General features: G+C 38.3%; 1 protein-coding gene across 9 annotated transcripts; it reads left to right on the top strand.

The window, feature by feature from the left end:
- Positions 1–72291: 72291 nt before the first annotated feature.
- On the top strand, positions 72292–253728 carry LRRC4C (leucine rich repeat containing 4C). Of its 9 annotated transcripts, none has more exons than XM_087854758.1 (6): positions 72292–72383; positions 144700–144779; positions 228960–229011; positions 229263–229328; positions 239458–239615; positions 249198–253728. In XM_087854758.1, the coding sequence occupies exon 6, from the start codon at positions 249240–249242 to the stop codon at positions 251160–251162; it is 1923 nt and encodes a 640-aa protein (XP_087710884.1). In that variant the 5' UTR covers positions 72292–72383; positions 144700–144779; positions 228960–229011; positions 229263–229328; positions 239458–239615; positions 249198–249239; the 3' UTR covers positions 251163–253728. The 9 variants fall into 9 exon arrangements, with proteins under 9 accessions (XP_087710884.1, XP_087710881.1, XP_087710886.1 ...); XM_087854755.1 differs by lacking the exon at positions 72292–72383 and adding an exon at positions 97106–98836; XM_087854760.1 differs by lacking the exons at positions 72292–72383; positions 144700–144779 and adding an exon at positions 97106–98836.
- The last annotated feature ends 34630 nt before the right edge of the window (positions 253729–288358 follow it).

Here is a 288358-nt window from a genome sequence, read left to right as displayed (position 1 = left end):
AAAAAATAAAACCACATGATGTGACTTTAGAGCTAGAATAAATAATGTAAATAATCTTATTCAAATTACTCATTTTATAGGAAGAAAATAACACCCAGAAAATGAAGGCATAGTTTCAAATCATATGGTGAGAAGACCATACAAACTATAACTCATACCCAAGTTCAACTTCATCACAAATATGACAAGGGTCATGTTATTTCCAACTAAATAGTGAATTAGTTATCTATAATCAGCCCAAACTTGCATAAATACTTTCTACCCACACCATTTTAAGTAGACTGAACGTAATGCAATGTGGTGGAATTGGCTTACATAAGATTACAGATCTGCCTTCTATCAACTATTGGGCCAAAGTACTTATTCTCTGATGTGCCTGTTATTGAACTAGGGCTGCAATAGATTCTCCAAAAAGAAAAAAAAAATGTTAGTTCTTCCCTTTCCCCCTTGTATATACATCAGCTCTCAGACTCATTTGGAATGGTCTTGGATTGATTATTGTTTTGGGGAGGATAAATATAAATGAACACATTTGTGTTAGCTATTTTGATATAGTGAAGAAGGTTTTATGCTCTTAATTTGACAGTTGTCCAAGTGAATCCTATAAACATTTCTAGATGCTGTATGTATCTTCTGGGAGAATTAATAGCTGCACTATTGAGCCAGGTCAGGAGATATGGATTCTGGTTCCATTTTGTCATTAGTAAACTCTGTAGTCATAAGTCTTAGTTTCCTCCTCTAAAATGGGAATAAAATGTATCTGCCTGGCCAATTTTACAGGGTAGTTATAAGGGCCAAATAAATCATTCCGAAAACAACAAATAGCAAATACTCTATAAAAATATGAACTTTTATTGAAACATCTAGAATAAATATTTTTCAAACAATCATGGCAGTATGTGATACCAACTTTTATTACACTGACAAATAGAGACAAAAACAGCAGAGTGTAAACACACAGTGAAATTCAATTTGCTGCCGGGGTCCGAAAAAGGAAGACTCCTTCAGTCCTGGCTGTGAGAAGAGAATACTGACTCTGATTTCTGTTCAGTGTTCTCTTCTCAAATGGTTTAACTGAATTTCCTTCACTTTCAAGCTCCCTACCCATTTTTCCATTTTTCTTCAGGCCCTCTTCCGTTTGTCTGAAGGTCACAGAGGTATAGCTCTTTATTTCAGAAGAAAGGTGATATTTCATGTGTATTATATACAGACTGATACAGATACCAAATGCAACAAAACACACACACACACGCACATGCACACACAGAGACACACAAGATGGCTTTGGCTGTAGTTCCTCATGAATTATCAGATTGTAGATTTATACACATAGTTTTCATATAGTGAAGACTATTTTGCACCCTTTTTATTCCACTATGTTTCCCCTTCCGGCCAGAAAATGTGAATGTGCATTGGGCTATAGAGGGTAAAACATACCCACGTGATATATTCCCTGGTCAGAAGAAATAGGCTGTCTCTCTTGCTTTAGTTTTGATGAGCTACCGATTTGTGATAGTTTCATTTCGATTTCATTACTGGGCAACCAGAATGAATTGACAGAGAAAGCAATCAACACATGATGCACCCACTGGAACCTCTAATACGAAATGTTGGCTGCTTCTGTCAACACAGCCAATTACCAAAGGTACTCAAAGGGTAAGGGATAGCCAAAATAAGCCACATGGTTCCGTGGACCACATCCTGCATACCTATTAGCGTATTCAGAGTAGACACAGGATGACAGACGGCTTTGTCAATATAACATTTCGGGTGAATGCCCTGTCTATACTGTGTTCTCCCAGCAAACACAGATGTTTGTGGTCAGATAAGAGCTTACTCTGTGTGTGTGTGTGTGTGTGTGTGTGTGTGTGTGTGTGTGTGTGTGTGTATGAGAGAGAGATTGACTGCATACTGATGCCAAGATCTAAGAAATACATCAGGAAAAACAAATTTTTTAAAAAAATAATTAAATCTAATCCCTCTCACTGTGTGGATTGCTTCCTGTGCTAGAGCGTGAGGTTGAAAAACACAGACTCAGACTTCTGTAAGCTTGTTGTTTCATACCTTTCAAACAGCTAGCAATCACTTGTTTATTAACAAATATTTATTGAGCACTTGGTATGTACAGGCACTAATGGATATATAACATTTAAAAAGACAAGTCTCCCATTTGCAACATCAATGGACCTTGAGTGCATTATGCTAGGTGAAATAAGTCAGAAAGACAAGAACTGTATGGTATCACTCATATGTGGAATTTAAAAAGGATTATCCTATAAAAAGCACAGAGTAAAATAGTGGTTACCAGGGAATAGGGGAAAGGGATAAGATTGATGGTATTTAAGGGTACACACTTGTAACTAGCAAGTAAATAAGTCATAGAGATCTAAAGCACAGTATAATGAATATAGACAATAACATTGTACTGTTGTTATGTAATGTGATAAATATGACTTCATGGGCAATCACATTAAAATATGTAAATGTATCAAAGTAGCACACCATATACTTTAAACCTAAATGATGTTGTATATTAAATTTATTCAATAAAGAAGATTGACATTTATCCTCCTGGAATTTATAATTTGGTAAGGGAGAAAGAAAATTAAGCAGCCCTCTGAGCCACTATAGTGTGGGGCATGGGAAGTATCAGATGCTCCTCAGTATCGGAGCTCCGAATCCAGATTTTGAAATCAGTGAAGATTTTAGAAAGAAGTGATACCCACACCAAAGCGTAGGAGTTAGAGAAACCGGGAAAGCAATGATTACTCTTCACAGTTAAAGTAACACCAGTAAAAGCGTGATGGCAAGAAAGCATGAAACATTTTAACAAGAGACAGACATTCAGAATGTCTGGAGGTTCATCAGTGTTGGGGAGGGGGAAGAAGAGCAAGAAATGCGAATGGAGAGGTAGGCAGAGAACACATCCCAAATGGCAGTGAAAGTGGCTTTTGTCCAGTGAGTAATAAGGAGGTATTAAAAGATTTTGACCTGTGAAGTGGCATGGTGAGATATAGTAAAATCTAATAATTGTCATAAGTAACTACACACACACACACACATTTTAAATGAACTTGGTGAAATATTTATAGAAAATGAAACTTTTACTTTTGAATCGTGAAGACTTGGCACTCAATGATGTTGCAACCTTTACTGCAGGAACAACCCAGTGATGGGGAAATCTCAGCTCATGCCTAGCCTCACGCAGTTGCTGCGGGTTTCCAATGTGCCAGGAACTCTGCTGTGTCTAAGGAAATCACCAGGCAATCAGGAAATCACGTTTTTCCCCTTGAGGGGCTTCCTCTCAACCTGTTGAGGAAGATATACCAGTATTTATATTTTTGTTTTCTGTAAAAAATGAAGGAAAATTGGATACATTGCATCTGTTGATTATCTCCAACTATTAGAAATTATTCCTGGAAGTGAACTTCAAGCAGTTTTCTTGGGATTGCCACCACTGGTCTTAATTTTCTCCTTTGTAGCCATATTTTTTGAAAGTCTAAAATGTCTTCGGTATGTCAGTGTGCTGTGTATTTGGAGTGGTGAAATGCCCCTTCTGGGTGTTTTCTTATAGTCTTGCAGATTAAACTGCCCCAGTTCCTCCAGCTATTATTCATGTGATATGAAGGTTTGTGATGGTTCCATTTCACTTTCACTACTAGTGAAAAATTGGTTGACAGAGAAAGCCTTTAGCACATGGTATTACCATTGTCACTTCTAATGCAAACTGTTGGTTGTTTTCTGCTAATCCCCTCCTATCCTGGTTATTGCCCTTTGAATACACTCTGATCTGTTTTAGTATACGGTTCTAATTCAGAATGCATTCCTTAGGGTGTCTGTTAAGATAGCATTTCAAGGGCTGTCTGGGTGGTGCCGTCAGTTAAGCATCAGACTTTTGGTTTGGCTCAGCGTCTTGGGATTGAGCCCTGTGGCAGGCTCCATGCTCTTCACAGAGTCTGCTTAAGATTCTCTCTCCCTCTCCCTCTGCCCTTCCCCTCTGCACTCTCTGTCTCTAAAATAAATAAATAAATCTTTTTTTTTTTTAAGGTATCCTTTCAATTTAAAAAATAGCTTTCCACCAATATGTTAATCAGAGGGTTATCTGTCAGAGTTAATGTTCAGTAGCAGTTTCAACGTGTGCAGGAGACTGGCTTAGAAATTGGTATTTTATACATCAGTGAAATATTCACAACCATGGACACCAAGGATGATGTTGAGTTGTTGCTGCTTTGTTGAGATGACTGATTAGTGGACCATTTTTAAAATCTCCCGTATTTTTATGATGCTATTTATGTATTAACTTTGATTTTAATAATGCGGTGTCAGAACCAAGTACTAGGTGCTTCTCTTCTCCCTTCATCTGAGTCTTGACCTGCATATGTAAGTTTGGTTTAACCTGGTCCTTGGCTTGGCTGTGATGCTTTTCTCTCCGTGGTGTATAATACGTCCTTGCGTGAAACAAGTCAGAGGACAGAAACCATCAGAAATAAGAAAACAGAAAGAACCAGAGTTTTTCTAGCCGTAAGTTTTTCTGATTCGATGCAACACTGTTAGGTTTATTCACTTTTCAGCAGAGGTTTAGTCAACATTTACATAAAAAACAACAAAGCTTTATTGACCTCATAGTATGTACCATACTAGACAGTGGAGTATAGTGGTGGCCCAGGTAAGCATGGTCTCTGAACGCATAGAAATTCTATTCTAATTGGTGAAATGAATAATGTACAAGTAGATATTTTTTCAGCTTTTGACATGTGCTATAAATGTAGTAAAAATAGGTGGGTTTATACTCTTCTGACTACTTTCTCACGCATAGTATTTATTTTTTCTCTTTTATTCAAAATTATGCTATATTCTTTATAGTGCTAAGACATCTTTTTATCTCCACTAACCCAAATGCCTAAGAAAAAAATAAGCGTCTACATCATTATAATCACGCTACAGTCTATAATTGCATTAAAGTACCACAATTATTCAAAATATAGCATCTTTTTGGAAATTCAGGCTAGTTCCAACTTTTCCACATTATAAACATCCTTCTGATGATCATCCTTACAATTAAATCTATATACACATTTTAATTATTGCATTATATTTTCCAAAAGAAAAATTGTAGTGTCATAAGTTGTCTCAATACAAATTACAAAATTGGGTCCTAGAAAAATAAAGTTATTTTCCTACCACAACTACATAGAAACGCTTATTTTCCTATAAACTTGTCCACACTTAAAGTTTAGATATTTGAATTTTATTTTAAATATTAATCCTCCAAAATTCTTTCTGACATGTCTGACATTTTAGGTTGCTATACCTTTCACTGTACTGGCTGCATGCTTCTCATGCTCAGCCTGCTATCAGATGTCCCTCGGACACTGGGTCCAGCCAGACACAACTATTTCATTCTCCATAGAGTCAGGCATTGTTCCTAGCTCTCTGTCCTCATGAATACAGTTTCCTGGTCTGAAACATGCCTTTACCCACCAAATACTTCCTGACCTTCCAACTTGTCAATAGTTAGTTATCCTTGGACAAAAAGGGTACAAAGGAGATTTTATTCTAATTTTTATTTACGAATCAGGAGAGGTGATGGTGTTGGTACAGAGGATTCCATTACTCAGAGCTGTACATTTCATCAGTGTCTAAGTTCTTTAAAAGTTTGTGTTTTTTTTTTTCGTATAGCAGAGCTCTTTCACTTTCTTTGCTTTTACTTAACTTCAAAATTGATGTCTAGGATGAATGCCAGTAATATTATATCATCCCATATGTTTTGCTTAATTACACTATTTCCTGAATTCATTTTTTGAAGTTAAAATTTTTCTGCACCTCGTCATCAAAACATTATGAACACTCTCTGTCACACTGAGATTAGAAGATAAAACCTCTTTTTAAATTATATCTATTTGAAATGTTTCCAGAGTTTGGGTTGGGGATGATAAATCATCCTGATCTTTAAATCCATTTTATAAATCACAGGATATCAAAATCATATGGTACATGGGATTGAGTTAATCTAAATGGCAAGCCCAATAAAATCCTAGCAAGGATATCTTTCAGATTTGAAGAATATTTTCAATTTACAGAATGTTAAAGCTCGGGTTATTTTTTTCTTCATTTATTCGTGTTGATTCTATGCCTGATTCCTGTATCAATATAAGAAAAGCATCTGCATCTTTCTAATACTTGTATTATACAGAGCATTAAGATGCATTATAACTCAAATAGAAGGCCCTCTAGGGAACTTTATATTTCTATTTGATTTATACATCTTTGACAAATCATAAATGATCTTGAGGTCATTGGAATGTGTTTGCATACAGATTCTTAAAATTATGTGTCAAAAGACAAGTGAAAGATTTACTAACAAAATCGTGTCTCAGATTTTGTTTCTTTAATTTATCTTGGTGCTTTTTACCCTTTAAAAGAAAAAGATGAGCACCTAGCACACCTCAACTATAATATGAAAAAATAAATGTCCATTTTTATTGCTGTGTTCCTCCATCAAATATTCTCTTCCTTCTCTTGTATTTTGGCATAAATCTGTACTATTACCTTTATAAAATTCCTCCAATTCCTCTCTCTCACCATCCCTTACACATTCCCAGCTCTTTTAGTTTAATTAAAAGAACCCCTCTGAAGGCAGTGGAAGGGTACTTATAAAGCCACAGACAAATCTTTATTTTAAATATAGAAATAGAAGGGTCATTAGGCCCCAGGGGAGCAGAAGTATTACATTTCCTTAGAAGTAAAGAGTCTGATAGAGAATATGGGGAAGGAAATATTAAAGTTGAGTATGCTCAATGAAATCAGAGATTTCAAAATGAAGGTCTCTGAAGTGTATTAATCAACAAGAAAAAAAAAATCAGGGTAAAACCAGAAACAATTCCTATACTATACAGTGAGCAACTCCTTTGTGGACTTTGATGTCCTTCAGGACAACCCTATGTATGTCGTGTTAACAAAACACTCTTCCATCAGAGTATGAGGTCAGACCCCTATTCCAGGGCCCTAAGATCATGTGGGCAAAATATCTGGGCATAGGTCCCAGAAATCTGTATCTTATTAAGCACATCAGAGAATTCTTAAGCAATTGAAAACTTCAAACAAATATGTTTGAATCCAATTTTTAGAAAACATAGACTCAAGAAGTTAAGCAATATCTATGTGACCTGCTGAAACCTCAAAACAGGGCTTTGATCCCAATCTCCTGCTTTTTCTAGAATGCTGCATTGGATATATGTTCAGATTTTCTTGGCTATGACGCTGAACTCCAATTCTTCTTCTTTCTGTTATTTAGTTAGTAAAGGTGAGTGGCACAGGTACCAGTATTGAGAAAATATTATAAAGACCCCAGAAGAAACTCGATGGCTAAGCCGGCCTCTGTAGCACAGGATTTCACAAAGTAGGGGCCCAGGATTACTGTCACAATTCATACTGGTAATTTCAAACAAGCAGTGCAAAAGGATTGTCACCAAGTATCTATGAGAAGGGCTGTCTTGGAATATAAGGTATAAATGAATAAAAGAAGGATTCCCTGAGTAAATGCACTTTAGGTCTTAGAACATATCACTGATGAAGAGCATGAGGTTGCCTTCTTTAAAGATAATTGTGAGTTCTCTCAATCTCTCTGTATCCTATCATTATAGACCTTCAATAGATGAATAAGGGAAAAAACAAAATAAGTCTCTTTAGATCCAGAGTTGGAAAACTTCATGGTTACCATTGAGACCATAAAGGTGGATGGGAGACATATTGGAAAAAGAAATAAATACAGTATAAAATTAAATTTCCCCTAATTGGTTTAATATAATGTGCATATTTCTCTGACTTTGGGTAATGATAAAACCCATTGAAAACATGAAAAATTGCCAAAATGTAATAATCCACGATTCCCTCTGCTTCTCCCATTGCTCCCTCCTCTCTCTCTCTCTCTCTTTTCTGTGCCTCTTCTATTCTCTACTGATCACAAGGTCAAGAAGGTAGGCTGTGAAATGCAAAGTATCTTTAGAGATGTCAGAGGTGGCAAGTGAACCTAGATTCAGGCTGGATCAAGGAAGGCACCCTGTAGGGTGGTCCAGCTGGTTATTTTGTCTGAGATTGTCAGAGAAGGACTGAGCAGACACCTGACGTCAGCTATTGGCAGCCTATTTTGGAAAGCATCTATGATGGAGGAAAGGAACAAGGCTCTCAGAAGGATTTATCTTACCTCACCAGCTCTTCAGCCCCAAGCCATCACCAGGTTACACATTCGCCCTAGCCCCTTGAAGATAATTCTTAACTGCAGGTCAGTGGCCTGCCCTGTTTCCTTAGGAGGAAAAGGTTATTCTGCCAGGAAGATTGATTATGTATATATAAACAAGAGCTGTGTTCTTCCTCTAGCAGATTGGGACGTGACTACACACAGGGTAACGTTGTTTTCTAACATTTTTATCTTTCATGGTCTTCTCATGCTCAGAACTTCCAGGAGCCTGAAACAATGGGGTCTTGAACTACCTTGTTGCTGTCACTCCGTTTTCTTCCATATATATTTCCAACCCCTTTCGTACAAGAGTATTCGTTTTTTCCCTCACTTCCATTTTTATCTCTTCCATCCCTCCATTTTGCCCTAACTTTATCCACTTCCTACTCTTTGTGCTCTTGACTATTGTGGGACAGTTTAAAATATAAACGCAGGTTAGGTCTCTGGTGCTGTCTTTCCTCTTTCTTATAGGAGCCTTGTCATGAATCTAGATCCCATGGCTATGTGCCTGTACAGAAATAACAGTTGGTTTTAGTTTCCCTGTGATTTATCTGGAGAATACCTAATCAAATTCCATAAAGTCCCTTGTTCTGGAAGCTTTGGTTTGGGGTCATAGCCCTGAGCTCATGTAATTCCAATCCTTTGAGACAGGTACAGTGTAGAATGCATTAAAGGGCCATTGCATCCTGTCCTATTAATCAACATTGCAATTTTCTTTTCACTTGGGTTATGATGTTGCTCTTTGGGCCTTTTTTGTTATTGCTAGAGGTTCAGAGTCAATGTTCACATATTTTGAAACTAAATACCCTCTATCCTCTACTATCGTTATCTTTTTCTCTCCAAAGAATTATTGCATGGGCTTTTTTTTTTCTTCCTGGCTTGGATTTCATCTGTTAAATCATTCATTCAAAAGAGAACTGGAGCTGAAAGATTAGTGGGGGGATCAAGGTAACTGAATCTTTGAAGTGTCAATATTCATTTCAGTTTCCCCATCTTCAATGTCTCTTAAGAAAGTCTCTTTTTCTAATCTGGATATTTTAAAGCAAAATGTTTTTGAATTAACTATCTAAATCAATCTAAAATGATGTGTAATGAAATTATTCAGCTCAAAGTAAGTGTCACAGATAATCTATTCTACACAAGGTGATAAAACATCCATATTATTATAAAGTTTATACTTTCATTTATGCATGGAATATTCCAACCCCTGTTGAATTGACTATGCACAGAAAGTATGAGAGCTGGATAGTCTGCCACTGGATTACACCCTGTCTTTGCATTTTATCTTCCTCACTTGGTCTTCTCTCTCTAGCAACACTATGTGCCCTCTGAGGGCTTTTGTTCTCGACTGTTACAACCCTTTATACAAGCCTTCTTTTTAATCATGTGCCTAGAGGCTGTAGTGGGTTATTTTCTGGTATCTACTTTCCATCGTCAATGGCTAGGTTCTCCAGGACAAAAACTAGGCCTCTTTCCTAGCATGGGGCACACAGCCTGACACTGTGTGAGCACTAAGCAAATTGTGCATGTCCCAGAATTGTGCTGAAGACAAAAATTTATTTTTATCTCTCAGGAGAGCTTGGTGCATAGTAGATATTCAACAAATCATTGTTTTCATCACTTTGGCTTGCTTCTTCTAAGTATGTTTTCAGGGCAATAAATGTAGGTGCTATGTATATATATATTTGTTATCTGAACTTGGACATTTAAATGAACAAAATCATAACCAGGTATTTATGATGAGAGCTGCTAGAAACTCCTTCTGTAACAATATCAGACAAAAAGGTCCATGTCCTCAAGAGTGCTCTAGATTACCTAAATGGTTTGTGACTCTAATTTTTAAATTAATTCCTTTATTTTAAAATTTTCTTAGACTTAATTTTTCAGGGTAGTTTAAGGTTTATGGAAAAATTGTGTCAAATAACAAAGAGTTCTCATGTGCCCCCTTCTCACCCCACCCCCTGCACCTTCATCTGTTACTAATATTTTCCATTAGCATGGTACCCTTTTTATGATCGGTGACAACTGGTGAACAAATACTTACACATTATTATCAACGAAAATGTATAGTTAATGTTGGGATTCATTCTTTGCGTTTTGAGTTTTGTGGGTTTTGTTAAGTATGTGGTGTTATGTTTCTGCCATTAGAGTATCACACAGAATAGTTTCAGTGTCCTAAACGTTGTCTGTTCGTCTGTGTTCCAGCTATTCATCCCTCCCTCTCCTGCTCCTCCCCTGAACTCCTAGCAACCACTAATGTTTTCACTGGCTGTACAGTTTTGTCTTTTCCAGAATGTTTGGGAGTCATAAACTTAAGCCTTTTCAGATTGGCTTTTCTCACCTAGCAATATGCATTTAAGATTCCTCTGTGCCTTTCTGTGGCTTAGATAGCTCGTTTCTTTTTCTCAATAAATAATACCCCATTGTATGGGTGTGCCACAGTTCCTTTACCCATTCACCTATTCAAGAACATCTTGGTTGCTTCCAAGTTGGGGCAATTGTGAGTAAAGCTGCTACAAACATTTGCAGGCAGGTGTTTGTGCACATATGTCTTCAACTCATTTGGGTAACTGTTGTTTTTCATTTATTTACCATTTTTTCCTGCTCCTGCTAAAATATAATAAGTGGTGATACGTTTTGTGACTTCAGATCCAATACTTGTCAACATTTGCCTAGTGAAACCAGGGAGCTTGCAATACTGGGGTGTTTATCAACTGTAGTTTGAGGTTTCAGGGGAAATATCATGCAGTAGTTGTGTCTGGAGGCTCCAAAACTAGGTGGACTGAGTTCAAATACTATTTTTTTTTCAACTTCTCACTCCATGACCCTAGAAAAATTGCTTAACTTTGCCTCAGTTCCCTCACCTCATCTCAGAATGGGGACGACAGTGGTATATTGCAGGGTTGTTTTGACGCTTAAATGAAATAGTATGTATAAGGGACTAAGAGCAGCACTTGATAAAAGTGAGTTGTTCTAACTGGGATTATTAAGTAGGTGTAGATCTTTCTGCATAGATCGGCTCTGTGAATGGCATAAAAGTTGATAAGTTTCAGTCTGGTGAATGTCAAAAACAAATGAACAAAGCTTGTCATTTGTTTATACATTCTCAACAACTGTTTCTTGAGGGTTAATATGAGCCAGGAAGAGTACTGATAATTGAAATAGAGGAAAGACAAAAATCCTTGCCCTCAAGGAGCAAACACCTCCAAAGAAGCAAGGAGGCCATTTCCATATAGTGTGAAAGAGGTCTGGGTCTTCACAAGGGAAAGTGACATTTTCCTGACATCAGTCACACGGAAGTCCGTTTTATACAAGGGCTCCCCTCACAAACTCTAGACTCAGGCAGAGTCAGGCACTAGGTCCTTCTCTACAACCACCTTGCCATGGAAATTTTGGTAGTTTCTAAACTTTCCAAACCTCAATTCAGTTTATTTAGCTATATATTAGACCTTTAAGTTTCCTTCTAAGGTGGATCGGAAGGATTAGATGACATAATTATACATCACCCAGCACACAGTAAGTGCTTAAAAAAGAGTTAGCTATTACATATCGTGGATTTTCATCAGGTAGTTTAGATAGATTCTAAGTTGTGAGAAACAACTGATTTTTCATGTTTCCTGTTCACAGGGATCCTAGCCTTAGAGAGATAATTACAAGTTTAGGATCTTCTGAATAACATTTGGGCTGGGGATCAACAGATCAGAGGTCTATTTTAGATTCAGTTAATTTAGTCTAACACTCAAGATTTAGCTGAATTCCTTGTTTTATTTAAAGAGACACGCTTGATGCTTCTGTAACTGTCTTGTACAGCTAAACACTGACAGAAGTGTGATGTCTAAATTAATGCCAGCCATACTAATCAAAGGTTATTTGCTTTACTGTTTAAACAGAGATTATTCATGGCATGAGCTGATGTGTTTTGATTTTTCAACATGTCAGCTATAAGATCAGAGTGGATATTTTAGCCTTGTGATAACTCCCTATAAATAGAGGCATAAATTATAAATGCTCATTGATGCAATTATAAATTGTCATTTGGGATTCTTTGATCCTGGCAAAATATAATGACCCTGAGTTAGAAGATTGCACTAGGGGTGACTTCTATCTCCAACACTCTGTAAGCCAGCAAATCTTGATGCAAAGATCCTTGCTTTCCTCTCATCCTATTCCCTGCTCCCCTGCATGGTTGGAGACTTATCCTTCTCCTAACTCTGCACCTGTCCCAGCAACATTATAACAATGTTCTGCTGAAGTGTCAGGAGGTAAATGCTAGTAAAATACAGATCCTAGCAGTATGGCTCAGTCTGATAGGTTTTATCAGATGACCCTGCCGTCTAGTTCCTGGATGTGTGTATTTAGGATGTTGGCAAGGGAGGTAGAGTGATGATTATTACCAACGACTTGAGCCTACGGTTAGATATTACTACACTTGGATTAAAATACCATCTCTGTTGCTTACAAGGCAAAAGCTTGGACAAGTAAATCAATCCCCTAGTTCCTAAATATTTAAAAAAGGCTTAACAGTGATATAAAATTAAAGGATGTTTTTGAGGCATATATGAAATAATTTATATACATTCAGTACGTGGGGAGGAGGAGACAATTTCCCCCTACTAATCCCCTTATGAGTTCTTAATGACTAACCTACTGCCAGTATTCTAAGCAAATTGGAGTTAAGCAGATGTGGGGTGCAGCATGGAATCAGTGATGCCCTGCTCTATTCACAGTGGGACAGACTGTCTTTCCTGCATGCCCTAAATGTCTCTTTCACTTTGCTTTCTCTGGTCCCAGTAACATCTCCCATGTTTAATGTGCCTGCTGGGATCTTTGATTTATCTCCCCTTTCAAAAATCCTCCTATAGCTCTGAATTCTCCCCTGTATACGTTTGGCTTCCTGAATAATAAATGTCCCATTCTTTCTTTCTCCTTTTGTTCACATCTAGTAGCTAGGGCTCAAAGTATATCTCAAGGAAAAAACAAAAGACAAAACAAAACAAAAAACTACAGCTCTCCTCTCTCATGCCCTAAGAAATTGAAGGACAGTGGTAGAATGAATGCACAACAAATGAAAATAAGAATAAAAACACAAAGTAAACCTACTGAGCAACTCTTGGTCACCCAAGAAATGGGGAGAGGCTGAGCTCTGGACTTTGCAGTACCTTGTCCTTTGAACATCAGGGAATCTCAGGGTACAGATAAGGTTGACCCAAATCCAAAAACACAAAATTAGACTTGGTGGAGCAACTACGTCTCAACCTGATTCAGTGTGCACACTAAATGTATTTGGCCAATCTGAACAATTCTCTAGGACCAGTTCAAATTGCGTCCCATCTGGCCCCATTAGCAGATTGCTATCAGTATGTTAGTAAAATGCAGGCTGCAGGCATTGGAATGTGGTACCTTGGTGTCCTTGCCTGGTCTGTTACATACACGGCAATCCTGTCTCACTCAAATATAAAATTGCCAGCGATGGCATCAGACTCCCAGTGAATTTTTTCTCCCACAAAATTTGTAGCCTCTCTTGGGATTTTGAATGAGAGCTTGTGAGTTTTGGGAAGGGCTGTTGGGAAGAGTATCTTCACAAAGTTTTCACCCCTCCCAGCATGGCTTGAATGTCCAGTTTCCTGGCCCAGGTAATAGATTTTGTAGCTGGCCACATCAGCCCATAAGACTTTTATAGTGTACTTATGGGTACCATGAGCTCAATAAAAGCAGGGCAATTGAACTCGACATAATTTCTTCTTTAAAAGAGGTGTCACATTCTGAAAGGCCCCAAGGAATTACCAATGGATCAAGAGACAAGGAGCCTGATACTACATCTTACCTGGGCCACCTCTTTCACCCATTTTATTAGCTAAGAATGTGTCTAATTGGGAAAAGCAGTCTCTCTTTTCAAATGAAGGTTAAATAAGTCAGCAACACTCAGGTAGCGGCAGATCGTTTGTAGGCTACTTCTCTCAATGCATATTTTACTATATGTATAAAATCAGATCAAGGGTTGAGGAGGTTTATTAGGGGATAAAAAATACCTTTATGAGCTGCCATATTTCATCCTTGAGTCAATCATGCTGTAATGAGCACCAAGCACAGGAGGTAAAATGAGATTGAATGTTTCAGGCAAAAGGAAATCTCGGTGGAAATTAACCTAGCCTCAAAAGAGCCTTTAAAAAACAAAATGCTGCCAACAGCAAGCCCGTCCAACTGCAGACTTGAAGGTCAGCATTCAAAAGGACAACAAATGCAAATATTATACCAACCATTTACAAAGTTACTTTGGTAAAAAGAGAGAATGTAGTCGTTCAGCTTGGACTACCACTGTTGCTGCCAGGGAAAAATCACTAATTTGCTCCCTGATACCTTTTTCTGACACACGCAGTATCCATTTTGATCCAAACATGACCTTAGCCTTGGGAAAAATATCACCTTCATAGAAATAAATGACCCTAGGCTTGCTTCTATATATTCAGCCCCCTATTAAAGGAGTAAAGAGTTAGAAATTGAAACAAGGGGAAAACTAATGAACGCTTTGGAAAAAAAAAATTTTTTTTTTCTCTTGAAGAATTAAGCAAAGGTGCTGTGGATATGGAATGAAAGGAACACATGTCTGCATCTATCCCTAGGTCACTGACTAGTCATTCCTGCCAAGAAAGTGCTAGAAGAAAGTGACAAATGTCCCAGGAAATCTAGGAGTATCTGAATCAAATTCTTTACCTCTTTTAATTTATAACTCTATCAGAAAATGAGGATATTTTATTAGGAAGGGTCACTCATTCAAACCCAGACCAGAAATCTCTATCTTTTTAGAATTATTAGATGGTTTTTTTGTAGATATAGATAGATGTAGATATAGATATAAAAACAAAAATGAGGAGAGCTGGGAGAGAGAATAAGAATTAAAAAAGGGTCAATTTATGTTTTTTGTTTTTATTTCTCCAACTCTTCATCTTGCAGTCAGATGCAGAATTATACATTGAAACAAGAAGTATGCGAATAACAATATCCAAGAAAACTCAGATACTGCTGGGTAATCAAGCCCATCATTATAAATTGCACATTGAATCAAATCAGTAAGTCAGCAGACACAGATATATATGACATGATCATATAGAAGAGTTTAATTAACCCAATGGAACTTAAGGGCTTTCTAGAATGATTAGCCCAAGCAAGCAACCTACATTAGAATTATATATGCGGGCTTTCCAATTTAAAGACTAGCTGGTAAGCCCCATCTGGTAAGAGACACTTTGCTATTATTACCGCATATTTGTTTATTACATTTATATAATATTTTTGCTTCAAAGAGATGGAAGTGTTATACTGAGACTTCAGCACATCTGATATCATAAAAATACAAGTGAAGAAAATTAAGAAGAGAGTATAAGAATGGGGATAAAAACAGAAGGGATAATAATGGCAAATAATTGCTAATTTGACTTTCCTTTGGAGTGCCCACAGTATTTCAGAGACTCCTAGAAGCACTAGTTGGAAAAGAGGATGGCCAGACTCACTAAGTTATTTTACAGCTGTATCATGTTATCTTCGCAATACTCATGTAAGGTTGATATTCTTGACTCTGCATTACAGATAAAGTACCAGCTCAGTGAGGATTAACAAAATCAGCCGAAGTCAAAGGAATGCTCAGTAGAAGCATTGGAATCTGAGCCAGGTCAGTCTGATTCTCAAGCGCGAGAATTCCTGTTACATTCTCCTTGCCCCCAACACAGCTAGATCTTTCAAGATATCATTGATGCTAGATCTAAGTACTGAAAACACCTGAGGGACCATTTGGATATCTTTTACTGCCACATGACATGATTCACTCCTGTAGTTTTCTATGTTATAAATGTCCCTGAATCTTAATCCCTTGGTCGTATGTTTGGAATCACTTAAGTTAGATAGAAAGGGTTTGAAAACTCTAATGGGAATTCCCTAAACAGATGAAAAAAGGTTTTCTCTGTTTTAATCAGTGTTTGGTTATTAATGTAGTTCTCCTTCAGATGACTTAATCCTCCCCACACCCAGTGAAAAGAATGAGTCCTTCTCTTGAGTTTCCTTCTCAGAGTCAGAAGGAAGACTTTTCAGACATCACCATGCGATGGCAGGAACGCACATCTGTTGCTCACATGAACATATATTAGAAAACTGTGTCTGTGGAACCCACTTCTGCCTCTGAGAAAAACTTGGGGAGTGGGGCTGAAAGTGTTCATACTGAAGAATTGTTGGACAGATGGTGTGATTAAATATGTTTATTTGTCTATATTATGCGTCGAGTTTTGGAAATACACCTAATTAATACACAAAATAATACACAAATACACCAAAGAACGTGGTAATAAGTATTTTTTTTAAAGAATCTATTAACTTTGGGGGAATTGCCACTAGTAGTTTACTTTTGCTTGGAAATTTCCAGAATTAAAAAAAAAAATGTGCCCAGTGGAAATCTAGTAGGTAATGAATTATCCGAAGAGTCACACTCTTCATAGAAAAATATAGTAAAACTCTCAGGAGTGGGTTTCTGATTTGATTAAAACAATCTCTGTGAGAGACAGACGGACAGACGGAAAGAAAGAAAGAAAGAAAGAAAGAAAGAAAGAAAGAAAGAAAGAAAGAAAGAAAAGAACAAGAACGGAAGGAAGAGAGAAAGAAAGAAAAAGGTTGAGAATATACGAATTGAGATGTTCTGACTCTGAAAAGATCAAAATGTCAGAGCTGAAAGAAAAGATCAAGGACAGGAAACCTATTTGTTCAATGAGTCTGAGATATCTAGTTTTAGCAGACTCAGTAATCTTGCTAGACTCAGTAATCTTTCCTGACAGAATAGTAAAGTGAGAACAATTTGAGTGTTGGACCCACCAGCCATGAGTTTGAATTCTGGCTTTGCTATATGTTAGGTACATGGCCTTCCAAAAACTATGTAATCTGTCTAATTTCATTTCTTGATCTATAAAATAGGGATGGATAGTAACAGTGCCTACCTCATAGGAAAATGACATCAAATAGAAAGCAGCAGGTATAATTTCTAGAGTGTGCCAATACATTTTATCAATGGTTATATGTAATATTTTAATAACTAAGATTTCAATACAGTTTTGTTTTCCACTTCCTCCCTTACCCTAATTTTGATCCTAAAATTTCCTGTTTCTAACCATTATCTCTACATCCCCATCCCCACTACAGAGCAAAGATATTCCTAGAAGATTCCCCTGTCATATAACATAACTTAATTCTAAGAACCCACAATAACTGAGAACCATTTCGTCTAAATGCTAGGTACTTTATTTGGGGGCTTCAGTAATTTGGTCTCTAAAATTATAGTGTAAGAAGCAGGAGCTAATTAGTTATATAATGCATGCTTTCTAATCATATATTTTTCAAGCCAGTGGGCGCTTCATCCAGTGTCCCAGTGCCCACAGGCTGAATTTCTGAAGAGGAACTTGATTCAATAGTATGCCTGCCAATGATGTATTGATAGCAGCAACACCACGAGAGAGCCATCAGTGGCATAGAGATGGCTTTGTCCACAGCAGATGAGGACAGACTCGTGTCCAATGTCAGAAACAGCAGCCTAACCCTCTGCAGCATTATCTGTTAGCTCTAGATCATCAGTGTATGCCGCAAACACTGAAGAGATTTTATCTGCACTTATGAAATACTTGTTATGACCTGAAATTATTTAGCCAATTTTTAAGGCTGGAGATATATTTATCTGAGAGTTACAAGAAATGCTGAAAGTAGATCTCCACATGCTAAATCTCCCTATACTTGTGTTATATATACTGAGTCATTAAATTTCACCTGGCTACGTTGTTCTATATCTGGATTATGGAATAGAACTTAAGGGCAGACCCAGTTGGTTAATTACAAAAGTATGGTTGTATTTGCCAGGTCAGTTATCTACCTCAAATTGGCCACATTGTTTCTTTCTACTCCCTTATTAATAAGACTTTTAAAGTTATTTTTTTCATTTTAAAATCAGCTTCAACTATCCCAGCATATTACTAAGTGGTTAATGCTTTCCCCAGAAGAGACTAATTCTCCTCTCAAATCAAATTAATCCATTGATTCAGGCTTGTGGATGTTCATTCTTTTAACCATGGGATTAAATATGTATTGTGCAATCATCTGTGGCCATGAGATACTTAGACAATGCTTGAGTGGTTGTCAGGGAAACAATGTGAACATCCAGTTTGCTGCAATAGTGAGCTAAGTGCGTGTGTGTGTGCACACGCACGTACACACACGCACACACGCAATAGCTGTCAATCAGTTTGTAAAATGTGTGTCAGAGCGATCTTTTTTTCCGTTTTCAGGGCATTACTAATTATGTGCATATGGATATAATTGTGTGTGTGTGTGTATGTGTATGTGACCACAGATTTCATTTGCATTAAATTCTCATAATGTTTTCTGTTCACAGTGATAATATTATATGTCTTAATGGTATTTTTCACTATAGAGCTCATTGACTCCATTTAATATTCCATGAAATATATGGCAGGTACTATTATTAAATATATTTATTCTGATGTAATCTCAGCAGACAAATTCACAGACTAAAAGAGATAGGAAGAATGACAATGTATGTGGATTATTTCAGTTAATCATCCTAACAAGCAACAGTCTTTTGGTATAGTTACTTTTATCTTACACATTGGAAAACCGTATCACCATATCATATAAATGAAGCAACTAGCTATGTGGACACACAAGTATTAGTTATACTGAAGTATTAAGAAGCAAGTACACAAAAATTAACATTTGTGCACAGTTCTTTCTCTGACTCAAACCTTTAAACACCATATTATACATTTCTCCCACAGATTCTGGCTTCTCGGCTTTATTTTCTCTATATTAATCACGATATTCTTCAAATTGGTGAGAATTTAACCATGAAGTTCTAAAAACCAAACCAAGAGCAAAGAATTCTCTGGAAGATTTAAAATATCAACCACCAAAAAATTATTTCTTGATTACTATCTAGATTTGAATCTTCTGATTCTAGTTCTATTTAGGATGACTGTGTCACTGTTTTTTCTGGGAAATTCCTACTCTCTCAAGTTTTAATTGAAGCATAGCCTTCTCTATGAAGCCTTTCCTGATCCCCCAAGGGAAGAAAAAAAAAAAGTCCTTTTTCCTCATCTGTGACCCTTGTATCTTGCACATGGCTTCACTGAAACATAAAATAATTTGCAAAATTGTTTTCCTCGTATGTAAAATTCTATGGAGCCTGAGAGACCCTTTTAAAATCTGCACAGCACAGTGATCCTCAAACTTCAGCATCCTTCAGAATCATCTGAGCTGTCATCCAGGGACTCTGATTCACTAGGTCTGGGGTAGGGCCCACACGTGTGCACTTCTAACAAGTTCACAGTTGATATTGCTCTTGCTGGTCTGGCCCACAATTTGAGAGCCACTCATGTGTCATTTGAAACATAAAAGCATGTTTAATGAACACCTTGCTTTAGTCTGCTCTTTATTCCTCAGAACAGATTGCTTGTAAGTTTTCCATACGAAGACTGATGACCTAGTGACCGTCAGGTATGAAGCTGATTCCCACACAGAGAGGTTGGAGGATTAGAAGAAATTATAGAAATACATGCCAGGTTTTGTCTTCCTCTCCAATCTTCCTAACCAGTTATCTCAAACTGAGAGTAGGAAGTAGAAAGGCAGACTAATAACTTGGAAAGAAAAAAAGGAGCTTCAGATTTCTGTTTCTCCTGGTTGAGTCTTTAGGTACCTCGATGTGTTTATCAAGAATACAAAACTAATTTCAATTTGCATTATTTTGGTGGGGGGTATTATCACACGCCAGGAATTGGACTTCGATTTTAAGCCTTTTATGGAAACCACTAGATTTAAAATAGTTGTCTGTGCCTACATGAAATCAAAATAATTAATTTGTGTTCTTCATTAAAATAATTTCACATTTTGTATTATAATTGGATTTACAATATAATTTGTATTCTTAAAATGACCAAAATGACTGGTTGGGATATTCTTTAGGCTCACTAGGATGTTGCTGTCCTCACACCTTGAGTTCGGGTCTCGTACAACTCCATACCTTCTTCCATATATTTTTGATGTACCCTGATTCTTCATATTTTTAATCTCCTCTCCTGTTCAAAGTGGTTTTTAGGGAAGGTTCTAATGTTACTATGATTTGAACTCACACTGCCTCCCTTGGTATTTGTTGGAAGTTTCGTTCCTCATATATCATTGTTGAATAAATCAAGACTTTTGTACCTGTCAAATATCTGTCAGTAAAGAACTGGGAAACACACAGGTGTACATACACACAAATATATTTTATTTCTAACTCCATACATTTAAGCAGCCCAATATGATATCAGACCTTCCTTGAATCCTGCAAAAGCAACTGGGACAGAGGATTTATAATCAGTTATTATAGCACAAACATCGCTTTCGTGTCTGCTACTTACTTCTCTGTCCTTCACAATGAAGGAATATAATCAGAATCATTAACTCCAATTTGGAAGATGCATTTTTGGCTGCCTGAGCCACAGAAGCCACCAAATCTGCCACCTAGGAGGATGGATGACAATGTAGTCGCTGGATAACACCTATGATGAGACACTCACTATTCTGCAAGGCTTTCCAATCTGCAGTCAATAATTAATTCTAGAAATACCTTTCTTTTAATATTATAAAGTTTGCTCCTCCATGAATTCCAGTTCTACTTTACAGAAATACATTTAACATTTATATGCCCCCAAAACTACCTTTTAAAAGAGACATCGCTATTAATCAATCACTTTTAGAATGACCCCACATGACCCTAATATGCCTATAGGGCAAAAGGTCATAATTTAATTGTTCATGGAAATGAGAATTTTTGATCAGGTGCTTAAATGATAGTTATGATAATATCCTGTGATTACTCCTGAAATAAATCAAGAGAAAGAAGCCGATGTACTAAACACCAAAAAAAGATCCAAACATCAATTTTTGAAAAATATTTTATTTATTTATTTGACAGAGATAGAGACAGCCAGCGAGAGAGGGAACACAAGCAGGGGGAGTGGGAGAGGAAGAAGCAGGCTCCCACGAGAGCAGGGAGCCTGATGTGGGGCTCGATCCCATAACGCCGGGATCACGCCCTGAGCCGAAGGCAGATGCTTAAGGACTGAGCCACCCAGGCGCCCCCAAACATCAATTTTTTCAGTTGTCTTGCACCAACTCAGTTTTTGGTATGTGATCTGAATTGGCTTGCTTTATAATGGGGTGTCAAGAATTAAAGTTTGGTGCCCTTCAAAATGAACCCAGAGTATAATGCCCAAGAACCTAATAGGCCCAGATGAGCATAAATGCCATCTATTGCTATTTACTGAGTTTATTATATGTCATGGAAACTAAGCAACTTCATCGGTTTTCATAACTTTGTACGACAGAAGGATCTCTCAATCACAGAAGTAGTGCCATTTTGCACTGGATGATCCTTTGTTTGGGGGATCTGTCCTTTGCATTGTAAGATGTTTGATGTGTCACTGGCCTCCATCCACTAGGTGCCAGTAGCACCTTTCCAGTTTTAACAACTAAAAATGTTTCCGAAGATCAGTAATCTTGCTCTGAGAAGGCAAAATTGTCCTATCTGAGAAATACCATGTTAAAGAATGATGTGTCTTCTTGTTTTTTCATCTCAGAAAGCTTCCAGATGCTTTTTATAATTTATACATTCTTTCCCTGGGACTCTTTAGGATGTACATGTCAGAATTCCTCTCAGAAGAAAAAAATAATAATATTCCAGCCTTAGGCTATTCCAATACAGAAAATGACAAAAAAGTTATATGCAAATTGCCAAAATAAAACTATGAATTTGAAAATAATCAGATTTAGTATATCTCCTTATTCTTCATCCACCTCAAAATGTAATAAAATTTAATTTGATGATACAGTTTAAAAGAAATGTTACTTATGTAGCCCCTTAAGTAAGCCCTTAAATAAGCCAACCATAGTTGGGAAAAATATTTTTGATGGCATAAATTAATGAACAGCTCAGAAAGTGCCAAGAATAGGTTTCTTCATAATGATCTACACTGTATATCACACACAATTGTCATTATCATTATCAAATAATAGACTACATCTTTTTCCTGTTGTGTAGTTTAGTGAGATGGGGGACACCACAAAGAGAAAGGGGAGGGCCTCTCATGTACAACCAGTGTGTGTCATTAGACTTGGCTAAGATTTTTCAAATCAAGGCTGCATTACTGGCCTCAAAGGCCATCAGCTGTAACCCAAAACCATGATCTGAACGACCTCTTCTAGTTCCCATTCTTGTACCTTCTCATTGACTTTTCTCATCTTCACTGTTTATGAATCATTAAACACAGGGTGAGGGTTTATAAATGTCATTTCGGAAATAAGATTGGTTAATGAATATAATTTGAAGGATGTCCAGTGATTACGGAGATTTTTTTTTTTAAAGAAAAAATAGATAAAACAACATGATATACATGTCGGGAACCCTACATGATGTATGAGCTGGGAACCTTGATCTTTCTAAGAATGTATTTGTTTTGGTTCCTCAGGGAATCTCCTAATCTTCTTCTGTGGCTCCTTTATTAACTACAAATTTGTATTTTTGACTAATGTAAGAATACAGACCACTGTGTAGGTAAAAGACATCCGCACCCCAGATATACATGCAAACATACGCACATAGACATCGATATGCTCAGACTGTCCCTGCTTTCGTCTCTGGGTGCTAAGGAATGCTTGCAGACTCCCCTGCTCACTTTAAAGTCCGTAACTTCATCAAGCCCGTGCATACCAAGCCCTGAGCTACAGCATCTGGCTGCAAAGCTGTTTAATCTCTCTGGGAGTTTATTGGTTTAAATCCATGACTAACAATCATATAAAAAATATGGCAAAACCAGATGTCTTTAAACTCCTATAGTTTTTTGAAGCTGGAGTACTTTTCTCTCCACTTTCTTTCGTTTTCTTACACTCCAAAGAAATTCAAACTGATTTCTTCTCTGTTCTGCTCTACTCTTCTTCGTGTTTCCATATAAAAGCACCAGGGAATCAGATCTATAAGATATGTACTCAGTTTCTTGACCTGGAAAACTTCTAAAAAGTTACTGTGCTTGAGGCTGTGGCTACAGCCCCATTTCAGCCTCAAAAGGGCTGCCAAGAGGGGTTATCATGAGTGGGTATTATATTATTTGTCTTGGTTTTTTGAGTCTTTTAAACCATGTGTCTACAGATAAAGTGTATTTGTGAAAATGGATCTGCAAAGTAAAAATGACAAAACACAACCTTAATTATCCTTATCACACAAGCAATAATGACTTGGTTCATATCTCTCTTTCCTGCATAAGAGTATTATTTGATAACAGTACTGGTTATACTCAACAGTCTTCCAGGACTGTCCTAAAAACATTAAATAAATCTAATCATTCAAGTTTAAGTGGCACTCAGATAATTACTTTTATTGTCCCTATTTTAAAAGGAGCTGAAGCACCTAGAGATTAAGGGATTTGACTAATGTTCATAGGTAGGGAGTAAAGAATGGGACTTGAAACCAGCCTTCCAGATTCTAAGATTATACACTTAACTCTCATGTTAGTCTGCCTATCTACTCCCAACAGTTGGTCAGGAACTGTCTGTCTGTCTCTATGCATACATGTGTGTCTGTCTATGTGTGTTGTTATGCATGGTCAAATGAGAGATCAGAACTATTCCAGAACTTTGCATAACTGCGGCATGGTCACAAGAAAACATTTTGTCTTCAAACATTTAAACTTCATTAGAGCCTGCTGCATATTTGATTTTTCACAACCACCTGGTCCTAGTTTGGGGGTGTGCTACAGAATGTCATATCGTGGCAAAAACTACTGCATTTTACCAATGTGGATATGCTACTCGTAAGAAAAAGACTAAGTTATTAATCTAATTTTGCAGGCTATACTCATTTCATCCAAATACCAAGTAGTGTCAGTGAGGGTTTGTTGGTTTGTACTTTGTCATTATTTTTCTCTAGCTGTTAAAGACATGGTTCATTTTCCAAGTTGGTTCAACCCCCCAAATACCTCAAACCTTGCCTCTTTGGAGTGGATTACCTCTATTTTATTTATAGAGTACTTCAGTGGATTGCTGCTGTTGAGGAAGGGGTATTGGAATTTGTTTGCCATTGTCATTTTCCACTTTTAAGATGATGTGTTGGTAATAAAATAAAAAGTGTGTTACCATGTATGGCTACAGAGACCTTAAGTTAATATTCAATAACTCCATCAGCTATATGCCTTAGAAACTCATCTGTTACTTGATGCTATCACCAGAAAATTAATTTTGTTCTGATTGAGGTATAATTGACATGAAACATGATATTAGTTTCAGGTATACGACATAATGATTTGATGCTTATATACACTGCAAAATGATCACCACAATAACTCTAGTCCCCAACGATCTCCATACAAAAAAACAAAAACAAACAAGCCAACAAACAAAACCAAAAAACACGTTTGTTTTTTTTTTCTTGTGATGAGAACTTTTGGAATTTATTCTCTTGGCAACTTCCAAATATGCACTACAATATTGTTGACTATAGTTACCATGCTGTACATTATATCCCCATGACTTCTTTGTTTTATAACTGGAAGTTTGTACCTTTTGACCTCGTTCACATGTTTTGCCCACATCCCAACTCCCTACCCCCTAGAAATCACCAGTCTGCTCTCTGTATCCATGAGTTTGGTTTTATTTTGTTAGTTTATTTTGCTTTCTACATTCCAAATATAACTGAAATCATAGAGTGTTTATCTTTCTCTGTCCAGCCTATTTCACCTAGCATATTTCTCTCAGGGTTCTTTCATGTGTCACAAATGGCAAGATTTCATTCTTTTTTATGGCTGAGTAGTATTCCATTATAAATATGTTTACCATATCTTCTTCATCCATTCATCCAATGATGGACAGTTAGGTTGTTTCCATAACTTGGCTATTGTAAATAATGCTGAATTGAAGATAGAGGTACAATATTTTTTATATTGATTTTTCAAAACTGTATTTGTTGTCTTTGTATAAATGCCTAGTAGAATTGCTAGAGCATGTGGTAGTTCTGTTTTTAGTCTTTTGAGGAAAGTCCATATTGGTTTCCATAATGGCTGTACCAATTTACATTCACACCAACATTGTATGAGGATTCCCTTTTCTCTACATCCTCTCCAACATTTGTTATTTCTTGTCTTTTTGATAATAGCTATTCCAACAGGGATGAGTTGATATACCAATGTGGTTTTGATTTGCATTTCTCTGATGATTAATGATGTTGAGCATATTTTCATGTGTCTTTTGGCCATCTCTGTGTCTTCTTTGGAGAAATCTCTATTCAGATCCTCTGCCCACTTCTTAATCAGTTTTTTTTTCCCTATTGAGTTGTATGAGTTCTTTACATACTGTGGATATTAACACCTTGTCAGATACATGATTTGTAAATATGTTCTCCCATTCAGAAGGTTGCCTTTTCAAATTGTTGATGATTTTATTTGTTGTGCAGATCTTTAGTTTGATCTATTTCCATTTTTTTTTCTCCTTTTGTTGCCTTTGCTTTTGGAGTCAGATCAAAAAAATTATTGCCAAGACCAATGCCAAGGAACAAATTGTCTATATTTTCTTCTAGGAGTTTTATGGTTTTCAGTTCTTATATTCAAATCTTTATTCCATTTTGAGGTAATTCTTGTGTATGGTTTGTGATAGTTTAGTTTCTTTTGCATGTAGCTGTCAAGTTTCCCAGCATCATTTATTGAAAAGACTGTCCTTTCTCCATTACATATTCTAATCTCCTTTTTCATAAATTAAATTACTATATCATTGGGTTACTTCTGGAATCTCAGTTCCATTTCATTGATCGATGTGTCTGTTTTTATGCCAGTATAAAACTGTTTTGATTACCATAGCTTTGCAATATAGTTTTAGAACATGATGCCTCTGGCTTTATTTTTCTTTCTCAGGATTGCTTTTGTTATCTGGGGTCTCTTGTGCTTCCATACAAATTTTAGGATTGTTTGTTCTACTATTATGAAAAAATACCACTGGAATTTTTTGGGAAACATTTATTCTGTCCTATAAGCACCTGAAACTTAGAAAGGATTGCATTGAATCTGTAGATTACTTTGGGTAGTATGAACATTTTAACAATAGTCTTCCAATCCATGAGCATGGAATACCTTTCCATTTATTTGTGTCTTCTTCAATTTCTTTCATCAATATCTTATAGTTTCCAGTGTGTAGGTCTTTCAATTCCTTGGTTAAATTTACTCCAGGTATCTGATTCTTTTTGATGCAATTTTAAATGGGATTGATTTCTTTATTTCTATTCTAATAATTCATTGTTAGTGTATAGAAATACAACATATTTTTCTATATTGATTTTGTACTCTGCAACTTTATTGAATATATTTAGTAGTTCTAACAGGTTTTTTTTTGGTGACGTCTTTAGGGCTTTCTATATATAAAATCAGGTTGTTTAAACGTAGTTTAAACATTTTAACTTCTTCCTTTCCAATTTGAATGCCTTTTATAATTTATATATTTTATATTTTTATATTGTCCTATTCCTGATTTTAGAGGAAAACTTTCAATATTTAACCATTGAGTATGAGGTTAGCTTTGGACTTGGCATGTATGACCTTTATTATGTTGAGGTACATTCCCTCTATATCCACTTTGTTTAGAGTTTTTATCATAAATTAATGTTGAATGTTATCAAATGCCTTTTCTGAATCTATCAAGATGATTATATTATTTTTATTCTTTACTTCGTTAATGTGGTGTAACACCTTGACTGAGTTGAAGATATTGACCCATCTTTGCATCCTTGGAATAAATCCCATCTGATCATGTCATATGACCATTTTAATGTATTATTGAGTTTGGTTTGTTAATATTTTGTTAAGGATTTTTATATCTGTGTTCATCAGAGATATTTGCCTATAGCTTTTTTTTTATAATGTCAAAGATGGTGTCCCTTGGTCTGTGTTCCTGAGAGCACCTCTGTATCCTCTAGATGTGTGGCAAACCTGAAGTCTACCCCTCAGGGTGAAAATCCAGGGCAAGTAAATAGGTCTTTTTCACAGCAAGACTGCAGGTGTGTTTCAGTCTGCTGTCTGTGCAGTGTACCAGAAACTTCTGTTAAAAATGGAAAATATCTTAGGAATCTCAGGGGATCCGTAGAGATAATTCTTATAATTTTTTAAATTAACATAAAAAGAAGATAAAGAATTTAAAGTAAGCTTGCCAGCTATGTGACTTTAAGACATTTGCTCAGCCTCCTTACACTTCAGGTTTTCTGATTTGTAAAATGAGGAAATTGTAGAAGTGATCTTAAAGTATTTGGGGTTCTATTTTCCTTCCATTAATAAATTCAAAGGATGTTAAAATTTATCACCAGATGATAAATGAGACAACTAGAGAGGTAAATATATTATCCTAATCTGATTAATAGTACAGTAGCATTTTGTACAGGATGGAGAGAATTTTGGAGAGATTTAGCAAATTTCCTCCTTTCTGATGTTCCTTCTTTCTGCTATGCTTGCTGGGTATGAAATGAACTCCCGCTAAAAATAATGTCTGAAATTTCAGAGTAAAATATGATAAGAATGTACAAAAACTTGATTAAGAAATCTCAAATTTTCTTCAGATCTTTGTTTTTGTTTTGTTTTTAATAATATATCTTTTTCCTGACACATATTAAGCATTCAGTAAGTTATAGATATTAAATATTTTTGTGATATAAATTTTTATGAGGAAACTTGAGTCAAAAAGAAATAAGAGATTAATTCCATTAAAGAGTAAGTAATTTGAGTACAGGCATTAAACTATTTTTTATCCACATCTGTATCTTCAGAATCTAACATGGTATCATGAATGCATATTGAATGAATGAATAAGACTAATGCTACCCCTGAGAGTAAGGAAAGGCATGATAATAACAACCACAACAGCCACTACCACCACTACAACCACAAATATTTATTTAGTAACTCTTGTGTGTATTAAGCACTTTTCAACCATTATCACAAAACTGCTGTATCATTCTCATTCCCATCAGCTATGAATGAGAATTATTCTTGGTCCACCTTTTTGCCAATTCTTACTGCTATTAAACTTTTTAACTTTTGGTAATCTTATGAAGATTTATATATCTATATACCTATATATAGATATATATATCCTTTTGATTTCATTTACATTATGTTGGGTGCTAATTATTACAACATCTTTCATAAATTTATTAGTTATTTAGATATTTTTCTTATGGAAAGAGCCAATTGAATTAATTATCCATTTCCAATTGAGTCTTTTTATCTGTTGATTTATAAAAATTTTTATTATATTCTGCATATTAATCCTTTGCTGATTTATGTGTTGAAAATGTCTTCCCTCATTTCAATACCTGATTTTCACTCTCTCTGTTATATTTATATGAAAAGAATATTTTCATTTAATTATTTCTAATTATTAAATTTATCAAGATTTCCTTTATGGTTAATGCTTCTTGTGACTAGTTTAATGAGATATCATTCCCTACCCCCAAAGTCATGAAAATGTTTTTCTATATTATGTTACATATGCTTTAACATTCTGCTTTTCAAATGGAAGTCTCTATTTATGTGAAATTGATTCTATTATATGATATGTGGTAGACATTAATATTTAACTTTGTCCTATAGGGGCACCCAACTGTCTTTGCAATTTTTTAATTGGAAACAACACACATGTGGTTTGGGAAGAATAGGACACCACTGCTAGACATAGCAGTCCTCAATTCACAGATAATAGTTGCACATCTACTATACTGGGTGTTATTGGCTAGGCTATTCAAACTACTAAAATAATAAAAAAAAAAAAATCCCAAATTCTCTAGCTTAAAAACAGTCCATTATGGATCAACAAGCAGTCTCTGCTAGAATTGGTCAAATGCCCCTACGCAATCACTCAGAGGCCAGATATTCAATCCTACCATATGATCAGAAGGTCAGAAATGTTTGACAAATAGGTATAATGAAAATAGTCTGCTTTGCTGGTCATGATATATACAGCTTACTAACCCTCCTACCAGCAACATATTACTCTCTCTCTCCCCAAGGGAGGCAATTAAAAAATCTCATCCAGGCTTATGCCATCAAGCTCAAACTCCAGGGGCACCTGGGTGGTGCAGTCGTTAAGCATCTACCTTCCACTCAGGGCGTGATCCCAGCGTTCTGGGATCAAGCCCCACATCAGGCTCCTCCACTAGGAGCCTGCTTCTTCCTCTCCCACTCCCCCTGCTTGTGTTCCCTCTCTCGCTGGCTGTCTCTGCCAAATAAATAAATAAAATCTTAAAAAAAAAAAAAAAAGCTCAAACTCCAGAATTACTTGTAATGGTAGGCTGGATGCCTCCCCTCCCTACTCCACTCTTCTCCTGCTCACCAAATAATATCCCTGCCCTAACCTGTGAACATGTTATGCTACATTGTAGAAGAGATTTCAGATGTAATTAAGATTGTAAGATTAACACAGCGCCCCCCCCCCTGCACCCCACCCTGCATGTAACAGGTCTGCTGATCATAGAGTACTCTAAAGTGTCAGCTTCAGTTCTAATGGAAATAGGAGCAGGCTTTCATTTATATAAATACAAATATACATATAAATATATGTATATATATTTCATTTATATAATATTTTTACATATTTTGGCATTTCATATAAAATTATTTTTATATATTATTTACGTATTATATATTTATCTATTTTTTATATTTTCTTTTCTTTTTTTTTCTTTTTTCTTTGGTATCAGGCTTACAGTTTCTGTTTATTTGTTGGTTTGTTTGTTTCTTTTTCTCTTTTTTAGGATCAGGCTTCCCTCTTTCCTTCTTTCTTATTCTTTGGAATCAGGGTTATAGTTTTTTGTTTGTCTGTTTGTTTGCTTTTTTGTTCCTTTCCCTGGTCTCTTTTCTTGAATCAGGCCCTTTTTGTTGTTGTTGTTAAATGAGGCTTAACTTAACAAACAAATCAAAGCACACTAGTTAAAGGTCCAAACACTTCCCACTGCAAGCAATGAGGAAGTCTGTAGAGGACTGATCTGTGGGAAAGAGCAGCCAAAACACAACAGCAGAGTGCAAACAAGACATAGAAGACACCAGAGAAACCCTGGCTGGTGAGATAAAAGACCTAAAAACTAATGAGACCGAAATAAATTTTTTTAAAATGCTATAACTGGGATGCAAAACAGACTGGATGTAATCACACTGAAGATGGAAGAAGTAGAGGATTTAATAGGTGACATAGAAGATAAAATTATAGAAAATAATGAAGCTGAAAAGAAGAGGGAATGAAAACTATTAGATCACGAATATAGACTTAGGAAACTCAGCAATTCCACAAAGTGCCATAATATCTGTATGATAGGAGTCCCAGAAGAAGAAGAGTGGAGAAAAGGGGCAAAAGGTTTGTTTGAACAAATTATAGCTGAGAACCTAATCTGGGGAAGGAAACAGGTATTCAAGTCCAAGAGACACAGAGAACTTCCCTCAAAATCAACAAAAACAGGTCAACACCAAGGCATATCATAGTGAAACTTGCAAAATACAAGGATAAAGAGAGGATTCTGAAAGCTAGGGATGAAAGGTCCTTAACCTACAAAGGTAGACACATAAGGTTAGCAGCAGACCTGTCCCCAGAAACTTGGCAGGCCAGAAAAAGTGGCATGATATATTCAGTTAGCTAAATGGGGAAAATATACAGCCAAGAATATTCTATGCAGCAAGGCTGTCATTCAGAATAGAAGGAGAGAGAAGTTTCTAAGACAAGCAGAAACAAAAGGAGTTTGTGAACACTAAACCAGCTCTGCAAGAAATACTAAAGGGAACCCTCTGAGTGGGAAAGAGAGCCCAAAAGCAACAGACTAGAGGAACAGAGACCATCTACAGGAACAGTGACATTACAGGTAATATAATGGCACTAAATTCATATCTATCAATAATTACTCTGAATGTAAATGGACTCAAGGCTCCAATCAAAAGACGTAGGGTATCAGAATGGATAAAAAAGCAAGACCCAACAATATGCTGCCTACAAAAGACACATTTTAGATCTAAAGCCACCTCCAGATTGAAAGTGAGGAATCATCTATCATGCTAATGATAATGGACATCAAAAGAAAGCTAGAGTAAAAACTGAGAACTTTTCCCCTAAGGTCAGAAACACAACAGGGATGTCCACTGTCACCACTATTGTTGAACATAGTACTGGAAGTCCTAGCCTCAGCAATCATACAACAAAAAGAAATTAAGGGCATCCAAATCAGGAGGGAAGAAGTCAAACTTTTACTATTTGCAGCCAACATGATACTTTGTAGAAAATCTGAAAGATTCCACCAAAAAATTGGTAGAACTGTTACATGAATTCAACAAAGTGGCAGAATATAAAATCAACATACAGAAATCCATTGCATTTCTATACACCAGTAATGAAGCAGCAAGAAGAGAAATCAAGGAATCAATCCTATTTACGATTGCACCAAAAATCATAAGATACCTAGGAATAAACTTAACCAAAAAGGTAAAAGATCTGTATGCTGAAAACTATAGAACGCTTATGAAAGAAATTAAAGAAGGCACAAAGAAATGGCAAAACATCTATGCTCATGGATTGGAAGAACAAATATTGTTAAAATGCCTATACTACCCAATGCAACCTAAACATTCAATGAAATCCCTATCAAAATAACACCAGCATTTTTCACAGAGTTAGAATGAAGAATTTTAAAATTTGTGTGGAACCAGAAAAGACCCCAAATAGCCAAGTAATGTTGAAAAAGAAAAGCAAAGTGGGGGCATCATAATTCCAGACTTCAAGCTGTATTACAAAGCTGTAGTCATCAAGACAGTATGGTACTGGCACAAAAATAAACACATGGATCAATGAAACAGAATAGAGAACCCAGAGATGGACCCACAACTCCATGGTCAACTAATCTTTGACAAAGCAGGAGAGACTATCCAGTGGAAAAAAGACAGTCTCTTCCACAAGCGGTGTTGCGAAAACTGGACAGCAACATGCTGAAGAGTGAAACTGGACCACTTTCTTATACCATACACAAAAATAAATTCAAAATGGATGAAAGACTTAAATATAAAACAGGAAACCATCAAAATCCTAGAGGAGAACACAGGCAGCAACCTCTTTGAGCTTGGCCATAGCAACTTCTTACTAGACACATCTCCAAAATCAAGGGGAACAAAAACAAAAATGAACTATTGGAACCTGATTAAAATAAAAAGCTTCTACATAGTGAAAGAAACAGTCAACAAAACTAAAAGGCAACTGACAGAAGATACTTTCAAATGACACATCAGATAAAGGGTTAGTAACAAAATGTATAAAGAACTTATCAAACTCAACACCCAAAACCTAATAATCCAGTTTAGAAATGGGTAGAAGACATGCATAGACACTTTCTATTCAGAGAAAACATCCAGATGACTAACAGACACATGAAAAGATGCTCAATATCACTCATCATCAGGGAAATACAAATCAAAACCGCAATGAGATACCACCCCACACCAGTCAGAATAGCTAAAATTAATAGCTCAGGAAACAAGAGATGTTAGTGAGAACATGGATAAAAGGGAATCCTTTTGCACTGTTGGTGGGAATGCAAACTAGTGCATCACTCTGGAAAACAGTATGGAGGTTCTGCAAAAAGTTGAAAATAGAACCCAGCAATTGCACTATTAGGTATTTATCCAAAGGATACAAAAATGCTGATTCAAAGGGGCACATGCATCCCAATGTTTATAGCAGCGCTATCAAGAATAACCAAATTATGGAAAAAGCCCAAATGTCCATCAACTGATGAATGGATAAAGAAGAAGAAGTGTATGTGTGCGCGCGCATGCGCGCGCGCGCACACGTGTGTAATGGAATATTACTTGGCGATTAAAAAGAATAAAATCTTGCCATTTGCAACAACATAGATGGAACTAGAGTGTATTATGCTAAGCAAAATAATCAGAGAAAGACAAATATCTTATGATTTCACTCATATGTGGAATTTAAGAAACAAAACAGAGGAATATAGGGGAAGGGAAGGAAAACTAAATAAGATAAAAACAGAGAGGGAGGAAACCATAAGAGACTGCTAACTGTGGAGACAAAGTGAGGGTTGCTAGAGGGGAGGTGGGTGGATTGGGCTAGATGAGTGACAGACATTAAGGAGGGAACGTGTTGGGTTGAGCACTGGGTGTTGTAGGTGGGTAACGAATTGCTGGATTCTGCTCCTGAAAACTGTGCTGCACTATATGTTAACTAAATTTAAATTAAAAAATAATAATAGTTTAAAAAATACATCTCAGGAATCTATTTGATCCCATGTCTATTTAATCCATGAGCCGAAGGCCACACCCATACTTCTTTTCAATATATGCTTCTTAGATTTCTAGATAAGCTTCTAAGACATACTTCTATATTTCTGTTAATCTCACACCTATCCCTTCTCCCCTCCCCAAGCCTACCTGGCTGTGAAACCTACGAGCCTGTCAGACGCAAGTAAAAAGCAGTGTTTTCCTGAGCCATGTTGTCTAATTGGGAATCTCTACTTTCATTACGTCTTTGTTCTGATCCATTTGTGTTTCAATATTCTTATAGTACTCTGCATATAGGTCTATCCTAGAACTGATTATATTTTTACACTTCTGTGAGACCATCAGGGCCAGAGGCTTTGTTTGATTCACCTTGTATATTCATTTTTTAGCACATAGCTTTCTTTGCAGATAGTTTTTGGCTCACTGAGGAGATATGAAACTCATGATCGTATCTGAAAGGGTTAATAGGCCCAATGCTTATTTAACTCAGAAGGGCTTCAGTTGCAAAAATGAAAAAGTCCACCATGGTCTATAATCATTTACTCTCTGATTAGGGATTTAGCAATTGGGAGGTTGTAGTAAATGAATTGAACCTTAAAATAATGTATGGTTACTTGGGCCAAACCTGCAAATTCTATACCTCTGGATCTAAAGGAAATATTTTTCCCCCAACAGCATTGTGAAGAGTATACAAAATACAGTGTCTAGACCTTTCCTATAAGCAAAGAACCATCTCCTCAACTTTGCAGAGCAGGCAAGGCCAAAGCATATATTACTCCAGCTGGACAAACTTGAATAGAATTAAGCTGCAGTTTATAATATTGGGAAGTTGCTTACAATTAAAAAAATTAAGACCCAAATTGACAAGTACAGATGCAATATCTATGGGATTTTTAAACTAGAAAGTGAGCAATATAAAAACTAATAATCCTATGCTTCGGTTTCTGGGGGGAAAGTGCCTATAATGTATTTTCTAATTTTTTTCATTGATGTTTTTGTGATCCAGCAAGCAGCACTTCTTATGCAAAAATGAGTGTCTCTATGTCTGAAGGTTGTATTTAGACAAGATTCTTCAAAAAGTCAATGTACAGTGGCAATTAAATATGACTCACTCCACGTTAAAAAACCTTGCAAAGGATTTGCTAAAATGAGCTTACAAAAGATCCATTTTTAAAAGGTGGGCCTATAAAAACCTGGAATAACAGCAATGAATTGAAAACAAATTTTATTTTAATGTTTTTATTTTCAGTTATTTATTACATAATTTTATTTTAAAAACAATTTTTCATCACTTGGAAAATAAACTCTCAATGAGCACTATATACTCTCTCTTGCTACCTTTTAAACCTCATGCTAGGATGATTTTACTAAAACATTTTACCAAAACATTTGACAGCTTTGTTTTACCTCTTGGTGCAGAGTGTGGGCTGGAAGAAGCCCTCTCGATATGTTACTTTGACTTTGTGTTCTTGGGTTTTTTTAAACACAGCTTGATGACCCTTAGTCTTGACAGGTTTGTTTTGAGACCCTTCTTCAACCTTGATATTCTTAGTGCGTTTTCTTAAGGTTACTTAGAATATGTACTAAGTAAAGGCATTGTTGTTGTTGTTTTCTACTTTATTTTCCCCTCCCTCCTTTGCTAATCTAACTTCTGAGGGTTGGTTTAACTATAAAACTTGCTCAAAATAACACCTTCCATCATCATCAATCTTAATGGGGATATAAAGAGCCTCCTATACCATCCACAGTGGTAGTTTAAGTGAATGTTCTAGACATCACAGATAAAATTTAAGTCTCTGCCCTGGGTATTTAATTGGCATTTTGCACTCTGTGTGTGTGTGTGCGTGTGTGTGTGTGTGAGTGTGTGTGTAAGAGAGAGAGAGAGAGAGTTCCCATTCAACCAACATTAATAATCCCTGTTGGCCAGCTCTCAGATTTGTCTCTGCTGGTGCTGAATTATGTGGGTCCCTGTAGGCCTACATTCATTTTATCAGGCCACTAAAATTCCTACATCCTTACTCAGATATAAGAATTCTAAAGGGAATCACTCTTATAACTTCTTGAAGATGCAAATCTTCTTGGGACCTATGAAGTACTATTTTGTTTTAAAATAATTACTTTGGCTTCTCCCTATTAAAAAAAAACTGGGGGGCACCTGGGTGGCACAGCGGTTAAGCGTCTGCCTTCGGCTCAGGGCGTGATCCCGGCGTTGTGGGATCGAGCCCCACATCAGGCTCCTCCGCTATGAGCCTGCTTCTTCCTCTCCCACTCCCCCTGCTTGTGTTCCCTCTCTCGCTGGCTGTCTCTATCTCTGTGGAATAAATAAATAAATAAAATCTTAAAAAAAAAAAAACTGGAAACAAGCTGGACTTATCAATATGGAGTTCCTATAAAGCGTTTAGCAAGTCTGCCATTTTTTCATTTTCTATTCGGTATGTACATCTTGCTTTATACTATAATTTTGGAAGTGGTGTTTAGGTAGTTGCTTCTTCCATTTAGCCATTCTGATAACTATTTAAAAACTACAGAATAAAATAATGTCATAAGAGGAAGGAAAGTAATAGAAAAAGAGAAGCATAGGTCCTTGAAGTTCACTGCTGTCTGGGAATTGAAGAGAAGGACCAGTGATAGCAGAGGACAGAGCTGATTTCAGCTCCTATCTCCATATAATTCTTGTGTGGAGTCAACTGGTTTTCACCTTGGTGACAGGCTTGTGTCCTGATTATGACTGTGCCACTGTACATCTAGCCACAAACTTGGTATATAATAGTTATCAATAGATTTCTATTGAATGGATGTAGTAAATAACAGCGCCTCTGCCTTTCTCTTCGTATGCATTAACCATTATCTTATTATCTCATTAACCATCTTATGAAGCTCATTTATTTGCTAAGACAGTGTAGATACTTTATTTGCAACATCGAATTAATTGTTCAGCATCCCTTGAAGTAGATATTATTTATCACACTGTTCCAGATTAGGAAACTGTGACTCACAGGGGTTTAAAGACTGGTCCAAGGTGATACAACCATTAAATGATAGAACATGGATCTTACCTTGTTTGCCTGTCTGCAAAGCCCATGGGACAGCTATATCATTCATATTAGTGCTGCTAATGGCAAACTTATCTTTGTAGAACAAAATGGGATATCATGGAAAGGTCTTGTTTCCACAGGACAAAAGCTTGCTAGGCTAGCTAATCAAAAAAATAAATAAATAATAACAGGAATTTTATTATAAGAATGCAGAATTATATCCTGAAAGCCAATGATTACAGACACACACTCATTCCTCAAGAGAGACCAAATCAGGAATTGGAAAACCCCAGGATCATTCACTTATAAAGCTTTCAGTCTAGTGGGACTACAGATGTTAATTGAATAATCACACAAAAACACACGTAAAAGTGTCCCGTGTTAAGTGCATTGAGGGAGAAATCTATGGAGCTATGAGGAAAGTTTAATTCAGACTTGCACAGATTTCATGTGCCCTGATCTGAACATTGAAGAGTCATTAGCTAGGATTAAAAGAAGTAAGAAGAACAGTGCAATTCAAAATTCTCTTACCTTTCAAGATTCCACTCAAGCTAGTACTTTCCAAAGATCTTCTTTAATCCTCCTGATGTAAATTGCATCCCACCATTATTTCCTCATAACCTGAACTTTTATTTCATGCCACATTAGTGCAATTTACAAGTATTTGTTTATGTGTGTTGATTTCTAAAATATCTATTTCTCCCACTCTACTAGATAAGTAAAATAAACGTCCAGGCCACATTTGAGAATGTACCTGCCTTAAGGCAATAAGCTGTGACCACAGTGAAAAGTCATTAATACAAACACAGCTGCCCAGGTGATCAGTGGTGTGCAGGGCTGGCAGGTGCAATTCACCTCGAATATTTGAAATTTTGAGTATTTGTTGAAATACTACTTGTGAAAGGCATTATGCTAAGGTCTTGGGATACATATGTAAACATGGGCAAAGCTACCCTTACAACATTCACAATCTAGTAGGAGGAACCAGGTAACACCAAAACACATTTGTGACTCCCTTAACATTTCAGAAGATAATTGCTGTGGAGAAAAGGAAAGGGAGTAAAAATAAGAAGTTACAGTAATAAATAAGATTGGTAGGGAAGACCTCTTTGAAAATAGAACATTTTACCAACGAGTTGAAGGAGTTAGGGACATAAGATATGTAGATGTCTTAGTTCTCAATAAAAGGGGGTTCATGACTTGGAAGATACCTAAAGAGCTTTCCATGCAGTATTGTGGCTTCTACCCTCCGTTCTTCTCATGCTTCTCCTTCTAGCTAATGCCACTTTGATTTTTCATCTCTTTGCTCATATCCAGATTGCCAACATGGCCACAATGCGTTTCAATGTAATATAACAGAAATGATGATGACAATTTTTCAAAAAATATTAATGCGGCATCAAAGTGTCACACTTTATACAATTTAGTGGTGAACTCTTCTCTTATGATCTAAATGCGGATTAACTATTGAAACTGTCTCCATCAAATGAATCAGAAAATGAGTATATGTAAACTGGTATATGTCTGTACTGTTCTGTAATAGTAGAAGTAAAGAAACAATGAAACCCTAAATAGGGCACTAATTAGTTAACTAGTATTCTTTCATAAATTTATTCACTGATAATTTAAGTGAGAAATTAATGTCTACAATGTACTTGGTCCTGGGCTGAGCGTAGGAAATACCACGAAAAACAAGGCAGATATGGTTGCCACAGAAATGGAGATAAAATTTGTAGTAAGGATGCAGGTATTAAAAAAACATTTGTACTCTCAACTTCATATTTATGCCTTGGTTCCCAAACCAGATTAGAATCGCCTTCTGGAAGGAGCTGTGTACCTCTGTATCTCAGAAACAGATGTGATGCAGTGATCACAGTGGGCACTAATTCAATTCAAATTGCCAATATATAATGATGGAGCTAGCACTGACATCAAACCTCATCTAGTTTACGAACCCCCCACCACCATGTTTTAGAGCTAATAACTGAGAAATGTAAAAACAGTTGATGAGATTGGAGATCTAGGTAGTTTCAGTGTTGGGACTTGAAAGGAGAATATCTGGGTGCTATTTCTACCACATCATCCCAGTGTACCTGTCTTCCTTCTCTTTCTCCTCCTCATTAAAATGGCTCAGTCAAGAAATGTATGTGGATGTATATAAGTTGCATACACACACACACACACACACACACACACACACACACACGATTTAAATAAGGCTTACCTATTGTAAACCTTATCTATATGCATAATATGAGTAAATACTATTCTTTTAAAATTTTTGTCTAAAATCTTACCATCTAGCTGAGCCACATTCTCACAATACCCTCAGTTTAACACCATCCACCCTTCAAATTCCATCCTGTATCTTCACTTCTTTGGAAAGCTGTTCCTGAAATCCTAGCTGACAATATCTCTCTGGAAGTTTATACCTATTTATAATTCAGGCAGCACCAAGCCTAGCCCCTTGCACATAATCAACATTCAGTAATTTATTCTGAGTTAAATATGTATACAGTTTATCGCCCAATTAGACCATAATTTCCCCAAGTGTAAGAAGCATATCTTACACTAGTTTATTTTCTCCGCAGTTTCCAGTACAGTTGTAAGTACATAGACACATATGAGACTATGTAACTGCAAATTACCTTAAGAATAACATAATTTAACCTCTTCATTTTACAGAAAACAAAACATATTTTTAACAAAACAAGAATTTTTCTAGGTAATGGAACTAGTTAGTTGTGTTGAGATTAAAATCCTGGTTTCATATCATTCTGATATACCATATTGAATTCCTCAGTTGGTATTCAATTTGTTGAACTAAAATGAACTTTGTAGTGTGTGTGTGAATATATGTAAGGTGTATTCCTACTGAGATGAATTTAAAATATTATTGATAGTATGTATTGGGTTGCAAAGTCAAATATAATAAGTAAAATGGAGATAGGTCTATACCTCATACAACCCACTCAGGTACTTTAAATAGAATAAATATTTGAAAAAATGATGATGACAATGAAGTTAATTGTTCTCACCATGTCAAGATTTTTTTGTTCTGCATCATGAATATCTGACAGTCATCAGCTTGAGTCACTACCCATGACATTTGCTTCTCTTAAATACTATTGTAAAAAAAAAAAAAAAAGTTCAGGCCTCCTCATTTCTTTGATTTATAAATCAGTTTGCTCAAAACTCTTCTTTGAAGCTCTCCAAGCTTGCCTTCAGTTCTTCCTTCGAACTTATGTGACAGGAGTTTGCCAAGAAGAGACATTAGGAAGGTTGCATCATGGGGTAAATGAACCACAGAATTTAATAAAGGCCTATGCTTTTCTTTTATACATGAGAAATGTAGGCACAGAATGAGAAAGCAACTACCTTAAGGTTATATAGTTAGAAGTAGAATTGGAGAAAGAACTCAGTTCCTCCCTTCAAGTTTTTTTAAAGCTCATTTATTTATCGAATTGAGAGAGAGAGAGAGAGAGAGAGAGAAAGCATGCGCACATGTGCAAGCAGGGGGGAGGGGCAGAGAGAGAGAGAATCTCAAGCAGACTCCATGCTGAATGTAGAGCCAAATGGGGAGCTTGATCTCATGACCCTTAGATCCTCACCTGAGCTGAAACCAAGAGTCAGTGCTTAACCAACGGAGTCACCCAGGTGCCCTTCCCTTCAAGTTTTTAATATACATTCCCTCATAGAGATGAAATGAGGAAAAAAAATAGGATGATTAAATTATGATACAGATGTTATTTTATATATATTTATATATGCATTATATGTATATAGTATATATATCACAATGTTTTAAACAGCTAATAAAATTTCATTTCTTTATTTCATTATTTATTGCCAATTAAATTTTAAATTTTCCTGCATACTTACCATGTCCTGTATACTTCATTCCTGTGTGTAGATCCAGATTTCCACCTGGTACCATTTTCCTTCTGCCTAAAATATGTCCTTTAACATTTCTGTGGTGCTGTCAGATAGTGACGAAGACTCTCAGGTTTTGTATTTCTCAAAATGACATTATTTTACCTTTATCATGGAAAGATATTTTTGCTCGATATAGGATCCTACGTTAATAGGTTATTGGTTGACTTTTTCGTTTTGTTTTGGTTTGGTTTGGTTTCGATTAGTACTTTACAGATCCTGCTCCACTTTCTTCCATTTGTAATTTTCCCAATAAGAAGTCTCTGTCTTTTTAACCTTTTCTTCTGTAGGTAATGTTTTTTATTTTCACTGCTTGTAAGATTTATCATTAGTTTTAAGCAATATAATTGTGATGTGACTTCATTGTTGTTTTTTTCGTATTTCTCTGAGTTTATTAGCTTCTTAACCAGTAGGTTCATAGTTCTCATTAAATTTGGAAAATTAGTGATTATTTCTCCACGTTTTTGTTGTTGTTGTTGTTGTTGTTGTTGTTGTTGTTTTGGGGTTTTTTGTTTTTTTTTTTTTTTTTTTGGTGGGGGGATCTGTCCATGATTCTCGATTCTGAGATATCATTACATAAGTTTTAGGCTTCTTTACTTGTCTCATAGCTAATGGATGTTTTGTTGGCTTGCTTTTATTTTATTTTATTTTGTATTTTAAATATGGATAGCTCCATTCTGGATAGTTTCTATTTCTATGTCTTTGAGTTATATTTGCATCTGAAGTGTCTATTCTGTTTTTAATCCTACCAAGTATATTTTCCCTCTGAAACAATATATTTTCCATCTTTAGAAGTTCAATTTGGGCCATTTTTATATCTTCTTTATCTCTTAACATATCCATACCTTTCATTTGCCTCTTTGAACATATGCAGTATGTTTATCATAGCAGTTTAACATCTTTGTCTATTAATTTTTTCATCAAAGTCAACTTAGGGTCTATCTCTATTAACTGGTGTTTCTTTTCATTATAGGTCATATATTCCTGCTTCCTTCCATGCCTGATAATTTCATATTAGATGCCAAACATTGTAAACTTTATGTTAGTGGTTGCTGGATTTTTTTTCCTGTTATTGTTTCTTACAATATCTGTGGTCTTTGTTTTGGTGTGCAGTTAAGTTATGTGGTATTATTTAATTTCTTTTGAAATTTTCTTTGAAGTTTGTTTGCTGGTTACGAAGCAGCCATTAGTCTACAGCTCGTTTGACCTCACTACCAAGGCAGTACCCTCTGTGGGTATTGCTCAATGGTCTGTTTCTTAGGAACTCTTTCCATTCTGTCTGGGGGGAACATGAACTTTTCCTCTTGTGTAAACAACTAGGATTCATCCAACCGCTCCTTTCTGCAGATTCTTCCCCTAGACTTGGTAGTTTCCTCATGCTTCTGTACTGATCAGGACTCATGTAATGGCCTGCATGGAAACTGTGGCAGTTCGCTAGAGTCCTCTGTTACTCTCTCCTCTCTGTCTTCTACCTCTCAATTTCTAGCCTTTTTGCCTCCCCAAACTTAAAACACTGTCTCCCCAACTCAAGTAGAATAGGAGGCTCTTGGATTCCTTCTGTCTATATTGTGGCCTGGAATCTTTCTCCATGTGGTAAGTTAGGATAGTCTTAGGGATCATCTCATTTATTTACCTTATTTCAATTATCTCTACGCTACACAGGCTGTGGTCCACACGGAAAACTAGCGTATCTTAGTTCAGGCTGCCACATAAAGGACCATAGATGGTGCGGCTTATAAACAACAGAAACTGATTCCTCACAGTTCTGGAGGCTGAAAGTTTGAGATCGAGATGGCAGCACAGTCAGGTTCTGGTGAGAAACCTCTTCTGTGTTGCAGACTGTCAAATTCTTGTTATATCCTCTTATAGTAGAAAAAGACAGTGCTGTGAGCTCTTTATTCCCTTATAAGGGCACCAATGTATCATGGGGTCTCCATATCTATGACCTTATCGAAACCTCAGTACCTCCTAAAGACCCATCTCCAAGTACCATCATATTGGGGATCAGGCTTTAACATAAGAAACTGGGGCAGAGGGTGCAGCACAAGCATTCAGTACATAGCACATTGTTTTATACATTTTATTCATTTTTTATTTGCTGAATTCTCAATTTTTTATGGATGCATAAAATGTTTAGGGTTGAATTATATTTTTAATATTTTTTGTTTAAATCTAGAGAGTAGCCAGCTTAATTTTCAGCAAGTGATGCTTTATTTTTTTAACTCTCATTCCATAGGCCTTCAAAAATGTGTCCTGTTAGGTGTGGGTGAGGTATGAATTTCTTTTTTCTTTTTCTTTCTTCCCCCACCCCCAGATCCCATAGGCAGTATTGTATCAGATTGGGAAAGGCTTTTGCAAGGCTCCTAGTTAGACATTCTTTTCATCCTGACTTTCATTTGCAACTAGACAAGTTTTAGATGGCATAAAGCATTCATGAAAATGAAGTAGAAGACATGAGGCTGGTCAGGTGGACTGATTCATATTGTTTATAGCCTTTATTGCTGTGTGAGAGAACTTGGATCATATCTGGTAGAGAGTGGGAATCTAAGAGGTTCCAAAGCAAGGAGGATCTTCTCATCAAACCTATGCATAAGAGGATTAATTTGGCCACAGGATAAAATGAGATGTGTTGATTGGATGCAAGGATGCTTGGAGGGTAAAGCTTATTCTCGGCATGAAATGAGGACTAGAATTAGCACTGTGATGTTTTATATACAAATCCCAATGAAATTAAGGGATGAGCTTAATTGACAAGCAGTGAAATTAACACTGAGTCCCCATTACAAATAATGGATGGCTTTGGGGAAAAAAATGTTATCTCTACTGAGGAAGCTGAATTCATATTACTGGGAAGTTCAAAATGAAATGACAGCTTATTTCCCAAGCAATGAGGATGTGACATGCACTTCTACGACCTGGATCTTTTCCCTAGAGCAGGGGCTTGCTGGGGAAAGATGGGATGTTTGGCTTGCACAATGCCACTTAGTGGTGCTGAGCTTTTAAGATGAGCACACATATCTAGACTATTTTTCAGTAATGAATTACTTCTGTATCACTTGCCAACACCTTTCCTTAAACCTACCTGGCACATCACTGAGGGGAAGAACATCAGCTTTACTTTTTCTCCTAAACATTTTATCAGATTGACTTGTGTTTTGTTAAACAGAAGGAGATTAATTAAACTGGTTCTTTAAGCTGATGAAAATCATTAGCATGAGGCAAGTAAAGTATTTATGGTTGTGTGGGAAGAAGCATGAGCAGTAGAATCTGTGGGAATTCAAACCAGCCACGAGCTTATAGTTGGGAGCTTTTGATTAAAAAAAAAAAAAAATGAAATTGCTTCTTTGGTGCTTTTCCAAGACCAGGTCTCAAAAGATGATCAGTGTGAAAAAGAAGAGCATGGAGTATTTTCTAAAAGGTAAGGGGAAAATTTTTATGTGGAAATAGAAGGATGCCCCATGATTCTCTATAGGTGCAGATGCATTTGGGGGGAGGATAGGATAATAGGCATACAAGCAGATCAGTGTGTGGGACCAGTGCAATGATCACTGTTAAGCAGGTAGTCCAATATAGGAGAGAAAAAGCTGTATTAAGAGTTGGGAGAGGATAGCTTGATTTAAGTTGTCAAATGATCACCTGCAGGAGCCTGGGCTAATTACCTCACCCCTCAAGCCTCAGTTTCCTTATCTATAAAATGGGAAAACTGGACTTAATTTGAATTAAGGTCCCTTTTACTTCTAATTTCTCATGACTCTATTTCACGCACAGGATGTTATGTCCTTAATGTGTAAAAGGACATGAGGTCCTTAACATGCTTTGTGGGCTTTGTAGAACTCAGTAGGAAGGCTTGTGTGTAGATACACTGTGAATGAGTCTCTGTGACTTTGTGCATATGAGAGAGAGAGAGAGGGAGGTGGATTTTTCCATTTTTGGTAAGATATACATTTGTTAAGAAACTCTATTTTTTGCTGGGTAATGGGGTTTTACAGAAGGAAATAAGTGATTTTGGTCTATTAAAGGAGCAAGCGCAGCAGCCGCACATCTTGGAGAGCCCCATTAAATGTGTTCTGTTTCTTGCACTGTCTCTGTTCATTTGGATGAGAACTGAAGTGCGCAATAAAAGGCTGAATTAAGTGAAGGGCTAAACGAACCAATTAATTCTTTTTTTTTCTCCAATACAATGAAGGTGCAAGCAGAATATAGAGTAGCCTGAAGTTGACCCTTGCATATTTCTTAATGTGGCTTTCTCTGAAAGGCGTAAAATCCATGGTCCTGCTCCAGTCCAGTCTCAGAGCTATATGCATACTCAAAATAAAGTAAAGGGGCTTTGACAATAAAATATAATTATATTTTTAATGAAGTAGCAGTTGTATTGAACACATGAATTTCCTTCAGCCCCCTATCTTTGCCTGACATTGGTCTTTAACATTCTCAACTCTAAAAAGCTTTAGCGTGAACCTCAAATTTCTCAATGATACTCTCACTTCTAAAGGGCATCAATGTAATCCTAAAATTCTTGACAATTTTTTTGTGAATTTAAGAGACAACCATAGAGTATACGTTTTGCAGTGTATCCACAGACTCTGGGTTGAAACAAAGCTGATGTTTAATAGACACTTTGTGACCTTGAGCAAGTTATTAACATCGTTGAGCTTCAGTTACCTCAGCTGCAGAATGGTACAAAACAATCCTTCCTAAGACAGTTGCTGAAATTATTGCATAAAATAATTCATTCCAAATGATTAACAAAATGTCAACCACATGTAAACACTCAGAGAATGGATGTTGTCATTATTTTCTGCCTCGTTCTTGTGAATGCATAATAGAATGGCTTCTTCATAGTATCATGTGATAAGTAATTTGCCTCCAAGGCAATGGAAAGATCCCTGGGACCAAAGGACCCTCTAGAACCAATAGGGGCAGTCCACTGTGTGTTATTTTACCAAGATTCTCTCCCATTCTTTCACTCTGCGAGCATGCATGAACTCTTGCCTAGGCACGATGGGATGTGATTCCCATCCAAGGACCCAGGCAAGAGGACAGTATGGTGTGGCAGGCTGTTCAAATTTCACTTCTCTCCTTTGCAACCAGACACTGAAGTCCTTCCCACCTCATTAACCTCCTCTGAGATTGAAATAGTAACACGAATCTCAGAATAATTGTGAGGAAGAGATGAACTAATGTAAGTATCTCTTTAAAAAACAAAAACAAAAAAATGCTTAGTATATGCACACTATCCCAGGAACTCCTCTCAGTTCTTATGATACTGTCTTTAATCATCATAACAACAGAATTGTGGTGGAGTTGGCTTGTTCTGTCCTGAGAACCAAACTGTTGCATATTCAAGAATTTCCTGAGCTGTTTGTTGGTAGCTTCTTATAGGCACTGGTAAGAGTGTTTACCCCAAGGAATTGGCAGAGACCAGTCATTCCTGAACAACCCTGTGAGGCAGGTGTGTATATCAACCCCATTTTACAGCTAAGCACTGAAGAAATAAGCAACCAGTACAAGACTCATAGTGAGTGCCAGAGCTGACCTTCAAATGCCATGCAATCTGACTTGTCAGTTTATGCACTTAACCTCTATATAATGACCCTATGGGCTTTAAACACTACAGAGTAAGTGCTCAATAAATGTTAGCTATGACTAACATTGAGAAAAGCATTTCCTCCTCTTCTTTCTCTCTTCTCCCCAATTCTCAAATTTTCTCTGGTCTTGACCTTGGGCGTGCGAGAAGGAACTATGTTTTGTTATTATTGTTACTATTTCCACAATACATTGAAATCATCAGAAGGAGTTTCAGATTTGGGTCATCAAGTCTCTTTAGTGTGTATGGCTATCAGTGGAGGGACAGTGTAATTGTGTACTGGCTGTTGTCTGAGCTGTTGGAAGCAGAAGTAGACAAGGTGTTTGTGAGAATGTCCCCCATCCGCCGCAAATAAAGCCTATAAGGAGCAAGAGAGAACTTCCATTTCACCTTTACCAACCTCCACAGAAGGTTACTGGGTCTAATCCCCCAGAAGTACGCTGGCTCCCAAAAAGCTTAGTAGTGTGATTTCTTCCTTGAGATTACATAATCGGTTGTGGTTTTGGATTTAAGTGGCCTCAGAATCAAGCTCAGCTTGATTGCGGCTTGTGAGCTGTGGAGACTTTGGGGAGATAAATATGCTAAGTCTGTCTCTTCAGCACTAAAATGTGAATAGGGTAATACCTATTTTTCTGACTTGAGATCACCTTGAAGATGATAATGCAATATAAGAGTCTTAAACTAAAAAGTGATACACAAATGTCAAGGCAGTGCTTTTTGCAGAGACCATGGATGCGACTCTTCATATGGAATTCTTCACTGTCTTTCTGACGTCAAGAACCACAGACAACATCCACAAACAGTTACTGAGCACGTGTACCACACTTTGCAATGAGCTGGGAACTCAGGACAAGATGTCCCTCACAAAGTTCTTGACTTCAAAGTATTCATAGATTATAAAGCTAAACAACCACATATAGATAACTTTAATAAGTGCTAGAATAACCCAGAAAATGGAACAAGTAATTCTTCCCTGAAGTGTTTGGTGTTATTAGAGAGAAAGAGACATCGGAGTGAGCAGTACAGTAATACAGGTGTTCTAAATAAAAAGACTAGCTAAGCCAAAGTCCAAAGAGTTAAAAGAGTCTAGTTTATTTAGAGAAGTAAATTGGCATGAATAGACTGTATAGTTCTTGCTAGATCCATATTCACTTTCAACTTCTGATCCCACATCTCATTTATTATTTATCTTCCAGGTTCACTTTGCATTGTTAAAGACATTCTTTTTATTTCTAAAGTATCCAAAGGTAGACACAGTCAAGATCTGGTGATGCTGGGTTTTTATATATATAATAAAGGCTTTTTTAAATTACAGAAGTAATGCACGTATATATCCTCACTATTAAAATATTCAAGCATACACAACATAAAGAAAACATTAAAATCTTCCTATGATCCCACTTAATTTCTTTTCCAAAATTCATTGTAGTTAACTCTTGAGGGACATTTGTCCAGTAGCATTTAGACTTTAACATGTATCTCTACTTATACAATTAGGACCTACCTATACGTATGGGTTCTTTCTTACTCTCAAAGTCTTCCATTCCTTTTACTTAACTACATGTTTTTCTACAACTTGTTTTTTTTTAACCTAAAATATATATTGTAGTATCTTTTAAAATAGCAGATGTAGGTCTATATTATTATTTTTTCAGATGTTATTTTATTGTAATCAATAATATCATCACTAGAAAAATACCACCTAAACATATTAACACAGAGAGGCTAAAATAAAAAAGTGAGTCTCTTTTCCACCTCTTTCTGAACCTCACACTTTTTATATGTAATTAAATTTCAAATTCGTGTGTGTGTGTGTGTATATATATATATATATATATATATATACACAAACACGTAAATATGTGTGTGTATAAAATGTTATACACATATATAAAAGTTTTAAACAAATTGGAATATTATAAACAAATTTGTGTATCTTGCTTAAGAAAAACTAAGAAATAGGACTTAAGGATCTTTAACTATCACTCCATTAAATAACCATATTGGTTTTCATGACTAATGGTATTCTCATCATATGAATGCCAAGTAATTTCTTTGTTCAGTCTCCTATTGATAAATTTAGGTTAACTCTGGATCTTTATTATCACAAATATTACTGCATTATATAACCTTCTATACACAAGGCTTCATTCCTGTGTAAATTTGTCAAAGTATATATAAGCCATGTTCCACTAATATGCATTTCCAACATTAGTAAGCTAGTTTATCTATACATTCTTTAATTCTGTACCATGTACTTATCCCTTCAATGAAAATTTTATGAACACCAATTAAGTTTCAGGCATTATTCAGGCATGGGATGGGGTGGCAAGTAAGGAACCATTACTGATGAACTTATGGACCCATATTCTACTTGGCAAAAGATGGATAATAAGTAAAATAGGTAGAGAAAAGGAGATAGGGATTGATAAAAGGATGGATGGATGATAGATAGATAGATAGATGATAGATAGATAGATAGATAGATAGATATAGATGATAGATAGATAGATGATAGATGATAGATAGATAGATGATAGATAGATAGATAGATAGATAGATAGATAGATAGATAGATAGATGATAGATGATAGATAGATAGATAGATAGATAGATAGATATAGATGATAGATAGATAGATGATAGATAGATATAGATGATAGATAGATAGATGATAGATGATAGATAGATAGATAGATAGATAGATAGATAGATAGATAGATAGATATAGATGATAGATAGATAGATGATAGATAGATATAGATGATAGATAGATAGATGATAGATGATAGATAGATAGATAGATAGATAGATAGATAGATAGATGATAGATAGATAGATGATAGATAGAAAAGGCAAATTACATAGTATATTTAGCTATATTTAGTATATAAATAGGTTAAAAAAATAGACAGTAACTGGGGAAAGGGAGCCACTTTAAATACAATTGGTTTCTCTAAAGAGGTGCTTTTAACTAATGCTTTAGTGATCACATTTAAAAGAGAATTGCAAAACTGATCAATGAAATCAGTATCTCATTATTATTATTTGCTCCTTTAAAATAGTGATAATTTGTATAAGTTTTTTAGCCTTTGTCTTTATTTTTCTATTCAGTAGTTCTCCATCTTCTTCACCTATTTTGTTGTTGTTGTTGAATTGCAGGTATTTTCCCTACTGGTTTATGAGGTCTAAGGCTTTACTTTTTTAAATGCTTAAATTGAGTTTTCAAGACTTTAATTTGCTCCAAATTTATGCATTAATATGTCAGAAATAAAACTGAAGATTGTTAATTTTGCATAGTAGTATTCTTGAATTTTTCAACCATATGGTTTATATACAGACAGGCTTTGTTATATTTTCTTTAGAATGATTTGTCTTGCTTAAAAAAAATATGAGTAATGTAATCTTTATCAAAACCCAAAGCATAACACTGAGCTATAATTTACAAAGAAACCCTCAGAAAAAACTCCATATTATAGTTCAAATATACAAGGTCATTCCTGTATTTTTCAAGTGCAAGGAACATCAATTTATATTTCTTTTTACAATTGAACACCAACCTTGCCGTTACTCAGGCAAAGGCAAGTGGAGATATGAAAAGTGATGTATCAACTGTGATGACTGTCTTTGCTTCTGTCATTTGAACTCTGAAAGAAGATAAAACAACAAAATTAATAAAAATTTAAAAGTTTTTTATAGTTCATATATTTTAAGTTAGGAAAGAAATGAGACACACCAGGCATCACTTGGTTTTAGGGTTTTCAACAGTTGAGTTTCCTTTCCACAGTCTTTGATGCTGTGACACCAGCAGGCAACTTGCAAAAGAGACACTGCAAGTTCAACGTTTTCTTAGATTGTTTTGTGCAGCCTCCACTACCAAAATATTGTATACCTAATAGGAATATATGGGCTTGTGAGTTCATCCCTACTGGTAAAACCTTGACCTTCAAATCTTCTCCCATCATAGATAATTCACCATATGGATTTAGTTTGGGACTTTTGCAATTTAATTTTTCCCCTCCCTTTGCTCTTCTGTATTTATGAAAGACATCTCATTTGCCCTTAGTGAAGGGGAACCAGAATAAACAGACCTGGGATTTCACCCCACCTATACTGTGCATATGCATGTCATGATATTACACAAGTTGGTTAACTTTTCGGATCTACACTCTCCTTTTTTTGTAAAATATAGGTAAAGTTCCTATATGATGGCACTGGGAGAATTAAATAAAAGAGGGTTGCATTGTACTTGTGGGGGTGCCTGTACACAGTAAACACTCAATACAAGTTCTTAGGACTACTCTTATTGTGTTTATTATATTTTATATTCATGTATACATTATATTGGAATTAAGTAATCACAGAATTTAGCTTTCCAGTTCTCTGTATATATCCCCCATCCCAATTTACCTATTCACTGCCACACACATTCTTTAATCACAGTGTCTTTAAAGCATAGCATTTTCAACAAACTAGGTAGGTAAACGTGGGTGTATTATTACATCGTAATCTGACACTGTCATTTTCCTATGTTCTCCTTGTTTCCTAGAGTAATGGAATGCAAATGATACTAACACTTGAACTCTATACTGACTCGGTGAACTTCTCATGTTTCTGCCCATGGAAACAAAAAAGAAATCAGAATTCCATATGCATAGTTTCTTTTACCTATTTGTTGTGTATGTTGGAAAACAGTATATAGAATAGAAATAACCATATGCCTGGGCAGAATGAGCAGGGAATTGAAGTGGAGAATTACTTAGAAAAATAAGAATGTACTAGAACAATAGAGAATATAGGCAATTTTAATGAAATAGTTTCTCAAATAAAATTTCCAGGTATTCATTTTAAAACACTATAAGGAAGCGTGAAATACATCCAGGCAATCTTTAGATTTTTACTCTCTTGGAACCACATATGCCAAATCTCCAAGTAAGTGTCAGTTTCCTCTTTACTCAAAGTATTAAAAATCACCTTTAAATTTTATAATTGTCAAAAAACATGGAGTTACCCTTCACCATTGCTCTTTACAGAAAGCTCATTAAAAGGGAGAAGAAATTAATATAATTAAAATTAATAAGTTCTATTTAACTGTTCAGTCACCTAAAATACTTCCAATATTAAAAGTAGTATTATATGATGAATAAAAAGTCATTGCCAAAACCCATATCATACTACTGGTGATCTTGTTTATGTTAGACTCTATAATTTAAAAAAAAAAAAAGAGCTTCAGTATCGTTAGTATATTCAATCAACCAACAAATATGTTGCTTATTTTATGCAAGATACCTCTCTTGGTCTTTGGGGTAAGACAGGAAGCACATAATATGGTCAAAGTACCTGATCTATTGAATTTAAATTCTAGAATATTCCAAATTTTATATCACATTACTTCACATTAGAGCTCCATTAAGTTTTTCCCCTATTTAAAAGATGGAAAAAAAAAAAAAACAGGCCCACATTCATTGAGCACTATTCCACCTAATAGATACAGAGCTGGGGGTGTTTTTGACTCTAAATCCCATGTTATTCTCATTATATTGTGAAAGATAAGGCATTCTGTAGCTTGGGACAACCACTCAACTGTCCAAAGTAAATATAGCATACCTTCTTTTCTGGGTACAAAGAGACTGCTGATGGCAAAGTGGTGTCTATCAATCCTGAAGCAATCTAAAGAATCCAGCTCCTACAGAGTTAGATAACATGTTTCTGGGCGGAGTCCAATGTGCAGAAACACTACCTGTCACATTGGGCTGTGAAGTCTGCCTTAATAAAGAGGAAGAAGAGGTGCACAAACACCCTCTGGTCCTTTGTAACTGGTTACTCATCTTGAAACAGGAATAGGAAAAGGGTGAACGCAAACATTCATCTCTGGCTTTCTGGAAGCCCCTCAGTAACTGGATGAATCACAGCTGTGCTCTACTGCAAACCTGTAACATCAAGAACCTCGCTCTCTTTGTGAGCTAGTGGTCAGAAATAGTGCCAATGTGTTTTCTATTAGACTCCCCCAAATTTTACTTTTAATGAAGGTAACACTGAATATATGAGATTCATGTATATTCACACAGACCTCTAGAGAAAGTTTAGGTAGTATTAACAATTTCCCTGGAGTCATTTTCATTTTAAAAATCACTTCCCAAATGGCTTTATCATGAGATTGTTATCAAGAGAAGTTTTCTGAATGAGATTAGTGTGGGGGTACAAGCTGAGTGAGTGGTAGTTCTTATATACAGTTTAGTTATGATTTTTATAATTTAGGTTGCCGTTTTTTTATTATTTCAGATTAAAATTTACTTAAAACTACTGTCTTCCAGAAGTCAGTAGCATATATTCAAGCAGATTTTTAGTTCCATGAAATGTTCTATAAAAGTCAGAAGAGGGGAAGAGGAATTTCTATAGTCAATTAACTGTAACAATTATAGTATTTGGTAAATACTATAACAATTATAGTATTTGATAAATACTCCAAATATCATCTCACTTCATGGAAAGTCACAAGGCCTAAAATCATCTTAAATTCTCTGAACATCCCTGTAAAAATGGGATCTGACTAACTTTATTTAGTTAAATGTTTACAAAACATATTTGACTATTAAATCCTTTTTTCACATCAAATTCATTTACTGTTTTAGAACATATTCTTTGAAAGCCCTGACTAAATTATTATGATAGGAAGAAGTCGAACTAAGTTTCCAAATAGCCACAGGTTCATATGGAAAATATAGTCAATGCGCTGCCTGGGTGGCTCAGTCAGTTAAGCATCTGACTCTTGATTTTGGCTCAGGTCATGATCTCGGAGTCATGAGATCAAGCCCTGCATCAGGCTTGTTTGGTGAGGAGCCTGAGTAGTCTGCTTGTCCCTTTCTCTCTCCTCCTCCTGTCTCTCTCTTTCTCTCTCTCCCTCTCCCTCCCAAATAAGCAAATAAAATCTTTAAAAAAAAAAAAAAAAAAAGAAAATATAGTCAATAGTTAAGTTACATGAGCTCTGTTTAAAAAGAATGTTCAAAACCATCAAATGCAGAAATGTAAAATGGATGTGATAGGATTTAAGTGTAGAAAATATAAAACTAGATTTCCATCTTTTAATGAGTCGTGCAACAGTGCAATGCCCAGCCTTAGGAAACCATGACTTGTGGGACATATGTGAAGAATAATGTTTAATTCTGGCTGAATGTAAGAAAGATGGCATCAAACTAAAGTGCTTTTCAGGAAAGAGTAAACAGGATGGTGAATGACAACATAAGTTTCGTTATATGATGAACAGACAAAAGATCCAGGGATCAAAGATATTAACATGAGAAGATCAGAGCCACCATTTTGTTGTTTTCAAAGCTATCATAATAGCTTCATAGCTGACATCTCAGCTTTCATTCTTCCCTTAGCCCAACTTCTACACAGGAGCCGGAGTGATTATTATTTAATGTAAATTACGTTGCCTCATCTCCCTCATTACATTGCCTACTGAAAATCTTCCAGTAAAATCCACAATCTTTACCATGGTCTGTGAAATCATACCAGTCTGTCCCATGGTTGCCTCTGAACTCTTCCTACTCAACTCCATCTTGGCCTGGCTTTCTCATTAAGTTTCAAAGATTCCAAGCATACTCCCAGATCCAGGGTCTTTATTCTTGTGATTCTGTTTGCCTGGACTGCTTTTCCAATAGCAATGTATGTGTCTCTCTAAGTCTTGCTTCAGATGCCTGCTCCTAAGTGAGGACTCCCCTGACCACTCTCCTTCACTCTCTACTCCGTTTCCCTGCTTTGCTTTTCTGGTAGATACTTAGCATTAGCCAATATGATGTTTTACATTTATTTCCTTTTTCCCTTCACATTAATGGAAGTAATGTTAAGTTTCCTAAGGCAGCGATTTTGTTTTTATTCATATTATATCTACTTGCCAAGGACAATGCCTAACATATGTTGAACATAGCAGATATTCGACAAAAATAAATATAAAAACCTAATACATATTTCTTAATATGTGTCAGGCACTGTTCCGAATGCTTGACATAGAGCACTTTACAAAACGACCCTATATGGTAGATGCAATTACTGTCACATTTTACAGATAAAGTTAATGAGGTGCAGAGATAATGGGGAACTTTCCCGAGGTCTTAGAGCTAGTAAAAGTCACAGTAGAGATTTGAATTCAATTTTTCTAGATCCAGAACTCATGTTCTTAACTACTTCACACAGTGCCATTCTAGGTATGTAGTGAATGAATAACTATATAAATAAGGAATTTCAAAAATGTAGCAAGTTCCCTCTATCTTAGGTAGGTAAACACTCAGAAAAAGTGAGTTCTTTCTTGCTGCAGGTATATTATCAGAGGCAAGATAGCATCAGAAAAGGAGAGAGAAAAAGAGATTCCTAATGTGGCTGGACATCTCAACTAGGAATATCCAACAATTAATAACTATAATTCTAAGATTTTCTTCTTCCCTATCCTGGTCACATAATATATTTTTCACACTATAGCAAAGCGAACAATTGGAATTCATTCCATTTTTATTAAATCCTAATTCTTTATTTTCTGTTGTTTTGGTTATTTCATTGGGAATGATGTTTGAGAAGCCCTTTAATAAGAAAGTTCACCTTCTGTCTTACATCTCAATAACAGAGGACTTATGTGTATGTAGGGTTTATAGACTGAAAGAGAAATGTTAAGCCTAATTTCTAATTCAGAAATCTATTTTTTTTATATGCCTTTAAATGTCATCTACAAAACCTCACCTCCTTCTTGATATCATATAAATACCTGTAAAATGAACCTTCTACTAACACAGACACAGGTCATGATGTGACTTCTGTGTTCATCATATTGGTTTCTACACCTAAAAGAATGTAACACAAGAAACATGAACAATTATGAGACACTGCAATGTATAAAACTTTTCAGTTTAGAAAGGCCTGGAATTTTTTGTGTATTTTTTAAGTAGTATATAACATTTATGAGTGAAAAATCTGTGGTTGCCTCATTATTTTAAAAGTTATGAAAACATCGGATTTGTGGATCAACCAGATACTGGTTAACTAACTAATAATTTACAAAGAATATTAATAACTGAGTGAATGATTTCAACAATTTCCAGTGGCCAAGTAACTGTTATCCTATTCTTGCTGCTGCGGTTTTTGCTGCTAATTTTTTTTCTCTCATAATTTTGCAGGGTTATAGAATGTAGAAGAACTTTGGATCATTGAATTATATATCACTAATATTGAACCTTTTGAAAGTTTTGAGTCTAAAAGGGATTTAATTCTTTCAAAATTGAAGAGAGAGGAAAAGTACTTTTGCTAGTAACTCCAAAGGGTTGTCATAATTCCCATTTAGGAAAGGGGCCATAATAGTGAAGAGTGAGCCCAGAGTAAAAGTTTTAGACAATGCTCTCAGATTACATTCTCCTGAGTTATAGCTAGTCATCTGCAGCAGAGAACATACTTAGATGAAAAACAAAACAAAACAGAACAAAACTAAAGGAGGGGTGGGGGAGGAAGGAATGGGGGAGGGAGAAGGGAAAAGAGATAGAAAATGAAATAAAGTAAAAATTTGACTTAGATACTCCCCATTGTGTTGATGCTTTATCATACCTCACTATGATGACTGGCTGGGTGGCTGGCTTGCTTAAATGTGTGTGTGTGTGTGTGTGTGTGTGTGTGTGTGTGTGTGTGTGTGTGTTTTATATAATATATGAATATATATATAATATTTATCTTGTGACTTCAGTATTGTGCTTAATGCTTTGTTCATTATTATGCATATAATGGCTGGATTCTTACAAATAACCACAAAACATTGGGGATTGAGACCGAGACCAAGGAAAGGAAGGACATTAAAAAGAAAAATCAGTGCTCGCTTTGGTAGCACACATACTGGCAAAAAAAAAGAAAAGAAAAGAAAAGAAAAATCAGATACCCTAAAAGTGTTGATGAGGGAAGATGTAAAATGTCTTGTTGTGGGTTGACTTGTGTTCCCCCAAAACATGTAAGTCCTAACCCCAGTAGTTGTGAATGTGACCTATATTGGAAATAGGATTTCTGCAAATATAATCAAATTAAGATGAAGTCATACCAGATTAGGGCAGGCCCTAAGTCCAGTGATTGGTGTCTTTATAAAGAGAGGGACATTGAAAGACACAAAAGGACACACAATAGAGGAAAGAAGGCCTTGTGAAGATGGAGGCAGAAATTACAGTTATGCTGCCACAAGCCAAGGAACACCCTAGAATCACCCAAAGCTAGAAGAAGCAAAGAAAGATTCTCCCATAGAGCTTCAGAGAGACCAGGGCCTGCCCACATCATTTTGTTGTTGTTGTTTAAATTTGAAATTCAGACAACTAGTGCATATATTTGAGTCATACTTAACAATTATTCATTGTTTATCTGAAATTTAATTTTAACTTTTCCAGCTTTTGGAGATGTAATTGACACATGGTCTAAGTTTAAGACATACAGTGTGATGATTTGATCCACAAATATATGGCAAAAGGATTGTCCAAATAAGGTTAATTAACACATCCTTCACCTCACATAATTATAATCTTTTTGTGTGGTGAGAACATGAAGATGGACTCTCTTAGCAACTTTCAAGTGTATAATACAGTATGTGAACTATAGTCACCATGGTCTACATTAGATCCTCGGAACTTGTTCATCTTATAACTGGAAGTTTGTACTCTTGGACCAGTATCTCCCCATTTTCCCCAGCTCCCAGCCCCTGTGAACTTCCATGCTACTCTTCTATGAGTTTTGATTTTTTTTTTAGACTCCCCATAGAAATCAGATCATAGAGAATTTGTCATTCTCTGCCGACTTATTTCATTTAGCCTAATGCTGTCAATGCCCATCCATGTTGTTGCAAAGCCAGTTTTTTTTTCTTTCTCAATACTATTCCGTGTGTGTGTGTGTGTGTGTGTGTGTGTGTGTATCTCACATTTCCTTTATCCAATTCATCCATGTTGTTGCAAAGGCAGGTTTTTTTTTCTTTCTCAATACTATTCCGTGTGTGTGTGTGTGTGTGTGTGTGTGTGTGTGTGTGTGTGTGTGTGTGTATCTCACATTTCCTTTATCCAATTCATCCATTAATGGACACCTAGGTTGTTTCAATGTCTTGCCTATTGTGAATCGTACTACAAAATATATAATGAACATGGGGATACAGATATCTTCTTGAGATCCTGATTTAATTTCCTGCATATATGTACTCAGAAGTGTGATTGATAAATTGTATGATAATACTGTTTTTATTTTTTTAGGAAGCTCCATATTGTTTTCCATAGTGGCTGTACCATAACTATACATGCCTACAACAGGGCACAAGGGTTCTCTCTCTTCCTCATCCTCCCCAGCACTTGTTGTCTCTTGCCTTCTTAATAATAGCCATTCTATCAGGTGTGAGATGCTATCTTATTATTCTGATTTGATTTTGATTTGCATTTTCCCGATGACTGGTGATGTTAAGTATCTTTTCATGTATCTGTAGGCTATTTGTATGTCTTCTTTGGAAAAATGTCTACTCAGTTTTTCTTTGCCAATTTTTTAACTGGATTATTTGTTTTTTCCTCTTGAGTTGTAGGAGTACTTTATATATTTTAGATATTCACCCCTTATCTGATGAATGGTTTGCAAATATTTTCTCCCATTTAATAGATTTCATCTTCATTCTGTTGATTGTTTCTTTTGCTGTACAGAAACTTTTTAGTTTGATTAGTCCTACTTCTTTGCTTTTGCTTTTGTTGCTTTTGCTTTTGGTGTCATATCCAAAAAATTGTTGCCAAAACCAACATAAAAGAACTTTTTCCCTCTGTGTTCTACCGGAATTTTATGGTTTCAGTTAATGCCCTTAAATCTTTAATGCATTTCAAGTTAATTTTTGTGATTGTTACAAGATAGGGGTCCAGTTTTACTCTTTTGCATGTGATATCCAATTTTCCCAACACTGTTTATTGAAAAGCCTATCTTTTTCCTATTGAGCATTCATGGCTCCCTTGTCAAGTAGTAGCTGACCATATAGGCACAGGTTTATTCTGGGCTCTCTATTCTGTTTCACTGGTCTATGTATCTGTTTTTATGCCAGTACCATGTTGTTTTAATTAGTATAGTTTTGAAGTACAGTTTGAAATTAGGAAGTGGGTTGCCTCCCTCTTTGTTCTTCTTTCTCAAGATTGCTTTGGCTATTTGGGGTCTTTTGTAGCTCCATACTAATTTCAAGATTTTTTATTTTTTATTTTTATTTTTTATAATAATTTTTTATTATATTATGTTAGTCAGATTTTTTAAATTTTTGTGAAAAAGGGTTACCTGGGTGGCTCAGTTCGTTAAGCATCCTTCCTACTCTTGGTTTTGGCTCAGGTTATGATCTCATGGGCTGTGAGCTCGAGCCTCACATCAGGCTCTATGCTCAGCAGGGAGTCTGCCTGAAGATTCTCTCCTTCTGCCCCCATCCCTGCTCATGCTCTCTCCCTCTCTCTCTCTAAAACACATAAATAAATAAATCTTAAAAATAAAATAATATAAAATTTTTGCAGAAAATGCCATTAAAATGTTGATAGGGATTTCACTGACTCTATGGATGGCTTTGCATCTAATACATGTCTAATATACCTGCATATATCGAGTATAGACATTTTAACAATATTAATTCTACTGATCAACAAATACATGATATCTTTCTATTTCTTTGTGTTTTCTCCAATTGTTTTCATCAGTGTCTTATAGCTTCCAGTGTACAAATCTTTCAACTCCTTGGTTAAATTTAGTCTTAAGTATTTTTTTTATTTTTGATGCTATTATAAATAGGATTATTTTCTTTATTTTTTTAGATACTTTGCTGTTAGTGTATAGAAATGTAACTGATTTTTGTATGTTGATTCCATATCCTAAAACTTTACTGAATTCATTTATTAATTCTAACAGCTTTTGGATGGAATATTTAGGATTTTTTTTTGTATAAATTATGTCATCTGTGAAGAGACAATTTACTTCTTTCTTTCCATTGTGGATAACTTTTTTTTTTTTATTTTGCCTAATTGCTCTAAGACTTCTAGTGCAATGTTGAATAGAAATGGTAAGACTGGGCACCCTTGTCTTATTCCTGATTTTAGAGGAAAATATCTAGCTTTTCACTGTTGAGTATGAGGCTAGCTGTGGGTTTCTCATAAATGGTCTTTACTATGTTGAGACATGTTTCTTCTGTACCCAATTATTGAGAACTTTTATCATGTAAGGGTATCAAATTTTGCCCAATAGTTTTTCTTCATCTATGGAGAGGATAATATGATTTTTATCTTTCATTTTATTAACATGCTATAACATATGTATTGATTTATGTATGTTCAACCATCCCTGCATCCCAGGGATAAATCTGATTTGATCATGGTGTATGATCCTATGATGTGCTGTTGAATTTAGCTTGCTAGATCTCTAGGGGTGCAGATGGAAGGTTCTTTTGCCTGGTTCCTGTGCCAGCTGTCCAGTTTGCAGGACTACAGCTGGAAGAGGCCTGATGTCTAAAACAAGGCCATTTCAGGACCTCTGGGGGTACAGACAGGAATGTCTCCTGCAGGGTCCGTAGGCCAAGGAGAATTTCGTTGTCTGTGGCTGGGATGGGCTAGAGCACATTAAAGGGCTCTCTCAGAATCTACAGTCTGACTGAATTTGGTGGGCTTACTTCCAGGGGCCTCCCAGACTATGGCCAAGAGTATCTGTGACTGGTTCTTGGGCTACTTCAGGGTCCACAGCCAGGACCAAGGTCTGTATCTGCTGCATGGGTGGGCGTGACTCCCCTCAGGTCTTTTGCCATATGGTGCTGGTGACAAACCCAAAGCCACATGGGTCTATACTTGAGTTATCAGGAGTCCAGAACTATTTGTGTTTCTGTGGCCAGGGCTATGGTCAGTGACTCAGCTTCCTCGTTGCAAGGCTGACCAGCTCTCCTCAGTCTTGGACTTCATCAGAGTTTCATAGTCTCCTACCTGGATCGCAAGCTGTCACGAAGGCACTTTAGTGCACAGATACCAAATCTGCTGGCAGAGGGAGGGGGCAGTCATGTTCAAGGGACATTGTATTTGTCCATTTTGCTGATATCATTCCCCACATCTTGATTTTGAACTTCTGGCCTCCAAGCCTGTGAGAGAATAAATTTCTGTTGTTTTAATCCCCCCAAATTCGTCGTGTACGTATTCCCTGCTTTTCGAAAGTTCATATTATGCCATGTTGCTTTTATGAAAGACTTAAGTTAGTACCTGTTTTTGCTAACCAAAAAAATCTGAAGAGGATATTTGGTTTTACGAAAAAAGGCAGAAAGTGAAGACAGTGTTCAGCAGTTGCTTTGGAGCAGGCCATGATAGAGGCAGCAGGCACCCCAAGCAGCGACAGTGACCCCACCGAGCTCCTTCCCGGGGAACTAAACAGTACCTCAGCATCAAGCCACCGCACCTTTGAGCTGTGTCTGTGAGCGTTTGTGCTTTGTCTCAATTTATTTGGTGCATCTCTTAGTAAGATGTGTCCTAGGGTATCAGAAAAGCCTTGGAAAGGTTATTTTTTTTATGTGAGAATCTTAAAAAAATCTATATAAATTAATGGCAATCACTTCTTCACTTTATGCCATTTCTATTTTCACAAGGGTTCCCTGGAAGCTCTACTTTCAGATGGTGGAGGAAATCTGTACTATATTACAGCAGTCCAAGGAAATGAATACACCGTTAGAATGTACAGAATTCGATTTTTAAAGCCCATGTATGTCAAGAAAGCTTCATCAGAATAAGGCTTCTCCAGCGTTGACACTAGTCATCTGATCTGGAACTATACCACATAAGCACCTGCAATTCGTATATATTCATAATGCAGCTGCCTCGTTTTCATTAAATTAAAACCAAAATGGTGCAGCTTGTTGAATTTGGTGAATAACACTCTCCTAAGAAAGAAAGTCACGACACCAAGCGGCCATGCAGCCTCTACTTGAGTACTCAAATGACAGTAAACTCACGACCTTTAAAGGCAGTCTCTCCTACCCCTGGATAGTTTCCTTGCTTAGACACTCTATGTTAAGCTGAGATTGCCTTTCCTGTCATTACCATGTGCGGGTCTCACGCTATGCCTTGAGGCGCATGAAACCCTTAGGGTTACACTTTCCCAGAACAACCATGCCACCCTGATTCCCGGCCACTGTCCTCCAAGTCTGTTTTCTTTCTGCAGACTCCACACCCCCCTCTCCTTTGAGCATGGCTCACGTGCCGTGGTTTCAGTTCACCGCATTGCTTCAGTGGCTCCCCTCGTCTTGTTTACATTATCCATGTGCCCTGGCATTTCAGCTCCACGTCATTTTGCTGCTAGTCAACACAGCCCTGGCTTCTGTTCTCCCGTGACATCGCTGCATGGCTAGCTTGCCCAAGTAAAACAAGGTTTAATTAAATCTTAATGTTGCACACGGCTCTTGCAGAACTGTTGTTTCCGGTCCTTGTGCTATTAGCAAAATACATAATGACAGCAGAACGTATGAGTGCAGAATCGGTCCCACTTATGGAAAGTCGCATTTTGTCGCTCACTCGCAATTTCCTTTCATTAAGTTTACTTTTTGGCTTATCACAGAGGTCTAAGTTTTCCTCCCAGACAAATGGACTTATATTTATGGCAGTGTTTGTTGTTTTTAAGTGATGAAATTGGCATCAAAAAAAACTTTTAAAATACATTAAGAAATCTAAATGGAAAGGAACAGGATTTAGTTTGGAAAGTTTTGAGGCTTTCCCTGTTCTCACCTCTTTTACATTCATGGATTGTCTAAATTGAAACTACTAGTCTTCTGAACTCTACAGACGCTAAGTAGCCCATAAATTATTCTGGTTTTAAACTGCTATCATTTCTCTCCTGTTTTTAATTTATGACAGAAATCATCATCATGGTTATTACTCTCTGGAAAAAAAAAATAAACTAAAAAGTGATACCACCCAGCAATCCCTGACATGACTAATTTTTCCAATTTGGTCATAAACCCTTAGGAAATGTCCTGTATCTCAATTGTTAAATGTTGGTCCAATAAGAGTTATTTCAACAGTTAACTATTATTGCCTGCCTTAGAGAAGTATAAGAGAAAATATGATTACATGGTTTGATGTATGCATGAAACTTACCAACAACTTTTGTTGTGTCCAACAGCTAACCAACATGAGGACTTTTTCTACTATATCATTGAACTGATAATGATGTGACTATATTATTTCTGGTAATTCACCTTTCACTTTCTTAACCTTTTTACTTCAGGTCATGACAATGATTTGTTGTGTTTATTTTGTGATAAGAAAACCAAAGAGTTTAGAGGACTTTCTGGACACCAGACCCCTGATTCCCCTGCTAAATAAGAATAGTTTAAAGCAGGTACATAGTATGAACCCTTCCTTCGGATAAAAATACCTTGGCACAGGATGTGAGAGGTCTCTTTTCAAAGCTACCAGCCCATGGGAAAGTAAAATATCATTTAGGTGTAAATGCCTTCATTTTAGTTCCTCCTATGCAAACTAAATTCTTTAAAAATATACAAAAATATTTCAATCTGAGTCATCTACGAATCTATGTGCTTATATTATGTGTCTGTTAACGTGTGTAAAGATCATGATTATTTACATATAATGACTGGTGCCGTTACTTAAAAAAAGAAAGAATCTCAAGTGCCGATTAAAAACTGGAAGTATAAAATGAAAATAAAATCTGATTTTCTAAAGGATGTAAAGTTTTCATAGATCAAACATAAAAGCAATTGATTTAATTATTTGTTTATTCCTTAATTTTTGCAGTAGTCCCAGAGCCAATATAGAGTGGAGTGAAGTCAATTTTCTGAGTTGAACTTGGGGTATTTTTTGTTAGTGTTTAATAGACTAAATATCTAGGAGATGTATAGGAAAAAGAGGGGTTACATAAGACTCATCTCTAATACCTAGCCCAGTGCACGGCTCATTTCTAGAAAATATTTATCGAGGGAATTGCTGACTGACAGATGCATTGACTGACTAAATCAATGACTATGAAAACATATTCATACATTGAACTAAAAGTCAATAAAAATTGTGACTCTCCATAGCTTTTGATTAATATTATCTTCTTAATGATTGCAAAGATGGAAGCCCTCTTCTTGGTCATTCATTTTCTACAAGAAACAGCAAGATCCAACAAATTTGAAATAAATCTGAAACGCTGAGACTTCCCATTTGGATCTTCCTACTTATGCATGGAAAACTGGATTCATTATATGAACAAGGCATTTATATAGTACATCATTAGTTTTTGATGTAGTGTTCAACTATTCATCAGCCATTTCTTATAACATTGTAACATTTCTTCCTCTGCCATTGCTAGAGGCACCCCCTAGCTGTAAGACTGAACCTCAGCCTTCCAACGCAGTCCTCCAGCAGCCACATTCAGCATTGAAGAGATTCTAAGAGTTGCCCCAAACCTAGGAGTCTTACTGTGTTACATTTTTCAATTCCAATCCACAAGCAAATTTTGATGGGATTTCTTACAAAACATATCTCAAAGTCCTTCCACATTTTTCATATCCATTTCTATCATTGGGTATGAGCCTTCATCACTCTTGCCTGGATTTCTGCAATATTCCTCAACTTTTCTCTCTGCACTCAACCCTTACAATCCATTTTCTACATGTTGGTTTATATCATCTTTTAAAAATGCAAAGCAGATCAGTGGCACTCTCTTATTATCTTAGAGAATTCCGATTACACTGAGAATTAAATCCAAAAATGTTATCAGGAGCTACAAACCCTGAATTCTTTGTTTCTTGCCTACTTCTCTAATACCAATATCTCACAGTACCCTTCTTATCACACTCAAGATGCCACAGTTCCTGTTTGCTCCTTATACATGGAAAGTGTTGCAAATTAATCTAAGCTGAGTTGGTCCTGCACAACGTATAGGTGCTAAACTTTTTTTAGGTAGATAGACAAAGAAGGCAAAGACTTGTTTTGGTAGATAGGCAAAGATAGGCAAAGCAGCCTGAGATAGGTGAAGGTTAGCTATACCCTCAGTACTAGGTAATAGTAAAACAAAGCAACTGATCAAATTTTGCCAAACACACAGATATTTATTAGACATGCATGCTTGTATTAGTGAGCACAATATAGTTTCAACAGCAACCTGTTCTGAAAGTGCAACAAAGCTACATCTTTTTTGTTCTTTCAGGTGTTCTGCATGTCATTAGCAGAGAGCTTTCCAGAGGCAGAATTAGTATACCTTTAAAGTAGGATCAGCCAATGAAATGTTATTCTAACTCATACGTAGACAGAAACACTTTATGGATCAAGCCTAGGGTATCTTCCCTAACACAAGGTTATAAGCTTCATTCCCCACTAGAGTCTTAAACTGTGTTAAAATAAATGTGAGGAATATCTCAAAAATACATAGGGCAATTCCACATATCATGAATACCTTTAATTTTTACCAGTAAAGGCCCATTATCCATAATGCCAAGTATCAAGATATTTATTTGCCAACAAATACCAGTTTAGTAGTTTCTAATATCAGATCACCTGGTGTTGATCAAGAGATGGACCAAAGTCTTGGTAGCTATCTCTGGAATGTGACTTTTCTTACATAATTCTAGCAGATGACTTCTGGATTATGGGTTCTTGATTGACACAAGTGATCCCCTCTTCCCGGAGTCAAAGTCTAGACAAATGGAATTTCCATACAATCACTCTATCTACCCTGACATGGTCTCAGTAAGTTGAAGACATTTTAGCGTTATCTCAGGAATTTTGCCCTTGTTGCTGGCTCTATCTAGAAAATTATGTAAACACCCTTTCCTAAAGCTCTTCATGTGGTAAGCTCCTGAATTCTCATTTTTCAGGCCAAAGTTCAAATTTCACCCTTTGGAAGAGGGCTTCCCTTACCAAGCTACCCAAAAAATAATAATAGTAAGCACAGAGTAATAATAGTAACCAAAACTATAATAATAGCTAAGAATTTTGAGGACTTCTGTGTGCCATGTACTAGGCTACTTACTGTACATTTATTATCTCATTTAATCCTCACAACACCCTATGAAGTGAAATATTTATCTTCATTATACAGATGAGGAAACTGAGGCAGAGGATCTTGCCAACATAACATCATGGGAAATGGGAGAGCTGGGATTGGAATCTAGTGAGTACCTGTCCAGAGTTTGCCCTCTTTACAATTAGAGCAACACTGACTAACCCCATGCTAATTACTATCACAACATCCTGTTTATTTCTCAATAGTTTTCACCATAATCTCTAAATATTTTTTATTTACTTAATTGTTCTTTCTCATCTCTCACTCAAATGTAAATTTCTTGAGGGCAGACACCATGCTTTCTTGTTTATCACTCCATCACAGGATCTAATACTTTTCCTGTTACCTTCTTGGTGCTCAATAAATGTATCTTTGCAAAAATGGATTAGGGTAGTAGAACACAAGTACGGCATTGCTAATTCTATCTTTTTCATTGACCCATATTGCTCCACTGTCAAAAAGAAAGCCACAAGGCCTGGAATTACCGATTCTCTGACACTCTCCACCACCTGTGTCTCGCATCTAGTATCACAAGAAATCTATTCGGGGTTTACTAGGGCATACTTTAACATCTGACAATATTATGGAGAAAGAACAGCTCACATTTCATCTATTCTCCACAATGTTGCCGAAGTGATATTTCTTAAATCAGAATTCTAGGTAATTCACTAAGACAAGAAAAAGAAATGAAAGGTATACTGATTGGGAAGAAAAAAAATAAAACTTTCTTTGCAGATGACTTGATCATCTATTAGAAAGTCTGAAAGGATCAACCAAAAGACTCCTGAAACTAGTAAGTGATTATAGCAAGATTGCAAGATTGAAGGCTAATACACAAAAGTCAATATTTTTTTCCACATGCCAGCAATGAACAAGTGGAATGTGTAATTAATGACATGTTACTATTTATATTAGTATCACAAAAAATGAAATACTTAAGTATAAATCTGACAAAATATGTGCAAGATCTATATGAAGAAAACTACAAAACTCTGGTGAAAGTTATCAAAGAAGAACTGAATAAAGGGACAGACATTCCATATTAATGAAAGAAAGACTCAATATTGTCAAGACATCAGCTCTTCCCAATTGGATCTATAGATTCAATTTAATTCCCATAAAACTCCCAGCAAGTTTGAATGACAACTGATTCTAAAGCTTATGTGAAAAGGCAAAACAGCTGGAATAATGAACACAATATTGAAGGAGAAAAACAAAGTTGGAGAATGGACACTGCTCAACTTCAAGACTTACTATAAAGCTATAGTAATCAAAACCAGGCCATATTGCTGAAAGAATAAACAAATAGGTCATTTATATAACAGAACAGAGAACTCAGACAGAGACCCTCAAAAATAGAATCAAGTGATCTTTGACAAAAAAAAAAAAGGCAATATGATGGAGAAAAGATAGTCTTTTCAATAAATGGTGCTGGAACAGCTAGACATCCACATGCCAGAAAAAGAGAGAGAGAGAATCTAGACACAAACCTCTCACCCTTCACAAAAATTAGCTCCAAATGTATCATAGTCCTAAATATAAAATGCAGAACTAAAACTCCCAGAAGATAACATATAAGAAATCCTGGATGACAGTGGATATGGCAATGACTTTTTAGACAAAGCACCGAAGGTGTGATCCATGAATGAAATAATCAATAAAGTGACATTCATTAAAATTAAAAATTTCAGCTCCATGAGAACCGCTGTTGAGACAATTAGACGACAGGCCACAAACTGCAAAAAACACATCTGATAACATGTTAATAGACATAGGATACGTAATATACAAAGAACTCTCGAAATTCAACAGTAAGAAAACAACCCCATTAAACATAAGCCAAGGATCTGAACAGACGCCTCATCGAAGAAGATATACAGATGGCACATAAACATATGAAAGATGTTCCACATCATACGCCATCAGGGAAATGCAAATTAAAATAACAAGGATCTACCACTACATACCTACTAGAATGGCCAAAATTGAAAACACGGGCAACACCAGATGCTGGTGAGGACGTGGAACAGCATAAACTGTCACCTATTGCTAGTAGGAATGTAAAATGGTACAGCAGCTTTGGGAGACCGTTTGGTGGTTTCTTACAAAACTAAACATCTTCTTATCATGTGATCCAGCAGTTGCAGTAGTTGGTATTTACCCAAAGGAGCTGAAAACTTGTGTTCACACAAAAACCTACACACAGATGTTTATAGCAGTCTTATTCATAAGTGCCCAAACTTGAAAGCAACACGATGCCCTTCAGTAAGAGAATGGATAAATATATTGTGGTAAATCCAGGAAACGAAATATCATTCAGCACTAAAAAAAGATACGCTATCAAGCCATAAAAAGACATGGAAGAAACTGAAATGCATATTTTTAAGTGAAAGAAGCCAATCTAAAAAGGTTATATACTCTATGATTCCAACTACATAACATTTTGGAAAAGGCAAAACTATAGAGACCATAAAAAGACTAGTGGTTGCCAGGGGTAAGGGGGAGGAGGGAGAATAGGTCAAGTGCAGAAAATTTTTAGGGCAACAAAACTACTCTGTTTGAATCTGCAATAGTAGATCTCTGTCATTATACATTTGTCAAAACTCATAGACAGTACAACACCAAGAGTGAATTCTTTTTTTTTTTTTATGATATGTTAGTCACCATACAATACATCATTAGCTTTTGATGTAGTGTTCAGGTGAATTCTAATGTGAACTATGGACTTTGGGTGATAATGATGTGTCAGTGTAGGTTCATTAATTGTAACAGAGGTACCACTGTGGTGTGGGACGTCCATAGTGGAAGAGGTTTTGTATGTGTGGGGATAAGAGACATAGTTCTCTTTACTTCCTGCTCACTATTGTTGTGAACCTGAAACTTCTCTGTACATAAGGATCATTAAAGCAAACAAAACTACATCAGAACTTGTTCATCTGCATCATTTTAAGGATGGTACCCAAACTCCTTAACCTGGCATGTGAGATCTCTCTAAACTTGTCTAACTAGGCACGTTCATTTGTTATACCCACACTTGTATGTGTATATGTACACACACACACACACACACACCCCTTATGCCACCTCTTACACTAATCATTCAGAACTTCTTGTTTATTTAAGCAAAGGTGTTAGTCTTTTGTATAGGCTCTCCCCTCTCAATGGTGAGGTTTCTGCTCTTCTTTGATTGACTAATGCCTAGTTGCCTTTCTAGTCTCATTTATTCAGAAGCTGTTCTTGATTCTCCTCTTATTCTTATTCAGGTGCCTCTGACGGCACCCAATATGTACCTTCTTTCATTATAGAAAGTGAGATATTATTCTATAGTCATTTACATATGTGACTGTATCCTTCAATAGATGATGAGTCCCTTGAAGTAGAATCTCTGTTGTTTTAGCACAGTTCTGTGTCCATAGGAGGTGTTCTAGAAATATTTGTTGGATAAGATTAATGGGGAAAAAGGGAGAGAGTGGTGGGGCAGTAAGCTTCGATCCCAGAGTATTCCCAGGTCTGACAATCATCTATGGCAAACTGCCCTTCAGGGAAGGTGTGTGCAGTTGCTGGAAGCATTTTCCATCTTTAGTGAATAGGGCCAACTTCATTCCCTGGTGATGTCAATATGGCATCTTTCACCAGCCTGAAAATCCTCTGGCACTGAAAACACACAAAGTCTGGAAGCTGTTTTGTGAGACTGAGAAGGTGAGTCAATAGACCCTGTTCCAAGTTGGCAAGAAGGGATATAGTCCTAAACATCTAAAGCTCCACAATTCACATTAAGCCTCTCATTAATTTAAATGTTAATGTAAATTTAAAATATGTCGTATTGATTATTGATTTGGAATTATTTTTGTATGAATATTGCATAACTGAGCTTTCTAACAGCAGAATCCCAATGGACATCCCTTCATATCAACTTTCGATGAAGAGGAAAAGTGAGGCTTTCTATTTTTCTCTCCCTTTTTATTGTGTAAAATCATTTGTTTTAGTTACACGTTCTAGCTACGAGAAGCTATGAGAACTTCTGCTTTTGAGTAGAATTGATTTGGACAGTCCTGAGCAAAAAGATCAATTTCTGAATCTCTTCTTTCATAGTATTACACATATAATTTCAAAAATGTACAGAGATTGATGTCTTTCCCATGTCACTGATGAGAAACTAAAAGTTTCTATGACCATGCTGCTGATTTCATTCTATTTTGTTAGTTTACAGCCAGAATCTCCTTTCATTGGGATTTATATTTCCTTACAAGTGCAATTTTCAAAGAATGTCTCATTATGTTAGGTTCACATAAAAGAAATGATGGTGAGGATGAGGATGAGGATGATAACTGGAAATTTTATATATGCTTACTTACTCTGTGCTGGACCTTGATGAAAAGTCTTTTATGAAAATTCTCATGTAAAGGCGCCTGGGTGACTCAGTTGGTTGAGAGTCTGACTCCTGGTTTCGGCTCAGGTCATGATCTCAAGAGTTGTGAGATGGAGCCCTGCATCTGGCTCCGTGCTCAGCGGGGAGTCTGCTCAAGATTCTCTCTTCCTCTCCCTCTGCCGCTTCCCCTGCTTGTCCCCTCTCTCTCTCTCTCTCTCTCAAATAAATAAATAAATAATCTTTTAAAAAATTGTTCAAAAACAAAGTTCTTACATAATCTACAAAGCAGCATGAGAGGGGGCTACTCTCGTGATCTTTTTTTACAGATTAGGAAAGTGTCCCATGGAAAGATTAAGGCTTTTCTAAAGTTCTACAAGTAGAAAGTGATGTTGCTTGCCCTAGGACTCAGGCTGGTCTTTCTCACAGCCACTAAGCTCTTTGGGTCTTCAACCACACAATGTGACTGAAATGTACAAGCCTTGAACAGTGAATTTCTGTTCTTAAGAAAAGCATAGAAACATACAATGGAGGGTTTGATTATACTATTGAGAAGCTGGGTGGATGGGTGATCTCCAGAGACCTCCTTGCTAATTCATGAACACTTTGTAGATTACTTCTTTCAACTGAACACTGTGAATTTGAACTAACTGGTTAGGGAAGCCTCTTCCAGCCCCACATTCTATGCATCTGTATAATATGATTCACTTTGGTCTGATCAACAAACCTTCTGGCTGGTTCTTCTCTTCACAGCCACCCACCACAATGCTTTTTTCACCCAATGCTTCTGCCCCTGCAGGCAGCCCCACCTACCTCAGTTCTCTGTACAAAGATGGGTACGCAGTAAACATCCTGCTATCGACACATTTCTTTGAAACATGCTAAATATCAGGCAGAAAACTCAGGCGAGAAGATGGAAAAAGCAGCATTTTGTTCCCCTGAACATAGACATGAAATACAAATATTATAGTCCTGGAGAGAAATCAGACAAGGCCTTCTTATATCAAAATCATATTAACCAGTGCATTCAGAGGCTCGCATAAATATAGGCCTGAGAGAACCTATTGAGATGGAATATTTACTGGCCTAGGTGTAGCCAACAAGCTTTATAGTGTCAGGATATATGGGATAATAAGACAGGATTGCTCCTGTCTCACACAGACCTGTTAACCTGCCGCCTATTACTTCCTTCTGGGCAATTGACTCATGCCTCAGTTTCTTCACCTATAAAATAAGGATCGTAATTCAAAATTTTCATAGGGTCATTAGGAGGCTTAATCTGTAAAATAATGTAGAAAGTTTATCCTGGTGTCAGAAATATGGTAGAGGTTTAAATGAGTCTCTGTGATTCTAATAACAACAACAACAAAAATCTCGTATTAGTTTTTAAATTATCCTTCTAAGTAGTAATTTCAGCTACTGCTCAATTCCTGGTTTTAGGAATTGTTTTGTTTTTGCAAGACAATGACATATGGAACACCAATTAGGTATATGACTATTTCACCCAGAAACATTTCTCCCCCTTGGGAGATACGTGAGGGTGTCAAGCAGGGAGGGAGTCATGCTATAATACCAAATTCTGTAAGCTAGCTTACAAGTTGCCCACAGTTTTCCCAGTTTCTTCAGAATTCCAGATTTTTCCTCTCAACGTTAGGATAGCAGAAAGATAGATAAATGGTGAACCACTGGTCATCAGGTGCCAAAGTATCATGAATCCTGTGAGTCAAAAATCAGATTTTAATTAGCTCTATGAGATACACAATTGATTTTTTCAAATTGATAGGTGAACCTGAAATTGACTACAGTCACCTTAGTATCATTTAACTATAAGTAACTAATTGTCCAGCAGAGATTGAAACCAGTGATTAGGTACGTATGATAAATTTATAAAAAATCAGGCTTTTTCTAAGCATGATAGTTTTGCTACTACAAATTCTTCCTAAACATTCTACCTGTATCAAACCACATCTTTAGAAGAAAAATTATCACAAAATTTGAAAGATGGAAGGGGACTCAGGAGCAACTTTGTACAAAGCCTTGAAGTTTTTACGTGGAGAGATTAAGACCCAGTGAGGTTTGGACACTTGCCCAAGCTGCCTGGTTAATTATGGCAGGGTTATTAATTGAATCCATTTCCAATTCTCAATCCAGTGCCTATATTTACTTATTTTCTTGCTGCTGAGAAATCTGTAAATTACAGGGGATGTTTTATAGTTTTCTATGTCCATTTGGCTATTAGATTTGAAACAAAGTGATAATTATCGGTATAGTTTTGAACTCCTGACAGAAGGATGAAGTAAGAACAAGAAGTCCCTCAAATGTATGTTCAAAATGATATCTATAGATAAAAATATTTCCCAATGAAATACATATGGCACATTTCAATAAAACAATGCAATGAACATTGGCAAAAGAAAGACTGGCATATCTAGGATGGATACAACTATGTGTGTGTGTGTGTGTGTGTGTGTGTGTATACACGCATATGTGTATGCAACTATATATACATATAGTACATATGTGTTATATACATATATAGAAACCCATATATTCACCTATATATGTATATCTATATCTATGTATTTATATTAGAAAGATGAATATTGCATTGATTGATTCTATTGGGTGAGGCTGGCAGGCAGGAATGTCTACCCTAAATTTGTTCTCATTCATATAGTATGATTTTAAAATATGATATTTGTGTTGTCTTACTCCAGGTGTAAAATAAACATCATCTGCTGAAATCCAGAACACTTCTTTAAATTCTTTGGGTTTTCTCAGGAAGATCAGGAACTGTTGGAGAAATTTTGATAAGGTAAGTTCCAAGCACTACTAATCTGTTCTCTTGAAGTTTCCATTCTAGCTACCCAAGTTCAGAACAAAGTGAGGTTTCATAAGTCAAAAAAGTAGGCAAATGGAGAGGTAGATGTCACTTTTATTAATGATGCAGTTAGTATCTAAGGATGCTGTTTCAGTGTATGGCTAAAATAGGCTTCCTAACACTGAACCCCAGACTTAGATTCACCCATCCTGGCCCAGGGCAGCTGCAGGCTCCCCTGCCATGAACATGGCAGCCACCCATGAAATTCCCAGTGTGGAGTAGCCAGCTCAAATGTATCTGAGCAGCCTGCTCTAAGATGCAGGTGAAGAGAATGGGTTAAACTACAACTGACAAAGTCTTGCTCCTGAGTTCACCAATCAAATAAACAACTCTAATGACCAAGGAGAGGAGAATGTAAACGGAATAAAAAAAGAGGCCAGGAGAAATACTATGGTGGGATTTTCTTCTATGAAAAAATTTAGAAATAGGGAATAAATATTGTACTTTCATACCACTGTATAGGAGTGACCTGCAAAAAAGATGGGCCTGTTAGAGTTTGCATCAGGCTTTTCTTAACCTAGTAGCACAGTAAGAGAATTTCTCCTGGGTGAGGTAGGCAACCACAGCACCATGATTTCTCCTGCTTGGAGGAGCTAGCCAGACTCAAGGCAGAATTGCTTTCAACTGTCTGTTAAGAGTCATGTCTTTTTAGAATCTCAATGGGCATGTTGTCTGTATTGTCATAAAGCAGATGATTCTATGGTTGACTGCTGGCATTTATGGTTTTAGCTACTAAAGTAAAGCCCAATAAATAATTTTGAATTTTCCAAGCATACTATTAGATTATTCTAAAAATAAGGTATGGAGGGAACAATGTATCTAAGTAGGAAGTGAGTTTAGGTTAACTCCTCAGTGTACTTTTCTCAGTGGGAATTTGTAATTGTAATTTAATAAATTGTCAATGTTACTTAGATTTATGTGTTGGTAAAAATCAAACCAAGGAAAGGGGACTTATGGAAATGATAGAAAAAGAATCATAAGCATGAATATAAGAGTAACATAGTATATCTGGTACAGAACTATGAACAAAGCCAGCCATCTGGAACCAGTCTTGGTACAGGATTCACTTAATATTTTCAACTGGATGATGCCTCTAAAATGAAGGAATGCTGAACTATTTCTTTTATATTTGTGTTTCTTCAGTTGGGATTCTAGACCATGCGAGAAAGAGTTCACTTTAATTTTGGTCATTTGATTTGGTCCAGTTTTGGTGATATCCCCTCCCTTTACCTATACTAGCTGAGGATTAGCAAAGGAAAAAATAATAATGGATTAGGACAACTTTGTCTCCTATAATGGAAGGACAGTCATCGGGATTTACCAATACACCATGAATACATATCATGGGGAAGGATTAATCATCAAAAATGAGATAGGACATTTTCATGAAGGAGGGGTTTATATTTGATATTATTTAATACCACCTCCTGGCATAGATTGTATATCACCTTTTAACATGAGTAATCTACAAAAATGTATGGACTACACTGACATTTAGAAAGTTGATTATTAATGGGGTGCCTGGGTGGCTCAGTAGATTGGGCAACCAGCTCTTGGTTCTGGCTCTGGTTGTGGTCTTGAGGTCATGGGATCAAGCTCTGAACCAGTCTCCGTACTATAGGAAAGCTGCTTGAGATTATGTAAACTTGAAAGTAAGATTAAATCTATTAAAGTCCTGATCCTATCTTGTGTTCAGTTTGAAAGGAAGGGACTATCCCTTGTTACCAGACCTCTGCTCCACAGGAAGTGTGGACTTCTGATATTTAAAAGAGGAGCATCCATCCCATTCAAGTGCGGAATGGGAGCCCTTTTGATTTAAAATATTCTGCTAGCTACATTTAACCAATCAAACGAACGAACAAAACCATTCAGTGTTGCAATCTTGGCCAATGGGTATCTAAAACCATGCTTGAACTAATGAAACCATAGAAGAGGAATGGGAAGGAAAATATAGTCGTTGAGAAAGTGATCTCAAGAAGGGACATGTAGAATGGCCCAAAGACATTTCTGTGCCTAAGATTTGGAAGTCAGGAAGTATGACCACAAATGCACACGCTGAGGAATTTGTTTGGCATGTCCACTGTTGTCTGTGAGGTATGAAATGGATAGAAATGGGACATGTAATCTGTTTTCAGCCCTCGAATTTGGAGCCATGGCTTCCTTCTGCTGGGACACAAGTCTAGATACCCAGTTATAATTAGATCCTGGGGAAAGTATAAGTCATTCAGTAAAGGGACAAAGTCTCCCCAGAAAACAAATAAAAATATTATGCTGAAAGAGAGAAGAGAAATAGTAAGGAAATCAAAAGACTGGGACTTCCCTGGGGAAGCCAAACCTCAAAACCCTTCACAAAACAAAGACCTTTAAAGAGGGGAAAAGTGGTCATAGGTCAATAGATTGTCCTGTTCCAGAAAGGGACAAATGCATATATTAAAATCTTAGGGGAGATCAGAAAATATAACCACCCCTTCGATTAATATGATAGCTCTTCCCCTTGTGTTGTGTATAAACACTGACATATAGATTTTTGTCCCACTTGGAATTTTTCTCTTAATATAAACTAGCCCTATCAGCACTTAATTTTATTTCTGACTTCTCCTCGCTAATAGAAAGACTGAGAATTATTGTCTTCTGTAAGGTGGTTATATGGACAGAGCAACAGATTGTAACAAGTAAAGTTTCAAATAGCCTTGTCAGGTTTGTGATTCATATACAAAAAGTACACATCTATGTGGTTCAGTCGCAGTGACTATTCCTTTATGATTGACATTTTTATTTAGGAACAAATAGAGTTCCACTTATTCCCGGAAACATATATAAATTAGATCCCCCAATGTCTAAAATGAGATACGTAATTTCAAGTGAAACAATATTATTGCCTCAATCTAAAGAGAACTAAAAGGATATTTGCTATTATTACATCCATGGGAATTTTTTGATAAAAATATATAGCTTTTTCCAAGTTGGGTTGTCTCTGAAATGTGGCTGTATTGGTAGTGACTGAAACAGTTATTAGATCTGATTCATAGATTTCTTGGTAATAGAAAAAACACGCCCACATTCCCATGACTCAGGTCCTGGTTAACAAATCTTTACACCATAAATCTAATGTAGCCATACTCAGGGAGATCTCAAGCCCTGTGAGATGCCTCCTTCTTGGCCTTTAAATTAAAAATAGAGTTAAAACACCCAGTCATGGCAAGAGTGTAGAGAAAGAGCATTTTTATAAAATGCTATTGAGAGAGTAACTTGGTGTAACCCTTGCAGAGACCAATATGGCATGTTATCAAAAGTCTTTAAAACTCAGACTGCCCCTGACCTAGCATTCCCTTTTCTAAGTTTTATCTTAAAGAAATTAGTGGATAAATGAATGAAGACATTGTACATGCACAATCATTGGAGCATTGTAAATATCAGAAACAACGTATATATCTGACAATAAAGGACTTATAATGATATAATAAAGCACCACACAATCATTAGTGATGATGCCGTTGCTCTGAATGTATAGACATGGAAATATATTCACAGTTTATGATTTAAAAAATCTGATTATAAGAAATTATGTGTGGGGGCGCCTGGGTGGCACAGTGGTTGAGAGTCTGCCTTCGGCTCAGGGCGTGATCCCAGCGTTATGGGATCGAGCCCCGCATCAGGCTCCTCCGCTATGAGCCTGCTTCTTCCTCTCCCACTCCCCCTGCTTGTGTTCCCTCTCTCGCTGGCTGTCTCTATCTCTATCAAATAAATAAATAAAATCTTTAAAAAAATTAAAAAATTTAAAAAAAAAGAAATTATGTGTTATACCAGCAATTTATATATTATGCATTTATATGTGTAGAAAATATCTGAGTCATGAGATTATGGCTTATTCTCTTTATATATCCTATTTTTTTTTTAAAGAAGAAATAGACATGTAAAACAAGAGAATAAAATAAATTGCAAACAAAGGGAAAAGATTTTCAAAGGCTAAGAAATGCCACTTTCCCCCTGTTAAAAGACATGTACACATACTATCTTTTTATAATCCATATTGTTTTCCCACCAGAAGGAGGCCTGAGCAGGAAGTGGATCTGTGGACCCATCGTGTTTCCCTGGGAATGGGGCTGAGCTCTGACTCCTATTGTCCTGGTCTATAACAGTGATAATCTCTTATCTGTTGTTATAAGGGCTGTGACCTCTAGCAATATGCTAAAAAGTAAGGGGAAGAGGGCTCAAAACTAGTATAAACTACACCAATTGATCATTTACAAATAGGTCTATGCAAGAAGAATGTAAGATATAATTCCCAGGGCCAGGGATTGAAAAGAGACTTTGAAGATGGTTGAAAGGGAAAGCAATAATACACAGTATACCGGCTGCTCGGCCATAAAGTAAAGCCGAGATTACCACTGGTGTGCTAGGTGTTTGGGGCTCAGTGAAAGGAGGGTGTGATTGACAGAGAGCCTGCCGTGACAGACTCACAATTCTGCAGTCCTGTTAAGTGCAGAAGAAAATGTTCAGGGAGGGGACCCAGGCATTGCTTTAGCCCTTGTATAACCCATGTCAAATCTCTGGAAGCAACTAAATGCTCAAGCAAACGCCCTTTGGGCTAAGTCCCCTCCTCTTTCCTCCAGGTTGTTGACCCTGGGATATTGGAACCACCACCACACCGAATTCATAGAACAGTTAGTATCCCTGAGGTGAGGAATGAGTCCTTGGTACCTAAGGCTAAGATGGGAGCAGCCCCGTAGCTGTAAGTTCCCTGGAAATTGTTTTCCCCTTAGCATTCTTGGATGGATCTGTGTTGGTACTGTGAAAGGTTGGGAATCCCTCGAAGAGGTTTTGAATGGGTCTGCTCTGGGGGAGTCTATTTACCCCAGTCTACTTGTTACCATCATGATAAAAAATGGCAGGTGAAAGTAATGGAGGAAGGACTTCCTATGCATATAATTGGGATATAAGCCTCTTTGTCCCAATTATCTCAATGAATCTTCACAACACCGTCTCTACCTTCCTTCAAGGATAAAGAGAAGTAACTTGAAATAACTTGCTCAAGGTCATTCAAATAGAAAGGAGATGGGTATGGGATTAACATTTAGGCCGTATGATTCCAATTGTAATCATTGGCAGCCTCCCTGACTCTTGCAGAACACATTATAATGTTTATGTATGATGACTGCTGTTTAAAGTAACAGTAAGCCTTTGAAAAAACTGACATCAAATGTAACCAAGCAAGAGGTACGCAAGACTTGGAATTTTAATTTTTCTGATCTTCTTATAACAAAAGAAGGCAGTTGGTGAATTAGAACCCCATTGTTCTTCCTTAGTTTTCTTTTTTCACACAGCCATGATAAATAGCAAGATATGAATGAATTCCATAGCTTTAGAAGGGAAAGGCCTCGGAAAGAATCTAGCGTTGTATTACAGTGTTGTACCCTAAGGGGGAAAAGCACACTCCTAAGTATGCTGTATTTGGTAAGTGGTAACCATTTGGAAAACAGAGGTGAAATGAAAATTACCTAAGTCTCAGCCATTCCACAGCACATTTCAGCTGAGAATGCTTAAAAATAAAATACCCGAAAAGGCAAGCTATTTGCAGTTCTATTTGTACGTGATCTTATTTTCTCCGTGTGCGAGGAGAGATGTTCCTCCAAGGTTGTCACTGTCATCATTGAGCGCTCACTCACTCATTCAATAAATGTTTATGGAACATGTACATCGTGCCAGGGAGCTGAGCACTGGGGTTACCCAGGTGAATCAGTGTTCTCTTCTGTGGAGGGAAGCAAGGACAGAACCCAGGATCTTAATATCTTAATAGTATATGGTAGCGATGAGAGGAACAGATGCACATTAACATAAAGATATATACGCTTGCCCACATACACGCATATGCTATCTTGCCACACTGCAGGAGGGAAATATCAATCACACTGAAGATATTAACAGAATGTCTGGGTGGCTTCCACCTCGATCGCAGAAGATTTCATGGATGAGTTGAGTTTTCAAAAGTTTTGGAAAAAATGACAAAGTATTGTGGCACAGAATGTGGAGACATTTTCTAGTTTGGCAGAGATCATTTCACAAAGAATCTGGGGAGTCCTCAGTATCGTGAAGGAATATAATTTGAATTAGAAAACAGCTCAGGTGAAACACCCAGGTAGGGATCAAATATCAGAACTGATATGCATGTTTTCCAGCATATTTCTAAGTCGAGTCTTAGAAAGAAAATACCCCCTCCAGTTCCTTCCTTTGGAATCTAAAATCTTTGCACATGAGATGACATGCAATTATTATACCTAATTCTAATAAATACAAGTAAACCCAAATCCTTTTAAAAGTCTTGGGCTTTAGATCAAACAGGGTTAAAGCCCCTGCTTTGCAAATTACTTTTCAGACTTGAAAAAGTTATTTACTTCTCTTGCCTTCAGGTCCGTTAGGAAAGGAAGGCTACTGTGAGTCAATGTAGGCACAGAACTTAGCACGTTGTCTGGCACATAGTACTTTCTCAGTAAATATCAGCTAGGCTTTTATCAATAATACCCTTTATGGTTTTATTAAGAATATAACATGAAAATCTTGTGCACACTGACTGATGCACTATCGTATGCCATTTCATTTTGCTTTAATAAAACGAGTGCATTGAGACATTGCCATATCCTAGAAATCGTGGCGAGTAATGCAGTACAGTGATGAATAGGGTAGAGTCCTATCTGCCAGGGCATTTGAGTTTACTTAGGCTCCATTTGCTACAAACCACAATGGCTAACTGGAGGTCCTTATTTGTTCTTTATTTACCTATTAATTCCTAAGAAATTCAGGGATCTTTATAGAATATTTTGGTCATCAGAAAACATTTCAAATACCTCTAGCACAAGGTACTACTGAAACATTTTTGCACTTAAAAATAAATGTCCCAGTTAATTCAGTACTTTTACCTTCATTAATATATGATCCTCACAGTAGGCTTCAGTGAGGTGAGCCCAGGGCTGGAGGGGATGAGCAGAGGGGTGATGAGAGCTTTGGAGGAAACTGCTAATTTAAGGACATAAATGACTTGCCCATGCTAACAGCATGAGTGAGCAAGCAGGAATTTCTTCTGCACTAGGTTGCCTCTGTATAGAATGAAGGAGTCCTCTGTTTTTCTTCAGAACCCAGGTGGGGCCAGCTCTAAGGAAGCGTATGAGTCGACGGCACGCGCCCATGCAATTTTCACCTTTTTCAACCACCCTTTCCTTTAGCTGGTTAAATATAATTCCCCACCACTTCTGGGTTGCTGTACAGCCATTAAGATCACACCTCTGCTCCTTTCCTTTCTTCCCTCTTCAGCCAAAAATGTTCTGTCCTGCATGATAATAACTGGAATAAAATGTTGTGTATCCATACAACAGAATATTATTTGGTAATAAAAAGGAATGAGTACTAATACATCCTATGACATGGATGAACCTTGAAAACATTATGCTTCATGAAAGAAACCAGACACAAAACAATCACATACAACATGATTCCATTTATATGAAATGTTGAATATGGTATGGATATAGTTCCATATCAATTTGAATACAGAATAAGAAACTCTGTAGAGACAGAAAGTAGATTAGTGGTTGCCTACGGCAGGGTGGAGAGGATGGGGAATGGCCACTAATTGGATCAGGAGATTCTTTTTGAGATGACAGCATATTTTAAAATGAGACCGTGGTATTGATTTATATGTTCAGATGACTGAACTGGATGGGATGTGGATTATATCTCAATACAACTGTTGAACAAATAATAATCACAGGAATGCTCAAAATTATTATAACCATGTCATGTTTGCATGTGGCAAATATTTTGCAGATGTTAATTTTGCATATCTGTTGGACCCTCAAAACAACATCCTAAGCCTGGTACTATTTTAGTCCCATTTTTTTTTTTTTTTAAATGAGCAAACAGAGAGAAAGTTGATCTTCAAGGTCCCACAGTTAGTAAATGAAAGAGTTAGGATTTGAACTTGGGAAGTCTAGCTTCAGAATTCTGCTCTCTTAATGACTTCGCTATTCACATGCTATTGACAGCCTTCCTTTACCCTTACAGCTTATGCTCTGGGCACCTGGAAGCAGCGACTGTGCCCAGATTTCTCCCTCGTGTGTATTTGCATGTTTCCTTCCTTCCCTTTCATTTTTCCCCATCAGTGAGGTATAATTAGTATACAATAAACTGGGCCTTTTAAAGTGTACAATTTCATAAGTTTTGACATCTATAACATTGCGAAACCATCACACATCAAGATAGTCAATATGATCAGGATAATAAACTTACGTGTCATCCCCAAATGTTTCCTCATGCTCCCACATCCTCCTTCTGGTCTGACGCTCCTCCCTCCACTTGGTCCCAAGCCACTGCTGATCATTTTTTGCCACTTACAGATTCTGGAGTCAAACAGTATATACTCTTCCTTTGTTGTTCAGATTCTTTCACACAGCATAATTATTCGCAGACTTCCATGTTATTGTGTGCCTAAAACTCCATATGTTTTAATTGCTGAATAGAACTCCATACCTGGGAATACCAGAGTGCTCTCTTACTCAAGTACTGGTGTACAGTGGGATTATTTCCAGCTCTTAGCTATTGCAGGTAAAACTACTATGAATAACAGTGTAAAAGTCTTTGTAGGGACATAGCCTTTCATTTCTTTTGCATAAATATCTAGGAGTAGAATGGCTGGGTCTAAGCCAAACTCTTCCAAACTGGTTGTAACATTTCACATTCCCACCAGCAGAGTATGAGAGTTCTAGTCCCTCCACATTCTTGCCAACACTTTTTGATCTTAGCCATTTTAGCAGGCATGTAGTGATATCTCGTGGTAGTTACAATGCGCATTCCCCTAATCACTAATGATGTTGAACATCTTTTTAACATGCTTGTTATCTATATGTCTTATAATTTATTTACCATCTTTCTTGTATGAGTTGTCTGCATTCCTACTATTAAGTTTTGTGAGCCCTTTGTGTATGCTAGTTATAAGTCTTTTATGAGATACATGGTTGCAAATATTTTCTTCTAGCCTGAAGCTTATCTTTTTCTTCTCTTAACAATGTCTTCCCAAGAGTTGAAGCTTTTAATTTTGGTGAAGTCCAATTTATTATTTTTTTCCTTTATGGATTATGCATTTGGTATCATAGTCAAAATATTTTCACCAAACCCAAGACCATAAAGCTTTTTTCCCTATGTTTTCTTCTATAAGTTTCATAATTTCACATTTTACAGTTAGGTCTAATGTCCATTTTGACTTAACTTTCATATATGGCATGTTGTATGGACCAAAGTTCATATCTTTGCATATGGACATCTAATTTTTCCAGCACTTTTTGTAGGGAAGACTATCCTTTCTCCACTGAATTATCTTTATATCTTTGTCAAAAATCATATATATGTATATATGTGTGTGTGGATGCATATTTATTACTTTCTCATAATCTTTGCTTATCAAAATCCCAGTTATCCTTCCAAGTCAAGTTTAGATGCCTCACACTCTAGAAAACCATCCTAAATTATCTTACTTATTATACTTTGTATCCATGGTCAACTAAAAAAAGAAAAAAGAAGAAGAAGAAACAAAAAAACTACTCCTATATTAACAGTGATTATCTCCAGCTGTGGGATTTGGGATGATTTATATTTTGGCTAATATACTTTGTCAGTATTATCTGAATTTTCTAACATCAGTGTTTATACTTCATAGAGAAAAAATAGTTTGATTTTATATATTTATAGCACATTCTCTGCCACACACTTTCACAAAGATTTTTTTTTCTGTTTTGAGTAAATAAAATCCAACCTAACTGTTGGATATATATACCCACACAGGGACACACACACACACACACACACACACACACACATTTTATTGGCTCATGTAAAAACAAAACAAAACAAAACAAAAAAAAAAAAACCACCTCAGAACAGAGTAGCCTCAGGTATGGAAAGATCTAGAAGCTCAGGAGCTAGTATGTGGAATCTATCACTGCTATTCTCATGGCCCTACTCTTCTCACTGCTGGCCTTTTTCTCAGGCAGTCTCTCCTATGCAGAAGTCCCCAAACCACCACAGGCTTACATTACTTTGACAATCTTGGGGGATGGAGGGTAGTTCCTTCCCTATTGTCCTTGTAAAAGGTTTTGTGGTTGGCCTGCCTTGTTAGGTGCCCTCTTACAACCAATTATGTTGACTGATTGTTCAAGTTATCTGAACATACTAGGTGATCAGTTCTATCTCAGTGTCTGAGGGTTATGTCTAGAAAAGATAAACTGGGACACTATATGAGAAGAATAGCTAAAACATAGAAAAATGTCTAAAATAACCAATGCCTACTACTTTCCCTTTGTTATATCATCCAAACAATCTGGTTGCATAGACACTGTTTAACTCTGAGAAATTTGGAATGGAGATTATTCACGTTCACTGTCATAGTTTTCTATGGCTGCTGTCACAAATGACCACAAGCTCAGTGGCTTAAAACAACACAAATTTATGATCTTATGGTTCTTGAGGGGATAAAAATCAAGGCGTTGGCAGAGCTGCCTTTCTTGTGGAGGCTGTAGGGAAAAGTCTGTTTCCTTGCCTTCTCTAGCTTCCAGAGGCCTTGGTTTATGGTCCCTTCCTCCATCTTCAAACAGCCTCAGAGCCAGTAGTGTGACATCTTCAGATTGTTCTCTCCATAACTCTGACCCTCCTGCCTTCCTCTTACAAGGATCCTTGTGTTTATATTGGGCCCACCTAGGCAATCCAGGATATTTTCCTCATCTCAAAATCTGGACTCATTCACACCTGTAAGGTCCCATTTGCCACATTAGTAACAATTCCACAGGTTCTGGTTATTAGGATGTGGACATCTTTGGAGGGCCATAATTCAGTCAAACGTAGTCACAGGGTATTAGGTAGTAATGATGAGTCTTTAAACCATGTTTCCCAACTTGAAGATCAGTGTCTTTTCTACTCTATCACAATGGCATCGTGTCACAATGGTTGTGTATAAGCTTGTCTAGATTTAAAATTCTGGGAGATCAGGGAATTTCATCCACCGTAGAAAACAAATGTGTGTGTGGAGGGGTGCTTTGTTCCTAAGACACAAGGTATAGATGGGAAAAAAAAGCTCAATTTTACTTGTAACTTGCATCATTCCGCACTGGCAGTTGCCTCCTTGGCCCTCCCTCTTAATTAATAAAGCAATAATGTAGATTTGTTTGTACCTCCTTTATTTGATAAATTCTGTTTCTAGCAGAAGAATAGGGTCCCATCAGTAGGCAAATCACTTAATAGTTTTCAAATGACAACTATAATTCGTTCTCAGCTGTTCCTACATGTGCAAAGAGAAGCAGAGAACTAAGGCCATTGTATGAATAATTTAAACAGTAAACCCCTATTGGCTCAATTATCTGATTATTTCAACAAGCATCTGGATACAACTTTAATTTTTTATTCTCTAACGTGTTTTGGTTTACTCGCATTGCCTTTATATAAGTCACTTATTTCATCTATGTCTTAAATTCAACTTAACAAACATCACTTAATGAGTAACCACTGTAGGCCCAAGACTGTGCTTTCATCTATGGTGGCTCAAAAGACAGAAAATAAAGAATCTCATTCTCTGGGAGTTTTCGGCCCCAACAGGAGAGGTGACACAATTTCACCAATAACTATGCAATATGGCAGCATGTAAAGGTCATGATTGGGATACAAAAATGATGACAGAAGTGTTGAGAGGAAGAAAGATCAGTCAGTTTGGAAGAATTAGGGGAAACTTCTGGTAAGAGAAGTATCCTGGAGGGTAGGGAAGAAGTCACAAGGCAGTAGTAGGATAGGAGAGTGTTGCTGTAGAAACACATGCAAAGCAAGGAAACCTAGGACTCATCTTGGGAGCCATAAATTCTCTGGTGATACTGGGGAATAGGAAGGAGGTCCCAAGAACTAAGAGACTGAAAGGAACAGTTGATGCCCAGCATCTAAAGGTGTCTAATTTATTCATCCCAATATCGTAGTAGTTTTCAACATGTTTGTTGTGAGGGGATGATTAGGCAATGTCTGCAGATACGGTTATCTGAATGAGGGTGGGACGGGAGTGGGGGTAGGGAGAAGGGAGGGAGATACTGCCACCTAGTGGGTAGAAGCCAGGGATACTGCTATACATCCTACAATGCCCCGAGCATCCCCCCAAAGAATTATCTGACCCCAAATGCCAACTGTGCCACAGATAAGAAACTCTGCAATAACCTTATGAAGTTGTAGTATTATTTTCCTTATGTTACAGATGAGGAAATTGAGGGTTTTTGAGATTACACATCTTGCCTGAGATCATTAAATAGTAAATGGCCTAGCAAAAATAGGGCCACATTACAGGGTATGAGGAATGTGACTATTATTAAGGAGCTAATGAGAGTCTCCGAATGTGGGCCAGACAGTCATTGGTACTATAGTGAAATGACAATGCAAGTAAAGTGCTAAGCACAGTGCCTGACACATAGGAAGCACTCAATAAATGTTTCCTACTGCTTTGACTGAGACCGGGTGCTTTCAGCAATGTGTCAGCTGTGAGTGGGCTCTGCTGGACGTAGGAGAAACCCGGGCCTAAAGGTTGGTCTGGGACTAGGGCAGGTGTTTAGAGTCTGACTTGGAGAGAAAGTATGTGGATTGTAAAGGAAAGGACACATGGAAGAAAATGTTACCCACAGAGGAACTAGAAAGCCTGACGAACCAGTGAACGTGTTGGTGTGTGTTGGGGGGAGTTGTAAAGGTGACTCTGGTTTTGAACATGAGAAACTCATTTTCCCCTCACTACCATGTAGTGAACAGCTGCCATATTAGGAATTCCTATACTTTCTTAAAACAGACAAACTGAGACGAAGAAAGGTAAAGCAATTAGTTCAAGGTCACACTACATTTTAAGATTTCTTTAGAAACCTATAGAGAAGGAAATTTGACCTTTTTGAAGATACAATAACTAAATCTTTATAGGAAAGATAAGGACAAAATGACATTTTCTTTAATAATGCTTCCAAAAACAGGTTTAACATTTATTTTTGCTATATATCTGTATAGATGAAAGTTACTTTAACCTCTAGCCAGGCATTCTGGCTGAATGAGATATGTCGAGGTATCAAGGAAGAGTTTCCCGAAAAGCATGGAGTGAGATTCTACTTTCTTTGTCACATTTGCTGTGTTATGAAGAGAAAGCCAAGAAAAATAACCTTGATGCCGAGGTAACAACATGTCTGGAAGAGAAGAGAGAACCAATGGTAACTGAAGGCTTGGGATATTTACAAATGAAAGTACCACTAATTTTGAATTGAGTACCTATTAGATGCCAATAACAGTGCTAACTATTCATGTGCATTATTTTATCTTACTATTCGTGACTGTGTAGGATATATATGACCACTGATAGATGAGATCTTTGAGGCTTAGAGAGGCTAAATGATTTATCCAAGGTCACACACCTAGGAACTAGTGGAGCCAATATTCAAACCTCAAGTGTTGAACTCAAGTGCCCAAGCTTTTACCCATATTATAGATGTTTGGCTAGAAATTAGAAACATAAATTCTTCCCTTTTTTGTATTTGACGAATTATAAATAAGATTGGATGTGTAGTTGTCATTCAATGAAGTCATACCTAAGGGTGCCTACAGAATGGCTGCTACAGAAACAGCATGCCTCCTTCTCAAATCCCTACCTTTACTCCTTATCAGTGCTGTACAGCAGCTTCCAGATCTCACTTTTACCGTGTTAGCACTTCGTTCAAAAATTTGAATTCAGCACCTTCACTGTGCATTCTATGACTAGAGGATACAGCCATGAACAAGAAAGGCAAGGTCTCCAATCCCAGGAACAACACATTCCAGCAGAGATAAACAACTCTACAGATTTTTTTTTTAAGATGATCAGATAAGCGTTCTGCACAAAATTAAAATATGGTGATGTGCTAGGTAGACATTGGATGGCTACTTCACCTGCTTGGGAGAGATGGCCTCTCTGAGGTCAAGATCAAGATCAGTGCCTCCAAAGAACAGAAGGGCAATGTTCTAGGCTGAGGGAACTAGGGCCAAGACACAATCATTGGCACAGAAAGAAGGCCCGGGAAGCTGGAGAAGCTGAGCCGCTAAGTGCAGGAGCAGATGCTGTAAGATACGGTTGAAGAAAGGCTAACAGGAGGTGGATGCCAGGAAAAGTAGGATTTCCCAAGTCAATAGAAGGAATTTTAATTTTCTTCCTGGTAACATGTGATGCCCTCGGGAGGAGCTTTCGCTATTTCACCCAGGGACTAATAATGTTCTAAAGGTTAGCATTTAGGATAGAGGAGATTTTAAAGATACCAAGAAAAACTAATTTTACTTTGCCTTTATCAGTTAATATTCCATGTGAATAAGAGAGAAAGCGAGAGAACCCCCCAAACTCTTTCAGTAGCTTCATTTATATCTGAAAAGCACGTTTTTGACACTTCAATCAATCAGTGGGCGCCATTAATCTGCATATTGTGTTACAAGAAGCTGCCTTTCTTCTCAATTTTCCTTTTCCTTTTGTTCTTCTCAGGAAATTAATTCATGTCATTTCCATTTGAAATCCTGTGGCATTTGACTGCACAGGCACTTAGAGGCACCCTTCTATGACTTGAAGCTTAGAGTAATGGCATGGCTTGTCAGCAGCATTGCTTTCCACTGTAAGGAAAAGGAGTCTGGACTGTCAGGCCCCTCAGGCCCTAAAGGTACATGTAGACAATGGCTTGATACAGGACTGTAGGTTCCTATGTGGGGGGCTCCAAAGAGTCGACTTTGGTGAGTGATGCTGGCAACTCAGTTCTTAACATTTTCCCAATGTTGTGTTTTGCTGTGAATGGAACATTCGAACAAGTGTTTATAAGATGTCATCGATTTCATTTTAGAAATTTTGCTTTCTAAAAAAGCTGTACTTGGAAACTTTGGGAGCATTTTTTGCAGTTTAATAGTCTGACACACTGATTTGTTTTATGAAAGGTTGAATAATGTCAATCATACTGTTCTGTTGATCTACATGGAAACACTTCTCTAGGCAGACATATTGCGATAAGAGCATAAAATATAAAAGTCCTAAGGGCGCTCAAAGGCCATCAGTCTAATGGGTCACAGACTTTAACACCTTTCACGTCAACCTTTCACGTCATGAACATGAATAAATATACAGTGGCTCGACAGAGTGTTTCCAGCTATTTACCAGATATTTACTGTTCAAACGTTACTAAACAAAACTTAGAAAGGAAATTATAGTTGTAAAAATATAGGACAGAATTCATCACAAATGGAAGATATTTGCTTTCAATTCAACTAACTAATAGGACAAACCCACTACATTGCCCTTACTTGTCTCGTTTTGGAACAGTGGGCCAGTGGAAGTCTAATCGAGGACAATGTTTGGAATTACTTATCCAATCGAAGCCTGCCTTGGAGACCCGCTCACAGCCACAGACTGTGCTTGAGCCACTCCAGTGACAGTTTTTCTGGCAGCCCATTCCCAGTTTAGAGAGCTTTATTTTTAGGAAGTGCTTCATTATATTGCGTGGAAGTTATGTATAGTCTCCAGTTAGAATGTCACACATATACATACCCGTACAGAAGTGAGTAAACAACAAGCTTGCACATTAATAAAATTTTGTAAATTCTAACACTTGGCATTTCTTGTACCAGTCTCCCCCTCTTTCACCCCAAAGCTGTTGCCTTTGTTTGAAACCTCATAACCTCCCATGGTTTCCAAATTGCTCTCCTAGGTCCGGTTGTTCTCCAGCTCTTCTGCATAATGCTTCTTGTAATGTCTTTTGAAAATCCCAAACTTACCATGTTACTCCTTAACTTAATATCCCTCAATGAGACCCCTTTGTTTTTTGAATGAACTCCTTCCAACACACACACACACAAACACACACACACAAAGAATCCTTGATCTAGCTGCTCTACATACGTTCATTTCTTGGCATTTCAGCTCTTTCCCTGCCAGACATTCTCCTTAAGCTTCCGCCCTAGTATATTTTCATTTCTGCTAAAGTACAAACAATCAATGTTTGTCACATTCTAACCCAGGTCTTCAGGATTCCAATCTTACTGCTCTTGGCCTTACTCCATGATCTTGGATCAAGCATAAGAGTATACACGTACCCTTTCTAAAAATGTAAGCACCTCTGAGAAATAATGAAAAGTTGCTAATACTTTGCCCAGTTGTAGTATACAGAACCCACTGAAGTAGTTACTCAATGAAAAATTTGTTAAATAAATGAATGCATTGGATTCAATTGAATTAAATGGTTAATTAGCACCTATTTGCAAATGTGTTTTGTGTGTGTGTGTGTGTGTGTGTGTGTGTGTGTGTATGTGTGTGTGTGTTCTCCTGGAGAAGGGAAATACCTATGATTAAGGCCTTAGGCTTATATAAAGATGAATAAAAAGGAAAAGATACCCAAAGGGGGGGGCAGTCCTCTTCAAACTTAGAAGCTTTGTTCCAGCATCAAAATTTTACCACCCTCTAACCCTAGAGATAAAAAAACGGAATTGAGAGTAGAAAAAGTAGGAAAATTCAGTGGATTTTTTAATGTAGCCACTAAAATAAAAAAGAACAATAACCAAAACAATTTGTTTTAGAGTAATCATTAATAAAAGGTAAAAGTAGGATATTGAATATCAATGCATCATTTTTTTTCCTGTATCTTTTGATTTTTTTTCCACCTTTATTGAAATACAATTGACATATAACATTGTGTGAGTTTAGGATGCATTGTGATATGCTTATCTTTCCTGTATCTTTTGATTTTTTTTCCACCTTTATTGAAATACAATTGACATATAACATTGTGTGAGTTTAGGATGCATTGTGATATGCTTATCACAGTGACTGTCTGTCACCCCACCTCATAATTACCTTTGTTTGGGGGAGGGAGTGAGAACTTTAAGCCCTACTCTTTTAGCAACTTTCAGGTATATAATGCAGTATTGTTAACTACAGTCACCATTTGATCACTAAAACTTACTCATCTTATAAATGGAAGGTGTTTTTAAATTTTATTTAATTTATTTGTCAGAGGGAGAGAAAGAGAGAGAGAGCACAAGGAGGGTGAGCAGCAGGCAGAGGGAGAGGGAGACTGCCTGCTGAGCACGGAGCCCAATGTAGGACTTGATCCCAGGACCCTGGGAGCATGACCTGAGCCGAAGGCAGACACTTAACTGACTGAGACACCTAGGTGTCCCTTATAACTGGAAGTTTGTACCCTTTGATGAACATCTCCTCATTTCCCCCAGCCCCTGGCAACTACCATTCTATTCTCTTTTTCTAGGAGTTCAGCTTTTTACAGTATGTGTCTTTCTCTGTCTAACTTAGTTCACTTAGCATAATGCCTTCGAGGTCCTTCAGTGTTGTCAAAAATGTCCCTCTTGGGGTACCTGGGTGGCTCAGTCATTAAGCGTCTGCCTTCGGCTCAGGGCGTGATCCCGGTGTTCTGGGATCGAGCCCCACATCAGGCTCCTCCACTGGGAGCCTGCTTCTTCCTCTCCCACTCCCCCTGCCTGTGTTCCCTCTCTTGCTGGCTGTCTCTATCTCTCTCAAATACATAAATAAAATCTTTAAAAAAATGTTCTTTTTTGTGGTCGAATAATACTCATATCTATTTTCCGTAGTGGCTGCACCAATTGACATTCTCACCAACAGTGCAGAAGGGTTCCCTTTTCTTCACACTCTGGCCAACACTTGTTATCTCTTGTCTTTTTTTTTTTTTTTAATAGGGATTGAATCTAATTGATTTTAAATCGTATTTTTTTTGGCGGGGGGAGGCAGAGGGAGAGGCAGAGAGAGAATCCGAAGCAGGCTCCACGCCCATCGCACACCTCCAGTCATGGGACTCAATCTCACAACCCTGAAATCATGACCTGAGCTGAAATCAAGAGTCGGATGCTTAACTGACTAAGCCATGCTGGCGCCCCGATCTCCTGTCTTTTTGACAATAGCCATTCTAACAGGTGTGAAATGGCATCTCACTGTGGTTTTAATTCACATTTCCCTGATGATTAGTGATCTTAGGCATCTTTTCATGTACCTGCTGGCAATTTTATGACTTCCTTGGAAAAACATCTATTTAGGTCCTCTGCACTGTGGCGTAACTGTTATCTCAGGGAAAATATGAACTTCCCCAAGATTTTTTAAGGTTTTACTAAAAATCCTTTTCAGGAAGATTGCCAACTGAAAGTTGCAGTAAAATGTCAAAGGTTCAATCACTTACCAGTTACCCAGAGTTCAAGCTATTCAATAAGACTACAACTCCACAATGCACCTTACAATCGTCAGCTGCCACGGGGGTACTTACTTTATATCGCATTTCCCCTATAAAACTCATACAGTTGTTGATGGCTTCAAAAAATCTGTCTAGTGAGTCCAAAGATTCCCAGCCCCCTCCCATGTTGAAAGTTGAGTCCAAGTACTATTTCTTTATATGTGCTTATTTTTGGTGTGAAGGCGACTATTTCATTCAAATGATAAAGGCGTTGCCATTTTCCATGAAATGCAATGACCATTTTTCATGCAAATATTATTATCATTTTTCAAATCTGCAGCTTCTCCCAGTCATTTACTTTCTTCAAAAATGCTGTATATGTGAGAAACCTGGACATTGAAAAATGCAAACTGTTTCACATTATTTGAATCATGTGCCACTAAGTCAGCTGGAGGCCTGGTATCACAGATGTGCTAATGCATCTTCAATGTGAAGAGAACTGAATTTTGAAATCTATGCACTTCATTTCCTGTAAACACAATAGTAATATGGTGGGGACAACAAGGCTATCATTTCTCGAATCTGCACTGCATGGCTAATGCTGAAGTAAAGTGACATTCTTTAGGAGTTGTTTAGTATCAAGTGCTGATTTAGCTAGATAAAATGCAGCTGTCTTCTCAAATTACACAACTGGATTCACACCATCTACTAATTCCTCGTGGAGTTTTAAAGATACCTTTATGGCCAATTTTCTTCTCGGTGCAAAGAATCCTAATTTAGACAGTACAAAAACACCACCATGTAGTTTCTAGGCACAAATACCATCTCCCTTAGAAATTTTTGATAAAGTAGACTGTGTTCTACAAGTGCTTGGGTCATCATTTACAAAGGATTTCCAAAATGTAATTGGGTCCAAATTGATTTAGGATCGGTTGCCAAATTATCATACAATTGTCTCTGTCAGCTTTCTTCTTATTACTTTAAGTCACGCCTAGAATTTGTCATGGTGCCTAGTGGGTCTGAGAAAGAAAGGATCCTCCCTTAAGATGTTCCCTTTCACGGATGCTGTTCCTTCCCAGACCTCATTTGCAATTGCAATTGATACCCTCCTAGAAGGAACATTTTAAGATTGCTTCCAAATTCTGAACTCCCTTGATCTCTGCGTGACATCTAATAGTCTGATCACCTCTTCCATGGCTGAATAGCTAATTTAGCTCATCTTTAGCCCTGCTCATCTTTGGACCACAAATTGGTTTTTTCTTAGAATGCACCCTATTCCTTGATCTCTAGCTGCAAAATGGCAATCCTGCATCCATCAACTCTATGCTAACATTCATGAGGCTCTTCACACATTTAGGTGTCTTATTTGTGAAGTCCTCTGGGATTGCCCCCACATAGAGGTAGCTACTACCTCCTCTGCTCCCCCAGCTCTTTATACTTACTGCTGGTAAAATTCTGTCCGTATTGTATCACCATTGCTTGCAATAGGCATGCCTACTATTTACCCCCTTTTGTCCCCCCAGTAGACAGTTCATTCATCCATCAGTCAAAACGTAGTAAGAGACCAAAGGGCCAGGCACTGTACTAAATAACATGGGTACCTGTAAGTGTTAAAATAACCAGGTCTTCTACAAATCGACTAGTAATGTATTTTCCCCACTCATCTGTAAGGTTATTTTTTGGTTTTCTTATTTATTTCTAACAGTTATTTCTAAGAAATAGTTATATATTTAAAATAGGAATCCTCTGTCGTCTGCATTGCAGAGTTCTCCCATTGTTGTGGTTTCTTGTTGTTGTACATATGGAACATGTTTTCCCTTTATTGTTTCTTCCACTTACCTTTCTCATCAGCCTTTCTTTTTCAGAAGCTAGCTGGCTCTAGAGCTGGGGTGGCATGGGTAAGAAGAAAGGGCGGTGGCAAATGGTCCACATTGGAACCTGAGAGTGTTCCCCCAAAGTAATACAGCAAAGAGAATTGGGCAGATATTGAGCCATTTTTGAATTAGCATCAATGGGAGTGATTAGGGCAGTGGGGATAGCAGAGGAGTTGGTGATAATTTTCATAATGCATGACACATAATGGAAGGTTAATACCCATCTGTTGAAATAAATAAGTGACCGATTGAATGATCCCTTACATAGAGAATTTTCTTTCCTATAAATCCCAGTAATTGTTAAGGAAATTTGTTATTCATAGGGGATAGAAGTTGGGGTTCATTGCAGTGATCACCCTGATTCTTCGCTCTCTTTTGCCGTGTAACTTTAGAGTGGCCTCCCATGAGGGGTAGGATGACTGTCCCATTCCTTGACAATGGGCTCAACCAAGTGATTTGCTTTAGCCAACAGAAAGTCCGCAAATTTGATTCATACAGAAGCACGAACATGTACTCATGCCTTTCTGCTTCCTCTCTTGGACTTCTACTATTGCCAAGAAATTTGCTTAGGCCAAGCTGATGATGGGACAGAGACATATGAAGTGGAGCTGAGTTGCCCCAGTGACCCTAGCTGAGTTCATTTTAGATCAGCTAACAGTAAACCCAGGCAAGATCAGAAGAACCACTTACCCAATCTCTGACCTACAGACTCATGAGAAATAATAAATGATTGCTGACTTCAGCTGCCAGGTTTGGGGGTGGTGAATTATGCAGCAACAGCTAGCTGATACAAAAGTTATAATTCTCTGATTAAACTACTTTATTAGTTTTTCTGTCTAGTAATTGCAGTAAGTACCTCATCTTTCTAACATTTTGTGTACTGTAGTGTAAAGAATATCCGGTAAGAGCCAAAGACTTATATGCTTCCATTCCCTAATGTCATGATCTTAGACATTTATTCATTCAACTATGTGCACAATATTAGAAATACAAAAAAAAAAAAAAAACGCTTTCATTAAATCAGTCATGTTTTAGGGGGAGAATACAGACATGAGCAAATCATTTCCATCTGTGCCATAAGTAATAATAAGAACTACCTGTTATAACCACGATCTCTGAAGCTAAATAGCCTGAGTTAAAAACACTGTCTCCATCACTTCCTAACTGGGTGCCCTTATTTAACCTCAACTTTACTTTCATTATCTATACGAAGGGATGGGAATTAATTACACCTACTTCATAAAATGGTTTAGAGGATTGCATGAGTTGACATCTGTAACATACTTAGAACATACTTCAAACTTGGCATTCATAAACTATCATTAAATGCCAGTTATTTTTTAAGTATAGATGACTATTAGGATACCTTATAGTTCTGGAATACAACATTCTTGTCTAGCATCACATTTTGTTTAATATAACGCATGTTGTAAGTTCCCACTAAATATGGCATTTTATCGTTGAAGTAGTTTTCAAAAGAAGTTGGTATAAAGAAGTTAATTCATATGTCATTATGTGTGACAATAGAGGCAAGCTTCATAAGATTATCACAGGATATTCTGGCCCTGTTTGATAGAATTGGAAGTGAAAAGGGATTGTCTATTCCCAGATTTTGTAACATAAAGACCCAAATCATAAGTATGTATTATGCTCGAATAGAGCAGCTTAAAGCCTCCTAAATCAAATTAATAAACACAATAGACACATTCATATTTTCTCAATGTTTAAGCAAAGTTACTGAATTCCTTCTATTTGCTATTTTGTATTTCTGGTTACAAGATGCTGTCCTCTGCTGTTTGCTGAAGATTACACCAGGTAAAGTCACCAGCACACAGTGAAAAAACATGATAGTTTTGTTTCACCAACCAAATGCCTACAAATCAGGAATCTGAATTCTGTGTGTCCTTAGACAAACCTGTCTTGTTAACACCATGTTCTTCTCCTCCTGGGGCATCTCATTTAATGGCATATGTCCTGTGCAGGCTCAGGTCACTCAGATGGGCTAACTGGAACTGTGACAAAGTGACCGATCCCATTGCTCACTGGGTAATTATTTCCCCTAAAAGAGCTTTTATCAAGAATTTTACTTGAACATACACCCTGTCATTTTTGACATTACCTGACAACTTCTACTGAATAAATATCTACACTTACAGTTTAATAACAATTTAGTTTGCACATGTATTTGTATGACAGCTTGTTTACTAATTATTTCCGTTCTCTTTCAGTAAGGTCCTTCAGTGACAAATGTGGTGATTCCATTTTCCCACAGGGTTACACATTCACCTCCTGGGATTCAGAGCTGATAACCACAGCCTGCATGCCTGTGACCATCTTAGATGTATTCCCCCATACTGCCTACAAGTAATAGCAGAACCGGGAGAATTGGTATTGAGTAGATCTGGGTTCAAAACTCACCTGTGTCACTTACCAAGTATGCGGCTTGAGCGTCACTTTCCCCATTTCTCAATCTCCCAAGGGGTTGTTTTGCGTTGATTGAGTCTGAATCAAAAAATGAAAACCAAGTGACTAATGAAAGGTCATAGAGTGTGAATGGGTAGCTGACGTGGAAAAAGAAATTGTTGCTGCCGAATGAGAAGCTAAACAGGAATGGGAAGCCTTTTCTTTTTCCTTTTGGCTAAATAGCACTGATTCTTCCCTGCTGCTTTGTTTGATAGATTAATTCATTCTGAAAGGCTTTAAAGATGTCTGGTAGGTAGCTAATAATCAGCTTTGAAAAACAAATCATTGGCCTTTCCCTTGCTGTCAAAGTCTCTAAAAAGAAAATTTGCATTTCAAATGGCTTCTAGTTTACTTCAGAACCAGAGGGTAGACTCCTTTGAAGCTATCCAGAGCAACTAGTAAGTGTACTTTTTAATGGCTTATTAGTTGATAAACTGTAATTGGCATATAAGGGTAAGAGCTTCAAAAGACAAACTTATAGTCAACTGCCCACTAATGTCTTAAGTCAATCACTACAGCATTTATTTAAAAATAGAAGCAATGCCATTATGCCTCAACAAATTCACATGTTGATGCAATTCATAACTACATCAAAGCTCTCCAAAAAGATGGGGAAATTATAATAAATTACAATCCATGTATAAAGAAAGGCCTTTCCCCTTGCAGATGCTGACATTTAAGGTACGTATGAGGGCATGTGCTTAGTACCCAAATAAATGTATAGATGTAGTTCTTTTTTAAATTTTCTAATGCTAAGTGAGAAAATATCCATGTACTATAAAGGGAACAGGAAAGAAAAAAAGAACATTTGGTGTGAACTTGGATATGCCTCTGATGTTCCCTTAGTAAAAATCTCCTTTTTGTCTAATGACATTTCTCATTATGATTAACTCACTTTGTTTAAAACTGTTTTTAAGCCAAGGACGTATTCTGATCTCTCAAAAATAAAGAAAATCAGCACAAAGATCATTAATTAGGGAGCCTGAGGCAGATACATACGTGCCCATCTCCTCCAACATATATACTTCTTTATTGACAAGTATGTAGTGGAGAAAGAAACCAACATGAATGTAGTACTAATGTTTCATGGGCCCCTCCGTCTTTCTAAGAATACTCTGTGAAGTTGGAAAGTGCCACTTGCCACCCCCCCCCACCGGAACCCTTAACATGCGTTGATGGAAAAGCCCACAACCAGGAGGAAGGATGTTGGAATTGAGTTGTCAAGCTGTCCTGGATGTCTTGTACAAACTGAACAGGCCGATTTACTGCAACACTGCCTGGGCTGAAGGCTCTCCTATCTCGTGTTGAGATTATCCTCCTGGACCAGCCTCCCTTTCTAGCAGCTTTTCAGTTACTCCTAGATTCCTTCTAATCAGCCTATCCTGGGTAATACTACCGTGTTAATCCTTACCTTGTGACTAGCCTGCTTGGCTAGGGAAAGGAGAGTCTCTTGCCCAGCAATCTGAAAGCAACAGCTTTGCGTGTTTGGTGATATGTCTGAATCCTAGTGCTGATTTGATCTCAATGCTTTCCCCTTTGTAGCTCCAACTCCTGGCTTTCAGGATGAAAACAGGCAGGCTTTTAGAAAAAGGAAAAAAATAATAATAATAACTTCTCCCACACAAGCCCTGAGTTTCTTTGCCTATTACTAACCTCCCGAGCACTGGGGGTTGCTTTGAAGCTCAGCTGTTCTGGCTCTGCCCTCCAGGTGGCAGCGGTGCCACACCGCAGAGGCTCCAATCCCCTCGTCCCCGACTTCAAGTGTTAATGCAATTGACCAATCAGTGCTAAGATGATGGGAGGTAATTGGGTAATTGTATTTTACTGATCACAAGCAGAGAAAGGGAAAGGAAAAGGGGAAAGAAAGAGGGGCAGAGGAGGGAAGGGGACTGCAGTCCGAGAGGAGATTTTGGGAGCTAGGACCCAAAACGTCAGGACGTGGCATTGGCTGAGAGAAAGCCTAGAGCGGCCAGAGCTGCCGCGGGCACAAGGAGCGCATTTATTTATCCGGGGAGAGCGGGGAGGGCCGGCGGGGTGGGGGGTGCGGGGGGGGCTGGGAGAGGAGCGGGCGGGAGAGGAAGAGAGTTCAAGCCGAAGTGGATGGAAGGGGACCGGGGTTTCTGCCGTGCAGGGAGCCCCGAGCCAGGGCGATGGCGCTAAGGACGGCGCGGAGCAGCTGCGCTCCCGAGAACGCGTCTCCTCGCGGAGGACCAGCCGGCGTCGAGAAGGTCTGCGCGAAGAGAGACCAACTTGTGGCTCCAAAATGCACCCGACGCAGCTGGAAATGAGATCAAAGCTGCAGTTTCATTCGAGAAGGAAGAGAGGAGCCAGCGATTAGGGATTTTTTTTTTTTTTTAATTTTTAATCTCCTTCGTTCCATTTTCTATTTTCCTTTTTTCTTTCCTTATTATTATGATTTTTAAATTTGTCTAACACCCCGTCGGTCCCCTCGCTTCGCCCTCCCCATTTGAAATAAAAGCCCAGTTTGAACTTCTTTGGCCGCGGCGCCCCCGGATGCGCTGCTCGCTGATGGAGGATAAGGGGACCCCGGGGCTGGCAGGGGCCACCGGCGAGGCACCGCGTCACGCGTCTCCCCCGTGATCCCGGCCCTGATCGCGGAGTTCTGCAACACCTGGAGGATCTGGACCGGGTGCCGGGGGTGGGGGCGGGGACAGAGGAAACGAAAGCCACCCCGAGCCTTAAAAAAAAGAAGAAGAAAAAAAAGTCGAGGGGGGGAGGAATGGGTTTCTTCTTGACAGCTGACGGAGCCTTGAAATTTTCCTCCACTACCTCCGCCCCCGCCCCCGCCCCCGCCCCCCGCACTCCATTTAACGTGAGATTATGAAATTGCAGAGGCGGTGGAGGGAAGGAGACAGGATATAACAGGGAGTTTGGAGGGAGAGGGGAAGGTGGCTGGCCGGGTGGCTGAAATCAAAAATCCAATTGCGCACTGGGTTGTGATGAGAAATCTAATCAGATCTTTGGAGAAGGGGCCGGCCGGAAGGCTGGCGAGTGGGGGGAGTTGACCCCCAAATTCTTCGAAGGGGGAGCTGGGGGTGAGGAATCAACGATGTAAACGGAGACTTTTTTGGTGGCGGTGGTGGTTGGGTGCCTTGCAAAAATGAAGGATGCGGGACGCAGCTCTCTCTTGGAACCGAACGCAGTGGATAAACTGATCGTGCAAGAGAAAAGGAAGAAGGAAGCTTTTTCTTGTGAGACCTGGATCTTAACACAAATGTGTATGTGTGCACACAGGGAGCCTTGAAAAATGAAATAAACCTGTGTCAGACCCACGGGGCTTGGTGTGTTCTGACATAAATAAATAATAATAAAACAGCTGCCCCCTCTCCCCAAAAGGATGATTGGAAATGGAGAACGGAGGATCCACAAAGAAAAAGTATGTTCGTTTTTCTCTGTAAAGGAGAAAGTAAGCCAAGGAGATATTTTTGGAATTGAAAGTTTGGGGCTTTTTTTAAGGAAAGTAAAGACCTGCTATGGTGGTGTTTTCTTTTCTTTTTGAATTTCCCACAAGAGGAGAGGGAATTAATAATACATCTGCAAGGAAATTTCGGAGAAGAAAAGTTGACCGCGGCAGAATGAGGCATTGATTGGGGGAGAGAAACCAGCAGAGAGCACAGTTGGATTTGTGCCTATGTTGACTAAAATTGATGGATAATTGCAGTTGGATTTTTCTTCATCAACCTCCCCCCCACCCTTTTTTTTTTTTCTTTTTGGTGTCAAGATCATGCGTTTTCGCTTGTTCTTAACCACCTGGATTTCCATCTGGATGTTGCTGTGATCTGTCTGAAATACAGTGAGTGATCCCTATTTTCTTATTTTATTGCTGAAGAAAATGCTCATTAATTTAGCATTCCTTGTTCCTTGATCCCCTCATCCCCTTCAGTGGGATTCTTAAAGACCTGGCTATTGGGGGTCAGAAAATAGGGAGAGGGTGGCCCAGGCATCTGTTCCATCAGGTTGTGCCCACCAATAAGCCGGTTTGCTAGAATGATGCAGGTTGTCTGCATCCTGGGCAAATGCCTTTGCAAATGTTCACCAGGAAAAAAAAAAAAATCTCCCCAAGAAAGCCGCTGCAGTGTGGGGTGCCTGTGCTGTGTGATTGACACTCTCGAATGCGTTTAAGTTGCATGGCAGCCCTGGAGTTAGACGCACAAATGTTTAGCCATTGGAAATCGAAGGGACCCAATTTAAATTTCATTATCCAACCTGACATTGCAGATCAACAGAATGTATTAACACAAAAATATGATAATAAACCAAGCAGATGAAGGATGGCTTCTGGGGGTGGATGGGTGGAGGGAGGGAGAGTGGGCATGGGGGAGGAAGTGGTGGAGAGAGGTGGCTGCACTTTCCCCCATCTCTCTTGCATACACATGCTCAAATGTGGTCTTCAGATTACCTTGGTTCTCCCCAGTGCTAAGAATGGGAAGGAGGACCCACTTCTTTTCAACCCCACCCCCTTCAAACTAACCACTTCTTTGGATAACAGAAAGGCTGTCCAGAGATTGAAGGTGGCTTGGGCAGTTGTCTTGGGTTTTGTCAGAAACCCTCCCAATGTCACCAAGACAGGGCTCTTGAGAAAAAGGCAGAAATCTAGTGTCCTGGGGTAACTTAGATAAGGAGCTAAAGAAAAGGTCTGTGTGTTGAGCACCAGTGCTTCTCCTGTGCCAGCTTTGTCTTGGGAGAGAGAGGCCAATAAAGAAAAATAAGGGAAGGTCGAAAATGCTTAGAGAGCCTGGAGGGCCTGTAGGATCACCCCTCTTTCCATCTCCTTCCTCCCTCATATCTTCCAGGGTCATGGAGCTGGCTTTCTTTTTTTTTTTTTTTTTTTTTTAACAGAACTCTTCCTCTTTATCCTTCTATACTCCTCTCTGGGGCCTTCTGTCAGAATCATAGACTCATATAACTTTAGAGCCAGAAGACTCCTCAGAGATCTCATGCCAATAAAAGAAGGAAACTGAGGCTTAGAGAAGCTATAACTCTGCTTCATGACCAAACCTTGGGAGACAGGTAACTCACATAAGCCTTTAAATAGCAGAAAAAAGTCAGTTTGGGATCCAAGCTGGACAAGAATCAACCCTCCATGGCTTCTTCTGTCCCCACAACTACCATTTTTATCTGGAAGGGTCAAGGAAGGAACCTGTCCTGTGAGCTTGACATAAACTCTGATCACTCTGAACCTCAAGAGTGGCCCATCTCCGATATCCATATCCTTTCTTAAGACTTTTTTTTTTTTAACTAGCAGAGCTCAGATAACCCTAGTTTTAATACTACTAAAAAAAAAAAAAAAAAAAAAAGATCCCCAACTCTGATATATCCCAAAGGAGATAAGAGGCTGAAATCTCCTGGGCCCCTCCTTGGTGTTGGGCACATTTAATCTGGTGAGTGGTGGTCCCTGGAGAGTCATTAAGACCCGTGGAGTTAGATTTATATTAGAGAGGTGATAATAGAAACCAGAAACACCCTTGCTAAAAGCCTCTGAGTCTGTTCTTACACTCACATCATCTATTCTTATCCTTTTCATTACTCCTTAAGGAAACTAGCCTACAGCTGAGCACTTCTTTAATTTATTTTTCTGGGCACATGTTTCCTGTTGGGACACAGATCAGGCAATACATTTATCAACCTATGAAAATAATCGTGCAGGTTTTTTTTTTTTCTTCCCTGAGCTCCTTGTAGGCTTCTGCACATCTTAGAATTCCTTGCAGGTTGGTTGTTTGTTTGCTTTTTTATTTTGTTTTTTACATGACCACAGTTAAGTCACTGCTTGCGATCATAGATCGATTCAAGTTATCTCAAGTTCCTGTTATGTTGCAACTTAGCCCAACTGAAAAAGGGGGGGAGTACTTTGATTGTTTTTACTGCTCAGCTCTGGACATCACGTGGGAACCCCCCCCCCCCCCAGCCTTGCAGTCAGCCTGGCTTCTGCTAATCGGTGGAGGTCTGTCTCCCTTTCTTTTTCTTTTCTTTCTTTCTTTCTTTCTTTCTTTCTTTCTTTCTTTCTTTCTTTCTTTCTTTCTTTTTTTTTTTGTGGGGTGGGGGGGTTCTTTATGAATTCAAAACGTCTTCACTGCTACTCCAGTTAGACGTCAAAGTACATTCCTCTCCTAAACATTGTCAGCTCCTCTCGGTACCCTCCACACTTGCACACATGCAAACTTTTCCGAGAAAGAGAGGGAAGAAGGGAAGGGGATGGGGTGGAGGATGGAGAGGGAGGAAGAGAGAGAAAGAAGGTAGAGATATGTTTAAAGTTGTGGGCTGAAATGTGTCCTCCCACTCATCTCCACTTAAACGTGTTCTGCGGCTCTAGAGAGGATGGAGCATCTAAGGATGGCATCATTTTTCTTGCTGGTGAATCACTTCCCCAGCCCTACGGTTAGGGACGCATTGCCCAGCTTGGGGTTCAGCTCCTTTTGTTTGGCATTCGGCGTTGGCCTGGTTTTTAAGCAACTTGCTCATGGATTGATGAAGTAAGTTTGACCATGCAAGACCAGGAAAGTTACCTAATTTCAGCTTATTTCAGCACCAAGTTTGGTGCCCATTGAGTGACATTTGTGCGTAGATAGTTGTATACTTGGATTCTGCTGAGGGCCGTAGGCCCAGAAAGCTGCTGGGTTTTCCAAGTTTTGAAGTTACTTTTTCAAATATGTTCCCACTGATTTAATCACTGCGCCCTTTGGGCAATAATTTTAATTTCTCCGACCCTCAATTTTCTCATCTGTATAATGGGAATGATAATGTCAACACATTAGAATGGTTTTGTGAATTAAGAAGTAATGTTAATGCAAAGCCCCAGGCATAATAGGCCCTCTAAGGAGGGCTGTTTGTTGTGGCTGTTCTTGGATTAATTTGGATTAACTTCCTGGGAAATAATACAGGCTGGCTGAGCACTTTACCAGTTCTAGTGGCTACCACTCGAAAACTAGGGAATGTGCACCTGACCTCACAGGAGTTGCCAGATTCTTCTTTTGACATCTTATCAGGATAGATTGGCTGCAATATATCATTTTAGATATGAAATACTGCTTCCAGCCAGAAGCTGAAAAATCAAGATTTTCTCCTTAAAGTATAGAAACCTAAATCTCAGCAAAAATAGCACTTGAGAGAGATTTTAGGGGAAAATAATGCTGTTGTGTGTACTTTTGGTCAAACAGTTGCATATGATAGCTCTTATATATTCAATGTATAATTTTAGCTGTATATCACAGTGTCTGGCTCTGGAATGCTCCAAAGAGAGGCAGATTTCTAGGCAATTATATAATTCAAAGTAGATAGTGTAAAATTCCATTACTAATTTTAAGGACCCCAAGTCCACAATTTGGATGCATAATCTTCCTAGATATAAGGAATCCTATGTTTGTTAAACCTCTTTTGTGATAGGATAAAGGCCTGATAGGGTGTATGAAATCAAGATTTCAGGTAGACATACTTGTCTTATCGTTTGCATGTGCTAGTCTCCCAACACCAACTTGCCAGGTTGGTTTTCTGAGGCAGCCAGTCATGGTCATTGCTCATAATTTCATTGTCTACAGCAGCAGCCTGTGTTCTGTCCGTTTCCTCAATATGTTTCCGGAGACCTGTTCTCCCTTGGAGGGAAAAAGAGTCCTACTGTTTTAATTATTGTTATTCTTGACATCACATCTGTGGATGATAACAAGACAGTCAGGCTGAGGAATTGCCCATTGGAATTTTATACTGTGGCTTTTCAATTAGGAAAACAATTTGAAATCTATGTTCATTTTGGAAAAGCATTCTAAAGCTAGTCATTTCAACTGATCTTAAGAAGAGATGGAAATCATCTATGGAAGTTCTTACCATTTCATGAACTTTACTTTTGTGTGTTCCTTAAAGGTGACTGAGAAATTTGGTAAACTTGGACCCTGGCCCCATACGTGAACATGGATATTCAGTTTTTCACTGGGTCATGTGTGTTACATGCACCATGTAACCTCTCTGAGTCTGTTTGCTCATCTGTAAAACAGGGGTAATAACACCCAGATAGAACTGACTACCATGAGGAGGAAATCAGATTGCATATGGTGTCCACAGTAGGCGTTCTTACGTGCACATTTAAATTGAGCATCTATGATTTTCGTGTATGTGATGCATAATTTGCTAGTAAAAAATAACTGATATGGTCTGGTTTAGGGAAGCAGTTTATCTAAGTTCATGTTGGTGTAGATTTTAAAAAGGAGAAATGCATTAATAAGGTTGGAGTAACACAAATAGGTACAATCATTTTTGGTAAGATCCTGTACCTTCTTTTTTTTTTTTTTTTGGTTTTTATTTTAATCACCAGGTGCTCATCATGACAAGGGCCCTTCTAAATCCCCATCACCTTTTTCACCCCTCCCCCCCTCCCCAACCCCCCTCTGTCTGGTAACCATCAGTTTGTTCTCTATAGTTCAGAGTCTGTTTCTTGATTCCCCCCCCCTCCCTGTTTTTGCTCATTTGTTATGTTTTGGTAAGATCCTACACTTTTAAAACATATTTGAATGTGCTTTAGTGAATGCTATTCCCTCAAGAAATATTGAAACATGCTTTGTGAATTGTGGAAAATATCCTCTGTGTCCATGTAAACTTTCTTTAGATTACTTTATAATACAGATATAAAAAATTAATGATTTATAAATGGTGTCTTGGAAGATTCTCCAAGGGGATCAGGAGTCTCTTGCATCTTACTTTTCTTCAAAATGATTTCTCTGGAGAAATGTAAATTTGACAGTTGAAACTTGGTTGGGCAGATTTTATGGCTGAGGCAGTGTGCTTGTAACACTCTCCGATGGCAAGGATTTTATTTGTTCTCTGGCGTGTTCTCAGCACCTCAGAAGAGTGTCTGACAAATAGTGTGCATGCAGTAAATATTCTTTGAATGACTAATTGAATTTAGTTTGAGACATCCCCTCCAAAAAACTCAAATGCATGTGTATCTGCATGTTTGCACCTGCGGCAGGAACACACATACACGCAAGAAACGTGGCTTTCAGGAATCTGTAGAAGTTCAGTGAAAAATACCAATGGGTGTACTCTGTGTGTGTGTGTGTGTGTGTAGTCATATTTGTACACACACACACACACACAAATATTAAGCACCTATTGAATGGCTTCCTTATATTGCAAAAGCTGAGGTCTGAAAGTTAGGTGATACACTGTATTTTTCCTACTCTTGATATTACCAATACCAAACTGTAACAATTTGTATAAGTCATTTTACCTCTCTTTGGTCAGGCTTATAGTTTTCTCTATTAAATAAAGGTAAAAACTAAGATGCCCTCAATCTAAGATTTTAGGATTCTGAATTCGTAATTGACTACCTAGGGATTCAGGATTCCTAGGAACTGAAAATATTAATCCCTGATCTCAGGATACTAGTTGTTAAAATGTGGAATATAGTGTCCTGGGAGAAGAGCAGAATCACTGTTACTGTGGCAGATAGGTAGGGTAAAAAGGGGAAGGAAATCTCCAGTGTTTGTAGGGGAAATATAAAGTGATTTGAAATAGACAAACATTGCATTCCACCTTTGTTTCACACCTGTTAGCTGGTGGACCCTAAGTAGCAATTAGCCTAGCAATGTCTCCGTTTCCTCAACTATAAAAATGGAAACAATTTTTTATGCAGTTATTTTGGGAGCACTGAGTTGTCTACATGTTTGGCACATCATCAGTATACAATAAATGCTAGCTCGCTTTCTTTTCATTAAAATCCTTGTTTTTTTTTTTTCACAGAAATGAAAACATTTAACTGAAAGTCTTGTGAGTGTTCTGCTTTATATTTATACTGAGTATGTAAATGAATTTTTTGCCAACTTTACTATCAAAGTTGGTAATATTATTTTTGAAAATGTTTTCCAGTGTCAATCATATTTATAACGAAGTCTAAAATGATGAAAAACTTGTGTAAGATTAATTAACTTATTTCAACTTTGGCATAAGCTGATGGCAGATTTCTATGCTTATGGAAGCTTTTAACACTTATGGAAGTTGTGAGTATAATTTCTTAATAGCAATAGTAACTACCGTTTATTTATTGAGCATTGGCTATGCACCAGGCACTATGTCAAAATTATGTATTTTTCTGCTCTTCACCTAGGGAAAGGAAACATAAAGAGCCTAAGTAATTTGCCCAAGGTCATATAGCAACTAATCAGTGGAGCTGGAAGTGTAAGCTAATTTTCTTCTGACTTGAGAGCCTGAGATGAGAATGAGTAAATTCAGACTTGCTCACTTGGTAACAAACACACCAGCTCACCGTCAGCTAGCCTAGTACTCAGTTTCTGCATATTTTAATTGAGGTTGAGATGGCTACAGTCTCCTCTTTCCCTATTTCTTGGAACAAAGGTTATACCAAGATGCGTAGGTCACATATACGTTGCATATCTTTGTCAGTTTCAGTTATATCCAAGTGTGACCCGGAGTGAAAAACGGGCAACGGAGAAGCACTTAGGAAAAATTGTGCTACCTCCCTCAACATACTAGCAGAAAAGCTTTACAAAATGCTGTGAGATCATCTGGAAATTCAAAGTTGTATGAGAAATAAGGTCCACGCTAATACTGTTTGGTGTTTAGTTACAATATCCTACGAGAACCGTAGGTGCTCCTAATGGTGGGCACCGAACGCCTGATCTCGGCTCTCATCGCGAGTAACCTGTCCGCAGCACTGGACACCAGTACCGCCTCTAGCTCTCCGAAAACTTCCAGAGGATTGAGGTGCTGCTCACTGTTCCTCCCTTTATTAATTTCCCTCATCCTCCTCCAGTCCTTCTGTTCTCTCCTTAAATGTTGAGGGCTTCCCCCTTTGAATTTACTCTATGCTCTATCTCTCTGCATTCTTAAGACACGTCAGCTGGGCTTATTTTGAGAGATGACACTGAAATCCTTGGCCTCAATCGCCTTGTGGGTTCCTTAATCTCCATTGCCAGCAAGTTCCTACTCACTTATCTGGTCTCCTGTAGACCTTACAAACTTAATACGCCAACTATAACTGATTATTTGCCCTCCAGAAGTCTATATATTTTCAGTTTCAAGTGATATCAATCTCTCTTTTGCTTCCCTCATATCCAGTGACTCATCAAATCACTTGTCAATCTCTTCTCCGTCTTAAACTCAGCTCTCTTGTCCCTCAGTCCAGATGCCACTGTTTCTCTCCTAGATGTCTTCCGATGACGCCAACTTTTCTCCAGTGTAGTCCATTATTCATTCATGCTTTAAAAGGATTAGCCTAAGAAATCAAGCTGAACATCCCTTCTAGAATCTATAAATACATTTATAGAATAAGATCAAAATTCTACTCTTGATCATACGGTCTGGCCAGCCTATTCATGCCTCTCTTGTCCGCCTGCCATACTGAATATTTTATTCCTCTGGAGATACTCTAGGCTAGTTTTGGCTCAAACTCTGTGAGACCTAATCCATGTTTCTAGGATATATTCACAGTTCAAATCTCACAGCCAGTTACCTCCTCTGGATAAACCTTTCCCAGCTTCCCTAGACCCGCTGAGTCCCCCTCTCCTCTTTACGTCTGCATTTTGTTCATAGATCTGTAATAGTTTTTTTTTTTTTAGATTTTATTTATGTATTTATTTGAGAGAGAGAAAGAGAGAGAGCATGAGTGAGGTGAGAGGCAGAGGGAGAAGCAGACTCCCTGCTGAGCAGGGAGCCCAATGTGGATGTGGGGCCCCATCCGAGGACTCTGGCATCATGATCCAATTGAGCCTCCCAGGTGCCCCAATAGCTTTTATCACTGTTATAAAAACTATTTGCTTGGCTGAAACCCACGAGATGGTGCCTTTTCTTAAGGATATGGACCTCATCATAACTCATCATATCCCATATCTAACACATCGCACAGGAGTTCTCAAGCAGTTTGGTAGTGCCAATAAATGAGTGGACTGATCTAACACGTCCTTAGGGTGAAGAGTTTCCTTCAGTTTGGTTGATGGTGTAAGGCCATTATTTTTCCAATATTTTCACCATTAGGATACCTTTTATTTTTTCCTTTTTAGGGACCAAATGTTTTAGAACTACTTCGATCAATGAATACATTGCAACTTGTCTCTCCATTTTTCCTAATTGAAACATATATTTGTCAATCACCGCTCTCAAAATAACCCAGATAAATATTGTTGCCATGACCTGATACAAACTGAGCCAAAAGAAAAGGAGTGTTAATTACTGTATGCAATTATATGAGTACAGGCATGACTTGAATCAGATTTTTGAAATATTGGTAAGTGCTGTTTTTGAGGATACCAGTTTTGAAAGTAGTTCTATAAATATATTTTAGCATAAATTTTAGGCTCTAATTTATAGCTGCTCATCGTAGGCTCACTGCAGGTTTTGCAGTGCGGACTCCTGGATGGCATTGTTCACAAAGAATATTATTTACAAAAAGGAAGCTGCTCCTTGAAGTTAGACACCACACAAGCTACAGAATTCCATGAAGTGGGCCTTTTGACTCACGAATGACTATTGGAAAGAGACTATGCCTTTTAATTTTGGATATTGCCCAAACATGGACTCATGCAGTGGAAGAATAAAAAAGATGGTGTCTTTAGTAATAAATGTCTGGATTAAAACATTTGGTGAGCTGTAGTCATTTTTTTTTAAGATTTTATTTATTTGACACAGAATGAAAGAGTACAAGCAGGCGGAGCAGCAGGCAGAGGGAGAAGCAGGCTCCCCGCTGAGCAGGGAACCTGATGTGGGACTTGATCCCAGGATCCTGGGATCCTGACCTGAGCCAAAGGCAGATGCTTAGCTGACTGAGCCGCCCAAGCACCCCGTAGTCACTCTTTACAACATGTGAGCAGCTGATTTTATGGAGCTTGGTTCATTTCAGGAGATGTTCTGGCATCGTGCTTTAAAACAGTGCCTCCTTTCTCTCCTAAGAAACAGCAGAAGACAGTGGACTAGATTTTTTTTTAAGTGTTAAATGGTAAGACACTAATTATGGTTTTATTTTATTCTTCAATCTTTGACTATAAATAAATGGCTTGAATATGTTGAATTAGAACATTTCCGTTACCTTTAGTCTATTTTTTTTAGCTTTTCTTCTAGTCTTAGATCCCCCCCCCCCGAGTTTAGAGATTACTATTGTTAATCTCTAATAATAGTAAATAAGAGAGCATTAATCAGAGTGTTTCTCAGTGCTTTTTAAATCTACCTATCCCTTTGGATTTCTCAACAGTTTGGTCCCAGAATTTCCAAAGCAATATTCTCTGACTGTTAACTACACCCTTTGTGATAAAGCATCAGGATCTGGTGTATGTGGTGGGGACGGGGGGAGGGGTGGTGTGTAAGGAAAGGTTTCTTTAGAAGAGAAAGTTCTATATTTGGCCTCTGGCTCTTGCCAAATCATAAACTGCTGAGACAACAGTTTTCTTGGAGGGGTCCATTTGTTTGTTTTATCCAATCAATTTTGTCCAAGTCACTGTCTGGAATGTGGGAGAATTTAGCCATTCAATTATATTTTCTTATTTGTTGCTATGGTAGGTATATGGGGTGGGGATGGGTTTCACAGATTAAAAAACAGTAAGGTCTCTTTCTTATGACTAATACTGTCCTCTAATTATTAAAAATCATCTGTTATTTTGATGTGGTCCTGCCTTAGAACAAGTTGATTGATTTGTGATGTTTTAATACATATCCTGTTGTTGATACAACTGATCCTTTTATAGGGTTTTTTGAGTCTAAGAAATATAGTACTATTCTCAGGACAACAGAAAATTTTCTTGAGCCAATGACTTGATGGTGAGAACTTCAGTAACTAAGTGTGGGGGGGCGGGTAAAAAGGGTGCATGCCATTTGAAAATGTAGACATGAATGGTTTAAAATGAAATGATTTACAATTGAATGGTTTACAGCTGAATCTGAGCCAGAGCTCAGGTTGAGCTGATTTCACAACCTCAGGTGAGAGGGAGGTTGGGGGGCCAGCGAAGGGAGAGGGGGACTGAGAGATTGATTGAGATTACTCTGAACCTGGCTGTTCTGATCTGAGCAGAGAGAATGCTGATAGTTTCGTTAGCCCATCTCTAGAGGGACTCACCTGGACAGGGAGCAGAGCATGTGTGTGGGTGAACGGATTCAAATGCATTATGGGGAATAAGCCAGGGTACTCAGCTTTCTTCTAACTGGAAAGGCAGAAAGTCAGGAGCCACCCTAAAAGAGTTAACGTCTACATGGTGGTGTTCAGGAAGGCAAGAATGGAACTATGAGGGCTTTCTCTGTATTGTTTGAACGTTGCCATGGCAATAGTTTCCAGCAGAAGTTACATGTTTTTCAATTCCCCAAAGCAGCAAACAGCCTTTCCTCTCCTTCTAATCCTCCCTTCATCCCTCCCTATCTCCTCCTTTCTTGGTCCTTATCTCCTCCACCTTTCCCTCCTCCCCCGTCCTTTCTTTTGTTCTCACTTTCTCAACTGTTCTCCATTAACAACAAAAATATTCCAACTCCAGGAGGTCGCTCTTAGGCAGAAAGTGAGTCAGACATACAGCCTTCTATCCGGGTTTCTGTTTCCCCCCGTCTGTTTACGCATTAAAGACCTAATTAGACGGAAGCTGTGGATGGAAGCAGGTTTGGGGCTTTCCCTGTTGGTAGGACATAGAACATATTATAATGGTTGGTGTTGTGGTGATATGTTAATTGGATCGCTCCAGGCAAGTGCAGAGCAGCAGTCTCTGACAATTAGAAAGAACAATGACTTTACTATGAAGGAGCCCACTCTCTTAACCAGTGGAAGGATTAGCATGCATTGCAGGTCTCTGGAAGGTTCCTGTAGACCCCAGGAGAGATCTGCAGTTGGAAATGCCTCCTGTCTCTTTAAAGCCAGGCTGCCGCCTCTCCTGCCTCTCCTTTAGCTTATTTTACTGCCAAAGAAAAAGAAGTGGGGGGAACAGTGAGAGATCTGGTTTTGTGGGTGGTGGGGGACCCTGTCGCATGCAGACCTGGGCCATAGGATATATTGCAGGGATGTGAGGAAGAAATCCTTGCCTGCTTAATGCACGTGTCCAGTGAATTGTGAAATGGGTCTCATTAGAGCCTTTCATATCCCGGCATGTGCCAAAGTGCTTTGCCGGCACAGCGCCATCACTTTAGGGCCATCCCTGCTGCTGTCCGCTGCAGCCAAGAAGGGACAGAGGCTCTGTCTGTATTAAAGGCTCCAGTCCCATCGCTCTCTGTCTACTGTTCATTGTAAGGCGCCTCTGGGCCTTTCCGTCTGGCCAGGGATGATGCGCAACTCATCCCCTAGGTGTTTGCAGAGAGGAAATATGAAGGATTTGAGCATCACTGATGGGTTTGAGGCAGCAGTGCTGACTGACCTCCAGAAGTTCCCTCCCTTTTCTCTAGAACTTTTCCCTCAGAGCTGCCATATGCTGGGTGCTAACTATATGTTGGGCACTCTGCATATCTCTTATCTAGAACATCTGATGATTCTACAAGGTAGTTGATATAAAAGCATAGATGTGGAAGCCAAATCAAATTGAGCCCTCTTCTTAGATCTGTGACTTTCAGTAATTAACTTACTCTTTTGAACCTCAACTTTTTCATCTGTAGCATGGGAATAAATATAGTATGGACTTGTGAATTATACTTGAAATAATGTATGTCAAACTTGAAGCAGAATGTTTGCAATGAGAAACATTCGAGCCATTATTTGTGAAAATGTGAGTTATTTTCATATAACAATATTATGAAATAGTCATAAGGCACATACCTCAGGCAGAACAAAATTAAAAATAATTAAGGGCAGAATGTTTAATGAAAAAAGAAAAGTAGTTTTTGAAGATGAGTTTCTGAATTTGAAATGGTGACGTTTCTGATATTTTTGGTATAACTCAGTTTGGAAAGCAGAATAGATAGAATGATTGAAGTAAACTTTTGTTGCATTCATTCTGGATAGATAATTCTCATCCATCCATTTAGGATTTTTTGTTTGTTTTTGTGAGATTAATCTCTTGGGCTTTGAGTCAGTTTTGATGCCTTAGATTGGAAATAAGAAATAATGCTGTTAAGCAAAAAAGAAAAAAAAAAAAAAAAAGTCTTTATTGACATATACCATTGAAAAGTCCTACATAAAGTTCAGGTATGGTTTGATCCAGATACTAACAATGTCATAGGGACTCCTGATTTATTTTCTTTCAAATTCTCATAGCTCAGCCTTCTTCCATGGGCCATTTTCACCCTTAGACTATTGTTTTGCATTCCCTAACTTATTCACCAAAGAAAGATTCACACTTTGGCTGCACAATTTCCTTAAGACATCCTGAGATCTAAGCTGACTGGACTAGCTTACATTATATGCCCACTCATTGACCCATCACTGGCTTCAAGGGAATGGAGCTGACAGTCAAATGCATATGCAAATGGAATTCAAAAGCTATCAAGAGACGAGGGGAATTAGGTGCTAGAGAGATAATCACAGATAAATACCATAGGTCCAATAGTGGAGAGTGGGAAGGATGCGTTGTTATACTTCACAATGTAATTTGCCACAAGGGTTAATTTTGTTCATACTTCTCTGTGATGTTACATTGTATGTAAGTATTACAGTTTTAATAACCACCTGAGGAGTTTTGTTCTTCCTGAAAATCATCTGGCTGTAGCTATCAATTTTTTAGAGGAACAATTTGCCTTCATGCTATTTTTGCATTACTCCTTTCCTGTCTTAAGAACAGGTTCTTGTTTTTGAATGGGAGTTTACATGCTTTTCTGGAAGTGTGGAAACAAAAGCAAAACCAAAAGAATCCTCTTCAGGTAGTAACGATTCCTTGGTAGAGGTTCTTTAAACTGCCTCAAACACCCATGTTCCTGGACATCTGCATGAGCCAAGGCCGTGCTTCTATCCAGCTTTGATTTCATCTAATTTGTGACTGCAAAGATCTCGGTAGTGACATATCCATCCCTGAACTCTCCATTCTGCCTACCCAGAGATAGTAATCCAGGTAATATGGCACAGTGTCCTTTGCTTCTTACTAGGCAAGTTGGAAGAGATGCTTATCTGGGCTTTGGATACAAATCGTTGTTAATACCATCTATTCAAAGCACATGATGGCTTGCCAAGTTCAAGGACTGAGAACTATCTCTTTTGTAGTCTTCACGCTGTGTGTACTGTATTATACACACTATGGACACTTTATTCATACTTACTTAGTGGCACGCTCTGAATTGAGAATTCAAGCAAGTCCAAACGTTTCTCGTAAGAGCTGGTAGAGAACAAAATGCTGGTAGAGTAGTGCCTAGAAATTTACAGTAGTGAAGAAGATACCAGTTTATTGACCACCTTTTCTATGGTAGAAATTGTAGTGGGTTATTTTTCATTTTGTATTTCATTGTATCCTTAACAAAAACCACAATAATAATATTAATAATAACAATACCAAAAATGCCAATAAAGTGACATTTATTGAATGATTCCTATGTATAGGCCCTGTTCCAAATGCTTTACCTTTGTAATGACTTGGAATCCATAAGTAAATAAGTATTTTTTTTTTTTTTTAGACATGAGTAAAGAGAAGTTTGGATAGCCTCAGTTGATATACCCATGTCACAAAGCTAATAAATGACACAGCTCTGCTTTTGAAATTCTGGTCAGCCCTATGGTTTTTCTGTTTTGCTAGGCTGCCTCTCATGTGAGACCACGTCATCTAAACAACAACAACAATGAAACACCACTTAAACGTGGCTTCTTTCAGTTTAAAGCGATCAGAATACCGAAGACCTGCAACTCTTTCCTTTAACCTCACTTGCTTTTTAAATTTTTTTTTCCTGCATCCTCAGCTTCGCCAATCTGTTGTAGTGTTTTTCGGCCTCTAGTTTGGTTGAGAGCAGTTGGCAAGCCACAACTCTGGATTTTTGAAAGTAAAACTTTTCCTGCACCGTTTGTTTTAAATATGTCAACCATTTGAGATCACCTCAAGTAAACCACATGGGTGTTGTAGGAGGCCTTGTGGCTTGTCTGATGTTGGGAAGAGTCAGGAAACCTTTCCTACCCCAGTGGTCCCCAGCAACTTGGAATACCTCAGCAGATACTTGGAGTTGGCGGGCCTTGTTGCTGACGATGGGATGATACCACTAGTCACATCCCTAGCTGGGTACAGCCATACTACAGATTTCTTGTCTCATTTGTAACCATCAGAAGACATCCTCCTCCATATGTAGAAAAGGGAGATTGGGCCCTTTCCTCCAGAGTCTCTAAGACTCTTGACTCTCTCAGACCAGTGTGGTATGTGGGAGATGCTGAAGGGGAGATAGCTCCAGGACGCTGTTTTGACTGCCTGTCCCAAGAAGCTACTGTAAAAATTGCTGTCCTCAGCTTACCCAGGCATTGGGCCAGTTAGGAGGCAGTGCCCCAAACCAGTTTCCTTACTCGTTCGCTATATCACACTTTCTTTTGCTTAGGAGACAGACACTGCAGCAACACAGAAAGCAGACACATGGACTGATGTTGCGGGATTTAGGGACACACACACTTGCTCCCTATGCGTGTGCACACACACACACACACACACACACACACACACACACACTCCCCACCAGTTTATCTTTGTGTTCTGAATTCCCACCTGACTTCTGAGGGGCCTCTTGGAGCCACGTGCCATTCATCTTTTTCTATGACTCAAGATAGGAGAGAAAGAATGGCATACAGGGACACAGGCTGTGGCTTCAGGGCACGGTTTGACATCTGAGAATTATTCTCCTTATTGCCTACTGTCTATTTGACCCAATATCTGCTGTTTAAAGAATATGAAGTGACTTTAATATCAGTTGTGGCTTCTTATCCCCAAATCTAATACTTTTTTAAAAACAAACAGAAGAGGCTTGGTGCTTTTTGCTATTTTATGATATCTGAACTACCGCTTTTCGTCCCTTGGGGCTGGCGAGACAGAGTGGTACTTGCTTCATGTTGTCTCTAGAATATGCCCCTTTCCAACCCTAACTCAGGCTTTTAGCACTTCTCAGGCCCAGATAACTATAATCATGCCCTGATTTGCCCTTTTCCTCCTCATCCACCTTTATCACCAGTTATCTTCCGAAGGCATTGCTGTTCTCCTCCAAGCAAACCCTCACTTGTAAAATAAATACCAGACCCTGGAATCTGGCATTGCTCCAGAGGGCCTCTCTCTCTCTCTCTCTCTCTCTCTCTCTCAGCTCTTCTCTCAATTTCAGTATGTATTTCTTAGCTATACCATATTGTTTCCATTTCCTATTTACTACTTTGTATGAGCGATTGCTCTATGTGCCTATTATTTGTTTCCCCACCTAGAGTGAAGGCTTCCTGAGGTCAGCCCCTTGACTTGCACCTCTGTGTCCTTGCCTCCATGCCTTGCACAGGAGGGGATACTCAATACAACTTCGTAATAGAAAAAATTTGCTTCATAAGCTTCCAACTGCTGATCTTAAAAAAAAAATAAAAAATATTTTTAAAAAGCATTGCTTTGTTTTTCATTAGTTTCTCATCATTTTTTGTAATAGATGGCTTCATAGACTCTACTTGGGGCTAGGCAACCTTCTCTGTTAGGGGCACCCACCTAGCAGCATGTCATCTTTGCAATAAGAAGAGCTCTGTTTAGCTGTTTCCTGTAGGATCCCTTAAGAGAGCTGCTATTCGGAGAGAAGCAATTCAGGGCTCTAGGTTTCCCGCGGCTGTTTGCTTAGCAGGGATGTGGAACTCCCTAGTCAAAGCAATATGCTTCTGGGGGCAAAGGCACACTTGTCTTCTTCCGAGGGCTACCTTGCTTCTGTTTTTCCATAGTGCTGACATGACAGATGGATTTCCCAAGGGGCATGTTCATGTGTACAAGATGTTTCTTTTTCCAACTCCCCTTTCTGTGACAGTTATAAGAGCATAATGAAGTTGCAACTCTTACTGTTTTAAATTTCCTGCCTGTGTTTGCAGATTATTCAAACAAGTAGCATTGGTTCCTGAAGCTACCCCACAAAATGGGATGGTGTCATGAGGAGGTTTGCAACAACAAATAGGGGGAAAGAAGCAAAACGCGGTTGAATTTCTCACAAAAGTAAATTTATATGATTCACAAAGCTGACCTTTATCTTTTTTCCTCTGTCATTTCGTTGGGGTCATAATGTCCTTTTTTTTAAGTTGAATGGTTATGATATATATGCTGTTTAAAAAATTTTTCTCCTAATGTTGTTACTGGGCAAGATAAGTGTTTTATGCGTTCTCATGTGTTTATGACACCTGACCTCCATGCCTGTCATTAACTTCAATGGTTCAAATGCTAGGACACTGCAATAAGACACAAACACTAGAGTCCTGGGAAAAACTTTGCACACGTGGTTGGGGGTAAAATAGAAAATGTGAGACCCTATGACCATAACATTTTGCTATTGGCTTTTTGCCACTGCTGAATGCCATTGTCAAAGGTGACCAGCTAGTGCTGGTGCTGCTACTCTCGGCCATGGGACTCGAAGCAGGTTACCTTCCCTCTGTAAGCCTTTTGTATCTGTAAAATGAAGAGTTTTGACTTAGATGCTCTGCAGTGTTCCTTTTAGCTCTGTCTTTCTAAAGTCTAAGACATTTCACAGAACTATTTGCAGGGTACAGGACTATATTTGCCAGAGAGGGTGGAAATGCATTTTCCTTGTTCCCCTTCTCAGATATTCCCGATGGCTTATTTCCTTTCTGCACATCTTGCCCTCCTCTGGCTTTTTTTTTTTTTCCCCATCACACTTGTCAAATATATTTCTTTCCTCTTCTATCTATGTCTAGCCAAGTCTCTCACATCAGAGTTGCCTTTTGGTGTGTGTGTGTGTGTGGCTATTCCGCAGGGTAAGCACTTCATTTCAGACTTGCTTCCACTAATTAACTACAAAATTAAGTAGGTGAATTCATTGATTCAGCACTTGGTTTGATGTTTATATTAACTCATTAAAAGGGAAGCCCTGGATGTGGCCAGAGGCTTGACGGGAATCTTTCCCTCCCCCTGAAATCTCCTTTGACTTCCCACACTAGATAGCTATCTTGCTGTTTCTCAGAAGTATGCATGTATCTGGGGAACAGCCAAATAACTGAAACTGCAGTGGGCAGGAATTCCATTCTTTGTGATGATAGAAACAGTCGTTGCTTTTTCTTCTTCTCTCTGCCCTGCTCACTGGCTACTGCTTCAGTTCTATTTTTGATAGACCTGGTGAATTCCCTTGGGATACCTACTTAGATGCCCCAGTGGCCCCTGCCCACTTGGCCCCAAGCCCATAAGGAGACCTCCACAGATGTGGAAATCCTCACCTCATTTCCTTCAGAACTTCTATGGGAAGCTTTAATGGGGTTCCACACCCCACATCAGAACCATCAACTGGTTTTCAGGAAAAGTATTGACTTAAAATCTATTTTCATTTTGGTTTCCAGCAATCACATCCTGTTTCATTCTTCTTTGCTTTGTGCATAATAACCACAAGTGAATGACAGGAAGGATGGCCATTTGTCAAAGAATTGTGCTTACCTTTTTTTTTTCTTTTTTGACATCTTTCGCATTTATATAGGGATTCATGTCTTTTTTCAAATCTCTGTAAATAGTACCTCGCTGGTAAAATGTGTTTTATGATAAACTAGAGTGGAGTGAGGTTTGTAACAGAGTAGCATCCATTGTAAAAGAGGCTTTTCTTGGAACTCATCCAAGCAGTTTGGTTACTTGTCTAAAGTAATTGGATTAAAAGAAACATGTATTAAATATATGTTCTCTGGTTTTCTATTCCTTCTGTACCTTGCGCCCCTGTTAAGAATCCAGAACTAAGTGTCATTGTCCTAAGACAGTTCATTTTGTTTGTTCCATTTATTAAATAGTGTGCACTGATTGTTAGGGTAAATTGACCTTACCCCATTGCGGCATCGGTAGCAGCCTCTGCTCATCTTGTCCGTCACCTCCTACGCACCTCTACCATGGCGCTTGTCACATCATTTAGGAATCGCATGTTTATTAAATATTTTCCCCGCACCATTCTGAGCTTTTTCTATGTAGGGAGCCTGTCTTACTCTTCTTTGTGTATCTCTTTGGTACATACTAGGTATTCAGTCAGGGTTGAGAGAAAATAAATGGAGTAGTGGACACTAAAAACTTTGAATTTGTTTAAAGCAAGATTTAATCCCTCTGATTATAATGCGGTCTGAATTTCAGTGATCTTTCTTTTGCAAATTTCAATATCATCGTGTTATGAAGTACTATATCAAATAGAACTACTAAATTCATTGTATACATTGGTGTTTTAAGACACTACTTTAGGTTTTAAAACAACAACAACAAAATAAATAAAAAATAAAAGATCAACACACTTTTTTTACAAATTGTTTTAAAATATGATTGAATGAGTATAATTCAAGGAATTAGTTAATATTAATCAATTAGTTGTTAATCTTTAGTTACTTAAGAGATTTTTTTTTCCCCCGGGACACCTGGGTGGCTTAGTCAGTTACGTGTCTGCCTTCTGCTCAGGTCAAGATCCCAGGGTCCTGGGATTGAGTCCTGCATCAGGCTCCCTGCTCAGTGGGGAGCCTGCTTCTCCCTCTGCCTGCTGCTCCCCCTGCTTGTGTGAGCTCTCTCTCTGACAAATAAACAAAATATTTTTAAAAAGAGAGATTTTTTTTAAATACTCTTTAAGCTCTCCATTTTATAGTGCAACCATATTATATATGAAAATTTATTCTGAAAAGACAGACAGACTCAGAGGAGAAACCTAAGGTTGTATTGGCTTGTCTTATACGGACCAAATTGAATTGATGTTTGTCAAGTCCTTTTTAACTTCCTACAGAATAAGCGTAAACATGAAAGTTTTTCCTAATACTTTGCATTTAAATTTTTAAAATTTTCCAATTTAATATTTGAAATTTTTATGTGTATGTGCATATAAACATATACACATATACACATATGCATATGTAAAATATATATACATATACACACATAAACAGATACACATGCATATTTCTTGGTATATCATACTTTAGAAGTCTTGATTCTACTTCTAGCATTCTTCTTTGTAAGACATTGCAATGTAACAGTATTATACTGTCTTTAAGATAACAAATAGAATGTGGGAGATAACAGCGTAATGAAGGGTTATTTTATGTTTATACAAGAATGGCATATTTTTCATTATAAAGGGGACCTACTTATAGTTGGAATTAAGGTTAATAGAATTGATGCTCATTCAATAATTTGTACAATAAATATTATTTCAAAATAGCATTCCTTCAAAATCTAGATACTACTGTTTTAACTGTTTCTAGGGAAGATCACAGCCCAAACTATAAAAGAAAAAAAAAAAGTGTTAAAGAAGTGTTCACATTGCTTTCCATTTGAGAACTTACTTGCTGCTAAATATCAGCTCCTAACATCTTCCTGCAGTTGGCTAGAGTAGTTGATAAAGTTTCACAAAGTAGCACTGGGACTTTGGACAGTTTTGATACAATTGTATTATTGCGGACTCAAGAAAAATGTGTTCATTCCACAATGTAAGAACTGTGTCTAAGAGTAGGAGAGCTAGTATATACAGATTATCAATTTTTAATCAAGGAACTTGAATTTTGCCATATAGAACTCCATTTTAAAGATAAATGATCATTCAGGAATCTTTTTTCCCCTTTGAGGCAGTAATGCATTTGGTGGCTTTGCAGTGACAGGAAAAGAAAATGAATCATAGGTTTACACTCTGTTCATGGAGTCTGAATAATTTAATTAATGCTTTTATAATAAGACTTGCTTTCCTCCAAGATGATTTTTGTTTGAGACTTTGAAGCAAATGAAGATGTTTCGTTGAAATTGTGATTTCTACTAACAACATTTTTTCCCTTCCCTTCCCTTCCCTTCCCTTCCCTTCCCTTCCCTTCCCTTCCCTTATCTCATCTCTTCTTCTCTTCTCTTCTCTTCTCTTCTCTTCTCTTCTCTTCTCTTCTCTTCTCTTCTCTTTTCAAGAGTTGAACAGGCCCAGGAGCAATTGTTCTTTTTCTTTGGGTCTTATACACCTTAGAAATGCAATAAAAGCTAAGGGACTTTTCCCCTCCTCCCTCCATGCACACAACTTTTCAGTTATTTCAGGGAGAATCCCTTCTGCAGGTCTTGCTAAAGGAGAACTCTTCCTTGAAATGGATTTATCTGCATCATCTACAAGGCCAGAACCCGTAGCCATCCTTATATGTCCATTACAGGCTTTAATTTTTGAATCGGATATGGGGGGATGTATCAAGGAAGGTTTGAGTCTATTACGTTCCCAGATGTTCATCTTCTCTTGTTTCATGAGTATACAGGATTGGATTCATAGTATTCTACACTTTGTGGATAAATTCTGTTATTGCTATTTGCTTGTTTCTGAGGTCATTGGGAAAAATTGGTAACTATAAAGAAGCTCTTATGGAAATCTCAAAATATTTTTTCATTCTTGGTTCCATCTTTTCATGTAACTTCTACTTAAGGAAAACCTTCAGCTTTCTGGAACTCCTGAGTATATCTGTTTTTAGTTTATGTTCAGTTTGGAGGATGCCCATTGTAATGTGCAGTAATGGATTGATGTATCATGCTAAGGTTTTTAATGATATTTTTGTAGCATTGAACTTCAGGTAGAACCTTTAAGAATAGGATTTAATGCTAGACTGATGGGCATTATATTAATAAGTGAATGAGTTGGAAGATAAAACAAGTGGCCTGCACAATACGGTTCTTTCCTAGTTTGTCACATCATAAGATGTGATAGAATAAAATGCTATCGTGTGATTCCCTGCGTCTGTGATGCAGTTTTGAGTGAAGCCGTTGATCTCCACCATGATGTCCATATGTGTCAGCCATGAAAGAGTTCTTCCCTGTGAGATCTTCATGTGCCCTCACCCATATTGACAAATGGGGGTCTACGCATAGGGTTGACGGAAGTGGAGAATGAATGTCATATTCCGGTAAGAGGTTTAGGGTTGAGCAGAAATAATGGTTTGATGAGCTTGGATGAGAGAACATTTGATACAGTTCAGCTCAGAACAAGTTATTAAATGCCTGCCATGTAGCACGCTAGCCACTACCAATATATGCTACTAATGAAATCCTCTCTGCTACATAGAGTTTTAAAGTGAGTAAGGGAAGAAATTCAACTTTCACTCTCAACCTTTTTGTTCTCTGATTCAGGAAAAGTTATTTAACCCTTCAGAAGCTCTCCTTCTTCATCTGTTAAACGTGGCTGCTCTGCTGTGTCTCCCACATTCAGTGTGGTTGAAAGGAGGCAAACAGTTGGTAAGGCTACATAATTTTTACTTAGGAGAGCTTCGGGTTTACAGTCTGCTGGAAAGAAAGGGGTCCCTTGGAGACTGGTTTTGGAATAGCGAGCTCGTTGCTTTTCCTCAGGGAGCAGATATATCTGGGTTAAATTGGGGGCAGGAATGTTGATAAAAATTGTTTTGAGACCTGAAGTGCATCCAATGCGTTAGTTATGAAAGTCTCTTATGGTTTTTAAATGGATACTCAAATTGAGGGTTCAAAACTCTGTAGCAACACCTGGCTTACAGTAGGTGCTCCCGTGTCGTTGTGCTCAGCTTTTTTCCCAGTAGCCAACTTATCGAGGAAGAAAAAACTCGGGGAAAGTATTAGAGCTGGCTTACCCAGATTGTTTGTATACACTACTGTGATCAAAATCACCTGCCACGCATGGTAACTCAACTTCGTTGTGCCCACAAACAGTCAATGATCTTGTTAGTTGCAGCTGTAGACCCAGGGGTAGCGGAAATCTTTGTTTATTGAATTTCCAGCTTCCAATCAACTGTGCAAAGAGCAGCTGTGTAAAAGTTACTAGTCACCCTCTTCTCTCTTCACCTCTGCCTCCTTGTAAGAAAGATTCAAGTTCTTAGATTGGTTGAAAAAGGAGACCTTCTATAAATAATGTAGGAGAGAATCTTTCTCTGTTTTTTTTTTTTTTTTTGAAAGTTATTGGGTGCACTGTGTCCTCCAAAATTCATATTTGGAGGTCCTAACTAACCCACAGGGCCTCAGAATGTGACTGAATTTGGAGATTTGGTCTTTAAAAAGATAATTCAGTTGAAATGAAGTCTTTATGGTGGGTCCTAATTCAAAACAACTGATGAGCTTATGAAAAGGGGAAATTTGAACACAGATCTGCATGCACGCAGAGGAAAGACTGTGGGAAAATTGTGAGAAGGTGGCCATCTGCCAGTTCAGGAGAAAGGCCCTAAAGAAGCCAAACCTTTAGCCATCTTGATTTTGGATTTCTAGCCTCCAGAACTGTGAGAAAATACATTTCTGTTGTTAAAGCCACCCTGTCTGGGGTATTTTGTTATGACAGCCCTAGCAAAGTGACACAGTGACGGTGCACTGTTTCCTTAACTGGACTCTAGAGCCATGAATGCCATAACAGAAGAAATAATTTGATTTATGCACCCATCTAAAGGAATGCATTCTGTCCTCATCACCTCCAGCAAGCATGAGCCATCAGCGTGGTTGTCCTCCAGAGTGGTAGTTAGAGGGCACAAGAGTTGCTCTTTCAGGAGAATCCTTGGATTAGCCGTAGAAGCCTCACATGTGGGTTAGTTTGATATTTCTTGGGTAAAACAACCTCCTTCCATTCTGCACTTCTTTCAGGAGATATAGATTCTGAGAAGGAATTCTAAGATCGAAAAGGGAATTTATTAACCAGATGTTTCAGGATCTGCCTCAAATATAAGGACTACCTCAGACCCTGATTTGGGTTCCTAAAACTTGCTGTGCAGGGATCTTTTTTACTCCTGGAGCGGGGCAGGGCTAAGACATCTTCCCTTACTCACTTTAAAACTAGAAACCCCAGACTAGTTAACAATAGCCTAGTCGATATATGTACAGCTTTGCTCTTTACAGGCATACCTCATTTTCTGGCACTTCGCTGGACTGTGCTTCACAGATATTCAGTTTTTTACAAACCAAAGGTTCAAGACTTCAGTGGAGGAAGTCACTGCAGATGTGATGGAAATAGCAAGAGAACTAGAATTAGGAGTGTAGCCTGAAGATGTGACAGGATTGCTGCCATCTCATGATCAACGTTGAATGGATGGGGAGTTGCTTCTTACGGGTGAGCAAAGAAAGTGGTTTCTTGAGATGGAATCTACTCCTGGTGAAGATGCTGTGAAGATTGTCGAAATGACAACAAAGGACTTAGCGTATTCCATGAACGTAGTTGATAAGGCAGCGGAAGGGTTTGAGAGGATTCACTCCAATTTTGTAAAGGTTCTAATGTGGGTAAAATTCTATCAAACAGCATCACATGCTACAGAGAAAACATTCTTGAAAGAAAGCGTCCGTCGATGCCACAGACTTCACTGTTGTGTTATTTTAAGAAATTGCCACACAGCCACCCCCAGCCTTCAGCACCCACCACCCTGGTCAGTCAGCAGCCATCAACATCGACATCAGACAAAACCCTCCACCAGCAAAAACATGATGACTTTCTAAGAGCTCAGATGATGGTTAGCATTTTTAGTGATAAAGTATTTCTAAATTAAGTTATGTACGTTGCTTGTAGACATGATACTAGGGCACACTGAATAGACTACAGTATATTTTACTATTTATATTTATATTTAAACATAATTTTTATATGTACTGGGAAACCAAAAAAGTCATTTGACTTGCTTTCTTGCAATATTTGCCTTATTGCCATGGTCTTGAATCAAACCCGTAGGTAATACCTGAGGCATGCCTGTATTGTGCAGTGTTCAGTGAAACAGATCTCAGATTAAATAAAGGAGAGACGGTGGGCTTTTGTCAGTTTGACTGTCACTGTTGCAGAGTAGTGGCAATAATCCATTTGGAGTAGTATGGTGGGATATTGAAGCGCAAGTTTGAAGCAAGAGAGACTTCGGATTTAGTCCTCATCGCATATTATCACTTCAAGCTCCTTTAGAACTAGATTTCCTAAATGTTGCTTTCCTCACCATAAATAGAGATAATAGCAAATAGGCATAATAACAGTCTCTGTAAATAGGGATAAGAATAATATCCACTCCGTTCTGTTATCATTAAATGAAAAAGAGCATGCACCTAGCAGACTATTTGGTGCATAGTAAGGATTCAATAAATGTTAACTACTATTACTCTTGATGGTATTTATTTTCAACACCTTTTTTTTAAAGGTTTATTTATTTGTCAGAGAGAGAGAGAGAGAGAGAGAACACAAGCAGGGGGAGAGGCAGGCAGAAGGAGAAGCAGGCTCCCCGCTGAGCAAGGAGCTTGATGTGGGACTCGATCCCAGGACTCTAGGATGATGACCTGAGCTGAAGGCAGATGCTTAACCAACTGAGCCACCCAGGGGTTCCTCAACACATTCTTTTTGGTGGAAGCCTTTTTTAGGCTAAACAGACATTTTATGCTGACTGGACTGCCGGCCATCACTGCTATTCCCTCTCATTATGAGAAATAGCACGTTTCTAGCATGAGGGTACAGCGGGGATGAGACTCTGAAAACTCTCTAAACTCTCTAAGATAGCAACATCCGCTGTAGATTTTAAATAAATTCACAGTAATCCTATTTGAGGCCTGTAAGCTAAGGTTCTATCTAAAACACAGAGCCTTTAAGTATCAATATTAGCTTCATCCTTCAGGAGGTGGAAGCTGAAAAGTATAGAATTCAAAACAGCTTTAAAAAGGGTTGAAAACAACGGGGCTTGGTAAAGGAAGATACTTAAGTGATTCTGCCCGGAGTCTCCAGACCCATGGTTCTCAGTCCCTCCTGTGCGTCAAGACCTCCTGGGGAAATGTCAGGTGGCTCCTACCAGAGCTTCACCTGCTGATGCAGACTCTCCGGGGATGGGCCCTTGGTATGAGCATGTTTCCTTTTGGATCACTCCGTGAGTGATCCTGAAGCACATATCGCCTGTGTTGATGATCATGGTTCTAAATAGATTCTCCATATGGGGCCCAAAATGTCATGTGTTAAAAGCCGTATTTTTAAACCCATTTTATTTTCTTACTGATCTCCTTGCCAATGCCACAGTTTGATGCTATATAAATACTAATCCAGTCTCTGAAAACGATGGGGTTTTCCTAAAGAATGCTTATTTATGTTGTCAATATTTCCCCATCTTCTCTTCTTTTAAATATATAATGCTGTTTGGAATGATACAATTTCATGATGAATTTGAGAGCTCTGTATAAAATCATAAAAAACATAAACCACATATGGCATTTCCCTAATATAAACTGATAGAAACAGAATCACAAGGCAGTTTGATTTGTGCTTAATGTAGGAACCATCATGATTTTTTCCAAGTTTTCTCGAAGAGAAAGTTTGTGAGACAACATGAACCATGACTCTCTTGGATCTCACTTTCAAGTGTCTTTAGCTGTAATAGGTAATGGTCTTAGTTTCTCCTTATAAAAAGGCAGGTACTAGGTGCTTTGATAAGTCACCAACCAAGTAGAAAGCACTGTTTGTGTTTACAGGACCTCAGCATTTAGTAGGATAGGCCTTAGGATAAAATATTCCATTCTCTCCCACAAAGTGATCCTTGCTTTCTCCTGTGCTGTATGGAAATTGGGTGACACAAGGGTATAAGATCCTTTGCTTACTAGGAAGCTCCGTGCCATTCTCTTAAAAGATTGAATTTCTCTTCCTTTTATTGGCTTGCTGTCCCTACACAATTTCATCTCCAGATGGAATAGGAACAGGGAAAGCAATGAAGGTTCGAAGTAGGGAGTTTATGAAATAGAAAGCCAATGATTACAGAAAGTTAAATATGTTCCTGGAGATAGCAGGGAGCCTATCACACTTTCTAGTATTCAAACCTAACATTAGTTTCATTGAACTTCATTTTATATTTCCCTACTTTCTTTTCAGTATACAGTTCTACTGCCATTAGAAACAAACTTCATACTTGAACATAATATACCTTAAGGTATGATGATTAGTTTTACACAAAAGAGCCTCCACAAGGTCCTGTTAAGCACCTCATTTAAACACAATAACTTCATATAAAACACATTTGTACTTAACTACATGGAAAGCTCTAATGTGTGGAATAAAGCACCACTCATTAATATTATCTAATTCAGTTATAATAACTCAATAAATTACTAACTTTTGATTAAACACTGATTAGGAGCCAAGATTATTATGTATGCCATTGAGCATATAAGGGAAGCTTGACATATTTCTTAGGCTGAGGATTATTATACCCTATCTGAGGGCACAAAACTAGTTCTAAGAACTAGTTACTTAATCCCTCAGTGACGGTATGTTCCCAACAACAGAATTGTGTAATAAAAGCGGTACATGCCACTGACAGTCAAAAAAGGGAAGGTGTTAGGATGAAAGTAAAACTTAATCTGTCCCTTGACAGGGAGGAGAGTAGGAGTGACTGTGTGTGTGTGTGTGTGTGTGTGTGTGTGTGTGTGTGTGTGTGTGACAGAAAGGAAGTGGTTCATGCTCTGAAATAACAACATTCTGAAATGAGTTTTACGTCAACCAGTCTAAGACAATGGAAAGAACATAGATATTAAAGCCAAAGCAATCTTGGGCTGAATCCTGTCTCCTTTTTTATTTACCAACTATATTCTGTTGGGAAAGATATGAATCCTTTTTTAGTTTTTTTTCATCTTTAAATGGGGTTAATAAACTTGCCTTAGAGAGTCATTGTAAAGATTTCAGAAGATACCTATGCTGAGGATTCAATAAATGTGTGTTCCTTCCTTTCCCTTTCCTTGTACTTTCAGCAATACTGTATTCAGCGTAATACATGGTAGGCTTGCCAAAGGATTTAGATGGTGCCGTGGACTAGGACCTGACTACAGCAGTTTAATTTTTTTCTTTTTTTACAAAGTTGGAAAATGTGCTCCCATTTTTACTGAAATATCATATTAACCATTCTAAAAATGTAGAAATGGACTATCTGTATATATTTAAAATCTGTCAAATTCTTCCTTCTCATCCTGCAAACAAACAAATTATGTTTAGATTTGCCATTGCCCCCGCAGCAACTCAAATCACCATGAATTGAGCAGACTCCTAGCGGGAGGATTTTAATGGTTTATTTATGTATGCATATAATCCCTCCATCGAATGCCGACCACATACTTGCCTGCCTGAGCTGAATTTTATTGATATGTTTTTTTTTTCTTGCTCCTAACTCTACTGTTCAGATTTAATTCCTGACAATGCATTAGTGCCAAATGACACCATTAGTGCTGTTAGGAGTTGAGTTTTGCTGAAATATTTGAAACCTGCTGCGTCTGTCCTCCAGAAAAGAGAACAATTTAATCTTCTTCATTGGTTGTGACTTCAGTTGAAGTGTGGTTTTTAATTTGAGACACTTTGGGGTTGCAAAAGGAGATAATGAAAAATTTAGACTATGGAGGATTCGGGAAGCAGGGCAAAATTGAAGCCCTTTTTAAGTGTCTAAATCTGTGTTGTTCACTTTGAAAAATAAGTTTCCCAACATTATGTATATTTTCAAAGCACATTTAAATTACTTCAACAGTTGCAGTAATAAAATGACACTGGAAAACATGAACAGGAAATGCATGAGGCAAAGTAAAAGGGCAAAGTAATGAGATCAATCATGCCAAGAGGATAATGAAAGACAGACCTACAGAGCCTTCTCAGGGAAAAAGACATGGGAGTGGATATTTATAGCACAATGGAAGAAATGTCGATGGAATGTTGCACAAAGTGCTATGGGAAAATGGAAGGGGGAAGCATTAATTGTGCTAGAGATGGGAGGGGGAGTGAGCAGAAGAAGAGAAGGCTTTATTTTAAATCTATGTTGCCTTCAAAACAACAGATTTCCCAGTTGTTCCCAAACAAAAACCACTTGGACTGCCCTTTAAATGTGTGGCATGAGACCCTGACCTTCAGCTATTTAATTCAGTGTTGTAAAGCAATCCGGGACAATGTGTTTCTCTGTTTCCCTGAAGTAGCCTATTAGTCACGCCATATATGTAGAAATGGATGGTGTGTATATATTTCTAATCTGAATTTCCAGAGGTGGGCAGACAGGGATGGCTTGGTATCTGGAAGACAATGTGGGAATGGCCCCCACTCTTTCCCTGGACTGGATGGGAAATGAGAGAGAACAGTCTTTGAAACAGCAAGCACGATTTATCCTGCAGCCAAAATTCCTCTTCTTGGCAGCTTTGCCCAAGGTAAGCGCTGAAAGGAGAGAAAGAATGATGGCATAGGAATTCCCATCCAAATCAGGTTGCAGACTTGGCTCTTCAAGGAGAGCCTAGATATATTCATCAGTACAGAAAACAACAAAACAAACAAACAAAACAACAACAAAACACATTTTATGGTCCAAAGGATGCAAATCCTTTATAAGTAACAGAGAATTCAGCCTGAAAAATGTGTGGCTAGTTCTTTTTTTGACCCTTGTTTTTCTCACAGCATGTGTTTTATAGGGTGACTAAGGTGAAAGAGGGAGAAATCCAAGTGTTAAGGAATTTAAAGTTATTCACCAAGTCAAATTCAATACCAATTTTTTAACCATTTTTAAAATGATGATTCTGAATTGAGAATAGCATTAAAAATTGGGGAATGTGGGGGGAAAAAAAAACTTCAACTCTAAGGGATTTTAAAGTATTGGCAACTGGCATGCTTCTAGCAAATAACTCTGCCTTTTCAGTCTCTGTGCACTGGAGGCAGCGTTCTCTCCCGGAAAGCAAAGAACATGGGCTTTGGAGGCACACAGTGCTCTCTGTTTTCAAATACTGGCTCTTTCACTCCCTGAGTTGGAAACTAACATTTAATGAGAGCTTACTATGGGCCAAGCACAGTTCTAAGTTCTTTACACATAGGTATTAAATAGGAACCAGCCCCAGCTGTTATTATGCGGAGACCTAAAGGACAATGGATCAAGCAAGATCCAGATTTCATTTTTCTCTCCCACTAACAACACAGAGGTAGATGGAATAGGCAGTGGGGGCGAACTTCTCCACAGCATCCTCTTGGGACCTGGGTTCCCTCTTTGTGGTTGTTCCCAGTCCTGTCTGGTTTGGTGTTCCTCCGCATGGCATTGACTCTCCAGAACCACGCCCACCTATCAGACTCTAGGATGCACAACTTCATTTACAAACGTGACCCTGAAGCTGCATACATCATTTAGACTCACATTCTGTCATTCAGAACGTAGTTCCACGAACAGACTTTCCTGCCAGGGAGGAAAGAGAAGCTAGACTCCTGCTGGGGAGCTCTGTGCTCTGCTAAAATGTAGGAAACATTCCTGCAGGTTATTATGTGAATGGTGGCCCTTGAAGTGGGGCAACAGAGCATCCCTGCTGGAGAGGTACCAAAAGGAAGAGGAGGGAAATGCATAGGAGGAAACAATGAGCAGTTTCTATCATGATGTATTAGCTTCTTTAACCCTCAAAATAACCTGCCAGTTTTATCTTCATTTTTGTAGGCAACTCTGTTACGAAATTTGTTTAAAATCACTGATCCTGTGTTCACAGCAGTGTGAAATTCAGATAGGTTTGCATAGAACTTGTGCTTTTCCTAATGACTGTGTTTCCTTTCTGCCTCAGACACAATATTGTAGTGACTAGAAATTAGATGCAGTCAATACAACAATATTATTAAGATTCTACTATATTCAGGGAACTATGTAGTATCGGGGTTTTTGTTTGTTTTGTTTTGGGTTTCAGTTTTGGTGTTCTGTTCTGTTTTGCTTTTGGGGGGGGGGGGGGTTGAGTGGCTGGATCCATTGGAGCATATGTTGGAGATTTCAATGCCTGACCAAAAAAGCCCTTTTCCTTAGCTTCATCACTGCATGGACTTTTTGTTTCTAGTACTAAGCGGTGTTGCTCTCTGTGTTCAAGATATGTTTCCCATAATTGAACCTGAGTATTAGTATCATGCCCTTTCCATAGTTCATAACTTTTGAAGCTTATTTTTATCCTCCAGATTTATAACCATGCTAAATGTTGGCTTGGCAAGATGAGAGTGGTTTCTATGGTCTTCTAACAGAGGCACACATATTTGCTACCTCACTGAAGAATACCTTATGCTGCCTTTTCCTGAACACTGGAAAACATATCAACCATAACACACGGTCTTTTCTTCTGATAAAACCTAACCCTAACCTACCTATTTTGGAGACACTGTATTATGAGAGAGACAAAAATCCCAGTGAACTTTGATTTGTTCTTCTCTTTTACCAATAACATTCAGTGTCTCTTTTTTCTTTTTAAATTTATTATATATTATTTTCAAAGAATTGCTTCCTCTATATATTTCGTTAGTCATTTTGTGTATGCATGCTTTTTGCATTTTTTTCTGGTTATCTTCTAGAAAGAGACAAAATTAATTTTAAAAATAATGATGTGGAGAGAAGAAAGGTGATGAATGTCAATGGTTGCTTATTAGTGGGCTGTTCTACTCCTATATATTATTTTCGATGATAATTTGGTTATACAAATGGTAGTGTTTGATACTCGTCCCTGTCATCTCTCAGGAAAGCTCTTTGCGCAAGTATTCGTTTTATTTCTGTAGTTCTTTTACCTATGGAGAACAGGACACCTTTGTGTGATGGGTATATGTTTGGAGTAAAGACTGCGATGCAGTCTGCTTCCCTAAATTCTGGCTCTGTCACTGGACTGGTAAGCTGTGAGACCTTGGGCAAGTCACTGTACTGTCTGCATTTGGGGTACCTCATTTGCAAAATCAGGGCAACGATAGGATGAAATAGAGTCATTATGATGATTAAAGAAGCTCATGGATGTAACAGTGCCTGGCACTTGGTAAGCAACTTGGAAGGATGCAGGACTTTTCAATCTTCCTACTCAGACCAGATTTAGGTTAGAGTCAAATGTACTTGGAGGCTTAATAAAAGATAAGTTTAAACATTCATGGTAGAAGGAAAAAGGTGCTGAGGTTTTTGTTATTTCGCCTATGTGTTTGGTAACTTAACTGGTCATGAAATATGATTGCACATTTTCTCTATAAGTAGCTTTGTGCTAGAGCCTGCAAGTGATATAACGAAAATATAGGAGTCGTTTGTAGGGATCTTGAATTCTAGTTGGTGAATAAAGGCTATACACATGAAATTAATTAGATACGTTAGTGCCATGTACATATATACATTGTTGCAACTGGGTAGTTCGAATCATTATCACTCCCCAAATGCGTATGAGAAAATTGAGAAACAAGCACTAGTTGGAAGAATTGGGGAGTTTAGACAGAAATTGCTTTTGAGGTGGATTTTCATTTTCAAAACTCCCAGTTATGAGTGAAGCCAGTTCGTACATGTGTTTGAGCATTTAGATTGGGTCCAAATCCAAGCTTGAGGACCAGGAAGTGGGGTGCATCACTCTAAAAGATCCCCCTCACTATAATTGCAGGTGGAAATTAAAGATTCACGTAGGAACGGTGAAGCATGAGACAAATGAATCACAATGCTCAATTTTGCTATTTTTAGGAGACAGGCACCTTACTGTAATATTCAACTATACAGAACAACTCACTTGGTAATTCCAGAATCCTTGAAGGGCTCATGGTATTACAGAATCATATCCTCTGTTGATGTTCTACCACGGCCTGATATAGGCTTGAATAATAGTTGTCTCTACCGGCTTTTAAAAAGTAAGGGAATTTATTTTCACATAGCACAGGACATACAGAGGAAGACAGCTTCTGGTTTATCTCAGTGGGTCAACAGCAGCATGGAGGACAAACATCTTTCTGTCATTTTGCTCTGCTTTTGTCTGCTTGTCACCTTTGTCTTCAGTCACCCCCCCCCCCCCCCCGTGGTCATAAGAGATTGCAGCAGTCATTGGCATCACATCCGGATATGAGTGAGCCCAGGACACTGTCTTCCTTGAGTCTTTTAAGAGTAAGGAAAAATCCCAAAAATCTCCACTAAGCCTACCTTTCTTTATCATATGCCCAAACCAGTCACCAGCAAAGGAAATGAAACAACCATGATTGTGTCAGATGAGTCAAGACCTACTCTTTGAGGTTGCCTTGAGAGCTGCATGGAGGAGAGTTTCCTTAGGAAACTAGCAAGAATGGCGATATGAATACATGTGTTTTGGCATCAACAGTATCTATTACATTTGGCATATATAGTAGAATACTTTTACGTTCATATTTTTATGAAAGAAATAAAGGAGGAAAAGAAGGAAGGAAAGAAGGAAGGATGGAAGAAAGGAAGGAAGGAAAACACCGCAAGATGTGTTTTGTTTCGTCTTTATTATGCAGCCAATAGCATTCTTCTGGTTTGTTTCTGTCAATTCCAGGTAGAGAACAATAAACATATCATTGAGCCAAGCATTAGGATCATATTGTCAGAAACTGATTAGAATTGGGTACCCACTGCTTTTTTTCTTGGCAAGGGGTCAATTCATTGCAGTAATGTATTAAATAGTCCTTCAGAAATGAAGAGCCAAAAAACAATGTCCTTTGGAACTAACACTCTTAAACAGTATCCAAATTAATGGAAAGTGCCTGCACTAATGAAATAAAACATCAGGGCTTTGGCAGGAGGTGATTGGCAGAGACACCCAATGGCTTGATACATCTGTCTCCCTTAGACATAAATGAATTCCTCCTTGTAAAGAGAATGAGTAACTGTGGCTGAGGCTGAAGCCCTGGTCTAAAGAAAATGACTTCCTGCTTGCTGCCCGAGTACCTAGGAGCACATTTCTCAGCCTGATATCTTTGTGTCTACTAAATTAAGATCCTGGCTGTAAAGATAAGAAATATTCTCCATCTGCAGTCGTGACTACTTCACCATTTCGTGTTTAGTAAGAGAAGCTATGATGAAGGGCTATTGTATCTTCCTGTGGTTGTGTAATTGATGGCTTGACTTGTAAGTTTCTTTTTTTGCTTATTCATTCACTGATTCATTCATGCATACATTCACGTAATTACTTAAGAGTGTCTGCTCTTTTCCAGGCATAGGTTTGTGCTGAGCATGTCAAGGTTTGCAGAGGCCAGGGTCCTATATTTGGATCATGTGTAGGGCAGTGAAGGAAGTCAAGGGAACTATGCTATGTGCTCTACCATGATGTTCTCTACGTAATTCCTTCCAAACACTTCTCACAACCCTATAGAACTTTTATCATTACCTCCAGTTCCAGGAATAGAAAATGGAGGCTTAGACATTAAGTAATTTGTTCAGTGTGACACTAATTATTGGTGGTGATCTTAGCTTTGAACTCACAATTATGTTACTCAAAAGCTGGGATTGTTCGCCCCCCCCCCCCACCACCATGAATCAGATTGTTTTCTACCCTAATTACAAATTTACCCTGCTCTCTAGATACCCAAATAGCTTTACTAACAATCCTCTATTGTTATTTCTAAGAGTTGGCTCTCCAGAAGTGTGAGTGGATCCAAGCCAATCCATCATAACTAAAACAATCATGCATCTCAGAGCTGAAGTCAACCAGTGGTAGTACTTGAAACTTAGATATTCAAGAATATTAGAATTATGCCTAAGGAATGAATAAATGGACTCTGAGGGAGAACTTTTAAGCTTTTCTAGAAGTAAAATATATGAGAGTCTGCTTGAGATTCTCTGATTCTCTCCCTCTACCCCTCCCTGCTGTGCACGAGCACTCTCTCAAATAAATAAATCTTTAAAAAAATGGGGCGCCTGGGTGGCTCAATTGGTTAAGTGTCTGCCTTCAGCTCAGGTCATGATCTCAGGGTCCTGGGATGAAGCCCCACATCAGACTCCCTGCTCAGCAGGTAGCCTATTTCTCCCTCTCCCATTCCCCCTGCTTGTTTGCATGTACTCTCTCTCTCTGTGTCAAATAAATAAAATCTTAAAAAAAAAAAAAAAAAAAAGAAATGAGTAGCAGATTGCTCAAACCTTCCTGTCCAGCCTTTCCATTCTGCTTACTCCCAATTCATGGCATTACTCTGCTTCATTCAGACCTTCAGTGTCTTTGTGCTCTTCTCTAACATCTATCAAAGTCAGCTTTCAAATCCTCATTTTAACTAAAGTGTGAACAACTAACATCATTGTACAGGTCTGATAGGACCAATCCTATAGTCCTTTCAGTAAGAGTTAGGATAACTTTTGATCTTTATGAAGATTTGTTCTTGAGAATTTGGGGCTTTGTTTCGGGGCTTTGTTTGGTAGTGTGGGGCTTTGCCAGTTTGGGGACTGGCAGCAGTGACACTCATACTTGGTAGCACAACCATGACCCAACTGTCACCTATAAAGAGACAGGGAAGATCAGAAACGATTGGGCCCTGGAATTAAGCTAGCTCACTAGGTAGCTGTTTTCTCTATCTACCTTCGAGATTAGGTAAGGAGAGATGAATTCATTTCACAGTGTGATATTCTGCTTTGAAGGTTAGCACGAGGGGGAAAGTGCATGATTTATTGCTGTAGCAAATTATATAGTGGGAGTAACATCATTATGATGGAAAAAGTTCCTCAAAACAATACTGCCATGTGTTAATCACTTTATAGGTATTAACTCACTTAATTCTAAAAACAACACCGTTGAATAGCTCAATGTTTTCCCATTTTAAAGTTGAGAAATCTGAGACAGAGGATGGTTAAAGGACTCACACAAGGTCCCTCAGCTGAATTTGAACCTGAGGCAATGGGTAGCTATTGGACTTTAGTGCATCTTCAGGGTTAGGTTTTAATAGTCCACAAATCAGTTTATTTTCATCACCTCCCTTACCAAGAACAAACCATGTTCACCCTAATGCTTTGAAGAGCAGAAGAACAGGGCAACAAAAGAAGTCATTTACTTTGCTCATCTAATTTGATCATCATGAGTGTTTGGGGGATAGTTACTCTTATTCTCATTTTATAGATAACATAACTGAGACGTACAGAGACTTACATGTTACTTATAACGTATCTTAGGTCCCTCAGCTGGAAATACCAAAGAAGCAAAACAAGATGTGTCTGATTCTACACCAGCTCTGCATACCAGCCTACCTTGTTGGTTGATGTTTAGTCAAAAACACCAAGTATGCAAGCAAACAAAGAGTTAGGAGATTGTTTTGGGTAGTGTTCTCGAATACCTCTGGTTTCCAATAATGCCATTATAAAACCAAACATATTCCAGAGAGTAAAATCTTTTACAGCTCCTATTGAATTTCCTAGTCCAGAAGTGGCCTTAGGTATTCGAACATAAAAGTATAGATTGAGAATCTAGGAGAATGATAAATTTGGAATTCAGTACCAATACTTTTGCAACCACAATAAAAATATTTAGGCATTGCTACTGTCTGCATAAGTGCCAAATAACATTTTATTCATTTGAGGATTAGGTGAAATCTCTCCTGATACAAAATTATTTTCTCTCCTGTCACAGACATTCCTAAAATTTCACCCAGACAGCATTAAAGTGTTTGTGCAAACACTTCATTTAGTAGCAAAGAGGCAGTTAAAGTCTGGGAGGATGAGTCTACAGTCTTCTATTTGTCAAAAAGAAAGTATTGATGTTTTTTGCAGTGATATGTCTATATGAAAGTGCTTTGACAAAATGTTATTTATGAGTAAACAAAAAAACATGCCATATATTTTAATATATGAATTACATAAAGATTTTGATTGCTTTACTTTCATTCCTCATATATTCTCTCCTGCAACAATATAGAAGTTTTCCATTTTGTGTATTAAAGGTCATAGGGGCAAGTAAAATTGATCCCAAGCCCACATTTATAAGGTGGGCCATTTTATCTTTGCCATCCTGTGGGTTTCAAACCATCTCTGCTCCGCACAGAAACCCTGAATGAAAGCAAAATGTAGTAAATATTTTCAGAAAGGGCTTTTTATTTTTTGTCTCCTCTTGGAAAGCTAAATCAATACTTGACCTTTTCACACCCCTATCAGAATAAAATGGACTCTTTCTGCACTGACTTGGAATTCTAAAGTGTGTGGTAAGATCCATTTGTCTTGAAAGCCATCTGTTCCTTGGGGTACTCCGTGAGTGTGTGTGTGTGTGTGTGTGTGTGTGCGTGTGTGTTGTACAAAATTGCTTGGTCGCTGGATGTGAATAATAATTTTATGGGTTGCATGATGCTTTCACTGTAACATTTCATTTGAGTCTTCTGATTCTGTGAAATACATAGGATGGATCGATGAATGGATGGATGGATAAACAGATGATAGATTCCTGATAGGTTGATAGATGATAGATAGATGATAGATAGATAGATAGATAGATAGATAGATAGATAGATAGATAGATACAGACAGATGAAGATACAGAATCTAGTAGATTGACTATAAGTATCAATGATTCACTAAAGCTCAGTGAAGCTATGTTCATGTCTAGTTAAAAGACCGGACCATGGGGTGCCTGGGTGGCTCAGATGGTTAAGTGTCTTCCTTTGGCTCAGGTCATGATCTCCAGGTTCTGGGATGGAGCCCCATATTGGGCTCCCAGCTCAGAGGGGAGTCTGCTTCTCCCTCTCCCTCTCTCTTCCCCTGCTTGTGCTCTCTCTCTCTCTCTCTCTCAAGTGAATAAATAAAATCTTAAAAAAAAAAAAAAAAGGACCAAATGCCAAACAAACCTTCTAACACTAAACTTGAAAGGGGGCCTTCCAAGATGCATCCCAAAAATAGGGGCCCAGGTGAGCATGCGACCTCTGTTGTGTCACAGCACAAAAATGCTGCAGCAAGAATAGCGGAAAATGACATTTGTCAAAGCATTCTAAAGAGCAAAGTCTGTGTAACACAAGATGTAAGCTCTTTTAAATTAAAGTAACTTGGTGGCATCCAGGTTCTTTAAACTGAAACCAGATAAAAGGAGACCTATTGGTGTAAAATGAGGAGGTGAGAGTGCTTTTTCTTTGTTTCTTAGCTCAGGCATAGAAGCCCCTCCACCCCAGAATCAAACTCTTCTACCAATGGCACATTCTTTTGCATTGCAGTAATGTTTACTTCCCTTTCTGCATGCCCTTGGGGCTTGGGGCTGAGGCCAGTCCAGGGGGTGAGGAAGTGAGGACGTGGGAAATATCTTAGCTGGTAGGTTTGACTATGAATGTGGCTGCTCTTTGGAGGAGGCTTGGTTGCAAGAGGAACTGTTGTGTACCCTGTGGTGCCTGCTGTTTGCACCTGAGAAGAATCAGGGGGTGAATGTCGTTACACTTAAACTGAGTAGTTACATGACATCACACAATTTCCAATTGACTTGGTATTGAATCACTTCCTCTTTATAGGAGCAAGAATAATCACTGTCTCAGGGTCTGGTAACAAAAAGTAGAAACAATGTATCTAAAACCAAAGAGAGGCAACCAATAAAACGAGGCTACTGAAATTATGGTCTTGTACGATTTCTAGGAGATCGTGCATATGAGTGCCCAGCGACCTCCTTTCTGACTGCTCAGGAGGGGCTGGTCTTGTTTTTGCCTTTCTTTCTTGCAAAAATCACCAACTTGCCAGATGTGTGCACTGCTGTTGCTTATAGTTTACCAGTGAGAGTAACAGATACTCATTGATTTGATACTACAAGAAAAGATAAATCTATCTCACTTTTGGAACTTTAATTAAAAATGCATCTCAGAAAATAAAGGAAGACGTGCAGGGCCGGTTCACTTCTGAGGTGAGAGGAAGTCTTTCATCACAAACCGATATTAAGATCACAGTGGTTCTGCTTTTCAGGCCAAATAAATGGTTAACTAGTCTACAGAAATAAGAACGTCAGATGACTTTAAATTGTTCTGCACTAAATTGGGAGGAGATGAACATCTTATCAGGAAGAAAGGCAATACCATGGTGTCTGTGCTTCTTTATTGAATCAAGTCCGTCCAATTCTGAAATTTCAAAATAAGCATCACTTTTTCATGAATGGGTCTTTGATGGGGGGAGGGGGGCAGCCATAGCAATTCACTGCGTATTTTAGTGAACAAAGCATGTTAAGGATGATGTATTTAGAGATATCAGATTACTTTTATCTCGTTTTCTGAATGTGGTTTCCAGGAAAGGTTATTATGTTTATGGGCGTATGTACACACATATGCAATATCGTTCATGTATAGAACTATATTTAACACGTAGATGCTTTCTTTTATTTCTTACACAGAGCCAGAAAAGTATTTTTTCTACTGTGACATCCAGTGGCTTTTGATCTCACTTTCCTTGAATCCAGAGTTTAATTTAGCAGTCATGTTTGTTTCGCTTTTGAACAAAGTGCGAATCTAGTGCGTTTTATAAAGCAGGATGTAGTTATTGGAAAATGAGAGTCGTTTTATTCCAGCCAACAGAGTTTAATTAACCGTTTGCTATGGGCCTCGTACTCCCCGGTGTATAGGATGGAAGAAAGTACAGTCACTGCTCCTGTGGTTCCCCCAGCAGGGCTGTTAACTGGGGGCGATACTACCCTCCCTTCAGGGGAAACTTGACAATATCTACAGACGTACTTGGTTGTCACAACTGAAGGGGAGAGGCTACAGGCCTCTCGTGGGTAGAGACCTGGAATCCTGCTAAACTGCCTGCAATTCACAGGACAACACAATTAAAAAATAATTCTATGGCCCCAAAAGTCAGTAGTGCTGAGATTGAAAAACCTGGTCTGTAGAGCGAGAAGTACGTAATGCACTGTGATAAGCACTATTTTAAGGACATGAGTAAAGTGTTGGGGAAAACTCAAGGAAAGAGAAATGGGGGTGAGGAGGTGTTAAAAAAAGCTTTGTGGAGGAGGTGACATAGGAAATCAGCCCAGAAGAAGCAGGAATGGTTTGTTTAGCTAGGGAAGGATGGAAAAGCAGAGAGCATTCTGGGAAGGGGTGCAAAGAGGAGGAAAGTATAGGAAATGAATCTTTCCACAAAGCTTTTACTGTACACAATTACCATGGAGGCAGACTTCGATTCATGGTTTTATACACATCAGGTTACTAACAGAACTCTGTGTAAGAGGGTATTTATTGTTATTTTATTTTGTTTTGTTTTGGGTTTTGTGTGTGTGTGTGTGTGTGTGTGTGTGTGTGTGTGTGTGTGTATTTAAGCTTCGTACATAAAGAGAAGAGACCTAAAATCATTTTCCACTGGTGGGGGGAAGCTTTCCAGGCCTCCTGGCTTCAGCTTTTCCACAGTATAGTCAGAATGTCTCTGGACTGACTGCTACTTCTTGCTATCTTGCAAACCTTTCTAGAACTGGAGCTCAGGGAAAAGGCTTTACATAGCTTAGAACCATTTCGGATTTAACATAGCCCTCATGTCTGGACAACCCAGAATATTAAGGCCTTCAATCTCTGACAGGAAAAGGGAAAAAAAAAAAAGCGTCCAAATTGTAAGTCAGCGTTTCCTTAGTACCAATGGTACTGTGCAGTGACCCAGTGTGGACGCTGGAGTCCCAACTCAACAACTTACACATCATGTGACTTTTGATAAGTGGTAATTTTTTTTTTTTTTTGCTTCCATCATCTCCTTTTGTAAATGAGTGTAATGTTTTCTATATCATAGGACTGTTTTGAAGACTGAATACCATGCATATATAGCCCAATATGGACTAGGCACTCAATATTCGTTCTTTTCACTTCCCACATTGTGGTCTGAAAACATGGGAATTTGGTTAAAGACCAGTCCTGTGTTTTGAGAGATACTATAAGCAAGATTCTCACCCTTCTGTTTGGCAGAGAAGACATTGCAAAGGATAGCTTTATAATAGGAAAATGCTAAATGCTGTGTGCAGATAATGAGGTTGTTTGAGATTCTTTCAATTAACAAAATGAAAGGAGTGTGATGCACTCAGTAGGTGCGCTGAAGATGTCTTCTGAAATGTTGATGCCGGTGGCACACATGGTGATTAAAAAAAGGTCCATATTTAAATTAATAAAAAAAGAAAGAGAGAGAAGAGGAAGGAGTTATAGGATCAGTGGAGTAAGGTTGAAAGCAAGAAAGATAAGTTTAAATAAAAATTTTTTTTTCAGTCTCTTGAGTGATTAAAAGACAACCATAAACTCCACCTGGGGAAATCGTACCACTTTACCTCCTGCTGAGAAGTTGCTACTATTCTTTGCTTTTGTGTGTCAACATACGCAGTTTCCTATTAAGTCATGGCAGGAGGAGTCAACAAATTATTTTCTGTCTCCTATGTGTATAAATACTAAAAGAAATGCTATATTACATTTTATTTGTAATGCTTATATTTTAGTTTGAAATTTCATTGAATCGTGAATTTTATCATTAAAGAGTGATCTCCTTCAATAGTCTACAAAAGATGGAAATAAAAATATGAGACTTGTGCTTATAGCCTCTTATGTAAACAGTGATTTGATGTTCAAAGTAGAATTGTTAAAAAAAATCGGAAGATATGTTTGTTTCTTTTAGTTAATGTCTTTCCTCTGGTACAAATATTAGGGGTGAGGAAAACCCCTAATATTTGTTTCTGTTCATATTTCTCCCACTAATAGGAGATGAGATGACTTTCATCACAGTTAAGTTAGAAGAATGAATCTGTCATTTATGTCACCTCACGGAAACATCTAAATGAAATGCCAGTATTATCATTTTCCACATCCCTTAATCACCATGGAGATTAAGTACTAAATCAAAAGTCCCCAGAGTTAACCAAAAACAAAGTAATATTGAGTATTTGGTGTCCAGAAATGTATGGACCAATTCTATTCATTTCTTTTTCTTTTCCCATAGCAATTGATTAAAAAGCGAAGAATTTCCTAATGTAACGATCCATGTCATGTATATGAGAATCTAACATAACTTAAGACTCCAAAAACACTTAAGTAGAATTGATGATAATAGTATGATAATCAAAATAGGTAAAATAATAACATCTATAAAAATAATGTCTATATTGAACACTAAATGCCAAGCACAGTGCTACCAGTGATATTTTGTTTAATATCAAAAACAACCCTCTAAAGATAGAGTATTATTATCCATATTCTACAAATGAGGAAAATAATCCTTAGAATAAATTAATAATATGACTGAACTCATGCAGCCAGAGAAGGTGACAAGACAAAATCAATTTGAGTGTTCAACAAATCTGCAGTTTTAAGTAATGAAATAGGTAGAAATGAGATGGAATGGAATAAAGTAGGATAGGATGGCAGGGGGTGGGATGGGATAGGATAGAACAGAAAAGTTTGAGTGTACCACATGTTGCAAGGTTTGATTGCTGAAACTTTGTTTTCAGTTTTGAGAGTGAGGGAGAAAAAGAGAGGGAGAGAGAGAGAGAGAGAGAAAGTGAGATGTTGCACTGTATAGTGGATTTCTTACGGGGAGATACAATACCAAAACTAAACATTTTGGAGAAGCAGCACTCGAGAATGCTTGGCTTCCCTCCAACCCCCATGTTGCCATTACACAATCCAAACAAAATCATTTTCTTATTTTGTTCCTGGCTGACTCTTGTAATATTTAAAGATCTGAAAGAATGACTCTTTTGCAACATTTCAGCCAATTGCATTGGATTCTGGAGACATAGACTGAATAATAGATTGACACTGTAATCCAAAATGGCACAGCTAATAAGTGGCATATTTGGGAGTAGAATGTGGGTATCTTATTACTATTAGATGTTGTGCTTTGCATTCTGTTTTTTTTTTTTCTTTCTTTCTTCTCCTAGGCGTTGAGGATTAAATGAATAAAGCATCAGAAATAACAAGTTGTAGGCTGTCAACTCCTACTCATTGACTAGTATATCTGTAACACATGGGGGCCTCTCTTGCAATGAAATTACAACAGTGACTATTTATTAACTGCTTCTTTAGCAGAACATTGTGTTTAGGTATAAGCTATGCATTTATTGTCTTGAGCTTCTAGTATAGATGAGAAAAAAAGATACTCATTTATAAATAAGGTAGTGACATATGTAAATAATAGGTTAAAAAAATTAAGAGGTTTTTCAAGTGAAACGTATAGACCATTACATTGTTCAGAGGACGGAGAGGGCACTTTGACTTGGGTGAAAATTAAGTCAAGGAATTGTGGAAAAGGCAGAATTGAGTCTTCTCAGAGCCTTAGGTGGTATCAGGATATGCCAAGATTGGTGAAGATCTGGTCAATTCTGAAATTCCTGAGTTAATAGGTGAAAAATCAGGATCGCCACAAACAAAGCAGCTGAAGAATGAACTGCTCAACTGCTAAATGACTCTTTAGGGGCCTGTTGATATTATAATATAATTTTGTGCTAGTTGTTCATGAGCTATTAATTGGAAAAAGAAGTCTATTTATGTGGTTATCCCAATCAGAGCGTGTCAAGAAATCCAGGTGCAATGGAATATGCCAATGTTTCTAGTACAATGTACATAGTAATAAATGCTTCAAGGTCAAATTCTACCTCTTCTTTGAAGCCCACTCAGATTCTTAAAGTCAGTCCACGCTTAACTTTTTCTCTCTAACATGCAAATTGCTACATTACACCCAGTGCGTAAATACTGTCCTGATGTTGTAAAACAAATGTCTTGTTTGTACATCTCAGCTTCTTAGATTATAAACTTTTAGCTGGTGTTGAATTTTTCTAATCACGTTCCTAGTTCTTTGTACACACTACATGATGAAAACAGATTTGATGATTGGTTAACAGAGGGTGTTCTTTTGTATATAGCTTAGGAAATCACAAAATTAACTGCTCAAATTCTCTTGCTTTTTTATGGTGTTAACTACATGTTACCATTACAACTCTATACCTGGTACATCCCCATCCATTCTTTAAAAGCTTGTGACAGGTAACAACTCTTATACTTACCTCGGCGTACTACGCCAAATGTAGTGCCTGCACATTGTGGATATTAAGTGAATAATTGCCAAATGGAAATTGAATGAATTTCAGAAACAATAAGCATGATAAATATAGGAAGCCTACCACAGAACGAGCACAAGGAAAGCTCTCAATAAACATGAAAGGAATGAATGAACGAGTCACTGGTTCTAAGTTTTGCCACTGGCTAGTTGTGAAACACGATCAAATCAGTTTTTTCATCAATAATATAAGGTGTTTGGATATGAAGCCTGGTTTTCTAATTACTTTTCAGACTCTGGGAAGGTACTTCAGCACTTCCGTGAAAAATGAAGTATTTTCTTAGCCAATGATATGCATTTAAAGGGCCTTAGTTTATGGTGGGCCTAAGATACTGTTTTAAAGCAAAGAGCCCCACTACTAAAATGGCTTGAACAATATTGGTGTAAATTACAGCGTGGGAATTTGCCTTTTTAAAACCAGTTCGGATGCATGCAATTTAAAAGTCCATCTTGCTGCCTGCTATTCCAGAAGGCACAGTCACATGAATTTGACATTAATTTCGTAGGAACGTTGGAGACAACGTTAATAAATTTCCAAGGCGTATAGCAGTTCTTTCACTACACAAAGAGAGAAATGTATGTTCATTTGTCATCCATACAGCAAGCATCAAAGAATAATAATTTTTAACAGATTGGAATAAAATATTTCATTTTTTAGTCTTTTCCTCACCCCATATTCTCTTTTTAATTGAAGAGAGAAACATGCTGAAGACATTTTATTGAGTTGCTTCTTTGGTGAACTCTTGGGTTGTTTGGGTATTTTTCCATCTCCCTGGGTAATTTACATTGGCAGGTTGGCAGGTAAAATCTAGTTGCTTCAATTGATCTATTGGAATGTAAGAATGACTATTGATTGGCACTTATTGTGCTATAAAATCAAGATTCTGAGCCTGAGAAATTCTGTGGCTTAGTAATAATCACAATAATAATGGTAGTAAATAATAGTAGTTAACAATAACTAAGAGCTTTATTTAATTTTATTTGTTGTTTCCTAAGCACCACGCTAAATCATTTACATGTACAATAATGTATTCTCTGTGACAATCCTGTGTGATAGGTTCCATTATTACAGGAGAGGCAATTGAGCACTTTTCCCAAAGTTAAGACTTAGTATGTGGTAAGTCATGATTCAGTGATCTTACGGTCTACTAGAAATGAGAGCAAAAGGACACACATAGATTCCACACAAGGTAGAACAGAATGAGTTCTGTAGGAGAGACATGTACAAAATGTCATTCTCTAAGGTGATTCATCTATGTTTTGATTCATCCGTTTATTTGTACAGCTATACTCTTGATGTTCATACACTCTCGATGTACTTTTATCCAGAATTCTAGGGTTGGTGGATTCCATTGCCAGGATCCTTCTCTAGAGAGCTGGTCACAGAGCCCTCTTGCTGGGTACTTCTGGGATAAACACACTCCCTATGGGCAAGTGTCTCTGCTGCTCAGTTTGTGTGGATAGGAGTTGAGCCAAAGTTGGTTTCCCTCCACCTTCCAATCTTGGTTTTGCTCAGTATAGCCAATTACTAGTTTATGATCATTCTTTTTCAACAAGCTAATCCTTGTTGGAGGCCCCGGTTTGGCTCCCTCCCCTCTCCGCATGTCTTTTTTTCAGGGTTAACATTGCTGTATTTCTGTAAGGTTCGAACTTTGTAATCATGTAATGTGTTTGGGGAGAGTGCACAGCACATAATAAGCGATATATAAGTAATAGATGAAAATAATGATACTAATAAGAACATAATTGTTATTTTTTGGATAAGGCATATAGAATTCTTATTCTCCTGGTTGACCACATTTTGTATAGAATGAGTTAGATATAGGTACCAGCTTTCCTTAAATACGCTTCCGCCAATAGGACATAGTGCTTCAGGTTCACTTGTGTATATCATTAAAATGAGCCCAGTAAATTAAACTCTGGTTTAATGATTGACTTCATTGGTAGGGATATTGGCAGTGCCCATCTTTGCATACATAACATCTGGGTTCTGACCTGTGGAGTCCTTATTTTTAAATACCCTTTTAAAAACCTAAACCATCGCCTGACTTTGTGATTGCTCATTAGGAAATAGTAATATTGAAAAGAAGAAAAAGGGATGGGTGGAAAATCACCTAAAAAAATAAAGAGAAGCCATTTCAGAGATACACCTCTATGTAAGAGTGAGGAAGGAAGGTACATACGTGTAGCTAAAGCGTGACCAGTGATAAAGCGGGTCCTCCAGCCAAAGGTTTAATCCACTTTTTAAAAATAAGCATACCAACTCTTTGTTTATTAATGGAATAAAATTGTCATAAAATGAGGGGCACCTGGGTGGCTCAGTCAGTAGAACCCATGACTCTTGATCTCAGGGTTATGAGTTCGAGCCCCACGTTGGGTGTCGAGATTCCTTCAGAATAAAATCTTTAACAAATTGCAATAAAATGAAAAGGTTTCGCTACAGACCAAAACCAGACAGCTGATTAAAAAATGCCAAAACGTGCAGCTCCTTAGAGCCTGGAGTCCCTTTGAAGATCGCTTTTGAATGACTTGTCCAGACGGGGAGTCTTCCAGGAGGAAATGCATCTTAGTCTAGGGTTAGGTCAAGGGCTGGACTCCCAGGACTCCCTTGAACCTTGAGGAGAAATCTCTGAGGCAGATCCCAGACAGAGGAAGTCACTAGATCCTCAGAAGGGGAGGACTAGATATTCCATTACTCTGGATGGATTTTCAGTTTCAGCACTTCTCTGGTAAAGGACATGCCCAAAGCTGTCCTCTCCTGGATTGCCCGTTGGTGGTAGGGAGCAGCACCCCGTGCGGTTCTGAAGTCCCAACTTGAGATATGATGTCAACAAACTGGCACACCTGGAGTCCCCAGTGCCATTTAAATATCTTTTCGTTGTCTTGTATGTTGTTTTTGGAGGGGGGGGCTACCCTAGGATGTGGCTCTTAGTCTTGTGGAATAATGGCATTTTCCGGCTATTCTGGAATCTTATGTCATCTAGTCCAATCACCTCATTTTGCAGATCAGGAACTGAAACCGAGAGAGAGGGGAGTTGCCCAGAGTTACTCAGCTAGTCAGTGACAGACAACAGTGGAACTTGGGGTAAGTCGTGTGGCCTCTTTGGGCTTCTCTTTGTGAATTGATACATTGGAAATGAATGCTAGGTTTACATGAGCTCTCTAAAATTCCTTCATATTCTAACATTCTAGATATGTGATGTTTAATTTTAGACTTCCGACTTCCAGTGTGATTTCCATTTTGTAATAATCAAGAGGCTCTTGTAAAAAGGATGATAAATACATGCCTAAATGACAGTGTTCAAGCATTTTGATGAAGGCTAACATCTAGTTAATAATTTTGCATTATGTACAGATATTTACCTTGTATATGGCATAGATTTGGATTAAAGATTTTGAAAATGCACCTGGTTTTGAATATGGTTGATAATTTACTGTTTTACATCCTAACACTACAAACAACTTCTTAATGAAACTATAGTAAATGTTTCTTTATTGCTACTGCCTTAGGTTGTTTTACTTATTGCTGGAAAGTTCAGGTCACATGAATGAATAAGGTTGCTTGGATATATAGGATAGAAATGCCCAAATTGGTTTGGGTTCATTGCAAACTCCATTGCTTGTAAGCAAGGATTGTTTTTTTTTTTTTTCTCTCATTTCTTCAGCAGGCATTGTTTCAACAAACTGACAGCAAATACATTATGTATGGCAGCTATAAAAGCTTTCATCCAGAGTGTGCGTGTTTAGTGTCTCTGTGTAGGATAAGCTGAGTTATGGGAGGGGCAAGGGCAAAAGGTCAGGAGTAAGACCCACCTGTGGTTTCAAGTCCTTGGCTCCACTGACTTTGGCTGGGCGTTGTGGGGATAATAGGAGGCGCAAGGAACTTAGCCTCTTTTTTTGTCTGTTTCCCTTAAGCTCATCAGATACAAGTCTTTCCAAACTCTGTGAGCTACTTTAAATATCCATTTCCCCTCTTAAAGATATGGATTCAATTGTGTTTTTTTTAAAGTACAGTTTGTAACATAGAGAATTCTGAGAGTAGAGAATTCATTGGTTACAGAGGAAGCATCTTTACACCATGGGCATGCAAATTCTCAGACATTTATTACCTAGATGACATTTGACAAATTATGCATAATGGTGTTTACAGAGATAACAGAGGGAAGCAATGGAATAATGTATATGAAAGAAATGTGCACAATGGAAAGCATGATAACAATCCTTGTGGGTTTTTTTTTTAATACTGCATTTTAAAGGAAACAGAAAGGTATATAGAAAAGAGTGAGGGGTAGAGAAGGAGAGGCTCTGAGAAGCAAATATTTTACTTTTACAATGAAATCATGGCTTAGAGCAAAGAGCCGACTAGGATGCAAGTGAAATATTGCTGCTAGAATATCAGATGTCCATGCTTCTTAAAATATTATGTACATTGGAGTCACTTGGGGATATTGTTAAAATACAAACACTGATTCATTAGATCTGGGGTGAGGTCTGAGAGTCCGCATTCCTAAAAAGCTTCCAGGCAATGCTGACGCTGCTGGTCTCCAGCACACTGAGTAGCACAGTCCTATGCTATCAGATTAACAGGTGTAACCAAAAATCAACTAAGTATTTTACTAGGAAAGAAATTAAACTTTTTACATATTTTGGGGAGATTCATATATCAAGGGAATACCCTCCAACCTGGCTAATGACCCTCCTCCTTGCCCCACAATAAAAGAGCTTTCTGTACTTTCTGGTTTTATTATTAAGTGTTGAGAAAGCATTCTGCTACTACTGGTTAGGGTTTCTGGCTGAAAGAGTGTAACAAGATAGGGGTTTACAGACAGAACGATTAGGAGTAAGTACCGTCTAGAGAACCAATACGTTGTGAAGGCAGTTGAGTAGCTTCTGGTTCCTTTACCAGGTCTTATCTAGTAGAGGTCATTGAATTGTACCATAAGAATTTTGGATATGTGATTGGTTATCTTAAATCTCCCTTTTTTTGCCTTGGCACATTGCATATTTACATTGTCTTTTATCTCTCATTTCCCTAACAAAAGTATGAACAGGGAGAAAACATGTGACATGTTTCCCATTTTTATATTTCAAATTCAATTCAACACACATTTGCAGAGTAGTGAGTTGCACAGTGGTGGACTAGGCCCTGGGAGGGGCAGAAGAATCAGGAAAATAGTCCCAGGTATTCTCAGTTTGTGTTTAGAGGATACAGACATAATAAATAACCAAATACAAGGCAGTTAGAATTTTAAAAACATACCAGATCTGAAAAGAATACGATGAAATCTGAAAGGAATAGACAACAGTTCTGCTGGGGAGGGAATTAGACATTGCAAAGGAAGAAGAATTTGGAACATGGTCATTTGCACATAGAGGACAGAAATCAGCTTGAGGCAAAATCTTTGTCATATTGTGGTTGTATAAATGGAGAGCAAAAGCAGAGACAAGAGGTCAGTGTAATTCAACTAACACAGTGCTGAAATTAAAATATCCTCCTTTCGAATTCAGGCTAAAGGCTAGAGGTTATGTGGGATTGTTGGAGGTAAGCGAGGCCAGATTGGGTAGTGTTTTAGCTGCTGCTTCTCTCAAACTTTGGTTTTTTTTTCCCCTATTGGGCCTAATTCCCTAGACTCTGCAGGAGAAGAAATCACCTTTTATATAAACACCTCTCCTTGGCAATTGGAACACAGCACTTTAGAAGATAATGAATCAGGGATGGGAGAGAGAGAAATGATTCCAAATTGCCTTAAAAATATACTCCCATAATACTCCCAATATACTCCCATAACTCATTGACTCATTAGGTGCTTCTTTACAACTCGGACACTCAGATGTGATAATGATGCTCATTTCTCGAACTTCTGCGAATTTAAATTTCTTTCCAAATGAATTTTTGCCCTGATAGTTACTTTGGAGTTGTGGTTGATAATAAAGGCGGAGGCTTTCATATCTCTTTCTTAGATATGCTGGTGCATAGCCATTAAAAAAAAAAATGACTCTGCAACCCTTCCCTGAATCCTAATTGCCCTGGCTGATTCCACTGTCTGTGTAGAATGGGCTGGAATGTTATCTGGGATCGCTGTAGTCAATGCAGTCTGAGAATCCAGTGTAGATAAAGGGAGAATAACCAAAGAACGTGAACCATTATCAAATCTGAGGGCAAGTTTGGGGCCGTAGTCAGGAGGTGAAATAAATTCATAACTCAAAGGTAATCAACAACATATCAGGAAACAGTGTGGACCAGTCCCCACTTGAGGAATTACACTGTGAGGTGTCTGTTCTTCCTGGATATTGACTTGTTGGCTGAGACCGGCTTACAGGCACAGGAAAGTTTTCGAAAATGCCATTCCCTCTTCTTTATTACCCACCCTTGCAAGATCTTGCACAGGTGAACATGAAGCTTCTGTTACTATACAAACTTCAGGATCTTTTGCATCTCAGTGAGCAAAGTGATGTACCCCCGTGTTGAATTTGTTTTAAATTTATCTGAATTAATTAAAATCTAGGAAACTATAGACAACAGTGACTTGATGAGACTCTAATTTTTTTTTTTTTTTAAACTCCATTTAGCTGTGGCTGCTCACAGGTCATGGCATCCTTCGTCATTCCTTCTGTCATTGCTTATTCATCTTTAATGCCCATGCTCTCCTGCTCAGGCTCCAACTTTGGTGGTGTGGGATAGCATTGTTTGATTCTTGCAGAACGCTGTCAATTCCAAATTCCCGGTAATAAGCAAACTACAAGGGCATGTATATTTCATACTGAGAAGTGTTTTGAGAATCATCTAGCGTTCATCCCCTTTGCTTTTCAGTTTAAACAAACAAAAAGACATTGAAGGAAATGTGGGGGAGGGCTAAGGAGAGGGAGGTGAGATCAAGAGAAAGGGAATGAGGAAATGAAACCAGCATTCATTACGTGCTAAGATACAGCAAACTCATTGCTAGGTTCTTTGTATATATCGTGCTCCTTAAGTCTTGCCATGACCTTGCGTTAAGGTCATCAGTGGGCCCACTTTATCAGAGGGCAAATAGAGAGTAAGAGAAATTCTAAATAGAGGTCACAGTCATGCAGGTGCTCCCAGCAGAGCTAAGGTGAGAACCTGGATCTCTCATGCTTTCTAGAAGCAAGCTGGCAATTGGTGGTAGCTACAATGAAAGTGTCACCCTTTCTTTGTCACAGAATAGCTTAAATGATGGCACGATATGCCTTTTAGATAAAAGGCAGAAACGGGGTGAGGCAAAATTACAGATCCAATCCCTTCCAACCAAATTACTCTCTTCATTCATTTTGAACCTATCATATATGGGCTCCTTTATGGTGGTAATAATCTTTTTACATGAACATGGTCTGTCTGTTCCTTAGTCAGCAATGTGCAATCATGCTGGGTAGTCCCCCGAGCTGGATAGCAGTTGATATATAGTTTGTACATGCTTAATATGCAGAAATTGATTTTTTAAATAAATCAAGATGACTTTTCTTTCCCTTCATAAGCCATATCTAGACTTAGGTGTTTCTACTAATTGGTGATCTCAGCCCTGCCCGTTGATTCTTAAAGGAGCTCCACAGTAAAGCACTTAGTACATACTAGAAACTGTGTTGGGAGCTGTAGTAGTCAGAATTGTCCAAACTCTGCTGTGATAACAGATCAACTCTGAAATCTCAGTGGATAACACAACCCAAGTTTATTATTTGTGCATGCTAAGTCTACTGTAGGCCTCGTTCTCTGGGACAGCTCCTTCAAGTGATGTGTGAGGGGGTCAGTCGGCCTCTATCTTATGGCTTTGCCTTCTGAACATGTGGCTTCTCGCTTGCTATCACAGGGAGGAGAGAGCTGAAGTAACTCAGGGCCTTCCTTTGCCTTCCCCAGGAGTGACACACTTATATTCTATTTATAAACCATTTGTCAGAAGTCACCTGGCCCCACCCAACTATGAGGGTGGAGGTGGTGAGGGAGCTGGGAAGTGGGATCTTTTCTAAGTCTATGAAAGAAAGAATTCACAGATACTTGTGAGTACTGTTGATGTATCACAGGTTCTGGAAGAATAAAGGACATTCTTTTTTAAAGATTTATTTGTTTATTTTAGAAAGAGCACCTGAGAACAGGGAAGGAGCAGAGGGAGGGAGAGGATCTCAAGCAGACTCTGCTGAGCACAGAGCCCATTGGCGGGGCTGGATCCCAGGACCCTGAGATCATGACCTGAGCTGAAACCAAGAGTTGGTCACTTAACCCACTGAGCCACCCAGGTGTCCCCTGCTATTATTATCGAAGACCTATTGTTATTGAAGACCCGTCATGTACTAGGCACTGTCTAATGAAAAACAGGTCACTTAATGGCCTGAGCCACCCAGGTGTCCCACAAAGAACATTTTTAAAGTTATCGCCTTCTATGAAAGCTATGCAGACATATGAAGAAAACAATAATTCCAGGGCGCTACGGAGGGCTGTATTACAATTTTGCAGGGCCTAGCACTGCTTAAGCTAGCAGCTGCTGTTGTCTTCAGAGCATTCCTTTCTTATCCATCTGAAATAATTGACTTAAGATGTAAAAATTCCTTGTGTGTTGTGTGTGTGTGTGTGTGTGTGTGTGTGTGTTCGTGCTTTCTGCTTTGTTTTCTTAAACAGGGGTCAAAATATGTTTAGAAATTAAGCCTGGGTCTTCGAACTTCTTTTCTGGAACTCTTGGCCTGGTGACAGCTGTCATTCCACAGAGTGAAGGGGATTTTCCCTGCTCACTGTGCGTCGTGAAGGCTAGAACGAAACTGTGCGCCCTCGTAGCTCTTTGTTTGTTGGGCACTTTGTTCTTTGTAGATGTCCCAGCATTTATGACTGGCATGGTTAAATATTGAGACAGTTTTCTGGCATTAACCATCCAAATAGCAAAGTGGACGCAGCTGGACAGATCTAATCCTGAAAGAAAAATAAACGTGGAAAAAAAAAAAAAACGACCATGCAAGTAAGTTTAGGCTTGAGAGCATGAACACGGAGCTGGGTCGAAGATGACATGTTGCCCTAGATGTTTTCTTTTTGTGTTTGGTACATAGGTTTCTGTTAAAGCGCTTTTACTTAAAAACAATCAGCAAAGAACTGAAAAATTAGCGTCATGTTGATTGTGACGAAGGGAAGAATGAAAACCTGTACCGTTTTTTTGAAAGGTCTTCTTACAGTGAAAAGAATTTTCACTCATTATGGCTTATTTGTAACTGTAATACTGTAATGTGTCTTATCCATGGACTTAAGAATTTGAGATTTCATTGTCAAATATTTCAATAATTCTCGCTGTACCTTGATTTTCAACTTCTGTTGCCTTTAAGTTACATCCGTATAATGGATTTACTTTGGCATGTGGATATGTTTTAGCCTCTAAGTAAATATTTTCAATGAATTTGGAGAGGAAGTATGATGGCCTCTGAGATTTTGAAGATAAACTAGAAAGGCAAGCTATGAAAATTACACAAATAATAGCAATGATAATAATAATATAATGATGAACATTAATTGGGCATATTCATTATGATCCAAGTGCTGCCTAAGTGTTTTATAAGGACATGTTCATTTAACCTACGTATTTATAAGGGGCTATTATTAACCCCAGTTTAACAAGAGGCTTAAAGAGATGTTAAATAAATTGCCCAATGTCACATGACCAGAAATTACCTGTTTGACTTCCTTAAAGTTAACCAATGTTTGTCCCCCTACAAAGTATCTCAGTGGTTTCCAAAGGTGTGGATAAGCCACTAAACTGAAAAACAACCAAAGGAAACTTCAGCCTAAACCGTGTATTTTAACTTGCATAAAGAAAATATGTTTTAACAAAAGTGCTGTAGTCAGACTAAAGTTTGGAAATAGAGATGAAGCAGGAGGAATATCTTCAGTTTTCATCCAGAAGTATCCAAGGGAAAAATCCACTGTCCTGGGCTGTGGCTCTCAGTCAGGAGCAATTTTGCCTCCCCACCCGGGGAACAATTGGCAAAGCCTGGAGACATTTTTCTCCTCATAACTGGGAGGAAGGGTGCTACCTGAGTCTTGTGGGTAGCGGCTAGAGCTGTGCTACATACCGCCCAGTGCATCGAGCAGCCCCATGTATAATCCACACCAAAATGTCTTTAGTGCCAAGGTTGATCTTGTGTAAAAGAGACTTCTCTTATTATACAGGGAAACTTGTGTCATTAAGGGCTCAATCTTTGGAGCCAGTGTATTTGGAGTTTAGTTTTGGCTTTACTGCTTGACTTAGGGAGTTCAAGCTCTCCAAGTCTTAATTGAGTTGCTTATGCACTGGAAATAATCATACATGAAGATTAGATGAGAAAGTATATACAAAGTGAAAGTATATACAGCGTAGTCCCTGGCTTTCATATATGATCAATAATTTTAGGTGGGAAAACGATAAACTTTGGTTAAACAGTCATTGTATTGTTTTTTGAGACCCTCAAAGAATGCTGTTGAACAGGTGTTAAAAAAGAATCGTCTCCAGATCAGACAGCTTTGTTTTGAATCTTGTTTCCTCTTCTTATTAACAGTATGACCTTGATCAAGTGCCTTAAACTCTCATCTATAAGATGAGGGTAGTAAGTAGTATGGATCTTCTAGAGTTTCTATGAGACTTCAATGAGAGTGTAAGTGTAAGGTGCTTAGAACAGTGTCTACCTCTTAGAAGCAGTTGTTAGCTCTTATTATTCATTTACTTAATATTGTTAGATAAGACATAGCATATAAATTAATTTTCTAAGTAACTGAACCTTGAAATACCAGCCTCCCAAATATCTCTCGAAATACCTCTTGAAATACCAACTCTATGTTTTATTTTAGCAATTAGAATAATGGAAATAGCTCTAAAATTATATTTAAAAATTCTTTGCTTATTTAAAAATGAATGCTGAATACTTTCTCGTGTTTTGTGGTTAGCTCAAGGTCTGTGTCATCATACTATTATTTCTTTTATTGGATTATGATACATGAATTTTTTAAAACTGTTGAAATAGGATTTTCCTTACCCTGGGCTGCTGGAATGTTTCATTCTTTTGTCTGCTTTTTAAAAAATGTTGGTTTTGATTCCTTACTATCAACAAGCCGCTGTCTGACTGTCATAGTCTCTACTTGCCTTTTCTAAATATCTGCGTCTTGATCAGTTGGTCAATATTTACTGAACATACAATATGCTGCGCTCTCTAAGGTATATTAGTGACCAACACAAAACAGTTCTTTCTTGGAGCTTACTATTTATCAGAGGTAAACATTGAAGGCATAACCAGTTAAACAATCATTTGCTTTTGTTTTTTTAAAGATTTTATTTATTTGTCAGAGAGAGAGAGAGAGAGCACAAGCAAGGGGAGCAGCAGGCAGAGGGAGAAGCAGGCTCCCCGCTGAGCAGAAGCCTGATGTGGGACTCGATCCCAGAACCCTGAGATCATGACCTATGCTGAAGGCAGACGCTTAACCAACTGAGTCGCCCAGGCATCCCGACAACTGTGACCTATGCTATGACTGAGAAGTCTCACTTGCTGTGTTTAGAAGCAAAGCCCTGTAGTGTGGGCTAGAAGACAGGCCTTCCTGTGCAATTCATCATCAAGTGTCAGTCTGAAAAGTGAGTTGGCATCAGCAAAGCAAAGAGAAGAAGCATTACAAGCAGATGCAATTGCAAAAATCAAGTTCCTTTTTTTGGACAGGGCATGCCATTAAATAAAAGAATTTTTAAAAACTCAGCATGACTACAGACCAAAACCAAACAAAGAAAATCCACATTTATGGTGGCATTGATGAGGCTCAAATGATAGCCAGGGTCTCAATCACGCAGTCTTCCAAAGCACGTAAAAGTTCGCTCTATGCAGTAGATGATGACAGGCCACTGGAAAGTTAAAGTTTGTTGTCGACATGGAAGATTTTCATGTGAAGAAGGGCTTGGAAGTAGGAAAGAATGTAGGAAAGGCAGGAAAGGGAGAGACACCAATTTGAAAACTCTTATAGTAGTTCAGGCAGGATGTGATGAACATGGTCCAAATTGTGTTTGTAATAGAAGTGGTCTCTGATGACTAAGCCCTGAGAACTCTCCTGAGAGAGGAGGGCTGATATTTAGTTTATGGACTTGGAAAGATTTATTCAGCTGTTTTGGCTCTTTACCTTCTACCTTGTTCTTGGCTACCTTCCAGAAGATTGCGATTGATGAATAATCAGTTTCCCAAAGAGTGAAAATACAAATGTACAGCAAGAACAGTAATGAACTTGTATTTGTGTACTAGTTGAAAACTCTTTATTATTGCATTTAATCAGCAGCTTTTCTTAATGAGTGATTTTCAGCCATCCTGTTCCTACAAGACTACATTTTAAGTTGATGTACCTTAATTTATGGGCAGTAGGGAATTTCGGCCTCATAGTAGGAAATTTCATTTATCCTTCCTCACAGAGAAAGTTGAAATAGAGTAGAAATGGTCTTTAATTTTGTTCTTTGCAGCATAGGAGAAATACAAAAGTGTCAATTTATCAGTTCCTGCTTCTAACCACTAGTGCCTTGATAAAAAATAGAAAACTTTAGATATTTAAAGAAGATGTTTACCTACATGTATGCATGCAAAATACGTGCTGTGTGAAATATGAGTTGTGTGAATGTTAGATATGTACACATTCACAGCCATATTATGCAAGGCGTTGAATGCCATATTAAAAAAAATCAAACATCCTATTTTGAACATCTAGAAGAGCTGTTCAATGGTCAATATATGTCTGCTTCTAAAATATGCCTCTAAAATAGGTATAAGAATTGCTTTCTCTTAGGGTGATTGTGAGAATTACATATGCTTGATTTAGCACCTAATAAATATTTAATACACTTAAGTATTCAGTATGATTTTATCATTACAAATTGGCTACGTGTTTTTTCATAAATTTATATATATTGATAATTTGACGTAAGATTATATTCACAGATATCAATATATACACATGCACATATAGACACTACATTAGCTATTGATTACAACAAAAATGGTTGTGCAACGATCTTCAAAATGACATATAATCATACAGCTATCTTTGGTAGAATGAGTTTTGTTTTGTTTTGTTTTTATTATTTCTGTCCTGGGAGGTTACCATGAATCAGAAGTTGAATATTAGCCCTAAAGATATGGCTTCACATGAGTTAAGATTCTGACCCAGTTTCTATATCCTGCTTTCTCTCATTTACTCATTCATTCCTTTATTTATTATTTAAACAAATATTTACTGGATCTCTACTCTGTGCCAGCCACTATAACCTGTCTTACAGTCTGGTAGGGGAACAAACATGAAAGCAAATTGCTGCAATAAAATGGTGTGAACATTGTGCAATACATCCTTTTAAAGTAAAGAGGCATTCGCTCTCCTACATGACATATGGTTAATTATTATGTACATATTCGTCGATCATTAAACTAAATAGAGAAGAATAGAAATTAAATAGAGGAAACTTAAAAGAGCATTTCTTTCTAAGTACCTGTTTTTTATTCATTCTCTTGTCTTCATCTACCACCCACCTGCTGAAGACATCCCGTGATTATCAGTAATTGCTATCACTTTCTCTTACCCCAGAATCCTATTTCCATCTGACTTTTGGCAATCTGTAGGTAGATGTTCCATAGATATCTCAAATTCATTCTGCTTAAAACAAATTCATGATGTTCCTTCCACTCAAAAAATTTGTTTCCCCTCCTATACATCTAACCCCTGTTAAATGTGTCATCTACACAGTCACCCCAACTGAGGTTCCAGGGGCTCCCATCAGTGTTCAATGCCTACCCATAGCCAACACCCAATTGGTTATCAGATGCTCCTCATTTTCTTCCTCCTCCTTCTAGGTAAACACATGCACACATGCTTTATGCCCCAAATTAGTAGGCTAAGAAAGCAATTTTCAAGTTGCTAGGCAGTAACAGTTGAAGAGAAAAAGTAAGTCAGTGACTTGGTTATTAAGTGTTATCACTATGTTGTCTCTTTTCCTGTGAGTAGAGAATGTTTCTCTTTAACTTGGAATAATAACTTTAAATTCTGTTGATCTATAAACTCCAAAAACATCGTTGTACACATGTCCACAGTGATACACTTGCTGAATTTCTCTTACCCTCCCATCACTGATACTTTATGCTTCCAAGGGCAGTTCCAGCTATGAATCTCAGAGTCCTTTTCCAATGCCCGACTGCTCATGATCTGAATGCGAGATTCCTATTGCAGTTCATGTTTAGGGAGGAGTATGTTAACTGCTGATATTCGTCACTGAAAAGAAATAATTGACATCACAATAATGAAAGATATCATCAGTTGGCCCTGATCATATTTTGAGTGTTCCTAAAATTTCATTCTGGTTCATACTCTTAAAGAGTGACTTATAAATTCGTAAGTTTAAGTGCAAAACTATCTGGAACATATTAGGTCCAAAGTAAGTGGTGCATCCTATTCTCTCTTGTAGGGTATCTTTAAAAAAATCAGTAAGCATCAAGTTCCCTAAACCAATCTAACCCTAGGAAAATGTTAAGTTCTTAAGGAAAACACATTGGAAGAAGAAGTATGACAGTATCTTTTTCCTTCTTTCATTTTTTAAAGATATTTATTTATTTGTGGAGAGGGAGAAGGAGAGGGAAAGAGAGAATCTCAAGCAGACTCCATACCCAGTGTTAAGCCTGATGCAGGGCTTGATCTCACAGCCCAGAGATCATGACCTGAGCCAAAATCAAGTGTTGCACGCTTAATGGACTGACCCACCCAGACACCCTTAAAGATTTTATTTTTAAGTAATCTCTACACCCAGCGTGAGACTCAAACTCATACCCCCAAGACCAAGAGTTGCATGCAAACATGTGGGATGGGGTTAATATTAACTATAGATTAAAATGAAAAGTTTAAATGCCTTTAAAATGTGGAGTTTTGAGTGGGATAGTGCAACAGATAGAGAGGAAAAGGCTGCTTGGAGAGGAGGAAGAGATAGAGAAGACAATTATTCCTTGAAGAGGTAGAAGAGAAGATTAAAATTTACTTTGAATAGTTCTTAAGTAAATGCAGTATTACTTTCTGAGTGCCCAAGTGATGATTTTTCCTTCTTTTTTTGAAGACTTGAAACTTCTGATGTGTCTTCATGTTTCACATCTCTTTTGTCCTGTGCACCCTGATCTGGCATGATAGCCCAGCACTGTTAGCGAACAGTGGTGTCATTGCTATATGCATACTTATTGGTCCTATGCTAACATGAGCTTTGCTGAGCAAATAGATTTTGTGCAGCCACCCTACACGGATCATTTCCCAGAATGCCAAGGGAGACACTAACAACGGGTCTGACTTCATCCTTCATCCATATGTTATCATATTTACAAAATGGGATAAGGGAGAACCAGACCAAGGGAAAAGCTGGTGATTCACTGACATAAACCTCTCAAGGGCAGACGAGAGTCATACATTGGAAAGGATGATATGTGAGCATCGTCACACAGGCAAAAGATCTTTGTTTGCAGCTACTTGTAATTCATGGTGGGGCGCCCTAGGAAAACACTGCTGCTAGCCGTCATCTTGCACTTATTTGCCTCTCTGTAGAGCAGATGCACGTAGGATTATGTGCATAGCACGGTTTCCAGCATGGACATAGACGGAAAGTTAATTACCTGTTCTGTCCCCTCCCCTGAGAGGGATTTGTTTCACTTTGAAGGAAGATTCTCATGAAAAGGCTGCAAGTCATAATGCGTGTTGTAATTTCCTTGGAATGAAGTCCAAAATATCGTCCGTTCTGCTTTGCAAATTGGTCTGGAAGCCACACAAACATGGGTAAATATGGGGATCAAAATTCAACTAGATTTTGCTCTACAGGAAGAGTTCAGCGCTTCACACTCAGGGCTCGCTCAGCAAATATCATAGCCTTTCTGGCATTGTTTAGTGGAGATGGGCTAATGGGACTTTATAGAGCAGAGATGATTGGAGGAGATGAACAAAGGGACAAGCTGTGAGATAGATGTGAGTTAATGGAGAGAGAAAGAGTTTTTGGCTGGGGACTCTGGGTCAGAAGGACCTGGGTTGTGTGTGTGTGTGTGTGTGTGTGTGTGTCCCGGGGCGGGGGAGGGGAGGGGGGGAGAGGAAGATAATCTCTAGCAGACTTCCTGCTGAGTGGGGAACCTGATGCAGGGCTTGATCTCAGGACCCCAAGATCATGACCTGAGCCCAAACCACCTTGCACGCTTGACTGACTGAGCCACCCAGGTGCCCCACGGACCTAGGTTTTTATTCTCCCTCCTCTTCTTACTACCTGCGCCTTCTCTCATCCTCACTTCCCTCTTTTGCAAAGCACACTCCTCCACCTATCATGCACACTGCTGACTGGAGGATATGGGTAACATACAACTCACCGTGCCCTTTGCCTTGCGGGCAGCAAGTCTACCCTGAGTGGTAGCTCTTTGTAGTGTATCTTAAATTTTTTAATTAAAATTCATGTTCTGCATCAGGATTCTTATTTTTCAAGCAACCGTGCTGAAGCATCTATAATATTTTATGGAACTTTGTTTTTCTTGTCCTAGTATTCTTACACTCTGTTCTTTTTTTAGCACCCATTGTTTCTATAGTTTGTAACCCTCTGCTCTCAACAAGAAATCACTGACTCAGAATGCAGGGGAATGATCCTGCATTCAAATGAGAAGTTGCAAACCCTCTATCAACCTGTGACTTTACACCTCCCACCTCCCTCCTCTCCTTCCAGAAAACAAACAAACCTATCCTTCAGCTCCATGACCTTTTGAACCAGATGCATACATAAATATTTGGGAAGGGGATGGGGGGGTGGGGGATAAGGTCAGCAGTAAACTCATTGACTTAATTCTAACCCTGCAGAGAAGCTGTGTTTAGGGGGAAGATATATAGAGATGGAGGCAGGCTCAAAATTGTCATCATCATAATCATCTTCAAAGGAGCATCACCTCCTTACACAGATTGAGAAAGAGAAATATAGGGTCACTTTTACAAGGTCTGATATGCCATTGGAAGGAGGGAGAGGAGGAAAGATCATTGATTTAACATTTAAATTATTCTCAATTTTTAAAAAAAAATTATTTACATATGTAGAGAGAAAGCACCAGCGAGGGGAGGGAGAGGGACAAGCAGACTCCGCACTGAGCATGGAGTCCCACGTGGGGCTCCATCTCACAACACTGAGATCAAGACCTGAGCCCAAATCAAGAGTCAGTCATTTAATCAACCGAGCTACCCAGGCACTCCTAAATTAGTCTCAATTTCAAAACCAACTTGATCTGCCAGAGATTCCCACCATAAAATTATATACCCCTCCATTCCAGCTTCCCCATTCAGTTCATTTGCACATTGTGCCCTCTGCCTAGCTTCTTTTTCAGAGAGGATACTCTGCTAGGTTCTCAGTGCACTTGTTCCAAAGTTAATATCATGTTACTGGCACCATATGGGCGATGACAGAGAGTAACAGCCTTTGAGGTCTCACCTTTCAGGATAGGGGGATGTAAGACTTGATTAATGAATGATGTAAGATCCTCCAGAATTCTATGATAAAAGATGGTTTGTAAAATCAGAGAACTGCTATTTTTCTCACTAAACAAATACCTGCTGAGCTAACAGGTATTTAAATAACTAGATGCAAATTGTGCAGCATGGTGTGTGTGTGTGTGTGTGTGTGTGTGTGTGTGTGTGTGTGTGTATTCATATATATATATATGAAATAAACCGCATTGTAATCCTGGGAGGAAATGTAGGCTGTCTCCTTATGTTACATCTTTAAAAACTGAGGCTCAGAAATGAATTTGCTTATTAGGGCCAGATACCAAACTAGAAGCCAGATTTCTTAGACCCACTGCTTTGTGCAACATACAAGACTGCCTCATTATAGGTACTCCATATAGAGTCTATGGAATCTGACCAAGAACAAAGGAAAAATGATTGTGACTGGCCTTAAACTATTTTTAAGCATAAGCAGGATTATTACTGTTATATGAAAGATCGTAAATGACTTTTCATCCCATTGGGCATAGGAGAAGGTATAGGCTCAGAGCCAGCTCTGTGCTAGGGAAATATTACTGGCAACAATCCATGTCATTTGCCAAGGCAACAACCACCTTCCATATCGAGTGGAGTTCAATGTATCACTGTGGTGAAATGGAGGCATTGTTGAAAATTGCTCATAGGAAGTACATAGAACTTTTTTTTTTTTTTTTTTTTTTTTTTGGTATAGCAGGCCAAAAGAAAGACTCAAGAGTGAATTTATTGGGCTAATACTGATCTCACTTAAAATTGTTGCTGATAGGGTAGGAGGAGTCTGAGTCATAATGGAATGAGCTCTGGGCGTCGGATTAAATACACAAACCAACATCCGCCTTACTGTGTGATTTCTAACATGTCACTGAACTTCTCTGAGTCTCAAATTACTCTGGAAAAATCAAACAAATAATTTCTAGATCATATAGTTGAGGGAGAATTATATAATATAATTTGGGTAAAGTGGCACTGCCTAGTGCTTCTAACATATTTTGAATCTAACTCTTGAGAAACATGTCCAGAGGCATGAGGAAGCATGTCTAGGGTTTGTTATGTAGAAAGCAGCCCTCCAGAGACCAGCAGTGGAGGAGGAAGTGTTTATCTAACCAGTAAGGATGTCTATATTCTCCACTAGTTACATAACTTCCCTGAGATTTCACACTTCTAGATGTTACCATCCATTGCCTTACAAATGGGTGGATTGCAGCTCTTGAAAAGGGTGAAACAAATAAACAAGAAAAAAAATTATTGTGTTGGAAGCCTCACTTTTATAGGAAAGTTCCACCTTCCTTTAGCTTACCTTGTTTCATGTTGTGTGTGTGTGTATGTGTGTTTAATTTCATGTTGGCACCAAAGTCAGTTTAATCACTTAATCCTAGTTTCAAGGAAGCCATACTTATCTCTATCTTTTGCTTCCCCTGCCCCTGCAACCCCCCCCCAAAAGGAGTTCAGACTAGTTGTCAAGATTTTAGATATTCAAATGGCTCATGTTTTTCATTTTTTGTTTTTTTGTTTTCCTCTAAGAATAACGGAATTTGGCCATTGTTTCGGGTGGCTTCAAGTGGGTAATTCATGTTTTTATACAGACAGCTCATGGGGATTCATTTCCACGATGTCTTTTATTGGTCTCTTCCGTATTTTACAATGACTTTAAGCCCCAGTCAATAATAGTGGCCTATACCACAGATTCCTACGGGTTATTGTGGTAATTCCATTTTATTTTAAGAGAATGGGATTGACCTCATCTATCTGACATTGTTTGGGTGGGTTTCTGCCTCAGGGCAGATGATGGAAGATAAAAAAATGACCTTCGGGGATATTTCAACTTTACAAAGCTATGGAAGCAAAATTAGTAAAATTGAAGGAATGGATGTCATAATTCTCATTGTGTGATTGATGATTTCCATTCAGAATGACTATTCATTCATTTAGTGCCTATTTTGTGTTACATTGTTGTTAGATGATGGGGAGACAAAATGAGTTTGAAAAAAATGTTCTCTGTATGAAGTCGCTTTAAGTCTTTTGGGGCACAGGATGGAGGGAATGTATGGAAGAGGGAGTTGCATTATAGCGTAGTAGATACTGCAAATATCATGACAAAACTAGCTGTTCTGTTAAGTTCTCCTAGCTGAATTTGGGGTGGAGTAGTTTGGGGAAGTATTTTCCAAAGAGCTAATGCTTGAGATAAGGCTTAAAGGAGTAGAAATTAGCCAGGAGAAGAAGATTGATGGAAGAGTTTAAGTTCTTAGCCATTTTTATCTGTCACTCCAGTACTGGTGATGATAAAACATGATACCTTCAGGTGGCCCTTTAAGTAACAACTAAGAGAATATAACAAAAAACAAATAGACTATGTTGTTAGAATTAGAAGAAGAGATAGCAAAAGAAGGACTCCTTGCCAGTGGGGCATGAGGAAGGTGTCTTGGGATCAAACTGAAGCATTTTAACATGCTTCGTAGTAAACATGTGTAATCCCAACAGCAAATCTGTAGCTCTAATTTATTATTATTTCAACTTTAGTGATGAATCAATAAATAAAGACTTCTGGGAAACAGTAGGTTATTTTCTCGGATATATACAGATAATGAAAGAGTTGAGCTAAGAATATGGTTTACTGGAGTCTAAAGATTATGATCTTTGGGCTATGTTGCCTTGCCTTTATAAATTGTGTTTGTTTTATTACATTTATTTTGGGCACCACAAGTCTTGAAAAGTGTAAATTGGAGAAAGCTGAAAAAGCCAGGCAAATAGTGAAAGAATTGGATGTAGAGGCATATAAAATAGATTAAAGATTATTCAATAAAACCCAAGTTATGGGGAGGAGGTTTATACATACATGTTGAAAGATGCTAAATGGAATTGGAATTATATATAACCTAGATCAACATTATATAATACGGATTTTAATGAATGTGGAGGCTATTGAGTATTTGACAGCCTCTGTAGAATAAAAAGCTATTGGATTTTGAAAGTCATCTCATGGGAAATATTGGACGCTGAATCACCTGAGGTATGTAAAGCTAAATTGGATGAAACATATCTCTAATCTCCAAAATGATTTCTTTGGATAAAATGCATGCACAAACACACATACGTTCAAACTCTTAATTTCTATAAACTGCATGTCTCCATGTATTTAAATAATGGTTTTAATCTAAGTAAGTACAAAAGTTAGAAGAGAAAACCTTTTTAAAAATCAATTTGTGGGCAGAAACTAAAGCATTATAGGATAAGTTTTAGAAACTGAAGACTCCTTACAGTTGGATGGAAAACATGCAGTCATTTAAAAATAATTAGTTTTGCAAAGGGATACATGAATGGAAGGTCTTGGAAAGGAGGCAAAGAATTAATTTCCCAAAAGGCTCTGCAGATAAAATTGTGGTTGGCACATTTCATTCTGCAGATACACCTCTTATTGGTATCTTGTCTGTTCTCTTGGGTGACATTTTGAAATAGGGCGTGCTCAAATGATTGTCCAATAATGCAGATGAGAAAGGCACCTTTCAGACATTGCACTCTGGACAGACACTCTGGTCAGTTCCTTCTTAAGGAGGTCTAAAGAGAAATAGAATTAGTTGCCCAGACCTCTATTAAGAGGGAGGCCTTATATCTAATCCCCTTGGATTCTCCTTATTTAGCAATGGAAGAGAAGATCATGATACTGAAAGGAGCCATCCAGCTGGCCTGATGTTTTCTGTTTGTTTGCCCTGAGTCCCGGGATCACACTAGCACTCACATTCTCTTTATGTTTACTTAAACACTAGTGCCCTTTCTCCTATTTTTCTTTAAAGATTTTTTTTTTGTTATGTATTTCATTTCTTGTACCCTAAACCAAACCAGGACTCAACTGCTCCTCTAATGATATGATAAGATATGATGCTGTTTTTCTCATTTCAACTGGTACCAACTGGACTCGATGAAATGTGTCATGATATCCCTATTGCAAACATAATAAAGGATGGACTCATTATCCTGCCACTCAAACTATTTTATACTATGCAAACAGTCTATATTTCTAACCTTTTCTTATATTTTCTTTTCTGTATTTCTTAACCTTTTCCTGCATATGCCTTTGCTCCAGACTGCTGACGACTCACTGGTCCTGAACCTTGTCTCATGCTTGCCACTTTCCAGCGTTTGCTCAAAGCATTCCCTCTGCCTTTACACCATGTCTCTTACTCCTTGTGTTCTCTCTGTTCTGTTTACATTATCTGCCTGTTGAAACTGTGCTATCACCTTCTAAATAGAACAAAGCTTGATCCTCCCTGCTAATGAGGTCCATCCCTCCTGCATAGCACTTGCCTGGCATCTTCCCCGTGGACTCATCCTAATCCACATGAGAACTCATTGTGTTATCTGAAGTTTTTGTCTCCGGGATTTTAACATGGAAGGTAACAGATAAATATTTATTGAATGTGTAGGAATTATTTCTTTGAAATTCATTGTTTTATTCGAGTGAAAATTGAATTCAGAAGCAATCTAAATGCCCAGAAATAGGGGAAATGAATAAATGTGTTATAACACATCTGTATGTAGACTATATGCTCCAGTCATTAAAATTAGGTTTTCAAGGAAGTTTTTTGTTGTTGTTCTCTTTTTTAATTCCAGTATAGTTAACATAGAGTTAATTAGTTATATACAGTTATATTAGTTTTAGGTGTACAACATAGTGATTCAACAATTCTCTACATTACTCAGTGCTCATCATAAGTGTGCTCTTAATCCCCATCACCTATTTCCCCTAGCCCCCTACCCACCTCCCCTCTGGTAACCACTAGCTTGTTCTCTACACTTAAGACTCTGTTGTTTGGTTTGTCTCTTTGTTCATTTGTTTTGTGTCCTAAATTCCACATGAGTGAAATCATGTGCGTTTGTCTTTCTCTGACTGACTTATTTCACTTAGTGCTTTTCTCTCTAGATCCATCCGTGTTGTTGCAAATGGCAAGAGTTCATTCTTTTTTATGGTTGAGTAATAGTCTATTAGGTTTACAAGGAAGTTTTAATGCCATGGGAAAATGATTATAATATACAGTAAATACTTGACATCCACATGGAATTCTTCCTGTTCTCTTCAGAAGTGTCTCGGTTTTTAATGTTAGTATAATAATAGTAGCTAACCCTTTTTACTTATTTACAATGTGCCAGGTCATCTTGAATTGTCCTGTATCTTATTTGATCCATCACTTGCATATTACTTGGCTTTCTGTGTATCTGTTTTATTAACTGGATAACAGAAATAATAGTTCTGAGGATCAAAAAAGACACCTAGATACAGTATTGAACATTAGCATAGCAACAGAAACATGGAAAGTGCTCCTCAAAAGTAGCTATTTATATATTCAGAGTCTAGTGTAGCACCTCGCTAAATGAATATCTGTGGAGTGAATGAAGAAATGTAAGCAGCATCTGCAAGTCTGATTCGCAGTCTTCAATGTGCTTTTCTACCTTCGAGCGACATCCTCGCATTAATGCAAGTTATTACATACACAACAATGAGTGCAGAGCAAAAAAAGCCACATCAAGGTCCAAATTATGGGCAATCTAATAGACTCATTCATCAGCTTAAATTATTCATATTTTCTCATGATTCAAATTTGTATCTTAGAAAAATACAAATCATTACAGGTCAGGGACACTTGAAATAAAGTAAGAACAGTCGGACATATGAATGCCAAGGATCGTTGTAGTGTTAAGAAAGGAAAGCTGAAAGTAAATTAGAGATACATAACATTGTAAGTACTTATTTTAAAATAGGGATGGAAAGAGACTCAAAAGAACTAAGAGATTTGCCAAAATTTAAGAGGGATTGTATTTGTCTTATAAGGTGATTCATGATTTCCCTTTTAAATATTTCATTTAAATATTTTCTGTACTTTTTAATATTCCACTAAGTTCAGTTCTGTTTACAGTAAGAAAAATATGATAAAAATAAACTCACTTCTATAAAAGTTAAAAACTTGAATTTAATAGCCACAGATCTAGAGTTGTTTGAATTTAGATTCCATTTGAAAGCTGTTGCTTTGGCCAGTAATATGAATTTGTAATGTGTCTCAAATGATCCTGTACAGTATTGACAATGATGAATTAAAATTTCTGGAGTACTTTGTGTTCTCTGCAAGGTCACCCAGGGAAGGTAGTGATCACTCATATGTAGGCTTTCATTCTAATGAGTATAATTAGGAATAAAAAATGATTTTTACAAGGCAAATGCATATCTAAGCTGTAAAATCAAATAGATTGACTGATGACCTCTATCCACCAGTAATCTATATGTATCTACCATGATGTGGGTATGAAAGCCCACTGCAATGAAATGCTCAACTCCTAAAACTCCTATGATGGGTAACAATTTTTGGCAGGCTTAGGAGTTGACAGACTTTTCTGCCATAAATCTTGACACATTTCAGTGATTTTCACTCCAGCACAGAACACAAGTGATTACAAAAAAACCATAGACTTAAAAGATTTACCGTTCAGAGACATTTGGACAATTATAAGCAACATACAAAGTGGCCCTGGCGAAATGCCGCTGTGGGTAATTTGCCATGTTGAAATTCCCTTGAAGGAGGAGCGATGCAACTGTTCTCTTATTTCTGACTTTTTAAAGGGGAAAAATGAAGGGTTCTGTTTTAATCCATTTATTCATTCAGCAGATATTTATTGAATATCGGCTATGGACAATGGACTATTCTAAGTACTGGCAATAAATCAGTAAAAAAAAAAAAAAAAAACAGACAAAACGCCTGGCCTTTTGGAACTTATAATTTAGGGTGTACATAAGTGAGTTGGTAGAGGGGAGGATGAAAGTAAACAAATATATCAAGTGTACACATGTCTAGAACAGCTCTGTCCTGTAGACAGTTCTTTGGTGACAGTGATGTACAGTAGGTGTGCTTTCCAATATGGTGGGCACGGCCACATGTGGCTATTGAATACTTGAAATAAGCCTAGTATGACTGAAGGGGTGAAATTTAAGTTTTAACTCATTTAAATTTAAATTTAAATTAGTCACATGGAGATAGTGTCTACCATATTGGTGAGCAAACAACCAGATAGGTAAAAGAGTTCAGAGCACATATGAGAAGAGAGGCAGAGTGTAGAGAAGTGGCTGCAGTTATAATTAGAGTGGTCAGAAAAGGCATCTTGAGGACATATGTGGGAGAATATCAACAGAGGTAAAAAAGCAAGCCATGTAGATATTTAGAGGAAAAGTTTTCCAGGCAGAAGGACTAGGAAGTACAGAGGGCTTGAGTTGGGTGCCACCTGGTTGGGAAGAGGAGTGGCATAAAGGACAGTGTGGATGGGACAAAGTGAGTGTGTGAACCAAAGGTAGAAGAGACCCAAAGGGCTATGGTCATGGTGAGGAATCAGGAACTCCACCTTAGGTTCAATTAATTCATATATATATATATATATATATATATATATATATATATATATATACACACACACACACATACATATAAATCTATATGAAAAGTAATTCATACACATGTATATACATGAATTAATATATAATACTAATGTATTAACTATTAATATATATTAAGAATATATACATAAATTCTTAGTCTCTAGGTTTAAGATTCAAAAACCATAAGAGCCTCTTCATTCCCTTAAAACCCCTTGTTTGACCTGAAGGTCAGCAAGAATATTTTATCAGGCTGTATTTTTATTTTATAGTAGATTCCAGAATTTTAGATATTTTGTGATTCTCTAAGTAGCTCCTGGACTTGCGTTTCCCTCACCATGCTGAGTAACATTTATGACCACAACCATCTTGAGCTTCTCCTTCCCCCAGTAAATTTGCTGTTTTCTTGGGACTGAGTTTATTTTTAAAATTCAAATGTAGTGAGAACATGTTATGGAAAAAAAATATGCCAATTTTTATAAGCAGGCAACTCTGTAAAATTAATGAGAATTACAGGTCATGGTGCAGAAGGAGATCTGAATGCAAAACATTTTTAGAATAAAGAGCATTAGTCACGTAAAACTGTACAGGGTGTTAAGGAAATTACAGGTATTCAGATTTATCGTGAATTTCATCTCCCTGAACTGTACCTGTCACATTTTAAACCTTCTCGACACGTATTGACACTTAGCTGCCATATAATAGACTTTTATCTTGGATTTTGGCTTTACCTATGACTTCATTTTTAAAAGGAACCTGCTTTCTTTGTTGAGGATAGTTATAATATCTTCAAAGTTGATTTTTAATCAAGAAGATGTATACACAGGACCTTATTTTTCTTCAATTATTGGAATTGCTATCTTCTTCATTTACTTTCTTATTTAGTAGTTAGCTAGTTATGTAATTAGTGAATAGTCCTTATTTAAAGAGAGATGGGAAAAGATAAGAAAAGGCATTAACATTATTTGAGTGCCCACTGTGTACCAGGGTCTGTAAAAAAAAAAAGTAATGTCTGTTATTTTTGAGTGACAATAAATTTGAGTGGATAAAACAATGAAAAATGGCTTTTATTATTACCGCCTTCTACATATATACTATGCACTATACATGCATTATCTGATTTAATTTGTATACCAGACTTGCAAGGTAGCTAGTAATGGTTTCATTTAAAGACAGGAAATAAAGGAGATAGAAAATTCTGCTTAAATATAGGCACTCTTTGTACATGGTAGAGCAAGCACTCAACCCAGAGCTTTTTTGATGATAAAGCCTATGTTTCTTCCATCACATTCTCTCACTCCACTTGTAATTTAATAATATTTGAATTATAATATTGTGACATCCTGGCTTTGCTATTTACTGGCTGTATTTACTCTTTCTTACTAAAGTTAACTCTTGTTGGGCTTTTATTTTCTTATCTATAAGATGAGATACTAATTTTAAATGTGTAATAAAGTTACTGTGTTATTTGAGATAATCCATGTAAACACACAGCAAAGTGCTTAGGAGAGAGTAACCACTCAGTAAGTATTAGCGATTATTAATTACTTTATCCAAGGTTTTGTATAGGTTCTTTTGCATGCTAATTCCACGTGGTGTAATAAAACAGATTTTGTAAATCTTATGTTCCTTCAGTCTTTCCAACCACACTGCTCTTAAATTTGAATCTTCCATAATTTACAGATTATGGGCAACCAGATACCATTATTAATGAGCTTAAAGGAAAATTGATTAGCCGCCTAATGACTTCCTTCCTCAGAACTGAAAATGACCCTGGATTTCCCCCAGATGCTCTGGGATCGCTGCTGTCTGCCTGTAATCAGTGTTTTCAGAAGAATTGACTCTGTCATCTTGTTGTTCAGCCCTGTACTTCCTACTCCTCTAAAAAACTTGGGGTCTTCCCATTACTTGATAACAAGTTATCAACTCATTACCAATCCTGTGCCTTTCTGATGCAGAACCTTGACAGGCGTGCTGATGACGCTATCCCTGGTTTTCATTCTCACTTTTTTCCTAACTGAGGAAATTCACCAAAAAATGATATTTTGTTCTTCTAGTTTCTGGGAATGCCCTGGATCTTTCTCTGGCAATTCTGACTTCTTTCTGGGTTGTTCTAATGCCCTTGTTTCCCATCTTCTATTTCATCGTCTCATTTTAGAAGTGAGATTGCCTGTTCTAATCTGAAGATCCATTTGGTATCATGTCTTTCTACTGAAAAAACAAACAGACAAACAAGCAAAACTTCCCTACTCAGGCAAAAGGAAAAACCCTAGGTGGCACCATCTTGGATCTTGCAGGCCACAGTTTGAGCCACAGAACATAGGACTGATCAGGGAGAAGATAATGGAAATCTGTGTTTTGTTGGTGTCTGAATCATTTTGGCTGGCTAACTTTGGGGAACAATCATGTCACAGGGTGTGTTCACTCTGAGGACATGGGGGCTTATGGTGACTACAAGAAAAACCAGATTCTATCATCCATCCTCCACCATAAATGAAATGGTCAGGTTTGTCTTCATTATGCAAGTAGTAGCAGAAAATATGGAAGTCACATTACAGCTGGGGTTCTACCAATTGTAGAAATATATAGCTTTGCCAGTTACATATTTAAAAGAAATTTTTTAAAAAATGCAAGAGGAAAAGGAAGGAGATGAGGTCTCTGTTCTTACATGTAAGTAAATGAAAATTTCCTCAAAGCAATGGATGCTGAGAATAGCACCCAGAGATAATATATTACAAAGGATCAGTGTGCGAATAGTAATCTTTTTACAAGGGGAAATTCCCTTCTTCTTTTTATTGGCTCCATTTGTTCACAAAGAGATTAATCTCATTACCAGCTTTGAACAAAGAAGGCCATGTTTCTAGACTCACAGACCTTTTCTCTCTCAGTTTTCTTGAATGCTTCACAAATTTCTCTCTCAGTTCTTTGGCCTGTGGGCTTGCCAAAGAGTACTTGTTCTTTGAGCCCTCTCCTTAGGCTTTTCGCCTTCCTAGAAGATCTTAATTCTTGTCTTTGTTTCTTTCCTCGGCCAGTCCTGAGCTTGGTCCTGTCCCAGACCGAGTGTTTTCACTCCATGCAGAAATTTCCATGGGCCCCCTCACATTCACGCGGTCAATGCCAGGGTTGTGCCTTTTATTTATTTCTTGGCCCCAGCAGGGGTTTCCTGCCTGTTTTTGTATGTCCGTTTCTCAGTTAATTGGACTAATCAATCTAATGAATTTTCCCGAAGTTGTTCAACAACCATTGTAACTCCAAGAGCTCTCTGGACAATAACAGTTAATGCAGCTAATCGGTGTCACCCCCAAAGGCTGAATTTCGTTTTGGTGGGTGTCTTTTGAGAGTTCGGTGCACCAACTGGAAATAATTCCTGCCATCCTGAAATGTATTAGGCTTCTGGGAAATATATTTAAAACATGACAAAATAGTGGATGTGAAAGTGCTTAGTAAGAAAGGTGGATAGACAGGCAAGTTTAGAGGGTCCAGGGTGGGGAGCACTGAATAGTGACTGGGGGCCTGATTTCGTGCTTCGGCTGCTCTGATTAGCGAGCTGGGTCAGTCTCAGCACTCTCTCAAGGCCACTCTTCTCATCTGTAAAGTGGAGAAAATACTTAGTGGTGGGATAGGGTAAAGACTTGTCATTAGAGTGCTTTTTAAAACTACTCAATGTTGAGATGCTGGTAGTGGACACAGAGTAGAAACAATAGTCGAAAACATGTAATAGCATGAATTGTAGTGGTCCGGGAGGGTGACCGTGTAAGCCTTTGGCACCCAGAGGCATATTTACTTCATTAGTTAATGTTAATTATGCAGATGGCAGCAGGGGCCACCAGGTAAAGCTGGGCAAGCTGTGCACAGCACACCTCAAGGGAGCACAGATAACATCTAATATAAAATGTGTGCTCACCGACTCCGTAACTATTCTTCCTCTCATTTTGCAGGCATTTTTGAACACCCTGACTAGGTATGGCTTAATAAAAAGAGCAAAGAAAATCTTTGGAGTGTATTAGTCTTCTAAGCTGCCCTAACCAAACACCACAGGCTGGAGGGCTTACACACCAGAAATTTATTTTCTTACAATTGTGGAGGCTGGATGTCCGAGATCAAAGATCAGGGTGCTGACACATCAGGTTCTGGGGAGAGCTCCTTGGCTGGCTGGTAGTGGCCATCTTCTTGCATGCGTCTTCACACAGTGGAGGGAAAGAGAGCTTTCTGCTGTTTCTTCTTAAAAGGACACTGTTCTGAGGGGATCAGTGCCTGGCCCTTACGACCTCATTTAACCTTGATTACTTCCGTAAGGTCCTATATCCAAATACAGTCACATTGGGGTTAGGGCTTGGATATATGAATTGGTGGGGGTGGGGGGACACAATTTAGTCCACAGCATGGAGTAAGATGGGGTGAATTTAAATCCCTTTTATTATAACCAGCAAACTGTGCGTGGGCTTAAATTTCTCTCTTCGCCATTTTGTAGCTGTGTGAACTTGAGCTAGTATTTAAATTCTGTCTGAGCTCCCTTTTTTCTTGTTTGAGTTATATTTGAGATTATAGTAATCTACCAAGTAGGTTGTAATAAGGATTACTAAGTATGTAAAACATATTACCAAAAGCTTGGCACATATTCGATGTTCAGTCAATGTAGCAATCAGTAGGAAGGAAAGACGAAATGCATTCTTGATGTAGTTAATGCATCGACCTCTCTCTGTCACTTGAGAGGCCATCTGCCTCTGCTCAAAGCTCTCTGAGTAGGGGACTCATATATCAGAGCATCGTGATTTTGTGAGAGGAAGCTCTTGGGGATCAGACTGTTCCATCCACTTTTTGTTTTGCCTACTAAGAAAGAGAAGTCACCATAATTTAAGGGAATCTACTTAATATCATTCAGCTACTCAATAGCAGAACCAAGATTCCTGGCTTCTTGACTCCAAGCTAATGTTCTTTACACGACACCTGTTCTTCCAGACTTTTTTGTCCGCTGGTGACGATCATGTGACAAATCCCCATGGGTGCTGGCAACCCCTAGTTTCATTACATTAGTCAAATACCATTCCTTTTGCTCTTACTCAAAGAAAAAGGTCAAAATGCAAGCATATGGCAAAAACTATCTCTAGGCACAACATAGAATGTCTTCTAATTGTAAGACTGAAGACATCATTTCTTTTTTTTTTTTTTAAATGATTTTTTATTATATTGTGTTAGTGACCATACAGTATATCCCCGGATTCCGATGTGAAGTTCGATGCTTCATTAGTTGCGTATAACACCCAGTGCACCATGCAATACGTGCCCTCCTTACTACCCATCACCGGTCTATCCCATTCCCCCACCCCCCTCCCCTCTGAGGCCCTCAGTTTGTTTCTCATAGTCCATAGTCTCTCATGGTTCATTCCCCCTTCTGATTACCCCCCCTTTCTTTATCCCTTTCTTCCCCTACCGATCATCCTAGTTCTTATGTTCCATAGATGAGAGAAATCATATGATAATTGTCTTTCGCTGCTTGACTTACTTCACTTAGCATTATCTCCTCCAGTGCCGTCCATGTTGCAGCAAATGTTGAGAATTCGTTCTTTCTGATAGCTGAGTAATATTCCATTGTATATATGGACCATAGCTTCTTAATCCAGTCATCTGTTGAAGGGCATCTCGGCTCCTTCCACGATTTAGCTATTGTGGACAATGCTGCTATGAACATTGGGGTGCATATGGCCCTTCTCTTCACTACGTGAAGACATCATTTCTAAACTTAACTACTCTACACCAACTATAACAAATTACTCGGGACACACCTCAAAATATCGGTCCACTCATGTTTTGTTGAAGAGGTTGAGAATCAGGGGCGCCTGGGTGGCTCAGCCAGTTGTGTCTGCCTTCACCTCAGGTCATGATCCTAGAGTCCTGGGATCTGGGCCCTGCTCAGCAGTGGGGAGCCTGCTTCTCCCTCTCCCACTCCTCCTGCTTGTGCTCTCTCTGTCAAATAAATAAACAAAATCTTAAAAAAGGTTGAGAATCAGTGCTCTGAGATGAGTTCAGCGTTTTTTTTTTTTTTTTAAGAGAGAGAAAGTTCAAGTGGGGGCGGGTGGGGAGGGACAACGGGAGAGGAGGGGGAGAGAGAATCTCAAGCCTGACACGGAGCTTAACATGGGGCGGCTCCATCTCAAGACCCTGAGATCATGACCTGAGCTGAAATCAAGAGTCGGATGCTTAACTGACTGAACCACCCAGGTGCTCCTGAGTTCAGCTTTTAAGTGGTACATTCAACTTTTACCAAGAGGGCATTGCAAAGCAACACTTACAGGTGTTGCTGGCATCCTGGTTCCAAGATGTGTGGCCTATACCTCTTGATTTCAATCCCAATCCCTGTGGCCTGGGCATCATCGCTTCCTAGTTTTCTTTGGTTGGCAGCATTTCCCACTCAGCCATGTCACTAGAATCTCTCATGGTTGTTCCCCAAGTTACTGGTTCTTCACAGCCGTCTTGCAGTAGTGATGGTATGATGGCTGAGCACATGCAATCCACTCACCCTCCTTAGATTCCAGTCTGGGTTCCTGTGTTGACCAGATGTGAGACCTTAAGAAAGTTACGTAACATTTCTGTATCTACGGTTCCTCATCTGAAACACAAGGATAATAGTAGTATCCATCTCATAGTCCTGCTGTGATGCTTATATCATTTATTATATGTAAAGAGCTTATATGTAATTTATATTAGTGTATGTGAAGAACTTAGGAGAAGGCTATACATAGTGGATACTGTTAGAGGTGTGATCTGTTATTTTTTTCCCTGGGAGCAAAGTCCTAATCTAGTAGACATAACAATTCATTTGTAATTCCCAGGTATTTAGCTTCCTAGTAGCTCACTTTTACAGTCCCTTTATTTTCCCTGTGTTTATCTTGCTTAGCCCCTGTAAAAGTTGTGTGTTTTTACAAACTACTAGAAGTTTCCAATCTGAGCATGTAATTACCCTGAGTGCTTTGCTCCTAAATCCACAGTAACAAGCATTTAGTTTGTTTTTCGGAGCTATTGTGCTTAATTAATATTTATGCAGGACTTAGTGAAATCATGAAAATTAACAGATGTCTTTATCTAAGCAGGTGGTGAATATATCAACAATTGTAATAAGAACAGTGATGGTACAATTCTTCTTTAGATCTCTCAGACTCACTACCAGACTCAGAGTCTGGTAAGCACGGTTTCCACATTTACTACCAATATGGTAAGCGCATTGTCAGGCAAATAAACAGGACTCAAAATATTTTAAGATATTCACATGAAACATGAAATTTACTTCATGCATATAACAAAACTAAAAATAACAGTGGCGTCAGCTCACAAGGATTGTTCTGCTCAATGGAAAAGTCTAGGAATGGTGCAGAGTTGGTATGATGGCTATACAAAATCATGAGATCCAGGCTTCTTCTATGTCACTGCTCCATTACTCTGACACAAGGCTTTTAGCCTCAGAGTTAAAACATGATCCACCATGGCTGCTGAAGCTCCAGCCATTATGTTCATATTCCAGGAAGTAGAAAGAAAAATTAGAAAAAGGACATTATAAGGTCATCTCTAATCTGAATTTACTTCTTGAAAGCATTATTCTTGAAAGCATTATTATTCCCATGGGACACTGGTTTATATCCCATTTGGTCAGAACTTAGTCATATAACTACACCAAAGTACAAAAGATTCTGGGAAATTCATTCTTGTATTTGGGGCTCAGTATAGGCTGAAACTAAGATTTTAAGGAGAAAAGATAAAATGGCCTTTGGATGGGCAACTAGCCCATTTAAAATTAACCTTTTATTTTGTCTCTTGGTATATTGTTGATTTTCCTTAGAATTTAATTTTTTAAGATATATTTACTTTCTGCAAAACATTTTTCTATATCCCTTGAAGTCTGTTTATAATTAGTCATTTTTTCTGTTTTCTTAATATTCTTCAAATATATTAATATATAGCACTTGCTTTCAAAAAAATCTGAGAAATTTTCTGCAAAAACTCAGGTGAAAGATGGTAGTTTATTCTTTCATTCCTCTTATTTAACAATAATTTAAGTGCTGGGAATAAAAGAGTGAGTGACAGAAAGTATCAGCCAATAGGGGGCTTATGTATGAATGAGGCAAGATAAAGAATAAAACAATTTATAACGTAAGGTCATGTTGTGGTAAATAAAGCCGGGTAAGGGACTAGACAGTATTAGATGATGAAGAGTGCTATTTTTGACTGGGTGATCAGGGTCAGCCTACCAGTAAAGAGAATAGCAATAGAAATGCCCTCAGAGGAAGGTTCTAGAAGGGGCTTGTCCCAGCTGTGCTCAGCAACAGAAAGCAGGGCAAGGCGCCTGGATTTCAAGGACGGAAAAAGAGATTTGTAGGAGATGAATTGCACAGGGAGAGAGATCAGAGCCAAGTAGATCAAGAAGAGGGATAATTCCAGCACTTTGAAGAATACAGCTAGCATACTACAGTCGCCAAAGTGAAATAGGAAAGGAAATGCCCATTTCTGTATTTAATGTTTATTTTTCTTGTCTTCAGTACACCAGTTATTTAACAATTGCCTACCGTGTGTGAGACTTTTCACTTAGGTCCAGAAGAGAGAATATGAATATAAAATGTTCCCTGTCCTCAAGCTGCTTACTCTCCAGACTTTAGATAAGCTCAGAAAGCTTATAAGCACTAACCTTTGTGCCTGTATATCCAGGAAATTTCATTTCTTCATATTTTCTTCTGCTTAGTAGAACCTTTATATACAAAATAAGCCTTAAATACTATAGCTTAACTCTAAGTTCACTTGTCTTTTCTCTTGAAGACATACAGAGAGCTTAATGCCCCATCCCATTATTGAACCTGTCTTATATCTTTTCCTAAAGGATCCCATATTGTGTACATGGGTAGAACTTTGTATCCACTGCTTCCTCTGAAGTCAGCACACCCTTCCTCCCTTCTCTGACAGTCTTATTCTTCCTTCATGGTACCTCCTTTGAAAGGATTTCCCCCAGCTCTTTCTCACAGAGTTAATTGCTTCTGTCTCTATTTGGTCCCGTACTTCCCTCATATGAGGCATCATAATGTATTAGGATTATATGCTTATACTATTCTTTACTACTAGAATAAAAGTTCCTTAGGAATAGAATGTAATGCTTATTTATCATTAAAACCCTGATACCTAGCAAAGTGCCTGGCATATAGTGACTGTTTGAAAATATGTTTTGTTACATGAAAAAAAAAATGCCCCATTAAAGACAAGGCTAATGTTTCTGTTCACAGTGTGGAGTAGATAGAAAATTCACAAATTCTCTTTTGCTTGTATAATCCTTTCTCTCCAAAAATCATTATTTGAGGGGAAGCTTTTAGTCTTTATCTCAAGTTATTACTAAATAAAATGTGTGTTTTTACATTCCAATTGCGTCTTCCACATAATCTACTGTTTATATCCTTTGAAACATCTAGCGGCTTCACACTCCTGCATATTTCTTGAATTGAATTGGCTTAGATTTAATCTATTTTATAATAGACAGTAGGCACAAGTCTGTTGTGAAACCAGCCACCTTGGGGGAAGCATAAACCCAAGAACAACCTCACATTTATAAATATGTAAGTTTATTTACTAGACCAAAAGCTCTTCACTAGACTGTGAACTCCTTAAGGATAGGGAGTGTAGCTTACTTCCTCTCACATAGCCTGAGCAGAAAGCACACACACACACACACACACACACACACACACACACACCGTGATTGGTAGCATTTGCTTCTTTTCTTGTGTAAATACTCTCACCTTGGCTAATTCCAAGCTACCACATCGAAGTTACTGAATGTGATGTTGAGAAGAACGCATACAGTTGGAAAGGTGTAAGCCAGTTCCCACACACTGGCGCACCATCGCTAAAGGTCTAAACAGATTTAAGAACTCTAAAGATTACTGATTTTAAGAAGCTAATATGTGAATATAGTATATATTATGTAACACCTCCAGACGCATCTTAGGCATTACTTGTAATAAAATACATTAATATTCCTACACTACCATAAATGGATTTTCACACTAGGACACATTTCTGAATACCAAACATAAAAAAGAAGCTCAGTTTTCAGGGCCTTTTGTGTGTGTGTGTGTGTGTGTGTGTGTGTGTGTAATTTAGAATTGCATTGAAAGTATTGAGACTCTATATCCATATTTTAAAAGAACAGTACTTCCATGGACAATTCATGACCTATAGCATACCCACATGCCCACCCAGGCTGTTTGCATGTAGTTCTATTCACTGTCTTTGCACTCTATACATCTCTGTAAATTACAGGTAGCTGATGGACATGCATCTTCTGTCTTGTCCAGTAGTATTTCAGTTGACTTCCCTCTTCCCAATGAAAACATCAGGTTGTCTTCATTTGCAATTAGCTCAACATTCCTTTATTCCACATAATTGTATAGTATTTTGACTTTGACTTTAAACTGGTGTAACACCTTAGTTCATTCATCTCATCTGAACAAAGCTAATTCTTAACATGTATGCATTTTTATATGTCCATGAGAGCCATGGTTTTCCTTTTTTCTGAAAATGTCTTTTACTACAATATAGGGAAGAGATTAGACGTGTTCTAAGAAACCTCTGAGGGCCAAACGTGGATCGATGTTGGACCGTGGGAGAGGTTTCCCCAGTGTCCAACAGCCTTGTCAGACATGCAGAGCCAGGTAACACTGGCCTGGGCTTCCCTGGTAGATTGATTCCCTTCACTGAGAGTGCTCCAAGGGGGCTCGGTGCCTCTGACTGTCATATGTAAGATGGTGCTATGGGACTGGATGAAATGCTATCTTTAAAGTTTAACTGAAGTCTAAATCTAATTACTTTTAATGGTTCTAGCTCCTCATTTGAGTGTGAATCAAGTGACATAGAAACACTCAAGGAATCATGAATTACCTAAGATGAGCAAGAGCTTTGGTGAACCTATGACTGGACACAGATAAAGCTGATAAAGTCAGGCCTTATTGGTATCTGGGATGACTAATGGTTTCATTAAAGTTCTTTCTTAGGAGATCAAAGATGTTTTAATGACCAGAAAAGTAGCTTTCACAAGTCTCCTGACTGTCTTACCCTGTAAAGCAATGGTGTCTGGCTTTATGCATGACTGTGCCAGATTCACAATTTCCCACAGCCTAGAAAGCTGCTCTGTGTTTATGTTTTCTCATTCAGAGTTCTCACTTCTACTTCCAAATGAGTCCATTTGCAAGAACATCAAAGGGAAGAGAAGGATCCATTTCAGATACAGCAAAAATTTTGTACACTATATTAAGATTGATCAAGGCATGGGTAATGAGTTCATGAATATTGGCTATCTTCTGGAACTGAAAAGATTTGGGGCTTGAAAGATTGAGTTGTGTATATAAAGGGCTGCTACCACTGTTTCTTACAAAATAAGGATCTAAGATTTTGTTTGTTTGTTAGTGTGGATATCATCCCCCTATTCCCCAAATTTATACCTCTCACTGGTGGCCTTTAATAGAGAAGTCAATCTTTTTCAAGTCAAATAGAATGAATGTCATCTGTTCAGAACAGAATGAAAGCTAGCAAAATGCAAATTTTGTCCTCCTCCCCACCCCCACATAAACATACATGTGCCCATACATACTAGAACTGAGGATTTGGGCTTCTAGAGTGTCCCTCTAAATAGTGAGAATTGACACACATCTCCAACAGTCATATGGATTCTGGAACTCTAGGTGTAATTGTATACCCCAAGTTATTATCATCAGATGCTCATTCACTATTAGGAGGCATAGTCTCCCACGTTGAGCATTAAAGAATTACTTAACCTCTCTGAAAAGTGGTAATAAATAATAATTTCTATCTCTGTCTTACAGGACTGTTGGGATGATTTACTTAACTAATTTTCTCAATTTCGATGCCTTCAAATATATTTATTGAGATATACTATGTGGCAGGCACTACGTTGGTTATTATGGGCCGTATGGTTATTATGGGCTATTTATATAAAGATAAATAGCTTTGCCCTTGAGAAACTCTAAGCCCAAAAGAGAAGGTACCATCGGTACATAGTAAAATCAAAGTGATTTGAAAGCATAATCCATAAGAAAGATACAAATAAAATACTATGCAGGTTGTAGAAATAAAAAGATTACTTTTGAACAGAAGAGGCTGTAGGAGGGAATGGCAGAGATTGTGGATATAAATTTCTTTTAAAAGGAAAAGTCATGTAATACTCCTGTGATTTCCACCTTTCCCTCCATGAGCACCAAGTGTGCCCTTTGGGGTCTACTACTAACACACTTGTAATTTATGGTACTTTCTTGGATGGAAAACCTACTTGATAATCAGATAATAAAACCTGATCAATTACTTATTTGATTGGTTGCTCCTTTATTTGAAACCAGGTCTGCTAGAATGGGGTGTTAGATGAGTAAGTTTTGATAGGGGTAAGAATGTAGGGAATAGGGAAATGCTTAGACCTGAAAGTGGGGAAATTTCATGTAGTTAAGGAGGAGGGTAAATATGTAAATACATATCGCAAAGTCTGCAAGGGAGAGATAGAATAAAATAACAGCTAATTTTATGAACGGTACAGGTTTTTCAAAGTTTTGACTGTAGTCACAATCAGAATTACCAGCTCCTACTCTTCTCATTCTCAAAATTGAATGTGCAGTATATATTCTTGATGGGTTTAGGAGGCAAGGACCAAGGAGTATTGGTATCCTTACCCTGGGCCACTCAAACTCAACTAGATTGATTTTATTTATAAGGTTAAGAAAGCATTACTAAAAACTAAATTCATTTCTAATTCATTCTGATGACTCCTGATCCATGGGTCATACATCAGTTACCACGCCATAACTTTTTATTTTTCTGAGGTGAAACAAAACCCCGCCAGTTGCCTCTTATGGACCAGTAGGCACTGTATCCTCAGACGTTACCTTAGGACGGTCTTTTGACAAAGCTAAATTCAAGCCCTAAGGCTCAGAGCCCTCTGTAAAGGCCAAGGAAGGCTGAACATGCAGGAGAGAAGTTTTCTTTAGTAATTTAAAGGAGGTGTCAAATATTAGGCTTATTCCATTTGGACCCCAAAGGCAGAACCAGAGCGGATGGGTAGACTTCATAATGACCGTAATTGAGGTTCCTTGTAAGGGAGAATTAACTAAGGTCAGGGATGATCCAGGGTTAAAAGGCTGTCCAAAGAGGTGTTTGGGGTCCTTGCTCATCACTAGATAGTTTCAAGCATGAGCAGGGTTAACACATCAAAGCAAAATTTGTACTGGCCAAGTTAACCAGACAATGAAGACTTTATTCAAGGCTATTGCAGTAAGGACCAGAAGCCACAAGTAAATCTAAACTCGTCTCCACTGAGAACAAGGGGTATGTTTTTTTTTAAGGGCTCATGTGAGATAATGAAAAGGTCCTGGAGGCTATTAGGGGAAAGTCATGGACCTGTGTTTGCTAAATGGCTTTACCCAAAGGAAAAAGAAACTTCTCACATCTTTATGACAGGAGGTCCTTTTGCAACTTGGAGCAAGGAACTGACCAATTTTAGGTTTCTACCTTCTTGCTGCAATTGGGAGATTGGGGTACCACCTCCTTTGCTGGTTAAATTTCAGAGAGATGGTTCCCAGATCCTTGAGAAAGACATCCCTGGGTTGTGAAACTGGAAAGAGGTTATTGAAAAAAAGGTTTACATGTCAAAGGGGCCCAGAAGAGATTTGTAATTACAAGTTTTCTGAAGTAAATGCTGTAAGAACAGGGCATGAAGGAGTCAGGAAGAGACCTGTCTAACATTGAGTCAGGCTGAGGGAAAGACTAAGGCCATCTCAGTCAAATACATGGTAGGGATATTATAACTGGAAGTCAAGAAAGAATGTGTGGTTAGAAAGATTATTATTAAAATACTTTACAAGTCTGAAGTTTCCTGTCCTCAGTTTAGCTAGAAAGATTAGGAGTGGAGGGTTCCCAAGGAATTTCACTCATTTGGTTAAAATCCCCATTTCTTCATTGTGGCTTCTCTGTGGCTTTTCTCCAGGGGAAAATGATTTCTCATTTTCTATTTGTAGAAACCAGAGATTTAAAATTCCATCTCTTTGCAGCTGTACTCATCAATATTAGGTAAAAATGTTTGGCAATGCCCCGATAAAGAATTACTAACTGCTGCCTTTAGTGACAAATGAAGTCATTTTGTCAGGGAAACCCAGGAATTATGTCGCTAATGAAATCCAGTAATCCCACTCCCCTCTTATGGCACCTGAATGGAAGAAGGAATTGTAAATACTGACAAAACCTGTACACTATTGTTTAAGACCTTTGATGATTAGAGGAGAGGAAAATGTCAGTAGAGCATTTATTTTGCTCTTAATAAGGCTTTTAGGATATTGTTTGGAGTTGTTTTTTTATCATATTGTGTGGTTCTTTGTTGTGTATTGATATTAATGGAGTTGCTGCCTCTAAACTCACAACATATTCAGCTGATTTCAGACTGACTGGAATCCAGGGCAGGTAAACTCTGGTTCTTTAAGGGAGCCACAAACAACAATACCCAGTGGCAGGGGGATGATTGAATTTGCCTGTACAGTGTGCGAGGCTTGCTAACACAGGGGACATTTTCAAATAATACAGTGGCTAGGATTTCCCTAGAGAGTGCACTTGGGCCTAGCATGTGAATCAGTGTTGAAATGATATTTTTAGAATGATTTGCAAAGGAAGAAAAAGTAAATAAATGATTTCATAATTAATACTGTAAGTGTGAATCATTCAAGTCCCATTTGTCTTTGTGGGAAAAGCAGCTGGGCCCTTGCTGGAGTCCTGCTGCAGGCTGGTAGGCTGGGGGGAAATGATCCCAGAGAAAAGCGGTGAATTTGCCTAACAGCCTCCCCATTAAATGGTCAGGCTTTGATCATTACCCTTAATAGCATCGCCCCCTCCCTGCAGCCACAGAGCCCTGCGGGCAGGTTCCAGATCCCTCCCTTTCTGATCCCATAATTGGAATTGATAACTGACCATCATACAGGAGGAGCAGGAGACATTTGTCAAATGCCCTCCGCCATGCTTACAGAGTCAGAAATGGCCCCTCCTCTATTGGGAGAAATTAAGCAGAGTTTTAGAATTTGGAGCCTCTGAGCTTTGTCTAGCCCAACTCATTCATTTTACACAAAGGGAAATGAGGTCCAGAAAGGTTCTGTGACCTGCCTGTGGTAGTATAATTTGTTGGGCATAGAGGGAGAATTACAACTCAGATGTTCTCTCTCTGCCTGGCTTCGCCTCCAACTGACACCATTTCTTCCTGATTGAGTAATTTTCTCAAGGTTAGGGGAGAGGTTGGGGCTGATTTGTGAATAGAAACACAGTTGTTAATCAGTTATTCTTTTCAAAACACTGCCTTCTTTGGACAGCCTCCCTGGGGCCAGTCTACTGTGGAGTCCCTTTTTGTAGTAATCAACCAGATGCCCTCAGAGGAAAGCTGTTTAGATACTATATCGAATAAGCATTTCCCACACTTTGTTTTCCTTAATGAGCCAATCACTCTATGACCACCTAGCTCTATTATACGTAAGAGCAGATGAGAGCCAGGGGTGTTAAACGCCTTGCCCATAACCACACAGCTCAGAAGTGCCAGAAGTGGCATTTGAACAAAGATCTTGGTGATTCTAACACCTGGGTCCTCAGCCAATATTCAGTGCTAATTTGGCCTCACGACCAGCCTCATCTGAACAGCCTACGTGACTACATGCAAGGGGTGATTCCAACTGTTCGCTGTGAGGGCCCCGTGAAGTAGCGTTAGCTGCCTGGTGACTTCTTCCTTTCCTTCTATCCCTCCCAAACCCCTGGTATTTCAGCCTACATTTGATTCCCCCCTCCTTGTCGCTATGGAGACAAACACCTATCCTACAATCATCACTCCCTTCAGGAACTGATTTTCCTCTATTCCTAGTTCTGCATCCTTAAAGCAGTTACTGTTCAAAATGGACATCTGAGTGTGTGTGAGGGTTCTTTAGGTCACACTCACATCTATGCTTCTGTGGGCTCCAGGGACCTCACTGACCCTTTGAGACGGAAGCCACCAGGACAGGAGTGGAGCTGCTGAATTGAAGGCATTCACTCCCACCACTGAGGGGGGAAAAAAAATAACAATGTCTCTCTATTCTAATCTGGTTGGGAAGATAAAAGTGCAAGTCTTAATTTCTTTGAAGTAGGAGGAAGGATTTGTTTACTTTTATTGCTTTATCCAGTAAGACTAATGCGTTTCCCCTGGGGGCGGGGAGGTTGGTTTAAAAACATAGTGTGCAAGTCAGCGAAAGAATGACAGACAGATGACTAGGAGAGAAGCAAGAATTTCGCAGATGGACGTTTTGAAATATTTCATTTGCAAACTGAACTGTAAAGAAAATGAAGTTGGTCCTAGTAAGCAACTCCCACTGCCAAGTATGAGGTCCGAGGCTCAGGCTGGCAAGTTCAGGCTGGTTGGTGTGTGCTTTCTGCCTCGTGTGCCCTTGGGATGGGATGCAGTGGTGTGGGGTGTGCTGCGCGTTTGCATGGCTGGAATCAAGACATCTCTCTCTCTCTTTCTCTCCCCTTCTCCTGTACTCTTGTGTACACGTGCACACATCACATAAATACACACAGCACACTCCTGTCCGACTGATCTCCTAGTTTATTTTCAGCTGGCTATTTCATAGACAGCATACATTTTCAGGAATGGCTATGGTTTAGTGGAAGAACCAACAAAAAGGTATGAACCTCAGGAGTACAGGTTTGGCAATGGAGCTTCATCTGGCCAACCAGGGGTTCCTTGGTATTTGTTCATGCTTATCGAAATGGTGGAAGACAGTTTGCAAAGCTAGAATTTTTGTTTTTAAAGGTTATTCTAGGAATTTTAATTGTCAAGCAGGGAACATTGGGTCAGCATGGAAAGATCAAAGTCCACAAAAGCAGTGGGGTCCAGAGATCTAATTTTGTCAGCGGTACTTCTAGCTATGTGGCCTTGGGTCAATGACTCTCTCAAAGTTTGCTTTCTCATTTCCAGGAAAATCACAACTACTTCTCAAGGTTCCAGGGCAGGTTAAACAGAACATTTCTGTGGTCATCTAGCTGGACATTGGAGGCTGATTTTCATAAGCTGTTGTTTTATACTTTCCCATAAGGAAATTTCCCATAAGGGAAACTAGTTGGGTGGCAAATATGTTAATGGATTAAAAAAAAAAAAGAAACAGAATCAGATAAATTTTGGCAATCTTAAAGGGATAGTATGATTAAGCTATAAAAAACTTAATATCCCTGTAAAATGACCAGTCATTTCCATCCCACTAGGTTAGGTATTCTCTTGCCTAATTACTCACTGAAGCTTAATTAAGGAAGAAAAAGGGAATCCTTTAAAAATAAGTCTATTGAATCACTTTGTAGCTCAAAGCCTGATGGCCCATTTCAATCCGGGAAAAAGCCTTATTTTTAATGGTGTCCCACAAGGCCCTATGCAGTTGGACCTCATTTCTTCATCAGCCAAAACACAAGTAGCACCTTGCCCTCAACTTTGAACTCCCTGGCCACATTACTGTCCTTTCCACATGTCAGGTAGGCTGCTGCCTTAGAACCTTCACCCCTACCTTTCCACTGCCTCAATAATGATCTCCCATATATCCATCAAGTCTACTCCATTGCCTTCTGGGAAGATTTCTGCAGAAAGTAATCCTATCCACAGTTTATATTTCTGTAATTCATCAGTTATGAGAGTGCCCATTTCTGACCTTGTGCCCCAATTCTGAAGTCCCCTTTAGCTCCATTTATTACCCAGGCACAAAACAGCATCTATTTAGAAAGCTTGCTGAATAAGCAGGCTGGAAGAATGTAAATACATGTAGAATTATTCCATATTTCAGAACCAGAAAGGACTGTGGACACGGATGGGCACATATGCTAAATCAGAGCTGGCATAAATCTTAACCTAGAATTGGAATTTAAAACTAAACTTTATTTGAGCTTCAAAATGGACTTTCTTTAACTCTCTCGGGGGGAATAAAGAAATAAATATAAAAATTGATTACATGCTATGGTGCATCTTGACATGTAGATTGGGGAAATTTGCATTGATATTATAAGAAAGAATATTTGTGGAGGATCTTTCTATCTCATAACAATTGTTAATCGAGTAAGGAAAGTAATTGAATCGTTGAGCTTAGATTTCCACTAATTCAAGTGTGTAATGGAATTGTGGTGGTAGATCTCTGCTGAAAATAGATGGCTGTAGATTTATGAGTTAGACTCAGACCTTACTCTTCTCACAGTAAGTCTGTAGATAGACAGTCTGTGGGATGTATGAGTGTGTCTGTCTCTGGATTTATTTCTCTATTTACATGTAACCAAAGCACAGGAACATGTAATTATACATTTTTTTCTTCTTCATTTTTTTAGAAGGGGGGAGGGGGAGAGGGAGAGAGACGGAATCTTAAGCAGGTTCCACCCCCAACACAAGCTCAATCTCACCACCCTGAAGTCATGACCTGAGCTGAAATCAAGAGTTGTATATTTAACTGACTGAGCCACCCAGGAGCCCCTGTAATCACAAATTTTTAATGCCTGCTCTTCCTCTCTTCTCTTCTTCCTTCCTTTTCTCTCTGATCCCATTATCCATTCAATGAGTAAATGGTACCTATTATGGAAAACCCTTCCGGATCTTCACCCTGTAGCCCCTGCTGCCACTTCCTCCTCCAGAACATGAATTTGTTCCCCATTTCCCACTTACAATTCATTGAAAGTACTGATAAAGTAATTGTCTCATTCTTATTAAGTATAAGTTACATAAGAACAGTAAACATGGGGCGCCTGGATGGCTCAGTCAGTTTAAACGGCTGACTGTTGATTTTGGCTCAGATCAAGAACTCAGGATCCTGGGATTGAGCCCTGTATAAGGCTCCACATTTAGTGGGGAGCCTGCTCCAGGATTCCCTCTTCCTGTGCCCTTCCCCCCACTCATTCCAGTGTAAATGCTCTCTCTCTCTAAAATAAAATCTTTAAAGAAAGTGAAACAGTAAACCTGTCTACCTTGTTCACTATTGTATTTTGAAGTAATTAGCAGAGTGTGTGGTGTATCATGGGTGCTTAATAATACTAGTTTGATGAATGGATGCATTGACCCAGTATTGACTAGTGATGAAGCACTGTATAGGGCCCTAAAACTCATTTAATATCAGAAAAATTTTAGTCCCCCCCGAGCTTGCAGTTTTGTCGCGGAGATAAAACACATTCTCCCAGCAGAGTCAAATGCAGTAGCGTATGCGGAACAGAACGATTGCTAAAATCAGTATTGTTGGAATTCGGAGATGCGCCAGAGCCTGTGGGCTGTTCCATGAGGGTGGATAGAGTAGAATTTGAATGGAAAGAATGGGAAAATGTGGTGGAGCAACAAGAGTTATGTGCAGGTCAGACCTATTGGGCAGTGGCCTGATGCAGAACCTTGTGGCGAAAAAATTCGGATTAGAGGGTAGATCCGTTCTGTGGAAAGTTGTAAACATGAGCTGAGCTCTGGAAGCCTTGGTCATTGCTGAGCAAGAAAGGGATACGATGGAATCACCCTTTTAAAGAGATTAATATGTGGCCATTGAGTGCAGCATGGGTTATCTATTGCCAAATAAAGTACATTTTTGTGTGAACCCATGAATTGATACGGTAGGTGAGTGCCAGTCTGATTAATTATAAACTCCCATGGGTCAGATAAGCAGGTAAATGAAGGGGGCTCATCTTGAGGTTAGCACAATTTATGAAGTGTTGCACTTGAGAGAATTATTAGTGCAGGAAGCTTCCTTGTACACAACGTTAATTTTTCAAGCAGAAATAAACTTCTCCATCAATCCTATAGTTTGCGTTTCTGAGTGAGGCTAATAGAATATAAAAGAGCGTCTGGCTCTGGATTAGGTGAGTTATTTTGTTATTGTTTATTATTTTGTTTAACCTTTTGGTGTGGGTGGGGGTAGGCCATGTTTTTAATCCTTTCAATATTCCAATCCTGTCTCGATGTCCTGTTGGAATCCAGTTTGACACAATAGAAAAAAAACACAGGCTCCAAGGCCAGTTATCCCTGGATTTTAATGACAATACTGTCCTCATTGGTGGCCTTGGCTAAACCACAACTTTAGCCTGTTTTGCCACAGTGAATACCCTCCTGGGGTCATTTTAAGGATTGTAATTAGATTAAGATACACAGAGTAATTAGCCTTTCAAAAAATCTTTCCCAGCTTTATTGCGATATTCTTGACTTAGAACATGTAAGTTTAAGGTGTATAATGCAATGACTAGATACATGTATATGTATCGTACAATGATTACCACAATCAGATTAGTCAACATCTCCATCTCTTTACATAACTGCAGTTGTGTGTGTGTGATAACATTTAAGATCTACTTTCTTAAAAACTTCCAAATATACAATACAATAATGTTAATTATAGTTACCATGCTATGCAAAACAATGGTATATTTAAAATAACACAATGTCCCTCAACTTCTTGGTCGAATTAGAGTGTTTCTATACTATGAAATGTTATTCATTTATTTAGAAAATCAGAGTGGATTGATTTTTAGAAAGATGTTCAAGCCCTTTTAACCTAATTTTAATGACAGTTAAAATTCACCTGTTACATGTACCTGCTGTATGTCAGGTGCTGTGTTCAGAGCCCAAATGTACGATCTCGTTTAATTGAATGGATACTTAAAAAAAAAAAAAAAAGGCTTAGATCCACTCCAACCCACCCCAGGAGAAGTGTACCCCACCATGAACATTGTATGTTTTGTTTCTAACTTACTGTACATAGTTGTGCATGTGTGAATATGAGTGTGTGTTATGTGTGTGTGTTGTGCAAGAGAGAAAAATGAAAGGTGAATAAAGGCTGGAAGGTAGGTTATAAGTGAGTGTGATCACCAAGAGACTCATTTCGAGAGATCAACTCATGGACAGACCTCTACACGGTAGGTGTTGCTTTTGGTTTTCCCATTTATTTCTTGGCCTGGCCCAGGATGGTACTGGCTGGTTCTCCTTCACTGTCCAGCTGGTTTGAGACTGGCTTCTCTAATTGGATCACAAATTCTATAGAATTAGTGTATTGGTTCCCTGAGGGTTTTATTTCTTTATGTCCCGGGTTTTCATTTTGTTTGGCTCATCCTTTTTTTTCCCCCTGTAGTGTCTGTGCTAAATCTTTACTAAGCTTTTCTTGTCAAAGCCTTAGTTCACTTGCTTGCTCAATTCTTATCCACACCAAGTAAAAAGCTCTTGCTAGACATAGTTTAGTTTGCAATGCATTCCAAAGTTCTGGGTTAAAAAAAAGAAAAGAAAAGAAAAGAAAGAAACTGCTTTCTGAAAAGCTTTGGGATTCTTTAAGGTTTACGATACCCATGGTTCAAGTGAAGTGTCTTTAGCCAAACTATAAACTCACTTTTATGTAGGACACTATATAGATTTTTACTAAAGTATATCGGGAATTCCGTTTGTGGTGATTTTTGACAAATTGCCCAGCATTATAAATGCTTCATGGCTCCACCTCATGGCTTTGTTCTTTGTCTTTTAGAGAAGCTCTAAGAAATCATATATATATTTGGGCGTTCTAACCAACTGCACTTTGTCCTCTGGAACTCAAGGAAATCTCGTGACTCTTTGTGACTCTTGGAATAGTCCACATCCTGGTACGGTCAACATCTTCCAGATTCATCATTGTGTCCATGTAGTGTTACCGTAAGCCCATATTTAAATATGAAATGATTCACAGATTTATATAACTCTTATGGAATTTCAGACTTAAAAATCAAGAATAACTTTAGGGACTATATAGACTCTGAATAGCAAGTAGGTTTCATCCTGGATGCCAACTCTGATTGATAAGATGTGATTATCTAAGTTGCTTTGAGGAGGAGGACGCTTGACTGCATCCAGCTCTTGTAATCACTTAGTGATGTGGTGATGGGACAGGAGTGGACATCTCTGCAGTCATGCCAAGGATTTTAGGGCTGTCCCCTTTTTTAAAGGAAAAAAACAACAACAAAAACAAAACTGAGGCACAAGAGAATGTCTGTGACTTGCAAGTCTGGAGTGTGGCATAAATGTGTGTTTCCAGTGCGGATGTGAGAAGATGAAACATCTATTTTGAAAGTAGAATTCAATTGGGGAAGGTGAAGAGAAACAAGAAAGCAGTTCCTTGCTGAAATCATGTAAGTTTGGGTCTCTTTATTCTACTTGGTGTGTGAGGCTGTTTATGGGAGGTGGTCAAGGAGCTGGCTTTGGTGTCAGGTTAACCTACGTTCAAATTCTGGCTCCCACTTCTCTGAGCCCTTTTCCCCTCAACTCTTAAGATGAAATATTGGGTTGACGGATGGGATTGTATTTGATTGATATGTTCAGCTGTTTGACATAGAGCTCAAGATGGCTGCAAGGAATAGTTCCGTAGTTAGAGGTGTGGTGGCTATTGTTTTCCCTGGCTAGATCAGGGAACTAAATGAACTAATTTTGACCAAATGAAAGACTTCATGAATCTGCAAACACGGCAAGCTCCCTTTGATGTAGCTCTTCCCTTCATAGAAATGGGGCAGGGGTGGCTTTGGAAAATGCTTTGACATGCAGTTTTCAGCAGGCTACAAAAAATGATATAAAAATGAAATGTAGCTTTCTTATTATTATCATCACGTTTTTTTCTTTGTCTACTGTACCCTGGTTCTCTAAGGGTTGGTGTTTGACTGTAACTATTAACTTATTCAAGGAATTCTGACTTTCTAGATTACATCCCCAGGTGAAATCTTTTCATGTTTCAAGGACTTCATTAGAATCTCCCTCCCCTTTTTCTTCAGGAACCCTCACTTATATAAAAATTTGTGTTCAAAGCATATCTAAGCAAGAAGGTGACTTTTCGGGTTCATGTTCTAATTGATGATACAAACTGCTAATTAAATGCATCTGTGTCTAATCAAAACATATCTAGAATTAAGCAGTGCAGCTGTGCACCAGGGGAACCACATGATAGAGTTGATTGGTAATGGCATAAGGACATAATTTGTCCTTCGTCCAGTGGTTCCCAAATCCGGCAGAACCTCAGAATCAGATGGAGGAGCTTTTAAAAATCATTGCAATATTCTCTCTGCCCCACCTCCAAAACTAGGACCCTAAAAAAATAAAATAAAATAAAAATTGAATGGTTTTTTTTAGCCTCCTGAACAAAAGGCTGGTGACCAGCTCTGATTGGAACCTAAAGGGTCTAGAGTTGAGGTATAGTTCGATGAAGTGGAAACAAGGCCTGGCTTGGTCCAGAGTTCTTCATTTGCCTCTAAATTCTCTGTCTTCAAAATCCCATTTGAGTCCTGCTCCTTACATCTTTCCTGTCATCCCTCTGGGGTTTTGTCGCCGGCTGAAAACTGCAGCTGTTTTTATTTAAACAGAAAAGGCAGGCGAGTCTTTGGCTTTGTTCCAATGGTTGGGGAATGTGAGGGTTTCATTTAAAAGATTCTGCTCTTTGGAAATGTCACTTATGGTCATTTTTTGCATGACCACGAAAATTTGGGACTGGGTAACTATAGGTAGATCCCACATGGAACAGGGGCTGGTTCTTGTCAATGACAGGAATATTAAAACATGGTGCATTTTGAATAGCACTTATGTTTAACAAGTTAGCCAATATTGCTCAGTTTTATCCTCTAGGATTGCATTTTATTATACAAAATATTTCCATAGTGTTCATACTTAGGGTCCTTTCTACCCCTAAAGACAATCAATCCTGCTCTCAAATTGGCACATGGACTTAAGTGAAACAAAGCAGAATTTAAACCTGCACTCATCATCTCTTGTTTTCTCTCCCTGCTTTTTCATGTTACAGTTTGATCTTTTTGCCAATTTCCCTTCTCATGTTATGTAAACCTGCCTCCCATCAAAGAGCTACCATGTGATATGCCAGGTCTCCTACTAAGTATGTCCCTCCATTATCTCCTCTCTCTTCATAGAGGGCTATGAAGAAGGTATTATGATTCCTCTTTTCTACACTTTGGGAAACCGAGGCCCACTGAGATAAGCAGTTTGTCAAACTGAATAGCAGTATGAACCCAAGTCTCCCTAACCGTAAAACCCATGCAGAATTATGATTATTTTTTATCTGCGCGTATTTGCCTGAGGCAAATCCAGTGGTTTACCCTAGTAGGTAAAGAACCAGGGTTTTAAAACCAGTTGGCCATAATTTGAGACAAAGAATGATTAGGAAATAGTTTTGTTTTTTTTTTAAGTGCTTACCAGATACTATTAAAAGGAAAAACGGAAGAGGAACAAAGAGATCACGTCTTTTTATCCTTACTAGATTGCACCGGAAATGGAAAGAAGCGAGTTACAGGTGGGTGACCTAAATCTGAGGCCCCAAGCACATTAATATAGACCTGGCCTAGATCCAGAAGGGGAGCAGCAGACACGCTGGTTTTGTTGACACACAGTTATATTTTCCCATTACATAATAAATTTTCCCCAATGCAAGCACATTTAAGAGATTGAAAGAAAGCCGTCATGACTGTTTGGGGTAATTTAATGCCAAAATGTATTCCTTGGAGAAGTCATGAATCAATAGGATATCAAAGACTTGTGCAGGTGTGCACAAAGGAAGCTTTCGTGTCAACTATTTTTGCATCCTTTTCATTTCATATCGTCAAGGTCCATTTTGAAGCTTCTTTCCAGGAATCAGGACCACAATGTGTATTTGGAATTGGATGTAGCTGTATTTTTTTTCCTCTTTGGGGTTAGTAGCTCCCCGGTTTGTAGAGAAAGAGAAAGAAATCTTGCTGCCTTCTGTACCAGTCTTAAACAGAGCAAATGCTGCTATGATTTAAATCTTTTGTGTTCCAATCTTTTGAAACCATAAAAATGATGAGTAAAAATGTACGCGAATAGAAATGCACAAGGTAGATAGATGATGTCGTTAATACAGTAAAATGTCTTCACATACTAAGAAATAGTTTGTATTTCTCTTTACGTTTTTGGTAATAGAACCTCTGTGGACATTCATCCTGATTTTTACTAAAAAATCCCATTACTCAATGCCAAATATATTATGTTCACATGGATCCTCTCCAGTCAAATCTATAAGGACAGTCATTGAAATGTAGAGAGAGGTATAGAATAAATCTTTTGCAAGCACAATTTAGGGTTTTAGGACCACAAAGAAGTCAGAATTTCAATTTGCTTTTTATAACCAAGATCTTTGCATTTAAAAAATAACTGGAGGTTCAGTTGGAGAAAAGATGCCATTTGAATTCTTGGTGGTAGTTCATCTTCGCTATTTTGATACTGACTAAATTGGCTACTTAGTGCCTCGGGCTAGATTCTTCCATCTTTCTTTAGGACTTTTCCCTTTGAAAGAGTCATCTAATTAGCTGTTTTACACTGTGCTGTGGACAATAGATCTTTACACCTAAGCATCGCACCCTAAGGCAAGATTCCCGAATATTGTCTCTTTCCTTTTTCCCTTCCTCCTTCCCTCCCCCTCTCTCTTTACACACACACACACACACACACACACACACACACACACTCTCTCTCTCTCTCTCTCTCTCTCTCTCTTTCCCTCCATCCTTCCCTCCCTCATGCATTTTTCCCCCTAAAGGCTGATTTCTGGAGTGAAAGTGGGAGCATTGCATCTGTTCTCTACAGGGTATTGATTGTAAAACTCCTTCATCTATGAAAGTCATTTGGAATCCTCTACTCAACCATGTGCTGGAGGAAGTGACTTTACCCTCCAGGAGGTGGCAGCATGTTTACGGGGAGGGCACAGGGCGTGAGGACATGTGAAAACATCTCACTTGCAAGAGCCCCTTCCCTTCCTATTGCCTCACGTTCCTCATGTGTACCTCCGAGCCGGGCTGGGCTGGTGAATCTCCACGGGTCCTTCTCAGTGGTGCCAGTATCCATGGGGCTTGCAACCGGGCTGCTCCTTTTCCAGAGAAGATCCCAGGCAGCGCTGTGGGCGAGGAGGGAGGGAAGAGGGCATTGCAGCTGTCCCTGTCTCATAACCCTGAAGTTCGAGCTGGCCTAAGGAGGGCTGTCAATCCGAACACTTACACGCAGACCAGATCCAATAGACATGCGGGTATCTAACATTTGTTAGCTGAGAACCTTGATTCAGCAGCTTAAAAAAAAAAAAAAAAAAAAACACCCAAAAACAAAAAAACCCCAACTCCCGAAAGGCATTTCACCTTGAAGTGTTCTCATCTGCCTCAGAGTGTGCTACTCCGGAGCAGTGCTAAGAGTTCAGATGTAATTTTGCATCTGGCACAGAGCCAGCCATCAAAGTCAAGAGAGACGTCAGGGTTCAGGCTTCCTTAGGCTTCCCCCACTGCCCCCGCTGCTGAGTGGCTGGATTTTTTTTTTTTTTTTCCCAGACAGAGAATGATGATCTGATTTGAGCCCCAGGCAGTCACCGCAGCTCCTTTGTCGGCTTCCCTGCTTGGCAGAGGCTTGCTAAGGCTTGACTGAAATGTGTCAGTGGCAGCAGTCACTGCCATCCCTCTGACACAGCCCTGCCACTCTTGAGCCACTGAGGGCATCCTGTGCAAAATGCTTCCTGACAGAGGGGGCACAGCCCCATGGAGAGATCAAGTGGCAGGTGCAGAGGGGTGGAGGATTTGCTTAAAGGCGAAAGCTGAATGTGTCCATCAGCATCTTCTCCTCCTGGAGCCCGGAACATGGAAATGTCAGAGCAAGGTGGGCTTTCAGGAAACCTACCTTTCCTTGGCAATGACGTGCACCCATCGCATGGACGTGAGGTCATCTAGAGTATCATGAGGCTGAGCCTGACTGCCCGGGGTCCTTGTGCCATTGGCAGAGCAAAGATTGCATTGGAAGAGGAAAACGTAAAGGTGGCAGTGATTCATAGACTCCAGAATCCTAGCTTCTAGGTGACAGTTCAGAAGGGGCATTCCAGTTCCTATGGCCTCTGGCTGCAGGAGAGACTGTATGCAAATGCTTTGTGCTTTGTGTTCCACAGACTCAGCAATATCCAGTTCAGGGAGATTTGGTCTGGGAAGGAGATGGCAGCAGGAATGACGAACGCCCTTGTCATGTCCCATTCTTCATCCATCCGGTGTATCCGTGTCAGTCTTCTCCCTCGCGTCCTTGTTGGGAGAAAAAACAAACAAGAGATGTTCCCAGACACTCAGAGAAATAAGAACAGCATTAAGCAAAATTGTGAAAAGAGGATAAATCTGTCCTAGGACATTCTGGACTTCCTGTTTTATGTCTTTGATTGCCAGTGTATCCATTCATTCACTTATTCAAACATCTGTTAATTCATTCAGCAAATTGTTGCTGAGCATCTAGTATGGGGTAGATCTAGTCTAGAAGAGTGAACAAGAATCAACCAGGTCACTGCCTTCCTAGGGGGTTTTATAAACAAGTAAATAAATAAGCAAGCTAAATCCAGATTGCCAAAAGTGCTACACAAGAAATAAATGGGCTGAAATGGGAACTGGGGTCTGAGAGCTGTAGGGGAAGGGGGACTGCTTGGCACTGGAGCAGTGGGGAAGGCTTCTGGAAGGACACTGAAGGACTGAGATAGGACAGTGAGCTACCAAGGGAAGAAGGAGGGGATGGGGAAGAACATTCCAGGCTCCTCCGTGTTGTCATATTCTCAGATGCTTGGACTTTTGATAACGTTCCTCCTTCCATCCTTACGCAGGACCCCTGGTGGCCAATTTTGTCTCCCTGACTTGCTAACTCTGTTACCTTGGGCAAGTTTCTTCACATCTCATGTGCTCTTTCTTTGTCTGACAAATGGATAGTAGAAGCTTTAAGCTACATACTGAGGGTTATTTCGGTATAAAATGAAAAACTAACAGGCTTGTCATTTTGTAGGAGCTCAACAAATCTTTGTTCTCCTTTTCACTCTTTCCTTCCTGTCTGTCTCACCTGCATAAATTCAAATTCCTAACTGAAGTGTCATTTGCAACTCTTCCTGGAGATAACTGTCTTTTAGGGTGGTTATGATGGTGCAGTGTTGGTCCTCTGTCTGGGGAAGGTTGAAGTTGGGGGTGGGGTGACACAGAAGCCTTTCTTGGGCTCTTGAAGTTGAACTTTGTTGACAGTTGACTACAATTTATGTGAAGCACTAGAAGCTGGAAACCGTGGTTTTCAGTCCTATCATCCTTTGTCTTTGGGTGATTAAGGTCAAGGTGGCTCATTCTTGTTTGGGAAAACGGCAGTATTGACGGACAGCCTTTCCTTTTAGCGGCTTCCCAGCCTCCTTGTTGGGTCCCTTTCTCCATTTCCACCATCACTCTGCCCCTCCTGAAAGTGTCCACCTTGTGTCCCATCGCTGCCCCCAGCTGGCTATCAACCAAGGTGCTAGCTGGCAACAGATTCTCACCAATAGTTTCCCCAATAAGATTTTACACCTGTCATGGAACTTCTTTAAAACTCACTTTGCACAATTTATTTAAATTTTATTGTGTGAAAGATTCTCTCCTGGGATGAACTGGGATTTGTAATAGCAAGCACTGTAGAAGGAAGGCAACTTGTGAACACAAGCTGTTCGGACAGAAGGACAATGGGGATCATTCACTCTTTCATGAAAGAGAAGTGGAAAAATCCCTTTATTCTGATTGAAGACTCTTGGCCATGAGGTTACATATCCTGCCTCCAGTGATATAATTATCTGACCATTCTCACCCCTTCTCTTCTGAGATAAGAAAGAAAGGGGTCTAAGTGATACCTGTGTTTTATTTGTTTAATGAAACTGACATTAGCAGAGATCAACCTCTTTCTTAAAATCTAGATGGGATTTCACTCTACTTAGGACTGTTGAAAATACAATGTCCTTTCTAAGACTACCACAAATTCCTGTGGAGTTTGCATTTCTACAGTCTTCTGGCTCCCTGTATCTGACCTATGTGATAGTTTCTTATTCTTTACTGATTTTTTTTCTATGATTATTTCCTTGTTTCCTTCTGGTAGCAATCCAAATACTGACCACAAGTCCTTCTTGATTCCCCTTTCCCTCCCTCTGCTCCCACTTGGCTGAGACAGCATGCACAGAAGATTTTATTGGCCGATAAGGAGTAACAATAAGGAGATACATTTGAAATCTCAATATTTAACATTATTCTTCCTAAAGAGCCCCTAAGTCATTTCTATATGCAGGGACTTCAGCTTCCTTTTTGATCCTAGGAACCAATTTAACTTCACTACATGCACATCAGCAATGCTTACTGTGCCCGTGTAGTTTACCTCCCAACTCAGGACACTTGAGTGGACAGCAGGCATAAGCCAAAATTCTCCAGGGCAACCAGGATGCGATGTCACCCAAATAACACAAACATAGCTGAACACCCAGCTTAGCCTCTGATTTTTGCCTCTGACTCTCCTTAATTATTACTGATATGCTCTAGCTGTGACACAGTGATTCAGTTCTATCTTATTCTTCTAAGTTCTGTCTTCTGTTAATGATCTATATTGTTGCCTTTTTTTTTTTTTTAAGTAATCTCCAGCATTCAACTCTTGACCCCTCTCAAGGACTTTGGCTTGTACTGCTGATATCCCAAATTCCATCCACGTTTAGAGTGATATCGAGCCTCAGACATATCCACAAGGTTTAACAGTTAGCTCCAGCCTAGGGATTGAAGGGCAGAGGGTGAAGATCAGGAAGGGATACAAAGTCAAGGTAACTGTTACCGAAATTCCTATTTTCAAAATGCAAACATTCCAAACAGCATGTTTCTTTTTCCTCTTGTTATCTCCCAACCTTTCAATGAATAATAATAATAACAGCAAAGAACTGCGCAGAGTTTCTGATTGGCTTTATAATGAGATCATTATCCTAGCTTGATCATGTTGTGGAAGCCACTTTCCAGGCCATAAACTGCAATGTAGAACCGAAGGTCTGGAAAGAACGCACCTGAACAGTGGTGGGCCTCTCAGCAATTGACTCCACGCTCCGACCCCTCTGGTGGCAGGTGGTGTGAGGTGACTGATTGTTACAGGAAGACCATGCCAGCCTGCGAGATCAGTTGTTTGGTACATTCCCGGAAATGTGAGAAAAGGAAAAAAATTCTACAAACACTTGGATGTCTCTTTTTTTCCCCCAAACGGGGACTCCACGGTAATTTCATTATTGATAATTACAAAGGAAAAAGCACTCAAATGCAAAAATTAATGTCCAATTTGCCTTTTAATGGCCCGAAGCAAATCTGATGGCTATTGCAATCCAATGAAATGAGGATTTTAAAAGGGGGGAAGAAGCCTTGATTAAATTCCTTCTGCACTTACCCCAGTATGTGTATCTTTCCTTTTCTCTGATTATTCCTAAATTTGCAGAGTACATTTAAAAAATAAAATAATCTAAAATATGTTTTTTCTAATTATAACGCTAGTGTTCTTTTTTTTTTTCTTAAGTTTACTTATCATTTAAGAGAAAGAGAGCAAATGCTGTGTATGACGGCAGAGAGAGAGAAAAAAACTCAAGCCGACTCTGCGCTGGTGTGGAGCCTGACACAGGGCTCAATCCCATGACCCTAAGTCACAACCTGAGCTAGAACCAAGGGGCAGGTCCATAATGAACTGTGCTACCCAGGTGCCCCTATAAGACCAACGTTCTTATGACCAGGCAGGTGACTGTAGTAGTTAAAGCTCACATGTTTAAAGCACCAACTGGGTTCAGTATGGCTGTGCTGCCTTTGCAAGCTTCTTACCCTCTCTCTGCCTCCTTTTTCTCATCTATAAGATGGGACTAATAATAGTACCTACCTCCTAACATTGTTGTGCGAATTAAATGAGCTAATACATGCTGAGTTCTTAGAATAGAGCATGATAAGTGTTCGGTAAATGTTTGCTACGAATGAAACTGCAGAAAACTTTGAAAATACAACGTCAATAACAAACATAATCACCTATCCACCCAGAGCCGAGCACACTTACCATTTGGGATGTTTTCATCTTGGCTACTGTCTATTTGTGTGTCTGTGTGTCTGTGTCATACTGTAAACATGGCTGTGTATCTTTTTTCTTTGTCACTAAACATTGCCATTGAACATTTTACATGCAGTTAGAATTATTTGCATACATTTTGGGCTGTATAAAATTCTAAAATAAGAACTTCTTTTAAAAAATGATTTATTCTGTGGTGTTTAGTTTGTGTGATTATTTTAATTACGTAAAGTAGTAAGCCTTAAGTTGAGAGGATAAAGAGAGACAGAAATTCAATAGAGTTGTTCTTTTTTTTAACTTATCTGTACCCTGAAGAACCCAGAGGTGATTACTTTTTCTTCTCTCTTTTTGATTGTTTGGATTCTCTGGTGCTGAGGGCAGGGTGGTATGTGAGCTTTATATGTGGGAGTTGGGGCCAGGATGGATGGGGCAGTGGGGAGAAGAGAGGGATATAGTTGGGGAAGACAGACATAATAACATCTATTTTATAATAGTGTTATGAGGATAAATAAGACTGGCATGTAATGTGCTTAGCATAGTAAGTGTGTAATAAATTGTAATTAGTATTATTATTAATAATTTTTACTTATTACTTTAGAGAGTATATTTTAAGCACTTTCAAATTAATAGGGAGAAATAGATTTAAACATTTGGGTTTGCTTCATTCTGACTCAGTTAACCCCCTCTAATAAGAGCCAGAGGGCATTAAGGAATGGAATTTCTTGATGATTACATTTCCTCACACTAATGAATATTTCAATCACTCTTACTCCTTGTCTACCACTTAGAGATCTGAGAGGAAGGAATTGGCCACAGGAGGCCACACAAAGGGGCAGGTGGAATCTGAGTCCTGGGCTGGATTGGGCTGGGCTGGGCTCGGGTGCCAGCTGTGGGATACCTCTGACTGATGGAGCAAAAGTCCATTTCCCTTCTTTCTCTTTCTGATTGTTCATTTACTTGCCTCTGTGGCTTTCTCATCATACTCCCTATGAAACTCTCTTCTCATGGTTGGCTAGGAATGGACCAGAACTGGATTTACTAACTATTCAATTACCCACATTATCTTGCTCTGTTGCCATCAAACGGAGCTGAACTAGCCTAGCTCTCAGACAGCGTATAGCGAGATAACAAGTTCTTTTTCACTTAGCCTGATATGACGTGCAAGTTTGTCATCTAATGAGAAGCCCATCACAAAGCCCATGAACATGAACCTTACACTGGCCTAATTTTATAGCTGGCCCGAGAAACCAGAGGAATGGAGGTGAGCCCAAGAAGAGCTAAATCAGAGAATTGGTGGCAGGATGCCTTCTATTCAAGTGAAGTGTAGGTAGAGTGTAGAAGTTTAACCCCAAACCCACTGGAGGGAGAGGAGGGAACACTCAGAATGACTTTTTTTCTTTCCTCTGTTTCTCTCCTCCACCTCTTCTTTCAACAAAAATATATATAGTGTCCTATATGGTATTCTCAGATAAGGGAAGGGTGGGAGGGAAGAAGGACCTACTTCTATAGTGTCCTGGATAGAAAGGATGGTAGTGGGATTATAATGAACCATCTCAGTTTGAGGCACAGAGAACATAATTTTCAGGCTGATGATCACGACAAAAAACCATTAAAAAATACTCAAAAGGCATTATTTTTGATTGTCTGCACTACTGTTTCAGGATAAGTAGAGATAAAACTACTTAGTCAAATGTGTATGGTATGTGTGAAATACCATATAGTCCCTTTGTGGGAATATTAATTCAAGCACACTAAGGGCCTCGGGAAGGAAATCCTGCAGCAAAGATAACAGGCTAAACTTTCTGTACCTATGTAGGCAAAGCTCATTTACCATGGACTCTCCCCTCCTTGCCCTTCCCTCTGCTTCCTTAACCTCCCATCCCCCTCTGCCTCTCCCTTCTTCCCTCCCTCCTTCCTTCCATTCCCCGTTCCCCCTTCCTTCCTTCCCCCCTTCCTACCTGCCCCCTTCCTTCCTTTACCTCTTCCTTCCTTCCTCCCTCCCCCCCCCCACTTCACTCCCCTCTTTTCCTTCCTTCCTTCCTTCTTTCTCTTACAGCCAACTTATTTCTCTGTTGTACGAACCAGCAAATTAGGGACCTTTGCTTTAGGCCTCCTTGTTGTTTCCCATTATCCATCACTCCCTGGCTCTGGCAGCCTCTTGCTTTGCTCTTCAATTTGTGTTTGCTTATTTCTATATGCATTACCTTCCTGAAGATACCCTGTCAGATCTATCATGGAAGACAGAGATGTGAATCAGACATAGACATGCCATTGAGGAGCGTATAGTCTAAGGAGACAAGATAAGACATGTACACAAGTCTGAAAAATTCTAGGTAGAAAAGGAGAAATCTCATTTGAGAATTGCAGATAAAGTGCTATGGGTGTTCAGAAAAAGGAGATGTCTTGTCTTTTCTCTTTCAATGACTATTAGAAATTACTGAGGGAAATGGTATAATTCTGTTTTTCAGGTCTGGGCAAGGCTGAAATTATTAAAGCACTCATCATGTTATTTTTTCAGAGTAAATATTGTGCAAAGTGACCACTAGGCCAAGAGTAAGTTCCCTTTGGCAGGGTTTCTACTGAATCACAAGAGAGCTCTGTCTTTTCCTTTCCTTCTTGTCTTCCTCCCTCCATCCATCCTTCTGACTCTTCCCAGTTTTTGGCTATTTTGCTAATTTATTGTTTTTTTCCCCCTCCTTCCTTTTCTGTCTTCTTTTATATCCTGTTCTCTTTCACATTTACTCTGCGAGAAGTATATCATCTTACTATGATAAATATATTATCTTATTTACCTCTCAAAACAATACTGTGAGGTAGGTACTCTAATGATATATATATATATTACATAAAATGCATACATTTATATAAATTATATTAAAATGTATACATTTATGTAAATTATAAATATATTATACTTCATTTATTTATTTTCATTTCTTTCTTTTTCTTCTTTTTAATGGCGGGAACTTGGTGGGGAGGTCCAGTGACTTGCCCAAAGCTACGCAGGGAGTGGGAAGGAAGCAGGTCTCAAACCTAAGTCCATCTGCCTTCAGCGCGTACTGAAGCACAGAACTCTACTTCCTGCCTCTAGTAGGTGACATCATTGAACTTCCGTACCGCTGATGCTCACAGTCACAGCCCTGATGCTGCCCATTTCTGACCCTACTCAACTCTTCAGCTGCTGATGCTGTAAATTAAAACTGTGGCATTCTCATGAAAAATGCAAAGCAAAAATGGGAGGATGGCATTTCCACTGGTTTGCACACGTGTGTACTCGCAAGCTTTTGTGCACATGCACACATACACACACACTGTTCTCTACAATAATGAAATTCAGCAAAAGCAACTGCCACTTGTTGGTTAGTAGAGGTGCAGTGACAAAACCAGAATGAAGAAGAGTTGCTCTCAAAGTCAAGGAAAGAAGTGGGAATCAGAGTGGGAGTCAGAGATTCCTAACATTATTATGACTAGCTAGCTGGGGCTAAAAAGATCAAAGTTGCCTTTCCCATTCTGCCCCTATATCTAATTATAACATCTTGAACTTTTGATTTCTGAAGCTTTGTGTTGTAGTTTCACCTGGTGATGCCCTGGAGTTGTGTCTTTGCTCTGCTGCTGATGTACCGTATTCACTCGCTGATCATTTAACTGACATTTTTAGGACACCTGCTGGAAGCACAGGTTCATCCTGTGGCCTGTGGCTCTGCCCTTAAGGAATGCTCAATCTCCAGGGAGAGGCAGACAAGATAAGCAAGTGCTTATAGTACAATGTGATAAGTTACAGCAAGGCAGGCCGAGAAACTCCTATTGTTTGAATGCTTCCTTCCAGGTCAGCTACTTTGCTATTTTACAAGGGTTGTTTGATTTCATGGTCCCTAGAGCTCTAAGTGGTAGATATTATTTTTACTTTACTGATGTGAAAACTAAGCCTCAGAGAATGTATGTGAATCATTGAGGCCTCAACAGGAAACTCAACAGCTGCTACGTTCAAATTCAAATAACGTGTAAGAAAGGGATGGCTTTGCAAAGGTGTGAGTGGTTTGGTGAGCCACAAGGGTTGTGCAGTAAGGAACCTGTTGCTATGAAGACAAGAGCTATCACAAGTCCCAGGCCTGGAGAGACAGCAGGAGGGAGAAAGTGACTGATACCCAGAAGGAGAGGGTCATACAGAGAAGGTCACCTAAGAACTATAGCATTTGTTTGAAGGTTACAGGGAACCCAGGTGATCCCACAGGGAGGGAACCAGGCGAATAGATGCCTGCCTACACATTCCCACTCTAATCTCCTGCTGGTGTCCCCCATCAGAGGAAGCCCATCCAAAGTTAGAGGACCAAGGAACCCACTGATCTAGTGGTACAAGCCTATGTCCTACCAGGTGAAGAAGCATGGAGAATGGATCTGGAGGGGCCAACATGAAACACAATGGGACATTTTGATGTTTGCAGAAGACCAAACAGTAGTTTAAGAATGGAACAATTGGTCAAATACCAGATCTATTCTATAACTTTCTGGTTTACCTTTCTTTCCCTTAAACAGTAAATGGATATGTCTGGTCTCGTTGGTTCCCAGCCGCTGCAGTTTTGCCACATTGACTGGCATGGTACACCATCATTTCTTTCTAGTCTTTCCTTTGAGTCACCCATTTGCATTCTCCCTCTCGCTTATCATTTCACGACTGCTCGTCCATCTACCTTTTAAAAATATCCAGCTTCTGTGGGCAGAATTGGCAAAACCTATCCTCTGTCCAGTTGTGTTTATCAACTGAATGAATTTGCATTTCCATATTCTTTGGGAACTCACTTTCTTTCTTTCTGTTCTTTTCCTGCCGTTGGGGAGCCCAGCCTCCAGATGTCAATGAGATGACTTGATGGTCTATTTTGGCTCATGTTCTTTGTGATGCTAGTGATAAAATACTGACTTATAGGCAAATGGAACCTTATACTCTCAACAGGATTTTAACAGTTATTAAAACATTCATTTTTAATAACCACCTTGCAAGGTTCCCAAGTCGAATGCACCTCCTACTGCTTTTATATTTATCAAAACCAAAATCCTTATTCAAATATCTAAATATTCAATGCAATTCAGGACCATCTCTGAAACACCCACTATGTGTCAAGCTCAATACTAGGTATAAACGCTTAGGGTATGTCAGTATGGAAAAATATGGACAAAGATCTCTGTTCTTGTCAAGTAAGAGAAGATGGAAAACAAGGAAAGGAAAGGAAATTAGTACAGAGTAATTATTGAGTGAGATAAAGGCTATCTGTAAAGAAAAAGCAGAGTTTGGGTCTTTTTACCCAGCTCTGCTGGGTAAGCGAGAACAGTGGTTGGAAAAATGAAGTCATAATATTTTGAACTAATTGCTTAGGGAGGACTTTATGAGAAAGTGACATTTAAGTAAAGACCAAAAAGAAGTGGGGAAGCGAACTTCATGGCTATGGGAGAAGACAGTTCCAGGCAGAGAGAATGGGCAGAAGTGCTGCTGGTTCTTCCAGGGGGTGCCATGGAGTCCAGGGTGATTGAAGAGGAACAGTTAAGGGAGATAAGTTAGAACTAAATGTAAGGAAAGTAAGACATAGTGATGGTATAAAGCCTTTCAGGACATTTAAGGATGATGGTTTTTACCCTAAGTGAGATGAGTAGCCATTGGTGGGTTTTGGTCAGAGAGGGTCCTGATTTGATTTGTTTTAAGTGAGTATTCCCGTTATTTTTTTGAGAATAGATTATAGGAGGACAAAGGTCGAAGCTGGCAGACATATTAAATAATAAAGTATATGTTATTTAAAAAACATATTTAAAAGTAGAAAGAAATAACCTAAAGTTGTCTTTTAAGACTCAATCTTGGGGCTCCTGGGTGGCTCAGTCAGTTAAGCCTCTGACTCTTGATTTCAGCTCAGGTCATGATCTCAGGGTCCTGAGATTGAGCCCTGTGTCGGGCTCTGGACTCAGCATGGAGTCTGCTTGTCCCTCTCCCTCTGTTCCTTTCCCCCTTCCTCTCTCTGTCAAATAAATAAATAAAATCTTTTAGAGAGAAAAAAAAAACAAGACCCAAACTCATCATGTTATTCCCTTGCTGGAGTATTATGCTTGGCTCTCTTTATCTCCCAGCCATTGATTCATTCATCTCCCAGTCATTGATTCATTCGGTCATCAACCTTTGAAAAAAAAAGATTCCTAAACAGCTACCATATGCCTGACACTGTGCTATACACTGTAATGAAGCAGTGAAGGAAACGCATTGTCCTTGCACGCAATGAGTTTACATTATAGCAGGGAAGATAATCCAAAAGTCTTCAGTTTTCTTTGCTATGTAATACCACTCAGTTTAATATCTTCATTCTTCAGTGTAGTCCCACTGCACCATTTGACATGGATAAAACATGCCAAACTGACTCCTTAATGAAAACTAGGTGAATTTGATCAGACTCTTCCTACCTGAAATATCCTTGTCTCACCCCTTCCTCCTTTTCTACCAGGGAACATCATGTTGATTATTATGTCATCTCATTCTCCCTTAAACTCCCCAAACAATGTATTTACCCTGCCAGCATAGCTCTTGTGTCACATCAATGTAAACTCTAAATGTGAGGGTCTCCATCAGTACACTGGGAGCTTCTGGAGGACAAAGGTTCTTGATCCATCACCTTTATAGCCCCCAGAACCTAGCTCAGGGCATGGCTCAGAGTCCCTGAATTCACGCGCACAATAGTGACAGGATGAGATGCTTTGGGAGTTAAAAACAAATTAAATGACTTAGGAATGTGTTGGAGAAACAAGAAGGGAATAATACATAAAACAATTAGAGAGCAGAAGGCAGTCTGTAATCAAGTACTGAAATACTGCAAACGGAATCTATAGGGAGGAGACCTTGTGTTCTGGAAGCTTTAAGTAAGGCTGTAGTGCTTTGGGATTGCTTAGGTTCCTGGAACTCATCAAGGACAAGCGTTTGCATTTAGTATGTCTGTAGCAGTACTGAAGGGTCAGGGTCTGGTTATCCAGATGGTGACAAATTGCCATCACTCTGTAGAAGAGGCTGGTCTGAGGCTGCCATGAGCAGACAGTCTCCGGCATCCTCTGAAAGATGAAGCTCTGACTTGAATTGTTTCCCAGTGTGGCCTGTCAGCCTGGGTTTGGACACTGTTTTGTCTGGGTAGAAGGATTCAGCTGTGACTTTGACTAAGTGGAGGATTTCCCCGAGAGAAGCAGGACATGATCTCTGGTTTTCCTTGTTCACTGGGAAGCCCGGATGTTGAACTAAGACAGCAAAGCAACCATTCACTTTGATTTACCCATTTTGCTATGAATTTTGAGATCATTTAGAATAATATCTAGACAACTTTCTGAATTTCATTTAATGGCAAATTTAGTCAGTGACATTAAGTCTCTTGCTTTGTGGGTAAACAGCATCATGTCAGTTTAACACAATCAAATCTATTATGCAACCCTGCTTTATGGTGTTAGTACTCAAGAGAGGCAAGATAGAGAGTATTCAGAGCTGATAAACTAAAATTATCTTATCTGGAAACGTAGAGACTAGATATGTTCATGCAATCTCTCTACATCATCAATCTGTGCATCGCACTTGTTACATAACTGTTGCAGCAAGTTGTAATGGGACGAAAGGAGATTTGAGGTTGAAAGTTGTAGATCTAGCACCATCTCTATCACAAAGTAGCTCTGTGACTTCAATCAAAGCATTTGACCTCAGTTCCCTCTACTTTGAAATGGAAATATTGCCTACAATTATTTGACCTGTCTTCTGGGAGGATCAAGTAAGCTAATGAGTAGAAGAATACTTTATCAGCTATAATGCAATAAAAAAAAAATCCATTGGTTGTTGTTGTGATTCTTGCACTTTTTCCTTTGTCTCTGTGATTAGTATCATCATATGGTCAAATATTAGACTGCTGTTATGGTTATAGCGTCGGAAGAAAATTTCAAAACACCCATGAGACTCTTCCTGCGTCTGCTTCATAAATACAGCTTCATGCAGAAAAAAATTAAAAATGTCACACACACAGAGCTGAATCCCCCTTTAGATTCATCATGAAATGTTGATGTCTTTAGCCTTCTAACAGGCTCAGATAACAATTTCGAGAAGGATTATTTCATGTTTCTTTAGCATTTTGAGATAAATCAGTTATTTGGGGATTAAACAACAACACTGAACATATGACTTCTCCATGTTATTGTGACTCCTGGTCTGCAAGTTCATTAAAATCAGTTAACCTTCAGCTGGTGGTCAAGGCCAACAGAAGGAAAATAGGTTTCCATTGTGGGCCTGCAATATTTCATTCTTGTGTGAGTTAAAGAATGGATTGTAAGTTTGTATTTATTAGTGGATTCTGTGCCCAGAGAACTCTCAGAATAACAACATTTACTGCAGTTTTACTATGTGTCACGCAGTGTGCTAATACTTTGCAAACATCATCATTTTCCTATCCACATTTTAGGGTAGGTACTACTGTTTCTTGCTCCCCCCCCCACAACGGGTAAGGGGTGGGAGAAACTGAGGCCTCAAAAAGATTGCAACTTGTACAGGTCACACAGTTTGTAGGTAAGGGAGCCTGAACTCTAACGAGGATTCTGTCACTGCAGAACCTATGCTTTTAATCCTGATACTTCGCAGCCTCCCAAATGAAAGAGAGGTAACGTATTTCACTACTCTATGTACTGAGTGTCTTCGTTTAAAAATACCTGTGATCACGTTTCCCATCAACAACTGACCTAGACCATAACACTGTGGAATATGTGGCAGAAAGTATTTTCTATTTTTACTGTGCTTTTCTTTCAGAGGATTCTTTGCTTTTTCCTCTTCCTATGGAACGTCACTGATGGTCTATAAGTATCATCATCTGAGCACTAAGTAAGATCCACTGGAGTTTTAGTCCTCTAGCAATCTAAAGACCTTTGTAGACAGAGTCACACAATTAATTGTACTCCTGGGAAGGATTCGGTTTAAAGGATCCTTAAGTAGAGAAAGCAAACAAGCAAATACAGAAACTAGTAATGCATGTGTTCTTGTTGATTGTCCTTAAAGCTTGACCAGTGTTTCCCTTTGATCACACCATTCATCAATTTGTTGTGTATATATTGAGCAATGAATCTATGCCAGACCCTCTCTTAGAACCAGGAGATACGACAGATAACCACACAGGCAAGATCCCTGCCCCTCGTGAAGTTTCCACTCTACGGTTGAAAATAGGCAATAATAAACCAAGTAATAATTACAGCTGTGACAAGTAATACGAAGAAAACGGCCAACACAGTGTATCTGTTTCCAGGGCTGCGGGAACAAACCCCCGAAACTGGGTGGCTTCAAACAACACAAACGTCTTGCCTCGCAGTCTGGGGGCTGGCAGTCTGAAGTCAAGGTGCGAGCAGGACCATGCTCTCTGTGACTGTTCTAGGGAAGAATCTTTCCATGCATCCTTCAGCTTCTAGTGTTTCCTGGCAATCCTTGGCGCTCCTTGGCTTGTAGATACCTCACTGCAGCCAGTGGCTTTCTCTGCCCTGCAAGTCCTCACGTAATCACCCCTCTGTGCTTGTCTGTCTCCATCCAAATTTCCCCTTTATGGGAGGATACCTGTCCTTTCAGACTGAGGCTCACACTAATGACCTCATTTGAAACTGATGACCTCTGCAAATACTCTATTTCCAAATAAGGTTACCACTTAGTTCCCTTTCGTTATTTCTAGGAAGTCATTTCCATACTCATAAAGATCCCATTATTTAATGTGTCTATGATATAAAAATATCAATAGTACATGAAAATAACTACTACTCATCGGTTTATATGTGTCAAGTACAATGTAAACCATTTTAATGCAATGCCTCATTTAATTAATAGGTCTAGCAAAAAGCAGTGCCCTAGATCTGCAAGTCTCTAGATGATTGTAGTTATTACTAGAATTTTTATTCAAACATTTCCACCCTGCTTTTGTAAGTTCGAATGTCTTAATCTTTTCAAGCTAAATTTAATGCTGACTTTCCAAGCAATTTTATTTCATGCATTAAGTAAATGATATCAATATGCAGAAACAACAACAAAAAAAACCCCAATATAAATCAGTTTCTGATCAAGTTTGATTGTTACAATAATTACTAAACTCCAACAAACAATATAAAAATCAATTCCTAAAGTGACACTAGAATAACTTTTTCAGAAGTTTTTGTTTATTTTTTTATGGCTTTTACAAATAATGAGTTCTTTTTAGTGTAAGATACTGTTAGGTATCTTAACTGAAAAGTTAAATTCAGCTTTTCCTAAAATAAGCTTTGGGGAGTAAAAATAAATGTAAATGCTTTGGATAAAGGGAGGCTTGATCCACTTTCTCACTATATATTACTTGCCTCCCCCACCTTGGAAAGGTCATTAGCATGTAAAAGTCTCTGAGAAGTCCTGCAAATAAAGCAGCATGCTTTACCTTAAACCATAGTCCCTGAAAAGGGTAATCACAGACATCCTCTTCAAATTAAAATTATGTCTATCACATTGTGAATAAAAATACTCTCCTCTTATTTCTTGTTCATGTGTTGGGAAGATAAAGTGAGCCTGAAATTTCCAGAGGCAGAATTGTAAATCCACAGGTAAACTCCCACTAGGTGACCAGATTCTTTCCTCATACCTTGGATTTCTAATTTCTTAGCAGTAAGAAAGGCTTACAATAGACCTCGGATTTCTTATAGCATCTGCCTAACCCTGGAGACATTAGCATAGCTTCCATTGCACCCCACCGATAGATATGATATTTCTGGAATGTCCTCCATTCTTTATCTCACTTTTCCTTCCATCCTCTTTTCCTTTCCTCTCTGGTTAATTCTACTTTTTCTTTTCTCTTAATGTAGCTTCACTGTGAGGCATATGCCCCTTTAGTTCACTGGGCAATGAGTAGCTTACTTTCACCGAAGATGTAATTTTGAGGCCTTGATTTAAAATAGGCACTGCAGATGTTTTCCCTAAGTGAGCCCTTTAAAACATCTCCTTGGGTGCACAAGGTTCTCTGCTTTTGTGTTTACCACTGGAACAGAGTTAGCATCCAAATTAATGTGCAGCTATGACTACACTGGAACAAAGCAGGGATTGTGTGATGACTCATCGGGTAAACTGTTTCTACTTCCTTCTAACAATTCATATGTGTGTGTTGGGTTGCAGGAGGACATACACAAATATTCATAAGCAGAAGCCCACTCACACGTACCACCCCTCTAGGTAGGCTTTTGGCACAGTCAGAAACGGGACTCTGTATTTAATAATGCCTCACGTTCAGGCTTTATCAGGGACTGCTCTGTGCAGTTATCATGAAGCCACGCCAGCGTTACTGGTGTTTCCTTTACACAAAAGAAATTAAATGTGTCTCATAACTAAAGTCTAACGTTGGCTTGTGTCTGCAAAAGGGAAAGACAATTAGAAAGTTCCCAAATTAACATTCTAATAATATAGCAGTAATCAACGCTAGTCTGGGGTTTCGTTGAAGCAAAATGACCTGCCTTTATATATAATTAGTACGTATAAGGAAATGATGTGAAGTGTGAATTTTAGCAGTGATGTAAATTTATATCTTTTTTTTTTTTCTTTTAAGTAGGAGACTAGATTTGGCCAAGGCAGTTAGAGGGTAAGATCCATAGTAGATAACAGATTATAACTTTTTTTTTTTTTTAAGATTTTATTTATTTATTCGACAGAGATAGAGACAGCCAGCGAGAGAGGGAACACAAGCAGGGGGAGTGGGAGAGGAAGAAGCAGGCTCATAGCGGAGGAGCCTGATGTGGGGCTCAATCCCATAACGCCGGGATCACACCCTGAGCTGAAGGCAGACGCTTAACCGCTGTGCCACCCAGGCGCCCCCAGATTATAACTCTTTACAACAGGAAAAGAAACGGAATCTCAGTGGACAAACATGTGCTTGTTTTTCCCAACTATAAACATAGCATGTTGAGCAGACTTCATCAAAGTATTACATTGCAAATATATACAAAATATATACATATATGTGTGCTGTATTTACACACACAGCCATTATACCTCTAAAATACACAATTTGCACATCACTATGGTGAAAACTTGATAATAATTAAGTAAGTTTATTTCAGATAATTTTCATACTTTAGGGTTGACTCTCTCCACCTCCCAAATATTTATTCACCAAAACTCTATCTCATATGCTATAAGAATCCCCTAGGCAGGGTTTTTAAATAATAGATGCATGTATATTAATATCTTGTATCCTCTCCTATGCCAGAATTTCACTCTTATGGAATAATATTGAAACTGCGTCTGTGGAAAGAACACCTCCCCACTGACTGGCCAGGTAGTTAGTTAACAGGGTACACGAACTCTTTTGGAACACCAGGGTCCTACTTAGAACTTCCAGTGCCTCGGACAAATAATTCCCAATATTATATATTCCCAGGACCTGATATTCACATACAATGTATATAAATGTATTTATATAAAGGTATGTCCGTCCATGGGGATGTGTACTCATTCATTTTTATGTTATTGTGAACGAAAATGTTTTATTGCAGTTATTTTATAGACGTCAATGGTTAGAGTTGCTCATACAAAAGTTAAAAGGGAAAACCTGGAGTAAATTCGAGATCCAGGTGACTCCAGTCTTTGCCCTTCTGTGAGGTAATGGAAAGGTGATGGCTTTTAATTAAAATGGAACCACAGTGTCATGGCCACACTGATTTGATTTTGTCTACCTGCCCTGCTCAGAAATTATACATTTAAAAGATGTAATTAACAGAAAATTAAAGATTCTCCTTCATTCTTGTTATGTAAAAGATTCCCTGCTCCCTTCCTCCCCTAGCCCAGACTTCTCAGCTGGTATGGAGCCTTTTAAGTTGTGTCTTCACACCGCATGAGTCAGTGCATTAATGAGCTAAGTGGGACTGTGATCATTAACTCCGATATGAGGTCTCTCTTCCCCATCTGACCCTTCACAGAGCAGGAGCCTTTGGCTGCCTAGAAGGCAGGAAGCCTTTGTCCTCTGTGCTTCCAGCTTTAATAAGCTCAAAGGAATGCCCCTGCATACTGTGGAGATTTTCAGGGCCCTTTCCTTCTATTTAATATGATGAAGCCACACAGACGTGAAGTGGGTTCATTGACTTGAAACATCAGGAAGTTGGGAGCCAAACTAGAGCAAACCTCAGAGAGCCCCTCAGTCCCAAACCATGGTGCTCCTTTGGCCAGTGCATCCCTACACAGAACCCCTTTTCTTTTCGCTCTTTGTCACGGTGAGTCCGGTCTAAATGGCTTTCTCTTAAAAAATTAGTCTTTTAATGATCTTGCACATCTTGTCATTGTCCCTTTAAACATTGTCCATCGTTGTCTCTTGTCATTGTCCTTCTTTCATTTGATTGTGCCAAGAGCCTTGGGATAACTCTGTCCCTCCAGTCATGTTCCCTCTCCTGTTTCCATATTTCAAATCTCCTTTCCTTGGGAAAGATTATTATGCATAAGTGGGTTTGAAGTGAAATGGCCCCCACCTCAAGACACGGCCCTTTTCTACCCTGCGTTCATCTCAATTTTACCAGGACTCCAGTAATGAGCCTCACCCCACGCAGTGGTCCACCCCTTTGTTCTGCCGAAGCTGCTTCCCTGCCGTCTCTCCAGAGCCTGTTTTGTCATAGAATATCACCACTACTGATTTCTGTGGGTAAACATGTCCCACACTGGAAAATGGGGAACTACCTAGGCCCGCCTTCTGCTAGCGGCTTTTTTTATTTTTCCTTAGCGCCTTGTATTAGTGACTAATTTTCACATTGACACATTTATCCAAACATAACATCACATGTTTACAAACATCTTAGCTGGAATTAATTAAATCAAGGGGTATAAAAATAGCTATTAATTATTATCTTCATCCCATTATTTTGGGAATATGCAAATGAGTAATATTTTCCATTCCACATCTTCACTGATACACAGTGCTACCACTTGCTACATCTGCTACAATGTTACAGGGAAAAATGGTTGAAACAGAGTCTATGAGCTTTCAAGGCAAACCTTCCATTTGGAAGACAGCAGTTTTCCCTGTAGTGGTAGGAATTTGCAGAATTCTAGGCCATACATACACTGGGTGGAAAGTTTTAGGTGTTCTGGCAAATGGCCAGGAGTGATAGATCCAATGGTTGGTATTACTGATGGATATACAGTAGAAGTGCTTTCGTTGTACTCTGGGATCCTCCCATTGAAATGCCTCTTCACTCGGTTGATGTGAAATGAGTGAATTCTCTGGCCCAAGGGGTCATAATGTGGGGACGGGATCTTCAGGAGGCATTCAGGGAGCCTAGGCTGCTGCTCTATAAACTTCTATCATGGGTATGTCCTTGCGATAATTTCACCCCTTTTTGACTGCGACCCATAATAAAAGTACATTTTACATCTCCACCCAGTTGTAAACACATATATTAATAACCCAGTTAAAAACACACGTATATCACAAAACAATTTCCACTGTGCGATGCACTCTGATATTTTCTGTTCTCTTCACTTTCATTTTATTTAATGCAGGTCATGATCCATAAATTGATTTCATGACCATGTAGTTGTCATTACCCAGTTGGAAAACCATTTTCTTCTAGGGCAGCAGCATTGCAACTTGTTCACATCACATTCATATGTATTAGACTGTTGCCGGCCGCTACGAGAGTTTTAAAACAATTTATATTAATATTTAATATTCTAACAAGAAAAGTACACATATCTGAAGCATACATATCCACGGCATTTCATAAATTAAATGCACATAGATAAGTAGTGTCCACAGTAGGAAGCTGGCAAATGTCCTTATGTCAGTTGCCCCCTTGTGCACTCCCCAAGGATGATCACTGTCGGGACTTCTAAGGGACCAGATATTTTTTATGTTTGCCTATATAGATTATATTTGCTTGTTTGTGTACTTTATTTAAATCATATGATGCTCTTTTTGCATCCAGCTTCTTATGCTCCCACCATATTTGTGAAACCCATTCATATTATTGTGAGACCATAGGTTGCTTATTCACATTTCTATATTATGTCCCGTTAGGTGCATATGCCACAGTTGATCCATTCATGTGTTGATGTTTGTTGGGACATTTCTAGTTTGGGTCTCTGAGGACTAAACCCCGAGGCTCTACGCATTCTAACATGTGGCTTTAGTAAAGATCTGTACACATTTGTGTTGGTGATAGATACCTAGGACTGGAATTATTTGGTTATAGGTGTGAGTATGTTCGGCTTTATTAAAGACAACCAAACAGTATTCTAAAGTGGGTGTACCAGCAGGGGGATGGTTTTAATTTTTGTCATCTAATTAATTTTTATATAGGAAAAATAAGACTAAGAACTGAAGTAGGTTACCAAAGTCACAGAACAAAAAGAGTTGACTCTTAGACAACATGGATTTGAACTGTGTAGGTCCACTTATATGCAGCGTTTTTTTTTTTATAAATATGATATAGTACTGTAAATGTATTTGCTCTTCTTTGACTTTCTTAACATATTTTACTTTAGCTTACTTTATTGTGAGAATATAGTATATAATACGTATAATACGCAAATATGTATTAACCAACTGTTTATGTTATTGGTAAGTTTTCCAGTCAACCGTGGTCTATTAGTAGTTACATTTTGGGGAGATCAAAGGTTATACATGGATGTTTGACTGTGTGGGGGATCGGTGCACCTAACCCCACATTGTTCAAGGATCAACTGTATATTGCAGAATTAGAACTAACACTAGATTGCAGAGTTCAAAGTCGATGGTTTTTGTTTGTTTTTTCTTCTCTATTGCTTATTATATTTATAAAGGCCTCTAAAGGGGTGTATTTTTCCTTTATTTCCCTTTTTCCCCTGGCCCCCTTGCATACATGGACACACAGACACACACAGACACGTACACATGCTTTGCCCCCCATGCAGATACACACGGAGACTCCCACAACACACATACACAGAAACAAACACAAAGGCATATACACAGACACACACAGAGATACACAGAGGCATACACAGACACATACAACTGCGGCATAAAGACACTTGCAGAACCATACACAGATAGACATAGACACACATCAAGATACACACATGGAAATGATACACTTGGTTATATGTCATTTTTTTTTCACATGCTCATACTTTTGCCAACAACAGAATAAGTTCCTTTAGGTTATATTTGCATGATGCAATGTTTTCCAATAAATACCTGTATATATATTTGGTTTGAGGGTGATTTTATTTTTATATTTTTAAGATTCCTGGGGAAATATATTTATACCCTACTTTGGTATGCCCTGAACTTAGTTACCAGATTGATATCAATTGTAAATTGTTCTTGCAGTATCTACAGGACATACATATGTCCACTTAATTCATAATCTGTAGTATCTAATTTAGGGTGTCTTTTTTTCCCCTGAAGAACATTGTCCGTTCATATTCTACTGTATTATCGAAAGGAGATACTTTTGCTAATGATTGAAATGTGGGCCCTACAATTTCAGGAAATAAATAGGGAAAAATACATTTATATATCTTAGTTTTCTATTGCTGTGTTATAAATTACTATAAATGTATTAGCTTAAAACAACATATATTTATTATCTCAGTTTCTGGGGACAGGACTCTGGACACAGCTTGAATGGTCTTCAGTTCAGGTTTTCAGAGGGCTTCAAAGTATTGGCCAGGCTCTAGGTAGAACTTGGGGTTCTTTTCTAAGTTTAAGTAATTATTGGCAAGACTCAATTCCTTGTAGCTTAGGACTGAGGTCCTGGCTTTATTGCTGGCTATCAGCTGGGCCACATGCTCAGCCACTAGAGGCCACTTACAATTTCTTACCACATGGCTCTTTATGAAAACATGGCAGCTTAGTTCTTTACAACCAGCAGGTGACTCTCTTGCTACAGTCTCTAAGATAGATCTTACATAGTATCATGTAATCATAGGAGTGACCTCGTGTTACCTTTGCTGTATAATGTACTCCAATCAAGATAGTGACCATCCCACCACTTTTGTAATTTAACATTGGTTGGAAGCAAGTTACAAACCCTGCTCTGACTCAGAGGGTGGAGAGAGCATACAGTAGTGTGGCTTGGGGTCCTCTTAGAATTGTGTCTACCACACATGGCTTGAGAGTTTTTTTTACTTGGTATTTCTAACCAGGTAACCATAATTGGTGTTATGCTATTACAAGCAATTTCTATTCATAAAATATATTGACTCTAGAAGCAGCGTACAGTCCAATTGATATATAACAACATATTGAATTTCAGAATATACATATATTCACACATATATAGATACAAGTATGTATGTATAATTTCTTTTAATTTCACATCCTACCATAGAACCGAAATCAGCCACAGTTCAATGTATATACTCGATACTTTGCCACCAAATGTCTTTATAGGGTAGATGTGTTACAACCCAGTGATTTCTTTAAGAGGGAGCTTATTTTACCTTACTCTCACCTCCAGTAGGAATCAGAAGAGATTTAGAACATCAAAGGATGTGGTGACTCCTTTTGAAATGCCTCACACTTTGTTCTAAACCCTCTGAGAGACAGCCAATCCTTATTAAAATCAAACCTTCAAGATAATGTGAAACTATCATTCTCTCTGGGCTGTATTATAAAATTTGGTTCAAAATAGATCTGAAACTTTTAATGGGAATAAATGTTCTTGCACATGGTATGGTGGATTGGGTATGGATACGATGCACTGTGCTTTCTGGGAAACATGCCAAGCAGTGGCTTAAGGGGACCACTATAAGGACTTTTCTTACTTGGCTCCCTGACAAATGGCATGCCTGCTTAATCAAAACTAGGTGCAATATGGTTGCTGCCCTTTAACAAAACTGTAATAGAAGACAAAAGATGGAAGAGATAGGTAGTGGACGTGATTAGAGGGAAAATGAAGCTTGTAGACGGGGTGAGATGGCAAATGAGAATATCTCATCCAGAATGGCTATGAGGAAGTTGGGAGTTCAATCCCATTTCATGAAAATGATCACAGTAAAGATTGTCCAAGCCTTTCTTTCTGAGTAGGTACTTAAAAATACAAGTTAAAGTGCCTCGTCTTTGAATTTGGACAGGCTGGACAAGAAAGCTGGCTCTGCTACTTACCAGCTTTGGCTGAGTGGGTTTACCTTCTTAAGTCACTATTTCTTTGTCATTGAAGTGGATGGAAATGACATATCTTACATAAAGAGTTTGGTGTAGTACTTGGCCCTAACAGACACAACAAAACAAGGCAATAGGCAGAAGAACATGTGACTACAAAGATGACAAAACCCTTGCAGGTTTCTTCAGGAAGCTTGCTACTCAGGCAAAAGAATTATTAGAGCAACCTGCTAACTCCTAGAATAGTGGGAAGAAATTTTAGTACTCTTCCAGAGAGGGCACAGATAATCAAACAGGTTGCTCTCCCTCTTACCCTGGGCCTAAAGGAGGCATTTTTTTTTTTAATCCATTCCATTTGTGTCTGTCTCTAGTTCTGTACCAGAAATTATTAGAATCCATTTTCCTTTAACCTTTCCACCAAAGAAAAATGCCAGAAGGAAAGCAAAGGTGAAGAGAGTTTGCATCAGGGATGTTTATGAGCTAATGGAGGTCAAACAGACTGAGTCCCTGGAGAGGAGACAACAAAACTGGGGCTGGAAATGACATCTAGAACAATAATGATCAAGTGGTTAGTCTTTTTTTTTTTCCCAGAACCAGTTTTTCAGATAATAAAATGATGATGATGATAAGAAGTTAAATAAATGGAATGATGAATATGACCCATTGTCCCCTTGCAGTCATTCATGAATATTTAAAATACTGAGTTTTAGCCAAATTAGTTTTTATAGAGTTTTTCTGGTCTTGAGGGACAAGTGCGAGGGTCAAAATACTACCTTTGGTTTGCTTCACCATTTTTCTTCCTCCTCATCAGCAATGGTTTCTAGGATTGCAAGTCAATAATGAGGAAGGGACAAAACCTATCACAATCTCAATTGCTTCTGTCTCTGTAGCTCTGGACAGAGCATGAATATGTGGCAATATTTTCAGATCAGTTGGTGTGAGGACATGAGTTGGAACAAAAGACTTCTAATTAGGGGGAATTTTGTCCACATAAATTAGGATGTTAGTGTGTGGGGGTTTTTTCTATTAATAATGCTTCTAAATTGCATTTCTCTTGGCTTGCCAGCTTTTAAAGACACGAATACTAAATTGGGATAAATATGCAACTTGCCTGTTTTTCAACTTTTTGACCAGTCAGATCAGTTGATTATTCTTTATTACAGGAAATTGATGTTTCAAACACTCCCATGAAAAGAGTCAAGAAAAGGGAAAATATGGGCAACCAACCACAATTCTTTCTGGTCTACTATTTTCTAAAAACATGAGAACTCACAAAGACCCATTGAGGCTAACAAGTAGTATTCTACTACAATGGGAGAGGTCCTTTTTAATGCCTATTTTTTACCAAAAGTATTTACTGTTTTGTATTTTCCTAAACTCTGTGTCTTATGTATTTTACCCCTCCCACATCCACACATATACACATACATAAAACATATATAGATATTTTATCTCATTCTTCCAAGTTCCTTAAATTGTTCTGTGGAGTAGTAGTCTTTCCAGACAATATGACAAGACTTATTGCCGCTAATTTTCAGAAGAAATCCTGAATGTACCCTTCTGTCATGAGCTCTTTTAGAAAATATTTAAACATTGGGAATTGTTTGTTGTTGATTATAAAATAATTTATATGTATCAACTCAGGAGCCCTGTTCTCAAGTTAATGATTTATTTAACTGCTGTTGTCTTCATTATCAATCATTAGCAAAATGTGAAGCAAAATCGGACAGAAATAAGGTTAAAATTTGAAACTTAATATTTGAGAGGGATTTATATCTGAAAGTTCATACTGTGGACCCACTGTGATTTTGAAATCAGTAAAATTATTATAACTATTATTTTGAATAAATACAAACTGTGGATGTAATTATAAGGCAATTTAATTTTTCTCTCACATTTAAAATTGACTCATTGGGATCAGTTTTGCTTTTGTCCCTAGACAAAAACTTTCTGGAAATGTTTATGTAATGTAAGGCACCATGGTAAGTAATTGACCTATCCAAATTATATAATATTCAAAACTTTGAACTCATTTCAATATTGAGATTCCTGCCTTCCTCAACATAGGCCTGATTTCAGATAGTAAGCCTGATGTCACAGACTGGGGAATGGACAGGACTAGTTTCTTCTCTAAAATTGTCACAGAACCTTCTCTTCCTTCTCTTTTCTCATGTGCTTACTCCTAATTCTGACTCTTACTTATTATCATGGTTAGGGAAAATAGGTTAAGTGTTGGGTGGAGTAGCATTTACTTGCCTGGTACTGTCTTCAGTTGACATCAGTATCTTTGGGTTTGCCAGACATTTGAAATTGACTTTCTTAGAGTAACTTCCCTGGGTCTGTGTTCTTTGGTGATCCACCACTTCTCTCTGACTCCGCTCCAATTTGCCTTGGTGAGAGTGAGACTCTCTTCCCTGGCATATCACTTTCTCCAACATCCAGAAATACTTTCAGATTTCCTGCAGGAAGCTGTTTACTTCTTCAAGCAACCCTTTTACACAGAATCTAAAATATCTTTAAGACTCTCTCATCAACTCTCTCATATGTGTGGTCAACACTTGGCCACTTGCTTTTGAGATTTTTCAGGTGGGATTTAGACACCACCCTCCAATGTCTACTTCACTGTGCCATTACAGCCCTATCCTTAGTCTTGATGTAAGGGATAGGAACCCTTGGAATTCTTTTGGGAATTGGTCTTGGTATTGGTGATAGTAAGTCATAACCCACTGACAATTCCCTCAAAAAAATCCTCTAATGATCTTCCTGAAGTCCCTCTCTAACTAAGCTAAGGGTTAGGATGTAGAGGCTATTCACCACTTTCCTTAGGAATGGGACTCACAAGATAGCTCTCTCCAAAGAAATCCTGATTCATTGATGTCTTTGCTCTGTGTAAGAGGTTATGAGATATGACTACCCCCACTGTAAATTTCTGCCCTCTTTAGAATGTATCATCTACTGTGTCTTAGTTCCTTAGCCCAAACCTCCATTTCAATATTCTCATTCATACAATAATGCAGAAAGGTATAGTTTAAGTAGTGATTTTATGAAGACATGAAAATGTTCTTCATTTTTTTTTTTTCGGTTAGTAATTATTTGGGTCACTTATGTGCCAAACATTACTCTAGGCTCAGGAAATAAGATTGTGAACAAGCTATATAATTTCCCTCTACTCATGAAGCTTATATTCTTCTGAAGGTAGGAATATAGTTTTAAAAAGAAGTAAATAATGAGATGTCAGAGAGAGGAGATGAGTCACTCTGTGCAGGTGAGTAAGGGGTCCTTTTAGGGAAGTTTCTGAATGAAAATCTGTGAGAAAGTGACATTCTGTACAGGAGTTACTTAAATTAATTGGGAATAATTGAATCTATATCATGGAATAAAAATATCTACATTTTAATATACATAAGCACATCTGGAGAACTATGAATAATATGCAATGCAAAGTTTCTTATGCATTCTGGTTCTTCCTCCCTTAGGACATGGGAAGAAACTCTGCTCTCTCCTAGGGAAGATTTCCTGATCTGGTCCAGTCAGGTTCTCCATTTTTCTCTTCACTGGGTCCCACACAGCTGGCCTGCATTGGGATGTTTGTGACCTTGTATCAGGGCTCTTATTACATTTGTAGACTATTCTTAGTCTCTGCTAATGAGATCGCTCAGAGTTCGCTTTGAGTATCACATCTTAATCACTTGATTTCTGCAGACGTTTCCTTTCTCCAAATAAACTCCTCAAAATGCCTGCTGCTCTGTGCTCATTAACCTGGGAATGGCTTCTCTAACTCCAATTTGAAAATTCTCCCCGACATCTGAGAGTTCTGTCCTAATCAGGATTCTCCAAGCAGTTGCAACGGGAGGAGGATTTCAGACTCTTGAGTGTGAAAAAAAAAAAAAAAAAAAAAATCAATGACCAAATTTCCATCTGCAAGGGGATTTTCCCTTTATGTAGACTTAGGGACTTCACTCTTTTACAGTGCAGCATAATTAAGATCCACCCAACGCCACCGTATGCCCAATTCCCACTTAATCATTTTATGCTCAATAAGGTTTAGGTGACACAAAGATAACAAAATAATTAGTTAATGAGTAAATGAATGAGTAAAGAGATGAATATTCATCAACTAGGAGTTACTGGGTTGTTTTTTTTTTTTTTTTCTCGCATGCTCTTTTTCTACTCTTAACCCACAGTTGATAGGGTGGAGGTTTCATGATGAGGACAATAAGCCCTCATTTAAACAAACCCAACGTAAGACTAGAACTAAACGTCAATATAGACATTTACAACATTTTTCCATTTGCTGATGGATGTTAGGTTGGTGACCTATATCTCTATAGCATTGCCACTTTGGATTATATTGGATAACATTAAAGGTCTTTCAGATGCACAAATGTTCTACTCCAGAGCCAGAGAGCAGCAGCTCCTCTCTTCACCCTTGCCAAATTTTCACGTGCCTGGGAATGTACAGGCATGTTCCATTTTATTGTGCTCTGCTTTATTGTACTTCACAGATACTGAGTTGTGGTTTTGATTTTTTTTCCTTTTTTTTTTTAATTGAAAGTTTGTGGCAAGACTCAAGAAAGGCTGTTGATGCCATTTTTCCAACCCCATTTGCTAACTTCGTATCTCTGTCACATTTTGGTGATTCTCACACTATTACAAACCTTTGTGTTATTATATGTGTTATGGTGATCTTTGATCAGTGATTACAACTTGCTGAAAGCTCAAATAGGGTTAGGGTTTTTTAACAATAACAGATTCTTAATTAAGATATGTATACTTTTTAGGCAATGCTATCGTACACTAAACAGACTAGAGTGTAGTATAAATGTAACTTTTATATGTACTGGGAAACCCAAAATTCATCTGATGTGCTTCGTTGCATTACGTGCTTCATCGTGGTGGTCTGGAACTAAACCTTCAGTATCTCTGAGGTACGCCTCTATTTTCTTGGTATGTTTTAAGCTTGCTCTAATAAGACTATTTCTAAATACTATTGGTTTTAGAATACCAAGTCCTAAAATTTCCCTTGCATTTAAGGGACAAAAGAACAAATTACATACCATAATTGATAAATTGAAAATATGGTTGCAGATAAATGGGGTTTTGAAATCAAAACTGGAAGTTCAAATCATTCTGAAAAGTTCAGCTTATTTAAAATTAGCTCGACAGGCACTTACGAGAAGAAATACTATGCAGACGCTCTGGAACGTCTTATGGGAACAGCTAGCTCATTGAGGAACAGCGTAAGGTCAGGGATAATGACAGGGATCTCATGTTGCTTTATTCATCCCCTAGAACTCAACAGTATATTATTAGGCTGCCAGCCACATTCCCATAAAGTGGCTTGCTCAAGATGAAACTTTGGCTTTTATGAAGGGACTTGAATTTACAAACTATACCATAGTGCCATCTCTTATTTCTACCTTTAGTGAACTACTCAGAACACTCGAAGACTCTGTGCTCTATCAGAACTTCAATCTAATGAAGGAGATAGATTATACTTGACTTGAATTATTGAAGGAGAGAAATTATACTTGACTTGAAATCAGAATTTCTTAAGAAAAAACCATAACTAAGAGAAGAGGTATTATTTTTATTAGGCCAATCTCTTTGTGTATTCAAAAGGGGTCCCCAAAGTAAAAAGACAACCTGGAAGCTATAGTTCTGTAGAGGTTTAAGTACAGAACACATGCAGGCCACTGACATAGTAATTATTGTATAATGAGGCTCTGAAGCTTCGTTAGACCTATTCCCAGAGAGCTTTCAGTCACCTTGACCTGTGGAGAACACAGGCATCTCTGACATTTCAGGGTAGAACTTGAATCGTATACCATTTTCAGGGTATAACCAAGTCACTTATGCTCTGCTTGGAATCCCCAGGGAGTTGCATTGGAATGAGAAAGAATTGGAACAGCCTTGTTTTAAAACAAGATTGGTCACTGGGAAGGGTAGACTCTTGAAGTAAAGTTGGACAAAGCACAACCAGCCATAGGAGCTAGGACAAGGTCTAGACTAACAGAAAGGATAATATTTTCAAGGGTCTAAGAATAGCTAGGGAAGTGGAGGTGATCCCTTCCACAAATACTCCGCAGGCATATGGAGCATGGTCGTGGGGAGTTCAGGAGCAGATGATAGTTGGACAGCTATATTAGGTAGGTGGCATATGGTAGTTTTGGGGTTTCTTTTACCACCATCCCCATATGTAATCCCTAAGCACATATTCTTGATGCTGTCTCCAGAAACAATCTTTAATTTTCTAATTCTCTCTATTCTTGCGGCTGCTGCTGAAGATCAAGCCACTCTCACATGCACTGCTCATCTGCTATTGATCCCTTCAATCCGTTCTCACACATAGCCAGAGTGATGGTGTAAAAGTCTAAATCAGACTGTATTGTTTCCCAGTATGAAACTCTGCAAGAGCTTGTCACTGCATACAGAATACAAAGAAATTGCTTTCCCTGGCCCACCAGGCCTATTCTCTGTGGTGGATTGAATGGTGGCTTCCTACAAGCTATGTCCACATCCAGACCCACGGAACCTGTGGATGTGACCTTACTTGGAAAATTTTCTTTCCATATGTAATTAAATTGAGGGCCTTGAGATGAGAACATCCCAGATTATCCAGGTGGGCCCTAAATACAATGACAATTGTCCTTATAAAAGACCACCCATAGGAGAGACATATGGAGGAGGAGAAGGCCATGTGAGGACTGAGGCGGAGACTGGAGTTGTATGTCCACAAACCAAGGAAAACCTGGAGCCACTAGGGCTGGAAACAGCAAGGAAGGATTTTTCCCTAAAGACTGGAGAGTTCTGCTGGCATCTCCATTTCAGGCTTCTGGCCTCCACAACTGAGACAGAATCCATTTCTGCTGTTTTAAGCCATCAGACTGTGATAGTTGTTGTGAAAACCAAAGGAAATTGACATACTCTCCATCCACATCTCCTAGTCTTATGCTTGCCTGCTTTAGTCCTACTAGACTAGCCTAACTCTTCCCCTTGCTATTCTTTAAGTATAACACTCTTCTTGTCTTCATCTCTTTGGCCTGCTGCAACAAAACTCCACAGACCAATTAGCTTATAAGGAACAGAAATGTATTTCTCATGGTTCTGGAGGCATGAAGTCAGAGATCAGGGAGCCAGCATGGTCCTCTTCCAGGTTGTGGACTCTCGTTGTGTCTTCATGTAGAAGGACTGACAGAGCTCTCTAAAGCCTCTTCTAATCCCATTCATGAGGACTTCATCCTAATGACCTAAGTACCTCCCAAAGGCTCCAACTCCTAATACCATCACATTGGGCATTGGGATTTTAACATATGAATTTGAGGCGGGGGGGGGGGGGGGGGGGGGCAAAAACATTTAGGCTATAGCACTCCCTCAAACCTGGAGCCTTTAAATTAGCTACCTTCTCTGCCTGGAATGTTTTCTTCTAGATCTTTCCATGTCTGAGTTCTTTCTTGTCATTATGGAAGTTAAATGTTTCTTTTGCAGAGGGATCTTACTAGACCAAATCTATGTAATATTTCCCCTCAGCCATTGCCTGTTTCATCACTCTTTTATTTTCATTTTAATACTTATCTCTACCTGATCTTTTGTGGTTTGTTATCTGTCTACCCTCTAAGAGGGATACTCCGTGAAGTGAGAATTCTTTACTGTCTGACTCACTACAGAATCTTGAGTGTCTGAAATAATCCCTGGTATTCAGTAAGCATTCAATTAATGTTGAATGAGATGTATATCAGAAGGCTATCAATTCTGATGAGGATTAAGGTGATAACGTTCGATATCTAGAAATTTAAGAAACAAACCAGGTCCTTAGACCTGCGGTCCTGGAATTTGGATTATGTTATACTACCAAAGACTTAGACTTGTAGAAGAGGACAGGAATCCCATAAGAGATCACAAATACATATGGAGGCATGGTCTTGGCACTAAACTGATACTATTTCCCAAAGCAGTATATAGATTATAAGCTAGTGGAGCATAAGATCAGAGCTAAATCTGGAACAATGATGTCGTGAGGCTGAGTGTGAGAGCGAGGTTACAGAAAATGGCCAGGATTTGTCTTGCCTGTAGGTGGAGTGTGTAGCCCACCTTCAACTGGAGAGAAGGACTGACGACATTGGGGGAAAGTCAGGCATGGGTAATAGGAGGCAGAAACTACAACTGTCCAATGCTCTGGCCAAAAAAAAAAAAAAAAAAAAAAGACTTGGCTTTCTGATAATCCAGATGTAATTTGCTAGTGAACTAGATCTAAGAGACTAGGTCCTTCCCAATAGGGCCAGCTTCAAATTAGATTTAGGTTTGAATGCAATAACTTAAAATGATCCCATATGTTCTCAATGATACTCTAGCACTGTAACCTAAAAGAGGCCCTATCCAATGGTAGGTTGACACTGAGTACCCAGATTATCTCGCTGTGAGGGCTGGGAGGGGGACAATATCCCTGATGATGCCATTATTTCGCTTTTTTGTCCTGTCAACCTTACCAGCAATTTAAGAAGCTTAATGAGATCATCCGAATCCAACTCAGAAGTAAGGAATGCCTATCATCTGAGGATAATGACTATCATTCGAGAATACAGTAAACCAGAAGGGCTGCTATATGACCGGGAGGGCTTGGGAGCTACTCTCTTAGAACCACCATCATCATGAATTCTCCACAGGTTGGGGAGTGATCTAGTGTAGTATCCTTTGAGGGTCTTTGTGACTTTCTTATAACATTAGCTTAATGACAGGAGTCAGAGACCTGTGGAAATCCTATTTGGAGGCTTGCAGCCATTTTGGAGTTCCCAGCGATAAGGTGTCTTGACGTAACCTCCCACAGCGTACAGCTTGTCCTAGAGAAGTCATTTCAGCATTTTTCATGGCCTCTGACTTTCCCAGAGGTTCTCTGTTGTTATTGTTAGCTGTATATTTTGAAAATGAAAAACAATCAGGTTGAGGAAAAGGCCTCCTGTACGTTTGTGTCTGTGGGAGTAAATGTGGAATAAATACATGTGATGCATGGTGGTTGATATTTTGTGTCATTTATCTTCACTTGTGAGGAGAGATGGGATAAGTCACTCATGACTCTGCCGGTCCTGATCCATTCTTCATCACTACACTCATGAAGATAAATGTCACATTTACACAGACCACAGCTATCATGTGTCCTTTCAGGCCATAGATGTAGGTCGGTTAGAGCAGGAAGTTGACTTGGTGCTGTTATTTGAAAATCAAGGACACTTTTGTTGTACCATCTCCTCTTCCCACACACGCTGATCTCCAGCGTTAAACTAGGGTACCATTGCAGCTAAAGAGATACTAAGTAGCATATATATTTTCATCCATGTCTATATGTCAGATACTTCACTTTAATTTAAAATGTTTATATTCTGTGTATGGGGCAGGGGCAATTGATTCTTAGGTTACAGTGTTGGGTCTACGGTGTTGGTGATAAGTGGAATAATGAAGAGTACTATGGAAAAAATGATAAGTAAGTGGTTAATTCTCTCTGTGGGCAAGTCAGAGGACAAAGGGGCAAGTCAGAATAGAACTATTGAAAATTAATAATATTTGAGAGGCTTTAGTAAGGGAAAACAGCATGGACACCTTAGTTTTCCATGATGTACAAATGGCTGTACTATTGGATTTTAAGACTATGGCCAAGCAAGTGTCTTCTCTGCTCTGTGCTTGTGGACCCTGCTATAGGTAATCAATAGAGAATGAACCCTGTATAGCTTGGTACCAAATGTACTTATTCTGGTTTTGTCTGTAATTACTGTTCCACAGACTGAATGTCTGAAGTTAGAAGACTTTCCATTGAAATAAAATTATTGGCTCTTTTCCCCTTGGTTGGTACATGAACGTCTCTATAACCAGAAGTAAGCTGAAAAGGATTTCCATAAATTCCAGAAATTTGGTTGGCAAACTGGACATTTCCAAAATCACTGTCCCTCTTTGAAAACTGTAGTGAACCATATGAAATCATTGTTATCAACAGTTTTTGATTTAGGATATGGCAAGTTTATGTGCTTCATTCTAATCATACAGATGAATTGTGTGATCTGGATTCAGGGTGTACTTCCAGTTGGTTCTTTCTGATATAACCTAATAAGCTATTTCATTCACTTATTCAAGAAATATTTATTGAACATGTACTAATTGGCAGTAACTGGGTTATGCGTGCACCTGAAATGGAATACAGTGCCTGTCCCAACAAGGCCTGTAGTCTAATGCTGCAGAAAGACACGTAGGTAGGCAAGTAGGCAAGTACAACGTGGATGACTAATGCAATCATTGCTTAATACATATTCTTTTTATTATTCCCATATGGTGCAATGTGTTTAAAAAGCACAAAAAAAAGCAAGTTCTAGGGCGTCTGGGTGGCTCAGTCGGTTACACGTCCAACTCTTGATTTTGGCTTAAGTCATGATCTTGGGGTTGTGAAACTGAGCCCCATGTCCAGCTCCATGCTGGAACCTTCTTAAGAGTCTCTCTTTCTCTCCCTCTACCTCTCCTTCCCTCTCCCTCCCTGAAAACAAACAAACAAAAACAAACAACCCACAAGTTCCTACAAATTTAGAGAACCTTGCGACAATTAATGGCATAAATACCTCCTTCCATCCTTTAACGTGTTCATATTAAAAGATTATACATTGGGCAGGACACTAACCTAGAGCTCTAAATATGTAACTTCTTGCATTAACAGTTGTCACATATCAGTTTTGTTCCTTTTAAATATAATCACATTACTTAACTTTCTTATACTTCAACATTTTCATCTGCAAAATGGAAAAATAGAATCTATTCTGCTTACCTCCCATAGTTGTGAAGGCCAGACAGGGTAATGTATATAAGACAATTTTCTAGTCTATAACGTAGAAGATAAGCTAAAGGTAAGATTCTCATGACCATCTTTCTTGTTACTGATCTTGTTTTTACAGTGCTATGTAAAAGATCAGGGTGGTGTGTTTTCCCATGTCTCGGCATGAGCATGTATTTGGAGATGAGTACCATATTCAGCACCAGATACTCATCTCATAAAAGTGGGTAAATTGTTCAGTCACTCCCCAAGTCAGTAGAGTAGTACTTAATAAACAACGAATGAAACACTCTCTGATAACAATAATCATTCCTGTTATCTGAGAACTTACAATATGCCAGGCTTAGTGGTTTATGGACATCACCTCATTTCATGTTCTGAACAACCTTCTAAAGTTGACTCTAAACCCACTCCACCGTGTGGAGAAGAAGCTGAGGAGGTGCACACATAGAAGCGAAGACACCAGATCTTGGACCAGGCTCTTGGAATAACTCAATTATGCAGATAGAGAATGGACTAGGATGTAGCAGTGGAGGAGAAGAGAGGGGATGAGACTCTTGATACACACAATTTCCGATGTGTAGGCAATAGGATGTAAAGGTGATAGGCTATAGAGGTAACAGGATGCCTTAGTGAGGATGAGGTGGAGAAAATGGAGATCAAAGGGACTTTGGTCTGAACTACTAAGAGGATGATCCCTGGAATGATGCTTGGCATGTGGTAGGAGCTTAAAATTTTTTGTCAAATGAATGAATGCACGACTGGAGTTGCTATTAGAAAAGTCTTTACTGGGGATGTAGGTTGAGTTGGAATCAAGGGTTTTATTTTGGACAGATTGATTTTCAGTGCCTCCAAGTGGAGGTCTTGAGTTAGCTGTTAGATGTACAAGTCTGCATTGCAGACTGGAGGTGTATGCTTGTAGATGCTGTATAAAGCCACCATGGGATCACGTGGAAAATGAGGCTAGACAAAGAATAGGTCCACTAACTGGGCTCTGGTACACTCCAGGGGTTAGTGGCCCAACGGATCAGGCACAACTAGTGATGGAGGTAGAGCAGATTAACCACTGAGGTAGAAAGAGAATCGAGATAGTGGTTTCCCAGGAGCCAAGTGCAGACAGTGTTTCAGAAAGGACAAGGTGGTCACTATGTCAAATACTGCTAATTTTTGTTTAATATAAGAATTGAGAACTGGCTACTTGCTTTAGCAATGAGCATGAGTTTTCTCCTCCTACCTCTTCTTTACCCCTTCTACACACACTAATCGTTACCCACTGCCTTGCTCTCACATTATTATAAATCCCTGACATGTTAACTTGTCATTCACATTTCATGTTTCCTAACTCAAGGGTTCTTGAAACCATGAGATTTGGGGGAACTTTCTATAAGACTGAGTTACACATCTTTCAAAACCAATAATGGAAAATCCACAGATCATCTCTGAAATACATTTTAATTATATTCAGTTTTACTTATGTAATAATAGTAATATTCACTAGTGGTATATTGCTTTGAAGTTTGGGAAGCACATTTACTTAACATTCTGTGTTCCACACAGAACCATCTAACACAGTGAAGTGCCCAGCTTTGAAGCTTACGCCATCAGACTATGCCACCTGCTAACACCTCCTTGTAGGAGTCACCAGCAGACCCACACTTCACTCCTCCTCATTACTTGAAGATTTTAACACCTGCCTCCCTGCTGTTCTTTCCAATCCTACTCCTGATAGAATTCTTGGTGATTTCAATATCCATGTCAGTCCCTTGATCTTGATTACTAATTGTGTGGGCTTTTCCCATCTGTACTTGCTCAGGGTTTCCGCTTTGTACTGTTTGCACCAACTGTATGTCTCAGATTTGGCTGTAAAGATCTGTGTTTATGGGAATTAAAGATTCTTTCATTTACTTCATTATGTTTTGCAAACTAGAGCACTGTCTCTTCGTGTTTCTTTGCTCTAAGTACTGTGTGGCCCTCAAGCTCAGATTCTAATTTTTAATAGGAGTGGGGGAGGGGGGTGGGGAATAGGAATCGGGATGGATAGGAGGAGGAGATGTTAGTGTCTCTTTTGTGTTTGGATGCAGGAAAAGAAACAACTGGAGTTCACAGCTCATGCCGGTGTCAAACTCTGAGCATCCCATTTGACTTTAGTAATTCGGCGTGTTCTGTTTAACTATTTCCTACTCATCTTCAAAATATTTTACCTCGTTTGATCTTAAGACATGTTTTTGGCCAAGACACTGGATCAGAGAGATAATGTGACTTGTTGAAGGTCATGCATCTGAGAAGTCAGAACCAAGTGTAGACTATAGGTCTTCTGACTCCAAATGTATTTTTTCATTGGCCTGAAAAAATGCATTGTTCCAAATGGCCAGTGGTTAAAATAGCTGTGTTGGCTCTCTGCCCGGGAGAATGTTAAAATACAGTGGCAATTCAATAAACATTGTCACCAGTGTTGTCTGTGGTGAGGGTGGTGGCAGCAGATCCAGAAATGTGCTGAATTGTTCTAATGGATGCTTTTTTATCTTTTACTTATTTTTTGTAGATTGGCAAACACGTGGCCTGTTTACAGCATAGAGACCACAATGGAGAGCTAGGTGGGTGATGATTCATGCTAAATCTTTCCCACAATATGCTGAACACTACAACAGCAGCTAATGTGAAGAGGCTCATTATACACTGTCAGATCCAGTAACAGCAACGACTGGCTTTGCTAGCACGAGCAACTTGTGGGAAGCCCAGCTACTGCAAACCACTACTGAATTTCAAAAAATAGGCTGCAGGATAGTAGAAAAGACATAGTCCCTGAGTCATATTTGCAAATTTCTTGTATGTTTCTCTTTGCCAGCTTAGAAACAGTCTTCATGTTCCCAGCTTGAACCAGAGATGACTCTCCTTGGGATTCGTTTCTCTTGTGAGTGCCTCCTCCTTCAGTTATATTTTATGGGCTAAAGATTTTATAAGGGTAGGGGTGGCTCATAGACCTGGAAATGCGGTTCTCCTACAGAAATATTCCCAAAGCTCCCTCGTCACCCTGTCTTCCGCCAGCCAATCATGCCGTACTCATAAGCACATTTCCCTTCTGGAGCACAGCATCTGTACGTAGGTTTTCTACTTCTACAGCGAGATACCATAGGCAGCAGGCAGGAGCACCGACTCCTTGCTCTATGACTTATGATTTTGTGTCTTTTTGTCTCCATATAATTGTAATCTCCTGGAAGGAAGGGTCCTGGATTTATTGATCTCTTTAGTCTAAAGCCTATGAGCCATAGTTGTCCCTCCATAAATATTTATCAGGAAAATTAATGCATTCCCTTCTAAAAAGTCCATAATTAAGCTAGGGACTAGGGTTTAATCTTCTTGCCTCCCGTGTCCCTAGCACAGTGCCTGATATATAATAGGTGGAAACTCCATGTTCCTTTAGTGAGGGAACAAGGGTATGAATGAGTCCATCAATCACATGGTTCCCTGTGGCCAAATTAAAGGCTAAGCAAACCTTTTCCAATCATCAGGGACAGAAAAGTGATGGCTTCCAATCATTCTTCTTTGGGCCACCAGGAGTAATGCCCTAAAAGTGGTTGTTTATTTTGGAAGGCAAAAGCTAATCTGAAGCTATTTTCTTTATTTTTATATTCAAATATCTATAAAACAGAAAAACACCAGAGACCTATTCATTGCTCACAAATGATCTATGGGGTAATAATGTGCTTGCTTTTCCAGCTGTGCTGCACTTTGGTGCTATCCTGGCTTTAATTGAAAATATGCTGTGACCTTGGTTTTGTTCACTGGGCATGGGGGGTTATAATTGGCATGAGGCCTCTGAAGAACTCCCTTTTAATGAATGTCATTTGGCTAATTTGGGGTTCGCCTGCAGGAAATAATGTATGAAGTCCTGTAAAAACAAGACACATTTTATTTGCATGCAATTCACATGAAGGTAATGATTTAAAAATTTTTTTTAACTTTTTATTTTGCCATAACTATTCGTTGAATTCTAAATGCTATCAGTATGATAATAGTATTGTCCCTAACAGTCTCATGTTTCATCATAATTAAATAAACAGCTTGTGAATTGCAGTCCAAAAAATGTCTGTGTTCCACTCTTAACTTAAGGGGTTTCCATAGAAACTGTGGGCAGCAAGTTTAACTGACATTCATTGGACTTGAGGCTGCATGCAATGTTGCTATCTCTCTGTTTTTCTGTTACCCTGTATACATCTCTTTCTCTTCCTTTAACCCTGGAAACCCTCTCCCCCTCTGTCCTCCTCCTCCTCCCCCTGCCCCTCCTCCTTCTCCTCTGCTTCTCCTCCCCCTTCTCTTATTAGCAATGAGGAAGTAATTTGGACTCAGTTAGATTTAACAAATGCAATAATACTAAAATGAGCTCTGATACTTAAGTGTAATTGTGTTATTAGCTGGAAATGTTTTTCTTCAAAAACAAAAGAATTGAGAGTGAAGTTTACTAAGGAAGCACATGCTGGTAAGAAGGAACCCTTGGCTGCCAGTTGAAAGTTCGCAGGCTCTATATCACGGTCCACATTTCCACCCCCAGCTATGGCTTTTCCTTGATTTAGACAACCCGAACTGATGTTTCTTTCTCCTCAGTCCTGATTGTCAGTCTTCTAAGTGGAGTATAAAATCATCATGCTGATCATATTCCAAGAGAAAGAAGGAGTTTATTTAGGAAAGAAAAAAAAAAACCATACTGTATATTGTGTACCTACTGTGTGCCCAATATTTTGCTGGATACTGGCATTTAGGTTGTCTTAGGTGATCCCACAACATTCATTGCCAGGCAGTGTGCTGGAAGGAAAAATGGATCAGGAGCTGGTGGTTGAAGTCTAGATACCACAACAGGCTGGTTGAAAAGCCCTGATTATAATGTGTAGATGCTCTGTCTTGGTTTCTCAAAGACAAAATGAATATGAGCACTTCTAGGAAATGCTGTTTCATTAAGATTAGTTATAATAATGCAGCCAGTATACCATAGGAGTGGTGTTTTTCTTCATCCCTTTAGAAATGAGTTGCCAAAAGAATAAATTGCTTCTCTAAAGCAACATAGCTAGTAGAAAGTGTATCCATCCGGTACAGTGGCTAAAAGGGTGCATCAAGACAGGCTGGAGATCAGTTACTAATTGTGTGATTTGGGGTAAGCTACAAACAGCATCTATTTTCATGCAGTTGTTGGGAGGATTAAGTAAAGTGCATGTAAATTGCTCAGAGTATCTGCCACATAGAGAGCTGTGGTTTTTACTTTCTGTCTCCCTTCCCCCCCCCCCTTTCTGATTGTTTTTTCAGTATGGATTCAAAGTAAAAAATGATCAGTCTCCAAAGTCTATCTAATTACGTATTATTTTGTAAGTTGTAAGTCATCTCACAATTCATAAACTACCTAAAGTTATCCTGGTAATGAGAAAGGAGGGACAAAAAATATCATGCCCACTTTACAGGTGAGAAAAAAGGAGATTCAGAGTTATTGACCAGATCTCCATATAGTGAAAGAGGAAGTGGAGTTTTTACCTACGTCTCTGGGGTTCCTTTCAAAATTAAAACTCTCCAAGTCTATGATTCTTAATTTGGGTTCTATGTTCACGAGTTTTAAAGCTTCAACCCAGCAGATTTTAATTCGTCTTTCCAACAAATGGTGAGAGGAAGACACTTTTAGCAGGGAGGGAGGAAAGGAAGGAAGGAGAGGGTACTTACAAAGTCTATCTCCTATGGACCTGTTTTCAGGTCATTCTCCCAGGATCCGAAGGGGCATGCAGAAATACGGTTCTCAATCCCAGGGACAGAAGAGGCATTGATTTTGCATAGCAATATGCTTTAGTGGGGTGGGGTGGAATGGGGAGGAAAAAACTGAAAAGAAGGCATGTATCAGTCAGAGATGTTGGTGGGCATCTGGAGAATTCAGGAAAGAGTAAACAGCTGGAACAAGAGTAGGATAGGACATGATTGCTGGAGAGCATAACTGCTACCCCACCCCGTACACACACACACAAGATTAATCCCAGTGAACATTTCTTTAATATATAATCATTGTAAGGCTTCAAAGAGCTCATGCTAGGAGACGAAATGTTAGCTCTGCCATTTTTACTTGTGATGTGCTTATGCTTGCCTTATTATTAGAATATTCATTCTGTGTTGCCTTTGGAAGAATTCCTTTATGCTCCTTTCTCCATTTTGGGTTAGTTCTTTTTTTTAAACTAAATAAAAGAATCTGTGAAGCCACTTAGCTAGACACACAGAGATTGTAGTATGTCACTAAGTGCTGAAAACATATGAACAAATAACTGTATCACAGACCACCCCGCTGAGTTATGGAACTCCTTCTTTTGCTCAGGACTCCTCACATATGTTATGTGACACCTGGAACCATTGCCAAATTAGAAAAACTGAATCTCTTTGTTTCTGAGATGAAAGTTAGTTATAAATAGAAGTTTTAATATTTTTCTTCCATGCCCTAATGGATCATCTTGGCAGGTTTGGGGTTGAAGAGAGTGAGTAAGAAAAGGAATTATTATAGAGACTCCAGAGCAGGGTCAGCAAACTTTTCCTGTAGAGGGTCAAACAGTAAGTATTTGGGGCTTTGCGAGTCTCATAGTCTGTCACAACTACACAATTTTTCACTTTAATGTGAAAGCTACCATAGAGAATACATGCATGAATAGGGGTGAAGTATTCCAATAAAACTTTATTGAAAAAAAAAAAAACAGGTTGTGAGCCAGATTTTGTCCGTGGGCAGTAGTCTTCCAACCACTGATCTGAGAATTTTGCCTACATATCTATCCACCTTCCATTTCTGTGCACATGGCAGTGAGAGCTCAAAAAATGGGACTGGGGAGTGTGGGAGTGACAACCATATCGTACTTTACCCTCATTTTGTGGATTTTGCTTTTTGTTACACTTATTTTCGATTAAAGCTTATCGTTCCAGTATTTCTTTGCCATGGGAAGAGCAGGTATTCACTCTGTCTTCACTTTACAGAAGGGTACAGAAGGTTTAAGTGGTTTGCTCTGGTGTCACCCAGCATCTGTGATACCTGTATTAGGATCTGACTGTCACCCTTGTGTTTTTTTTTATTTGGATTATTCTTTCTAGGATGCAGCCTTTAGAGAATAAAAAAAAAAAATAGTGGGAGAAATAACCAAGAAGTAATTTTCATTATCCAAACCAAGGAAAAAGTGGCTAACTAATGAATTTAAATAGGGATATGCACGGGCGTCCCTACTTTTTTATCCCATTAAGATACCATAGGGGATCCAGTTCCTTATTGCTTTTCATGGATTTTCCTGATCTTTTTTTCCAAGATTTGTTTTTGGAAATGATGCATTTTAGGCCGATGAGTATCAGAAAATACTCGGAGTTCTTGTTTTGCACGGTACTGTGTTAACTAAAGCTTGTTCATATTGGAACGGAGTCTTCATGTTACAAGGTTCCATGGTAACTGAGAGCAAATCTGTTATAAAAGAACTGTGCAAAAAAAAGAGGACTTGGTGCCAGTATGCATGACCTATGTGTAACACGGCACCAAGCAAAATGAGGACTGCCTTAACTAAATAACTAAGAATCCAATTTCCAAATGTCTGCATCTGCCATATAATTCCCTCTTTTGTGGTCATTAGGGGGAAACAAAGAAATCACTGATTACAGTCATTCCCATTATCTGACATGTCATCACCAAGCTTTTGTCATTATGCAATGTTAACAGTGTTGAGGTTACTTGAAACCAGCTCCAGTTCCAATTAGGAGGCCATCCCTGCTATCTGCATTCTGATTAAAGGACGTTGCCTGGAAATCACAGAAGGAGTCTACTGTGTTTCCTCCCCTTGCTCAGATCTCATAAACACAGACTCAATTAAAGAGAGTTTCCTTATCAGGTTTTTGTGGGTCATTTTGGTGAATTTATTAAACTCTTGAGTCATGCTGAAAACTGGCAGGTGGTGGCTCCAAGGTCTTCAGTGGGAGCCAGAACTTGATGGGCTGGTTTGCTCCGATGTTTTAGAGAGTCTGAAATATACAGATGTCAGAGCAGCCAGTCATGGGTCAGGAATCAAGGAAGCTGGTGAAATAGGAAGGGGGGTCTCATGGCTTAAGGATTGCAGCACAGAGATGTGAAAATCTTAGTGTCATGTCAGCCTGTATTTTAGCTAAAAAGGAGAGCCTAGTCCAGGCCTTCATTTTTTTTATTCCTCAATTGTTGAAATAATTTCTTAGTAGGTCTTCAGACCTTACAGTGTACTCTTCCCTATCCATGCTCCGTATTATTGCAAATTTGCTTTTCCTTAAATACTCTTCCCATAATACTATATCCTTCCAACACAAGGATAAAAATCAAGTCCCTATAACCCATCTGATGACTTAATACAGAATCTAGGGTGGTTTTTTTGTCTCTTTTTCACAATCTGGTATTATTTTACTTATCCTACCTTCTCTCCCACTGGTTTTCAGTATAGATTCCTCATAGGAGTCACCTTGTGCGTCTCTGCCCAACATTCATGTTCACTTTCATATGTTTCCCACTAACCACACGCCTCTTCTCTAGCAAACTCCGTCCCTTCTCTTTCTCTTTCTTCTTTATTGTGTTCTCCTAAAACATGCTGTTCATTCTTATCTAGCACTTCCTGCTGTATTAAAATCCCTTATTTAATCCTTATGAATCCCGCTATACTGTGAGACACCTGATGGGAGATGCTGGGTCGTAAGGGTCAAGAGCTGGGAACTTTGCTTACTCAAATCCATATCGCCTACTAAATCCCCTGTCTACGTAGCCTTCCCTGACTGTTCACACCTTCCTGGTTCCCTCTGACCACCAGGCTACTTCTGATGATCTGCTCTACCACCTACACACTTACTCAGTGCGGCGTCTGGCGTTGGTTCGTGACTCTGTTATTTATGTTAGGCCTGTCACAGCACAGTGTTTCAAATGATCGGTGATGGGGAGTTACTGAGTGGAAGGGATTCCCTCACAGGGAAAGTTCACACTGTATTGGTACCCATACTTGGAAGCGTGTATTATTAGAGCTGAATGACTTTAACAGTTCTCTTTCCCAGCATCCTACTATGAAATGAATCCCAGATGTCATTAGTACTTTGCCTGGGGATATTATATAGGGGTGTGTGTGTGTGTGTGTGTGTGTGTGTGTGTGTGTGTTGTAACTATCTAGGAAATTTGGGTTTTCTACTGTTTAATAATAAACAGGAAGAAAGTACTTGATAAAACATTGGAAGGTGATTTTAAAATCAGAATGACTCTGTATGTGGTATTCAGATTCCCTAACATGGCAATTTAAATTGCATTACTCATTACAAAAATCCATATGCCTTTTGGTTGCTATTGTTGGTTTGTTTGTTTTCAACCTATAAAGGCAATGATGACCTTGCACAGGGCATTTCCTAAGGATTAATGAGCAGTTGAGGGTTAATGGCTCTCAACTCCTCCTAGCTAGTCATTAATCCAAAGAAAGCATGGGAAGCAAGGTCATTAACTGCATTACCAACTTTCTGAAATCAAATCCTTCTCTACCTGCCTTACCAAGGGCTTATGTTTAAGATGGACTTGTTAGATTTTCAAAAGTTTCTCTAGTTACTTGCCCTGTCATTAACCTGGACAAAAGAATATATAAAAGAATAATCATTAGCCTCTGTGGACTGATAGAATGTCATGAGAAAAATAATTTTTCATACTGTGATTAAATATAATTTGAAATGTTCAGCCTTTTTTATCTGCTATCTTTTTATTACCTTTTTCAAACTGAAAGCCTGGAATCATCCTATTGTGCGTCCTGAGAGGCTAAAACGTGTCTGATTTCTGCAGTTTAACCTCATTCAACAATAGATTTTGTGTTTGTGTGTGTATGGGGGGAAGATTCTTATTGGGATTTTAGTTGTATTAGTTGTAATGGAATATTACTTTTTTGATTTATTCCTATTATACAGATGATCTTCACTGATATTAATAAGCATGATATTTTCTCTTTTGGCATCAGTCAAAACTACCCAAAATATTCTAAGAGATAGATACACATGAACAATTCAGTTACACTACCTCAGTGCATTTTCCTTTAAGGAATAAATGATGGCTAAATGAGGGACAGACGGTTCTGGAGCAGAGAAGTCCTCGTTTCATCATGCAGCATCCTAATTCTTATATTGACACAAATTCCTTAAAAAATGACAGGGAGTGACAAACTGTCACCTGAATACCAGTGTTAATGTATGTGGCAAGGATCATTGTCACCAGGGAATATGACATTTCAAGACCTTTTCCAGTGGACATTTGTCTTGAAGTATTTACTCAAGACGTGGGTCTGGTCCTTGGTTTTATACCCTCAGAAATTTGACTTGGGTGGCTCATCATGAGAAAGTTGTAGTCACACTTATAAACACATAAGAAATGAATGTAGAGAGCAGAATGCCAGTTTGTTAAATTATAGCTAAAACTATAACAGACACTTCAAGTACTTCAGTCTGTCAAATCTTTTTATGTAGAACTTAAATTTTTTTGGAGTTGTAAATCTCCTTGAAAATATGATGATAAAACCAATGAATAATCTTCCTATAAAAAATACACAATCTCCACATTTATACCAAAATTTGCATATAATTTCAAGAGATTCATAAATGGTTTAAAATCTATTCATGAGAGTCTTCAGAACCCTTGGATTGAACTATGCATTTTCATGGAAAAACATCATAATTCAATAAGGCGGTTGATGAGAAATCAAACTAAGAAAACTTAATTGTATGATTCAAATTGCTTTAGCATCAGATTATAATTGTCTGATGTATCAATCATTCTTCATAATTGGACTTCAGCTGTCACTGGGACTAGACAAATAACAATAACAATAAATACAACAAATGTTCATACAGTATTGGCTATGTACCAGACACTGTTCTAAATCCTTCTATATATATTAAATCATGTATTCTCACAATGATAGAGTACATAAATCAGAGCATCCAACCTCTAGGCAGTTTCACAGATGGATACTACACACATTTTTATCTCTGATTTTAAAAAAAGAAAAATCTCTATATTCCGTTACCCTTCACTTAGTTATGTTAGTAGTTGGTAAGTACCAACCTTTTCTTGAGCTTCTTTCTTTCTTTCTTTCTTTCTTTCTTTCTTTCTTTCTTTCTTTTCTTTTCTTTTCTTTTTCTTTCCTTCTTTCACTCTGTCTTTCCATCCTTCTTTCCTTCTTTCATTTTATACATATAAATTATATATATATTATATATATATAATATATATAATATAATGAAAGACACAATGTTACAATGTGCCATGTACTCTGGATATAATATTTAGGATACAGCTTATTGCTGGTAAAAAGAAATTTTTACCTAGTCTATTGTTTTCAATCACACATTTACATGCTGATTTTGGGCAATCTACTTTTTCAGAATTTATTTTTACATTTTTGTTTGTGTGCATGAGAAGGCAAGGAGTAATTACTGAACCCCCCTCTTTATCATTTGTACTAAGTTATATACCATTTTAATTTTTTCGGTTCTCATACAAGTCTTATCAATGGACTTGATATGTTATTTGTTATTATAAAATTAGCTTATCATTCCTGGCTCCTGACTATGAATTAAAATGTAAGCTACATTCAGTAATGCAATTCAACAAATATTTACCGCATGCCTAGACATTCTCCAGTTCCTGTCTTTCACAAGCTTATGATTAAATAGGTTGAACACATACCCAAACATTTAGATTTAAACACAGATTTGAGAAATGCTATAGTTTTAGCATTACAGACACTTATGGAAGGATAGATGAGTCCCCGCCAGTAAGACCAATGAAGGTCAAATAGAAATGGTCTTCGTAAAACTGGCTCTGAGACTGGGTACAATTTTGACAGAAAAATCAAGAGTAGGACATGCCTTGCAATGGGAAAAACAGGAGCAAGGCTCTGAAGAAGAAAAGTAGGAGGCCTATTTTTAGAATCAGGAACAGACTGCAGCCTAGACTGTATTATGGAGAACAGTGGGAGATAAGCCTGGGAAAGGAGTATGGCACAATATCATGGAGAGTCCTATGTGTCACGCTAAGGTGGTAGTTTTTAAAAGGGCAAATTTGCCCTCCAGGGGACATTGGCAATGTCTGGAGACACTAGATCCTCACAACTGGGGGTGCTACTGGCATCTAGTGGGTAGAGGCAGTAAGGGATTTAGGCTTTATTCTCTAAGCAAATGGAAACTATTGGTGGGTTATGTTTTCTTGAACTGTGATTGCCTACGTTCCTGGGTCTTGTTACGCTAAGTCTGCAAAGTGTTAACTGCGTAGATCTCCCCCAGGAAAAGTATTAGAAGAAAAGGCCAATTTTGGAGATAAAGAATAGCATGTATTAATCATGTTGTCAGCCCCCGGACCTGAGAAAAGAGAAAGAATGAAAAGGAAAAGCAAAGAAGTGACGTTTTCATGCATTGGTAGAATCCAGACTTAACAGTATTAGTGCAAAGGAGAATGCAGGCGTTTCCGATAATTGGAACAGTCTGATTTCATTTTCTGAAGAATGAAATATCAAGCAGTATATGGAGCTTGAGGTTTTAAGCTTTTTTCCTTTGGTTATTCATTTCACAAAACCAACAGAGCAAACATCTATCGTAAAAATACAAACATATCCCTGAATACCTCGAATCCCACCCTTTAATTTGAGAAACAAGTCAGTCATCTATATTTCATTTCTTCATAAATAATAAACGTCAAAAAGTGAATATGATCAAAAGGATTCATAACCAGCCAGAAACTTCATGCCAGGTATGTTTATCTCTCTTGCATCACGTGAGACTAAACAAGCAGGAAAAAACAAATCAATTTTACTTTTAGCCTTGCCAAGTCATTGGCTATATTTTTGGGTCTGCTTTTCTAACACAAGGTAGATTTGACTTCTTGTAGCTAACACAAAGTTGGAGCTGCGACCATCTACCTTTATCTAGCCTATTTCATCCTGTTCCTTTGGATTGTGACAAAACAATTAGGAGGCCTTTTTTCACCCATGGATTTTCTAATTAATGGTTCAAATGAATTCCAGAAGCAGAAACGTGATGACGAAGAAGCTCTTCCATTTTGAAGGGGATTTGAAGATGACTTGAGTTCCTGCCATACGAATTCTCGTTCTCTGCTCTGAGTGGGCTGATCCCAGGGAGTGACCCGGAAGCTGAGCCAAAGCTCCCTACCTCTGACATACATGTAGGTGCTCTGTGAAGAAGCAAATCAGGGGTACAACTTACACATTTATCTACATTTGAATTTTCGAGGCAATCATGTTATTTTAGGCACGTACAGCAGAGGGCATTGTTTGGCCAAACTTAAACAGGGCTGCTATTGACAATAATAAAGAAAGAAATAGGGAAGCCGTCCCCTGAAAACAAACAAACAAACAAAATAGAAAAGAGAGCTCGGAAACAATGAGATGAGCTTTATATTGCATTGTGCGCCCCGCTTTTCTTTGTAGGAAGGACTTCCGTGAAAATGGTTAAAAACTAGATAAGCACCATTTCAGAAATTGATGAAATTCCTACTATGTGAGTTGGACTCTACTAGCTGCTAGGGATCAATAAGTGAATGTGACGTCATTTATGTCCTCAATGAATTTATAGCCTTAACTATCTACGGGCTGCTTAGACACCAGTTTATTCATTTATTCATTCATTCATACCTTTAGCAAATATTTGCTGAGCATTATTCCAGGTGAAAACTACTGAATAGGACAGACAAGTCTCTGCTCCATGGAACTTAATATTCCACTCAGGTAAGACAGGCAGTAAGAAAATAAGCATCTAAGTATATAAGAAAAATACCAATAATAAGTATTATGGTGGAAATCAAATATGGTGATGTGACTGATGGTTGTAGAGGTGCTTCTTTAGGCTGGATGGTCAAGAAAATCTTCCTAAGAGAGAAAAATTTAAGGGATGCTCTGAAGGACAAGAAAAACCAACCATGCAAAAATCAAAGGGTATGTGTTGCAGGCAGAGGGGACCCTACTGCAAAGGTCCCAAGGGAGAGAGGGAAAAGCCTGGAGCATTTGAGAACCAAAGGAAGTCCAATGTGGTTGAAGAGAGAAGGAGGATGAAAATAGTTGAAAGGGACAAGACGCAGGCAGGTATCAGACGATCTTGATTTGGGGACCAAAACAGTTTGCATTTTGCTCTAAAATGAAATGGAGCTAATAGGAGCATTTTAACGGAAGAGTGACGTGACCATATTTATATTTTAAAAATTCACTTTAAATGCCGTATGGAGAATTCATTGTGGTAAGGCAATTGCAAAAGTAGAGAAACTAGTCAGAAGGTATTTCAGTGGTCCAAGTTAGAAATGAAGATGATTTGGCTTAGAGAGGGTCAAAGAGGAAAAGTAGATGGATCCAGTTACATTTTAGTGAGTCACATGAATAGTGTTGTGCTGGTTATAAATAAAGAAAAAGAAAAGTCAAGGAAGATTCTTACATTTTTGCATTGAGCAACTGGGTGTGTGGTGTGGAATTTTGGGAGGCACAAGGGCAGGTTTGGGGATTTGTTTTTAGTATATGCTTTGGCATTTAATTCAAGTGATCCTCTCAATGTCTATTTATTAATGTTATTACCGTCACTCCCACTTAGAAAGGTGCAACTCGGGGAAAGCCAATTTACCAAAGATCAACAGTTAGTAATACTAAGCCAACCTTCCAACCCTCCTCATTCCATTCTCGATCTGATTTTTGTTCCTCTAGGTTTTGCTAATATACGTTTATGGCTTTTTCTGTGTGTCAGTATTGTTTCAAGTTGGAAAGTATAGCATTTCATTAGGGAACCAAGACAATATGTATTTAGTAGTTCTTTGTGTGCCATTCACAGAGTTGACACAAGCATCACCAGAAATCAGAGATGCCTCTCTCCTGACATGCATATCAGAGTTTCCAAAAATCATACCCTGATCTCTGTGTACAATGATATTTTTTAATGTGACCACATACAGAAGCTAATTTTGCCTTCACTGGTATTTCACGCTCTATGGGATTTCAACTAGGGCTAATTAATTTCAACCTGTACACATCTCAGTCGTCAGATCATCAGATCGAAGATGTTTCATTCAGTTTTAAAGTAATGCTAGGGATGTTGATTGTTGAAGTCACAGGACTTTTCCATCAAACATTCCTCTCTCCAATTTCTTTACACGTGAGGGCAGATTATTCTTTTTATACACCGTACTCTCTCATCAAACCCTTTCCTGCCTAAGGGGATTGAGGTTTCTTCCTAATAAGAGTTATTCCAATAAAGAGTTATTGAGGCAAATCCAAACTTCCACCAGGCTTGCGGTGCCCCTCAGTTGGGCCAACTCAACTATCTAAATTCTGCAGCATAAGCCCTCTGCTTCCAGTAAGTCAGTTTTCGTTTCGTGCTCCTACTCCTCTGCTTTTTTTAAGTAATCTCTTACCTCCTCCATCACCACCCTATCTCAATGCAAGTTTATGTCCCCTTAAAGACCTACATAAGATCCGGAATCCTCTTCTTAAAACTTGCCTTGATTATCTGTGACTTCTGACAATCCTTTATGGCATTTAAATAGTGAATATGTTGGTTTGCGTTAGTACCCAGGACACCTATATATACATTTTTTTATTTTTTACATGTATCTGTACATTTGTATTATAGCTCCAACAAGATTATAATGTTCTAGAAGGCCTGGACAATTTCATTCTTATAATCCTGACTACACTGTCCAAGCAATAGCAACATGTTGGCCACGTGCATTTTTCTTCCTTTGCTTTTCTTTTTTTTAATACATAGTTCTCTCTACTCGCTGTTTCTTTTCACCTGATGATATTGTAATTGTGTCACCTCTAAACCCCAAACATGTGTATTCTTTTTCTATAAATCAGATAAGTATTCGAGAAAAATGAAAATGTAGACTCGGGCATCGTCATGATCATCATCATCTTCTTCTTCAATCTCAATTTCTTACAATTTTTTAGAAACATTGCCAGGTCAGTGTGTTCAGCCAGAGGACCTCCTGTTGACTTGACAGGTTGAGTCCCTGGTTTACAGCCATTTAAATGTTGAATCACTTCCATTACATTTGCCTAGAGGGTCAGCCCTAGGCACGGTCACAAAAATTTCTTCTCCCTGAAAATCTGCAGAGCTATATAATACCATATAAAGAGTAGAGAAAACTCAACAGACTTGTAAAGTTGGGTTTCAATTGGGAAAAAAATAACCATATTAGAAAATATTTACAAAATAATTTTGATTTGGAGAGGTAAGCTATCTTTAATATGATGGTGTTATTTGAGGTGTTGTTTTTCCTTCTCCGGTCTATTCTAGCACTCTTTAAAATGTAAAGAGTTATCCAGAGACATGACTGTGGTAGAAAGCCTTTTAGCATGATGGGGTGAGCCTCACCTCCTTTCTGACAAGCAATTCACGTTGCCTCAGTTTATGTTGTTTCCTTTGGTAGGTCTCAAATTTATAATGGTACAAGAAATGAGAATTTTTCTACTGTCTTCCTTGTTGTTTCTTTGTTATTGGTTTCAGGAAGGGGGAGATAGCGAGAGAGAAATAGAGGGAGGGAGAGGCAAGGGAAGAGGAAGAAAGGAGAATGAATATGTAAGTATCAAGATAGGTTTGACTGTAAGTAGCCAGGGAAAAGTAATTGTTTATACTGTAAGGAATTGAATATTTACATATTAAGAAAATATAGAGGAAAGATAGTAACAGGATTCATTAATTCAGCTGCCCATCACAAATATCAAAAATACAAATTCTTCCTCTCTTCCCATTTTCCTTCCTTGGCATAACTGCTTTATCCTCAGACTTCCTCCTTTCTTGGCCACAAGATGGCTTCAGCAACTCTAGGCATCTTATACTCACAACAATATCCAGAAAACAGAATAAAGAAGTATTTCTTCCCCATGTTTTCTTCTTGTGAGTGGGAGAAAAAAAATTTCCAGAACCCCTCAGCTGTCTTCTTCTCACATCTCATTGGCCAAGTTGTGTCACGTGTCCAGCCTAACTAATCTCTGGCAACAGAAATGGCACAACCAATATTTGTTTATACAAGAGCTCAGCAAACTATAGTTCAAAAGATTAGCCCTGGGAGCTAAGAATGTTCTTGAATTTTTAAATAGAAAAAACATGTTAAGAACAATATTTCGAAGGGTACCTGGGTAGCTCAGTCGGTTAAGTGTCTGCCTTCAGCTCAGGTCATGATCCCAAGGTCCTGCAATGGAGCCCTGCATTGGGTTCCGTGCTCAGCGGGGAGCCTGCTTTTCCCCTTTCCCTCTGACCCTCCACCCTGCTTGTTCTTGCTCTCTCTCTCAAACAAATAAATAAAAAATCTTTTTTAAAAAAAAGAATAGTATTTTGAAACAAGTGAAAATGGTATGAAATTCAAATTTCAGTGCCCATAACGAGTTTAATCAGAACCACAGCCATATCCATTCATTCACCTTTTCACTACAACTACTTTCAGGCTACAATGGCAGAGCAGAGTTGTTACCACAGGAGACCATATTGCCTGCAAAGCCTAAAATATTTCCTAGCTGGCCCTTTACAGGAAAAGTTTGTGTAGCCCTAGCTTGAACCAAATTCTGTAACCCAGCAGTCCTGGGTCAGCCTCTTTCAAAGCAGATAATACAGTTTTGTGATTTTTTTAGGATGGGAGGGAAGATTCCTGAACCAATTTTTCTAGGGAAAGAGTAAGGGATGAGGATGTTGGGTAGGCAACAAATGTGAAGAAAGAGAGAAAGAGAGGTTCAAGCACGATTACAATGAATAATCCATTCTTAGTGCTGTGAACAGCTGACTCCCAACACACCCCGTTGAAAAGACAGAGTTTATTGCTTACTCTGTTAAGGGAGGTCACCATCTCACAAAGGTATGGGAGTATCTGTGAGTAGAGCGGTAAAAATTAGGATAGAATTTATGGAGAATTGGGAGTCTGATTTGAGAGGAGTTTTCCCTGTGGGAGGTTGATTAGGAGAAAGTAAGAATTAAGGTATAGCAGTCCAGGATTTGTGAAAACAGCAAGATGAGGCTAGAGATTCAAAGAATCTTAAGAGTATAGACTGTCATTAGATGCTTTCTATGAAAGAATTGATGGATCTTTGGGCGGGTTCCTAGAAGGACAATAAAACCATTTGCTTGGAGAGGAGAGTCCCCAAAGATAAAGATGCTGATAAAGACAGTGGAAGAGCAAAATCATGGTTATGTCAACGCGAAGGTATGGTTTGGAGGTCTTAGTGTCCAGGCTGAGTCCTGGGGCAAGTGGTTTTGGTTCTCAGTATTTAGGGGGTTTATTGCAGATACATGGGAGTGTGAATGTGTGTTCTGTGGGGGAGAGTGGTTGTGGCTAATAAATTCACCTTCCTTTTACCTGGCTTCCAAACTGGTTCCAGTACCTAGATCCAGTTTATGCTTACTGAGCAGTGATACTGTGCTAAATAAAGCACCCCCTGTATCTCAGTGCACTGAAGCATGGGTAGGGAAAGAAGAAAGGTCTGTTGACAAAGTCAGAACATCCTCTGGGACAAGGCTAAAAGTATTACAGTTTAATTCAAAACCCATAGAGATCCATTTGTAAATAAGTGCTGTCAGATGACATTGTAATGGATAGTGCGTACTTTTAAATTGATTTCTTTTTGATATGATAAAAACATCTTATGAAAGAGATGTTGAAACGTGGCTTTTAATGTAAAGTAACATAATTTAGATTTTGAAATAGAAAACCTTTTGTTAATAGTAGTTTATTGGATTCAGTGCATGTACCAAGCGTTATTTTCTGTGGGTTATAAATTACCTTTGAACCAGCTATAATTCACAAATCGTTACTTATGACTGATTTATAGGAAATCTCATTAATAGCAATAGCAGAAAGACCTTGAAGTAAGGGAGAAATGGAAAATAAAACAGCCTGGGGATTGAAAAGGGAGAGACACATGCACTCCACAATTAATTGCAACGTATTGGATTTGCATATGAAAGCGTGCTTCTGATCATTGCAGTTAATCCTTACCATAACTATGAATAATAGATATTAGTGTTATTCCTATCTTATATAAGAGGAAGAAACGGAGGGTCCCATCACTTTATTTTTAGTTTGAATATGTTTTAAATATTTATTACATATTGCTTATTATGAGCTGGTAACTTCATATATACATGTGATATTGCTAACTAAAGCCTTTTGAGTAGATGACAAGGTGTTCCCCTTTTACAGATGGGAAAGTAAAGTAAAGAGAGGTGAATTTCTTTCCCAGTTGTAGAGTCATGAAGGTTTAAGCGGGCATTTAAATTAGGAAGTCTTTACTAGAACCTTCTCCCTTGACCATGGGATATGGCTGCCTTTGCTTTCTTATTTTAAGGAGAAAAGGATAGCCCTTCTTCACTTCTGTGCTGTGTCCAGTCAATCTGTTATTTCTCTATATCTCTACTGCCAGAGACCTAGGATTCTGAAAGTCATAGGGTGGGAGATGGGCAGGAAACTAGAGGAGCAGGACCCTGGGACCCCAATCCTAAGAACACCCATCAGTTAATGTAACAGAGATTTTATGTGCTATTTTTTAAATGCCCAGTCACCTTAAAAAGTGTGTACTGGAGAGAGGGGAACAAATGTAAAACTACACCAAATCATATGAATAAAAATTTTCAGGGGTCATGTCACCGACAATTTAAGTAGGGTTCTGTTTAAAGTGGAAATCTACAAGGGTTTTTAAGGTCATGTTTAAATTTGCAATAAAAAAAAAAAAATAACTCCTAATCTAGCTCTGAGTGAGAAGCCTATCAATCACATTGTTGTCACAGTGGAAATGGGACAATAGAATAAACCTATAAAGCCATCAACAAGATTAATAAGGTGAGCAGGGCCCTGCTATTTAGTGATTAGTTGTTTTAAAATGTAGATTTTATTATTATTTCGGTATGATGAGACAAACAAATCAGGAGACAATTGTCACTGAAGATTTATTTATTTATTTATTTATTTATTTACTCACAGTTCCCAAGAGGAGGAAGCATGCCATGCCACACGGGGGCCACACAAGGGAGCACCAGGGTCAGTCAGGGGGTAGAAGGAGTAAGGAAAAATCTGAGCAAGAGCCTTTATCATGGTTTGTGAGAGAAAGCAAGAGAAGGCAGGGTAAGCAGGCTTGCAATTGGCTAGCCCTGTGAGATCCTGATAAAGGTGGTGGTTGGGATACAGGCTTCAGGTTGATTGGTTTGAATATGAAAGGCATGCTTGTGGGTAAGTCCTTTATCTAACTCTAGGAAGTGGCTAGCCCTAGGAGGGGTCTCTCTGGAACAACAAGGCCCCAGATACCAAGAAAATATAGAAGATAGGGCCACCTGAGTGGCTCAGTCAGTTGAATGTCCAAACTTTTGATTTCAGGTCAGGTCACAATCTCAGGGTAGTGAGATGGAGCCCTACATTGAGCTCCATGCTGGGTGTGGAGTATGCTTAAGATTCTCTCCCTCTCCTTCTGCCCTTCACCCCCACTGGTAAACTCTATCTCTTAAAAAAAAAAAAAAAAAAAAGAAAAGAAAGAAAGAAAAGAAATATAGAGGATAGAAAGTCATGATTACTACATTAGTGCCTATCATTACACATACACAGAGTTGTAATTAGATAGTAACTGTTTCTGCACATTTACAATAGCCTTTTTTATCCAGTGCCTACCATCAAGACATGGCCTCTGTCCTCATGGTGTTCACAGGCTAGTGGGAGAAACAGAACCAGAGACTAATGATCATAGTACTAGGTAGTGTGAAAAGTCAATTTAGAGCTGCACCAGCCCCAAAGAAAGAAATCTCTTCCCCAGGCCCTCCATTCCATGGCACAGGGAACTGTTTACTGGTCCCGGATGTACTAGGATCTTCCGTGGGTCTTTGTCATGGCTCGAGATGATCCTTGCCTCAAATGCTCTTCTTTCCTTTTTTGTAAATCAACTTCTTCTAGAAAACCTAGATCAGATGGTCCTCTTCTTGGAAAATCCTCTGATTTTCCAGCACAGACTGGGCTGATCTGACATTAGTGCCCTTGTGCCAAAGTGGCCTGCTCTCATACCAATGAATATGGATTATTGTAATTCATTTGTTTGCTTCTCTGTCTCAGCTTTTGAATTCTCCTTTCCTCAGGGGTAAGGATGATATTCTTCATCTTTATATGGCCAGTACGCAGCAGGATGTCTGGGTAAAAGCAACAACGAGAACAGTAATAATAATATCTAACATCACTGAGTTTTTGCCATGTGGGAGGCAATATTCTAAGTGCTCTATCTACATTAATTTTATCCTCACAACAACACTAAGGGGTATGTACTATTATCATTCCCATTTTGCAAGTGAGGAGAACGTGTCATGGAGAGAAGATTAGTAAGTTGTCCGAGGTTACACATAATAAGTACTAAATTAGTGCCTTTTTGAGTGGAAATGTAGTGATCCCCCATCCCTTTTTTCCTTTGTTTCCAAGAGATTCATAGAAGAGACACTGTTGATAGAGATGAGAGTTTTGGAAGAAATCATTACACAGGTGCCCAAATGATGATAAGAGTGGGACATACACTGGGTAACCCAAGCTCCTTTAAAATTCTTTCTTGTGCTGGAAGAGAGGCATAAAGTGGTTATTTTATTCCCTTTCCCACAAATCTACTTAAAATCAGTGAGAGTAGGGGTATAAGATATATAATATTTCTGTTATACTAAGGTATCCTCTGTACATAAAAGTTACGTTTCATGGGAATGATTAATTTGTGGTATGTCTGCCTATAGGTAGCAGTTGCTATATTATAATGAGTTTGGGTATTTGAAAATCTCAAAGTTTATGTATGTTTGTGCATGCCATTGTTTCAGTGTATCTTCACAGGTACGATAAGTCAAGTTGCCAGGGTTTACAGCTGAGGTCACTCCCCAATAAAGGTATTTTAGAGAAATTAATTGTGAAAAAATATTTTGCCTTTGCCATCATTCTCCCAGAAACTTTTTCATGGAGTGTTTGAGATCAGATGCTCTTGGACCAATCAGACAAGTGTGTGAGTCCTGGTTCTGTCCTTACGAACTTTGTGACTTCAGCCATGTTAGTTTCCCTATGATTAAATGTCTTCATTTTGTAAATGGAGACTGTAAAGTGCCTACCTCAGAACAGTGCTGTAAGGATGAGAAAGGATCAGTCCACGCAACATATGTAATTGAAAAGGGCCCCATTCACAGAAGGGCCCGCGTTTGGTTAATGCTCTGTTGTTACGGATTTGAAATTCTTCATAATTTTTAAGAAGCCATCCCCCAGTTTCATTTGGCACTGGGCCCTGCAAATTATGTAGCTATCCTGGACAGGATTGCTTGTGAAGTCTATAGCCCATGGTGCCTGGCACACAGAAGAATCCTCAATAAAATATCAGCTATTACTGATTTTGCAAGGGAGCTTTTAGTTTCTTGGGTATAGCCCCAAATCTTATTTTCTGAACTTCTTCAATCTGGTCTGGCCATTGAACCTACATCTCATATGTCCTCAGGCATTCAAGTCCTACTTGGTTGGTAAACACTGTAGTAAGGTGTTTGACCTCATTCTTCCACTCCTCTGTGAGTGCATAGTGGATAGAAATGGGCTGTGGATGACTGCTAATTTGAAGTACAGAAACATTTTCTCGATAAATATGAGCTGCATCTCTGAATAAGGAACGTTAGATTTGTTGCTTGCTTAGTCTAAGAAATGATGGCTTTGGCTGATATAGTGTATCACTGACATTGCTCCAGAAAGACACCTGAAGGAGATCTAATACTCTCTTTTGCTCTTATGTTACAGAGCAGTTGAACTCCAGAAGGACCAACACCAGATAAATTATGAATGTTGAACAAGATGACCTTACATCCACAGCAGATAATGATAGGTCCTAGGTTTAACAGGGCCCTATTTGACCCCCTGCTTGTGGTGCTGCTGGCTCTTCAACTTCTTGTGGTGGCTGGTCTGGTGCGGGCTCAGACCTGCCCTTCCGTCTGCTCCTGCAGCAACCAGTTCAGCAAGGTGATCTGCGTCCGGAAAAACCTGCGGGAGGTCCCAGATGGCATCTCCACCAACACGCGGCTGCTGAACCTCCACGAGAACCAAATCCAGATCATCAAAGTGAATAGCTTCAAGCACTTGAGGCACCTGGAAATCCTACAGTTGAGTAGGAATCATATTAGAACAATTGAGATCGGGGCCTTCAATGGTCTGGCAAACCTCAATACTCTGGAACTCTTTGACAATCGTCTTACTACCATCCCAAATGGAGCTTTTGTATATTTGTCTAAACTGAAGGAGCTCTGGTTGCGAAACAACCCCATCGAAAGCATTCCTTCTTATGCTTTTAACAGAATCCCTTCTTTGCGCCGACTAGACTTGGGGGAATTGAAAAGGCTTTCATACATCTCAGAAGGTGCCTTTGAAGGTCTGTCCAACTTGAGGTATTTGAACCTTGCCATGTGCAACCTCCGCGAAATCCCTAACCTGACACCTCTCATAAAACTAGATGAGCTGGATCTTTCTGGGAATCATTTGTCAGCCATCAGGCCTGGCTCGTTCCAGGGATTGATGCACCTTCAGAAACTGTGGATGATCCAGTCCCAGATTCAAGTGATTGAACGGAATGCCTTTGATAACCTTCAGTCCCTCGTGGAGATAAACTTGGCACACAACAATCTAACGTTACTGCCTCACGACCTCTTCACGCCCTTGCACCATCTAGAGAGGATACACTTACATCACAACCCTTGGAACTGTAACTGCGACATACTGTGGCTCAGCTGGTGGATAAAAGACATGGCCCCCTCCAACACAGCCTGTTGTGCTCGATGTAACACTCCTCCCAATCTGAAAGGGAGGTACATCGGGGAGCTTGACCAGAATTATTTCACATGCTATGCTCCTGTGATTGTGGAGCCCCCAGCAGACCTCAATGTCACTGAGGGCATGGCAGCTGAGCTGAAATGTCGGGCCTCCACGTCCCTGACCTCTGTATCTTGGATTACTCCAAATGGAACGGTCATGACACATGGGGCATACAAAGTGCGGATAGCTGTGCTCAGTGACGGCACGTTAAACTTCACGAATGTAACCGTGCAAGACACAGGCATGTACACATGTATGGTGAGTAATTCCGTTGGAAATACCACTGCTTCTGCCACCCTGAATGTTACTGCAGCAACCACTACTCCTTTCTCTTACTTTTCAACCGTCACAGTAGAGACTATGGAACCTTCTCAGGATGAGGCACGGACCACAGATAACAACGTGGGCCCCACTCCAGTGATCGACTGGGAGACCACCAATGTGACCACCTCTCTCACGCCACAGAGCACAAGGTCGACAGAAAAAACATTCACCATCCCAGTGACTGACATAAACAGTGGGATCCCTGGAATCGATGAGGTCATGAAGACCACCAAAATCATCATTGGCTGTTTTGTGGCCATCACACTCATGGCTGCAGTGATGCTGGTCATTTTCTACAAGATGAGGAAGCAGCACCATCGGCAAAACCACCACGCCCCAACGAGGACTGTTGAAATCATTAATGTGGATGATGAGATTACAGGAGATACGCCCATGGAAAGCCACCTGCCCATGCCTGCTATCGAGCATGAGCACCTAAATCACTATAACTCGTACAAATCTCCCTTCAACCACACAACGACCGTTAACACGATAAATTCAATACACAGTTCAGTGCACGAACCGTTATTGATCCGAATGAACTCTAAAGACAATGTACAAGAGACTCAGATCTAAAACATTTACAGAGTTACAGAAAACAAAAACAATAAAAAAAAGACAGTTTATTAAAAATGACACAAATGACTGGGCTAAATCTACTGTTTCAAAAAAGTGTCTTTACAAAAAAAAAACAAAAAAGAAAAGAAATTTATTTATTAAAAATTCTATTGTGATCTAAAGCAGACAAAATTATGTGTATTCCTCAGAACCTGTTTTTGCTGCACTTATTTACTATTTTCCCACATCTCATCCCTGCCTTCCCTGGTTGCCATATTTTTCATAGGAGATCTCAAGTCCCTAAAGAACTGGCCTAGGAAATTTTGTAAGAATTCTGTTACACTTTGAGATTTTTATGGTGAATTCTAGTGGTGAGATCCAGTCTATTTTGTCTTTCTTTCTTTTTTTTTCTCTTTCCTTTCTTTCCCTCATGCCCTTATGAAGTAGTCCAATGGGGAATGCAATATTAGAAATAGATTTTTAAGAGAGAACAAGATTAAAAAAATGCAAGATCTTATATTTTTCATGTAATGACCTGTTCTGTATTTATGAGGAGAACCATTCAATGGCAAAGCAAAAAGGGAAAAAAAAAGAAAAAAAAAGAAAAAAAAGAGAAAAAAGAAAAAAGTAAGCAAACAACAGATTAATTTACATACGAACATCTATAAAACCCATGATCTTTTAAACACCTCTAGAACCAGAATTTGTAGTTCAAAAACTAAAAAATAAGGTTATAAATAAAATATTGTTGGTTTTTCTGTACCTGGACACAACTCATTTGTAGTACGGTTCAAATGTGAGAAACTTGAAGGTAATTGGATTTCCTACTTTCTAAGAAAGAAAAACATATTGTACTCAGTCACAGCATCCCTCTCTATGGGGTCCGATTTCATTAGCTGACTTGAGTGTTGGATCTATAGTCAAGGATGCTGTGGGTTGTTGTTGTTTTTTTTTTCCTTCTCATTAGGAGCACCCTTTGTAGAATGCTCAGATTAAAAAATAATGATTTTGTGAAGTAAATTCAATCCCACTTGGAAGAAAGTTTCATGATAATTTATTCACTGTCTCCTAAGTTAAGTCCTACTGGCTAAAGTACAACAAGAGAATGTGAAGGTATTCTAAATTATCTAAGTTGAAAAATAATTTTTGGTGCTGAGTATCAGCAAATTCAGTTCAGTTCCACAGTAATTGTTAAAGACCTTCTATGTTTTAAACACTGATCTTAGTGCTGTGGGTACACACTTGACAAGACCCGCTTCTTGTTCTCAAATCACTCATGATCCATATGAAATATAATTAGAAAAATATCAGCCTAGTATTAACTAGCTCTAATTTTACTGTTAGGTGGAAGGCTGTGAGTTGGGAACCTGAAATTTCAAAAATGTTGGGTTACTGTTATTACAGAAAGCTCCTTGGTTTATGGTTTCTTCTGTTCCTTCTGGAAGAGCTGACTCTCTTCTTTCAGATGCAGATTGCAGAGCTGTAAAGGGTGTGAGTACGGATTTGCCATGACGGGTGTGTGCACACCGAGAGATAGAAATGTTAATACAGTGGTAATTCACTAGAGGTACTTGAAGGAACCGGAGAAATTTTAGGTATGAGACGATACACTAGCTTCCAAGTAAAAGAGGACCTTGCTGGTTCTTGGTACCTTGGCACTCTCCTTATATTTTAACATAGTATGTCCATGACTTCTGTCTTGATCTATGGGAAGCGAAGTGAAAACAGACACCTCTTATTACTGACCTTGAAACCTACCACCTCATTGGTGAAACGAGTGGTGTCCAAGCTGGAGAACACTTCATTTCCTAACGGAGGAGCAGCTTGTAGACTCATACTTAACTTCGCAGACTGGAGCTCACGCCAGGGTTTTGTGGTCTCCAGGTGTGGAAAATCAATCATTACTAGCAAAGTAGGTTGGAGAACTGGAATGAAGAGAAAGCAAATGAGTAAGACCGCATAAGGGTTTTACCTTTTTTTTTTAGATCACTAATTCTCCAGTAGCTTTTTCCTCCCTTGTATTTTACCTCCCTTTGTTAGGAACACAATTCACATTTACTTTCACTGTGGAAAAGACCCAAAAAAGGGGAAAACATGTTGGCTGTCATTGCCCAAGTTATTCAATATAGAATGTACTTAATATATTCCCAAGCTGCCAGATCACAGAGCAAACAAACAACCCACCAAGGGATATCCAGCAAGTGCTAGTCCAAAGAAGAGTGGTATAAGCCAAGAGGGAAAAGAATCCTGCCTTCTCTACTTGATTGGTGTTCACTGAGCTCTCTGCTGACTGTGAGCCTTCATTCACTTTGAGCTGATAATTCTTACGGAGTTAGTCCCAGCACACAACTCCCCTTGGCTGTGAGGGTTGGCCGAACGGTTGGAAAAATTCTACGAAACAGAATGAAAGGTGAACTCAAACTAAAAAGTGAAGTAATAAAGCATACATTTCAGTCCTATAGATTATAGTTGCTCTAATAAATACATTCTAGAAGCAAAAGTATTGGTGAAAGACTGGTGAAGCCAAACTTGACCTTCACAGTAAATTTAGAAACACTTTTGACCGAAGGTCCCTATTGGGTTTTGGGGTTGAAGGATGGAGAGCTGTAAATGCAGGACCTAGAGGTACGTGCCTAGAGGTTGTGATTAGCAGTGTCTGTATTTGCTCTGCATAGCACGCTCGGCTTCTGGCCCTTCAGTATAGGGACTGCACTGTGTTAGATGTGTTAGCGACCACCACGCACTGTGGACTTCTTGGTCCTGCAGAAAGTTCACGTGACTGTCTAACATCTGGAATATCCTTGTAGCAAAACACAATTCTATGTCAATCTCTCTTTATTCTATCCAAAGGCAACCAACTGCTAGTACTCTCAAATACTCATGTGCACCAAAAATATGTCCTTTACAATTAACGAAGTTAATGTAGCCTGATGACAATGTGTGTGTGTGTGTGTGTGTGTGTGTGTGTGTATTTTTTTCCCTAGGAAAGGTATGCAGTTTGCTTCAGGGAAACATCAAAGATGTTTTAGAAAGAAGATTCTGCAACGTTTCCTTTTTCTGTAAGGAATCCTGTACACCTATCACATCAATCTCTTAAATTCTTCTGAATGTGTCCGAATACATTTTCAGTGGCAAAATAGAGAATTTGGTATAGCTCACGCACATAGGCCCTGATACAGCTTTACTAATTGTTCCCTCATATTCTGAATATTCTGTAATCAAATATCATCTTTTCCCAAACTGAAATAGGTCATTTGATCTTGGAACATTGACCAGTGTTTGAGGGGAGAAATGTTGCTAGGCTGTGATTGCTCTGAGGCCTTATAATCAGAGTTAAAAATCAGAGTATTTGAGACTCCACACTAGGAAATTCTGAATACAGATTGCTGGAAAATAACTTGACAGTAGAAGGATTATTTGCATGGGGGAAGGAAAAGAAGACTTTTTTTTTTTTAGAACAGGAGTTACTGAAACATGAAAAAAATATTAAATGGATGTCCCCAGACTATCCAACATTTCCAAGGTAAATATTGAAAAGTGGAAAAACATCAACAACAACCCTGAATCCTTTATCCTTTAGGGATTATCTTCGAGATGCTTAAATAAGTAGAAGGGTCAGGTGAGTGGTTGTGAATACAGCACAGTGCTCTAAAGCAATGTAATTTTTAAATGATGTGTTCAATTTTTGATTTGGTCTTCAGGTTGCTAGTTTCAATAAGGATATTGAAGATAGTGATATCATTAAATATCACACACAAAACATGTGGGTGACTGAGTCATCAGACTCTTCTAGGAAACCATTCCTTTGTTTCTCATAAAACATATTAGCACAGAGTCAAATCTCTTATAAAAACGTCTCCCTCCAATCTATATGCATATTATTATATTTGATTAGAATGTAATTTCTGCACAAAAGCTACTTTATTTATTTTTTTAAAGATTTTATTTTTAAGTAATCCCTACACCCCACGTGGGGCTCAAACTTGCAACCCCAAGAGTCACTTGCTCTTCTGACGGAGCCAGCCAGGCGCCCCTGTACAAAAGCAACTTTAGATAAAAATGAGTTTCAAAAGTTGCCCTTAAAAAAGAGGTACCTTTTTTTTTCTTCTGCCATAAGGAGAAATACAAATTCCTAAAGCCTCTGTATTAGATAGAAACCAGCTGTGATACCGTTGTCTTTCCACGCTCCAGCAGGATACAACATAAGATACGTCTGGCTCCATGAGAGGAAAAAAGAAATGTTGAATAAATGAGAGTGCACTGTCAGTTAAGATCCAAGTTTAGATGCTGAGTGAAGTATTCTTACAACACAAATCAGGTCATGTCCTTTTGTTTTTTCAAGCACTGCCAACTAAAGTCCTGAGGCTTCACCCTTTCTTAGCGTTATTTAAGAAATATATACATATTACATAAAAAATTATATAGTTAAATTGGATAACAAGTGTTTAGCAGCAGTAGGTGAAACTGCCATTCCTTTTGCTTTTACCCGAGATAAATAAAAAGAAAAAAAAAAAAGGAGGGAGGGGGGTTGCAGCGAGACAAGCTGTTTTCATGGAAGCACATGATACTGGAAGGTCCTTCAGTTTTGCGCATTTTGTCATGCCCAGGGAACAAGGATTCTTCTATATCCACTGCACAAAATACAGACAGTAAGGACCTCCGAAACTCCAGACCGTGAAGCCTTATCTTGCAATGTTTGGTCCAGTAATTTAATTTCACTTTCCAGATTATTAAGACTACACTTTATTATCCATTTGATGCTGAATGCTGAGTTTGAATTTGTCCAAATGGTATCAATCCTGTCTTTATGTGGTTGGCAGAAGAAGTGACTACATGGCTTTTAACCCAGATGAAAGGGAACCTTCTGTGTGGTGTGAAGGACAGGGACTGGTCTCTGTGGTGGCAGGGGAATCCCTTCTGATTTATGTCCCTTAATCCTGGGAACGTGGCAGAATATGCATTAGCTCGGCCCCAGGATATCAGGATGAAAACCCGTTATGGGAACCCCTCGCATTTATTATATCTATGTATCAGTAAGGCTTCTGAATGACAATTAGTAAATCTCCTTACTTCTCAACCCCTAGTTCCACACTGAAAGAGGAAAAAATAAAGTGGAACTTAATTTCTATTTAAGCACAGTTGCTAGTTTTGTAGCGTGTATGGTTCTCTGAGAGAAATAAGTTGACACGTCAATCCAACTAAATATATTAAAACATACACAAGAGTAATTATATTTTATGGTATATACTTTTTTATGGGAGCTGCTATAAAATTTTAAATCAAATAATTTGTAATACTAGGGAAATCATGAGTTTCTTTACTAACAGAATCATTATGAAGAAAAATTAACCTTAACAAAATGTGTAAAATGCCTCAAAAGTCAAATGTTGACGTGGAATTCCCAGTCCTATGGCTAGTTCTGTTTTGAAGAAATAAAGTTTTACAAAATGAAAGAGAGAAGTAATCAAGTTTCTCTTTCCAACATCCCTCAAGCAGAATAACTCATAATTGTAAAGGTATTGCTCAAAATAAATTGACCGTTAAAGAACGAACTTTAGTTCACTCTGACCATAAAAATGTCATGTAGCTACGTATTCTCACCTAAATTTTTTTCAGGAGTCTTGCAAACAAGTCACTCTTAAAAAATCAATGCCAGCTTTTATTTGCTCAATCGTATTTTTGTTTTTCAATACATACCCTTACCCTATGTAGAAGTGTATTTTATCTCAGTATGTGTTCAGATTCTCCAGAAGTACTCTAAAATCGGGATCTGTCACTTAGTTACCCGAGCTGGAGTTCAACCCTAACAATATTGGGGACAACTCATACAGGTGAATAAATCATCCCCTAGGCTTTGTAGAAGTGGGACCTCTTTTAATTTCTACTTTCCAACTCCGCTTAAAAGATCTGGCATTTTTATTATTATTAATATAACCTCTACCTCCAAGAAAAGTGAAGAAACCAGGAATTTCACAGTACTGACAAATGCTTAAAAAGCTGCAGAGTATATATATGTGATAATTATATATATATATATATATATATAATTTATCTATCTAATCTATTATTTTATAAACACATGTATTACCATACTTCCTATCAAAGACAAATGCCAATATATATCGATTATTCATCAGAAAATATATGCTAATGAGATAAAGATCTCATTTATTGGCCAACATGATTTCAACTTCTTCACATTACCATTAAACTCTATTTATAACAAATCTTGAGAGTGATTTGTAATAGGTATTTAAAAGCCATTTTGGTAATCAGAGGAAGCACTGATGTTCAGGAGTAAAGATCCACAATTAATGTCGGAAAGAAACTGGGCTTGTGGAAATTAGTGAGATACCATTAAGTAATCCTAAGGTAATTCAAAAATAAAAATTGTGTGTTTTATAGCTTAGAAGGTGCTTTCATCTGTTTTCTTATTTGTTGAGCCTTGAAAGAATGGTATGTGAGTGTATTTTAATTAACGTATCAAATTTTCCCTGAACACTGTATGTGTCTGCAGGCAGAACTATTGATATTTTAAAGCCCTAAACAGAATAAAAAGAAAAAAACAAAACACTGGGGAAGAGAAAAAAGGAAGTGGTATAAGGAGAAAACATGGTTTGAGTATTTTTAGGTTAGAATGGATTAATTTGCATAGTGAGTATGAATTGAGCAACCTACTTAAATCTAGGCACTGTTCAAGACTCTGAATATACAATAGTGAACAAAACAGGGCCATGCCCTCTATGATAGGGGGACTAATTCATCTTGGTTTGCTCAGACTTCCCTGGTTTTAGCAATAAATATCCTATATCCTAGGAACCACTTGATTCAGGGCAAGCCAGGATGGTTGGTCACCCTCCTCCAGACCTTACTTTCTAGTAATTGTTACTTTGATTCCATGATTCAAATTAATGTGCTTATCTCCTTGCTAGTGGCAATGCCAGATAACATTGGCCACAAGTAAGCAGTGGCCAGAACACCTTGTTTCTAAGTTGGGCAAGTTCAGCCCAAGAGAAAATGCTGGTTGTATCAAATTTCCTAAAATAATTTCTAGACAACACTCTGCAGAGTACAACAGAAATGCAGAAAACAGGACTTGCCCTCAATGGGCAGTGATAGTCTGAGCATGTCAACAATCATATTATCATAGCTACCACTTACAGGACCCCTACACTCCTCATCTCCAGTACTTACACAAACATATAAAGGTAAGCATTGTTTTCGTCCTTTTAGGGAGGAAGAAATTGAGAGTAAACTCTTTCCACTGCATGAAAATTAGAAAGAAAACCAATGATGAAAGAAGAAAATTAGAGTTTTCAGATGGCTATCTCAAGCCTTCATTTAGCAATGACATCTATTACTCAGAATAGAAAACCACTGACACTCTCCCATGCATATTTTATGTCTTGTATTCTATCAGGTTGCCTCCTTCTGGAAAACAGCCTTCTCTTGTGGACACATTTTGGTAATTAGTGTTAGTCTTATTTGTTTCTTCATTCAAATTTACTAATGAAATTGGTAGGCCAACATCGTTGAAGCACTTAATTGGCTAATGTGACAGTGTTTGAAATAATGATATGTTGAACTTCACAGAGGAGCTTCAAATGGAAAACATTATGGATCAGCCAGCATTCAAAGATGAAGTGAATCAATCAATACTATTTTCATAATAATCAATTTTAGGTATTTTATTTTTAGAATTTCACTATGATTCACTTTTATATTCTAATCAAATTTCATTGATGGATATAGTCATGAATAAAACAGTAGCTAAAGTATCATATTCCAGTTCCTTTCCATATAAAAAAAAATCCTCTTTACCAACCTCAATAGTTCTTTAACATTTCATAATGTAAACTGTTTCATGAAGTCAACAAAAGCATCAACTTACCTTTCTTAGAATACAACACACTGTTTAAAACTCTCTAAACTATTTAAGAGGTAAACACTAGGCAATAATTTTTTTAGGCAATAATTTTTAACTTGCAAAGTAGCTGAAAGAGACAAAGAAAAAAAACAAAACACAAAACAAAACACATACCCCCCAAAGCCAGAGGCTTAACTTTGGAAAATTGAAGATTCAAATGAACAATTCTGAATAAAAAAAAATAATGATTATTCCAGCCAAGTACCCCTTATAAATTTAAGCCTCTGTACTTCAGTTTTTGTAGTTATTTTTCATACTAAGTAAAACCCTTGATAAGTAATAAATGCACCAAAAAGAAGCTATCATAAAAATAGATACACGAGAGAATTAATTGGTTATATGAATCAGCATTAAAATACAGTTGAAAAGTTGTCTCTCCACATAAAGGTAAGTGACAGACTAGAGAACGGAACTCTAGTTGTATACATACCTTTTAATATAGTACTAGTGGTTAGTTTTAAATCTTTGACCCTAGGCCATATCTTTTCATTCCTAAATACTTGTATTTATGTATTCAAAAAGCATTCATTGAGTGCTTGCTATATGCCAGCAATGAGTAAAGTTGTCAGGAATACAAATAAGGAACTAGTCTTTGCTTTATAAGAAGTACTATATTACAGTATTGCAAATACAATATGATACATTGAATGGAAGAGGCAGTGCATGTTACCTAAGCAGAGAGAAGGGCAACAGACCTAGGCTGTGTGGTTGAAGGAGGGGAAATCATGTTTGCTTCTCATATGAAGTGATGCCTGGCTTGAGCCCGAATGGATGAATAAGAGTTACCCAGGTGGAAGGAGAGGATACATTAGCTTTTCCAGCACATTGTACAGCAAGGTCAAGGAACAAGCAACATCATGTATGATAGAACTGTAGGTGGTTTAATGTTGTTAGAGCAAAATATGGAATTTGGAGATGGCTAAAAACAAAGCCAAGACAATGATTAAAGACCTTTAAAGCATGATGACCCTAACTGAATTTAGCCTATAAATGATAATGAAGTAAGAACATTTTCTAAGTAATTGAGTGGTATCCTCAGATTTGAGCTTTGGGTAGGTCACCTCATGGCAGAAGAAGAAAAATTTAAGGTTAACAAGACTGGGGCAAAGAGAGACCCATTTTGGAAGGTGTTTTACTATGACAGTGAATAGATGATTAGTGTAAATTATAGTCAGGACATGTTAAAGGATCCAATTGAAAAAAAATCAAGCTTAGTTAGCTGGACTTGATTTCTCATTAGATGTTGGGGAGGAGAGGAGAGGAAGCTAAGATTTGTTATATTTGTTAACTAGTAGAAATATAGAGGTGAGTGGGAGGTAGAGGGAAATGTTTGTAGTTGGAAGTTGAAGTAGAACATGCTTTCCTGGGTGGGTGCTGGGAAGGAAGGTTATGTGCTCCCTGAGTTTTAGTTATATGGAATTTAAATACTGTCCAATACCAAACTCTACACAAGGAATAAACCAAAGCAGAAAGACAAGTTTATTGGAAGGCTTTCAACCAGCAAGCAGGGAAACTCAAAGCTACAGGAGCAATGAGTTCCTAGATGTTCACAGTCTAAGGTATGTTTATGGAATAAATGCAGAAATTATTTGGCTTTTTTAGCTGCTTGGTCGCCTACTGGTCTTCTTCCCTGTTTGGATCAGGGTAGCTGAATCAGGGGAACAAGAAAGTCCAGAGACTGCATGAATAGACTTGGCATTTGGGGATTGGCTGGGCTGATTTCTGAGAAGAGTTGTAAATTCCTGTAAGGTTAGGTCAAGTCTCCTTTATGCACCTGTGTTAAGTATCTTCCATTTTGTCCCTGACATAAGTGACTTCATTTTAGTTTGGTTCTATGATACCTATGACAAATCCAGGTAGAGTTGTCCAGCAGGAAGCTTCTCTGGACTAGCAATATCAATCTTGTACATCATTTATAGAAAATTTGTAAAGAAAGCTGAGTGAGTGGTGGGATTCCTAGTGTACAATACAGGAAGTCCAGTGGGTAAAGGATGGAACAGTGAGAAACACCATTTGACAGGTGTGGAGAGAAAGAGAAAAACATTTATCAAAATCCACTAACAAATTACTCATTGAGTCTTTGCTACATGCCAGGCCCTATGCTAAACTTTGGTGTTACACTTTAAAGATGAGTCCCAGGCTAAAAAGGGAAGACAAATAACAAAGATAATTGTTTAATTGCAACTGTTCTAAGAACTATAAGGTAAAATTGTAGGATCACATCATTGAGAATGTAAACCAAGGGAATTTGCTCTAGTCTGGGAGGTCTCCTTAAAGTAAGGGCTTTTAAAGGGGGACAGGAAGAATGGATTGTTATAAAGCAGAAAAGGGTGGAGACAAAGGGACTTCTAAACAGAGGAACTGGTGTGGGTTAAGTAAGGCTTAAAGAAGCAGATGAAAGAGAAGATGGGGGGAAACAAAGGATAAGAACCAAGAGAAGATTTATGATAGCCAGGTAAGTAAAATTTTGTGAAGGGCATAAGTCCAATAATCTAAAAAATTTGAAAACATTCACTGAATTTAGCAATTGGGAAGTTAGACATAGCTTTAGCAAAAACAGTTTTAGGAAATGATTGTATGCATTGGTTGGGGGGGAGGGAGCGGAGACAAGAGAAAAGGAGGCCATATTATAGCGAAGAGAGGAAATTGATGGGCAGAAGTGGAAGCAAGAGATGGATTCTCTGAAAGGAATGAAAAGTTTAAGTAGAGAGATTAGTGGTGGTTGATGTTAACTAGAAGGAGAAGACAGAGGGCAATAGAAGTTGCTGGTCTGAGGAATTCAGACTTTATTCTATAGGCAAGATGGTAGCCATAGAAAAGAAAAGCATATATGGACCAACATTCATAGCACAATGATTAATTTATTAGAACAAAATGGGACATCCCTGAAAGTATAAATCCCACTCTAGCCAGCCTTGAAAAAATGACAAGAAAATGAAGTAGATTTGTTTTAAAAAATAATCAACTCTGTACTTTCTGATCTATATCACATGAGTAGGCTATTATTACCTGGAAATATAGAGAATTTCCTGAGGCATTATGGACTCAGGATCTCTATAGTCTGACTGGTTTATAATTTATAATAGTTGAAAGAACAAGAAACAAATACTTCTGATATATTTCCTGCATGGCTAGTTAATCGATTTTAGGAAGTTCTTTCATTTCTTGATATCCAGTGAAGTAATAAAATTTGCATTTAAAGGAAGAACAATGAAACATGAAATTTAAAATACTTCAGAGTCCATTATGGGAGAGAAATTAGGTTATCAACTGTTAAATAACATTAATTAATGCCATAATAGCTTAGAGCAAAAGAGTACAGTTGCTGTTTTCCAATGCCATCAGATAAGAACTATGATGAATGAAAGGAATAAAGGCTTTTAAATTTGTGAGTAGAATATAGAAGACAATTTCAAGGAAAGTAGTAAAAGTTCCAATACAGAATAAATGAAACCTCTAGAGACCAGATTATAGGTAACTGTCTTGCTGTGAACACGAAGACATAGACAAGAAGTATCGTAATACATCTCTTCCCTCTCGTTAAATGTGTAGTTGTATCACCTGTAACACTAAGCCAGCCATCTGAAAGCTATTCAAAATCTTCTGGTATTTGTTCCAAGAGAAATGATTAAATCGGTAAGTAAATGACAAAGATTTCTACTTTATTTTTACATAAAACATTATTTATAAGTGATCTGCTCGTGTTGGTATAGCAAGATATATATTTATCACCCAATGATAAATTTACTTTTGTATTAAAAACTAACATTTTGAAAAGCATTTAAGAAAAGAAGCCTGGAATCTCCTTGCTGAGTCATGTTAATTGGGTTTACCATGCTTGGCGAGGAGATTAGAGTGAAATATTTCTATGCTAACCATTAAGGAATGAAAAAAATCAAATGCCATGAGCCGGTTAAAAAAATAAAAGCAATGAGTAGGTAACCTCACTTGAATCAAGATGATAATTATTAGAATTGGGGACACAGAAGTAGGGGGAAAGAAAAGTTTTTAATTAGACATGGTGTGTTTATTTTTTATTTTTTTAATAAATTGACTTTATTAAACTATGCATGAATTGGGCAGCAAACTTTTTTAGCAAGTGGAGAGATGCTCCCCAGGCACAGGGTGTTTAAAACAAAAATTACAGGGGCGCCTGGGTGGCGCAGTCCTTAAGCGTCTGCCTTCGGCTCAGGGCGTGATCCCGGCATTCTGGGATCGAGCCCCACATTGGGCTTCTCTGCTGGGAGCCGGCATCTTCCTCTCCCACTCCCCCTGCTTGTGTTCCTCTCTCACTGGCTGTCTCTCTCTGTCAAATAAATAAATAAAATCTTTAAAAAAAATAAAATAAAACAAAAATTACAGTTTTTCAGTTTGTAAATTGTTAACCTTAAAAATAAAACGGTGAGGTCATTTACCAGCAGGAATAGGTTTATTTGGGAACGGCAGAGAATTGCAATTGGTGACATGCCAGCTAAGGCAAAACCATAGGCAAGTCGAGAGAACAAAGGAGAAGAACCTTCTTCTATAGAGGATGGGGGATGGTAGGAGGGGCTGTCATAAACAAGAAGTCCATTGGAGTAAACTGGGTGTTCAAAGTGTAGGGGTTTTCCGTTCGCTGAGTTGCAATAGTTTCTCATTAACTGGGCTGTTGCTGGGTAAAGAGAAAAATCTTTCTTCCTCCTGCTGCGGTAATAAAGTATAAGCTTCTCCAGTAGAGAATGCAAGATACTGTGTTTCTATTGGTTCTGTAATGATGACAAGTGATAGGGAGTGAGCTCTCCCTTCTGGCTTTCCAACTCCATTTTAGTGAGGTTTGTCTTTATTAAATTTCATAAAACCTCACACCAGGGATTTGGACTCTACGTTCCTTCTTTCATGGTTCTCCAATTGGATGCTTACCAGCGCAGCGTCCATGGAAGTTCAACTATTGAAGTCATTTCATTCCATGACTTCTTAGCATGTCTCAAAGTGGAAACTTTGGTGTAGGATTTAGATAAAGTTGATCATCTTTAATTTTACTTGATTAATTTAAGTAATTGATTGATTAAAATTTATTGGATTAATTAAAATTCTATAAGCATCTAAACTCTGTACCCAGTGAATCAAATATATGTATTGAGTTTTGACTTTTACCCTTTATCATTTTATTCTTTTGGTCCTCAAGAAAGGGACCGCACACGTATTTGCAAAACAAAGGATTTTTATTGTGCTTTATTTTATTCTATACCTGGAAATAGTTCAACTTAGTCACAGTTATGGAAAATAGCCTGTATTTTAGAATATTTGGTTTATATGCTGCCTTTAAACATTTGGCACAAACACTGTGATTAAGCCATAATTTTTTTGGATCAAGTCACACCCTATTAGATTTACCCATTTGTCACTGAGTTTCAGTCATAAAAAATCTTGGAACAAGCAAATCATCCTGAAGGAAAGGGTTAGAACATCATCAAACCATTGTATCTGCGCTAATTCCAACTATTCAAGTTTTCAGTTTCAATTTTTTTTCTTAGTAGCCACCCACTCACTAATTGCAATTTTTTAGCTTTTATTTTTAGTTTCCAAGTTTCCATTTAAAAAAATTTTTGACTTTTTTAAGCTGCACAACTCTAGTATTTGTATGAGTGACTATATGGGTGTGCAAGAATGTGTGGGTATAAATCCACGTGCTTCTTTCCCGTACTTATAATCTCCTTTTTCTTGCTACTCACGAACACGGAGTTCATCGGTTTTTACTGAATGTGTAGTAGAGTTTTTCCCTTCAAGTAACTTCAGAGCTTAAAACTTCAAAACAGGAGAGGGCCGTAGTATATGCTTTTTCTTCATTAATTTGTGTGGTTGCTTCTGACAGATTAAAAATATTGAAAATACGTGGTATGAAATTTAAAGCCACATTATTTTTCAATATACTTTTCTTTATTTTTCTTTTCCTCTGAGAAAAACAGTTCTTTCCCAATAGGTAATTTTGTATATCTACATTATTGATGATAATAATAATTATCATTAATTATAATCTTAATAAAATTATATCTAACATTCACTGAATTCTCAGCTCAGATCCCTCTTAGGTTCATGAATTTGATTCTACATTCCTCAATTTTTCTAATTGCCCCCAATATTAAGACTAAGCACTGTGTTCTTATGGGAAAAACAAGGAACAAATTTGACAATTTCACCCCAGTTAGAGAAAATTAGGACCAGAATTGCACATCCTTTTTATTCCTTTTCTACTATTGCCTATTTTTGAAGAATAGGAATTTTGCCATCATACTTGTTGCTTACATAAAGAGACTGCTTTATTAAATCCTATTTGATAAATAAGTCCCTCAAAGAAAGAACTGAAGAAAGTGGTTAGTCAATCTATACCTAATTTTACTCAGCCTCTCTTAGGTCCATAGAAGGGAACATGACCCACAGAGGTTAATCACACACAAAATCTCTGGTTCTGGACTATTTCTGTGTCTTGGAAATGTGTTTCAGAATTACAGAACCCTTTCAGTGACCTAAAACTGATACCTTGAAAATGTAGCCCAGAAGAAATTCATCAGGAATGTAAAAGAAATAAATGTGAAAAGCGCAGTTTATAATTTTGCAAAGTTGATGCCCAGTCCTTCTCTCTTCCTGCTATTTCTAATAACTATCTTGCTAAACAGAACTGAGCTAATATAGGCTCCTGGGACTTCACTTCTTGGCCTCAATCATATTTTTGCCTTTACAGTGTGTTTTCAGGCTGAAGACTTCCAGAAAATATCTAATATGATGCAGTTTTAGAATCTTTGGTTCATTTTATTTTCCTCTAAAATTTGGGGATCTTGAAAGTGGAAAACTTGATCATATTCTACTAAATCACAAAGGCGTCACACATACAGATGCAAGACATTTTAAAAGCAAAATGCACGCACCAGTTACCGAACACCATAGAATTATGTCAGTGAATTTAAAAGAAAACTTTTGCAAAACTCAGCTACATTTGTTTCATGGCTCCAAACTCTTATCTATAGTTTATAGGTATTTTTTGCCAAATATTCTCCCTACTCTTTACACACCTTTACTCTAAAACCCCTTTTTAGGGGTTAGAAGGGACCTTAAGAGCCCTAGACCTATTTTAAAGGTGGTCTCTTCTCTCTCAGTTCTCCTGTAGAATTATTCCATCCTTATGATTTCTCTAAAATATGCAAACAGAAAGCCTTTGAAATTTCAAATCAACCAACCAGAAAGCAAAGGATACATCAGAAATCTTGCAACCTATGTAGAATTAATCTGCAGATCAGTTATATGGTAAAAAGTCACTTTTAGCAAAATTTATTGGAATCAGGGTCAGCAAACTACTTCCTATCTGTCAATGACTGCAGGTAGTAAACAGAACGTTACTGGGACACTGCTATGCCCACTGGCTTATGTAGGCATTGTCTATGGTTGCTTTCATACAACAAAGGCAGGGTTCAGTAGTTGCAATTAAGACTGTATGTCTTGAAAAGCCTAAAATATTTACTGTTTTACTCTTTACAGATAGGTTGCCAACTCCTGGTGTAGAAGGTGGAAATTAATTAGTCTCTGCAATCACGAGCAATCATTTATGTAGGATCAAATGATTTGTAATAGTTTGGCTCTGAAGTGCCAATCCGTATTCCTCAAAACTACCTTCTCTTCCACTATCCCATTTCTACACCATTCATTAGTACAGTGAAGGTCAAAACAGCAATGCTATTTATGAATAAGTGAAATTTTGCACTGGACATGCCCCCATGCCTTAAAATCTTGTCTTTGAGATTCCTTCAGTGTTTCATTAGTTACAGAATTTATTACCACTTTCAATATTTTTAATTGCATCAGAGCAAACCAAAAAGAATGTCATTATCAAAAGAAAACTAGCCAATGGGTTTTGATCAAAAAGGCTTTCTTTTTGTACAGAAAGGAATAAAGCCAATGCATCTTAAATGTGAGTGTTCCCTAGAAACTTTCACAGTATCCACTGCTAAGCTTCTATGTTGAATAGACTCTTCGGCTAAATGCTGTTTTCCTGAAGAAATATTTATTTTGGTGTATTGATGATTCTCTTTCAACTAGAATTATTAGGGAAATATAGTCAAGCCTAAAAATAAAAAAGACAGGTGTTCAGGCACCCATGACAAATTTAAATGGCTTGATTACTTCTCTGTGGTAGATGATTTGTTTTATTGTCTGAAATAACACAATTACATTGCGTTCTACTTCCATCTATAGTTACATCAAAGAGAAGATAAAAGAATAAATTAAGCGGGTTTCAAGTACATTTTGGATAATAATTGCAGAGGATTTGAAAGTTGGCAGGGCAGTCGAAATGTGCCCACAATTCACTAAAACTAATATCTAATATTTTGAGGAGTCTGACTTCACATCTATCTTCCAAGTGCTTTTGAACAAGTTCCAGATCTCCATTTGGAATAATGAGCAATACGGAGATTTTTCTTTGCCTAGTAATCCAAGATGAGAAAAGCTCCTTTTCAGATCATTTTCCCATAAAGAATCTCTATCCACAGCCTCTGCTTCCCACTTAAATGTCTACTCAGTCCTGACTCTACATTAGAAACACCTTGGAAGGGGCGCCTGGGTGGCACAGCGGTTAGGCGTTTGCCTTCGGCTCAGGGCGTGATCCCGGCGTTATGGGATCGAGCCCCACATCAGGCTCCTCTGCTATGAGCCTGCTTCTTCCTCTCCCACTCCCCCTGCTTGTGTTTCCTCTCTCTGGCTGTCTCTATCTCTGTCAAATAAATAAATAAAATCTTAAAAAAAAAAAAAAAGAAACACCTTGGAAGTTTTCACATAACACTGTATTCAAGACCCATGCATACTTCAGAGGTTCTGATTGAGCTGGTCTGGGGTAGCATGAAAGCATCGGTATTTTTTTTTTAAAGATCGCTTTGTAGTTATCATACAAACTAAAGTTAAAAACTGCTGATCTAAATGCTTTAATAACTGCAGGCAGTTAGATTCTATGGAATGACAAACCGTCAGTAGTAGCAAAGTATAAAGTTCTGGTGGAGGTTGGAATGGACTTGAAATACAAAGCAATGCATGGAAACTTAGTTTCTAAGGCTGCCCGTAAGCAGATGACTAGTATCGGCTTTCCAGATCAATAATATTATCATACGTGTATATGGCATACCATTTGCCATGCAATTTCATACTCAACCAATATTTGTGATGGCTTAATAGATATAAGTGTATGTGAATATAAACTGACCACTTGTGCAAAACAGTAGCTAGTTGTCAACTATGTGCTTTTATATAATGAGTTTAAATGGCTATCATAATCCTTGAGGTTAAAAGTAGTTAATATGTTTCTGTGAGTATAGATAGGACCTGGGATGTGGGAATAAAGGAAGTTATAATTCCCATCCATGGACGTCTTTGAGAATGAGGCAGTCATATGCCTTTTCTGGGTTAAGAAAGATACAAGCTTCACGGAAGACAGGAAGTTGAATTTCCTAGATAACCAGTCAAGGGTTCCCCTATCATATATCTCTCCTGGGGCAGAGGAAGATAAGTGGAGGGTGGCAGAATGAAAAGCTTAGCCTTCAGCTGTGGCAATACGGTATGATCTTGTGATTCAATTCCTGGATTTTCTAGTGAAATCTATGCTGCAAATAATGTCATATAGTGATCAGCTAGCTAGTGGATGAAAATAAGAATACCTCAAAACAGCTTTATTCTTTCACAAAATGTAATTCAATGAGTTCTAAGACCTCAATATTTTTTATTGCCCTTTCTCATTAAAAAAATATTCAATCTATAGCTCTTTTTGAAATATTGTGTTTTATACCAAATATTTATTTCACTTTCAATGTTGAAATTTCTTACATGCTTAATACTGTTACAATTATTCCTTCTTTCCTTCGTCTTTCTTTCCTTCTCTTTTCCTTTTTCTTTTTCTTCTTTTCTCTTTGTTTCATTTTTTTAAATTATAACATTAATGCACACTGTTGTAATAGAAGAGCCAATACAATACAAGAGTATGCAAAGATCATGGGCGCCTGGACTGCTCGTTGGTTAAACCTCTGACTTCAGCTTAGGTCGTGATCCCAGGGTCCTGGGATTGAGCCCCCCGTCAGGCTCTGTGCTCAGCGGGGAGTCTTCTTGTCCCTCTACCCCTCCCCCAGCTTGTGCTCTCTCTCCCTCCCTCTCTCTCTCAAATAAATAAATAAATAAAATCTTTATCATACATACATCTATCATCTATCTATCTATCTATAATAATTGTTTCCTTCAGGGGAAAGAATAGTCCCTGTACCAACAACTAAGTAAACTAAGTGAAGTCCTTAAAAGCCCCCTGGATTTAGAATGCCTCTTTGAATCTTGCCTCCAAAACTCACTACAAAGAAAACAATTTAAGCTCTGAAGCCCTAGTGCATTCATCTGTAAAATGAGAATAATAGCCTAAATACATCATAAAGTAGTTGTGAAGCTTTATGTGAGTAATAATGGATGTATATAAAATATTAGGATGGGGTCTGGAACCTAGACAATCACAAATAAAGTACGACTTTTATTACGAATCAACTATTACACTGATTAACTTATGCATTTTAGGACAAAGAAAATTCCCAAGTCATTTTTCTCCAATCTGTGCAAGAGGTATTTTCTAGTGTACTCGGGACAATTTACAGCAAAACCCCAGGAGGCAAGTGGGAACAGAGGTTGAGCTCAGGGAATTTCTTGATTTAAGTTGGAGGTGAATGGATATTTTAGAATCATTCTGTGTGGAAGGATATTCAAGGCAAAGATAACTATTGGTGCCAATGGAAACCCACAGTGATTCTTTTTCATTTATTTTGTTTACCAGAGCAGGGTTGTGAGTGTGTGAGTGAGGTGAGTTGGCTGGCTCACCTGAGTAAAGAGGCAGACTAGTGAGAAAGCAATGACCTTTCATTTTCTCAAACAATTTCCTGAGAGAAGCTTCTGCTTTTCAGGAGACAGAGGCACCCATTGTTACAGCATTGGATACTCTGTTTCATGTGGCTAGTGTCTACCTTATCCTCAACCCTAACCATAAAGTAGGTTCTCCGTAAACATGCATGAGATGGACAAATGGTTGGATGAATGAAATACATGGCCTCCCATCTCACTCCTGCTTTCTACTAAAAAGGCTAGGAAAGCCCACAGAGGGCTGTGTGTAAAAGCATGTCTTTGGGGTCAGTCAGAATCTCTAATAAATTCTCATTCTTGGTATGGCTTTAAATTTTCTCATCTCCTAATTGGAGCTCATATTCCCTCAGTGTTACGCATATGGATTACTTGAGGAAAAATAATTTCCCATATAATAAGTACTATGAACCAGGAGTTTTATTAAAAAGAAATGGAGTTACATGGTGCACTAAAAATTGAGCTTTATATGGACCTGGCACAATGTAGGAGATGAAATATTTCACAAATGAGCGAATAAATAAGTGAATGGATGAAAACATCTAGATAAAATTCAATCAGAGCTGAGATTCTGCTAATTTACATTGTGCCTAGAGTGAGTGGTAAAAGATGATTATTCACCCACTATACGGGGAGTCATCAAACTGTGGGCCAGCTGTGGGGCAGATCCATCCCCCTACCCTATTTTTGCATGGCCTTTAGTCATAAAAAATTTATGGAAATTTATTTTCCCTCTGGATGTCGAAGTGCCTGCAAAATAGCCTCAAGTTTGCCTCTTGACCTACAAAGCCTAAAATATTTACTATCTGGTTGTGTACAGAAAGTTTGCTGAGCCCCCACAATACCATAAGCTCCAAGAGTGGAGTGGTGGACCACAGTTGATATAAATACCATTATCTACTCAGCACCTAGTTCTCTGCCTGGCATGTCGTAGACACTCACTCAATGACCATTCAATGGATCATTAAATAAATACATGTATGAATATATTCTTCATTTTACTGCTCAGCACCACATGCACCAAACTTCAACAGAGAAAATACTTGTCATCAGCGTTCTCCAAAACAGAGATTTTAAATTTTATCAATATAGGAAAAGTAATTCGAAAAATATGGCCACATTTTTAAAAATGCAAGCTGTCAGGAACATTTCAGAAACATAGCAGACGTAATAGTAGGAAATTATTTTTCAGCTGCCTCTAGAGACCAAATGAGTGCTTCTCCACTTCCTGGTTGAAATTCTAGCAGTGTGCCCTTCCTCGTGTGGATATTGCATGAAAGGTGATTGTAAAGAGCAGAAAAGCTTCTTACGCATGGAGTTTACCTGGGAGCATTTGTCTTTTTCTGGCCCTTCCTCGACTCTTGAAAAATTTCAGGTGGGGACAATTGCATATCCAATTATGCTAATGAAGCCACAGAGGACGCTCCCTGGCTTCGCTCTGTGTGGTATCCACACTTCGGAAAGATTTCCTCTTAATGCAGTTCTTGGGACCACAAGAGCTGCGTGACTTAAAGCTAAGTACTTCCAAGATTGTCAATATAAATAGAAGAGCGTCTTATTTAATTCTATGTGCCCTTTATTGCTATTTATAAAATCTGTCAGCTGTTATTTTCATACTTCTTTCCCTCTTTGTTTTTGTGACTAGAAATTTTTCCACTCTGATTTCCTCTGGTCTTTTAATATAAATCACTTCAAATCCTTTTTTGAAGTAGGTGAAGTAACCATAATTACTAAATATATATAAACTGTACTTATGATCTTACATCTGAGACATCTCTGAGTGATTTTCTGCCCTAAATCAAACAATCAATATGTATTTATTTACAGGTAATAACCCCAACACAATATCCATAGGGTTCTGGGTAAACTTACTAATGGAAGCCATACACCATATATCTAAATAGTCAAAAGTTATAAATTAATAAATCAGTAAATAAAATACATTCTATTCCCCTGCATTGACAAATATGCCTTCATTCACATATACATCTGGAAGGCAGGTATGAATTTAACTTTCTTGCCCTCTCCGAATGTGGTGGCTCAGGGAGAGTCATGCTGAAGCCCGGTCACCTTCTCTTCTCCCTCCCCTGTTCCATCAGCTCTTCCAGGGACCACGGAGACAACAAACCTCCAAAGTCTACCACGCTGACCCTTCGCCATCCCTCAGGGCTTAAGGCATGCCCTAGTCTCCCTTAAGTTGGCCCAAGGATGTTTGGGAGAGAAATCTAGGGTCCTGCATAACTGAAGTGTGGCTTAAAATGTGGGCGTGGGTTTTGACGGGCATGTTCTTTTAACCCTGTGGTTTGCTCACTCCAGGAGAAGGCAGAACCAGAAGATCAGAGTGAGTCTTCTAGATTCATGGGACCCTGGCATGGGCTGTGCCAGAGGGCGGTACTGGGTAGTGCAATGGAAGAACTTGACATTGAAGTCAACTGTAGGTTCAAATTTGAACTCTGCTTGTTATTCAAATTCTGACCCTGGTTGAGTTACCTAAACTCTCTGAACTTGCTTTTCTATCTGTCAACTTTCCCACGAATTTGTTGTGAGATGTAAATATGATAATGGATGTAACACATTATCTGCACATGGCTTTATGTCCAGGAGACGTTTAAAAAATGTTAGTTCTTTTTACTATGGTGCAGTTAATAAATATTTAGTAAATAGCTATAAAATGCCCAGGCTTGTGCCTGGTGCAAGCTAGTGTACAAAGTATTATAAAGAAGTAGTTGGTAGCTTTTGAGAAAAATATATATAGAATGCTTGCTTTGTACAATGTCAAGCATTTCACATAAATGGCATGCAAGCTAAGTGCACGGGTAGCCACTTTACAGAGAAGCAGATTATGCGGGCATACAGTTAACTGAGTTACAAAGTAATAGAGTGGGGACAAAATCCAAGGCTAACTCCATACTCCATGCTTCTAACTATTCAGAACCTCAAGTGCTTTGGTAGAGCAGGACTAACATAAAGCAAGTCACCAAGAAAACATTAATTATTCACGTTAACAAAACTCAGCTTTCAATTCTTAGAATAGCAGTTACAGCAAAGGCTTGTTTAAAGGCATTGTTTTCCACTTAAAATATATTGTTTTCTGGAATGGGTTCTTTCCCTTGGTCTAATTAGTGCACAATTTTTGTGAAGACATCTCCAAACTCCATAAACCTTTTAAGAAAAGTGTTGAATCCGGGCTCAGCTGTACGCAGACACGTCACTTCAATGTGAACTCTAAAGATCATGACCCAGGCATCACTTTTCTTAAAATGCAGACTCCGAGGCCCCAACTAAGCAGAATGAATCAGATCCTCTGGCTGTATGTCCCGGGGACCTGAACTAAAAGAGTAATTCAGGATAATTCTTACACACAGTCATCAACCCTTGAGTCTTTCTCTGACTTAATTGATGTAGGGGAGGAGCCAATTTGGGTTTGTTTTTTTTAAGTGCTTTCCAGATGATTTTAATTTTGTAGCCAAGGTCGAGAACTCCCAGCCAGAGAAATGTTTCTCTTTAGAATGGGAAGTCTTGGGTATAAGCCAGTTGGAAGTACAAAAGCTTGGCCTGGTATATTCAGTAAGTCCATTCTTCAAGGCTTAATTGTTTACCATGTGTCGGGTCCTGTGCATGAAAGTGGGCATAAGGAAGAAAGGGAGAAGATTCCTGCTTTCACGTATCATGAAGCTGTAGGAAGAGACCTGTGAACAGCTAACAGGTAACGAAATGATATGAAATTGAAGAAATGGAAAATATCCTTTCTTCCTGTGTTCATGGAGGGAAGTATTCATTGTTTTTAAAGGGGTGGGGGCATGTTATACCATTACAAATACAAAGCCCTTGAGATAAAAGTTTAGGACAAAAAACGGTAGTGGTATTCTGATTTTTCAGATTTTTTCAATGGATTGATTGATTATTGACTCTAATGGCTTCCGTTTTTTTGTTGATTTTATTTACTCGATTACAAAATTTTACTTGCATTCCCTTGCATGATTCATGTCTGGCAGCTTAAATCAGGAGGCTGTTTCCGTTTTTAAATCAGGGGCCCATGATGTGAATGGAAAATTCCTCAAGAACCTCAATTTTCAAGGCTGAAAGTACATAAGCCCTGGCATTTGACTGGTTACACCTGCTTGCTTCTCACTTTTTAATCAATTGATACCTACGTTAGATTGGTGCTGGCTGACACGGAACATGTTTGATCTTAGAATAAGGGTCCGATAATAAATAAATACCCCATGGAGCCTTTTAGGTTTTACCTAGCTGAAAAATCTCTTTTATCATCAGGATTCTTTGATGTAGGTGACTCTCTGGTCTTTTGATGTGCCAAACGCCCAGAAGGAGAGACAGTCTTAACAAACCAGGCAGTCCAGGTTGGGCTTTGTAGAGCTGAAGCACTAAATGATTTCTAGGCAACCGAGAACTACATACACTTGCAAATCCATACTCCAATTTCCTCCCTTCCATTATAGTCTTGAATTGCCCTGTCAGCATAAATTGGCTAAAAAGCCATTGGTTTTAGGTTTATTTCTTGCATTCTTTTTTTTTCCTGTAGCACACAACTCACTGTTATACATTTTATCGTGGCTAACAAAATAATCACTTTTAATTTTCACAAGTGCTTGACACATTCTTAACAATAATGACAAAAAAAAGTCATGACTACATTTTGGACCAGTGTATACAAGGCATGGAGACGCAATTGCGAAAAAAAAAAAAAAATAGAGACGTGTGCTCTAGTTAGGGGGTGAAGATACCTATCTTAGGAAAAGTGCACAGAAAAGGCTTCTATCCTGCACTTAGGGGACCTGATAAGACTAGAGAAAATAAAGAATAGAGATAAAATGGTGACCATTTAGAGTATTAGCATGGGAATGGACGAAAGTGGATGGATTCAAGAGATTATTAGGTCTTCAACAAGGCATAGGATTGAATATATTATAGGTGTTCAAGGGAAGGGAAAATTAATGATGAAACTTAGTTTCTGATTTGGGGAAATTACTGCAATGTCCTTCCACTCATTGATTAGAGAGCAAAGAAAAAATGCGTTTGGATGGTAGAGAAAGTGGCAAGTCTTGGTCTGTTGGGATTTTTTTTTTTTCTGTCTTATTCTCTTTATTTTTATTTTTTTATTTTTTTTAATGTTTTTTTATTACATTATGTTAGTCACCATACAGTACATCCCTGGTTTCTGATGCAAGGTTCGATGATTCATTAGTTGCGTATAACACCCAGTGCACCATGCAATATGTGCTCTCCTTACTACCCATCACCAGTCTATCCCATTCCCCCACCCCCCTCCCCTCTGAAGCCCTCAGTTTGTTTCTCAGAGTCCATAGTCTCCCATGCTTCACTCACCCTCTGATTACCCCCCTTTCTTCATCCCTTTCTTCCCCTACCGATCTTCCTAGTTCTTATATTCCATAGATGAGAGAAATCATATGATAATTGTCTTTCTCTGCTTGACTTATTTCACTTAGCATTATCTCTTCCAGTGCCGTCCATGTTGCAGCAAATGTTGAGAACTCATTCTTTCTGATAGCTGAGTAATATTCCATTGTATATATGGACCATAGCTTCTTAATCCAGTCATCTGTTGAAGGGCATCTCGGTTCCTTCCACAATTTAGCTATTGTGGATAATGCTGCTATGAACATTGGGGTGCATACGGCCCTTCTCTTCACTACATCTGTATCTTTGGGGTAAATACCCAGTAGTGCAATGACTGGATCATAGGGCAGCTCAACTTTTAACTTTTTAAGGGACTTCCACACTGTTTTCCAGAGTGTCTGCACCAACCTGCATTCCCACCAACAATATAGGAGGGATCCCCTTTCTCCACATCCTCTCCAGCAATTGCTGTTTCCTGCCTTGTTGATTTTTGCCATTCTAACTGGTGTAAGGTGGTATCTTAGTGTGGTTTTGATTTAAGAACTGTGAGACATGGAACTGAAGAGGAAATGTAAACATTTGAAAACATGGTCTGGAGCTCAGAAAGGAAAGCTGAGCTGCCAAGAGGGATGTGAACATCTTCAGCATAATGGTACCAACTGATGCCATCAGAGTGGATAAGATTTCATGCAGACCTGGGCACCGTGCCTGGATGACTCAGTTGGTTAAGCATCTGACTTTGGCTCAGGTCATGATCTCGGGGTCCTAGGATCGAGCCCCTCCCCCCACTTGTGTGCTGGCTCTCTCTCTCTCAAATAAATAAATAAAATCTTTAAACAAATAAGCAAAAAAGATTTCACACAGAGGGTTATCACCCACAGAGGCATGCCAGTGTAGAGTTTTTTTGGTTTTTGTTTTTTGTTTTGTTATGCTGTAGGAAGTCACAAGAGAGGAGGCTGGTCAGGAACCAGGTTATGCAAAGCTTTGTCATTGGCAGTAAGAGATTTGGACCTCTTTCCTTTATGCATTGGAAGCATTTTTCTACTTGTTTTTAATTACCCATATATTGTGAATAAGTACCTGTGGGGGGAGGGAGAGTGTTTGTGTGTTTGTGGGGTATGGTGAAAGTTTCTGTTCGCGTTCATCTAGGCAACAAGGCCAAGCAAATGGCAAACTATCAGGCAAAGAGACTTGGAAGACTCTAAGGTCAGTGGTTCCTGGACATGCTGGGGAAACCCTAGTGGTGGAATCGCCTGCATTTGACTAAATGGATATGTTTGTTTTGGACAATGATAAGGAAGAGGAAGGAAGAATCACACCCCCCGGCTGGGTTTTATAGGTGGAACAAAGCAGCCTCAGTGGGGCATTCCTTCCTTTAGAAAAACGAGACCAAAATTACGTTCTCTTTTGATGGTACAAATGCCTGAGCAAGCTCACTATAACATTGGTTTTCTAATTATTGACTGTTTCATCGAAAGTGTTCATTTTCAATATAGAACTTGTCACTGGGTATGGAGCAAATATTTGCAAATGCAGGGATGAAATTGTATCATGATAATTAATAATTACAATTTTCCTTTGGGTTCACAAATTTTAAATTGTGCAATTTTGCACATTTCTTTTTGCAATTTTAAATTGTACACCTATATTATAATATAATAAAATAAGACATGTTTTTTCCCCAAATGGGCAAAATCTTTTTTTTTTCTCTTAGCAAATAAAATTCAGTAGTACACATATGACTTAGCCTAAATAGAAATCTCAGAAATACAATCAGTTCCCAGAGCAATTGCTGCTAAGAAAACAGAGAAGGGAGAGGAATAATCCAACAGGACGAACCACAAAATAGCCTTAGGGTTTTTAGATTTGGTAATGTGGGAATGGTTAATACTTTGAACACAGTGATTCTGGGAAGACAAAAATTTGGACAAGGAAATTGGGAATGTTTCTGCCCACATGTTTGCTTCTCAAAATTATTGTGCTCTCTTCTTAAATTTATTTTTTCATTTTTAACTTTTGATACAGAAAGTCACAAAAATAGATCAAAAGATCTCATATACCCTTTAGCCAGCTTTCCCAGAAGATAACATTTTATGTAAACAAAAATAATCAAAAAATTATGAAATTAACGTTTATGTAAGACTACTCAAATTTTCTCAATTTTTCCAGTAATTCTCAGGAATGTCTTTTTGTTTGTTTCGATGTGGATCCAATTCAGATCACACATTCCATTTAGTTTTTACATCTCCTTCATGTCTTTTTGAATCTGGGAGAATTTCTCAGTCTTCATCTTTCATGACCTCTATATTTCTCGACTGGCCAGAAATTTCGTAAAATGTCCTCAGTTTTGGTCTGACGTTTTCACATGATTACATTCAAATTATGAATCTTTGGCAAAAAATTCAGAGTGATGTGTCCCCTTAAACATTGGGGCTTCCAAGGGTTTCCATTTATTAATCCTTATTCTCTTGGCCGTTAGATTTTTAACAAATGGAGAATAGTCTTTGGAGTTATATAGATAAAGCATATGCTTTAGTATTTATAAAGCTGAAGCAGATAATAGACGTTTGACTTGAGTTCTCTTTCTCTTGAATTGAGCTCCTCGCTTGGTCAGAGGCAGAGCTCATCAACAAAATTATAGGACTGCCCTTGCAGCGATAGGAGCTCTAGGGGAGCACTTAACTCTGTGAAGGAGAGGAGCAAACTCTAAGACATTGTCCTTGCCCAGCGAAACCTAGGGGCCAAGGCAAGTTACACAGTGGCAGTCATCATGAATGTTCACTAAATACATTTAATTTGCTTTTAGGCACATGGTAGGATTGCACTTTTCTGCCCCCATGGAGTTAGATATATCCCTGTGACTTGCTTTAGCCAATAGCAAGTGAATAAAAGTGATACACGTCATTTCTTTTCTTTCTTTCTTTCTTTTTTTTTTTTTTTTTTAAGATTTTATTTATTTATTTGACAGAGAGACAACCAGCGAGAGAGGGAACACAAGCAGGGGAGTGGGAGAGGAAGACACAGGCTCTCAGCAGAGGAGACTGATGTGGGGCTGATCCCAGGACCCTGGGATCACGCCCTGAGCCAAAGGCAGTTGCTTAATGACTGCGCCACCCAGGCGCCCTGATACAGGTCATTTCTTAAACGAAGACTTCTTGCCGAGTTCTTACAGAGATGGCAACTACTGGGTCAGCCCTGGATTCCTGAATGAAGGAGGCAGGGAACAGAAGTAGCAGCTGATATGAAAAAAAGGATGAGTGAAAAAATAATATCGATGGTTTAAACCTCTGAGGTTTGGGGGGTGTTGGAAGGGGTGAATTGTTAATGTAACATGGTCTAGACTCTGCTGATTAACAAAGACCTTCACTGTCTTAACACCAACATAAAATCAACTCTTAGCCCGTGGGAGGTAGTTTTTCTCCCCAACAAAGGGAAGGAAAGTACTGATAGAAGTTCTATTTTATGAGACAGCAGGGACTTTGCAAGGGAGAAGTTAATCCCTTCCCCAGAAGAGGATAATGATACATAGTAATAATTGTATTATTAAAACGAAACTAACATTAATGTCAGCTGACACTGTAGAATGCCTATTATGTAGCAGTAACTGAGAGGCATTTTATATGCACTGTTTCTTTTAACTCCCACAAGAACCTTATGAGGTAGCTATTGTTATATGTTAGTTTTGTTAAGGAAGAGCTGAGGCTGAAAGATGTTAATGCTCTTATCCAAGGACTCAGATAACAAGTAAATAAGTAAAATTAGAATTCAAACCCAGTTCTATTTGACTGTACATCTAAGCTTTCATTTACTGTGCTGTACATTTAAATACATAATATATATATATATGTATATATAGTAATATATAATTATATATAAACTTTATAGTAATGAATTATATGTAATATATAATAAATTATATATTATATATACATGACATACAATATACAATTTAAATAACAATATTTAATAATAAGATATATAATAATATATTTTTATATATAAAATGTTTGCTGTGAAACATTTGCATTTAATACCTAGGCTGTTTTGCCTTTCTTTAAAACTATCATAAAAGAATTAAAGATGATTGTCCATGACCCTTGAATATGGAATTTCTGTGAGGCACTGGGTAATATATTCATTTCCTAGGGCTGGCGTAACAAACTGCCACAAGCCATGTGCTTTAAAATAAGAGGAATTTATTCTCCAATTTTTCTGGAGGCTAGCAGTCCAAAATCAAGGTATCTGCACAGCATGCTCCCTTTCAGGAGCACAGGAAGAATGCTTCTAGAGAAGAAGCCTTTGATTCTTCGTTGCTTCTGGTTGTTTCTGGCAATCCTTGGTGTCCCTTGGCTTTTACTGCATCACACCAGTCCCTGCCTCCGTCTTCACAGAAACTTCTTCTCTCTGTGTGCCTTCCTATGCCCTTTCCTCTTAAAGATTTTTTTTTTTAATTTGTCAGAGAGAGCACACGTGCTTGCGCACAAGTGGGGGGGAGTGGCAGGCAGAGGGAGAAGCAGGTGCCCCATTGAGCAAGGAGCCCGATTCAAGACTAGATCCCAGGACCCTGGGATCCTGACCGGAGTTGAAGGCAGATGCTTAAACCGACTGAGCCACCCAGGCATCCCTGCCCGTTCCTCTTATAACAAGGATACTAGTCATCGGATTTAGGGCCCACTCCAAATAATACCAGCTATCGTTATCCTTATCTTTACATTAGAAACTGTCTTCCCAAGCTTCTATTGGTGTTTACTTTAGGACAAAGTAGCCCATGGGAAAATTATTGTTCTGCTACCTGTAGTGGGTTGAAAAGTGTACCCTAAAACTTGGGTCCACCCAGAACCTCAGAATGTGACCTTATTCTGAATAGGGTCTTTGGAGACGTGAAAGAGGTATTATGAGATTTTCTTCTCTGGGGAAAAAGTCACTATTTGTAGATTTTAGATGTTGAGTTAAATCTATTGCTTTGAGACATTTTAAAGCGACTCAGGTAATGTCAGGGGAAATTGCAAAAACAAAAATTGCCAAGATTCTTAAAAATATATAAAATTTGCTCTCAGATGACGTTATTGCATATAAATACTATAACAGAGATGCAATTTCAGTGTTAGAAGATTGAGAAGAACATGTTTCTAGCTGAGAGACTCTCAAATTGCAAGGTCTTCCAAGCAGGGGAAGGAGTCCATGAACTTGGATGGCAATTTTATATCATTTTTATTACCTTCTAGCTGCAACTTAGTATTTATTTAATATGTTTTGACTATCAATGTATGCAACAAACCTATTATTTATTATCTATAAATTTAGGTGATAAATCACAGAAGTATTCGTAGTACCTGTCGTTTGTCAACCTTGTAACTAACAGATATTTTCATAAACCATTACGGTAGTTTCAGATATCTCACCAAAACATATCTGCTCATCACTACTTCAAACTTAATAGCTGTCTATGGCTAGATCTTGTTCTGTAATGCTCTCATAAAGATGAACTGATTTTGGTTAAGTGAATTTCAGTACATGTTTCCTCCCTTGTGAAAAAAAATATATCATTCAGAATTTTCAGGGTAGGGTAAAAAACAGTTACTGAAATTGAAATTTAAAATGATTGGAAACCACTAGCTGCCTTTTAGAAATCTTTAGTCAGGGGCGCCTGGGTGGCACAGCGGTTAAGCGTCTGCCTTTGGCTCAGGGCGTGATCCCGGCGTTCTGGGATCGAGCCCCACATCAGGCTCTTCTGCTATGAGCATGCTTCTTCCTCTCCCACTCCCCCTGCTTGTGTTCCCTCTCTCGCTGGCTGTCTCTATCTCTGTCAAATAAATAAATAAAATCTTTAAAAAAAAAAAAATCTTTAGTCATATCCTTGTTCGTATTTCTGGTTTCAACTTACGTATTGCCCCATGCGTGTAACAAGTGCTTGCTGTGCGTGGCACCCTGTGCAGGATGCAAGAAGGATACAAATATGGAGGAAGCACTGTCCTTCCTGACCTAACTGGGAGTGAGCTGAGGATATAGGAAACCACTAGCAAAGGATGATATATATATTCAACAGAGATAGGACACAACATTTTGAGGAAAATAAGAATGTGTTAAAGGATTCCCATGTGAGATTAATGGGTAGATAAGGTTTTCACAGGCAGAAGAGTTAAGGGAGGACATTCAGAGAAGGAATGTTTTGTGAGCAAAAGCACTGACTTTGGAAAGTTAAGGGGATTTTGGCCACAGTTTGGTCTCTGTGTTTGGCAGGACCTTGGAGATGCTTTTGGCAAGGTAGTTCGGCAATAGCTAGGGACACTTGAATGCAAAGACAGAAAACGCCACCCTTAATCTGGTAGGTATTGAAGAGTTGGTAAGTATTTGAGCAGGGTATTGTCAGAGCTACAATTTAGGAAGATTAATCTGGTGGCAGAATGTTGCCTTGGAGACAGAGAAGGCAGCAGACCAGTGAGAAGGCCATTACAATGACAAAGTAGAAATGTTATAAAGGCCTGTATTATAATGGGTGATGTAGGTGAGAATGAACAAAATATGAAGGGCACTGGGAATACAGAATCTATGTGATTTTAGTAAGTGATTAGATAATAGAAGGCAGAAGGAGGAATCAGATCTCTGTGACTGATGCTGTGAGCGGGCATTTTAAGGGAAAGGTGACAAATTCTATTTTGAACGTGATGGGTTGATGGTGTCAGTGGCCTTTGGGCAAGACAGCCCGATGGAGAAGTCAAGCAGTCAGAAGTGCAGGTCCGAGTTTCTTAAAAGGAGTGGATGTCAAGAAAGAGAGATGCAAATGTCCAGAGAAGTATACTTTGAATTAATAAATAATTCCCATTCAAATAATCAGGCCTTCAACTTGATTAAACTGTCGTGGAGACTTGGTTTCTTTCAATGTGCTGTGATTTTCGGTCTTATATTTGTGGTCGTATTTGGTTACTAAGGACCAGCATTACATTTCCAGTATGACCAGGGTTAGGGAGTATGTTTAGCAGAAAACCTGTTCTCGGGCAATTTTCCAGTCCCTTTTGCAAACCGGGAAGTTCTGATTTGCTTTCTAAACTTTAGGTGCTCATCCTACCAAACAAAGATAGATATACTGCCCGTTAATCTTCATACTCAACTCAGCTGTTCTTTCTCCCTTAGAGCAAAATGATTTAGGGTAGTAATATGAAAGGAAATGAACTAACATGATATAAAAAATGGTGCATAACTTGGAACCTTAACTAAGTTCGAAGTTGCTGCTGATTACTTTCCGATCTCATTCTTTATTTGCAAATGCCACTGCCTCATGGCCACTGAGTTCTTATTATATTATTGCATCATTAATCATTATAGGAATCCCAATACAGCTCTAGGATAAACACAAGCATGCTCTATCTTTCATTTGTGTCTTGCAATGTCTCTCCTTTCCTTCATTATCATATTGGAGCTTGCATTTAAATAGCCACTTGTTTCTGAAATATTTTCCAAGTGCTTTCTGATCACTGATGTGAGGTTCTCTGGGGAGAAAAGCAACAAATATTTGGAATTGCATTGGAGGGGGAATTTAGAGACAGGAATAGAAAACTTCAAATTCATTTGAGTGGGGGAAGATACAGTAGGTTAAAAGGAATTATGTTTGTGTTTAACAAGGCAGTGAAAATGCACTATCCCAATGGAAAACGGAATTTAATACTAAGTGAAGTCTTCTGGTCACGTACACACTTCAAGTATAAAGAAATTAATGTTTTACAAATCTGACCTAACAAGAAACAAATAAGATACCATGGACAATATTTAGTTAACAAATATGTGTGGAGAGTGTGCTATGTACTAAGTACTCTTAAGGTACTTACAGTATGTCAGCAAGCCAAACAAGGCAAAGATCATTTTTATTAGGGGAAGACAGGCACTTAACCATAGATAAAATGAATAAATACATTATATATTAGAAGGTAATGGATACCTTGGGGGGGATGTAGAACAAGGTAAAGGGGATCTATCATGCAGTTACGGCAAAAAAGTGATCATTTGAAATGGGTTGATCGAGGTAGTTCTCGTGGAGAAGATCAGATTTGATAAAGACTGAAAAGAGAAGAGAAGTTACCTGTGTAGCTATGGGAGCTGGGGGAAGGGTAGCATATCCACAAGGGAATAGCCATGAAAAGTACCAATATGGAGTCCAATTCATTATGAATTACACTTTATATTATCAGTCTTTACCTATACAGAGAGTAGTCTCCATTAAGCTAAACCATTTAATAGAAGAATTCCCTGTATTTAAGCTCTTGTATTCTAAAGCTATAGTTAGTAAACTACACCCATGGGCTAATTCTGGTCCACTGCCTATTTTTGTAAATAAAGTTTTATTGGAATACAGCCATACTCATTTCCTACGGTGTTGTCTGTGGCTGCTTTCATACTACAATGGCAGAGTCGGGTATGCCCAGGGAACATCTGGCCTACAAAGCCTAAAACATTTCCCATGTGGGTATTATAGAAAAGTTTGCCAACTCCTATTCTATGCTCTTCAAAACACCATAAAATTAACGAATGAGAACTCTTCTAAGATCCCGGAATACAAAGACTATGTCTTTCTGGTTTTGTTTTTATATTTAGTTTATTGTGAAATATAACACATTTGGAAAAGTACATAGAACAAATGCACAGTGGAACAAAGTATTATAAAGTACAAAGACTATGTTTTAAATAAGACACCTTAGACTTCTGAACAGTATTTGAGTACTTTCTTCACCAATTCCTGTGTGATTTTGAGAAAGTTACTTAACTTCCTGCATCCTGGGTTTCCTTCAACACCTACTTGAGAGAGTCAAAGAGATCCTTTGAGTCATGTAGTAAAACTCTTGGATCTAAATATAATACAAACAAAGGTATTTGTTTCCTATTACTGCTATAGCAAATTACCACAAACTTAGTGATTTAAAACAACACGCTCGTAATTATACTGGGTCTACCGGAATTATACAGTATAATTCACTATCTCAAGGTTAGCTCATTAGCAGCTTTTATTCTCCTTTGCCATATAACCTAACGTATTCACAGGTTCTAGGGATTAGGACCTAGACATCTTTGAAGGGCCATTATTTTGCTCACAGCATTAAAATCACAAAGTGTCTTACCAAAGGCCATTCAGCTAGTCACCTGTAGAGTCAAGACTAACCCCTAAGTTTCCTGACATTTGTTGAATATTGAATGTCCTCTCAATGTTTTTATGCTGCTTTCAGTAGTAGAATACATTTGCTTAATTTGATAGAAGACACTGAAGCCATACTACATCAATAGAAAGAGTATTTTCCTTACAAAAAAAGATCCTAGTATTTATTGTAAGGCTTTCATCCATTAAGACCTCATTAGCATCTGTAGAGATGGCACAGTAAAAAAAAAAAAAAAAAAAAAAAAAAAAAAAAGTTTACCAATGCTGTAGAATTTCTATTCCAAGCTTTGACTTAAATAGGCTTTTTTTTATTAAATTCTAACCAGGGATTAGGTGAGATAGGTCAAGAAATAAGATCAAGGTGGAAAAAAAAGTGGAACTGTATCTCTTCTGAACGCTTATAAATATTTATCTCTAAAACAATAGGGATAACAGCAGAGGCTGGCATTGCCTCCCCCTCCATGTCCATTTTTTTCTTATATAGTCGTATAAATCCTACTGAGCACATGGCTACAAATCCAGGCCCATACTGGACAGTCGTCTACGCACCTAGGTGTGACCATGTGATGGGTTCTGTTCAATGGTATATGAGCAAAAGAGATGTGATTGACTCTTGGGTCATGGCCTTAAAAGAAAGAGGTACACGTCTCTCCCTTTTTCTTATCACATGGCTCTACTGCAAGTCTGGGTAAGGAATATCTTTAAACCATTGTCTGTGTACCACATGTCAAGGAAGGCAAAGACCAAATGATAGCAGAAGTCTATATGCTTGCTCTCTTTCACCCTCTTTAATAGCCCCTGTAATAGGCTATGTAAGATAAAAATAATTTTTGTACCATTCAAACCACTCTGTTTTGGGGTCTTCTGTTCAGAGGATTGATCAGAATCTTATGCATGGCTAATCAATCCTCTTGGTAACTATAACTGTTCCCTCAAATATGATTCTAAGTTTATGTCATCAACAGATCCCTGCTCATATCTAGAAAGTAGCAACATAGTTAAAATGGAAGCCAGGAAATAAAGGCTATATATATATATATATATATACACATTATATATATATATATATATATATATATATATATATATATATATATATATACATTATATATATATATATACATTATATATATATACATTATATATATATATACATTATATATATATATATATATAGAGAGAGAGAGAGAGAGAGAGAGAGAGTACCTGGAAGCATTAGATTCTTTTGGTGATGAGTAGCTTTCTAAAAGGGAAGGGACCATTGCTGTTGTTCATGTTTAGAAAGAAAAAGAAGTTGCAAAGGCTTTGTGAACATTTCATCATTTTTAAAGTTTTCTAATTAGCTCTCAAATGCGTAGATAATTCTAAAAGCTACAAATGTGTTGACACTATAAATGAAACAGAAAGAAATTAAGGGGGAATTTATCCCTAATTTCACACAGATTTGCAGTTTGGAGCACATTCCTACCCATCGCTCAAAGCACAATCAAAGTAGAAGGTGCTCACATGGTTTCAGTTGTTAGGGAGCTAGGGGACCCCACAGAGAAGAAGTGGAAGAGTGTATCACGTGTTTTAGAACAGATAGTATAGTGCACTGGTTAAGAATACAGGGGTTCTGGAGTCGGGAAGATGGGGGTTTCAGTCCCAGCTTTGTCTCACCCCACTCTGTCAACGTAGGGGAGTTGATTCCCTTCTGTGTCTGTTTCCTAATCTATCAAAAGCGATTAAGCTATTCCTTTCTATGGTGGTTATGAGAATGTGGCATATATCGCATGTAGCAAAGTGCCAAGCAAACCATAAACACGCGGTAAAAATTGGTTGTTAAAACTGTATTAATCTCAGCAATTTTAACAGGTGTTTAGTCACTAAAACCCAAAGTCTAGAAGAATTCACTGAGGAACAAAAAAAAAAAATTCAAATTCATCTCCAAAAGTTTTGAGTCGGAAAGCCTGGGCTAAGCCCCCTGAATTTACATTTTTCCAAATTCGAGATCTGAGTAGTTGCTGTGATCCTTTCGACTACGTCGAGTATTTGGTAGCCTCTTGTTTAAATACCCACGCAGTTGGCACTCCTGTGATTCGGTCTGTAAAGCGTCTGCCTTCGGCTCAGGTCATGATCCCAGGGGCCTGGGATTAAGTCCCAGGCTCCTTGCTCAGTGGGGAGCCTGCTTCTCCCTCTGCCTGCTGATCCCCCTGCTGTGCTCTCTCCCTCGCTCTCTCTCAATAAATAAATAAATAAATAAATAAATAAATAAAATCTTTAACCAAAATAAAATAAATAAATAAATACCCACACAGATGGGCTCAATAAGTAAAGCATCCGACACTTGATTTCGGCTCAGGTCATGATCTCAGGGTTGTGGGATCAAGCCCTGTGCCGGGCTTCATGCTGAGCATGGAACCTGCTTAAGATTCTCTCTCCCTCTCCTTCTGCCCCTCCCCCACTGCTCATGCTCTCTACATAAATACATTAAAAATAATAATAAATAAATAATGCCAATCCAGTTGGAGCTGAGCATCTGCAAAAATAATGGCATGCACTTATAGACAACACTTAGCAATTATTTCCCTTTTCGTAATCACCCTTGAAGTAAGTCAATATCTCCATTTTACAGATAAGAAAATTAGAACTCTTATTTGCTTATTTTTATAGCTTATAAGCTATAAATCTTACACACACACACACACACACACACACACACGGTATTTTTAAAGATATATGTAAGATTTTAAATAGATCTAAAAAAGAACTGGGCCCGCTTAGGACTTATACATTTTCTCTTTTCAATTCTTCTTTTCATGGACACAAATCTTGTAATTTTAAGAAAGGTAATTTTGTGTTTGCTGCTTACCAGGAGTCCGGTGTCAGTATGACTTTCTTCCTAATATCCGGGCTGAGCATGAGGAAGTGAGGATGAAAGTGAGCATGGAGTGTGAGTTGGCAATGTGGAGGGAAGCAGAGATCTTTCTGAATTTGGATCAAGAAAATCCCAGAGTTTCTTGTGTTGGCTGTGCCACAGCAAGTCTTAGAGTATTCATACCATGTCTCTTTTAAAGAGAAAGTCAAATTCCAAAGAGACATTTAGAAGAAACAGAATGAGAGAGACTTTTCAGACTAATTTGAAACTTGATGGGTTAAGAAGAGCAGTGTTTTTTAAGATTTCAGGACCAAAGAATGTATATCCCAAGTGGAAAACATCTTTTAAAAGACTATCATATATTTAAATGTATATATTCATAACAACCCTCTCATCATGAGTCAACAATTTAAAACTATAGTTATTCTAAATAGTGCATCATAAATCATTGTGCTGTTTCCTATGAAGCCCACTAAAGACTAACCACAGCCCTTTACAAGATGCTATCTGCAAGCTGGTGAACTAGGACAGCTGGTGGTATAATTCAGTCCAAGCTTAGAGGCTTAGGAACCAGGACTCTAATGTCCAAGGGAAGGCAAACATGGGATGTCTCCATTCAAGAAAAACATGAGATACACACACACATTCAAAATTGGATGCTCCAGCATCCAAGATAGAGAGAGAGAATGTATCCTTCCTCTACCTTTTAATTCTGTTTAGGGCCCTTAACAGATGGGGTGATGTGTGCCCACATTGGTGAGAATGGAGCTTCTTTACTGATTGAAATGCTAGTCTCTTCTAAAAGCACCATCACTGACACACCCAGAAATAAGTTTACCAGCTATCTGGGCTTCCCTTAACCAAGTAAAGTTGATACATCAAATTAACTATTACAAAGACAAAGTCCTCCAAATTTGGCTGGCTTTTCCTAACTCATCCGTAAATACTTTTGACTTGCCTCCTAGTTCTATTAGCCCCAACCCCTATCCCACCTAATCCCACGTTCT

The sequence above is a fragment of the Ursus americanus genome, chromosome 24 (genome assembly GCF_024610735.1).
Source record: "Ursus americanus isolate L20-20 chromosome 24, mUrsAme1.1.p, whole genome shotgun sequence".
Lineage (NCBI taxonomy): Eukaryota > Metazoa > Chordata > Mammalia > Carnivora > Ursidae > Ursus > Ursus americanus.
This window is presented reverse-complemented; position numbering and strand designations above follow the sequence as displayed.

What these genes read in the sequence shown, in the direction of transcription:
- LRRC4C (XM_087854758.1), top strand. Translation starts at nt 249,240, where the DNA reads ATGTTGAACAAGATGACCTTACATCCACAGCAGATAATGATAGGTCCT.